Consider the following 288,358-nt stretch of genomic DNA (forward strand, 5'->3'; position numbering starts at 1 on the left):
AATTGGTTCCTTGATCCGTTAAAATGGCATCAGGACTTCCAAAAGGTAGTATCACACGATTTACAAACTCTCTCGCCACAGTTTCAGCTGTTATGTCGGGGAGGGGAATCAAAATTAGATAACGTGAAAAGTGATCAATAACAGACAAAATGTATTTGTTACCTTGTTGCGACTGTGGAAAAGGACCTTGGAAATCTAAAGCAAGAATTTCGAAGGGTGAAGATGCCTGAGGAAGTGTTTGCAGCGGCACTCGCGGATGCCTATTTTGTGCTCGTTGTGCACACGGCAGGCAAGATCTTACATACCTGTCCACGTCACGTTGTCGGTATTGCCACCAATAACGTGTCGCAATTCGAGCGTTCGTAGCGCGTTTTCCGCTGTGACATGCTTGGATTGTATCATGGCATTGCCGTATTATACGTTGCTGCAAGCATTCCGGTATTACCAAACGATTTCCATGGGGAGTTCTTCGATACAAAAGGTCGTCTATTACTTCAAATTCTGGCAAGGTGGCGTATCTTTGACATTGAACGTCCACCTGCTGTGCTTCTTTTAACTCTTCAATTGATACCTCATCTGATTGAATGACACGCACTTTTCTACTTAACGCATCAGCATTTTGATGCAACCGACCAGGCTTGTGCCGAACTTCAAAATCATATTCTGACAGTTTCATGGCCCAGCGCATAAGTTTGCTGCTAGGGTCTTTAAGATTCAATAACCACTGCAGAGCAGAGTGATCGGTAAGAACTGTAAACTTGCGACCATAAAGGTAACATCTAAAATAATTAATTCCAAAAAGAAGGGCAAGCAATTCCTTTTCTGTAGTACTGTAATTAGTTTCTGCTTTATTCAGTTGACGAGAGGCATACCCAACGGGTTTTTCCTCACCATCTTGCACTTGGCTTAGGACACATCCTACAGCAAAATCAGATGCGTCACAAGATAAAATAAAAGGTTCAGCGAAGTCTGGGTAAACAAGTAGAGGTGAACTAGTTAAAATAGTTTTCACTGTTTGAAAGGCGGTCGAACATTCATCCGTCCAAACAAAAGGAGTATCCTTTTTCAACAATTTAGTAAGTGGTTTGGTAATAGTAGCATAATCTTTAACAAAACGGCGGTAATAATTTGCAAGACCAAGGAAGGATTGTAATTCCTTTAAATTTGTTGGAATAGGAAAAGTGTCTACTGCTTCAGTTAATCGTGGATCTGGCTTGACTCCGCTGGAACTGATGACATGACCTAAATACTGCACTTGTGATTGAGCAAAAGAACACTTTTCTAATTTTAAGCTTAAATTAGCATTTTGCAAGCGCAACAGCACACTGCGTAGATGTTCAGCATGTTCAGCAATGGATTTTGAAAATATAATTATATCATCAAGATACACAAGGCACATAGTAGGTTTCAACCCACGTAACAGCAGATCTGCAAATCGCTGAAAGGTTGCTGGCGCGTTGCGAAGCCCGAAAGGCATCCTTAAGAATTCATATAAGCCACCAGGAACTACAAAAGCTGTCTTAGCTCGATCTTGAGGAGCAATTGGAATTTGATGATACCCACTGCGCATGTCCAATGTTGTGAAGTACCGGCAATTGCCCAGACGATCGAGTGTTTCATCGATCCGGGGTAATGGATAATGATCTGGAGTAGTAACTTTGTTTACTGCTCGCATGTCTACACAGAGACGATAGGATTTTTCTCCATCTATAGATTTCTTTGGAACGACTACAATTGGGCTAGACCACGCACTAGAAGAGGGTTGTATTATTCCTGCTTCTAGTTGCTGTTGTATAGTTTCCTCTACCACTGACTGAAGATGGTAGGGAATTCGGTACCCTTTTTGAGCTATTGGCCTAGCATTTCCGGTTGGAATCTCATGTTGGATTAGATCTGTTGCTGGTAAATATTTCCTGTCTTCAAACAACCATGAATACTCATTCAATACTTCATTTATTAGCTTTTGTTCATGCAATGGGAGGTGACTAAGCTTAGCTTTAAACTTATCTGTCAGATGTGACGTGATTGTCAAAAGGTGTTGAGAGGCGGCAGCAGTCTTTTTCTTTTTCAGAGAAGGGGTTCTCTTTGACAACTCATCTTCTGTGATAACCTGTAAGCTGGCTAATACTGTACCACGCTGTATTAAAGCTTGCTTATGACTAAAATTGTCTAAACACACGGGTACGCAATTTTCTTTCTGTACTTGCTGCGCTTTGCACAGGCTACGTTTTACGTGGACCTGCATCTGGTCAAGAGTTTCATTCTGGCAGAGTGGATCTACCAAGAAATGAACCTCTTCGGATTCACGTATCCCGACAGGCACCCAAAGGATCTTTCCTGTGCCTTCTGGTATCTCCACGGGATTATCGGCTTTTAGCATCGTTACGGGAGACTCCGAAACTTGGGAAACGGATCCTTTTTTCCCAGCTCCGCTCGCCCGCAACGTGCAGTCACGTCCAAAACGGTGCACGTTGTCGCCGAATTGGACGGTATTTAACCTATAGTCAATAACCCCCTGGAAATGACGCAGAAAGTCACTTCCCAGGATGATGTCGTAATCCGTGCGCCTGTTCCGTACAACCTCCATCGTAAAAGCATATTCTGTGGAGTCCAACATGAACTCAACGCAACAGCTGCCATCAGGTTTCACTATGCCGGGACCAATACCACTGATATGGTACCGCGGCGGTTGCAATGTTCTTTTATCCCTCTTCGATAAAAATGCCAAGCTGATCTGTGCGCCTGTGTCAATTAGCACACGCGTATTGGTTTGCGGCCTCTAACACCATCGACAACCACGCTTGCCACCTGCGTGATTCCCTTATAAGCTAGGGGGGTCACTATTTTTAACGGGGGCCGGGAGGGGTGGCACTTCCTGCCCCGCGGCCGTTTCCCGAATTCTGTGGTTGGTTTGCATTTCGCCTGGAATTTGCAGGCGGTTGTGGCCTACTATTTGGACAATGCACGCTTTGGTGACCCATGTTCCTGCACTGATGACAATATGGCACGCGACATTGCTCTGCCACATGTCCTTGTCTATTACAGCGCCCACACTTAGTATCGTTCGAAATGACACGTCGGGGCTCGCTTTGCCGCGCGGAGACGGCCACAAATCGGCTCGCCTCCTCTCTCAAGAGTGCTAATCGCACGGCTTCGTGTAAGGTGCGGGGGGAAGCTACCTTGATTTCACCCCCTATTTGAGGGTTTATGCCACGAATAAACACGTCTATCGCACGACATTCTGATTCCTCCAACAGAACTTCGTTACGAGCAGAACTGGCACTTAGTGCGTACGTGCGGCATGCGACGCTTCTAATCCTGTCCGCGAATGCTTCTAAATCTTCACCCGTTTTTTGCTTAAGGGTGGAAAGCAAGTCGCGATAGTAACTAGTACCACGTTTGTCTGTATACCTTTCAATCAACCCTGTTGCAAGGGACTGGAAGGTGGGGGCATTTTTCAAGCTCTCGACCGACTGCACGTAGTTCCGCGCTTCGCCGGTGAGTTTCATTTTCATCACGTTTAAGAGAAATTCATCTGGCCAACCGCAAAGCTTTCCGATGTCCTGGATATTCTGCACAAGCGTTTGAATATCCTCGTGCGGCTTTCCAGCGAACGCCGGAATAAACGCTACTGCTGGGAAGCTCTGCACCAAAGTAGAGGTGGCTACTGCCACAGGTGATTCTGCACTAGTGAGTGGTGGAATCACCTGCTTCGGCTGTTCTTCCACTAGCACTGGCTTAGCAACATTAGATTGCGGAGAAGCCATTTTAAGATCATCTATCTGTTGCTTAAGCTCCGCGTTAGTTAGAATTAACTGATTTAACTGGGACTGCAGCGCCAAGAGGGGATCTTCATCCGCTCCGGCTGCTCCTGCCTCCGATTGCTGCCTGGTGATCGGCATGTTACAATAGTGTGGGCATGTACACCACCGTAGCGTCGCTAGCGACTTACATTATTTGGTGGCGTGCAGACGACGGACGGCGGCGGTGTCGACGAGCGGCGGCAGGCGCGTCGATCACGCGCGGGCGCAGCAGGCGGCGGGAGACAGCACGGACAGCTGCGACGGCGGGGCGGCGCGAGGGCCGCACCCCGGACCCTGGCGCAGGCGGTGACCCGTGGCAGCTACGGACAGCGGCGGCGGCGGTGGCGTCGGCGAGCGGGACTGCATCGCGGACCCTCCTCGGCTCGCGTCCGGCGTTGAACTGCGTCACGCTTGTGGCGCGCTAGTGCGCGGCCACGCACATTCTGCAACGCAGGCGACCGGCTAGCACGCGCATGGCGCGCTGCAGCCTCGCCACGTTCGGTCTAGTTTCCTTTACTTGCTCAGACTCGGCCCCTTAGTAGCACTCATACTCAACTGATGAGTTGTTTTTACAACCGTAAGGTGGGTCGCATCCCACTTCTGACACCATTTGTTCGTCAGGATAGAAGTCAGGAGCGGAGGGCGTTGTAAAATGACAATTAATTGAGTGGAATGGACCCAATTTATTCTGGTAATGATGGTACAGGGGTGCCTACATAGGGCTGAGCAGCCCCAAGAGGGGTTGCCGTCTGTTCATCAGTGAGGCAGAGGCTAGAGGAGCGACTACTCGGGGCCGAGGTCAGAAGCTAAGAGAGCGCGGAGCTGTTTCCAAGCCGCCCTCGCCGCTCCCGGCCGCGTCCCCACGTGATCACACGATTAGTCTCTGATTGGAGGGTTGATTCCGCCAACGCGCCTTGCTAGTAGCGTACCCCCGTCAGCGCAACCAACCCGTGGGACTTGAGTCTAACCGAGGAGCACGTGGCAGGAATGTGCCGACCATGGTCTTCCGGCCAGCACCTTCCACCACAGTATGCCTAAGCCGGCTACGCCGAACATTGTGCATTGAAAATTTACTTAATAAAATTTTGTCGGCAATGATCCCTCTTGGGGGGTCTCATCCCTGCACAATACAAAATTTTGTGCAGTTGTGATATGGACCTACAACGGTCGAATAATTTGCACTGAAGATGGTCGAACAGTGACCGACATCGATCTGTAAATAAAGAATTTCAACCGATGCTGTCATTTATCCAAAAAAAATATATTGGCAATAATACGGTCGTGGTGCTCACGGTACCCAATGTAATTAGGCATCAAGAAAGTCTTTTGCTTCACACTTTTCTGGATAATGTGCTCATCGTTTGCAGTTCATAGATAACGCTTAAAAGAGAAAAGATGACATTAGAAATATTTTACTGAATCCAGTTTCAAATAATTTTTGGGCGTTATTTTATTTTCTTTTCTGTAACGTTAAGACGCTTTTTAGCACATTTTTTTTTACTGCAGTACCACTTTTGGCATATTTGTATAGGCTTGATGTGCCTGCTTGCCACCGTGTCCTAACGTTTTATTGGTCAAAAAATACTAACTAAAAAAAGCTGGGTGACCCAAGAACTCTTTCGATGGTCCTATAACCCTTGCCATGTTTTCAGTACATCAGTAACAACTACGTTTACGTGTCAGACCGGATATTACTTGCATATTTTACCTTCATAAGTCGGAGTGGCCGAGCGGTTCTAGGCGCTACAGTCTGGAACCGCGCGCCCGCTACGGTCACAGGTTCGAATCCTGCCTCGGGCATGGATGTGTGTGATGTCCTTAGGTTAGTTAGGTTTAAGTAGTTCTAAGTTCTAGGGGACTGATGACCTCAGAAGTTAAGTCCCATAGTGCTCAGAGCCATTTGAACCATTTGAACCTTCATAAGTACCGTAATTTTGAACTTCCTGACTCGGTAACCGCTAATATTTCGAAGAAAGTTTCAGTGTTCCCGGAGGACGTCATCTTAAGAACATACGGTACAAATTTCGACATTTTTCTATAAATTGAAATTATAGACATGACCGTCCCCTCAATTGGTACTTTTAGTAGCCAGAAATCATTGTTTCCTTTGTTCAGAAACTGCCCATGAACAAGTTGTACTTTCTAAGCCATCTGAGGTCCGCCATAGACGACATTTAATACAGAATAATTAACCGATTAGCTCACTTTGCGTGGGCTAGAGGGAGAGTGTAATCTAATGTTTAAACATTGACGCTGTCCTGTATGACAGCTACAGTATACCCGTTCTTCCGATAGTTATACAAATTTTCGCTAGGCAAAGGGCTATCCAAAACACTGCACCCCTTATCTATATGGTCAGTAGAACCCGATATTCGACCCCTTAATTTCGTTTTTGTAACTCTGGCGAGGTGCTACAGTATTGTAGTGTGGGAATTTCAGTGTGCGCCAGGATAGCATGCATGAACCTCTAAACAAAAAAAATTACAACTTGATTTTCCAAGCAGATAATTAACACTTGACGACCCTTTCGTATAACCGAAGCGACATGGCTAGTTGGTGAATCACCTGAGGTCAATAATATATTGATAACAGGTTGCTCTGTACTTACAACGTAAGATCTGAAGAAGCCGATATTTGGAAATAAAAAGTAGCGACCTACAGACAGAACGATCTGACTATTTTCAATATATTAAAGATCGCTATACATAGATGTGGATACCCTTTCGGGACGGGGAGGGGCGCACGCCCGTGATCGAATCCGGCCTACCGATTAACGACGATGGTCGGTGTGCCGGCTGACCTGTATGTGGTTTTTAGGCAGTTTCCCACATCCAACTACACGAATACTGGGCTGGTATTCACGTCCTACCTCAGTTACACGATTAGCAAACATTTAGAAAACTAGAATGAGACTAGAAGGAGACGAGGTACTGGCAGAATTGAAGCTGTGAGGACTAGTCGTCAGTCGTGGTTGGGTAGCTTAGTTGGTAGAGCACTTGCCCGAGAAAGGCAAAAGTTCCGAGTTCGAGTCTCGGTCCGGCACACAGTTTTAATCTGCCAGAAAGTTTCATTTAGGAAACTTTCTCTTACTTTCACATGAATAACAGTACACGCAAACAATCGGATTTGAGGGGGCGGGAAGGCGGGGGTGCCGTTAGAAAGGGCGGGCATCTAGCCACCCTTTAAGTAAACCATTCCAGAATCGTTATCCCTGCTCCAATGCGGGAAATAGAAGTAAGAAACAGAAATATAAGATTATACACATACCTGGATGATATAGTTTTTTAGTCGGTGAGTTGTTCATGAAACGTTTAATATTCTTTGTGGTGGCAAGACGTCATCTTCACTGACTTATAGTTGAATACAGAGTTGCATCAGGTTTCAGGGCCACGGAATTCTGTTAGTCGATCAACAGGGCGTTGTAGCCATTGGCGGCACTTGGTTCAACACAGGTGAGGACCTGCTATGCACAAACAGTGTTTAGTTGCCTCATAGATTCTCATTAATACAGCATCTGGATGAGTTTGGGTAAATGATTCAAGCCTATTCGCTTACCTGACGCAGACCAATCAGAGCACGCTCTGTTGAAAAAAGCATGAAGGAGCCTTTCATAGGTATGACATTCAGAGCAGAATCCGTCGGGTGTGATACCCGAGAATAGTCCTTAATGATATCAAGGAAACAACTGAGGCAGACCATCATTAAGTTTCTACAATGTGACTGATATAAGCATATGTAGCTTCAGAATGACTAAACTGTCTGCAGTCCGCCGCTACACAATCTTGATTTTGTGCCATTTAATTATTAAGAAAAGTTTGTGTACTATTAAAAGAACTGAGATGTGGTCTTCTTTGGGAAAATCCGTTCTGGATCATTCAGTACACACTCAGAAGCGAATTTATTTGATTGTCTCTGCTACAGAAATTTTAGACACTTTATAGCAGCAAATAACTTTTGAAATATATCTTGCGTAAGGAAAAAAAAAAAAATACTGGACGCCACAGATGACCACATTTAATTTCATGTTTCCCTCAAGGTCTACAGGCGAAAATCACAAGTGATCTTGTCGTAGACTCTTGTGAAATGGAGTTACATAACTAAATGAATATTTTGAAACATTTTCAAGATGGTTAGGATGGGTACAAACGATATAAGAAAGAGGATTAAGAAATTAACAAGAAAGTGTAAGCAAGGTGCATGGAAAAGAGTATGTGGAGAAACACGACATTCGTTTGGATATATGAGATCGGCAGGGAGTGGATGAAGCTAAGAAAGATGAAAATGGCTAGCAATCTTGTACCCACAATTCAAACCTTATCTACTGGGCAGTGAAAGAAGCACTTTGAAGAATTTCTGATAGGAAAAAGAAGAGAGCACGTGATTTAAGTCTATAATAAAAGCATAATTGGTAATACAGAACCTAAAAATAAAAGAAAGGCGAAAAAGGCAAGAATAGAAAGGCAAATGGACCGGGAGGAGTTCTGATGGAATTGTCGGGCCACAGTGAGACTTACAGTCTAAATAAATTGTTCAGTCAAGATCTCTTGCGTCTGTGTTGTACAGACGTATCTGCTGTTTGTAAAAAAGAAAACAACAAGCACCCAAATAATTATAGGGGAATTACTGTAGTGGTGTCTATCATCTGACTTTTTAGAGCTGTATTGAAACACTGTTTAGAGAATGAGATCAAGGAAATATGTGAGAGCAGGTTTTACGGTCGGAGGGCCTTGTATGGATCATATTTTTAGCCTTAGACAAATAAGTGAGAAGGCTTATTCAAAGTGTCAAGAAGTACGCTTAATATTTGTGGATTTAGAAAAAGTTCCTGATTCTGAACACATCGACGCAGTATGGGAAGCGATGGACTATATGGGTACAGAAGCACAGCAAATATCTGTAATGCGGAGAATATACCAGTACTCGCAGGCAGTAGTTAAATTAGTGAGGAAGCTGAGTAAGCGACTCTAAACAGCGAAAATTCTTAGACAGGTCTGCAGTATGTCGCAGATCTTAGTGTAGTAGCTTTATTCATCCACAGATCTATTTTTACAAGCATTTAGGACAGGTCAAAATATTTACAAGTTTAGACAAATTTAAAATAAGCTAATTCGTATACACATACCTTTACAGACTTCTAGTTAGAGATAATCTTTAGACTTACTCCTGGTATACAATATTTTTTTTACAAATAACTTATTAAATAATGTAATGTCGCACTGTTCACTCATATCTCACTGCCTGTCATTACACACATTGTTTCATAACACTTGACTCACTACACACACACACACACACACACACACACGCACACACACTGATGATCTCTGGGCATTTTCTGTACTTGTTTAAAATAAATACGCAGAATATGTCGGAAAGATGTATTCAGTCGTAGCGATAGGCTAGAATCCGACCTTTATCAAAGTCGGAAACGTGATGGTACGCATTTCTCCTCCTTACACGAGGCATCACAACAACGTTTCACCAGGCAACGCCGGTCAACTGTTGTTTGTGTATGAGAAATCGGTTGGAAACTTTCCTCATGTCAGCACGTTGTAGGTGTCCCCGCCGGCGCCAACGTTTTGTGAATGCTCTGAAAAACTAATCATTTGCATATCACAGCATCTTCTTCCTTTCGGTTAAATTTCGGGTCTGTAGCACGTCATCTTCGTGGTGTAGCAATTTTAATGGCCAGAAGTGTAGTTCTACTACAAGCAACTATTAAAGCTGGAACGTAGTTTAAATACTTTGAATCGATTATCCATTACTCGAAAAGCTGTGAAGCAGATGTGGACGCGGGCCTCGACAGCAAAGAGCAGCAATAATGATGCTAAATGGAGTTCTGTGGAGGAGAGCATTATAAAAGAAGAGGATTCTGCAAACAGCTGTAGGAATTGTACTACCATATGGTGCAGAAGGATACACTCTGAGTGAGCTGCAGACAGAAGAGCTGCAGGCAGAAGAGGTGGATGATGTAAGGAGGGCAACCAGGATATTTATTTATTTTATTTATTTATTTATGCATTTATTTTACCTGGCAAGATTAGGGCCTTCAGGCCCTCTCTTACACCTAACCAGGCATACTCAGGTTCAACAAATTTCAGTTTCTACAGAACATTAAGGACATATAACATGTTATACAGTATTAATGTTACAGAAAAAAATTAGAGATTATAAAAGTACTACAATGATAATTATAACAATCAAAAAGTAATTATAATAATCAAGAATAATAATAATAGTAATGACTATGTATAGGAAAGTGAACATATTTTTTCGTTTATGAATGTCAGTCCAGATATATCGAACAGAGATAAGAAGAAATGAGGAAACAAAGGAGAAACGGATATGGAACAACTAGTCGTGCAAAGAATTGAGAATAGAGCTCTTGAGTGGCATGGTCATGTACGAAGGATGGAGGAAGGACGATGGCAGAAGCGGTTCTGGAATATGGTTAAGAGAATTACAGAGCTCAGCAGTAATTGGGCATTAAATTAAATTCAATGGCGCCAAGTGAAAATTTGTGATACACAGGGTCTCTGAACCGGATTTCTTTTACGCTTCGACTGGCCGGACACACATTCCATACAACCCAAATTCTCAACTTATCGTGTACTACGTACAATATGCAGCGTCCCTAATCCTCATTGCTCGCCGTTTTACCTGATTTTCGCAATAGTTCTTTCCGGATTGCATAATCTAACTAAACACTAAAAAAACGTGGGTGAAATACTGAACCACAACGTTTTGTCTGACTCTTTGATCTGAGGTTTTCTGCTGTGTTAATGCACCATTTATATCATAAATTAAACGGTTTTTAGGCGTTGCGGGTGTCCACTTTTCAGCACGGTTTTCCACAATTTCTCTCTATAAACATACTAAAATCCTTTAATAAAATCAATAAATGTTAAATGGGTGTCCCATTACACCGCCTACGTTTTTCATGTTCAATTATAAATCCTACAATCGTTGTCGACATGCCTCTCACTTCTGTATGCCAACAACGAAATTAACGATAACATCTAGCCATTAGTTCCTTACATGAAAGTTCTCAGTTAAGAGCTATCCACCTTTTATAGAGGCGTCTCCCCATGTCGCAGGGCATTTTATATTTTGATCTGAAAATGACCGAAAAAAGTAGAAACTAGTCATCTTTTCTATACATGCGATCTAGGCTGATAAATATTTTACAAAATATCAACATTACTTTATTCAAGTGAGTTCCAATAATTTAAGAGACATTAACGGAAAAATTGGGAATACAAAAAATTAATGTTGACTAATGAAATTTCGGGAATACATTCGTCTAGGTAACATACTTAAGTAATTGACACTGCAAGATCACAACTTAATATATGCGCAAGATCACTCACTGCAAATGTTAAATGCTGGTACGTTAATAACCGGTGTAGCCGCCAGAATGTTTCATGCAAGCATGCAAACGTGCATGTATTGCGTTTTACAGGTTCCAGACGTCAGTTTTTCGGATGGAGTTCCGTGTAAGTTGCATTTAGTTGGTCAATAAAGAGACGGTTAATGCTGTTTGTGGATGACGCTGAAGTCGTCGTCCGATGATGTCCCATATGTGCTCGACTGGAGACATATGTTGGTCGAGCAGGGGAAGACAACATACCGACACTATGTAGAGTATGTTCGGCTGTAACAGCGGTATTTTGACAAGCGTTATCCTGTTGGAAACAGACCCTGGAATGCTGTTCATGAATGCCAGCGCAACATGTCGAATCACTAGACTGACGTACAAATTTGCAGCCAGTGTGCGTGGGATAGCCACGCTGTCATACGAAATGGCGCTCTAGTCCATAACTCCAAGTGTAGGTCCAGTGTATCTAGCATGCAGACAGGTTGCTTGCGGGCCCTCAACTGGCCCACTTGTAACAAACAGACGGCCATCACCTTCACAGAGGCAGAACCAGCTTTTATCAGGAAACACAACAGACCCCCCCCCCCCCCGCCTCAAGCTCTGCCGGCCGCTGTGGCCGAGCAGTTCTCGGCGCTTCAGTCCGGAACCGCGCAGCTGCTGCGGTCGCAGGTTCGAATCCAGCCTCGGGCATGAAAGTGTGTGATGCCCTTGGGTTAGTTAGGTTTAAGTAGTTCTAAGTCTAGGGGACTGATGACCTCAGATGTTAAGTCCCATAGTGCTCAGAGCCACTTGAACAATTTTGAACCCTCAGGCTCTCGCTTGACACCACTGAAGTCGAAAATGGCTATGATCTCAGGTCAGTGGAATGCACTCTACAGGGCATCTGGTTCGGAGCTGCCTTGAAGTAACCGATTTGCCATAGTTTGTTGTGTTACTGTGGCGCCAACTCCACTCAGATTGCTGTTCCAGATGCAGTGCGATGCGCCAGGGTTATGAGTTGAACGCGATGGTCTTCCCTCTCGGTAGTCCCACGTGGCCATCAGGAGCCCAGTCTCCCTTGCGGCCGTAAATCTTCGCTACCACCACTGCCAACAACTGTGCACATTGCCATCAAGTCTTTCTACAGTATCGTAGAAGGAACATCCAACTTGTCGCGGCCCTTACACGACCTCGTTCAAACTCGGTCAGGTGTTGATAATGGAACCTTGGTCGTCTTAGAGCTGTCTTGACTAACATCAGTTCACCGCGTCCAGTCTCAAAAGTAACTAACGCTCACGACCATGCAGCGTGTATTTAAAGCATACCTGATTTGCATCCTAGTAGCGCCACTCTAATATGCCTAGCGCAAAATTTGAATAGACATCATCTCTTATATGTAGAAACACGGCTACTAACTTTCTTCTATATCGCAAAACTCTTTCTTGGTGCTGAGTTCTTTTTTCTGTCAGTGTATATGAAGTCACCCAGTGCAATCTTGTCGTAGTTAAATTTTCATTATACGAAGAGATGCTATGTACTTAGAAATGAGATCAATATTATTATGAGAGATCATAACTTTAGCCCCCTACAAGCATTGAAATAAATCAGTGGTAAAGGTTGAAAATTTGTGTCAGACCTGGGCTCAGACCCGGATAATGTGCTTTTATAGAACGATTGCGTTAACCAACACGGTCATCTGGACACTCTTTCCATTCAGCCTAAAGTCTGAACCTGCACTCGTGAGAAGCGCCCCCTTCGATTAGATCATTCGTAAAGTGTCGCAGGTGTTCGAACGGTATGCTGCATCCACCGTTTAATTGCCTAGAGCCGTCCTCGCTCATATATATATATATATATATATATATATATATATATATATATATATATATAATCGACAATTATATGTAAGAAAATAATTTATTCTCTTAACTGTGTGATATCCACACTGTATGAGGACGTAATGTTCGCTGTTTTATGATTAATTTATCAACTTAGTTAATACGAGTTCTATATCTGTCTTGTTAGGTAGCCTTGTGGCGCGAACAGAGTTTTGGCAGAGCGAGAGATAGCACACCATTTAACTAATTGACATCACTCGGTTCAAATCCTTCTTTACTATAGTGATTACGTTTGCCGTTTTTTTTCAAAGTATGTTCAGGACGTGGTAGGATCGTTCCATAAACATTTAACGGTCGTTGTCTTTCTTCCTTGTTCAATCTTACCTACGAACTGCGACTAAGGAAGACGTGTCAAAATGTTTTCTACCTCTTCATCGATTCTTTATACTTACGCTAATTAATTTGGGGGATTAGGATTTGGAGTAACTGCGGTGCAGTTTGTGAAACCAGTTACCCACGAGAAATCCATAATGAGAGAAATTATGAGGTCGTGCTGAAAAAGAAATGCCTCCTAATTTTTATATGAAATATATTTTCTTTTTGAATAAAACAGACGTTATTAACACTCTATACCTTTATTTTTCATGTATACGTATTTATTTCTCAACATAGTCTCCCTGGCGATGAACACATTCCTCCCAACGAGAGTCAACTTTGTTGATACCATCACCTTAGAATGTTTGACTTTGTTCACGGAGGCACGGTCTCACTTCTGCTTGCCTCGTTTCATCATGATCAAGGTGAAGTCCTCGAAGGTGCTTCTAAAGATTCGGAAACGGATGAAAATCGGATGGAGCAAAGTCGGGATTCTATTGGGGATGAAGGATGGCAGTGAACCGAGGCGTCGGATTGTTGGAGATGTCGCGGCATTCGTGGTTGGTCTGGCGTTGTCATGTTGAAGGAAGAGTGCTCCATGTGTGGGAGGAACTCTTGAAAATTGGAACCTCGACTACAGCACACCGTTTCTCACGAACCGACGTAGTTAGCCTTATACACTGCAATGCTTCACGCTACAATTCGGAGCCCTCTGGTGGCAGAGGGATGCAGATATTGTAACTAGGCTGTTTAGGTTTTTTATGTTGGTAACGCCATGTAGCGCTCTTATGTAAGTAGGCTGTTTAGGTTTTTATGTTGGTAACGCCACGTAGCGCTCTGTATGAAAATCACTGACTGTGCTGTGTGCAGTCTGTGGCTGGTTGGCATTGTTGGAATATTCGCTATTGTAGTGTTGGGCAGTTGGATGTAAACAGCACGTAGCGTTGCGCAGTTGGAGGTGAGCCGCCAGCAGTGGTGGATGTGGGAAAAGCGATGGCAGAGTTTTGAGAGCGGACGATCTGGACGTGTGTCCGTCAGAAAAAAGGAAATTTGTACGATTGGATGTTGTGACCTGATATATGTATTACGACATTTGAAGACTATTAAGGTAAATACATTGTTTGTTCTCTATCAAAATCTTTCATTTGCTAATTATGCCTATCAGTAGTTAGTCCCTTTAGTAGTTAGAATCTTTCATTTATGTGGCTGTATTGGCGCTCGCTGTATTGCAGTAGTCCGAGTAACGAAGATTTTTGTGAGATAAGTGATTCATGAAAAGTATAGGTTATTGTTAGTCAGGGCCATTCTTTTGTAGGGACTGTTGCACTAAAAATATTGTGTGTCAGTTTAGTGTTGATCAGAATAAGTAAAGAGAGAAATGTCTGAGTACGTTCAGTTTTGCTCAGCTGTTTGAAAATCAAATAATGTAATAGGTTTACCAGCACTGTCATTCTTAATTTTTCTAAGGGAATGTTTCATATGTCGATCCTTAGCCGAGGATACCTGATTTTTTCTTGTAGTTTGTGTAATTAGTGTAGCTATTGTTTATTGCTAGCGCGTAATTGTAGAGAGAATCTTCTTTGTAGTTGTAGTTTTTCATTGGTGTACTGTAAAACAGTTGTGGCATGCATGTAGATCTGCACCAAAAAATTCGCAGCTGTGCTTGCAATTAATTAGATATTATTTTCAGTGCAATGTTAATGTGTTTTCTTGGTTTTGCCCTTCAAATTGTGCTTTTCTTGCTATCGTGTGAAATACGTGATAATTATTGCGTGTGAAGAACGTAACACTAGGCTCCAAAGTAAATTGAGAAATGATAGTGACGACGAGCGTAGCTTATCAGCACCACCGTGTAATGAATTAACAGACATTCAAAGTAGTAATTTTGTAATTGTGCATAGGGAAATGGACCACCTCCAACTGCTCAACGCTACGCGCTGTTCACATCCAACTGCCCAACACTACAATAGCGAATATTCCAAACATGCCAACCAGCCACAGATTGCACACCACACAGCACAGTCAGTGATTTTCATACAGAGCGCTACGTGGCGTTACCAACATAAAAACCTAAACGGCCTACTTACAATATGTAAACACGAAGAATAAAGATGTAAAATGTTCATGGCCGTTGTTTTGTTTAAAAATCTCTGAGAGTTTTCACCTAAAATGTTCTCAATAATTACTTTTCAGCATGCGCTCGTACAAAGATGTGCCGAATGTTGTGTTTCTTTATCTGTAGATGTATCATCTGTGAAAGTGGAACGGAAATATAGCTCTCTGTGCTTTATTTGACATTTTAATTGGGTCAAATTACAATATCACATCATTTAGATTGTAAGCTCGCATTTAAAGACTGTGATGTTTCTGTAGTAGCATGTCGATCGATGGATTGATAGCTTGTAGCATCCGTCCCTGAGCAACATGGAAAATAATTTATCTTAATATAAGTTTCTGAATTTCTTAGTTACTATATTTAGTACAGACGTCATAAAATGACGGAACTGTTGTGATAATTGTTCATTCCTCCGTACCTTCTGTAAGAAAGTACTATTTCTGAATTTTGAACTGTGCATATTCTTTAGGAAACGTATTGTCAAATTAGTTTGTTGCGATATGTTCACATGGAGCACCTAAATTCAGTTTCCATAAACAGACTTCGCCGGCCGCTGTGGCCGAGCGGTTCTAGGCGCTTCAATCCGGAACCGCGCTGCTGCTACGGTTGCAGGTTCGAATCCTGCCTCGGACATTAATGTGTGTGATGTCTTATGTTAGTTAGGTTTAAGTAGTTCTAAGTCTAGGGGCCTGATGACCTCAGATGTTAAGTCCCATAGTGCTTAGAGCCATTTGAGCCATAAACAAACTTCCCAGTACTGCTGTTGGTTGGTCATGTAAACATCACAATTTAGTGCTGTTTTGTCGAAAACTTTATTTTAAGACAATGCTGCGTACAAAACATAGGTTGGTTCTTACAAAGATTATTTGTAAGAATCAACCTGTACTCCAATATACACTCCTGGAAATGGAAAAAAGAACACATTGACACCGGTGTGTCAGACCCACCATACTTGCTCCGGACACTGCGAGAGGGCTGTACAAGCAATGATCACACGCACGGCACAGCGGGCACACCAGGAACCGCAGTGTTGGCCGTCGAATGGCGCTAGCTGTGCAGCGTTTGTGCACCGCCGCCGTCAGTGTCAGCCATTTTGCCGTGGCATACGGAGCTCCATCGCAGTCTTTAACACTGGTAGCATGCCGCGACAGCGTGGACGTGAACCGTATGTGCAGTTGACGGACTTTGAGCGAGGGCGAATAGTGGGCATGCGGGAGGCCGGGTGGACGTACCGCCGAATTGATCAACACGTGGGGCGTGAGGTCTCCACAGTACATCGATGTTGTCGCCAGTGGTCGGCGGAAGGTGCACGTGCCCGTCGACCTGGGACCGGACCGCAGCGACGCACGGATGCACGCCAAGACCGTAGGATCCTACGCAGTGCCGTAGGGGACTGCACCGCCACTTCCCAGCAAATTAGGGACACTGTTGCTCCTGGGGTATCGGCGAGGACCATTCGCAACCGTCTGCATGAAGCTGGGCTACGGTCCCGCACACCATTAGGCCGTCTTCCGCTCACGCCCCAACATCGTGAAGCCCGCCTCCAGTGGTGTCGCGACAGGCGTGAATGGAGGGACGAATGGAGACGTGTCGTCTTCAGCGATGAGAGTCGCTTCTGCCTCGGTGCCAATGATGGTCGTATGCGTGTTTGACGCCGTGCAGGTGAGCGCCACACTCAGGACTGCATACGACCGAGGCACACAGGGCCAACACCCGGCATCATGGTGTGGGGAGTGATCTCCTACACTGGCCGTACACCACTGGTGATCGTCGAGGGGACACTGAACAGTGCACGGTACATCCAAACCGTCATCAAACCCATCGTTCTACCATTCCTAGACCGGCAAGGGAACTTGCTGTTCCAACAGGACAATGCACGTCCGCATGTATCCCGTGCCATCCAACGTGCTCTAGAAGGTGTAAGTCAACTACCCTGGCCAGCAAGATCTCCGGATCTGTCCCCCATTGAGCATGTTTGGGACTGGATGAAGCGTCGTCTCACGCGGTCTGCACGTCCAGCACGAACGCTGGTCCAACTGAGGCGCCAGGTGGAAATGGCATGGCAAGCCGTTCCACAGGACTACATCCAGCATCTCTACGATCGTCTCCATGGGAGAATAGCAGCCTGCATTGCTGCGAAAGGTGGATATACACTGTACTAGTGCCGACATTGTGCATGCTCTGTTGCCTGTGTGTATGTGCCTGTGGTTCTGTCAGTGTGATCATGTGATGTATCTGACCCCAGGAATGTGTCAATAAAGTTTCCCCTTCCTGGGACAATGAATTCACGGTGTTCTTATTTCAATTTCCAGGAGTGTAGATTGTAGTAATTCGGTTTCGGCTGCCGGATTTTCTCTTTCACAGCCGATACCTCCTCCCATATAAACTCTCTAACATCTATGAAATATGCCTTGGTTGTCACGCTATACTATTTTCTTTAACAATGCTTGCTGATATCGACCGAGTGATTGTTCATGCAGCGAAGGAGGTGAGGAAACGCCGGATTAAGCAATAAGCTATCCCCCACCTGTATGTAATTGTAGAGAAACGGCCATAGTGCTGACTAAATCGGAAACCAAAACAGTTGATCTGGAGAGGCTACTCACGTAAAATAAGTGACGATAGGAAAACATTTATTGGCACGCGCTACTAACATCAGTTCAAGCCTTAATTGGTTTCCAAAATTCGGATATCGTCTGCGAGAAGTTGTGTTGCCGTCAATGGAGCAAAGTTAATCTCGATAAATTATTACCATAATGATCGAATATATTAAAGACAGTATTAAAGACAGGATTGAAGATTTTTTGGTAGGGAGGAAGCAACGTGTTATCTCGAAAGAAGAGTCATCTACGAAGTAGAAGTAACTTCGGGTGGCAAGCATGTTCGGACTCCTGCTGTTCATGTTGTATATTAATGGCTTTACAGTTAGTATTAATAGTTACCTCAGACAGGTACTTATCTGTAATGAATAACTGTGTGAAAATGGAAGCAGAAATATTAATTCAGATCTTGATAAGATTCCAAAGTGCTGCAAAGATTGGCAACTTGCTTTAAATGTTCAAAAAATATGAAAGTGTGGACTTCACAAAACGACAAGAAACCCGCAGTATCCTCGACTACACTATCAACTATTCACAGTTGGAATCGCTCAACTCATTCAAATATTACAGTGTAACACTTCGTAATGATACGAAATGGAACGATCACATAGAGGTCGGCTTACTCACAGATAAAGCGGGTGGCAGACTTCGGTTTATCGAGAGAATGCAAGGGAAATGATTAACCGACTAGGGTGATTACTTATAAAGCACTCAATCGACCTATCCTAGAACAAAGATGTGGTACCTGTAGCGAACAGGACTAGCAGGAGCTGTTGAACGTATGCAGAGAATGGTAGCACGAACGATCACAGGTTTATTTGACCAGTTGGAGAATGTCAGAGATGCTGAAAAAAGGGAAAGCAGAAGTAAACTATCCCGGGTAAGCTTTAAATGATGACCCTACGGATATACTGCAATCCCCTGCGAATCGTTCCCGTACAAATCTTGAGGACAAGCTTAAATTAAATACAGAGAACAAGGAGAAATTGAAACAGTCTTCTTTCCTGCGTTCTGTAGGTAAATGTAACGGGAAGAAGGACTAAAACCATGTACAATGGGAAATACGTTATTCCATGCACTTCAAAGTGATTTGCAGAATATAAATGTAAACGTAGAGAACGTTATGAAAATCAGCGCTTATTAACTAAAGATGGTGCGAAGAAAATATTTTTAACGTAATGGTAGATACCTGTACCTATATTCGCATTGGAACACGATATCGAAATTCACCCAAGGCAGAAATAAAAAATACTATTATTTTGGAGTAGAACTTGATTCATTTGAGAGTTTATAATACCGTATTTCCTTTCATTTAGCATTTAGCCAAGATGTGTATCAGTGCGTGTGCAGTGCGCTCATTGAACGGTGGGTACGGAATACATTGGCGTACTGTGAGCCATGTCGGGGAACAAACGTCACTGGCTTCTCTGCGACAACACATTCTGTTTGACCACAGGGACAAATGTCAGTGTATTTCGGCGGAAGAGAGCAATCAGTCAAATAGCGGGGGGCGAAGCGACGGTTAAACAGCGGCCACCAGAGGGAACAGTTTGTGGGCACTCACTAGTTGCTGCGTCAGACAGCCTACGTTACTGGAATAACGCTCTGGAATCACTTCGCAGCAACGTCGATTTATCCTCTTCACTGGTGGTCAACCATCAGTTGGTTCTAGAGACCTAATTAATTCTAAAGGCGAAAACTGATAAAATTTTCATATATTATGAGTTCGAATGTAAATAATTCCGCATTTGATCATTGTCGTAGTGTTGCAGTGAGTCGAAGAGAACACGCATACCAGTCATCACTCATTCCCAGAAGTTTTCTGAAGAGTTCGACGTATAATATACTACTCGTATTTAGTTTTGCCAATAGTGGTAGGTGATCTCGTGCAGTCTTGATGAGATGCCTACTATTCCAGGTTATTTTCGAGCTGACCAAAGTGCGCCTCCCGAGTGTCAGCCTGGCGTAACTGTAGAGCTGTCGTCATTTTTAAAGTCAAAGAAGATAAACAGGTTCTTTAAAACCGTGTATTAGCTGCTACGAGCAAGGAAAGATTATGCACTGAGGCTCACTTTTCGCCATACAAGTTCAGTTTTCTGTGCTCAGCTAATTAGAGTAGCTAACCGCTGACGGGGAGATTCCGGGTTCGAGTGATAGTTACGCCATAAGATTTTTCTCTGCTGGAAAGTTTATGATCGGAATTTACGAGGCCAAACTGAGACGCTAGTCATAGAACTGACTTTCGTTTAATTTCTTCCTGGCCCATATAAAACTCACAAAAGGGTATATGATTTTCACTATTCCATTTCTCAACCTTCACAACACATCTGACATATCACAGGACACGTCATCACGAGTCTTAACCAAATCTGGGAGACCAGTACCGTTTCCAGATCTGCAAGAGCGCACGCAGAATGTGACCTGGATGAGGGGGACGGGCAACTTATATTAATTTGATGTTGGACGTGGAAATAGTTTTGCCGTCAAATGGTTTTATGTTCACTTGCTACATGTCAGTTTTCGTTACATGCTCCTCCTTTCTTCGAACAAATATTGAATTAGAGTTTTTCATAGGTGACAGTCTACAGCTGTTGGATAATTTGACTAAAACACATTTGTGCCATCAGCTGTACAACTGTATGTTTATTCCCGACCAGTTTCGATTATTACAATCATCTTCACAGGAGAAAAACGTGTATATCCGTGGATCAAACATACATTTTCGTCAAATACGACCTAATCAAAGCCGGCCGGAGGGGCCGAGCGGTTCTGGGCGCTTCAGTCTGGAACCGCGTGACCGCTACGGTCGCAGGTTCGAATCCTGCCTCGGGCAAGGATGTGTGTGATGTCCTTAGGTTAGTTAGGTTTAAGTAGTTGTAAGTTCTAGGGGATTGATGACCTCAGAAGTCCCGTAGTGCTCAGATCCATTTGAATCTAATCAAATGTAGAACGTTTTTAATTGTCGTAAGGGTCTGTCTTAAAACTGAAATATTAAGTGTAGAGTTATCACCAAGTGTGCACTACTATAACTCCAGAATGAGATTTTCACTCTGCAGCGGAGTGTGCGCTGATATGAAACTTCATGGCAGATTAAAACTGTGTGCCAGACCGAGACTGACAGAAGTAAAGCTGTGAGTACCGGGCGTGAGTCGTGCTTCGGTATCTCAGTTGGTAGAGCATTTGCCCGCGAAAGGCAAAGGCCCCGAGTTCGAGTCTCGGTCGGGCACACAGTTTTAATCTGCCAGGAAGTTTCACTACTATAACTGTGCCAAAGCACAGCGCATTTATGTGGACCGTGTTAAAACAGACTATTATGTCAATTACGTATATTCTACATTTGGCTGGGTTATATTTGATGAAAATGATATACTGATGTACACTGTTTTCCCCTGTGAAGATGATTTTAATAACGGCAGCCGGTAGACAATAAACATACAATTGTACAGCTGATGGTAATGATATGCTTTTTTCATAATATCAAAACGATACGCGTGCCTCCTCCCTCAACTTCTCCTCAAGCTGGATACACCCACGGAAATTTGCTTAAGTGTTCAGACCGTGTTACGGTAGTAACACAGTCGCCAGTGACTCTGTCTCACTTTCGTTATATTTATACTTCTTGAATGGAAATCTCTGTTTACGATAATTATGTAGACTGATTATAGCAGTCAGTGATTCCATGACGTTATGGCAAATGCGGGAAGTTATGCTAGCTGCACTAGTCCGATAGGTATGAGTCCATTTTCTTGGAAGTTGTTGCAAAAGATACACCAGTTGGCGACAGACTGCGTGATTTGGTTTTGGAAACTGTCAAAAGAAAAGCAGTGAGGTGAAAAGGCATATTTCCTGGATATTACAACGGTTCTGGAGAATTTGCGAGTAAGCTTAATACCTCACCTACTGCGAGCAAAGAGGAAATGTTAGAGAGGAAAAAAGCACTTGTCTTAATTATTTTTTACTTAGTCCCCTTCGTCCGAAAGCTGCAATACACTTAATAAAGTAGCTCGCTGCCGTCTCAGGCTCGTTGAACGAGCAGCATCTACGTCAATAAACAGCGTATGTATGGATGAAGCTATACTAAAAATGTGTGCTCATATTTGCTTCAGAAAGTTTTAAAAACCTTTGATGTACAGCTGAATTACAACAAAATCCCCTGTAGTTGCCGAAGGACTGAATGACATTTGAAAACGAAGGTTTCAATGGCAAAAGTTTCATACGTAAACTGAAGAACAGGCACTAAACGCAAATTGCAAAACACCATTACTGGTCGAATATCAAATATACGCTATTTCTAATCAAAAATATTAGATACAGACACGAAGAAACTGTCCCGTCACTACTAATTAAAAAGTGCGTTGTATCCTGTAGTTCTCACAAAAAAATCATTACATTGCACGTATCGGGCGTCAGTGATACATAATTTGTTGGGACGTAGGAGTCTATGAAAACTGAACCTACTTAAAAACTTTAAGTTACTTAACAACGTGGAGGAAATCTGAAATCTTTGACATGTAAAGCCTACAAGTTACGAAATATATGTTGTACATTAAAACAGTAAAGTAACATGAATGTAAATACATACAATATATTTCTTCTAAACTAATCAGTTGAAGCGTCTGATCATCCTACTGATGTTTCTTTATTAGGTAGGCAGCTGCATTTCGTTGGGACATTAATTCTTCAAGTATTTTTACATGGACCATGGAAGAAAAATGGCTCGAAGCACTATGGGACTTAACATCTGAGGTCATCAGTCCCCTAGAACTTAGAACTACTTAAACCTAACTAACCTAAGGAAATCACACACATCCATGCCCGAGGCAGGATTCGAACTTGCGACCGTAGCGGTCGCGCGGTTCCTGACTGAAGCGCCTAGAACCGCTCGGCCACACTGGCTGGCCCATTCCTCTCGGCTCGCTCACATACTTCTTTTGGCGCGTCACGTGTCTTTGGCGCCACCATGCAGCATACAACCTCGCGGTGCGCTATATTCATCATTTTTTGGCTCATCAGTGTATAATTGCAAATACCCATTTTCATTCGTTTCTGTGGTTTATGTGTCACTTTCTTATTTTGATGTATGGCCGTGGTTTTATATTTAGTTTCTCCCGTGTGCACTCCCACTGCAGTTTCATTATGCATATTTGTGTGTTCACGCAATCTTGTTGAAAAAGACCGTCCTGTCTACTTTACATATAAGTTACTGTATTCACCACATTTCGTGCAATCTGAACCGGAATAAACATTTGTCATATTATCGCTTATATGATTGTAAAACTTTAATTTTAAGGTGTTTGATGTTCTAAACGCTAGTTAAACACATGATTTGCGAAACTTGTGCTAGATTTTATCGGATATGCTACTTTTATAGATCATAATTACCAGGTATAAAATTACGAAACCGGAATTTGATTGTAATATGTACACGTCTGTTGTTTGAAACTGATAAACAATATTTTATTTAAAATAATCACCATTGCATTTTATAAATTTCTCCCACCTCTCTGGGAGGCTATGTATGCCACGTCAAAAAAAAACAGTTCTTCTTTTGAAACAAACCAGTCACCGAGCAATTTTCGTACATCTTCATGCGAATTGATGCATTTTTCGGCGAGTAATGGAAATAGATGATGTGTACCGTGCTCAACGACTAACCTTTTCCCCTTCAACAACAGACTCCTTATCATAGGGCAGGTCTTTCCTGTTTTAATACCAATGAACTGCTTCTTTTTAACGTCAGTTTTCTGCATCATATCTTAAATGTTTTAAAATACAGGATGTACATAAAGTCCGGGAACACTTTCCAAGAACCAAACATTGTACAGATATCATACATATGTCATTTTGAAGAGAAACCCTGAAAGTTGTTCTTTTTTTTCCTGTATACCGCCACAGCGTAGTTTGGTAATTTGCCAATAGGCAGCGCTAGTCGCAAACATGGCGAGTTCAGGTGAGGAACGAGTTTTCTGTATGTTGGAGTTCGACGAAAACGACTGTGCTACAGCTGTTCAACCGATGTTAAGAGTCGAGTACGGTAAGAAGCCTCCACTGGCACAACAAATTCGTTACGACGGATTGCTTGTGCCTGGCAAAGAGAAGCGGACGTCCCAGTGTGAATGTGGAACATGTGCGAGAGTCATTCATAAGGAGTCCAAAGAAATCAGTGCGTCGTGCATCCCGTGAACTCGGAATGGCTCCAATGACAGTGTGGAAAGTCCTGCGACAGAAGCTATGATACCTGAACACGGAGCTGCCGCATCTATGGAACGGCCGTGCTACTGAAGGGAACAGCTGTTTCATGTAATGGCCTCTCCAATCACCAGATCTCACTCTGTGTGACTTTTTTCTGCGGACTGGAAAGAGATAGAAACATGCACATTGTTTTAAAATGAGGCCGCTTTCATTGTCAATACGTCCCAGAGATGGCAGCACCGTACGGCAGATGGAATTTTACTGCCAGCGGCGAGAATGAGAACTGTCTTAAATACTTAAAATGGCGACGTTTTCCTTACTTGAACAGCGTGCAATCATTCGTTTTCTGAATTTGCTTGGTGTGAAACCAATTGAAATTCATTGACAGTTGAAGGAGACATGTGGTGACGGAGTTATGGATATGTCGAAAGTGCGTTCGTGGGTGCGACAGTTTAATGAAGACAGAACATTGTGTGACAACAAACCGAAACAACCTCGGGCTCGCACAAGCCAGTCTGACGACATGATCGAGAAAGTGGAGAGAATTGTTTTGGGGGATCGCCGAATGACTGTTGAACAGATCGCCTCCAGAGTTGGCATTTCTGTGGCTTCTGTGCACACAATCCTGCATGACGACCTGAAAATGCGAAAAGTGTCATCCAGGTGGGTGCCACAAATGCTGACGGACAACCACATGGCTGCCCGTGTGGCATGTTGCCAAGCAATGTTGACGCACAACGACAGCATGAATGGGACTTTCTTTTCGTCGGTTGTGACAATGAATGAGACGTGGATGCCATTTTTCAATCCAGAAACAAGGCGCCAGTCAGCTCAATGGAAGCACACAGATTCACTGCCACCAAAAAAATTTCGGGTAACCGCCAGTGCTGAAATAATGATGGTGTCCATGTTCTGGGACAGCGAGGGCGTAATCCTTACCCATTGCGTTCCAAAGGGCACTACGGTAACAGGTGCATCCTAAGAAAATGTTTTGAAGAACAAATTCCTTCCTGCACTGCAACAAAAACGTCCGGGAGGGGCTGCGTGTGTGCTGTTTCACCAAGTCAACGCACCCGCACATCGAGCTAACGTTACGCAACAGTTTCTTCGTGATAACAACTTTGAAGTGATTCCTCATGCTCCCTACTCACCTGACCTGGCTCCTAGTGACTTTTGGCTTTTTCCAACAATGAAAGACACTCTCCGTGGCCGCACATTCACCAGCCGTGCTGCTATTGCCTCAGCGATTTTCCAGTGGTCAAAACAGACTCCTAAAGAAGCCTTCGCCGCTGCCATGGAATCATGGCGTCAGCGTTGTGAAAAATGTGTACGTCTGCAGGGTGATTACGTCGAGAAGTAACTCCAGTTTCATCGATTTCGGGTGAGTAGTTAAATAGAATAGTATGTACCGCCTCTACCACGTGATGTAGCAGGGCTCCGGGAAAGAATACGGGAAGCGACTGCCACAGTCGACGATGCCATGCTGAGACGGGTACGCAGGAGTTCGATTACCGTATTGACGTCAGCCAGGTCACTCACGGTTCGCATCACGAATGTTTGTAAATAAACCTTTCAGAGTTTCTCTTCAAAATGCAATATGTATGACCTCCGTACAGTATTTAGTTCTTGTGCAATAAATAACTGAAAGTGTTCCCGAACTTAATATACACCTTTTTACTCTTATTGCGGTATCATCCTACTGACGTATCAAAGTTGGCAACGAAATCGCAAGTTTTCATTAGGCGCCGATAGCGTCGTGTGGGATCCCATGCTCCGGCATGCCCCTTGAGCCACGCCTCCAAAGGCTCCATACTACGGGCGCCACAGTATAGGACGGCCGGCGGAAACCGGACGGCCTACTCCCACTCGTGCTTGGAGCCCCTTCACTAAGGCCGTGTCCTACGTGAGCGACAGAAGCGAGCGACAGCGCGCGACAGCTTCAGACGACAAAACACGACCGCAGGTGTAGTTAATGGAGATGTCCTACGTGAGCGACATCTGTGTCGCTGCCTTTCTCCCGCTGCAACTAGCGCCGTTTGAATTCAAACGTGTTTGAATCTTGTCGCTGCAGCACACGCGCCATGGAACGACAGCCACGTGTCGTCTTGGCAAAGCAGTGGACCGGAAGCGACGGAATCTATGAATTACTTAACATCCGATTTTAAGAAAACTATTCGGTGAAAAAATTTGATTCTTCCGCAACCTATAGCTTGATATCCTTAAATGATAAAGGTCAGAATTTATTTTAGTTATTCGTCATAGTTACTGTCCTGCACAACATTGAGTACATGGCTGCACGAAACTTTTAAGAATTGGCAGAGGTAAAATCATATTGTGTAGAGTTTCCATATAGTTCATTTAAGGCCATACATTATTGCGTATGAAATGTAATCAACATATCTAAATTGTATTTAAAGTTTTCATTCTTGAGATACTGGTTGTTATATCCACAGACGGGTCGTTCGCGGCGCGTCCGCACCTTTCCTGCGTTTCAGAAATCAAGTGGTCGTAAAAATCGTCGTATCTCACAATTCAAGATATCGAAACGACGGATTTTGAAAATGACAGCATGCAGAAAGGACTATTTTATCATATGATTAACAGTTGATACGTTTTTGTAAACGCGTGAGCAGAGCGAAAACAAGACTCCTTATAACTTACACCATGAGGTTTTGTCCAAATTTTCATAGCCAAACAAAGGGGGAGAAACAGGTATACGGGGTATCAAAGTGACCAGCATGAGGTCTAGTTTGGCATGAAAATATTTAACTACTTGAAAGTAATCAGGGTAATGAACGAAAATTTAATTAATAAGCTGCTGTAAATGAAATGTCAAAAATGTCATCTGTTCAAAACCTAGCTATTTTGCACATAAAAAGATACATTCGTGCGGTATTTAAATGCCCAAAAGGCTTCCTTATAATCAAGTACGTTAGGAAGGCAAACGAGGAGTCAGTAAGATCATGCTTTTTGAATAAAACTTGAAATTCAAAACTGGAAGAAATCAGTTAAATATTTTATGAAATGATTTGTGTAAAAGAAATAAGTAGATCAGAGAAACGTTCTATGTGCCTTTGAATGATGCTCGAAATCATGAACAGAAAATGAGGTGCACCAAACGTTTCCGTCAATTTTTTTATTTCATACTTTTAGACAAATAATTCCACAAGACGTTTGACTTTCTTTTCAAAAATTTTAAAAGCTTTAATTTTACAGACTGTTTAGCGTAATTGAAACGCTTGGCCTTAACACTGACTGCTGATGAGTTAAGTTCGCAACATCAAATATCTGTAAAATTTCATGGTTCATTGTAATTTATTAGGAATTAAATGTGTGTGATATACTGGGATAGGTGTGAAGATCAAGTTCTGTGAGTAGACCTTAAAAATATACTTAGCGATGCAGTGCACACAGTATACATAAAACTTACAAGGGAACCTCCCCATCGCACCCCCCTCAGATTTAGTTATAAGTTGGCACAGTGGATAGACCTTGAAAAACTGAAACAGATCAATCGAGAAAACAGGAAGAAGTTGTGTGGAACAGTGAAAAAATAAGCAAAATATACAAACTGAGTAGTCCATGAGCAACATAGGCAACATCAAGGACAGTGTAGGCTCACGAGCGCCGTGGTCCCGTGGTTAGCGTGAACAACTGCGAAACAAGAGGTCCTTGGTTCAAGTCTTCCCTCGAGTGAATATTTTACTTTCTTTATTTTCGCAAAGTTATGATCTGTCCGTTCATTCATTGACGTCTCTGTTCACTGTAATAAGTTTAGTGTCTGTGTTTTGCGACCGCACCGCAAAACCGTGCGATTAGTAGACGAAAGGACGTGCCTCTCCGATGGGAACCGAAAACATTTGATCGCAAGGTCATAGGTCAACGGATTCCTCCACAGGAAAACACGTCTGATATATTTTACACGACACTGGTGACAGCATGTGCGTCGCATGACAGGAATATGTTGTCGACCCACCTAACGTGTACACTTGGCGAATGGGTGAAAAGATTCTTCTACCTTGCCCGATTTAGGTTTTCTTGTCGATGTGATAATCACTCCCAAAAAAGTGATCGCATCGGACGGACAGATAATAATTGTCTGAAAATAAAAAATTAAAACTTTTCACTCCAGAGGAGACTTGAATCAAGGACCTCTCCTTCCGCAGCTGCTCACGCTAACCACGGGACCACGGCGCTCCTTAGCCTACATTACCCTTGATGTTGCCTATCTTCTCATGGACTACTCAGTTTGTATATTTTGCTTATTTTTTTCATAGTTCCATACCACTTCTTCCTGTTTTCTCGATTGATCTGTGTTCAGTTTTTCAAGGCCTCTCTACTGTGTCAACTTATAAATAAATCTGAGGGGGGTGCAATGGGGAGGTTCCCTTGTTAGCATAGAGAATCGTAACTAAGTCAGCAGAAATATATGAACGGCCGAGAATTGGAACCAGGACCTTTTCTTCACACAAAATTATGAATCGAATATGCTACCCCTACACAATAGCTAGCTGTTGTTTGTTTTTATCAATTTGTTTACTTATTTCTCTATTTAGCATAGTTAGTCGTGCAACAGTCATTCCACCGCATTTACTGGCTGTTAAAAGTTCTTGATCATGTAATAAAACATTCGTATTTAATTTATTCATGAGATAGTGGAATGCTACTCTGCTTATTCACGTGTATTCGAAGAGCTTGTCTGGTGATCTTCGTAGTTGACGATATTTATGAAATTCTCCGTGGACATTCCTCACTTTGTAAATTTCACGCAGGGCATTCCTTTTCTCTTTATTTTCTTAAGTAAACCTAATTCTGAAGCCTTACTCTCCAGCTACAGTATTCTACAGTTTAAGGACGCCGTTTTATAGAAACAGCTGGTTGGCTGTAAGCAGCCATGTTGTAGCGCGACATGGTCGCTCGCACGCAGGACACCCAAGGTTTTCGCCTGATGTTGCTGCTTGTCGCTGGAGTGTCGTGTATCCAGAAGCCGCCCGCTATCGCTTGCTTCTGTCACTCACTTAGGACACGGCCTAAGACTCACTTCGCAGCTGCTGCTAGTAGCGGCTCCTACACCATTGTTGGTGCTTCGTTCGGAGAGCCCTCTTCCATACTGACACTGAGTGTTGGACTCAATTTTTTGCTGCATTATTTGTAATGAGTCTTCCTAAACTTGGCGAAATCCAAGTAAATCTTCTGTTTTCTGCGTTAACTTGTTTTCTAATTATTTCTGTCCTGTCCAGCTCTCCTATGAGACAGCTGCCACACCACCCTGTAGCCCACCCCTCCTTACCATTGTGTACGAGGTCAACACTTATTTTGTTGTGGTTTTACCTTTTATTATTACTGTTTTTAACTAGGAGTGGAGGAAGTCATTTCTCTTACACACAGTCCAATCGCATTAATGTGAGCAGTGCTTATGTTCGCCATCAACATACAATTATGACTCACTGACGGCAGCAGTAGCAGTACAGTGTATATAAAGCATTTCGTGGTGCCGTGGAAACAGTGCAGTTGTTGTGATGTGGAAACGGAGCGATTTATCTGATGTCTAAAAGGGCATTATCATTGGCTTTCAGGCCGAGGTTGGAAGCGTTTCTGAAACGAGTGAATCTGTAGACAGCTCTCAAGCTGCCACGGTTAAAGTATACCCACCAAACCCAGTCGAGAATCTGTGGGCCACTTCGATCGGAGTGTTCGTCCCATGGATCGGCAGAGAACTCCAGCACAGCTGGCCGCGACACTGGACGCGGCAAAACATCAATGACACTCTTCCCGTACGTAGGTCTCGCGCTGCAAAAGATGGTTATATGGTGGTGACAGGACAGAGTGCATAAAAACTATTTATTAAAAAATGCTTAAATTTAGTGTAAATACTTCACATTTCAATTTCTTCTTGTCAATCAACTGGCCGGAGACCTCGTTGACAGTACGGCTGACAACCAACCGTCCCCCCACCCTACCCGCCAATACGGGGCGAGGATGATAAAAGAACAATAAAATATGAAGAAACACAACTTACGTTGCTGAATACTATATCCGTTTCGCTCTTGTCTCCTCATGGCTGCATCTGATCGTTCTGATGCTCTTGCGTGAACTTTTGCTCTCCTTCCGGTGTATTGATCAAAACTGGCTATCTTCTTCAATAGTATTGATATTCAAAACATTTTCATGGGCTAGCTCCTTACGTTTTAGCGAAAAAACCGGTTTCTGTTGACGTAAGAGTCTCGAACGACCTACCATCATGATCTTGCAATGACGTAAGGGATTCTAATTCTGGTATGCACCCAACTCCTGAGTTGGAATTTGTGTTTTCCCTCGATAAGTGGCCACAGGTCTGCTACGTGCTTTGTCACGTTGAATCAGTTAATTTACACACTTGCATGTTGTAAACAGAAGCCATTAACGCTTATTTGACAGATGAAACATATCTTCCAGTTATTTCATCAGAGTAAAATTCAAGCAAAACAATTATTTCCTATAAGCGAACTGAAAGGACAAATGGATACGTCCGGATTGGGCCATAAAAATTAACTGTTTTTGGGCCCACTGACTCATTAAATCACCTGACCAAACTTATCTGTAAAATGTAAAGGTATTCAGTTAAGGAAACTGAAGCTATATGCACTAAGCAGTGAATGTTCAGAAGTAATATTTTTGAAAGTTTTCTTTTCTTCTGCATTGGCCTATTTTCAAGGCCCAGGGGCACTGCTTCCCCTTTTCCTGCTGAGCTCAAATTTCACACAGCTCGATTTCCGATGGAATGGAACTAATTTGGATGATCGAAATACAAATTATCAAAAAATTTAAGAAGTCTCTCATAAAAACCAACGCTCCAAAAATTTAAAAAGTCACTTATAAGAGCCACCGCAGTAAACAGTACATATTTTTTTATGAAAAATTCGACCATTTAATACACAAAGAATTGAAAAAACAGCTTGATTCCCTGTTGTACGAGAACGGTTTCCAAAATTACATCATCAGTGTCTCGTACATTGTTTTCCTTACTGTGTTGAGTAATACTGCGTTGTATAGGGAAGTCTCCCTTAATATTTGGAAGTAGAAATGTAAATGAGCGTTTGGCGCCATTGGCCGGGAGGCCCCTTGCGGGGCAGGTCCGGCCGCCTTGGTGCAGGTCTTATTACATTGGACGCCACATTGGGCGACCTGCACGCCGGATGGGGACGAAATGATGACGAAGACAACACAACACCCAGTCCCTGAGCGGAGAAAATCTCCGACGCAGCCGGGAATCGAACCCGGGCCCGTAGGGTGGCAATCCGTCGCGCTGACCACTCAGCTATCGGGGCGGACATCTGGAAGTGGTTGTCGGGTATTTGTTTGGTAATTTACCATACAGCATAAAGTCATCAGTGAAATAAAGTAATTGCATAAAATTGGCTTTGGCTCAGGAAAGTAAAAAATAACATTTCACCAATATACTAGACTCAAGTCAACTGTAACGCTACAAAGGTATGGCGTGGCGGTCAAGAGAAAACAGAAAGAATATGCAGTGTTACAACAAAGACTGAATAAAACAGTCGCGTGAAGATTTTCTGAAGAAGTGCGCCTTACTGAGCTCACTATTGCGATATTGTTGTTACTTTCAGTTAATACACTTGAACTAAACATCTCATATTAATTACAGGTTGGTCTATCGACAGAGTAAGTAAAATTAGCTTGTAGACACGTTTTATATTTGTTTTGGGCGTTGAGTGATACATCAAAACTGGACACTCCTTGTTCGGATTATCTGTAACTGAACTTTACAAATGCTAAATTGAAAGTTCTTCATGAAAAAGAGAAAAGGCGCGAGAGCACCTATACTTACCATATTAGCCATTCGTTCAGTAAATTATCTGTTCAACTAGATTAAGCGTAGATCACTGTTACTTGCATGGAATACTGTGATGTTCATTATAAATCGGCGCCTAGATCTATGGCACACAATTATTTTGTGATGAATATTAGTGAAATTAAGTAGATATAATGCTTCTGACGGAAGCTAAGCAACATCTGCTGGATGTAATGCAGGGCCGGAACTTTTTCGAAATGGTTGCATTCTTGATAATTTTGCTATATTAAATTGGCCTTGTCCAAGCTTCAAGACTTCGTAACCTAGAGTCCAAGAAACCGACCTTGTCTAGGGTACTGGACGGGCCACAGGTAGCGGATAGTGTACGTTCCACCAGATATGGTGGTAAGCTGCGAATGCAGAATAAGAAGTCCCGGACCAAGGCAAAATAAAACAAAATCCACTTTGCGTCTATCTTGTAGCAAGCAGCAAAGTGGTCAGTGTCTGTTCACCAGTGGTGCGGCTGAAATTGATATTCTGGAACTATCTCTTCCAGTCTTAACACTATGAATTCACTCAATGAGTCCACTCAACCCCAGCTGATATCAGGTAAAATCATCATGGAGCATTTCATAGTCACAGTATTACCCCACGCGTTCAATCCAAAGCCAGTATTACTGGCGCAACTGGCGTTCCGGTCCTTGGCCGCCCAAGTTAAAATGCAATTTGATTCAGCAGAGGAAGTCGGAATCCTCTTACCGATTTAAAACCAAAACAAACACGTTTTTTGCACCATTTAACATATAAACACTTTTGCAACCAGGTAAACTTCATAAACTGGGAGATACATTAAAAGAACAGAAGAATCAAATTTTGGCACTTCAACAAACACAAATGACGAACAATAACACCATAGATTTCGGTAACTATCGACTTTTCAAAAGTAAAATTGATAAAAGAATATTTGAAAATACACCACATCAGGGAGTTGCTTTTTCAGGCTCTAAAAATATTTTAGATTAAATAACGGAGGCGAAATCCATTAATAATAGACTAATGACAATTTCTCTTAAATGCGCAAATGAGGAACTTACTTTAATTGATGCCCATATGCCAGTCAATGAGGATAACCGTAAAAGACCTGAGGAAATTAACGAAGCTTGGGAGACTTTAGGTTACTATCATCTCGAAAATGCCCTCAAACCATGTTAAAATTTTAATGGGTGATTTTAATGCTAAATTAGGTAAAGAGAAAAAATATAAGTCAATGGTGTGTGGATTTCCTACGCACAAATGGACAAACCAAAATGGCCAAAGACTTGATGAAATGAGCAAAAATTTCCACCTTACAATCATGTCAACGCATTTTAAAAAGAACGCTTCTAAACAAAAATCCTGGCAGGCACCCAATACATTTGCTCGGGAATTTCATATCCATCATGGAGCAATTTCATCCCATAACTACAAAGAAATGTTAAATGTCCAAGTTAGGAAAGGGCTAATATAGATCTTACCATTATTTAACGCAAGTGAAAGTAAAAATCTTCAAAATAATAAACTTTTAAATTGTCTCTGCAAAAATAACCCCAACTCTAAAAAGCGAACTTGAGAAAAAACAATCTAACAATTCGCGAAACCTACAAGAAAAGTTCGTCACAACAGCACAAAATTTAATTCCGCTTCGAAAGAAACAAAAACACCCTTGGTGGAAAACGGATTGTGAAACAGTAGTTAAGTATAGGCATGAGGCGTTCAAAAATTGGAATAGTAACGAAACTGAAAATACGTACAACACCCTTCTAATTGTAAGAAAAGAAAAATCTAAAGTATCCGACAGACTAAAAGACACTACGAAAATGCCCAACTTTTAGAAATCGAGAAAGACTTCTAAAAGAACAACACAAGAAACTTTCATGAAACATTAAAAAAACTAGCCAGTTACCATCCTTAAAGTCTTTGCTTCAAAACTGAAAATGGGTGTTGGACAGAAAAATTGTAAGGTACTTGCAGATTGTTTTAAAAAACTATTAAACTGTCGAGAACCAGCGAGTAAATTCCAACCACAGCAAACTAATAACACCAACCGTAACTCTAAAGAACCTGACGAAATCGAAGAAATTAAACAAATTAAGCGACTTAAAAACATTAAGCATCCGGAGAAGATGGTATAATTGCAGAACTGTTAAAATCAGCTGGCCCTAACACTATAAAAGAGACCACTCAACGAATAGAACATATCTGGTAAACTGAGAAAATACCCGAGGAACTGGAAAACTGCCCAAATTCATTAGTTGCTTAAAAAAGGGGATGGAACCCATGTTAATAATTACCGAGGAATCAGTCTTCTCCCGTTCACATACAAAATTTTCTCGCGATGTTTACTTGATCGAGCCCAAGATCAGTTAGAACCAAAAATTGATGAATACCAAGCCGGCTTTAGACCTAACAGATCCTGCCTAGAATAAATTCATAATTTGGGACTAATCCCTAGCACCAGCTGATTTCTGGTAACAATATTGTATGTAAAGTTCTGGATTTTAAAAAGGCCTACGACCCAGTTGATCATGAATCTCTTTTCCATATTTTAAAGGAACAAGGGCTAGATAATAAAAGTTTAACACTGATTACGGAAATGTTAACTGACACTCTCTCTAAAGTTAAATTTATGGGAGAAATTTCTGAACCATTCGATATAAAGTATGGTGTTAGACAGGGAGATGAAATCTCCCCATTAGTGTTTAACTGTGGTGTGGAAAAGATGATTAAGGATTGGTGAGAGCAAAAGTCAAGTCAAAATATAGATCAGTCAATCAAGTTACGTAGAAGTAATATTAGACTGCCTCGCCTTTGCAGATGATGTGCCAATTTTAACTAGGGATATTACCAAAGCTGAAAAACAAATTGAAATTTAAAGAAGTTGCGAAATATATAAATATATATATATGGTGAGTCACCTAACATTACCGCTGGATATATTTCGTAAACCACATCAAATACTGACGAATCGATTCCACAGACCGAACGTCAGGAGAGGGGCTAGTGTAACTGGTTAATACAAACCGTAAAAAAATGCACGGAAGTATGTTTTTTAACACAAACCTACGTTTTTTTAAATGGAACTCCGTTAGTTTTGTTAGCACATCTGAACATATAAACAAATACGTAATCAGTGCCGTTTGTTGCATTGTAAAATGTTAATTACATCCGGAGATATTGTAACCTAAAGTTGACGCTTGAGTACCACTCCTCCGCTGTTCGATCGTGTGCATCGGAGAGCACCGAATTACGTAGGGATCCAAAGGGAATGGTGATGGTCCTTAGGTACAGAAGAGACTGGAACAGCACATTACGTCCACATGCTAACACCTTTTTATTGGTCTTTTTCACTGACGCACATGTACATTACCATGAGGGGTGAGGTACACGTACACACGTGGTTTCCGTTTTCAATTACGGAGTGGAATAGAGTGTGTCCCGACATGTCAGGCCAATAGATGTTCAATGTGGTGACCATCATTTGCTGCACACAATTGCAATCTCTGGCGTAATGAATGTCGTACACGCCGCAGTACATCTGGTGTAATGTCGCCGCAGGCTGCCACAATAGGTTGTTTCATATCCTCTGGGGTTGTAGGCACATCACGGTACACATTCTCCTTTAACGTACCCCACAGAAAGAAGTCCAGAGGTGTAAGATCAGGAGAACGGGCTGGCCAATTTATGCGTCCTCCACGTCCTATGAAACGCCCGTCGAACATCCTGTCAAGGGTCAGCCTAGTGTTAATTGCGGAATGTGCAGGTGCACCATCATGCTGATACCACATACGTCGACGCGTTTCCAGTGGGACATTTTCGAGCAACGTTGGCAGATCATTCTGTAGAAACGCGATGTATGTTGCAGCTGTTTGGGCCCCTGCAATGAAGTGAGGACCAATGAGGTGGTCGCCGATGATTCCGCACCATACATTTACAGTCCACGGTCGCTGTCGCTCTACCTGTCTGAGCCAGCGAGGATTGTACACGGACCAGTAATGCATGTTCCGTAGATTCACTGCCCCGTGGTTTGTGAAACTCGCTTCATCTGTAAACAGGTAGAACTGCAACGCATTCTGTGTTAATGCCCATTGACAGAACTGCACTCGATGATTAAAGTCATCACCATGTAATTGCTTATGTAGCGACACATGTAACAGGTGAAAGCGGTGACGATGCAGTATGCGCATGACACTACTTTGACTCAGTCCACCGGCTCTCGCAATGTCCCGTGTACTCATGCGTGGGTTCATGGCAACAGCAGCTAACACACCAACTGCACCCGCTTCTCCTGCGACGGGCCTGTTACGGACCTGTTTGCGTGCTACGACCATACCTGTTGCATACAGTTGGCGGTAGATGTTTTGCAATGTGCGGCACGTTGGATGCTCTCTGTCCGGGTACCGTTCTGCACACACCCTGCAGGCTTTAGCTGCATTTCGTCGACACTCGCCATAGATGAGAATATTCTCCGCTTTTCAGAGTTCGAATACACCAAGGTCACAGTTCCTACAACACTACACTATCACAGACGTCTGGTAACACGGTGTACTACAGTTGGTCTGCATGCGGAGACGAATGCAGAATAAGAATAGCAGCAAGCGCTACATGCGGACACTGCGACAGCTAGACCAAACCACAACAGTGCACTACAGCCACACTCGTAAACACGGTCGTCATCGTAAACATGTCCCTCCAGATGCTGCTCGCCGACCGTAGTCCGTGTTTGTTACAACACGCAACTGAACGTCGGAGGTTTCAAGCGTCAACTTTAGGTCACAATATCTCCGGATGTAATTAACATTTTACAATGCAACAAACGGCACTGATTACGTATTTGTTTATATGTTCAGATGTGCTAACAAAACTAACGTGGTTCCATTTAAAAAAACGTAGGTTTGTCTTAAAAACAAACTTCCGTGTATTTTTGTATAGTTTGTATTAAACAATTACACTAGCCCCTCTCCTCACGTTCGGTCTGTGGAATCGGTTCGTCAGTATTTGATGTGGTTTACGAAATATATCCAGCGGTAACGTTAGGTGACTCACCCTGTATATGTGTATGTTGATTACGTTTAGGTAGACGATAGATAGTAGTGAAATGCAGGAAGAAACAACCGAAATAAAATGTTCAAACGTTCTGTATTTTAATTTAAAAAACCTACGTGTTACCAACTGTTCGTCTAAAATTGCCTCTGAATGATTGTTACAATTCAGATGTTGTCGAAAAACTGATTTATTATGTACTGTACCCGAGATATGTTCTTTGAACCGTGTTGTAAAACTATGTCCAGTTTGATCAATATATATTTTTTCAGAGTCACTGCACATTAAGTTACAAACTCCTGAGCTACAGTGGCGGTTATTAGTATTGTCAGTCATATGCGCAAGTTTATTCAAAAGCATATTCCTATTCGAAAATGCGAGAGTTATACCAGAGTTTCTAAATATTTTGTTTATTCTTTGAGATATCGTTCCCATGTATGTCATTTTTGTAAAAACTTGTTTCGTGGTGATTGTGGCTGTTTTAACTGAATTTTTGGGGACATATTGTCAACGATACATGGATCATAGTCATTGTTGAACACAAATCACTAATTCTTTTCGCACCTGATCCGCAGGTAAAGATCTTTGATTATCCTGTTTAACATTAATAAGAAAAACGCTCTCTTATATTTTGCGGTATGACACGAACTGGGCCGCGCTGGATTAGCCGAGCGGTCTTAGCCGCTGCAGTCATGGAGTGTGCGGCTGGTCCCGGCGGAGGTTCGAGTCCTCCCTCGGGCATGGGCATGTGTGTTCGTCCTTAGGATAATTTAGGTTAAGTAGTGTGTAAGCTTAGGGATTGATGACCTTAGCAGTTAAGTCCCATAAGATTTCGCATACATTTGACACCAACTGGCATTATTGAAGACATAAATCTTAGTTAGTTTCCAAAAAATAGCAAATGCTCGTTTACCATTCTTATTAGAAATAGTTCAGTCTAAAAAACTGATGTTCCCTCATCTTTTGTGCTTAACTATGAACTTTAATTTTGGAGGCAAATCATTCAAGGAATTCGTGGCACTATTAATTTCCTTTTCAGAGCCATCATGTAATAGTGAACTATTGTCTACATAACGTTGTAGTAAATTACTTTAATATAGATTTGTGAGTTGTTCATAAATAGTTTTGTTTGCAATATAATTGACGAAGATGTCTGTGAGAGTACCAGCCAATGAATTCCCCATGGCTAAGATGTAATTTTGTGTATAAAATTTATAGTTAAATGTTAAACGATGAAAACTTAAGGTATTTTCTAACAATGAGATACATTCTGTAATTTCAATACAGTTCTTTATTCGAAGCCTTACGAGTTTGTTCTTAATAATGTCTGTAATTTCTCCAATTGGAATAATGGTGTACTAACTCTTTATACGAAGTGAAGCAAATCTAGCCCCTGGCGACATACCCATGTTATGTATTGTTGTTGCTAATTTATAGTTGTTCCTTATACTGAAATTTTCTTCAAAAATATAAAATTCATTCATAAATTCGTTAAGTTTCTTTTTTAAGAGATATGAAGGACAGTTAATATCGTCTACAATCGGGCATATGGGTGAGCTAGGTTTATGTAACTGAATTTGAATCTAAGCCTAGGCAAAGGACGTTTCATAGTTTTTATCTTTAGGAGATAATAGACAGTCATTCTCATCAATTAATTTCCTAATGGTAGCATGAAATTCCGGGTTCTTTAGTATCTCAGCTATATCATTTTCATTTAAAAAATTCTGTTGTTTTAGAAATACACTCCTGGAAATTGAAATAAGAACACCGTGAATTCATTGTCCCAGGAAGGGGAAACTTTATTGAACCATTCCTGGGGTCAGATACATCACATGATCACACTGACAGAACCACAGGCACATAGACACAGGCAACAGAGCATGCACAATGTCGGCACTAGTACAGTGTATATCCACCTTTCGCAGCAATGCAGGCTGCTATTCTCCCATGGAGACGATCGTAGAGATGCTGGATGTAGTCCTGTGGAACGGCTTGCCATGCCATTTCCACCTGGCGGCTCAGTTGGACCAGCGTTCGTGCTGGACGTGCAGACCGCGTGAGACGACGCTTCTTCCAGTCCCAAACATGCTCAATGGGGAACAGATCCAGAGATCTTGCTGGCCAGGGTAGTTGACTTACACCTTCTAGAGCACGTTGGGTGGCACGGGATACATGCGGACGTGCATTGTCCTGTTGGAACAGCAAGTTCCCTTGCCGGTCTAGGAATGGTAGAACGATGGGTTCGATGACGGTTTGGATGTACCGTGCACTATTCAGTGTCCCCTCGACGATCACCAGTGGTGTACGGCCAGTGTAGGAGATCGCTGCCCACACCATGATGCCGGGTGTTGGCCCTGTGTGCCTCGGTCGTATGCAGTCCTGATTGTGGCGATCACCTGCACGGCGCCAAACACGCATACGACCATCATTGGCACCAAGGCAGAAGCGACTCTCATTGCTGAAGACGACACGTCTCCATTCGTCCCTCCATTCACGCCTGTCGCGACACCACTGGAGGCGGGCTGCACGATGTTGGGGCGTGAGCGGAAGACGGCCTGACGGTGTGCGGGACCGTAGCCCAGCTTCATGGAGACGGTTGCGAATGGTCCTCGCCGATACCCCAGGAGCAACAGTGTCCCTAATTTGCTGGGAAGTGGAGGTGCGGTCCCCTACGGCACTGCGTAGGATCCTACGGTCTTGGCGTGCATCCGTGCGTCGCTGCGGTCCGGTCGCAGGTCGACGGGCACGTGCACCTTCCGCCGACCACTAGCGACAACATCGATGTACTGTGGAGACCTCACGCCCCACGTGTTGAGCAATTCGGCGGTACGTCCACCCGGCCTCCCGCATGCCCACTATACGCCCTCGCTCAAAGTCCGTCAACTGCACATACGGTTCACGTCCACGCTGTCGCGGCATGCTTCCAGTGTTAAAGACTGCGATGGAGCTCCGTATGCCACGGCAAACTGGCTGACACTGACGGCGGCGGTGCACAAATGCTGCGCAGCTAGCGCCATTCGACGGCCAACACCGCGTTTCCTGGTGTGTCCGCTGTGCCGTGCGTGTGATCATTGCTTGTACAGCCCTCTCGCAGTGTCCGGAGCAAGTATGGTGGGTCTGACACACCGGTGTCAATGTGTTCTTTTTTCCATTTCCAGGAGTATATATATATATATATATATATATATATATATATATATATATATATATATATATATATGTGTGTGTGTGTGTGTGTGTGTGTGTGAAAAACAAGCACCAAAGTTTTGGAACACAAAATATGAAAAAATAAAAAGGGTTCCTCAGTTTAAATACTTGGGGGGAATCATACAAGTAAACGGTTAGGAGAAAGGTGCAATTGAAGATCGCAGTAGAAAAATGGCAACTGCATTCAGATTAACACCAAAATATTTGTAATCACTTTCCAACTTCAGCAAACTTAGGTATTACAGCACTGCAATCAAACCTGAATGTCTTTATGGAGCAGAAACTTTAATTTTAATTAATGGAAAGAACGTTAGTGAAGAATTTCAAAAGAAAGAATGGTTATTAGGAAAATATTGGGCCCCAAAATCACTGATGGAGAAACTTATAGGCTGAGAAGTTATAAGAAAATACCAGTATAAGAATGCACAGACATACATGGTGATACGAGAAAACGAAGACTTTGACGGCACATTAAAAGAATGGCACCCACTATTTTGACAAAACAAATAGTAGAATTCTACGAAAACAGTAATAAGGCCAAACTGAGCAAATTAAAGGATCACTGCGATAAAGGAGGACGTTCACACAAAAGATACTTGCTTGGAAAGTTCATCAGAGGGAAATTGGAAAACGAACTGGAACACCGTGGTCTGATTAAAGAAAGAGACTTCATTCTCAAAGGATGAAACAAATTTGTACGGAATGGAAGGGCAACCATCAAAAGTGACATTGCTGGATTGTACCTCGCCTGGTCCTGCTGGACCCATATGTAAATAATAATGATAATATTAAATTTTCCTAGACCAACCGTAAAGAGACTGCAACTATATACTCACAGTTAATTATTGAGATACTTAATTTTGTTAACATTCGTCTTGATTCGTTCGGCAGCCCGGTAGATTTTCTTTTATGATGGGATAAATATGGAACACGACTGACACAAAATGTATTTGTTGGGTACCTCTGGGGAAAGTTGTTAGTTGAAAAGATACTTATTGTTCTGTAACAGACATAGAGGCCATTGTACTCGTATCACTTTATCTGTCACAACTAAACTACAGTCGCTACATCCGTTTATAAGGAGATTTCTGTTGATGGAAGCGCAAATTCTAGGTCCGATGTGTATATGATGTTTACGTCGTTTCTACATCAAATACATTGCAGCTACTAAGAAATGAAGAATCGCTGGAAACCTTGCAGTCCTTGCCATTGATTCCCATTCCACCTGAACTTATAGACGACCTCTCGAGCGTAATACGCGGAAGAGATGAGATCCGGTGAAACGTACACAAATCCCCCATGCCGACCTGCCAACAACAGAAGCGCGCAGTTGGTGAGGCTCTCTGCAGATGGCTCCAGCGGCCACATATCCGCGTGTTAGGAGCGGCCGCTTCTCCACTGGAGATGCCCATCTAGCAGCCAGCACAGAGGCTGCTGGCTACCACGCCCCGCCTGTTCCTCACAGCTGCCTGGACAACGGCTGGACTGAATACCGCCGTATTTGCTACAAGCCACTTCCAGATACTCGCACATTGGCAAGACCACCAATTGAATTACTGCACCACGTTGTTGTCAGAGTTTCAATGTAAATAATCAGCATTCTTAAACTGCACAATGCCTCTGCCACTATATCCGTTATGGAATATGTTACTGTGACTACTTCCAATATATTGCATCAAAAATCGTTCCAGTCACAGATGGAGATAATGCTGTGTCACTAACATCTACAGTGTCAACAATACTATCCGGCTACATATTACCCAATTCAAACATGATAGGCACTAATATTATCCTGGTTTCTTCTCTGGAGACAGATTATAAAGCTGTGTAATTTTTCTCTAATACATCCCAATTTTGGCGTTTTAACTACGGATTCTCACAAGTGAACAACACAAGTGATAAGATTACAGGGCAGTTAACTTTGGACGGAAAATACGTGGACAAATGAGTGGTTATGGGAAAAACCAACTGTAGTTTAGATCAAATAATCACACACTCTTCAAATGAGTCCTGCTTTGAACGAATGTACGAATAAATTTGTTACCGTAGAGACGATGTTTATACGCCACCACGAAATTTACGTGAGACACACTGAAATTTTATTAGTAAAGTGTTCAACGATTCTGTAGGTTTCAGTTTCTGTAGCTGGATGATGTGAACAGAGTAAAACCACAAACAGCCCTATTCACTAATACCTTCTAATAATGCAACAATAGATTCAGTAGATTTGAGAGTGTACCAATATCTTGCCGTATTGCTTACCATTCTTATTGAAACAATGATCAAGGTACAGACTAATAGTGTGTGTGTGTGTGTGTGTGTGTGTGTGTGTGTGTGAATTTCTTAAATGGAAAAATGTAATATTGTTGTTCTGTTATGTCTCTTTTAGCCATGGGCGTACTTTCAGGTTTAATGTATGCTACATTCTTCCTGTAGACAGGGCATTACCTTTCCTTCTGTTATTCTTCCCAGTTTGGTGGTCATTTCCTATTAATAGATGTTATACATATTTGGAGTCGGTACATTCTTTTATCAACCTCCTTATATGCTCTGAGATTAAAATTTTTTGAAGTCAATCAATATTTAAAGTTTCAGTTGTTACATTTTAATTCATATATTAACAGTACCAAAAACATACAAAAACAGAAAAACAAAACTTAGCACAGAAAATACAGCTGCACCGAAGCTCAGAAACCAGCTAAAAAGTCATAAAAACAAAATTTCTTTAACACCTGTTATTAATTTCAAAAGTACTCACACCTATCGCATTGTAAACTTGGCACACAAAAACTTAACATTTCATACTAGAGGACAACAGAAGTTTAAACTGCTTCTCACAATCAAAGAGAGAGATAAAATAAACAAACATCCAACTAACAGCAAAACTGAACATGTGTATAAAAACATATCACTTTTGCTATTAGTTGGTTCAAATGGCTCTGAGCACTATGGGACTCAACTTCTGAGGCCATCAGTCCCCTCAAACTTACAACTACTTAAACCGAACTAACCTAAGGACATCACACACATCCATGCCCCAGGCAGAATTCGAACCTGCGACCGTAGCGGTCGCGTGGTTCCAGACTGTAGAGCCTAGAACCGCTCGGCCTCACCAGCCGGCCGCTGTTCGTTGGGTGTTTCTAGTGACCGGGCCAAATATCCAAATATCTCACGAAATAAGCATCAACCGATAAAACTACAAAGAACGAAACTCGTCTAGCTTGAAGGGGGAAACCACATGGCGCCATGATTGGCCCGCTAGATGGCACTGCCATAGGTCAATCGGATATCAACTGCGTTTTTTTTTAAAATAGGAATCCCCATTTTTATTACATATTCGTGTAGAATGTAAAGAAATGTGAATGTTTTAGTTGGACCACTTTTTTCGCTTTGTCATAGGTGGCGCTCTAATAGTCACAAACGTTTAAGTACGTGGTATCACGTAACATTCCGCCAATGCGGACGGTATTTGCTTCCTGATACATTACCCGTGTTAAAATGGACCGTTTACCAATTGCGGTAAAGGTCGATATCATGTTGATGTATGGCTATTGTGATTAAAAATGCCCAACGGGCGTGTGCTATGTATGCTGTTCGGTATCCTGGACGACATCATCCAAGTGTCCGGACCGTTCGCCGGATAGTTACGTTATTTAAGGAAACAGGAAGTGTTGAACCAAATGTGAAATGTCAGCCCCATCCTCCAACAAATGATGATGCCCAAGTCGGTGTTTTAGGTGCTGTCGCGGCTAATCCGCACATCAGTAGCAAACAAACTGCGCGAGAATCGGTGTTGAGAATGTAACATCAACATCGATTGAACCCGATTGTATTTCTATGCACCAGGAATTGTATAACGACGACTTTGAACGTCGTGTACAGTTCTGCCACTAGGCACAAGAGAAATTAAGGGACGATGACAGATTTTATGCACGCGTTCTATTTAGCGACGAAGTGTCATTTACTAGCAGCGGTAACGTAAACCGGCATGATATGCACTATTGGGCAACGGAAAACCCACGATGGCTGCGACAAGTAAAACATCAGCGCCCTTGGCGGGTTAATGTATGGTGCGGCATTATGGGAGAAAGGATAATTGGTCCCATTTTATCTATGGCAATCTAAAAGTGCAATGTATGCTGATTACCTGCGAAATCTTCTGCCGATGTTACTACGAGATGTTTCACTGCATAACAGAATGGCGATGTACTTCCAACATGATGGATGTCCGGCACATAGCTCTCGTGCGGTTGAAGCGGTATTGAATAGCGTATTTCATGACAGGTGGATTGGTCGTCGAAGCACCATACCATGGCCCCCACGTTCACCGGATCTGACGTTCCCGGATTTCTTTCTGTGGGGAAAGTTGAAGGATATTTGCTATCGTGATCCACCGACAACGCCAGACAACATGCGTCAGCGGATTGTCAATGCAATGCGCGAACATTACGGAAGGCGAACTACTCGCTGTTGAGAGGAATGTCGTTACACGTATTTCCAAATGCATTATTGTTGACGGACATCATTTTGAGCATTTATTGCATTAATGTGGTGTCTACAAGTAATCACGCTGTAACAGCATGCGTTCTGAGAAATGATAAGTTGACAAAGGTAGATGTATCACATTGGAACAACCGAAATAAAATGTTCAAACGTTCTGTATTTTAATTTAAGAAACCTACGTGTTACCAACTGTTCGTCTAAAATTGCCTCTGAATGATTGTTACAATTCAGATGTTGTCGAAAAACTGATTTATTATGTACTGTACCCGAGATATGTTCTTTGAACCGTGTTGTAAAACTATGTCCAGTTTGATCAATATATATTTTTTCAGAGTCACTGCACATTAAGTTACAAACTCCTGAGCTACAGTGGCGGTTATTAGTATTGTCAGTCATATGCGCAAGTTTATTCAAAAGCATATTCCTATTCGAAAATGCGAGAGTTATACCAGAGTTTCTAAATATTTTGTTTATTCTTTGAGATATCGTTCCCATGTATGTCATTTTTGTAAAAACTTGTTTCGTGGTGATTGTGGCTGTTTTAACTGAATTTTTGGGGACATATTGTCAACGATACATGGATCATAGTCATTGTTGAACACAAATCACTAATTCTTTTCGCACCTGATCCGCAGGTAAAGATCTTTGATTATCCTGTTTAACATTAATAAGAAAAACGCTCTCTTATATTTTGCGGTATGACACGAACTGGGCCGCGCTGGATTAGCCGAGCGGTCTTAGCCGCTGCAGTCATGGAGTGTGCGGCTGGTCCCGGCGGAGGTTCGAGTCCTCCCTCGGGCATGGGCATGTGTGTTCGTCCTTAGGATAATTTAGGTTAAGTAGTGTGTAAGCTTAGGGATTGATGACCTTAGCAGTTAAGTCCCATAAGATTTCGCATACATTTGACACCAACTGGCATTATTGAAGACATAAATCTTAGTTAGTTTCCAAAAAATAGCAAATGCTCGTTTACCATTCTTATTAGAAATAGTTCAGTCTAAAAAACTGATGTTCCCTCATCTTTTGTGCTTAACTATGAACTTTAATTTTGGAGGCAAATCATTCAAGGAATTCGTGGCACTATTAATTTCCTTTTCAGAGCCATCATGTAATAGTGAACTATTGTCTACATAACGTTGTAGTAAATTACTTTAATATAGATTTGTGAGTTGTTCATAAATAGTTTTGTTTGCAATATAATTGACGAAGATGTCTGTGAGAGTACCAGCCAATGAATTCCCCATGGCTAAGATGTAATTTTGTGTATAAAATTTATAGTTAAATGTTAAACGATGAAAACTTAAGGTATTTTCTAACAATGAGATACATTCTGTAATTTCAATACAGTTCTTTATTCGAAGCCTTACGAGTTTGTTCTTAATAATGTCTGTAATTTCTCCAATTGGAATAATGGTGTACTAACTCTTTATGCGAAGTGAAGCAAATCTAGCCCCTGGCGACATACCCATGTTATGTATTGTTGTTGCTAATTTATAGTTGTTCCTTATACTGAAATTTTCTTCAAAAATATAAAATTCATTCATAAATTCGTTAAGTTTCTTTTTTAAGAGATATGAAGGACAGTTAATATCGTCTACAATCGGGCATATGGGTGAGCTAGGTTTATGTAACTGAATTTGAATCTAAGCCTAGGCAAAGGACGTTTCATAGTTTTTATGTTTAGGAGATAATAGACAGTCATTCTCATCAATTAATTTCCTAATGGTAGCATGAAATTCCGGGTTCTTTAGTATCTCAGCTATATCATTTTCATTTAAAAAATTCTGTTGTTTTAGAAATACACTCCTGGAAATTGAAATAAGAACACCGTGAATTCATTGTCCCAGGAAGGGGAAACTTTATTGACACATTCCTGGGGTCAGATACATCACATGATCACACTGACAGAACCACAGGCACATAGACACAGGCAACAGAGCATGCACAATGTCGGCACTAGTACAGTGTATATCCACCTTTCGCAGCAATGCAGGCTGCTATTCTCCCATGGAGACGATCGTAGAGATGCTGGATGTAGTCCTGTGGAACGGCTTGCCATGCCATTTCCACCTGGCGCCTCAGTTGGACCAGCGTTCGTGCTGGACGTGCAGACCGCGTGAGACGACGCTTCATCCAGTCCCAAACATGCTCAATGGGGGACAGATCCGGAGATCTTGCTGGCCAGGGTAGTTGACTTACACCTTCTAGAGCACGTTGGGTGGCACGGGATACATGCGGACGTGCATTGTCCTGTTGGAACAGCAAGTTCCCTTGCCGGTCTAGGAATGGTAGAACGATGGGTTCGATGACGGTTTGGATGTACCGTGCACTATTCAGTGTCCCCTCGACGATCACCAGTGGTGTACGGCCAGTGTAGGAGATCGCTCCCCACACCATGATGCCGGGTGTTGGCCCTGTGTGCCTCGGTCGTATGCAGTCCTGATTGTGGCGCTCACCTGCACGGCGCCAAACACGCATACGACCATCATTGGCACCAAGGCAGAAGCGACTCTCATCGCTGAAGACGACACGTCTCCATTCGTCCCTCCATTCACGCCTGTCGCGACACCACTGGAGGCGGGCTGCACGATGTTGGGGCGTGAGCGGAAGACGGCCTAACGGTGTGCGGGACCGTAGCCCAGCTTCATGGAGACGGTTGCGAATGGTCCTCGCCGATACCCCAGGAGCAACAGTGTCCCTAATTTGCTGGGAAGTGGCGGTGCGGTCCCCTACGGCACTGCGTAGGATCCTACGGTCTTGGCGTGCATCCGTGCGTCGCTGCGGTCCGGTCCCAGGTCGACGGGCACGTGCACCTTCCGCCGACCACTAGCGACAACATCGATGTACTGTGGAGACCTCACGCCCCACGTGTTGAGCAATTCGGCGGTACGTCCACCCGGCCTCCCGCATGCCCACTATACGCCCTCGCTCAAAGTCCGTCAACTGCACATACGGTTCACGTCCACGCTGTAGCGGCATGCTACCAGTGTTAAAGACTGCGATGGAGCTCCGTATGCCACGGCAAACTGGCTGACACTGACGGCGGCGGTGCACAAATGCTGCGCAGCTAGCGCCATTCGACGGCCAACACCGCGGTTCCTGGTGTGTCCGCTGTGCCGTGCGTGTGATCATTGCTTGTACAGCCCTCTCGCAGTGTCCGGAGCAAGTATGGTGGGTCTGACACACCGGTGTCAATGTGTTCTTTTTTCCATTTCCAGGAGTGTATATTCTTCTTCTTTAACAACACTCCAAGTATTGCCCTTATCTGCTTTTTGAAATGGTGGATTGATGTAACATGAGTTTATTTTTAATTCCTTTAAACAGTGATATTTCATGATTCTTTCTGTTTTTGTTTTCTGTTTTTCATCTATTATTTCTTTGGTCCTTATTTGCAATTTTAGATGTCTCATGCTTATTTTTTTAGCTCATTTACTGGCTACCATAACATCACCAATGATATATTTTACATCATCATCATTTAACGTAGGAGTAACATTATGTTTTAATTCCTTGTTAAGGACGGCTGTACCTTTAGTCCAGAGACATTTTCATTTTGTAAACTAAAATTTATAACTAATAGATACATATAATCTTGGTGTCATGGATTTATTAACAAAATGTTGACATGGGTGACTATTCTAGGTTTTTTTTCCAGCTTTACTATTTGACAGTACGCACTTTTATCATAAGATTTTATACACTGACGTAACTTCTCGACACATTGGATGTATGAGTTTCCAAGTTTATTGTTGTTTGTGGAAAAGATAATGCTGTATTAAAAAATACGATCCCGCATTCCAGTTTGATTATGGACTGGTGGAGAAATGGGACGTCCTACCACAAGAACCCCTTAACAGCCCTACAGCCAGCATAGAACGCGTTGCAGAGTATGCATTGGCGTACACACTGATCAGACACTGTTAATGAGAACCATTTACGGCGGATTGTGATCACCTGAGCACCATGATGAATCGTGATGATTCAGTGTAATTATTAGCTTTGAATAGAAGTTTAATTTCAGTTTATCTCATTGCTTGTTTTTTTCAGTTATCTTTCAGTTAGTTTCTGTACTATACTGTAGCTTTCCTTTTATGGATAGTCAAAATTTCGCCGAAATATGGTGTCTGGCAGTCATACATCATGCAGACACACATTTCATGGCTGAAATTAAATGGTCGCGTATAACAGGTTAATTGTTGGATGTTTCTACCGGCCACCCAATTCCGCTGCGACAGCTCTAGAGTCATTCAAAGGAAGTCTACGGTCAGTAGGGCACAAATGGCCAGATCATGCAATATTAGTTGGAGGTGACTTTAACCTACCAGGTATAGCCTATGATGTCTATGGATTCATTGCAGGAGGTACAGACAGTCGTGCGAAATACTATTGAATACGTTTTTTGAAAACTGTCTTGAGAAGCTAGCTCGGAATCTACAAACAGGCCGGGTCTCATCGATAGCGTCAGTGTAGAAGCTATCCATGGTTACGAAAGTTAATAAATCAGTCAAGAAGGCCAGGAGAGTGTTTCTGCTAGATAAAGCAGATAAGTAGTTGTTAGCATCGCACATAGAGAGTGAATTGACATTACTTAGTTCTTTGTAGTTTTTTCGTTTGATGCTTATTTCGTGAGATATTTGGCCCGGTCACTATCAATGGACCACCCTGTACAGGACACTGGTGCGACGTTTCTAGTGTACTGCTCGAGTGTTTGGGATCAGTACCAGGTCGGATTGAAGGAGCAAATCGAAGAAATTCAGAGGCGGGCTGGTAGATTTGTTACCGGTAGGTTCGAACAACAAGTAAGTGTTGCGGAGATGCTTCGAGAACTCAAATGTTTTCGAGGAACACTATTGAGAAAATTTAGAGAATCGGCATTTGAAGCTGACTGGCGAATGGGTCTACAAAAATTGCAAGTAATGGCCACGATGACAAGATTCGAGAAATTAGGGTTCATACGGGCGCATACAGACAGTCATTTTTTCCTTCGCTCTGTTTGGGAGTAGAACAGGAAAGGAAATGGCTGGTAGTCGTACAGAGTACGTCTCGCCACGCATCGCACAGTGGCTTGCAGAGTATCTGTAGGTGCAGATTTAGATAAAATATATTACATAACTCTACAACATATTGACATCAGTGACGCACGGCTATAGTGATGTGTATCTGGTAGAGCATCTTCTTGAAAAACTCAAACGATATGAGTCTTATACCAATTACTTACAAAAAATCATAGGTAAATTCGTTGGTTGATAGCGATATGACATCTGACTTACGGAAAAGCATCATCCACACAATTCCTAAGATTGAAAGACCCGGTAAGTGCGAGAACTATCGCACAAGCTGTTTAACAGTTCATGCATTCAAGTTGCTGACAACTATAATACACAGAAGAATGGAGAAGAAAACAGACACCAGAGAGGCAATTATGACGCAGGAAGCAAGACTGAAGAAAAATCGAGACATGTTCATAGGATTTGTCGACCTGGAAAAACAGTTAGAGAGTGTGAAATGGTTCAAGATGTTCGAAATTCTGAACAAAATAGGTGTAAGCTATAGGAAAATATGGATGATACAAGAACCAAGAGCGAACAATAAGAGTGGGAGATCAAGAACGAAGTGCTCGTATTATAAAGAGTGTAAGACAGAGACGTGTTCTTTCGCCAGCGACGGAAATAAAGGTTCACGACTGAAAATTCAAAGGGAAAGGATATCAGTGATAAGATATGCTGATGACATCGTATCCTCAGTGAAAGTGAAGTAGTACAGGATCTACTGGATGGTTCAAATGGGTCTGAGCACTATCGGACTTAACATCTGAGGTCATCAGTCCCCTAGAACTTAGAACCACTTAAACCTAACTAACCTAAGGACATTAAACACATCCATGCCCGAGGCAGGATTCGAACCTGCGACCGTATCGGTCGCGCGGCTCCATAATTTAGCGCCTAGAACCGCTCGGCCAATCCGGCCGGCCTACTGGATGGAATCAACAGTGTACTGGATTGAGAGTAAATCGAAGGAAGACGAAAGTAATGAGAAGTAGCAGAAATGAGTCAGCGAAAAACTTAACATCAGCATTGATGGTCAGGAAGTATATGAAGTTACAGAGTTCTGCCACCTAGGCAGCAATATATCTCACGGTGGACGTACCAATCAGGACATCGAAAGCAGACTAGCACTGACAAAAAGGGTGTTCCTGGCCAACAGAAGTCAACCAGTATCAAACACAGACTTTAATTGGAAGAAGAAATTCCTGAAAATGTACGTTTGTAAGACAGCATTATAAGGTAGTGAAACATGGCCTGTGCAAAAACTACAAAAGGAGAGAATCCAAGCACTTTAGATGTGCTACAGAAGAATGTCGAAAATTATGTGGACTGATAAGTTAGGAAAGGAGGAGGTTCTCCGGAGAATCGGAGACGAAAGGACTATATGTAAATACTGAAATCAAGGGACAGGATGATAAGACATTTGATAAGACATCATGGAATATCTTCCATGGCACTAGAGGGAACTGTAGGAGTAAAATCTAAAGACAAAGACGGAGACTAGAATACATCACGCAAATAATTGAGGACGTAGGTCGCAAGTGCTACTCTGAGATGAAGAGGTTAGCACAGGTGAGGAATTCGTGGTGGGCACATCTAACGAGTCAGAAGAGTGATGACATAAAAAAGAAAAAAAAAGTATTAACCGATAAACATTAATACACTAACTAGTAAGACCCCTTTTAATCAGGAATGGTTAGAGGTATCAAGCTGAAATTTATGCGAGATACTAAGATCTATGGTCCTTGAGTGATATAAAAAAATTTAAGCCGCCGGCATGATAGCTCTGCTAGTTCGGTCAGAGGGATAGCTGCCCTCTGTAACAAAAAAAAAAAAAAAAAAGAGTGAATCGATGAACGATGAACTTGAACAAGCGTCATTGGACATCCACCCCGAATAAATACAACGATCAGTAACGAACAAAAAAGGCTCCAAGTCAATGCAAGCCTCCAAGTCAATGCAAAAAAGAGACACTACCATTTCTGGTACCAGCAAACTCTACAATAATGATGTAGACTGAAGCAATGAATTAAAATACGTATTACTACGCGAATTCGAACCCAGGTTTCCCTCTGACTACGCAGATGCAACATCCACTGTGCCACAATGGCAGTGTAGCTCAGTGTCTTGCCCAGAATACCGTAGTACGCCTCCCTCGCCGCGACGAATTCCAGTTCACGCCTCAGCCCATCGCTATTTCCCTTTTTATTCTCAACAGTATATATATAACTCTCAACAGTACATATATAACTCTCAACAGTAAATATATGGAAATAGCTATGGGCTGTATCGTGAATTTTAATTCGTCGCGGCGAGGGAGGCGTACTACGGTATTCTGGGCAAAACACTGAGCTGCACTACCATTGTGGCGCAGTGGATGTTGCATCTGCGTAGTCAGAGGGAAACCTGGGCTCGAATTCACGCATTAGTACGTATTTTAATTCATTGCTTCAGTTTACATAATTATTGTAGAGTTCGCTGGTAGCAGAAATGGCCGACTCTCTTTCTTGCATTGTCGTGTGTGTGTGTGTGTGTGTGTGTGTGTGTGTGTGTGTGTATGATTAATTGATTAATACTGACAAACTCACTCATCAAAACGTATAGGGTGCTTGTCGTTGACCTCGATTCACGAGGTATGGCACAAAATAAGGCTTCACAAGTGAAAGAAAAAATTCAAACATTTATCGTTTGTAATTACATCACATAGAAAATATTTTTTGCTGTTATTAACTTACATTGCATTCGCAAGGTTTCACAAGTGAAAGAAAAATTTCGAATATTGTTCATTTGTAACTACATCACATGGAAATTATTTTGCTGTTATTAACTTACATTGCACTCGTAATCTGTCAAAATCTCAGAAGCGACTGAAGGGATTTTGATCTGGTTTTTAGGAATAGGTAGAGTGATACAGTAGGAAGCATACTGTATATAATTCACAAATATTTCGTGCTGCTTGGTTGAGCTACGATGAAGTGACGTCCCATGCCGCTGTGAAATCCATGCACTCGCCACCTAGCTATGACATGTGAGAGGTCGCCGAACTTCCACTCATGCCAGCTCATTCTATTTACAAACATTCCCTGAGGGTCTATGGTTACGACACTCATAAGTTAACCCCAATATTATTGCATCTGGGAGTGAAGGCATTTCGATCGGCTAGTGTGTTTACCTGTCCGCTTTGAAGCCGTTCAGAAAGTGTTGTGCAGATCTAACGACAAGACAACTTGCTCTTCAAGTTAATCTAATTACCAAAATGCATACGGCAACTGAAAAAAAGAATGTACATGGTATTTCTTTATACAAACCTCACCGCGTATTTTCGATAACGGCCCGTGGACGCCAAGTGCTACAAAATCTTGTCTGGCTAGTACAACAACTGCAGTGTTTCAAAAGAAAGTAATACTTTTAATTGATGGACGATTGTACGCCCGTTGTTTGGGACGATGTTTCAATATCTTATAAAGGATCTATAAAAGGGTTCGACAGAAAAATTCGACATCTGCGTTACAAAAATAGCCCTATTGCCAGCTGTACCGTTTCCATCTGTGGACACTTCCGTAGAAAGTTACCAGTAATCGCAAAAGGGACAAGAGCAGACGAGGTGAAAGTAACTGCAGTTGTCAGTTAGCAAAGAAACATTAATATAACTCAAAAATTTAAAAAAATTAATTAAAAATTACAATATCGAATTTGAAAACACATACAAAAAATTTAAATTTGAAACTCAATATTAATAAATCCTCAAAAGTCTTGGGATTCCCTGGACAGAAACCTGGCCAGCATCGATAACAGGGAAAAATTATGGAGATTCTCGCTTCTCAGGATGGATGAACTATCTGTGTAACTAATTTAATTTGCACGGAACCCTCGGAGTACGAGTCCCACTCGTACTTGTCCCTTTTCTTTTTTTTTCCCCATCAGTTTTCTGTCTGGTTTCATGCGGCTCCCCGTGAATCCTCTCTTCTGCCAACTTCATCTCAGAGTAGCACTAGCACCGTATATTTTCAATTATTTGTTAGATGTACTCCCATCTCTGTCTTCCCCTACACTTATTAATCTCTGCAGTTTCCTCTACTACCTTGGAAGATATTACGTGATGAAGGCGTTACGAGCGCCGGCCGCGGTGGCCGTGCGGTTCTAGGCGCTCCAGTCCGGAGCCGCGCTGCTGCTACGGTCGCAGGTTCGAATCCTGCGTCGAGCATGGGTGTGTGTGATGTCCTTAGGTTAGTTAGGTTTAAGTAGTTCTAAGTTCTAGGGGACTAATGACCTCAGATGTTAAGTCCCATAGTGCTCAGAGCCATTTGAACGTTTTTTTTTTTTTTGCGTTACGAACAGGCTTGTTTTCTGTTACAAATGATGTTCTGCACTATTTTAAAACAGGCAGGTGCGGCAAGGGTTTCAGATTAGGCTTCTGTTAGGACGACAGTTCTTCGGTTGCCTAGCGGCGTGATGAAATGTTACGAGAGCTGCCCTATCAGTCTTGCGACCAAAACTGTTATACTGTAAACCCATACTACAAATGTTCGTAGCGACAGAACAAGACGTCAGGGTTAGTCTTTCGGAAATAGCAAAGTAAATCGTCACTAACTGGAAACCGAAAAGCATAAAATGAATCAACCACGAAAACCTTTTAAAGCAAATGAATTATATAAGTTGTCTGGCTGAGTCTACTTTCTATCCATTTTGTTTGATAGTATGCTAAACTAGTTTCTTCCTCTCTAGTACTGTTACAGGTAAGGATACGTGACAGAAACTGCTTTCAAATGAAACTATAGGTCTCCTGAGACGTTTTCAAGTCTCAAATATGTCATGTATACAGGGTGGTCCATTGATAGTGACCGCGCCAAATATCTCACGAAATAAGCATCAAACGAAAAAACTACAAAGAACGAAACTCGTCTAGCTTCAAAGGGGGAAACCAGATGGCGCTATGGTTGGCCCGCTAGATGTCGCTGCCATAGGTCAAACGAATATCAACTGCGTTTTTTTTTTAAATAGGAACCCTCAATTTTTATTACATATTCGTGTAGTATGTAAAGAAATATGAATGTTTTAGTTGGACCACTTTTTTCACTTTGTGATAGATGGCGCTGTAATAGTCACAAACGTATAAGTACGTGGTATCACGTAGCATCCCGCCAGTGCGGACGGTATTTGCTTCGTGATACATTACCCGAGTTAAAATGGACCGTTTACCAATTGCGGAAAAGGTCAATATCGTGTTGATGTATGGCTATTGTGATCAAAATGCCCAACAGCTGTGTGCTATGTATGCTGCTCGTTATCCTGGACGAAATCATCCAAGCGTAGGGAGCGTTAGCCGGATAGTTACGTTATTTAAGGAAACAGGAAGTGTTCAGCCACATGTGAAACGTCAACAACGACCTGCAACAAATGATGATGCCCAAGTAGGTGTTTTAGCTGCTGTCGCGGCTAATCCGCACATCAGTACCAGACAAACTGCGCGAGAATCGGTGTTGAGAATGTAACATAAATATCGATTGTACCCGTGCCATATTTCTATGCACCAGGAATTGCATGGCGACGACTTTGAACGTCGTGTACAGTTCTGCCACTGGGTACAAGAGAAATTACGGGATTTTTTTCACGCGTCATTCACCAACAGCGGTAGCGTAAACCGGCATAATATGTACTATTGGGCAACGGAAAATCCACGATGGCTGCGACAAGTGGAACATCAGCGACCTTACCGGGTTAATGTATGGTGCGGCATTATGGGAGGAAGGATAATTGGCCCCCATTTTATCGATGGCAATTTAAATGGTGCAATGTATGCTGATTTCCTACGTAATGTTCCACCGATGTTACTACAAGATGTTTCACTGCATGACAGAATGGCGATGTACTTCCAGCATGATGGATGTCCGGCACATAGCTCGCGTGCGGTTGAAACGGTATTGAATAGCATATTTCATGACAGGTGGATTGGTCATCGAAGCACCATACCATGGCCCGCACGTTCACCGGGTCTGACGTCCCCGGGTTTCTTTCTGTGGGGAAAGTTGAAGGATATTTGCTATCCTGATCCACCGACAACGCCTGAACATGCGTCAGCGGATTGTCAATGCATGTGCGAACATTACGGACGGCGAACTACTCGCTGTTGAGAGGAATGTCGTTACACGTATTGTCAAATGCATTGAGGTTGACGGACGTCATTTTGAGCATTTATTGCATTGATGTGGTATTTACAGGTAATCACGCTGTAACAACATGCGTTCTCAGAAATGATAAGTTCACAAAGGTACATGAATCACTTTGGAACAACCGAAATAAAATGTTCAAACGTACCTACGTTCTGTATTTTAATTAAAAAAACCTACGTGTTATCAACTGTTCGTCTAAAGTTGTGAGCCATATGTTTATGACTATTACAGCGCCATCTATCACAAAGCGAAAAATGTGGTCCAACTGAAACATTCATATTTCTTTACGTACTACACCAACACGTAATAAAAAAATGAGGGTTCCTATTTAAAAAAATGCAGTTGATATCCGTTTGACGTATTGCAGCGCCATCCACCAGCTCAACCATAGCGCCATCTAGTTTCCCCCTTCAAGCTAGACGAGTTTCGTTCTTTGTAGTTTTTTCGTTTGATGCTTATTTCGTGAGATATTTGACCCGGTCACGATCCGTGGACCACCCTGTATACGCAGACTGAAGCAGTGAATGAAAATTGGCACTAAACCCGGGATTTGAGCCCTCGTCTGCTGCTCACTAGACAGATATGCCAACTACTACACCACCCCGGCACAGAGGCTTTGTACAAATACATGTGCTGTATCTGGTACCATGTAGTTTCATATGAAGAATCACCTACCCCTGCATTTCAGGCAGGTTCCTTCATTTCGTAAGATGCTGAGGTGCTATTTTAGTTCACTCGGGGGGCCTCTGCAATGCTGTCCGAGTTTAGGGGAAATACATAGTGGGCTGAGGTCTGATTGGGAATTTGGATTAAGGTGAGGGGCATGCGAGAGTAGTCCGTCCAACTGTGCAAAGCCACTGCGACATGGTTCGAATCCCAACCCTGACACTAATTTACGTTCGTGGCTTCAGTCTGCATGTACAGAGTGAAGTGATTTCAGATTAATTAAGTAGTTGAGGATATGTAAAAAATACGATTTTGTCCTTCTAATATATCATTGAGAGTGAATGATGGGGAACATATCTAGGCTTTACAAACCGGATTCGAGAGTTCAGTTCGAAAATATTATTTTGCCTCCACAGCTGGCATTCTTAATTACTGGTCCGCTACGCTCTGTGTAAGATTTAGTAGCAATCGGCACGCGATGGATCTCTCCCCACAGGGAAGTTTTGCTTTCAGGAGGGCTATAAGAAAGGAATGAAACTGACCGAGTAGCACAAAGCATGCCATAAATAACTTGAAAGTTTCCAAATTACCTGTAGCGTACAGTGGGCCATATTTCGTGAAATGCGCTGCAGTAGGAAACTTGGAGGTACATGAACCATTAACACTAGTTATTACTAGACTTCAATCAATCTGTATTTAAAAAGTAGCGACGTTTGTTGTCATCTGTTTCCAGATGAAATCAGAACAACTGAACCATGCAAGTCTGGTTTCCATTGCGATCATTACTTTATCTCTTCCGTAAACGTAATTTACTGTGAAAATTTTAAGTTTTACACCAGCCCCTAAGTGAGAGAGTTCAGAATGAAAACAGCGACTGCAAACGGCTATAACTATTAGGTTGGTGCATAAGTACATCTACATCTACATGGATACTCTGCAAATCACATTTAAGTGCCTGGCAGAGGTTCATCGAATGACCTTCACAATTCTCCATTATTCCAATCTGGTACAGCGCGCGGAAAGAATGAACACCTATATCTTTTTGTACAAGCTCTGATTTCTCTTATTTTATCTTGGTGATCGTTCCTCCCTAAGTAGGTCGGTATCAACAAAATATTTTCGCATTCGGAGGAGAAAGTTGGTGATTGGAATTTCGCGAGAAGATTCCGTCGCAACGAAAAATGCCTTTCTTTTAATGAAGTCCAGCCCAAATCCTGTATCATTTCTGTGACACTCTCTCCCATGTTTCGCGATGATACGAAACGTGCTGCCTTTCTTTGAACTTTTTCGATGTACTCCGTCAGTCCTATCTGGTAAGGATCCCACACCGCGCAGCAGTATTCTAAAAGAGGACGGACAATCGAGGTGTAGGCAGTCTCCTTAGTAGGTCTGTTACATTTTTTAAGTGTCCTGCCAATGAAACGCAGTCTTTGGTAAGCCTTCCCCACAACATTTTCTATGTGTTCCTTCGAATTTAAGTTATTAGTAATTTAGTTGAATTTACGGCTTTTAGATTAGGCTGATTTATCGTGTAACCGAAGTTCAATGAGTTCCTTTTAGCACTCATGTGGATGACCTCACACTTTTCCTTATTTGGGGTCAACTGCCACTTTTCGCACCACTTAGGTATCTTTTCTAAATAGTTTTGCAGTTTGTTTTTATCTTCTGATGACTTTATTAGTCGATAAACGACAGCGTCATCTGCAAACAACCGAAGACGGCTGCTCATATTGACTCCAAAATCCTTTATGTAGATAAGGAACATCAAAGGGCGTATAACGTTACCTTGGGGAACGCCAGAAATCACTTCTGTTTTACTCGATGACTTTCAGACAATTACTACGAACTGTGACCTCTCTGACAGGAAATCACAAATCCAGTCACATAACTCAGACGATATTCCATAAGCACGCAATTTCACTGCGAGCCGCTTGTGTGGTACAGTGTCAAAAGCCTTCTGGAAATCCAGAAATACAGAATCCATCTGAAATCCCATGTCAATAGCACTCAACACTTTATGTGAATAAAGAACTAGTTGTGTTTCACAGGAACGATGTTTTCTAAACCCATGTTGACTGTGTGTAATTAGACCGTTTTGGTTTCACATATTGGCGTTCCGGTTGCTATGGGTTTATTTAACGATTGTCATTACTTGTTTATAGATGACTGAAGGTATCTGAGTTTACACATTGTCATTTAATCATATGGAGACAGTGAGTGGAGCTGTATGTGCTAGAAATGGAGTACTAAGTGAAGAAATCGGAACATTTCCGACATATTCTTCTGTTTGAGTTCAGTAGAGGGGTAACAGCATCGGAGGCAGCCAGAAGCATTTCCGCTATATATGTGTATGATGACATTGGAGGCAGCACAACAAAAAATAGTTTTCTCGTTTTAAGGATAATCATTTTGACATTTGTGTCTCTCCACGTTCAGGAATACTTTCGGGGTTTGATGTAGATCGTTTAACTAGATTAATGCACAATTGTCCACGCCAGTGTACTCGAGAACTGGCAAATGTGATGAAATGTGATCATTCCACCATCGTGCGACATTTGCATGCAATGGGAAATGTTCTCCTCACGCTCGTCAACTGGCTCATGAACAACACCGATCGTTCCTGTGCTGTAACGTTACTGGTGACAAGAAATGGTGTATTTATGCGAACATTAGGAAAAGAAAGGAATGGTTGAGCCCAACAAAGCAGGCGTACAATGACCTGAGCGCATCCATAAACAATATTGGTACTCATCTGGTGGAACACTGGCTGTGTAGTGTACTACAGATTGCTCCCCTGAGGTGTAACCTTCACTGCTGACATTTATTGTGAAAAACTGAGGCGTCTTGCAGAAGCAGCAGAAGAACAGCGACCAAGAAGATGGCGAGAAGTGATGCTACTACAACGGTAACGTCTGCTCGCATTCTGCTGTACCGACAAAAGCTCTATAAAGGAATTGGGGAGGAGAGTCATCCCACACCCATCTTATTCTCCTGATCTAGTTCCTTCAGATTTTCACCTTTTCCGCTCTCTGTCGAACGACCTTCAAGGAACTTCCTTTCCGGATGGTAATGCGCTTCGAACATGGCTCTGAGACTTATTCACTTCAAAACCATGTGATTTCTACAGTCGTGGAATCGAAAAGTTACCCCGGCGTTAGCAGACCGTTGTAAAAAGTGAAGGAGCATATACTATTTGTTGTGTCTAGACAAGACAGCCTAGACACAATGAGAGGAAGCCGAAAGGCACGCGCTTAAACTCACGTAGGCTGGCGTGAGGTCTGAAACAGGATACGTAATGAATGCTATAAAGAAAAGTACGTAGCTTCTGGAATACTTAACTTTAATCCACATTTGTAGAACATCGCTCTTGATGATACATTAATAGAATCTCAATATCAATTGAATACGGTGCCTTGCTTGGTCGTAGCAAATGTAGCTGAAGGCTATGCTAACTATTGTCTCGGCAAATGAGAGCGTAGTTGTCAGTGAACCGTTCCTTGCAAAGTCGGCTGTACAACTGGGGCGAGTCCTAGGAAGTGCCTCTAGACCTGCCGTGTGGCGGCGCTCGGTCTGCAATTACTGACAGTGGCGACACGCGGGTCCGACGTATACTAGCGGACCGCGGCCGATTTAAAAGCTACCACCTAGCAAGTGTGGTGTCTGGCGGTGACACCACACTATTGATGACTGAAGTCTGTATTATGTGCATCTGTTGTGTTTATTAAACTTAAGGAAAATCAATACGAACTAATTATGCCACAACCCACTATTTAATACCTACTGATACGTCGATATGAATTACACAGTACGTAAATGGAAGTCTAAACTTTTTAGATAATTCGCATTGTTGTATCTTACGGCCCTTCGTCACACGGACAACATAATTCATTTAAGACCATACATTCTGAAGTACGGTACATGTGAAGTCAGCGACGCGAACGCGTTACAAATACATATTTTCAGTTCTAGAATTGTTTCGGCAAAGAAGGAACATACACAAGGTCATCACATAACCCCATAAAATGTAATACATGGGTGAAAGACATGGAGACTACGTGACCAATAGCAGAACATAGCACCATCATGTCCAGTACGACCGAGTCAGCTGTTGACACTGAGCTAAGAAGGTGTGAACCTGCACGCTCCAATGTGTGGGCTCTTCATCTTGGTCGAAAAGTCAGTCCGTGGAATCTGCATCAAGCTGTGGCCACTGTCTAAGCATGTCCAGGTAAATGTTTGTTGAAACACCTAGCTCAATGAAAAAAAAAGGCCATGCAATTTCGGTGTTGACTTCACAGGACAAACTGATTTCCAGTAGTAAAGCTGACGTTCAGCTAAGGACAAAGGCTTTTCTGTGTCCCACATTCGAGTGTCAACTTGCCACTTACTTGGATGGTTGACTCATCGCTAAAAGTGAGACATATTTATTTTTTCGGGGATTTCTGCCCTGCCATAGCGTCATTCACGCATTAGATGTAGTCTTCACGTTTCAGTTCCTGTAAAATTTTAGTTACGAACACTTTTACTCTCAGATTTATTTTAAGCACACGCGAAACCGTCATTTTGTAGCTCCCCACTGACTTTTTACGTCAGTTTCCGAAGACAACGTTCAGAAGACTGGAAAATTCTTTCGACGATTCGCAGTGAAGCAAGTGGTCAGGTTTCGATTCACTGTGCTTACGTAACGATTAAAATTTTGCACTTTTCCATTCTCGGTAATTACTATAGACGTGTCTATATGAATAAAGTAATTATAGCAATTCGTAATATCTAATTTCATTTTGAAATGCCTTGTAATACTCTAGCCATAAAGTTTCTGAATTTGAGGCATAAGTACTGTATTTAATGCTCCTAATATGTAGTATATGAAGTACAGTAGTTTCACTTAAACATACTGAAGTTGCTTTTACATTGGTGCAACTTTTCGTGCATATGAGCGGCACGCGGTTGCTGCACAAAGAGTGAAGGGAGCAGATGCAAAGATGTAAAGGCACACATGCCTCTGATGTAAGCGCAAGGGCCACCGAGCGTATGCTGACCAGTCCCACATTCCAGACGCGGAGATACAGTACTTGAAACGCCGTGCGCTTGTATGCCGTTCCGTTCGCCTTGTGCTTTGCGTTCCTTGCCGCACCAACAAAATATTCAGTTCTTCAGAGACATTCAAATTTGTCTTTGGGATATCACTTCGGCCGTGTGGTACAACAACGATCACATAAAATCTGAGTAATATTATTGTAGCTGGTTAATTTGGCGGCTTATAAACACAGACTAAAACGAAATGACTGCTGTAAGCAGCTCACAAATAAAAATCCGAAGAAAATAAATGGAACACATCTTTCTTCCTACTGGAACTGCTTTGTTTTACGTCGACGACGCTGCTCTTCAGCCTACAGAATTTTTAAAACATAAGAAAAAGATAAGAAACCATAAAAGCAGGCGATAAAACGATGACTTAAATTGCAAAACGGCGGAAAACTGTTGAAGGTTAGAACATAAAACAAAGGGGTGGCAATGCTAATAAAATACACAGGAAGCAGACAGGTAAAATAGTAGACAGTCTAAGCCCCTAAAGACGTTAAATTCCATTTTACTTCAAGATCTCGTGCGACACACAACTATTTTCAAGAGTTAGAAGTCTGAAGGTAAAGAAAAAAAGAAAAGAAAAATCTAATTAAACATCTTTGACTAAATAAGATCCTTCCCCCATCCACACACACACACACACACACACACACACACACACACACACACATACACACACTGATGGGATGTGACTCACATTCACTATCTGACGAAAAGTATGCAGACACCACTATGCAATGCGGATTTGGCCGCTAGATGTCACGAGACGCCGACCCACCAATAAAAAAAAGGAACAGGAAAGTACTCTGTTGTCAGTATTACCCGTTCAGTTTACAATTACCTTTCTAGCTGAGTGCGCGTGCCGGCCGTGGTGGTCGAGCGGTTCTAGGCGCTACAGTCTGGAACCGCGCGACCGCTACGGTCGCAGGTTCGAATCCAGCCTCGGGCATGGATGTGTGTGATGTCCTTAGGTTAGTTAGGTTTAAGTAGTTCTAAGTTCTAGGGGACTGATGACCTCAGAAGTTAAGTCCCATAATGCTCAGAGCCATTTCCATTAGCTGAGTGCGCTGTGAACTATGGGCGCATCCTGCTAATGGTTGTTTCGGTTGACGCACGGACGGTATAACTGTGCTCAGTGAAAATGTAACACTGTTCGTGAATCGTATTTGGTATACGTGCAGCAAATAAAACAAACATACATTTGTTAACACATTCTTGTACAGAAAAACAATCTAAATGAACAATAATAACATAAAACTGTAGTTTTACGGATGAACAATACAGCTGTGCGTGAGGTTTGGATGCAACGCCACATTCGCTTTTTAGGTATTCTTCAACAAAAAACGTAGGAAATGAAAAAAAAATTGTGTTACGAAGGAATAACTGAAGCGAACGCGTAATACATTTGGCATTAACACATTCTTCTACAGAGAATCGTGCGAAATGAAAGTAAAACTATTGTTTCTAGGTCTAATAACTTAAGTTGGGCGTGCAGCAGATAAAAATACATTCGCTGTTAATATGTTATTCTACGGGAAAGCATAAAAATGAGAGTAAAATAGAAATTTTGGCGTACCATCTAATAACTAACAAAGAAATATTCTCATTGGTGGGGATCGACTTTTGAAGCCATATATATAGTGGTGTGGATTAGTGTTCCAGATATAGAATACTGGAGCGATTCATCCTAATGAACTCTCGTTTGCATGTAATGAACAAAAAAAAGGTTTGGAATTTCGTTCGAGAATCTGTACCATTAAAATAGAGAGCACTTACTATCAGCTGAAGTAGTGGTGTGGACGACAGGTCTACTTCCTGTGCAGGATGTGGGTTCAAATCTTGGCAGGTGCCGTAACTTTTTTTTTAAATTTTAAAATCTCAATAGAAATAACTTTGATAACTATATTATTAAATCTTGAAGCGAAAAATACTTTTTTACCGCATTGCACAACAAACTGAAACAGATTATTCTACTTTTGTTTTTTATTGATACATCAGCATTCTGATACTTTTAAATACTATGAAGGGTAAGTAAAAATAATTAAAATCACATACACAAGGATTACAAATGAAAAAGAATTACAGGAACAAAAGATGTGACCTAGCGAAACCTTTAATCCATATGTAAAGGTTGAACATCTAGTTGTTCTGCTCACAATTCTGCCTCATCTGCTGACTCGGTATAGCTGTGGCTGATGTCCGAAGCGGCTACCACTGTCGAAACTGAATACGCCACGTCCAATATATCTTCACAACCACGCTGCGAAGTTTCACTATCAATGTCTACTTTATTCATCTTGTGCTCTCAATAGCTTCGTCCCATCAGTGCGTCTCTGTGGCAGTATTCGTCTATAACAAATTTGACTTTATCACACACATTCTTCCAGTCGTCCTTTGTATTGCAACAGCAGTCATTTGTTTAACTTGGGAAAGGGTAACGGTACTGACGTAGTTCGATGAAACTTTCTGTTTCATTAAATTCCAGGTAAGTTCGATACAGTTCAGGTAACAGTCGTTGGGTGGAAGGCGTAACAGTGTAAGTTCTTTCCCAGATTATTTTAGTACTCTAGTTCCTGTATATTTTTGCTCGCATTTTTAAGGTTTCGCCACTTCCAAGACATCGTTACTTGTTAAATCCGCACCAAACGGAATTTTATGCTTAGCCAGCCATGATTGGACGTCTGCTTGACGAGAAGATGAGTTATGAGCTTTATTTTCGTGAACACATTGGCAGGGTGTATTGTCTAATGCCACAATACTTTTAACTGGAATATTTGGTATGAGGCAGCCTTGCAACCATTTTATATAATTTCCATTGTTTATTTCGTTGTGATAATCTTCCTATATTGATTGCGAATCATACCTGACCTTGTACCCTCAATGAACCCATTTCTCCTCGCGCGTGAACCACTACTGCTCTTTGTAGAGAACTTCCATTTTTCCACACACGTGGTGCGTCACTATGCTGCCAAAATTTACTGACAGTATACCTGTATGCACCCATGTGCCATCAGTATACATGACGAGTTTAATGTTCATCTACCTCTACATTTTTTAAAAGGAAATCCCATATACTTCAAAATTTTCCAGAAAGTGGTTCGTTTCCTCGCGAAATTAATGTCCGTAGTCTCTGTCACCAAATGCTAAAGCTTTCTTTTCAGTAAAACTTGCCACTTCGTCTGGTTTTATCTACGTCGGTCACAACATTAAGCACTGTTCTCACACATTTTCGTACTGCAGCTGCCGCTCTCTCCAGAGCTCATCCTAACAGAGGAATGGACATCTCTAAAAAGGGCCACCACAGAAATTGGGAAGGAAAACATAGGTACAAAGAAAGTAACAGCGAAAAAACCATGAGAAATAGAAGAAATACTTCAATTGATCGATGAAAGGGGATGTACAAAGATGTTACGGGAAACTCACGAATACGGAAATACAAGTCTCTGCGGAATGAAATAAATAGGAAGTGCAGGGATGCTAAAACGAAGTGGCTGCAGGGAAAAATAAGAAGATACTGAAAAATATCTACATCTACATCCACACCCCGCAAGCCACCTGACGGTGTGCGGCGGAGGGTACCTTGAGTACCTCTATCGGTTCTCCCTTCTATTCCAGTCTCGTATTGTTCGTGGAAAGAAGGATTGTCGGTATGCCTCTGTGTGGGCTCTAATCTCTCTGATTTTATCCTCATGGTCCCTCCGCGAGATATACGTAGGAGGGAGCAATATACTGCTTGACTCTTCGGTGAAGGTATGTTCTCGAAACTTTGACAAAAGCCCGTACCGAGCTGCTGAGCGCCTCTCCTGCAGAGTCTTCCACTGGAGTTTATCTATCATCTCCGTAACGCTTTCGCGATTACTGAATGATCCTGTAACGAAGCGCGCTGCTCTCCGTTGGATCTTCTCTATATCTTCTATCAACCCTATCTGGTACCGATCCCACACTGCTGAGCAGTATTCAAGCAGTGGGCGAACAAGCGTACTGTAACCTACTTCCTTTGTTTTCGGACTGCATTTCCTTAGGATTCTTCCAATGAATCTCAGTCTGGCATCTGCTTTACCGACGCTCAACATTATATGATCATTCCATTTTAAATCACTCCTAACGCGTACTCCCAGATAATTTATGGTATTAACTGCTTCCAGTTGCTGACCTGCTATTTTGTAGCGAAATGATAAAGGATCTATCTTTCTGTGTATTCGCAGCACATTACACTTGTCTACATTGAGATTCAATTGCCATTCCCTGCACCATGCGTCAATTCGTTGCACATCCTCCTGCATTTCAGTACAATGTTCCATTGTTACAACCTCTCGATACACCACAGCATCATCTGCAAAAAGCCTCAGTGAACTTCCGATGTCATCCACCAGGTCATTTATGTATATTGTGAATAGCAACGGTCCTATGACACTCCCCTGCGGCACACCTGAAATCACTCTTACTTCGGAGGACTTCTCTCCATTGAGAATGACATGCTGCGTCCTGTTATCTTTGAACTCCTCAATCCAATCATACAATTGGTCTGATAGTCCATATGCTCTTACTTTGTTCATTAAACGACTGTGGGGAACTGTATCGAACGGCATCTACCTGTGAACCCGTGTCTATGGCCCTCTGAGTCTCGTGGACGATTAGCGCGAGCTGGGTTACACATGACCGTCCTTTTCGAAACCCATGCTGATTCCTACAGAGTAGATTTCTAGTCTCCAGAAAAGTCATTATACTCGAACACAATACGTGTTCCAAAATTCTACAACTGATCGACGTTAGAGATATAGGTCTATAGTTCTGTACATCTGTTCGACGTCCCTTCTTGAAAACGGGGATGACCTGTGCCCTTTTCCAATCCTTTGGAACGCTACGCTCTTCTAGAGACCTACGGTACACCGCTGCAAGAAGGGGGGCAAGTTCCTTCGCGTACTCTGTGTAAAATTGAACTGGTATCCCATCAGGTCCAGAGGCCTTTCCTCTTTTGAGCGATTTTAATTGTTTCTCTATCCCTCTGTCGTCTATTTCGATATCTACCATTTTGTCATCTGTGCGACAATCTAGAGAAGGTACTGCAGTGCAATCTTCCTCTGTGAAACAACTTTGGAAAACGACATTTAGTATTTCGGCCTTTAGACCGTCATCCTCTGTTTCAGTACCATCTCGGTCACAGAGTGTCTGGACATTTTGTTTTAATCCACCTACCGCTTTGACATAAGACCAAAATTTCTTAGGATTTTCTTCCAAGTCAGTACATAGAACTTTACTTTCAAATTCATTGAACGCCTCTCGCATAGCCCTCCTCACACTACATTTCGCTTCGCGTAATTTTTGTTTGTCTGCAAGGCTTTGGCTATGTTTATGATTGCTGTGAAGTTCCCTTTGCTTCCGCAGCAGTTTTCTAACTCGGTTGTTGTACCACGGTGGCTCTTTTCCATCTCTTACGATCTTGCTTGGCACATACTCATCTAACGCATTATGTACGACGGTTTTGAACTTTGTCCACTGATCCTCAACACTATCTGTACTTGAGACAAAACTTTTGTATTGAGCCGTCAGGGACTCTGAAATCTGCTTTTTGTCACTTTTTCTAAACAGAAAAATCTTCCTACCCTTTTTAATATTCCTATTTACGGCTGAAATCATCAATGCCGTAACCGCTTTATGATCGCTGATTCCCTGTTCTGCATTAACTTTTTCAAATAGTTCGGGTCTGTTTGTCACCAGAAGGTCTAATATGTTATCGCCACGGGTCGGTTCTCTGTTTAACTGCTCAAGGTAGTTTTCAGATAAAGCACTTAAAAAAATTTCACTGGATTCTTTGTCCCTGCCACCCGTTATGAACGTCTGAGTCTCCCAGTCTATATCCGGCAACTTAAAATCTCCACCCATAACTATAACATGGTGGGGAAATCTACTCGAAATATTTTCCAAATTATCCTTCAGGTGCTCAGCCACAACAGCTGCTGAGCCAGATTGTCGGAAGAACAGACTTAGCATACAGGAGAGTCAAAACAGCTTTCGGTGACATTAAAAGCAAAGATGGTAACATTAAGAGTGCAACGGAAATTCTTCTGTTAAAATCAGTGGAGAGGACGGATAGGTGGAAAGAATTCATTGAAAGCCTCTATGAGGGGGAAGATTTCTCTGATGTGATAGAAGAAGAAATAGGAGTCGATTTACAAGAGATAGGGGATCCAGTATTAGAATAATACTTTAAAAGAGCTTCGGAGGACTTAAGATCAAATAAGGCACAAAGGATAGATAACATTCCATCAGAATTTCTAAAATCGTTAGGGGAAGTGGCAACAAAACGACTATTCACGTTGGTGAGTAGAATGTATGAGTCTGGTGACATACCACCTGACTTTCGGAACAGCATCATTCACACAATTCCGAAGACGGCAAGAGCTGACAAGTGCGAGAATTATTGGCTCTGAGCACTATGGGACTCAACTGCTGAGGTCATCAGTCCCCTAGAACTTAAAACTACTTAAACCTAACTAACCTAAGGACATCACACACATCCATGCCCGAGGCAACGTTCAAACCTGCGACCGTAGCTGTCGCGCGGTTCCAGACTGTAGCGCCTAGAACCGCTCAGCCACTACGGCCGGCTATCAGCTTAACAGCTATACATCCAAATTGCTTACAAGAAAAATATACAGAAGAATGGAAAAGAAAATAGAGAATACGCTAGATGATGATCAGTTTGGCTTTACGAAAAGTAAAGGCACGAGAGAGGCAATTCAGGCGTTGCGGTTAAATGGTTCAAATGACTCTGAGCACTATGGCACTGAACATCTGAGGTCATCAGTCCCCTAGAACTTAGAACTACTTAAACCTAACTAACCTGAGGACATCACACACATCCATGCCCGAGGCAGGATTCGAACCTATGACCGTAGTAGTCGCGCGATTCCAGAATGAAGCACCTAAAACCGCTCGGCCACTGTGGCCGGCGTTGCAGTTAATAATGGAAGCAAGACTAAAGAAAAATCAAGACACATTCATAGGATTTGTCGATCTGGAAACAGTGTTCGACAATGTAAAATGATGCAAGATGTTCGAAATTCTGGAAAAAAGTAGGGGTAAGCTAAGTGGAGAGACGGGTCATACACAGTATGTACAACAACCAAGAGAAAATAATAAGAGAGGACGACCGAAACCGAAGTGATCGTATTAAAAAGGGTGTAAGACAAGGATGTAGCCCTTCTCCCCTCCGGTTCAATCTGTACATCGAGGAAGCAATGTTAGAAATAAAAGAAAAGTTCAGGAGTGGAATTAAAATTCAAGATGAAAGGGTGTCAATGATACGATTCACTGATGACATTGCTATCCTGAGTGAAAGTGAATAAGAATTACATAATCTGCTGAACGGAATGAACAGTCTAATGAGTACATAGTGTGGATTGAGAGTAAATCGAAGAATGACGTAGGTAATTAGAAGTAGTAGAAATGAGAACAGCGAGAATCTTAACATCAGTACTGATGGTCACGAAGTAGATGAAGTTAAGGAATTCTGCTACCTAGGCAGTAAAATAAACAATGATGGTCGGAGCAAGGAAGAAATCAAAAGCAGACTAGCTATGCCAAAAACAAAAACAAAAACAAAAAAACATTCTTGGCCAAGAGCAGTCTAATAATATCAAAATCGGCCTTAATTTGAGGAAGAAATTTCTGAGAATGTGCGTCTGGGGTACACCATCGTGTGGTAGCGAAACATGGACTGCGGGAAATACTGGAACAGAAGAGAATCGAAGCATTTGAGATATGATGCCACAGACGAATGTTGAAAAGGAGAAGTGATTATAGGACATCTGTTAAGACATGAAGGAATGAGTTCATAGCTTCTATAGGGCAAAACCTGCAGAGGACGACAGAGATTGGAAAACATCCAGCAAATAATTGAGGACCTTGAGGACATAGGTTGCAAGTTCTACTCTGAGATGAAGAGTTTAACAAAGAAGAGGAATTCGTTGTGGGCCGCATCAAACCAGTCAGGAGACTGATGACCAAAAAAAAGTAGAGAAGCAGTGACAGCAGAATAGGTTCCATCATGAGAGCTCAGGAACTTCCAGTGTGGATTAGTCACTGGATATCACCTAAGTAATAAATCACTCAGGGACATTTCAGCCCCACTAAAGCTTCTCAAGTCGATTATTGTTGATGTCATCATGTAGAGGAAACGCAAAGTAACAACCACAGCTAAAACAAAACAAGACGTAAGTCATGCAGTCACGGACTGTGACCGTCGATTATCATGCAGGGTAATTGTAAAACATCGGTTGTAATGAGTGAAAAGAATCACTAGTGAGTTGCAAACTGCTCGCAGCAGTATAACTAGCACAACAGATGTTTGTAGGGGGCTAAAACGAATGTGGTACAATTCCTAATGAACCACACATTTGCCTAGTCAGTGCTAAGCGATGTTTGAGTTGGTTTAATGAGCGTCATCATTGGAATGGAAAAGAGTCATTTGGAGTGAAGAATCACGCTATGCCCCGTGGCAAACTGAAGGACAGGGCTAGGTTTGGCGAATACTTGTCTAGTGGCAACATTTGAATTACGGAGGCGGTGGTGTTACGGTATGGGGTAATTTTCGTGGTTAGGGTGTGGTCTCCTGATTGTGCCTAATAAAACATTAAATGCAGATGTATGTGATATAAACACGTTCTGTACCATTGTGTATTACGTAAAGCAGAAGAAAAATTGGGAGGCGATGCTTGCATCAGCATGGCAATCCACCCTGTCAGAAGGCAGCATCTCTGAGGCAACAGTTTGTAGAAGATCACTTTCCTGAAATGGATTGCCCTACCCAGGGATTTCACTTGAACTCAGTGGAACGCCTTTAGGATGAGTTAGAAAATCGACTTCGCTACAGACCTCTGCGCCTGACATGACTAGCTTGTCTGGTTTTGGCTCTTGGGGAAGAATGGGCTGTCACTCAGACATTCACACGCCTTTGAGCTTCGCTAGCACGTCTCTGGAGGTCCACATCAGGGAGGGTTCCCACGAATGCGCTATGGCGTTGGTAATCTGTGGCTAGAGTTGCGTGCTACCAAAACTACGGTTTGGTGCTATTGGTATAATACATAAATGACTTAGTAAATGGTAGGACTACCGGTAGTATTGGCAGGGAAAGAAACGTAAATGAATGTACGAGAGCGGAACCGTTTCTTGTTTGTGTGTTTTGCACACAATTAGAACTTCACATCGTTCAGAGTTTGCCCATTTTGTATTTTATATCCTTATCAAACATAAATTGCATTTGATAAGTACAAGAAAATAACTGCTCGCGCAACGTCTGCTCTTCTATATAACCAAAACTACTACTTTTAATTCAAAGATCTGTGTTATTGTTATTTTGAAATCACGATCAAAGACTAGAGTTTCCTGTCATAATTGACAAGCGTGAAAGTTGTTTAACAATAACGGAAACATGTTTTATATGAACTCGACGAAGTATTGAAGTGATATTTGATATTAGTTTTGCGTTTTGGTTTTCTTTTTAATTTCACCTTTTTTTGAGGACACTGCGTTTTCTAGCGCTATATGGTAAATGTTAGTTTTTAAATTTTCTATACAACATCCCTCTGTTTCACGTTACAAATCAACAATTTTCAAATAAAGTCTGAACTAAAAAACGAAAATTTCAATTTTGCTATAAATGCTGTTAATTTTTATGTAGTTTATTTTTCACTAACAGACAGGAGGATAACTCCGTACAACAAAAATGTTCCATAGGTTACGTGGTCCTTTATATAGCCACACACTGTTTCTAGACTCATCGCCGCTTCCATATTCTGGAGGAATCTACACTAATGGCCATTAAAATTGCTACACCAAGAGGAAATGCAGATGATAAACGGGTATTCATTGGACAAATATATTATACTAGAACTGACATGTGATTACATTTTCACGCAATTTGGGTGCATAGATCCTGAGAAATCAATACCCAGAACAACCACCTCTGGCCGTAATAACGGCCTTGATACTCCTGGGCATTGAGTCAAACAGAGCTTGGATGGCGTACAGCTGCCCATGCAGCTTCATCACGATACCACAGTTCATCAAGAGTAGTGACTGACGTATTGTGACGAGCCAGTTGCTCGGCCACCATTGTCCAGACGTTTTCAGTTGGTGAGATATCTGGAGAATGTGCTGGCCAGGGCAGCAGTCGAACATTTTCTGTATCCAGAAAGGCCCGTACAGGAACTCCAACATGCAGTCGTGCATTATCCTGCTGAAATGTAGGGTTTCGCAGGGATCTAATGAAGGTTAGAGCCACAGGTCGTAACACATGTGAAATTTAACATCCACTGTTCAAAGTGCCGGCAGTGCGAAAAAGAGGTGTCCGAGACGGGTAACCAACGGCACTCGATACCTTCACGCCGGGTGATACGCCAGTATGGCGATCACGAATACACGCTTCCATTGTGCGTTCACCGCGATGTCACGAAACACGGATGCGACCATCATGAGGCTGTAAACAGAACCTGAATTCATCCGAAAAAATGACGTTTTGCCATTCGTGCACCCAGGTTCGTCGTTGAGTACAGCATCGCAGGCGATCCCGTCTGTGATGCAGTGTCAAGGGTAACCACAGCCATGGTCTCCGAGCTGATAGTCCATGTTGCTGCAGACGTCGTTGAAGCGTTCGTGCAGATGGTTGTTGTCTTGCAAACGTCCCCATTTGTTGACTCAGGGATCGAGACGTGGCTAAACGGTCCGCTACAGCCATGCGGATGAGATGCCTGTCATCTCGACTGCTAGTGATAAGAGGCCGTTGGGACCAGCACGGCGTTCCGTATTACCCTCCTGAACCCAACGATTCCATATTCTGCTAACAGTCATTGGATCTCGACCAACGCGAGCAGCAATGTCGCGATACGACAAACCGCAATCAGGATAGGCGACAATCCTACTTTTATCAAAGTCAGAAACGTGATGGTACGCATTTCTCCTCCTTACACGAGGCATCACAACAACGTTTCACAAGGCAACGCCGGTCAACTGCTGTTTGTGTACGAGAAATCGGTTGGATTCAAAATGCTTCAAATGGCTCTGAGCATTATGGGACTTAACTTCTGAGGTCATCAGTCCCCTAGAACTTAGACCTACTTAAACCTAACTAACGTAAGGACATCACACACATCCACGCCCTAGGCAGGAGTTGAACCTACGGTCGTGCGGTCGTGCGGTTCCAGACTGTAGCGCCTAGAACTGCTCGGCCACCCTGGCCGGCAAATCGGTTGGAAACTTTCCTCATGTCAGCACGTTGTAGGTGTCGCCACCGGCGCCAACCTTGTGTGAATGCTCTGAAAAGCTAATCGTTTGCATATCACATCATCTTCTTCCTGTCGGTTCAATTTCGCGTCTTTAGCAGTCATCTTCGTGATGTAGCAATTTTAATGGCCAGTAGTGTACGTTGTTCTGTAGAGTTTTCTGTGAATATGTTAGGTTTAGTACGCCAGTCGCGCCAAATTATGCACGTCACAGATGTTTTATGCAAGGTTTTACGTAAATATTCATTCTAAAGAACTAACAAAAAATGTCACAAAATTATCTGTATCACGAAATTACTTTCCTTTACCTTACCTGTACACTGTGTGGAGCTCCTGTTACCGCCTTTACCGTTAACGATTTTGGTATTTTAAGCTTTTTTTAAGTGAGGTACGTGAAATAAAAGGTGTAAAGTGTCTAACGTCTTGGCAAAGTGTCGAAGGTTACACTGTAATATATAAAAGAGTAACAATAACGGAAAGAAACTATTACGTAATGTTCATAGTCGTACCTAGACCGTTTTTAATATAACGGATATAAGATGATGTTTCATAATTCTATATCGTATTCTGTTTCTCTACTTTACGTCACACCGTGATGTAAGTGGAACTGTTTTGTCCCAATAATACCAGAGTAAAGTAAGTCCTGACTTTAATTCATGTAGTCTGAGTACTCTGAGTCGTTCCTTTTTTTAAACTGAAGTTATTTTCATAAATAATGATGGCGTCAGTAACTGTACTATCTGACGCTTACGTACAAGTGCGCATGATCGATCGGCTATCCTGACCGATGGCAATTTTAGTATTTGCAAAAAAGAAGTTGATTGATTCATTAGTAACATACGAATTTCGATGTTTTATAAAGACGATGCAGTGATAAATTTGTTTACATATTTCAAGGTGGTCTTAATACAACCATATAGAGCCTTTTCTATTAAAGCAATTTTAGCATGAACTTAATTCAAATGAGTGAACATACAAAATTCTAATTCTCATGATTTACTTGACTGGAATACTCTCTTTCAAATTCTGAAGGTGGCAGGGGTAAAATACAGGGAGCGAAAGGCTATTCACAAGTTGTACAGAAACCAGATGGCAGTTACAAGAGTCGAGGGACATGGAAGGGACACAGTGGTTGGGAAGGGAGTGAGACACGGTTGTAGCCTCTCCCCAAAGGTTATTCAATCTGTATATTGAGCAAGCAGTAAAGGAAACAAAAGAAAAATTTGGAAAAGGTATTAAAATCCATGGAGAAGAAATAAAAACATTGAGGTTTGCCGATGACATTGTAATTCTGTCAGAGACAGCAAAGGACTTGGAAGAAAAATTGAACGAAATGGAAAGTGTCTTGGAAAGAGGATATAATATGAACATCAACAAAAGCAAAACGACGATAATGGAATGTAGTCGAATTACGTCGGGTGATGCTGAGGGAATTAGATCAGGAAATGAGATGCTTAAAGTAGTAAATCAGTTTTGGTATTTGGGGAGCAAAATAACTGATGATGGTCGAAGTAGAGAGGACATAAAATATAGACTGGCAATGGCAAGGAAAGCGTTTGAGGAAGTCATTTCTGAAAGTATTTACACTCCTGGAAATGGAAAAAAGAACACATTCACACCGGTGTGTCAGACCCACCATACTTGCTCCGGACACTGCGAGAGGGCTGTACAAGCAATGATCACACGCACGGCACAGCGGACACGGACACACCAGGAACCGCGGTGTTGGCCGTCGAATGGCGCTAGCTGCGCAGCATTTGTGCACCGCCGCCGTCAGTGTCAACCAGTTTGCCGTGGCATACGGAGCTCCATCGCAGTCTTTAACACTGGTAGCATGCCGCGACAGCGTGGACGTGAACCGTATGTGCAGTTGACGGACTTTGAGCGAGGGCGTATAGTGGGCATGCAGGAGGCCGGGTGGACGTACCGCCGAATTGCTCAACACGTGGGGCGTGAGGTCTCCACAGTACATCGATGTTGTCGCCAGTGGTCGGCGGAAGGTGCCCGTGCCCGTCGACCTGGGACCGGACCGCAGCGACGCACGGATGCACGCCAAGACCGTAGGATCCTACGCAGTGCCGTAGGGGACCGCACCGCCACTTCCCAGCAAATTAGGGACACTGTTGCTCCTGGGGTATCGGCGAGGACCATTCGCAACCGTCTCCATGAAGCTGGGCTACGGTCCCGCACACCGTTAGGCCGTCTTCCGCTCACGCCCCAACATCATGCAGCCCGCCACCAGTGGTGTCGCGACAGGCGTGAATGGAGGGACGAATGGAGACGTGTCGTCTTCAGCGATGAGAGTCGCTTCTGCCTTGGTGCCAATGATGGTCGTATGCGTATTTGGCGCCGTGCAGGTGAGCGCCACAATCAGGACTGCATACGACCGAGGCACACAGGGCCAACACCCGGCATCATGGTGTGGGGAGCGATCTCCTACACTGGCCGTACATCACTGGTGATCGTCGAGGGGACACTGAATAGTGCACGGTACATCCAAACCGTCATCGAACCCATCGTTCTACCATTCCTGGACCGGCAAGGGAACTTGCTGTTCCAACAGGACAATGCACGTCCGCATGTATCCCGTGCCACCCAACGTGCTCTAGAAGATGTAAGTCAACTACCCTGGCCAGCAAGATCTCCGGATCTGTCCCCCATTGAGCATGTTTGGGACTGGATGAAGCGTCGTCTCACGCGGTCTGCACGTCCAGCACGAACGCTGGTCCAACTGAGGCGCCAGGTGGAAATGGCATGGCAAGCCGTTCCACAGGACTACATCCAGCATCTCTACGATCGTCTCCATGGGAGAATAGCAGCCTGCATTGCTGCGAAAGGTGGATATACACTGTACTAGTGCCGACATTGTGCATGCTCTGTTGCCTGTGTCTATGTGCCTGTGGTTCTGTCAGTGTGATCATGTGATGTATCTGACCCCAGGAATGTGTCAATAAAGTTTCCCCTTCCTGGGACAATGAATTCACGGTGTTCTTATTTCAATTTCCAGGAGTGTATATGGAGTATAGCCATGTATGGAAGCGGAACATGGACGATAAGTAGTTTGGACAAGAAGGAATAGAAGCTTTCGAAATGTGGTGCTACAGAAGAATGCTGAAGATTAGATGGGTAGATCACGTAACTAATGAGGAGGTATTGAATAGAATTGGGGAGGAGAGGAGTTTGTGGCACAACTTGACTAGAAGAAGGGATCGGTTGGTAGGGCATGTTCTGAGGCATCAAGGGATCACCAATTTAGTATTGGAGGGCAGCGGTGGAGGGTAAAAATCGTAGCGGGAGACCAAGAGATGAATACACTAAGCAGATTCAGAAGAATGTAAGTTGCGGTAGGTACTGCGAGATGAAGAAGCTTGCACAGGATAGAGTAGCATGGAGAGCTGCATCAAACCAGTCTGAGGACTGAAGACCACAACAACAAAAATGATTTACTTCATAAAAGAAAGCTTTATTTATATGACAGAGTTACTTTTCACTTTCATTATTGTGCCAGGCAAAGAGGATTCAGCAGAAAAATATCAGTATTTTCCGAGATAGAGAATATAACTTTTCCTCGCGTAGTATTACCAGAGGCCTCTCTAAATGTCTTTCGTATTTCATTTATTAAGGCTACGTGGGGGTAAGTATGTAATGGGAGGAAAGTGTGAGTGTACGACTTTTATTATTATTTAGAATAGACAGAATGGACACAAATAGGTGGACGTAAATTATTTGAAACGAATGACAGCAGAATCTGAAGAGGGGGGAGAAATGTCATAAGTTTATCGTAGGTTTCTTTTATATCTAGGTGCTACCAGAGAGGTTCACTGATACAATTATGACAGTCGACGTTCAAAGAACAGCCAGGCAACATATTATATGCTGTTACATACGTTTCACCAAATTCCCGTTACCAGGTAATGAGAGAGATACGAGCTCGTATCGGATCTTGCAGCCCGTCGTTCCTGCTGCGCGTCGTCCACAACAGAAACGGGACTGGGGAAAAAATGGTAATGGTAAACGCGGTAATCCATTAGGTAGTCTGCGGAGTACAGATGTAGACGACGAGGTTATCAGAGAGCTCTGGCCTGGATACGACAAGGATATGTAAGGGAAACCTGCCGTTTCTTTGCAAAGGAATCATTCTCAAATTCGCCTCGATCGATTTTAGGAAAGCAGTTGGCAGCATAAATGCGTATGGCCAAATTGGGAGTTTAAAATCTCTCCGCCCGAACAGGGGTTCATCATCATATGCACAGCTCCATCACAGATACCTGAAGAATAACGAGAATGAGATAGGAAAATATTTCATCTCTCCCCGTTTTGCCTTGTGAATCCGTTTATCAAAGTTACGACGAACACGCCAGCGCCAAATTCAATCTCTCTTGATACTCTTACACTACTGACCATTAAAATTGCTACACCACAAAGATGGCGTGCTACAGACGCTTAATCTAACCGACAGGAAGATGATGCTGTGATATGCAAATGATTAGCTTTTCAGAGCATTCACAAAAGGTTGGCGCCGGTGACGACACCTTCAACGTGCTGACACAAGGAAAGTTTTCAACCGATTCCTCATACACAAACAGCAGTTGACCGGCGTTGCTCGGAGAAAAGTTGTTGTGATTCCTCGTGTAAGGAGGAGAAATGCGTACCATCACGTTTCCGACTTTGATAAAGGTCGGATTGTAGCCTATCGCGATTGCGGTTTATCTTATCCCGACATTGCTGCTCGCGTTGGTCGATATCCAATGACTGTTAGCAGAATATGGAATCGGCGGGTTCAGGAGGTTAATGCGGAACGCCATGCTGCATCCCAACGGTTTCGTATCACTAGCAGTCGAGATGACAGGCATCTTTATCCACATGGCTGTAAGGGATCGTGCAGCGACGTCTCGATCCCTGAGTCAACAGATGGAGATGTTTCCAAGACAACAACCACCTGCACGAACAGTTCGACGACGTTTGCAGCAGCATGGACTATCAGCTCGGAGACCATGGCTGCGGTTACCCTTGACGCTACATCACAGACAGGAACGCCTGCGATGGTATACTCAACGACGAACATGGGTGCGCGAATGGCAAAACGTCATTTTTTCGGATGAATTCAGGTTCTGGTTACAGCATCATGATGGTCGCATCCGTGTTCGGCGACATCGCGGTGAACGCACATTGGAAGCGTGTATTCGTGATCGCCATACTGGCGTATCACCCGGCATGATGGTATCGGGTGCCATTGGTTACACGTCTCGGACACCTCTTGTTCGCATTGACGGCACTTTGAACAGTGGACGTTAAATTTCACATGTATTATGACCTGTGGTTCTACCCTTCATTCGATCCCTGCGAAACCCTACATTTCAGCAGGATAATGCACGACCGAATGTTACAGGTCCTGTACGGGACTTTCTGGATACAGAAAATGTTCGATTGCTGTCCTGGCCAGCACATTCTCCAGATCTCTCACCAACTGAAAACGTCTGGTCAATGGTGGCCGAGCAACTGGCTCGTCACAATACAGCAGTCACACTACTCTTGATAAACTGTGGTATCGTGTTGAATCTGCATGGGCGGATTCACGCCATCCAAGCTCTGTTTGACTCAATGCCCAGGCGTATCAATGCCGTTATTACGGCCAGAGGAGGTTGGTCTGGGTACTGATTTCTCGGGATCTATGCACCCAAATTGCGTGAAAATGTAATCACATGTCAGTTCTAGTATAATATATTTGTCCAATGAATACCCGTTTATCATCTGCATTTATTCTTGGTGTAGCAATTTTAATGGCCAGTAGTGTAGGTAATTGGGAACTTCTTTGAATAGAGTACAGAGGTAATGAGTGGGAAACTGTTTACAGTCACGGGAAGCCTCTGACGTGCTCTCCATGGCACTGCTTCAGGAAACAAAGGATGATTTAAATTTCAGCACGGGTCCGTTCTGCGATGTGAAACAGCTCGAGCAAAGTGAAACTGTACAGTCTCGCACCGTGAGTCGTACTGTTTTAATTAATGTTCGCTATTCCGCGGTGTGTTGTCTGAGACGACTCGCTATACGCAGCTGCAGCATTGTGGATTCTGCTCGTAACACGGCCGCTAACAGTAAGCGAGAGCAGCGGACCGTGTACGTCAGACTATACAAAACTGCAAACCCCGCCTCTCACTGTGCGACAGTGGGTACTGTGCCGGCACGTGCGAGCAGACACAGGGCTTCCAAAGTCTCTCTGCGAAATACATGTTTCATCCGTAAAGTTGCATCCTGCTGAGAAACTCAGTGATGTTTTGAGGATCTGCTGACGAACTTACAGTTCAAACTTTTAAAACGACATTCTCGGCGCATTTAAGTTGTGTTTTTGTGGTATGCTAAACGGCAAGTGAAAATGATAAAAAATCTGAAATGTAATTGTGTTTCGTTGTACGTTTACGTGTTTTCTTTTCACTGAGTGAGGAACAGACTATTACAGCGCATTATTCGTGCAATCCGTCGATCAGCTAAGCATGTAAAAGCGTCTGCAATCTTCTCTGACAAGGTTGCGATCGCTAAGAATGTAAACGATGGCTATAACTGAAAGTTCGTTGGAAGAAACTGCTAACACACTATACAGTAAGGTTTGAAGGAAAGGAGAGCAGGGTTTAGCGTAACATCAACAACGAGCTCATACACCGTGCCCTCAAAACTACCATCCCGATATTTTCCTGGGGCAATTTAGAGAAATCAGGGGAAACCCAAATCAGGATGGTCGGACGCGGAATTGAACCTTCCTACTTCCAAATGCGAGTCCCCGTATAAATTGTTTTGTTTTATTACATTTACCCTCTTGTCTTTGTATTTAGCCAAACATACAACACGAGCATCTCGAAACACATTCTTGTGAGTTAGCATTTGCTTCCACGAACCCCGTTAATTATCATTCTTACTTTAGAGCTGCATATGAAGTCTTCTTTACAACATGCGTCACGATAATGGAATTCTCCGTTGACGGCAAGAAACTAATACGATTGTTACTCCCATTTGGTTTGGACCAAATTATGGAAACACCGCGAGAAATACATGGTTATACACAAATTTAGGTGCTAGCCAAGGCCGGCCGGGGTGGCCGAGCGGTTCTAGGCGCTACAGTCTGGAACCGCGCGACCGCTACGGTCGCAGGTTCGAATCCTGCCTCGGGCATGGATGTGTGTGATGTCCTTAGGTTAGTTAGGTTTTAGTAGTTCTAAGTTCTAGAGGACTGATGACGTCAGAAGTTAAGTCCCATAGTGCTCAGAACCCTTTGAACCATTTGCTAGCGAAGACTGCAGGTGACATAGTTGTTTGACCACGTACAGCATCTGTTATATGCCCTCAGTACGTTGCAAGTGTTAGTTGTAGTCTGTGTAGTTCCGGAAACTTTATGTCGGAACTAAGTAAATTCGATCTCGGGCAAATCTTACTGCTCATTCGATGGATGCTTCCCTGATTAAGGTTGTGCATGGTTTTTTTGCGGTTGGATGTGGAGGGCTGGGATAATTCACTGACGAGACTGAGCTGAATACCATATATTAACAAAACCATCCCTTAGATGAAGCTAGTACTCTTGGCTAGCTACAAGGCTGCCGGCCTCGCAGTTGCAGTACCATCGACTCAGGGAGACACGCTAGGTACCACGGTTTCTCCAGTCATAAGCACCGATATCCATTCATTAATAAAGGTTTTACTCGATAAAACAAATCAGAAATTAAATATGATTTTAGCTAGTTTGGGCCCATGGACAAGAACACAACTACACACGTACACCAATTACAACGGACATACACACACGTTGTTCATCAACCACTGCAATACAATTACTGATTTCCACTGCACCAGCTTATGAAGCATTGCGCTTTATCTAATTACTGCCCAGACACCAGTACCCAAACAAATCGAGCAGCGCTTAACTTCGGTGATCTGACGGGAGTCCCCGCTATCACTGGTCAAGACCGTTGGCGATAACAACAAGATATTAGCTACTGTGGTGTTTATGGAGACTGATCTGCGAATTTTATGTGATGTATCCCGCAGCTGCGTATTCAACCTACCTGAATGGGGCTATAATCCGGATCTGCTTTTTTTACGCGAAAGTATTTTTCATACCTGCACTAAATCCGTCTGTAAGCCTATACCGAATACACAACACCGACCCATTATGTGACAAGTTCTTCCACAAGTAAGACCTCAGACGAAGGTACAACTACAAAAAGGCTGATTGGCAGAAATGTTCAAAATTATTAAATGAGAAAATTGTAACCCTGTGATAGATCAATATGAGAAATTTTGTTAACATCGTTAATGCCTCCTTCCGAGCATCAATTCCAAGGGGATTCAGAATTAACTATATCAAGGGTATAACACCTGAAACGGCCACTCTTCTTGATGAATACTACAAGAAGTTTGAAGAAGGTCCTTTAAGTGATGCCACATCAAGCCTTGCACAGAATGTCCTCTCTTCAATATCTGAGTCTAAGAGAGAAGAATGGATACAATTAATGGCCGACTGTGTCATGAGTAAAAGTAGTTAAAAGGCCCGGAGGCTATTACGCCACTTGAGTAATGATAACACTCAGGTCAACACATACGTTAATATTAAACCAGACCAAATTTCTCAGCAACTCCTCATTCATGGCAAATCAACTAAACCCAGAAGTATTGAGAAGGAAACAATTATTCAGGCAAACGGGTCAAGAGAATAGTATCTTATCTCCTTCTTTCTCTCTTGAAGAACTGAATTCAGCCCTGAATAAATGTAAACTGGGAAAAGCAGCAGGATTGGATGACTAATTTAGAGCTGAACAAATCATGAATTTTGGTCCTGCTACAATGTTTTGGTTACTGGAGTTTATGAACAACTGTAATCGAGAATGCAAGATCCCTTTAAATGGTGAAAAGCAAGAGTAACTGCCATACCGAAACCAGGAAAGGATAGGAAAGGTCCCAAACATTATAGACCTATCTTCTTATCCTGTCAACTCTACAAAATGTTAGAGAGGCTCATTCTTCAGAGAATGATTAAAAAGGTGGAGCCTCTTCTAATACCACAGCAAGCAGGTTTCAGAGAAGGGAAAAGTTGCATATCTCAAATATCAAAATTAACACAACATATCGAAGATGGATATGAGAAACGGCTCATTACAGGTGCTGTCTTTATCGATCTATCCGCGGCTTACGATACAATCAACCATCGGCTCCTTCTGAATAAAGTTTATGGTATAAGACTTCACGCTCACATGCAATATTAGAAACCGTCTCCAGAACCGCAGATTTTTTTTGTGGAATTTCAGGGTAAGAAAAGTAGATGGAGAACTCAGAGAAATGGGCTAGCACAATGCAGCGTGCTTGCGCCGATATTATTCAGCATCTAAACCAAAGTTCAACCTATACCTGAAGCAACTCGAAGCTTTATTTATGCTGATGACTGCGCTATCACTACGCAGGCTAATTGTTTTGAGACAGTATAAGATACGCTATCAAAATCTTTGGAAGAATTCACTGTTTACTATCATAGGAATTACTTGAAACCTAATGCTGCCAAGACTCAGACCTGCGCTTTCCACCTGAAGAATAAACAGGCAAATAGATCTGGGGAGGCATCGTATTCGAACATAATCCTACTCCCAAATATCTTGGACTAACTCTGGACCGCGCGCTAATATATAAAAAGCATTGCCTAAACACAAAACAGAAAGTGGCTGCCAGAAATAACATAGTGCGAAAATTGACAGGTACATGATGGGGTGCTAATCCATGCACTGTGCGCTCAAGCGCGCTTGCTCTATGTTATTCCACTGCTGAATATGCATGTTCGGTATGGTACAAGTCCAGTCATGCCAGGAACATAGATGTAGCTCTGAATGATTCTTGCCGGATTATCACTGGTTGCTTAAGACCTACTCCTGTGGACAAACTCCATTGTCTCGCTGGTATAGCTCCTCCTGAAATCATACGCGAGGTAGTTGCGGGATATGAGAAAAGTAAGGCCACAACGAAGGAAGCCCACCCACTATATGGTCGTCAGCCCGCACATCCTAGGCTAAAATCACAAAGAGCTTCTTGACAACTAATGAGGCTCTAATCGAGAATCCACATGTGACAAGGATCTCGCGATGGCGGGAGAATGGATAGCTCCAAAGGAAGAACTCCCCCTTGGACATTCGGAGAAGTGGTCGACATGGAGGTCCCTCAATAGATTACAAACACAACGAGATGCAAGACCAATCTGCGGACTTGGGTTTCTCTGTGGACTCAGTTCTTCGCCAGTGTGGCGTTGAGCAGACTAACAGCCATTTCCCTCAGTGTCCCTCATCACCAACCACCTACACCATGCAAGACCAAATGCACTTGAAGTGTCCAATTTTTGGTCTCGTTTTATGAAAAATTATTTCAATACTTACATATTTTTTTGATATTTCTATACTTTTCACACGATAAATAAATAAATAACATACCTGAATAAATGCTTGTCTTGTTTTCCAAATGTTGTTGTTGTTGTTGTTGTTGTGGTCTTCAGTCCCGAGACTGGTTTGATGCAGCTCTCCATGCTACTCTATCCTGTGCAAGCTTCTTCATCTCCCAGTACCTACTGCAGCCTACATCCTTCTGAATCTGCTTAGTGTATTCATTTCTTGGTCTCCCTCTACGATTTTTACCTCCACGCTGCCCTCCAAATATCATAAATATTACCTCATTTCACACACGCACTCGAAAAATAAAACATCGTTGCTTGAAATACTCCTATATGAGCTCAGTTATGTACCTAAATTTTAAATGTTCTGTTTCATAAAACGCTGTTCTCAGTGCGCCATTAAGCGCCTGTAGAAATGTGATGGCTCTATAGCTCTGTGAGTGATGGAATGGGATCCGTGTAGAAGACTGACGGGCTACAGTCGGCAGGCATTCGCGGTCGTATCCACTGCAGCGTCTGCCCTAATTTCCTTTTATGTTGTTCTTGGAATAAATAACGAGCTAACGCCAGCCCCATCGCGATTTTTCGACTGCGTTTATGGATTGCTGGTCAGTAACACGGGCAGGCCACATTCCAGTCTCCCAACTGTTAAAACTTTTGGCTGGCATGTGTCGCCGTAAAGTAGCCAGAAGCTACGCCGCCGTACGAGAGGCGCTGCCCCCATAAAACGGCGACGGCTGTTTCAGTGGGTGATAAAGGACTTACGGCGGACCCCGGCGAGTGTGCAGCTGCGAACGGCAGCTGGGACGCCGCGAGCAGAGAGAGCGGTGGGGAATCCTGAGTCGCGTATAGCGGCACGGCAAAACGTCCACATTGCGACTCACACAAGAAACTCGTAACAGACCTGTGATGTTCAGTGTTCTTGACTCGACAGATATTGCTTCTCGCGTAGTTTGGGAACCAACTGTTGTCGTACGAATACGGAATCGATGGGATCATACGTAACGCCATGGATGCCCTCATAAACCCCATACAAATTGACCAAATATGGAGAGACATGCGGCTCGCTCGGCCTTGCAGAGTCGTACAGCCTCCTCGCACAGGAAGTGTGCTTGTTTACAGCAAGATTAGAGTCCACAGGGACGTTTATTCATTTACTTATGCTGATTTCTAGTGACGTTACCTCAGTTCTAACACCGGTTGCCATCAGATCGTGGAAGCTACGTGCTGTCGGGATTGGCTAGCACTTGGATTGCTCATCATACGGGTCTGTAGAGTGCTGTTAACAAGCGGAATGCATTCAGTTCTATTGAGGCCAATTGAGAAGTAGCGGCACGTGTCACGAAGACTGACAACGGGCGGGAGAGTTGTGTGCGGACCAACGTCTTGTAACCACCCCCTCACTTACCGACCTTAATGACAGTGAAAAATTAAATCGCGTGTACCTAATGGAAATTTGGGAAAAGCAATCGTCACCGAAGTTAATCTGTCGGTAAAGAGGGAGGAAAGGGTTACATCTAAATGAAAGGAAAAATGCAAATGAAACTGGTGGAAATTAATTTTGAAAAGAGGTAAAGTTAATAAATAAAGTAAATGTGCGGCCGTTACGTTAACAATCCACTAGCGGTAATTAGATATTTGAGATTTGGGGGAAATTACGGTCGCCAGTCCTAAGGACAATTACTGTTGTAACTGAAAATGAAAGGTTATTACACATATAATTAGCACTAAAAGCGTGGCAACTGAAGGTTGACACGTGTAGTGTGAAAACTGAAAGTTTGTCAGAAGTAGTAAATTTCGCTACACTCTGACTTAATATAGCAAAAGAATTAATAAAACCGGAAAATCGAAAGTCAATTTAGTGATTGAAGTTAATAGTGGGCTTTCTTTCTGAAGCACATCGAAATTCAGTAAAATACGGTTAGTCTTGGACTACCTCAACAATCATTTCAAAAGCTACTTGAATCTACGCAATTTAGAAATAAGAGATTTAACTTTGAACTTGAATTAAATGATTCTGAACAATTAACAATAGTAAAATTTAGTACGTACCAAGCTGAGCTGCAGTCACAGGTAAGCTAAAATACGGTAACAAAACTCGCACTCTTAATTTGTGCTTGTGTAATCTGAATATTGTAGCCAGCTATGAATACCTTAACTGAACGTTGAAATTAAAGCAGTGAAATAGGATAATGTTACTTTAGTGCTGGCGTTTGAATTTCAACGACACTCGGGTTCATTCCGGAAAAGGAAGGGACCCTGCTTGGTAATGCAATTGGGACAATGAGCAACAGAGGTTCATGCTAAGTTGCTGTAATTTTGTGATGCAACGATTTTAAAAGTTTGAAAAGCTGAGGTCTGCCATACAGTTCTAAAACTTTACGTGCTTCCAGTCTTCCTTGTTGGTTGATTGAAGGTTTGAAGCCGTCGATCGAGGAGGTGGCGACAGTCACTTATTGTCGGCCGTCGCTGTTGCAGAAGCTGGATGTTGGCGCGCCTTCTTCTCGACACGGTCACCAGACGAAACGGGCTCTTGATGTGCGCCAGCTAATGCTTCCCGTCCGCGACACCATGTCAGGAACTATCATCGCAAGTCGAGCGCATTTACATGCTGCCAAACACCGAAAGCGCGGCAACTCGCGGGAGCTTCACACAACACACCTGCTCCACTCGCTACTCCAGCCAGACTCATTCTCTCTCAGCCCGCGCTCCACGCGACAGAGTTAACACTACCAAAGATCCTAACTCTTTGATTCTTCACACGACCTATCGATGTAATCGTTCGATAGCAGTTTTCCCTAGGCAAGACCCAGCGTAAAAATACAAATAATATTTACGAAACAAACCAATTATACTTCGACACAAATGCATAAATATACATATACAAATAGTAAAACAATTACAATATACAAAGACACAGAAATGTTATATATTCAGGTAACAAAAATAAGGAAAACTAATTTATAGTACAATAAATGGAAATAGGAGGATATGCATTTCCGGCGTTACAGTCTGCTGACGCCTAGGGGCTGAGGGTGGCACTGTCGCCGGTCGGTAGCGTTGGGCCGGCAAGGCCTGTTCGGACGGCCTTTGTTTTTATTTTGCGAACAGATTAAACCTGTAATCTCGTTACCCAATGGGATTATACACTACTGGCCATTAAAATTGCTACACCACGACGATGACGTGCTACAGACGCGAAATTTAACCGACAGGAGGAAGATGCTGTGATATGCAAATGATTAGCTTTTCAGAGCATTCACACAAGGTTGGCGCCGGTGGTGACACCTACATCGCGCTGGCATGAGGAAAGTTTCCAACCGATATGTCATACACAAACAGCCTGGTGAAACGTTGTTGTGATGCCTCGTGTAAGGAGGAGAAATGCGTACCATCACGTTTCCAAATTTGATAAAGGTCGGGTTGTAGCCTATCGCGATTGCGGTTTATCATATTGCGACATTGCTGCTCGCGTTAGTCGAGATCCAATCACTGTTAGCAGAATATGGAATCGGTGGGGTCAGGAGGGTAATACGGAACGCCGTGCTGGATCCCAACGGCCTCGAATCACTAGCAGTCGAGATGACGGGCATCTTATCCGCATGGCTGTAGCGGATCGTGTAGCCACTTCTCGATCGCTGAGTCAACAGACGGGGACGTTTGCAAGACAACAACCATCTGCACGAACAGTTAGACCACGTTTGCTGCAGCATGGACTATGAGCTCGGAGACCGTGACTGCGGTTACTCTTGACGCTGCATCACAGACAGAAGCTCCTGCGATGGTGTAGTCAACGACGAACCTGGGTGCACGAATGGCAAAACGTCATTTTTTCGGATGAATCCAGGTTCTGTTTGCAGCATCATGATGGTAGCATCCGTTTTGGCGCCATCGCGGTGAACGCACATTGGAAGCGTGTATTCGTCAGCGCCATACTAGCGTACCACCCGGCGTGGTGGTATGGGGTGCCATTGGTTACACGTATCGGTTACCTCTTGTTCGCATTGACGGCACTTTGAACAGTGGACGTTACATTACACGTGTGTTACGACCCGTGGCTCTACCCTTCATTCGATCCCTGCGAGACCCTACATTTCAGCAGGATAACGTAATCATATGTCAGTTCTCGTATAATATATTTGCCCAATAAATGCGCGTTTATCATCTGCATTTGTTCTTTGTGTAGCAATTTTAATGGCCAGTAGTGTATAACAGAAATTGCAACTATACAAATATTTAAGCTTGCATGCCTTCAGATATTACTCAGTGATAGCTGTTATTGTTTTTATGTTGTTCTCATATGCTGATCTAGCAAACTATACTTGTTTCCTATTCTTAAACTTTCGTGTATACCTGTGTTGAATGTTAACCTGCAAGTGGAGCGATTATATAAACGTTATCTGGAAGAGTCGCCAAATCGACCTCAAACTCGATGAGTGTATTGCAGTTAAATTTTACGGAAAATAATTGGGAAACTTAAAAGTGTGTACTAAATAAGCTGTCCTGCGAAATTCAGTACTGTGCACTGCCACAAACAACGCTACAATGCGTGCAGTCGCAATACGTGTTTTGCACATCCAACACACAAATCAAACAGAATAAAAATCCTACATAACAGATAGAATGTTCAAAAATAAATTTCCTCTATGCTGCAAAGGACCTGGAAGTGCAGCTGAACAGAATGGACAGTGTCTTGAAAGGACGATATAAGGTGAACATCAACAAAAGCATAACGAGGATAATGGAATGTAGTCGAATTAAGTCGGGTGATGCTGAGGGTATTAGATTAGGAAATGAGACGCTTAAAGTAGTAAATGAGTTTTGCTATTTGGGGAGCAAAATAACTGATGATGGTCAAAGTAGAGAGGATATAAAATGTAGACTGGCAATGGCAAGGAAAGCGTTTCTGAAGAAGAGAAATTTGTTAACATTGAGTTTAGATTTAAGTGTCAGGAAGTCTGTTCTGAAAGTATTTGTATGGAGTGTAGCCCTGTACGGAAGTGAAACGTGGACGATAAATAGTTTAGACAAAAAGAGACTAGAAGCTTTCGAAATGTGGCTCAACAGAAGGTTGCTGAAGATTAGATGGGTAGATCACATAACTAATGAGCGGTATTGAACAGAATTGGGAAGAAGAGAAATGTGTGGCAGAACTTGACTAGAAGAAGGGATCGGTTGGTACGACTTATTCAAAGGCATCAAGGGATCGCCAATTTAGTGTTGGAGGGCAGCGCGGAGGGTGAAAATCGTAGACGGAGACCAAGAGATGAATACACTAAACAGATTCAGAAGGATGTAGGTTGCAGCAGGTACTGGGAGATGAAGAAGATTGCACAGGACAGAGTAGCATGGAGAGCTGCATCAAACCAGTCTCTGGACTGAAGACCACAACTACAACAACAACAAGTGCTTCTGTAAATATGCCCCGTAAATTAATGATCACAAACTGACTAAATAAAGTTCCAAACATTACACGATTCACCCAAAAAACCCAAAAATGGAACATTGCACTTTAAGAACAAGAATGTCTGACAAAGAAATGAAATCTGAACTAAATTTTAACTAAACTGAACTTGACAACAGTTTCGATATTCAAAGCTTAATTGTAAAATATCTTGGTGTCCCCAGATTGTAATGCTAAACTGGCCCTAAAATTTTTTGATGACTTATCTTGTGGCAACGGAAACCCGGTACAGCACGAAAGCGGTGAAAATAAAAATGTAGCGCAGCAGCAAATCAGCTGAATAAAATAAAAGCCTTCCCTAAGTGTAATGCAAGGAAAAACATTTATGCTGACACGCATCATACATTGCTTTGACCAACTGCTTTTCACGAAGTGCAGTGGAGCAACACACAATTAGAAAATAAAAATTTCACGAGCACACTGTGGTAGAAACTCGGCTTATTAAATGACTAACAAGGCGACTAGCGTTTAAAACAGTATTATGGACCCCATTCCCTAACAATTACAATCTTCTTTAGAGATATCACTTCTTATATAAAAATGTGATTCTCCCATGAAATTAGTTAACAGTGTGATAATAGACTGGTAAATATATAACTCTTAGAGCAAACCATGTGTGAGATGATTTTGCATACATTAGTCGCGAAAATCAAACTGTCTCAAACCAATGAAGAAAACTCACCTAAAATTTGCCTTTCACAAACTCATCATAAATTACGAGCGAACAAGGAATGCAGCGACAACATTACCTGAAAATCTTCACACATCTCAAACCAATCTTTACCAAATCAACTTTCCAAAAAGCAGCATCCTCTGCTTTTGCGTCTCAGTGTTCTGTTAGTTACTTCCAGACCGCTCAGCAGCGTAACCAACAGACGATTCCCTCACTTACTTCTCACTGATTGCTCCTGGTAATAATGATGATGATGACGTTTGGTTTTTTGGGGCGCTCAACTGTGCGGTCATCAGTGCCCGAACAAAGACCCAATTGTAACACAGTCCAATTTTTTCACAATCCAGTCTAGCCACTGACACGAATGATGATGATGATGATGATGATATGATGAGGATAACACAAACACCCAGTCCCCGGGCAGAAAAATCCTCAAACCGGATGGGAATCGAACCTGGGACCTTGTGATCCAGCCATTAGCCACTAGACCACGAGCTGCGGACGCTGCTGGCAATGCCAGTGCTGTTGACAACCGTAGATCACACTGCTTGCACTCAGAACCTCTGTGGTGTAGCATTTCGACTACTGAGGGCTTTTCTTTCAAAAATGGTTCAAATGGTTCTAAGCACTACGGGACTCAACATCTGAGGTCATCAGTCCCCTAGACTTAGAACTACTTAAACCAAACTAACCTAAGGACATCACACACATCCATGCCGGAGGCAGGATTCGAACCTGCGACCGTAGCGGTCGCGCGGTTCCATACTGAAGCGCCTAGAACCACTCGGCCACACCGGCCGGCGCTTCTCTTTCGATAATGTCCATTGTATAAACGTGAAGTACGACACATCACTTTCATTAAATAAACAAAAATAAGCTAGAAACCTTACGGACCTTGAATAAATTTTCTACAGCTAGAATAAACTTTACTAAGACCACACTACGTAACAGATTAAAACTAAATATCAAGGTTGAATCTCCTTGAGCAAATGTGCCATTTTGTATAGCAATTACCACTTAGTGTTTCTGAAACATCTTGCACTCTGGCATTCAGTATCTACACTCAGTCATAAATAAATAATAAAATAAAATAAATTACTCACTTGACCTATACAGCATATTACTATAATCAGCGCATTAATGATTTTTTCTGTCCAACGGTACTTTATCGAGCCCGCTGGTAGTCTTTCTGACACGAAATAGTTTTCTCTCTCTGAGTGCGAGCTGCCCATCGTTCATCAGGAAAACATTCCTGATACGACAACGGTGGTTCTGCATCCTGAGAATGACGGCGTACCAGCACCACAACCGGGCTCATTAGGAATCACTTAGTCTAGATCTCTGGCTTCTCATAACTCCTATGGGTATTTCTTCATCTACAGCGGTCGTTACATTTTGCAAGAATATAATTCCTAACAAATTGTTTTGACTGCTGCTGACTTCACTTGCTTCGTCGAGGCCTCTTGTATTCTGATATTCGTCTAGTGTATCCCTACCTCGATCCCACGAGCAGTTCCTGAATGGAGGCCTTGGGAACTATTCCAAATTACATTATCTCAACAACCATTTACTTCAACACTCAGATGAGCGGACAGAACCGACAACCGATCTGGGCCACAAGAGCATACACTATCTGCAGATATGCAAAGCTGAAGGATGTATTTGTTTACCATCCACACGTTCCGAGGCAAACGGGTTTCAGTATGCTAATAACGGTCAATTTCGTAATCGCCGAAGTATAATCTCCATGTAGTCCAACGCCTACTGCTGCGGCCTTAGCATAAATCGTAAATATCGCCAATAGCTTCTTGCAACTCACAACTGCCATGCGGACTACCAACGTCAACCTGTAGCCAACGTCAACCTACAGCCTCGGTAATAAAGAGCTGTTGGTCTGAGCTGAATGTAGACCCCATATTCAGGCCAAGAAGAAAAAAGACACACCACGAAGGTATTATGCCAAAGGTAGGAATCAGTAGATGTGATGTGCATGTACAGACAAAGAAATGATTATCTTTTCAGATAAGTTTTATAATTTATTCAAGAGAAAGAGCATCACAAATTTGGCAAGTCAGTGTTGTGTTGGTCCTCCACTGCCCCTTATCCGAACATTCGGCTTCGAATTGATTGCTAGAGTTGTTGTATGTCCTCCTGAGGTATATGGTACTACACGAATATGTGATAAAAAAATGGGGGTTCCCATTAAAAAAAAACGCAGTTGATATCTGGTTTCCCCTTCAAGCTAGACGAGTTTCGTTCTTTGTAGTTTTTTCGTTTGATGCTTTGCATGGGGGCTTAATAAAAATGAAAAATGATAATGCAAATAATTTTAGTAGCTGTATGTCCGATTACGCAAGTCTCGTAAACGGATGGCCCTGACTAATATTGTTACGCTATCTGACTGCATAGAACCACAACAAAGAATGAAATGAAACTTTTCATTAACACAATTAATTAATTAAGTCCCCAGCAACTATAAAACCTACGAATCCAACAAGGCACAAGTGTAACTGTTCTGTATGTGGTAGTATGACTCAACGCACATCTGGCACGGTTCTTCTTCAATAAGACAAGAATTTTTAAATATCAATTATACTGACGTGATAAAGGAAAATTAGAAATACTATAACTGTGCAAGAAAACCAAAATTACACTCTAATACAAGAACACAAGCCAGATGCTTTGTTGACTGAACCTGTAATGAAGCATTATTCAGGACACACAAATAATAAGAAAATAAGAACAGTAGTTAGTTACCTTAATTTATATTGACGAAAAGCACTCAGATCATTACAATATCTCCATTGGAACAACATCTGCTATCTCTCCCATCACTAACTGCATAAAACATGGAACAACACTCTGCACTACCACATCTCATCCCACTTCAGCTACAAGCTGTGTCCACCACAACTTCTCGGCAAGAACTCTCGGCAAGAACTCTCGGCAAGAACTGTCTGCCGCTACCTCTCAACACGCACTGCCAGTGGAGGCGGCGGAACAATACTCTCTCTGGCGCGATTTTTGGCGCTGTGATTCAGTGTAGCCACCTTTCATATGCCCTTCCTCCACGGGCTAGAATTTGATGGTATTTTTGCCAGCATTGGTGGTGAAAATACCACCAAATTCGTCAAAAAAAATACAGACAAAAATAAAGGATCATATTAATACGTAAATATCATATAACTAGATAAAATTTTGGCTTTGCACTGACCTTTCAATAGCCTAATATATAAAATTCTTTCATACATGTGACTTTACATAATAGTTTACAGAAATATCATGTGGTTAAACAATTCAATCGATAACGTCAGCAATGACGAATATGAGCAGGTAAGAGTCTTATAACTTTTCACAAACAGTAATACACAAAAAATCAGTTAATACAAATATTCACAACAAGTAGTTCACAGTTCCAGCAGTAGCACCCAGCACTGTTGAATAGGTGCTGACAGCAACAAGTGACATCATCTCAGTAGAAGCAGTCCATCAGTGGCACCCAGCATTGTGGAGTAGGTTCAGACTCCAACAGGTGACACCATTTCAGTAGAAGCAATCCATCAGTGGCACCCAGCAATGTTGAACAGGTGCAGACTCCAACAGGTGACATTATTTCAATAGATGCAGTCCATCAATGGCACCCAGCAATGTTGAGTAGGTGCAAACAGCAACAGGTGACATCATCTCAGTAGAATCAGTTCATCAGTGGCACCCAGCAATGTTGAGCAGGTGCAGACACCAAGAAGTGACTTCATTTCAGTAGAAGCAGTCCATCAGTGGCACCCAGCATTGTGGAACAGGTGCAGAATCCAACAGGTGACACCATTTTAGTAGAAGCAGTCCATCAATGGCACCCAGCAATGTTGAACAGGTGCTACAGCAGCAAGTGACACCATTTCAGTAGAAGCAGTCCATCAGTGGCACCCAGCAATGTTGAGTAGGTGCAAACAGCAACAGGTGACATCATCTCAGTAGAATCAGTCCATCAGTGGCACCCAGCGATGTTGAGCAGGTGCAGACACCAAGAAGTGACTTCATTTCAGTAGAAGCAGTCCATCAGAGGCACCCAGCATTGTGGAACAGGTGCAGACTCCAACAGGTGACATCATTTCAGTAGAAGCAGTCCATCAATGGCACCCAGCAATGTTGAGTAGGTGCAGACACCATCAAGTGACATTATGTCAGTAGAAGCAGTTCCATCAGTGGCACCCAGCATTGTGGAACAGGTGCAAACAGCAACAGGTGACATCATCTCAGTAGAATCAGTTCATCAGTGGCACCCAGCAATGTTGAGTAGGTGCAGACACCGACAAATGACATTAAACAACTATCACTGATCACACTGTTCCTCCTCACAAATTAAACATGTCCTAGTGGCACCAATCATGTAGAAAAAGTACAAGTACAGTCCATAATCAGTCACTATTTAGACAGTTCAAGCATGAACAATAGTTTGAATGCACATACAAATGCTTTTACACTAAACATACAAATCATAACAAACACACAAATGATATCAGATAATTGTTATATTACTATTACAAGTACACAAACATCAGTTAATATTTTTGGGTGTCAGTGCAAGCCACTACAAACAAATAAAATAATATTTAGGAGATAGGTGGCTAGGATTAGGAAAGGAAAACACACCAAACACACTCACTCATCTTTCATCCACATTAAGTACTACTGTGTAATTGTATAGTGTTAACTGGCTGAATCCACTTCTGTCAAATTTCATGTTCATCATGTGTATCAAGTAGTAGTGACAGCAATGTATAACAGTCAATAATAGTTAAGTCAACGTCATAGTCATCATGTCAAGACCAATGTTTGCCAAGCCAGATCAAAATGTACGGTTGTTGAACAACTGTCAGTGTGCCAAGATATGCAACTTCCTCTCTCCAAAAAAAAAAAAATACATACTGCTTAGTGATTTAACAAGGTGTGTGTAGACAATCTTCCTTCTATTTTAGTATTCTAGTCTGCTATCTTCATCCTCCTTGTTCCATATAGACCAACAACAAAAAAAAATATGCACCTCACTTATTTTACCTCTTATACCCATACTCCAATCAACTTCATGCAATCTCAATACCTCCATAATACCTCTTCAATACGTCGACATATAAACCTTAGCACCAATATCATTTCACTTCCATAACAACTCTTTCCTCAAGTCAGTCTCCTCGAATAAGTACAGATAAAATCCTAATGCAAACCTCCTCATCCCATACAATCCGAAGACACACTGTCAACACACAACCTCTGTGTAATCCATCTGACCAAATTCTTCTACTCATTATGAATTATTAACAAAGAATGCATACATGACCTCTAACATACTTAGTTCGAATAACCCTCAGTAATTAAGTACGATTACGGAGTGTGAATGATCATAATATTTCACAGTGTGTACACCACTTCAAGAATTATGGCAAACAGAAGCAAACATGTGGAGTATTTCTTGTGTCAAGTGTCACATCCTCTTTCAATTGCTCACGAAAAATGCAGTGTAATAACTGTGTTGGTATGTCATGTCGTTAGCTTCCTTCCTATTAGCATAAATTTATACAGCTTTCATAAAACCTCCAGCTCATGTGACTTCTATGACGTTTCTTGTACTAAAGTCGCTCGTCGAATTATTGCAGTTCATTTTCTTATGTTAAAATATAAAGCACTGAGCGTAAGCAAAACAAGCAATAGCGAGTAAATATACCAGTAGTGAACAGAATGTCAACAATTGGATGCAGCACAAATCTTACAACGAGGCTCTGCCAAGCGAACAATCTGTAAATAGTACCATAGTGTAACCTAAACTCTATGTTTGTACACTGTACATCAGCATTGCTATATACCAAATTAAAGTATAGTTATGACAACAAGCAGAAATGTGTAAATGTGCAATCCATATGCATAGCAGTAAACATATATCTTACGTACTAAACAGGTCATTAGCATCGTATCTTAATAAGTAAACATGAAGGCGCAAGCACATAAGTAAACATGAAGGCGCAAGCAGATAAATCACAAAGTATAACTTACATACCTAACCACATCAGCAGAATTAATCAGGTGACAATTATAATTTAAATAAATAGGCACAGCAGGCACATAATTAAAAATATGACATCAGTGAAAAAAAGCAGTGCAGCCAAGCGATGCATAATATACACAAGTTACAATCCAGTACATTAATAAAAATTGTCAAAATCAGTTCGTACGCAAGCACGTCGCTTCACAAGTAATTTCATAGAACATGTAATTAGCACAAAGTATGAATCACGTAATCGCGAGCAGCAAATTACGTCTAAAGTACGTACCTAAGTGGAAATATGTTACCTGAAAAATAAACTCAATTCATAATTACCTTTTTAGTTCATTACTTTCTTCTTTGAAATGACATTTTTCCTGAAATTTTCTCGCTAGCAAGTCGTCTCAACGTCGGACACGCACAGAATTTACCTGAAGTTCTTAAATACCTTATAGAACCGTATCCTGAAAAATACTGAATGTTAATAACATAATTTATCAAGTCACTATAGCTTTATACTGATTTTATTCGGAGAAAGACTGTGTATTTGTTTACGGCTGTCAGTGCATTCGCACTGAGCGCTCGATCAGCTGTAGGCGCGTGACGTAGAAAGCAATTGTTTGCGGTCAACGACTGCCCTGTGCGGCGCGCAGACTTCACTGTTGCTTTGAGTATATGCCGCCGCCAAAACACAGTGCGGTATCCTTGTACTCTCTGCGTGTTTACATGTAGCAGTTAGTTTCTCCCAAGTATGTCATTCTACAAAAATTTTAACGTTTGATATATGATGTATTCCCTTAGAGCGTCGAGATTTAAGAGTTTCTACTTCAACAGTGTTATCATGAATAATTTTGCGAATTCTATATGGACCGTTATAAAGCAGAAAAAATTTGCGACATAAGCCTTTTCCTTTGTGAGACAATCGATGAGACTTAATTAACACTTTTTGACCAACTGACAAGATTTTTAAACGACCAGGACGCTTAGCTGATTTCTCTCTTCTAGCAGCCGCAGATGCAATATTTTGTAGAGCCAGGTTGACAACTTCAGAATGCCGCAGTTTCCGTGAAGGCGGAAAAGGAACGATTTCAGAAATGCGATTTGTCGGTGCTTTATTTTTTAATATCAGTATAGGCGGTAAAGAAGTTGAATCATTAGGGAGTTCATTCAGAATGTTTTGAAAAATATGAAGATACTGATCCCAAGTTCTGTGATTCTGATGACAATAAAGACGACACAATTTATTGATTTCCTTCATCCATCTCTCTGAAGCGTTAGATTGGGGGTGAAAAAGTGAAATGAAAATTGGTTTAATTTTACGACGCTGTAGAGTACGAAGCCAAATTTTAGAACGAAACTGTGATCCATTATCTGATATAACCTTATCAACATGACCCACTTCTTTAAGAAAATGTTTGACGAAAGCGTTAGATACTGAACGAGCTGTTGCTTTGCGTAACGGTGTAAAACACACATATTTTGATGTCAACTCCACTGCTACGAAAATGTACGCAAAACCATTAGTAGATCGAACCACTGGACCGAACAAATCAACTGCAGCCATGTCCTTTAATTTTGCTGGAATGATAGGAAACAACGGTGCTCTGTGAGAAACTGTCGGCGGCTTAGCCGTTTGACATAATTTGCATTTGGCAAGAACAGATCGAATACGTTTTTCCATATTATTGAAGTAGCAATTTTCTCGTAATTTATGGAAGCATTTTCTGGGACCAAAGTGTGCATAACTGAAATGCGTATACCAAATCAGCTTATTAACCCACTCATCAGGAATACAAACTAACCAAACAGAGTTGTCGACCGATTTTCGTTTAAAAAGAACTTTCCAGATAGATCGCAAAAATGAGGTGTGGCCAAATTGTCCAATCTAACAAAGCGTCTAAGAAAATTACAGACACCAAGGAAACTACGAACATCACGTTTTGTGGTAGGAACAGCATAATTACGAATTGCGTCTAATTTCTCTGGATCAGGAAGAATACCTTCTGTAGAAATAATGTGACCGAGAAATTTCACCTGAGAACGACCAAATTCAGATTTTTCCAAGTTTACTGTAATGCCAACTCTTGCAAAGATACGTAACAATGAATCCAAAATTTTGTTGTGCTCACTCCAAGAATGTTTAGCAATAAGAATGTCGTCAACATATGAAGTAATATTGTCACGAAGATAAACAGGTAAAATTTCGTTTAAACTACGAATGAATGCTGCTGAAAATACAGTAAGTCCAAACGGTAATTTCGAAAGTCACTCTTGGGTAAAACAGTCATATCCGCTTATTGTTTACTTACTCACTAGATAGATTGATAGTTAAAGAGTTGTTTCGATAGATGCAAAGAATAGTAAAAGAGTAGGCAGCGGTACAGAAAACTAAAAGAGAAATAGCACCACTACAGCTCGGGGCCCTATGCTCGCTACGGCACATATTCACTTAGAGTAGTGAATCCCCTGAGGACTTTAATAGCTGCACATAAATTTCAGTTTGTGACTTAGTGGCAAATTTGGTGGAAGTGCGTACATAAATTGATCTAACCATGAACATGGATGTATGTCATTCTTAGAATTGCGGAAGATCTTAAATTTCCGAACAGTCAAAAAGTGTTTATAGTCAAAGTTTTCGCCTCGTGGCGACAAAGACCTACCGCGTCTGTCCCACTCCCAATGTCGATTATTGTGAAGTTCGCGCGCCTGGCGCTCTCTTGTTGCATCCCGTAAATGAAACAAATTACTTTCTTCAAACCCCTCTGCTATCTGTGATTCTAAATTCCTTCTGCTGTCTTTTCCTACGATTTCGCCTTCAGTTTGTTTCACTTGCTTTCGTAATGCCTCAACTTCCCTTTTAACGCGTTCATTAAATTTTCCCTGATTTTCAACATGCTTATTTATGTTCTGGTACTCTTCGGTTTCTGAAAATGGCAATGGAGCTGTGTCATCTGAATCTCTGTCCCCATTTAAACTAAGATTTGTCAATTTATCTGAAATCTCCTCCACTCTTTCCGATAAGTCACCTATTTGTTCCTTCTGTTTATTTACGTCTTCCGTAAGTGTCGCGACTCGCGTTTCAGTATTAACGCATTTAGTAGTTAACTGTTCACATTGTTGTGTTAGGTTATTTAATCTGTCATTTGGTACGGAATCCTCGATTCTCTCAAATATTTCTTCCTTATCTTTTGCACGTTGTAAATTTAACTCTGAAAATTTCTGTACTATCACGTGATCTCTTTCCTCCTGTTCTCTATCCTGTTCCCTTTGTCTAATCTCTACTGCCATTAATCTATTATTGTGAGAATTCAAAATCGGTTGTACTTCTTCTTTGATTTCTTTCTTTAATTCATCTTTCATATTTTTGAAACATGTCCCTATTCGTGAGTCTAACCGTGTTTCCAAAGTTCCAATCTCTGTTTTAAATTCAGATCCTAACTGTGATCCCAATGAGTCTAACCGTGTTTCCATTGTTTCCCTATCTGTTTTTAATTCAGACCCCAAAGTTCCCATCTCGGTTTTAATTGTTCCTATCTCTGTTTTAAATTCAGATCGCAAAGTTCCCATCTGTGTTTTTAATTCAGATCTAAACTGTGTTTCCATTCGTGCTCCCAGATTTAATATAGCACCCATCAACTGCTCCATATCAGCCGGTTCGAAATTCTTTTCGCCCCTAACATTTCCCACAAAACCAGTTTCCCTCGTCATAGCTGTAAAGCTATCTGTGTTCGATACTGTTCCAGAATCTTCTATCGTTACTCTCGTATTCTGTGAATTTTCGGATTGAGAAAAACCTTGAACTGGTTCCGGACTATTTTCCCGACTTATTACATTGTTTTCCACTTCATTATCCATCATACTGTTGTCCTGTGTTGGCGAGTTCGCCATGTCAACAATTTCGTTATTCTCACTATTCATCATTTTTGCCTTTTTCATTGATCGCGTAATCATTTACAAAATATACAAAACTCGTCACTATATGAAAATTACACACAATGACTCCTTCTCTCCAACAATACCATTCACACGAAATGTTTCCCTCAAACACGATTAATCGAACAATTGAAATAATTGCACTAAATTGTCAAACGCGTATACAAGACAACAAAAAATAAATAAATTTTGAAAAATACCATTAGAAGAATACCAATTACCAAATATACACAAGCAATATAGACTACAATTATTAGACTACAAATTACTACTACAATACTACTGTCTACTATTTTTACAATCAGAAGAATTCCAAGGGACGATCCTGGCAGGGTCGCCACGTGCATGGGGGCTTAATAAAAATGAAAAATGATAATGCAAATAATTTTAGTAGCTGTATGTCCGATTACGCAAGTCTCGTAAACGGATGGCCCTGACTAATATTGTTACGCTATCTGACTGCATAGAACCACAACAAAGAATGAAATGAAACTTTTCATTAACACAATTAATTAATTAAGTCCCCAGCAACTATAAAACCTACGAATCCAACAAGGCACAAGTGTAACTGTTCTGTATGTGGTAGTATGACTCAACGCACATCTGGCACGGTTCTTCTTCAATAAGACAAGAATTTTTAAATATCAATTATACTGACGTGATAAAGGAAAATTAGAAATACTATAACTGTGCAAGAAAACCAAAATTACACTCTAATACAAGAACACAAGCCAGATGCTTTGTTGACTGAACCTGTAATGAAGCATTATTCAGGACACACAAATAATAAGAAAATAAGAACAGTAGTTAGTTACCTTAATTTATATTGACGAAAAGCACTCAGATCATTACAATATCTCCATTGGAACAACATCTGCTATCTCTCCCATCACTAACTGCATAAAACATGGAACAACACTCTGCACTACCACATCTCATCCCACTTCAGCTACAAGCTGTGTCCACCACAACTTCTCGGCAAGAACTCTCGGCAAGAACTGTCTGCCGCTACCTCTCAACACGCACTGCCAGTGGAGGCGGCGGAACAATACTCTCTCTGGCGCGATTTTTGGCGCTGTGATTCAGTGTAGCCACCTTTCAGCTTATTTCGTGAGATATTTGGCCCGGTCACTACCAATGGACCACCCTGTATATTTGGCCAATACCGTCCCTGTTTTGAGAAAAGAGCCCCTAAAGTGGTGTGCACTAAACTAATATTTGGCAAGATCGACAGACAGTTGGAAATTCACCACTCGTTATCATACACTCTTAGAGAAAAAAGGAAACATACAACGCACAACAGAGGTTTTTTCCGAATGGGACGGAAATCGGTTGATATGATGAAAAAAAAAAGATTACAATTTCAGAAAAAATTGTTTTACTCAAAAGAAAGAACTTCACAAATTGAGCAAATCAATAACATGTTGGTCCTCCTCCGGCCCTTATGCAAGCAGTTATTCGACTTAGCATTGATTGACAGGTGTCGTCTCGAGGGATGTCGTGCCAAATTCTGTTCAGTTGGCAAGTTAGATCGTCAGATTACTGAGATGGTTGGATGTCTTTGTTTATAACGCTACAAGCATTCTCAAGAATGTTCAAGTGCGATTGAAGCGGTATTGAATAGCATATTTCATGACAGGTGGATATGATGGCCCGCACGTTCACCGGAGCTGACGTCTCCGGATTTCTTTCTGTGGGAAAGTTGAAGAATATTTGCTATCGTGATCCACCGACAACGCCTGACAACATGCGTCGGCGCATTGTAAATGCAGGAATGTCGTTACACGTATTTCCAAATGCATTGAGTTTGACGGACATCATTTTGAGCATTCATTGCATTAATGTGATACTTACAGGTAATCACGCAGTAACAGCATGCGTTCTCAGAAATGATAAGTTCACCAAGGTACATGTCTCACATAGGAACAACCGCAATGAAATGTTCAAACGTACCTACGTTCTGTATTTTAATTTAAAAAACCTACCTGTTACCAACTGTTCGTCTAAACCTGTGAGCCATATGCTTGTGACTATTACAGTGCAATCTATCACAAAGCGAAAAAAGTGGTCCAACTAAAACATTCATATTTCTTTACGTACTACACGAATATTTAATAAAAATGGGGGTTCCTATTTAAAAAAAAACGCAGTTGATATCCGTTTGACCTATGGCAGCGCCACATAGCGGGCCAACCATAGCGCCATCTGGTTTCCCCCTTCAAGCTAGACAGATGGTTCAAATGGCTTTGAGCAGTATGCGACCTAACTTCTGAGGTCATCAATCGCCTAGAACTTAGAACTAATTAAACCTAACTAACCTAAGGACATCACACACATCTATGCCCGAGGCAGGATTCGAACCTGCGACCGTAGTGGTCGCTCGGTTCCAGACTGTAGCGCCTAGAACCGCACGGCCACTCCGGGCGGCCAAGCTAGACAAGTTTCGTTCTTTGTAGATTTTTTGCTTGACGCTTATTTCTTGAGATATTTCGCCCGGTCACTATCAATGGACCACCCTGTATACTGCAGTGTTTCATTTTATCTTGTACTCAAATGGCCTGCCGAATATGAGCCTTATCTTTTGACCCTGTGTCAGGCCCTCTCCTTGTAAGTGTGGTACACGACGACTCGTCCAGCTTAGCGAGCCGAGACGACGCCCACGCGGAGCATATCCCACGCGGCGAATGGTGGCGTGGCAGACCGGGCGGACTGTGACACAGCACTCCCTGACCGTAACCCGACACTGGACGGCCGGACCCCGGCGCAACCCGACCGTCCATTTAGGCAGGAAGCATTCCGGCGTGCGGCCAGTAAAGTTCCCGCGCCGACCGTCACTCACTGAGGAGCCACTCTCCTCCTAACAGGCACTGTCGGACTCGTGGGGCCATATTGCATGACGCAGCTGCAAGCCACAACTAGCTCCTCCTTACAACTGCATTATCATTGCTTACAGACAGATACAACTGGCTTGGGCATTTCATAAAAAATGCAAATAATTTTGATCTCTCTTAGCCCTCTATATAAAGATCGATGGATGTGTGTGTGTGTGTGTGTGTGTGTGTGTGTGTGTGTGTGTGTGTATGTGTGTGTGTTTGTTTGTTTGTTTCTCCATAGCTCCGTATGTCCCGGAAAAAAAGACGGATGTGTGGCTTAGTACTGTGAGACCTTATCGAAGGTGTACATTGTACAGCTCATAGATACCCTAGTCATATGACTGGCCATGGGAGAGTGGTGGGGTGATGACGTACAAGGTTAACTCCCGAACGCCTGTCGTGTCCTGACATAGGTGGGAGAGGGAAAAATGGGTTACTGGTCAGACTGCGCTCCCGAGCGGTACAGAGCAGAAGGCAGAAGGACAATTCACAGTGAAGGCATTTGATTGTTTCTTCTTTCTGAGCCAACACTGGTACAGGCATGTACTAGAAATGCAGGTGGTGAGACTCGGTAGGGAACCCGTTGTGGAGACCCTTGGACAAACAGGGTTTTGAAATAGTTGTTTATTCCAGACAGGACTAACTAATGCACTGGAGGCTACTTATAGGGTTAGAAAAAGCATGAATAACACTGATACAACAGAAGCCAGTGCAGAAGTTCAAATGGTTCAAATGGCTCTGAGCACTATGGGACTTAACTTCTAAGGTCATCAGTCCCCTAGAACTTAGAACTACTTAAACCTAACTAACCTAAGGACATCACACACATCCATGCCCGAGGCAGGATTCGAACCTGCGACCGTAGCGGTCACGCGGTTCCAAACTGTAGCGCCTTTAACCGCTTGGCCACCCCGGCCGGCCCAGTGCAGAAGTCCCAGGAGTCGATGCTAACCACAGCAGCAAACACTAGCAGCATGTTAAGGCAACAACTTAGTTGCAAAACAAGACATAATGGATGTGACACTGTTCATTGAGGCACTCTATGAGAGAGAGAGAGAGAGAGAGAGAGAGAGAGAGAGAGAGAGAGAGCGCAAACATACGCGGAGCTGGACCGAGGCTGGAGTCGACGGACGCGAATTCGGCGCCCAGATCGTCTGACGGAGAACTCTACCAAAATGCGGAATCTAGAGGTTTTAAAGAGTCACATGGGTGCACTGTTTTTCCCACTTAAAGCCACCCAGCCAATGCCGTAGGTCTCTTGCAGGTGCCTGCCAATCATGGTTAAGTTAGGTCCCCTCTGCTGCTCCTAAGGCGGGGATGTTAATGCAGTTGCACTAATTAGCTACTTATTTGGTATCAACATTGTTCATCTGAAAGCTAAACGTAACTGATCTGCCAAATAAGGCTTGCAACATTATTGTTATACGTCATTTGGACCCTTCCCTCGGGCTCCCCGGAGTAGGGACTGCTGGGTCAACAGTTTTTGGTATTTTCGCTCTCTTTCTACCCATTGTGAGTCTACTGGCGTTGCTGTTTTCAGGGCTGGTATCAAGCTGGCTCTATACACTAGTACGTGCCTGTTGGTTACAAAGTTCTGCGGTGGCAACCTACTACAGCGTCTAGACGACATACGAAGTCACATGTTAATTCCTTGAAGAGTAACTAACGTACGGGGACCGCGTCTGGGGGCGTCTGCATTTTCGCAAGGCTCTCACCATACTGTTTACTTCACGTAACAATATCTCTCCTAGTTTCGTCAGCCCTCAGCATCGTCTCTGCTTCCGCGCCTTGGGACGCCTGTCCTCCTTTCTCACAGCTTCAAGATAACACTACAGTAGCAAGCAATAATAAATATATTATACGCCTCGAGAACGGGGGGCGTTCAATAAGTCGTGCAACATATTTTTTTCTGAAAGAAGATTGGATTTATTCGGGACTCCAATACACCATATTGTCTCCCATTGCTTATTTTTGAATATAACCTCCGTCCAATGTGACAGCCTTACGGCCTCTTAAAGGGAGCACCTGTATAGTCACATCGTACCACTCTATTGGTCGACGTTGGAGCCAAACTCTTGCTGCCACAGTAATCTTCTCATCCATGTGCTGCTTCCCGTTGCGTGCATCCTTCATTGGCGAAACAGATGGGAGTCGGAAGGTGAGAGATCTGAGAGTAGGGTAGCTGGCGAATAACGGTCCAATGAAGTTTTGTGAGCTCCTCTCGGATGCGCAGACTTGTTGGTTGGTTGGTCTGGGGGAAGGGGACCAGACAGCGAGGTCATCAGTCCCATCAGATGACGTAAGGACGGGAAAGGAAATCGGCCATGCCCTTTCAAAGGAACCATCCTGGCATATGCTTGAAACGATGTAGGGTAACGACGTTGTCGTTGTCGTCTTCAGTCCAGAGACTGGTTTGATGCAACTCCCCATGCTACTCTATCCTGTGCAAGCTTCTTCCTCTCCCAGTACCTACTGCAGCCTACATCCTTCTGAATCTGTTTAGTGTATTCATCTCTTGGTCTCCCTCTACGCTGCCCTCCAATACTAAATTGGTGATCCGCTGATGCCACAGAAAATGCCCTACCAACCGATCCCTTCTCCTCGCCGGCCGCGGTGGTCTAGCGGTTCTAGGCGCGCAGTCCGGAACCGCGCGACTGCTACGGTCGCAGGTTCGAATCCTACCTCGGGCATGGATGTGTGTGATGTCCTTAGGTTAGTTAGGTTTAAGTAGTTCTAAGTTCTAGGGGACTGATGACCACAGATGTTATGTCCCATAGTGCTCAGAGACATTTGAACCATTTTGAACTTGGTACTTGTTTATAAAGCTTCAAAGAGGCATGTGCGCCTGACTGAAATGTACTACGGCCGTCTTAAGAGTTCAAGAGCCAAACGTTTAACTGGGAAGCATGGAATATGTGTACAGGAGCTCCTCTTTACAAAACAATGTCCAGTAACCTTCATACGGTATTATTTTTCAAACCGCAGAAGGCATTAGATATAAAACAAGCTTTCAGTTTGTGGCACTATTATTATTTTACCGAAAGAGATGCTGTTAGCAATGCACTATCTAGTTTCTCGCTTCAGTTAATACTGCGCCAGTGTAACAACACGTATTTTTATTGTAAAAAAATAAGGCCAATACCGTTTAGCTCCGCAGTGTGATACGTAGCGAATACCGACCGATTCTGAATCGGTGCGAAGTTGATTGGTAAAAATGATTGCAATACACTCTCAAAATTTTACTTGGAATACACAGTAAATTGTTGCCAGCATTCCTGTTACTCGTACTGAATGAATCGACGTGAATTAAATTTAGCGCGTCTGGCGTTTTTTAATTTTAATTGAAAGGATGATTGTTTACTGTCTTTGGCGAGAAAATACTGTTGTTTAGTAGGAGACTTTACTGCAATATGGACCGATTGAACACTTTACTCCAACACTTGTGGATACTAGAAAACGTTGAATTTAAAGATGGAAAAATACCATGATAATGGAATGTCGTTGAAATACTTCTGTTTGTGCGTACTGTAAAACCTGCGAAACCATTATTTGAATATTGAAATTGACTATATCAAAATAACTGCTACTCTATTATATTTAAATTAGCCATATAATGGTGGAGCGCTAGCAACTGCAGGTTCTTATACAAAGCATTATTTTTCACTCACAATGAACATCAACTTGTATTACTTTATCTTCAGTTGCTTCTTCAAAACTGGCATCGTTTCATATTTAGCATCCAGCGTCACATGTTGTGGCACAGATTTTAGACTATCTAATAGTGATAACAGGCGAACCTTGTCGGTGTCGTCTGGTTCAGGCACGGTTATGTTTTTTCACAACTTCATACGGAGCACCACAATTATCACTTTGGTATCTTCTTGCAACTTTTCAACCGGCTTGGGGCCTGAAACCGGAGGAAGGGAGATTAGACATTAATTGTCCCATCGACGTCATTATAGACTAGAAGGGGCAGAAGTTTGAATTCAGGAAGGATGCGAAGCGATATCGTCCGTGTACTATCCAAAGCAACCACTTTCACGACTGCCTTAAGTGATTTAGGAAAACCATGAAGAATGTAAATCAGACGATTTGTACCACTGTCTTCTGAGTGCCAGTTCAGTATCTCAACCATTGTACAACACCACTCATTAGGTTAGAGGGAATCACAATATCGAAATACCAGTGGATCCTTGTAGAACTTCCGTTCTTTTATAGTTCTAAATAACAACAGTGTTTCGAAAATATATAGTCGTTGGGATAAGTGTAGTTGTAAAAATGAAGAGGAGACATCTTCAAAAAATAAACCGAATGACGTCAAATAATAAATATGAATTTATGATACATCCTTGTATATACATTTCCACGCACGTAATGTCGAACACAATTCTATACAGAACATTACAACACCACGGTGTGAACGATATTTGATGTATAAATGTAATCTTCGTATAGTCCTTCTTTTTCATTTTCGGTAAGTGATGATGGCGGACATAATGGACTGCCGCATTGGACACGGTTATTATGTATGACAATACTGCGTACAAATTACCCAGTTAATAAATACTTTAAAACAAATAAAATGGTATTTGTAATAATATGGAAAGGGAGCCTCTTATTCGTGATTAGTTAGCTTCGTTGGTTGGAGTTGGGTTGTTTTGGGGGAAGAGACCAAACAGCGAGGTCATCGGTCTCATCGGATTAGGAAAGGATGGGGAAGGAAGTCGGCCGTGCCCTTTCAAAGGAACCATCCCAGCATTTGCCTGGAGTAATTTAGGGAAATCACGGAAAACCTAAATCAGGATGGCCGATAGCTTCGTAAAATATAGGTAATAAGCTAGGCATCCATTATAACCTTTCGTCTATTCATAGTTAAAAATCTCCTTTGTGTTAAAATTTTCCTCAAATAGTAAGTTTTTGTGCAAAATCAGCATGCAATATCAGAATCCGGTTAAAAAGTCTTTCTAAAGACACCTCAATCATCTCTGTACGATTAATGTGTGTTGAGAAAAAGATATATAGACTTGAAAAAAATATATATATATATTGAGAAAAAGGGATATGGACTTGAAAGATAAATATAATTATAATTATTTTTCAAGTCTATATACCGTTTTCTCAACATATATTAATCGTACAGAGATGAATGAGGTGTCCTTAGAAAGACTTTTTAACATTTGCATACCGATTTTGCACAATATATATTACTTTTTTGTGTGCACCTGCAGGAAAACTACATTCGTAGCGTTCCTTTGACATCTTTCTTGTAACAGTCACGAACATTCTTGCACTTCACTTGTACAGTAACTGTTTGGTTAAAATATAGAAACTATATTTCACGTCAGCTATCTAGCCACACTGTATAATTTACTCATAAAGTGTGGCATTTCCATTGCATCCAAACTCGTAGAAGGAAATATCGGATAATGTGCTACACATATGTATGCCAGCCACATCAGGATAGGCTAGGTTAGTGTTGCACATAAGTTTAAAATGCATCCCGATTTTTCTTACGGCCTCGGCTACTGAGGCGTTGCGCGTCAGTGTAGTTAAACCTGAACACAGTAGCACAACTACAAGTACAAATACTTGTTTCAGTTGTGTTAGTAGCATATTCATGTAGACGCACAAATTTATAAAACTAGTGACCTTGATATAAGACTGAGTGACCTCCATTTAAACTTGCCGAATTGGTGCAACCCGACACAGGCCCAAGCTACCAATATAGGTAGTATATGAGATATATTCGCTTGCGGATCGCACGATGTATAAAATCAGACCGTTGAACCGCTGCAACCAATTACGGTTACGGGAAGTTGCGCAGCTCATGGTCGAATAAACAGCTAATGTGTAACGGTTTATGGAAACTGCTTCCGAAATCAATGAAGGTCTCAACCGCACGGGACAATTACACGGCCAAATCACTAGTGTGAAATCAGGCTTCACAAAATCAGTTATTGTTGTTCGCTTAGTTGTAAACGTCGGCATTTTCATGTAACTAAATGTAGCTCTCCTTTTTGCGGAATTTATTTAAAACATAAGCTGTAAACCTTCAAGAATTTTCCTCAGAACTTAATTGGAAGCTTGTTGGGTTTATTTTTCAAAGTACAATAGCATCTCACAACAATGCGACGTCACTTATCTTTCCGTGTCAAACTGCTCTCTGTAGATAAGAGTTCCTAATTTGTCATAACTATCAGTGAAGCTATAGAGTAACACTAGCTTACAAAACGATGACTTTTTTCGAATATTCATCTTTTACTGCAGTTGACATACGTGGTATGGTTGGAGCTATGAAGGAGTGGCAAGGTGCCTGGGTAACATTAATTCAGACATCCTTTAAACAAATTTCTTAACAAACAATTCTTACTCAACAGTTATTAAAAACATTGTTCTACACCTTTTATTTGTTTCGTCTTTTAAAGGGTAGCAATTACAAGGCTTACTCTTAATTGATAATATTTACACTGATCCAATACCAAGGATAAAATACCGGTGATACAGTAGTGTCCAATTTGAGCCGAAAGGAATTACAAGTTTCAACTCAAGGTCGATAGCTAATTTTGAAAAGACTTTAAAAACCCCATTGCTATCTTAAAAATGCATGTAGTAACCATTAAGCAAATTTATAATAACAAACTGACAGGAATTCGAACCTAAAAATAATATTCAAATAAATACAATTTAGCAAAAGCAATTGCAGTACATAACGGCAAATTACAACGGACCCCCCTTCTCACAAGTTTTGTACATGCCTGTTTTCCTCGGTCCACAATTTAAAATTTGCTCATTAACTGTACAGGAATACGAACAATTTAAAAACAAGTTTAGGTGCAAAACTCCTTCAGGTGAACGCCAAGCTAAGAGATGTGAACTGTTCAATTCCAAAAGGTTATTACTTAACTTAAAGAGAGGTCTGAAGCATTAGAATTCATCCGCTACTACCTAAGTGGTTTTACAGAGCCGGAATCTTGCAATCTTATTTTATTTCACACGTCAGTTTTGTACACACTTCCTGGCAGTGCACTGCACACATCATTAAACTGGCGTGATAAGACCTGGAACACAAATCAGCTACCATTGGTCCCTCACCAGGCAAACTCAATGACAACCTTGTAACATGAACAGTTAAAACAAACAAATGGCCAGTCACGAAATAGTGCAACTAATGGGGCCACACAAGGACAGACCCAATTACAATTTTGCAAGACGAACAGTTACAATTTGGCCACGCTATCAGTCCAGGTGCAGCAAAATCGTTTTCCAGCACATACAGGGTGTTTCAAAAATGACCGGTATATTTGAAACGGCAATAAAAACTAAACGAGCAGCGATAGAAATACACCGTTTGTTGCAATATGCTTGGGACAACAGTACATTTTCAGGCGGACGAACTTTCGAAATTACAGTAGTTACAATTTTCAACAACAGATGGCGCTGCAAGTGATGTGAAAGATATAGAAGACAACGCAGTCTGTGGGTGCGCCATTCTGTACGTCGTCTTTCTGCTGTAAGCGTGTGCTGTTCACAACGTGCAAGTGTGCTGTAGACAACATGGTTTATTCCTTAGAACAGAGGATTTTTCTGGTGTTGGAATTCCACCGCCTAGAACACAGTGTTGTTGCAACAAGACGAAGTTTTCAACGGAGGTTTAATGTAACCAAAGGACCGAAAAGCGATACAATAAAGGATCTGTTTGAAAAATTTCAACGGACTGGGAACGTGACGGATGAACGTGCTGGAAAGGTAGGGCGACCGCGTACGGCAACCACAGAGGGCAACGCGCAGCTAGTGCAGCAGGTGATCCAACAGCGGCCTCGGGTTTCCGTTCGCCGTGTTGCAGCTGCGGTCCAAATGACGCCAACGTCCACGTATCGTCTCATGCGCCAGAGTTTACACCTCTATCCATACAAAATTCAAACGCGGCAACCCCTCAGCGCTGCTACCATTGCTGCACGAGAGACATTCGCTAACGATATAGTGCACAGGATTGATGACGGCGATATGCATGTGGGCAGCATTTGGTTTACTGACGAAGCTTATTTTTACCTGGACGGTTTCGTCAATAAACAGAACTGGCGCATATGGGGAACCGAAAAGCCCCATGTTGCAGTCCCATCGTCCCTGCATCCTCAAAAAGTACTGGTCTGGGCCGCCATTTCTTCCAAAGGAATCATTGGCCCATTTTTCAGATCCGAAACGATTACTGCATCACGCTATCTGGACATTCTTTGGGAATTTGTGGCGGTACAAACTGCCTTAGATGACACTGCGAACACCTCGTGGTTTATGCAAGATGGTGCCCGGCCACATCGCACGGCCGACGTCTTTAATTTCCTGAATGAATATTTCGATGATCTTGTGATTGCTTTGGGCTATCCGAAACATACAGGAGGCGGCGTGGATTGGCCTCCCTATTCGCCAGACATGAACCCCTGTGACTTCTTTCTGTGGGGACACTTGAAAGACCAGGTGTACCGCCAGAATTCAGAAACAATTGAACAGCTGAAGCAGTACATCTCATCTGCATGTTAAGCCATTCCGCCATTGTCAAAGGTTTCGGGTAATTTCATTCAGAGACTACGCCATATTATTGCTACGCATAGTGGATATGTGGAAAATATCGTACTATAGAGTTTCCCAGACCGCAGCGCCATCTGTTGTTGAAAATTGTAACTACTGCAATTTCGAAATTTTGTCTGCCTGAAAATGTACTGTTGTCCCAAGCATATTGCAACAAACGGTGTATTTCTATCGCTGCTCGTTTAGTTTTTATTGCCGTTTCAAATATACCGGTCATTTTTGAAACACCCTGTATATGGACTGCTCGCAGTACAGGACCCCGCTCGCCACCTTCCTCCTGCCGCTGCTAACTCAAGACTCCTTCGCTGCCCGAGCCACGCCCCCTCGTGGATCACATTCGCACCACAAGCGTCTCTGGTAAAGAGTGTCTACACAACCAGCGATTCCACACACGAGGCACAAAGTCAAACAATACGAAAACTTTGTGGAGAGGTACGGTACGCTGCGCAATGTGTCTGATGCACGCGAAGTGGCAGGAGCTGTCGACTATTAGCAAACTATGAGAGGGCTTTTAGACACGTGCCATATGCGTGCGAGATTATTCCTAGTGCGGGGTCCTCGGTTGGTGACCAAGTTCTAACATTGCGATGGAACAGACATGATCATGAGAGCTGTCTCAGCCTTCGCTTCACGAAGCCTTACATCATACATACCACAGTGAGCAATGACACCACGATCTGCTTACAACCAATTCCTCCATTTACTCCCACTGCAGTCTCCCGACAATTACTGCCACGCGGAGCGTTGTCTTTTACCAACTAGTACACCATTTTTTCGTGAGTTTGGCAGTATCATTACGAAAGCAGTCACTGTTTGTTGAATATGTTTCATATTACTGAAACGGATACTGTATTGTAATCAATGTGACAATAGCGCTGTTCTATGACCACTATACTGACACCACTGTTACAGCTGCGTACTACCAGGGTTGCAGGATGCTCACTTCAAATTCCAAAGTGGTGTGTGCGTGGAGCTGTGGAATGGGATGTTGAGCACCACGTCGCGTGTGGAGTGGGGAATGGTCACTCAGTAACAACATTCTTTATTATTCGATGCTTCCTTAGAAGAGGTCGAACAACTGTGGCACAGGGTCCGGCCATGCCGGTGGCAATGACGAGTACGCTGATGAACCGAAACGCTGTGGCAACATAAAGGAGTTGGCATCGATGCTGATCTTGCTGACTGTAATCAGGTGTCAGCTCCGCAGTACAGTGAGATTACAGCTAGGCCGTCGCACGCTTTATGCAGCCAAAAGTGTGTGGCAGATGCTCCATGTCAAATTCAGGACTCTTGGAGATTGGCTGGAGTGTCATCTAGTGGCACCCACCGAGTAGCCTCGGCTTGGCTGATCCATTGCGAAAGCTGGGACCATCACCGATAGCTGACCAGTGGATCCGCCTAGTTGGTGACTCTGCTCAGTGAGGCTGTACCTGCTTAGGCATACATTTGACCGCTGACCGGTGCAGAAACTACGATGGTCGCTAACGACTGAGCAGGAGGCATATGTACTGGGTTGGTGCAGAAGTTCGTAGCATTTCTCCTTGTTGTTGATGTTGTTGTCTTCAGACCTGAGACTGGTTTGATGCAGCTCTCCATGCTACTCTATCCTGTGCAAGCTTCTTCATCTCCCAGTACTTACTGCAACCTACATCCTTCTGAATCTCCTTAGTGTATTCATCGCTTGGTCTCCCTCTACGATTTTTACCCTCCACACTGCCCTCCAATGCTAAATTTGTGATCCCTTGATGCCCCAGAACATGCCCTACCAACCGGTCCTTTCTTCTTGTCAAGTTGTGCCACAAACTCCTCTTCTCCCCAATTCTATTCAATACCTCCTCATTAGTTGTGTGATCTACCCATCTAATCTTCAGCATTCTTCTGTAGCACCACATTTCGAAAGTTTCTTTCCTCCTCTTGTCTAAGCTATTTATGGTCCATGTTTCACTTCCATCCATGGCTACACTCCACACAAATACACTCCTGGAAATTGAAATAAGAACACCGTGAATTCATTGTCCCAGGAAGGGGAAACTTTATTGACACATTCCTGGGGTCAGATACATCACATGATCACACTGACAGAACCACAGGCACATAGACACAGGCAACAGAGCATCCACAATGTCGGCACTAGTACAGTGTATATCCACCTTTCGCAGCAATGCAGGCTGCTATTCTCCCATGGAGACGATCGTAGAGATGCTGGATGTAGTCCTGTGGAACGGCTTGCCATGCCATTTCCACCTGGCGCCTCAGTTGGACCAGCGTTCGTGCTGGACGTGCAGACCGCGTGAGACGACGCTTCATCCAGTCCCAAACATGCTCAATGGGGGACAGATCCGGAGATCTTGCTGGCCAGGGTAGTTGACTTACACCTTCTAGAGCACGTTGGGTGGCACGGGATACATGCGGACGTGCATTGTCCTGTTGGAACAGCAAGTTCCCTTGCCGGTCTAGGAATGGTAGAACGATGGGTTCTATGACGGTTTGGATGTACCGTGCACTATTCAGTGTCCCCTCGACGATCACCAGTGGTGTACGGCTAGTGTAGGAGATCGCTCCCCACACCATGATGCCGGGTGTTGGCCCTGTATGCCTCGGTCGTATGCAGTCCTGATTGTGGCGCTCACCTGCACGGCGCCAAACACGCATACGACCATCATAGGCACCAAGGCAGAAGCGACTCTCATCGCTGAAGACGACACGTCTCCATTCGTCCCTCCATTCACGCCTGTCGCGACACCACTGGAGGCGGGCTGCACGATGTTGGGGCGTGAGCGGAAGACGGCCTAACGGTGTGCGGGACCGTGGCCCAGCTTCATGGAGACGGTTGCGAATGGTCCTCGCCGATACCCCAGGAGCAACAGTGTCCCTAATTTGCTGGGAAGTGGCGGTGCGGTCCCCTACGGCACTGCGTAGGATCCTACGGTCTTGGCGTGCATCCGTGCGTCGCTGCGGTCCGGTCCCAGGTCGACGGGCACGTGCACCTTCCGCCGACCACTGGCGACAACATCGATGTACTGTGGAGACCTCACGCCCCACGTGTTGAGCAATTCGGCGGTACGTCCACCCGGCCTCCCGCATGCCCACTATACGCCCTCGCTCAAAGTCCGTCAACTGCACATACGGTTCACGTCCACGCTGTCGCGGCATGCTACCAATGTTAAAGACTGCGATGGAGCTCCGTATGCCACGGCAAACTGGCCGACACTGACGGCGGCGGTGCACAAATGCTGCGCAGCTAGCGCCATTCGACGGCCAACACCGCGGTTCCTGGTGTGTCCGCTGTGCCGTGCGTGTGATCATTGCTTGTACAGTCCTCTCGCAGTGTCCGGAGCAAGTATGGTGGGTCTGACACACCGGTGTCAATGTGTTCTTTTTTCCATTTCCAGGAGTGTACTTTCGGAAACGACTTCCTGACGCTTAAATCTATACTCGATGTTAACGAATGTCTTCTCTTTCATGCCCCTCGACTTTTATAACTGCCATCTGGTTTCTGTACAAATTGTAAATAGCCTTTCGCTCCCGGTATTTTACCCCTGCCACCTTTAGAATTTGAAAGAGAGTATTCCAGTCAACATTGTCAAAAGCTTTCTCTAAGTGTACATATGCTAGAAATGTAGGTTTGCCTTTCCTTAATCTATTTTCTAAGGTAAGACGTAGGGTCAGTGTTGTCTCACGTGTTCCAACATTTCTGCGGAATCCAAACTGATCTTCGCCAATGTCGTCTTCCACCAGTTTTTCCGTTCATTTCTCCATAATTTTACTAAACACAAAAAATACACATGGCAGGGACTTTAGTCGTCAGTAATACACTCCTGGAAATGGAAAAAAGAACACATTGACACCGGTGTGTCAGACCCACCATACTTGCTCCGGACACTGCGAGAGGGCTGTACAAGCAATGATCACACGCACGGCACAGCGGACACACCAGGAACCGCGGTGTTGGCCGTCGAATGGCGCTAGCTGCGCAGCATTTGTGCACCGCCGCCGTCAGTGTCAGCCAGTTTGCCGTGGCATACGGAGCTCCATCGCAGTCTTTAACACTGGTAGCATGCCGCGACAGCGTGGACGTGAACCGTATGTGCAGTTGACGGACTTTGAGCGAGGGCGTATAGTGGGCATGCGGGAGGCCGGGTGGACGTACCGCCGAATTGCTCAACACGTGGGGCGTGAGGTCTCCACAGTACATCGATGTTGTCGCCAGTGGTCGGCGGAAGGTGCACGTGCCCGTCGACCTGGGACCGGACCGCAGCGACGCACGGATGCACGCCAAGACCGTAGGATGCTACGCAGTGCCGTAGGGGACCGCACCGCCACTTCCCAGCAAATTAGGGACACTGTTGCTCCTGGGGTATCGGCGAGGACCATTCGCAACCGTCTCCATGAAGCTGGGCCACGGTCCCGCACACCGTTAGGCCGTCTTCCGCTCACGCCCCAACATCGTGCAGCCCGCCTCCAGTGGTGTCGCGACAGGCGTGAATGGAGGGACGAATGGCGACGTGTCGTCTTCAGCGATGAGAGTCGCTTCTGCCTTGGTGCCAGTGATGGTCGTATGCGTGTTTGGCGCCGTGCAGGTGAGCGCCACAATCAGGACTGCATACGACCGAGCCACATAGGGCCAACACCCGGCATCATGGTGTGGGGAGCGATCTCCTACACTGGCCGTACACCACTGGTGATCGTCGAGGGGACACTGAATAGTGCACGGTACATCCAAACCGTCATCGAACCCATCGTTCTACCATTCCTAGACCGGCAAGGGAACTTGCTGTTCCAACAGGACAATGCACGTCCGCATGTATCCCGTGCCACCCAACCTGCTCTAAAATGTGTAAGTCAACTACCCTGGCCAGCAAGATCTCCGGATCTGTCCCCCTATTGAGCATGTTTGGGACGGGATGAAGCGTCGTCTCACGCGGTCTGCACGTCCAGCACGAACGCTGGTCCAACTGAGGCGCCAGGTGGAAATGGCATGGCAAGCCGTTCCACAGGACTACATCCAGCATCTCTACGATCGTCTCCATGGGAGAATAGCAGCCTGCATTGCTGCGAAAGGTGGATATACACTGTACTAGTGCCGACATTGTGCATGCTCTGTTGCCTGTGTCTATGTGCCTGCGGTTCTGTCAGTGTGATCATGTGACGTATCTGACCCCAGGAATGTGTCAATAAAGTTTCCCCTTCCTGGGACAATGAATTCACGGTGTTCTTATTTCAATTTCCAGGAGTGTATATTCTACTTCACTATTTACAATCGGCTACCAAAACTGGGATTACTTTCCGATTCAGCGACTGTAGAAATCACGTGGTTTCGTGGCGAAGAAGTCGTCGATACATGTTCGAAGTGCATTTTCATCCAAGAAGGAAGTTCCTTGAAGGTTGTTCGACAGAGGGCAGAAAAGATTACAATTTAAAGGCGCAAGATCAGGTGAATAAGGTGGGTGCAGATTGACTTCCCAACCCAACTACTCTGTATTGTTCTGTGTCAGTCTAGCGAAATGCCGGTGAGCGTTATCGTGGAGCAGCATCACTTTACGCAGTCTTCCTATTCGTTGCTCTTGGACATGCGTTAGCATAAGGACACCATTTCCCGTAACGATTGCGACGGGGCGGTAAAAATAAAGAAGAAGTGCGGTTGCAGCGTTTTCACACAAAATGTGCATATACAAATGTTGGTTAAAAATGTTATTGCAAATTTTGGCTCTCACGTAAGGGGATGATTTCCACACTTGGAGCATTAGTACACTTCCACACCCGCGCATTCTTTATAGTTTTTGAATTAATTATTCACTCAGACATAAGTACAGTTTATGCTAGGGAACAAAAATTAGGCGATTATTATTGCAAAATCAGTTTTTTCATGACATAGTTCAATCACTATTTATTGGTGTTGTCCTTTTCTTTCACACAATGAAATTAGCACTGGCGAGACGGTTTACAGTTTTACGTTAGTAATAATTTGACTCCGAGCCCCCAATAGCAGTAATGTAGGCTGCTATGAACGAAAGTTACTCAATCAATTCGAACAGAAACACAAGTCCCACTGTCCTCTTTGTTCTAACAGTTTTGGCGCGAAATCACAGTTCGCCATATGTTCACTTACGACGATGTATACCTCGTAAATCGCACTCACACTAATAATCGTAGCACTTCCAGTTCACCAAATAGAGGCTTGCACACTTGCACTATTAAACAATACTCTTCGTCGAAATAAATCGGCTCGAAAAAGAATTCTCAAACGACCACATGGGCCACCCTCAAGTGGGGCTTGCTCGCCACCCACCCTCCAAGACGACTCACCAACGACTGACCCCTGGCCAAGATGGCCGCTCGCTTATATAGGATCGGATGTCAACCCCCTCTCCTGGTTATGCAAGTACCAATCTCACCAGTTAAGGTTACAAATTTTGATACATACATCCCTCGACAGAAATAAGTACATCATGGGGAACAGCGCTAAAAAGTATTAACTATCTTACATTAATTCTAGGATTATTCTATCGCCCATAAATCAAGTTTTAGTTTTTGCAAAATTTCGCCACTTAGCGCAGATTTGTTTGGTGAAATCTTTGGTGCAAAGTTTTAACACAGAACTGCATGTAGCACCGTTTTTAGACGTAATCTACAGCGATCTACACATTGGGCTGATCAAAATCTTCATATCTATAATAATTAAGTAATTATGGGCGATAAATGTTAATAATCATTTGCAAACAATGAAAACTATTGCAAGTTACATGTATAGTATAACTTCACAAGTTTAAAATACGTGTGATGCCACCCAAAATATTATATAGTGCCGTTCTTTACGTCATAAATTTTGTATTGAATTTTATAAACAATTTTCCCTCAAACTTTTTTTATTGCTCTTCACGGGCTTAATTATTTATGAAACTTATGACGAAACGTTTTCAATGAGTGCTCGCTCATCCCTGTAAGGTGTTATTTACTTTTTTATTAATCTTTCAGTATTCGTGATATTAACCGATTTTGAGGTTACTATAACTTTTGCGTCTTGTGACTTGAAATAAAGATCGACCTTTCAGAAGGTGCAAGTTGATGACCACAGTCCACTGCCGCATCGCTCTTCGCCATAAGTTACATAGTTTCCCCGTAATGCGCGAAACACCAAACAATGCCCCAAGCTTCGGGCCATGTGGCCGCCGGAGACCATCCCACCGACCGTCGCAAATCTCGCGCGGGCGCGCCACGCGCTTCCGCGAATCGCGCGCCATGTAGCGCGCTCACTCTCCACAAAGCAATCCTTGCATACTAGAAATACCCATCTAGTGACGGGAGTTTGTACCATCACACGATACAGGATAGGAATGGTCGTTGTTGTCCCTGAGCCAATTGATGATAAGAAAGCAGTCATGCATAGGCCTATTTGACCAGCCGCTACATTTTGTAATTTTGGCATACACTATTCGCTACCCATACACCCGCTTCTTGACCTTCCCCATGGTACACAAGTGACGCACGAAGGTGGGGTGTCCACAGTTCATTTTTCCAGTTCTCGACTACCCTCCCAACGGTCCGGACTTGGGTCCGTCTGATTTCGGTCGTCTGAAAGCCCACCTGCGCGATAAAACATTTAATAGTGAGAAAGACCTTATTTCCTGTGTCAAGCGATGGTGTAAAAGGCAATTCCCAGAATTTTACCAAAGTGCATTTACATCATGGAAAGAACGTTGGGCCAGATGCATCACAGCTGATGGAGGCTACATTCAGTAGGCTCAATGTATAGCTAAATGTTCAAAGTATGTTCACAAAAAGTTTCATTCTCCTCCTGCAAAAAATAAAAACAAAATTAGAGACGATTGTGCAAAACCTTTTGAACGCCCTTTGTGCCTGGTCCAGCCGGTGTTATGACAAGAGTTCAGTTCCTGTCAAGGTGTCAGGTATGGAAACCCTGCATTTTGCCACAGCATGTAGCAGTCATGTCCATTGCTAATGGTAGAACGAGGCATCGCAAGAACTGTTTCTTGCGCTCCATTGCCTGTCGATTCCATTCCTCAAAAACAACTTGTAACCTTCCAACTTAATACATTGTAAACTATAACCGACGTTGATTATGTGTAAAAATTTTCTAGAAAAGGAATCAATACTGAAGTAATGTGATTGAACCAATGTGGGAAAGGGTACCACTATTTACCGGACTGACAGTTGAACACATTGTCTTAGTAAAGAAATATGATTACAAACATCAAATTAGACCCCTCAGTCCAGTTTATCATTAATTAATGTTTGCATTTTTAGAAATTCCAATAATGCAGTGACATAATTCGGACGCCAGTCCTAAAGACGACAGTTTATTTCTGAAACCCCTGGTTATAATCAGAGTAAAGTTCACGAAACAATCAGCAATATGCTCCAATAAGTTGGGGAACTTGTCTGATGTGATGTTAAAAGAAACAGGAGTCCACAGGAAGGAAATAGTGGATCCAGCAAGAGAATCAGAATTGAAAACAGCTTTGGACGCCTTTAGATCAAATAAGTTAGAAGGGGCAGATAGCGTTCTATTGATATTTCTAAAATCATTGGGGGAAGTCACAAAAAAAACGGTTATTCACGTTGGTGTATACAGTGTATGACACTGGTGATACACCATCAGGCTTTCGGGAAAAAAAACGTCACCCACACAATTCCGAAGATTGCAAGACCCGCAAGTGCGAGAATTATCCCACAATCAGTCTAACAGTTAACGCATCGAAGTTACTAACAACAATAGTGTACAGAAGAATGGACAAGAAAATTGAGGATCTGTTAAGGGACGATCAGTTTGTCCTTGGGAAGGGGTTGGTAATGGAAGCAAGACTGATGAAAATTAAGATATGTTTAAAGGATTTGTGGACCTGGAAAAACAGTACAAAGTGTTCGAAATTCTGATAAGAGCAGGGGTAAGGTATAGGGAAATATTGGTAATGTACAATATTTATAGAAACCAAGAGGAATCAGTAAATATTGAAGACCAACAACGGAGTGCTCGGCTTAAAGTGAATGTAAGGCAGGGATGTAGTCTTTCACCCCTACCGTTCAATCTATGCATTGAAGAAGCAGTGACAGATATAAAAGAAAGTTTAAAGAGTGGGACTGAAATTCGAGATGAAATGGTATAGTGATAAAATTCGCTGATGACATTGCTATCATCAGTGAAACTGATGAAGAATTACATTTTATGGGAGGAATGGACAGTCTAGGAGTACAGAATATATATTGAGAGGAAATAGAAGAAAGAAAGTAATGAGACATAGGTGAAATGACAACATGGAAAAACTTAACATCAGAATTGGGGATCACGAAGAAGACGAAGTTAAGAATTTCTGTTAGTTATAGAGCAAAATAACTCATGATGCGCGCGGACCAAGGAAGAGATAAAAAGCAGGAAGAATTTTTTGAGAATGTATGGTTGGGGTACAGTATTGTGTTATAGTGAAACATGGACTGCGGGGAAAACGGAACAGAAGAAAATCGAAGTAATTGAGATGTGATTCTGCAGAAGAATGTTGAAAAATGGATGGACCGATAAAGTAAGGAATGAGGACGTTCTCCACAGAATGGGTGAGGAAACGAATATACGAGAAACAATGACAAGAAGAAGGAACAGGATTATAGGACATCTGTTAAGACACCAGGGATTAACTTCCATGGTACCAGACAGAGCTGTAAAAACTATAGAGGAAGACATAGTATACATCCAGCAAATATTTGAGGACGTATGTTTTAACTGCTAGTCTGAGATGGCACAGGAAAGGAAATCGTGGCGTACCGCATCAAGCTAGCCAGAAGACTGACGACTGAAAAAATAAAATAAAATATGTAATCAGTTACAAATATAGTGATGTCGCCAGACATAACATACTTGGGAGCATCTTCTTGCATTCAGAGAATCACAAAAATTTAAGTTATGTCTGATTTCTTACTCATAACTTTGGAATTTGAGTAACGATAAAACAAGAACTGAATTGGTCACAACAGAAAACCACGCGATAATAATGATGTAGCACAAACTTCGCATAAATTTTACTGTTAAAAATTTTGATAGACAAATTTTTCCAGTCACTTAAAATTCACTTTTAATATCATTTTCTTGAACGTTGTTCACTTAAAAGCAACGGTAAAATACCATGGGAACGCTGAAATACGACAGCCAAGACGTTGACACAGAAAATAACCAAAATCAAAGAAAATCAATTAATCGATCTATGTGACAAGTAAAAATTACTAGAAATTGCCACTTCGACAGTTTCAAAAATATTTTAAAAGTTAACATCAGAACTTGAGCCTACTGTCGTTGCTCTAACAATAGTTAATGACTAATTAACTAGCTGCAACATGAACTTCCAGAACTCGAATACGTATAGTTCTACTTTTTGGCAAAATTGCTATGCTGTTATTGTCCTCAATATTAATGAAATCTAATATTAATTATGTGGCACTCGGAAATAAGTTAATAAAACATGGATCCCATTTCAGGTAATAATGACTTCAGACAATGATGGCAATGAAATTATAGTGAAGTTCACACAAAAAATTTCTGTCTTACAGTTCTGAACTCTGCTGGCGCGAAGTAGTAGTTCGGCGATAGCAATGCTCCATGATTGCCAATTATAACAAATAATCACCAGATGTAGATATTCGTTAGACTTTTATGGTCGAACAGTATTCTTTCTTTTATGTCTCTCGAAGCATCGTTGTAAAAAGCACTGCTGTATGGCCTTGGTGTCTTAACTGCGCCTCTCACAGCCACAAAACATTTCTGCACATATGTGTGCTATGCGAAAGCCTCGCCGGCCGTTGTGGCCGAGCGGTTCTAGGCGCTACAGTCTGGAACCGCGACCGCTCCGGTAGCAGGTTCGAATCCTGCCTCGGGCATGGATGTGTGTGATGTCCTTAGGTTAGTTAGGTTTACGTAATTCTAAGTTCTAGGGGACTGATGATCTCAGAAGTTAAGTCCCATAGTGCTCAGAGCCATTTGAACCATTTTTTGCGAAAACCTCGGCGTCGGAACTAGATCGTCTAGTAGTTAACCGACGTAGAATACAGAAAGTGTGTGTATAAAATACATTTACAACTGGTAAACGAACCTACATCGCAAGCGATGACGTCAGGTAAAAGTGTGAGGGTATGTAATCAGAATATGACCTGGAACTTTATGTAATAAGTCCTGGACGTCTTCGCCCGAAACAGGTTCTGTTTCTCTCTTTACGCCAGGTTCACGACGTACTGGGCTAGAGTGGATCGTCTTAACTTAATAACACTGCATAAGCCCGATAAGCGCAACGGATAGTTCGGATGTATTAACACACAGTCTCATTGCTAAGTGGCAACGCTAGGATTGGCCTGGGGTTCATTATTACAAATCAGTTACATTCCATTCACAAAATGAAAATGTACAAATGAAGTCGCTGGAGAGGATGAAGTTAGGAATCGTGTTGGATATTAAGAGAAGATGAGGTCGATAAACGCAAAGAATGACAGTTTATTTAAGAAACAAAAACATGAGATTGCCATGAATATTCACAAGGCTGAAATATAAAGCTTCTAACATACGCAAAAAATTCATAGAAAACGTTAGTTTAGTCTTAACAGCTCCTCATGCTATATAATTAACTAAGGGGTCCATTGACTCAGACAACAGAAGAAGAACGGTGTGCAAATGAGTACTATCGTAAGCATGGTTAGCCTCGTATTCGAGATCGATTTGAAATGGATGGAATATAAATTAGCTCAATGACCAGATAAATATTGGAAATCAGACTCTATACAGAATAACTGGTGAAATCACATGAAAAAGAAAAGCCTTTTCCATCCTTCACCCCCTCCAACCCTCCCACAACCCACTCTCCCCATCCCCCCTCCCCCCGACCATTCACAGATTCATATCATTTCTCTTTCCTCACCTTATCCTCTAACCCACACACGATCGATCACACTGCTATATACTTATATCCATTCATAATGGTTTCTCCTCCTCCCCCCCAAAAAAAATAATCTCCATCGCTATTCCTCCTCTACTCTTACACGGTATATAAATACACAGAAATATATTTAAATAGAATTACACACATACAACAATAATCTAAAACTTCCTGGCAGATTAAAACTGTGTGCCCGACCGAGACTCGAACTCGGGACCTTTGCCTTTCGCGGGCAAGTGCTCTACCAACTGAGCTACCGAAGCACGACTCACGCCCGGTACTCACAGCTTTACTTCTGCCAGTACCTCGTCTCCTACCTTCCAAACTTTACAGAAGCTCTCCTGGCAGAAGTAAAGCTGTGAGTACCGGCCGTGAGTCGTGCTTCGGTAGCTCAGTTGGTAGAGCACTTGCCCGCGAAAGGCAAAGGTCCCGAGTTCGAGTCTCGGTCGGGCACACAGTTTTAATCTGGCAGGAAGTTTCATATCAGCGCACACTCCGCTGCAGAGTGAAAATCTCATTCTGGGAACAATAATCTAATTTAATAAAGAATATTTGTAGGTCAAAGACAAAGTAGAGGAAAGATTATGTTGGCAACACTAAAAAACATAAACAGCAACACATAGAGGAAGTACGAAAACAAACAGAATACAATGGTGGGCATAAAAGTGTGTTGTGAGAAGTGCATAGTGCTGCAGAACATCTAAAAAGTAGACGAAAATTATCAGTGTCTAACACATAAAAACAACGATGTGCTAGCAGACGGCTTTTCTCGATGTTAGCGAGAAAGCAGCCGCAAAACCACCGTAAGAACAAACCAACCGATTCTTGATGAACTGTTTTTCGATCCAAAAAGCAAATCAAAATGTAAATAAACTTAATTACAGACGACTGACGATGCTTTACCTCAATAAAGCAAAACGCGTCTGGTGAAAAAATCACACATATCTTAGCTGCAACGACAGATCAGAAATACCCTCCTAAACTATAAAGCAACTACGGATACTATGGACACACAAATGAAGAATTTAATGAAATATAAATTATTGCCGTTCGTGGTGGCCGAGCGGTTCTAGGCGCTACAGTCTGGATCCGCGCGACCGCTACGGTCGCAGGTTCGGATCGTGCCTCGGGCACGGATGTGTGTGATGTACTTAGGTTAGTTAGGTTTAAGTAGTTCTAAGTTCTATGGGACTGATGACCTCAGAAGTTAAGTCCCATAGTGCTCAGAGCCATTTGAAGTATATAAATTATTGGCACATATTCATATTACCAAGCATCCTACCTGACATTGTGTTTCGTCTGGCCACCAACATGACGTAAACATAATCCTAATATATATATATATATATATATATATATATATATATATATATATATATTCGGGCTTTAACAACATCCCCACGACCACTATCATGAGTGAGATTTTATGTGTGCCCACAAACATAATACATTCCGAGCCAGGATCTGACTATAAATATCATTTCCATTATGTTTTTGCCATGATGTCAGCAACTTTTTTCCCACTTACCAATGCGCGATGTCATTCATTAGGGAATAGAAACTGTATTCATATGTGAAGATCGCTTTCTCATTCGTTCTTGGGCGAATATTTGTATTTCTATATCCAAATGGACGAACTAGTCTCAACATTTCTTTGAGTGTGACACAGTGCTGGACGTCCGTTGGAAAGACAAAATGCTGTGCGCCTTCGTCAAACAGTGTGTAGATAAACTCCAGAAGCTGCCTCCTGCATGCACCATTATATTTTATTGTCTACTGGAGGCCAGAAATGTGTCACGTTGTTACGCATCAAGACAGTAAGGGAACGGTAGACAGAAATTTTTTCTGAGTTCCCACCGTGCGGCATTGCTCAAGCACACAAAAGTATCAACACTAGCCAGCCGCTAGGCATAAACATTTTGACATGGTTAGTCAGTCATCAAGAGTGCAATATCAACACTTCTGTGTGTGAGTGTGGGTGACCTCGGTGTAAAAGCGTAAGACAAGTGTACACCAAGTATTATGCAGGATGCAAGAACACCTATCGTGGGTTTGACAAAGCAGTTACGGTACTGAAACAAACCGATTAAACCAATAGAGCGCAATCGAAGAACCCTGACGACTGGTGATGAGCAGGACCCATTCGGTCATTAAAATAGTGTTGTACAATAAAGCCGCTTCTCAACACCATAAATACTCCAAACCGCTAGCCTAGAGTCAGTGAGTAAGCAGGATCGACGGCATTTCTGTTGTTCGCACTCGACTGTCTGATTATTGTATTGTAAGATCTTGTGTGATATGGTTCTAGTGTTGGTCACACTCTTGCTAACTACTATGATGACCACCGATCCGTAGACACGGATGTCTATGAACAAGCGTCCCGTACTGAACTCGTCACTCATGGATAGACCACGAGTCTGTCAACATCGTTCAACCCTAAAAGTTCAGCTTCGTTGGGGTCAGACAGCCTACCGAACTGGCAGGCAAGGTTCAGCATTTAACACGATATCGCGGCAACTCATTTTACGGTCCGTGTGGTGGGACAGCACAGGCAACGACGTGAAAGGGGTAGAGGACTCCCAGTATGTGGTGTGAGCCAAACACACACATGCCCTGGGCACTTCCTCAGCCGCAGCAGACGGGAAGCGCCAAGAAGCGGACAACTCGTCACACTCCATGTCACTGACCTTCGGTTGGGGCTGATGCAGAGTTCTGCGACAGCTCTGAGTCTGCTCCCGGTATCAGCTGAGGCTATTCCGGCTTACAAAGGCACAAGCCGCCTCGGAGGACTCGGCCACTAGATGGCCACTAGATGTATTCTGACAAATTAAGGAAGTAATCTTTAATCTTGTTTTATTGGATCTGAAGAAGCACCACACGTCCCTCCGACTCCATCCTGACGAAACAGTAAGAGTTTTCAGCCCGGGACTGGGCGTCCTCTGCATGGTTGTAAGGGTAATATTGGTGTAGCTTGTAATGACTTAAAACAAATTCTTCCTGCATTTCACTACTATCTATCGTCTACCTAAACGTAATCAACATACACATATACAGGGTGAGTCACCTAACGTTATCGCTGGATATATTTCGCAAACCACATCAAATACTGACGAACCGATTCCACAGACCTAACGTGAGGAGAGGGGCTAGTGCAATAGTTTAATATAAACCATACAAAAATGCACGGAAGTATGTTTTTTAACACAAACCTACGTTTTTTTAAATGGAACCACGTTAGTTTTGTTAGCACATCTGAACACATAAACAAATACGTAATCAGTGCCGTTTGTTGCATTGTAAAATGTTAATTACATCCGGAGATATTGTGACCTAAAGTTGACGCTTGAAACCTCCGACGTTCAGTTGCGTGTTGTAACAAACACGGGCCACGGTCGGCGAGCAGCATCTGCAGGGACATGTTTACGATGACGACCTTGTTTACGAGTGTGGCTTTAGTGCACTGTTGTGGTTTGGTCTAGCTGTCGCAGTGTCCGCATGTAGCGCTTGCTGCTATTGTTATTCTGCATTCGTCTCCGCACGCAGACCAACTGTAGTACACCGTGTTACCAGACGTCTGTGATAGTGTAGTGCTGTAGGAACAGTGACCATGGTGTATTCGAACTCTGAAAAGGCGGAGATGATACTCATCTATGGCGAGTGTCGACGAAATGCAGCTGAAGCCTGCAGGATGTATGCAGAACGGTACCCGGACAGAGAGCATCCAACGTGCCGCACATTGCAAAACATCTACCGCCAACTGTATGCAACAGGTATGGTCGTAGCACGCAAACGGGTCCGTAACAGGCCCGTCACAGTAGAAGCGGGTGCAGTTGGTGTGTTAGCTGCTGTTGCCATGAAACCACACATAAGTACACGGGACATTGCGAGAGCCAGTGGACTGAGTCAAAGTAGTGTCATGCGCATACTGCATCGTCGCCGCTTTCACCCGTTTCATGTGTCGCTACATCAGCAATTACATGGTGATGACTTTAATCATCGTGTGCAATTCTGTCAATGGGCATTAATAGAGAATGCGTTGCAGTTCTACCTGTTTACCGATGAAGCGAGTTTCACAAACCACGAGGCTGTGAATCTACTGAACATGCATTACTGGTCCGTGGATAATCCTCGTTGGCTCAGACAGGTAGAGCGACAGCGACCGTGGACTGTAAATGTATGGTGCGGAATCAGTAGCGACCACCTCATTGGTCCTCATTTCATTGCAGGGGCCCAAACAGCTGCAACATACATCGCGTTTCTACAAAATGATCTGCCAACGTTGCTCGAAAATGTCCCACTGGAAACGCGTCGACGTATGTGGTACAGCATGATGGTGCACCTGCACGTTCCGCAATTAACACTAGGCTGACCCTTGACAGGATGTTCGACGGGCGTTTCATAGGACGTGGAGGACGCATAAATTGGCCAGTCCGTTCTCTTGATCTTACACCTCTGGACTTTTTTCTGTGGGGTACGTTAAAGGAGAATGTGTACCGTCATGTGCCTACAACCCCAGAGGATATGAAACAACGTATTGTGGCAGCCTGCGGCGACATTACACCAGATGAACTGCAGCGTGTACGACATTCATTACGCCAGAGATTGCAATTGTGTGCAGCAAATGATGGCCACCACATTGAATATCTATTGACCTGACATGTCGGGACACACTCTATTCCACTCCGTAATTGAAAATGGAAACCACGCGTGTACGTGTACCTTACCCCTCATGGTAATGTACAGGTGCGTCAGTGAAAAAGACCAATAAAAAGGTGTTAGCATGTGGACGTAATGTGCTGTTCCAGTCTCTTCTGTACCTGAGGTCCATCACCGTTCCCTTTGGATCCCTACGTAATTCGGTGCTCTCCGATACACACGATCGAACGGCGGAGTGGTGGTACTCAAGCGTCAACTTTAGGTTACAATATCTCCGGATGTAATTAACATTTTACAATGCAACAAACGGCACTGATTACGTATTTGTTTATATGTTCAGATGTGCTAACAAAACTAACTGGGTTCTATTTAAAAAAAACGTAGGTTTGTGTTAAAAAACATACTTCCGTGCATTGTTTTATGGTTTGTATTAACCAATTACACTAGCCCCTGTCCTCACGTTCTGTCTATTGAATCGATTCGTCAGTATTTGATGTGGTTTACGAAATATATCCAGCGGTAATGTTAGGTAACTCACCCTGTATACGCTGCAAACCACTATGAAGTACATGGCAGAAGGTACTTAGCAATGTAGGGTTCTTTTCGTTCCAACTGCATATGGAGCTGACGAAGAATGAGCACTTAGATGCTTGTGTACGTGTTGTAATCAGTCTAATCTAGTCTTCACAGTCTGTATGGGAGAGATATATGGGGCTGGAGAATATCTCTAGATATTTCACATAACACTCGTTCAGGAATTTTTGTAAATAGGCTTTCAGAAAATAATAGGCTACTAACCTTAAGGGTCACCCAAGTCATGTTTCTCAACATTTCAACGATGACCACCTGTGAGTCAAAAAAGAAGTCCAAAATTCCCTGATAGTCCTATTTGAGTGATGTTCTAAGATGCGACGCACACCTGGACAGTATGTAGTCTTTTTTGTAGACTGACCACATTTTCCTAGTAACCTGTCAATGAATCGAATTCTGTCGCTTGTATTTCACGGTTTAGCCTTTGTGATCATAACATTTCGTATCTCTACGAATTGTTACAACCAGGTATTTGTACGAGTTGAGTGATTCCAGTTGTGACTAACTGATGCTGTAGTAAAGATTGAAACTTTGAAGTGCACATCTGTGAAGTGCACAGTTTCTTATTTCTGAACATTTAGAACAAGTTACCAGTCCATGTGAAATTTCTTTATCTTATCATGATCATCTCGATATGTGTGCAGCTCTTTTGAATCGTAATACATTGTAGATAATGGCATCATCTGCAAAATCGACCCTTTGAAATGGCAAGGTTCAACTGCCAAATTGAGAAAATGAATTGTTAGTGTGACCACGTACTATCTGAATTCTGATACAAGTAGAATGTAGTCGTACTGCAATTTGTGGACAAATGCCGAGTTAGAGGAACGCCGAATTTTCAGCTGATATCACTATGTTTCGTTCGTTGGGATGAAACGGTTCTACTAGACGCATGGAACTTAGTTTTTATTATTGAATTGTTTTGAAACGTCCCTTTGAAAAATTGTACAGGACTGAGCTTAAACTAACACACAATATTTTTAGCGCAACACAATCTGACTTTCAAAAATCCCTACAAAAGAATGGCCCTGACTAACATTAACCTATACCTTTCAAAAATCACTTACCTCACAAAAATCTTCATTACTCGAACTACTGCAATACAGCGAGCGGCACTACTGCCAGCTAAATAAAAGATTCAAACTATAGAAGGCACTAACTACTGATAGGCATAGTTAGCAAATGAAAGATTTTAATAGAAAACAAACAATGTATTTACCTTAATAGTCATAATATATATAGCAGTTCATGACATCCAGTCTAACAAATTTCAAAACTCCGCCATCTCTCTCCCCACATCCACCACCGCCGACGGCTCACCTCCAACTGCGCAACGCTACGCGCTGTTCACATCCAGCTGCCGCTGCCCAATACTACAATGGCAGACAACAATGCAAACTAGCCACAGACTGCACACAGCACAGCCAGTGATTTTCATACAGAGCGCTATGTAACGTTGCCAATAAGAAAACTAACAAGCAAGAAAGTACACACACAATAACACTGCGTCGTCTGTTCACTATAACAATGCACTCGTAAATACTGTCTAAATATGTTCCCTAGGTTCTAGACTGGATAGTGAACTTCAAAACATTGTTGCATGTTAACAGTTTCTAAGTCTGACAAAGCATACTAGAAATGTAAAGTGACAAAGTTAAAAAGCAGATTATCTTTCAATAAACGGTTTTACATGTGAAATGTGGGGCAACCCTTTGCTCTTCCTAGTACGCAGAGTTTCAACTTTAACGCAATTATCATGTGGTGCACATCGGTAAAGAATACTGGAATTTGTCTCAAGGTTAGCGTCTATGTTTTTTTTTTCCTGAGTCAGCGGGCGCACGCGGCTGCCTGCGGTGCGAGTCATTGTCTGTTTCTTTGTTGACGCGCGTCGTTACTAGGATTAGGAGACCTAACTTCTACAAATTCGCCTTGCCGAGAGTGCCCTGCTCTGTTTGAATCCCGCCAGTTCTGATGCAATTCAGGTCTGTCGTTTTGTCGGTAGTTTACATAGTTTCTTGTTTGTCGGTCATGTGGTGGAGAATTTCTCTCGGAATCGTAACTGCGCGCTGAACTGTTGCGTCTGAAGTTATTCTGTCTCCCTTGATAATATTAGTTCTGGTTGCCATATTGTCTGTTTCTATGGTTAACTCTGTCATATTCATTACTACGGAAATGCGATCTTTCTCTGTAACTATTATTACTCTGCCAACGGTTGTCATACGGGTGGTGTCTGTTTTGGTCACGATTTACGTTGAAAGAATAGCCTTGTCGTATATTATTTCTGTCATCGCGGAATTGTGACGGATGTGATCTGTAATTGTTGTGCTCCTGTTTTCGCGTTCTGCGATTCTCGGTGTCAATTTCCAGTTCTTGTAAGAGTCCCTGAAAAGCTTCAATGTCGTCTTTGCAACGCCCTGCCAAAATAATATGCCATAAATGTTCAGGTAATTTGATTAAGCAAATGCGGATGAGTTCTGAGGGGCTGTATGGGTTTGACAGGTACTGATTCTTGTGCAACATGTCTTCAAAATTTTTCACAAGACTGGAAAATTCAGATTGTTCGAAATGTTTTATGATTATGATGCCATGTTTTACTCGGTCTTGTGTGGCTTGAGACCAATATGCTGATAGGAAGGCATGGTAAAATTCTCCTTCACTGTGGCAATTGTGAATGACCGATCGCATTCTTACAGCTGGTTCACTCTCTAAGTAGCCACACATAAATTCTAATCTGTGTTCTAATGACCAGTTGGGAGGAAAACAATGGGAAAATTGATGGAGCCACGCTTGTGGATGAATGTCGTTGCCAGAATTCTTAAATGTTTTAAATTTACGTGTAGTAATGAACAGCTTATAAGCAAAATCATCATGTCGGCGAGTCGCATAGCGGTCATTGTTATGTCGTTTCGGCGGTTCCATTTCAAAATTCGGTGCACCTTGCCAATTTCTTTCATAATTTCCGAAATGCGCTGTGTTATTATTTTGTGGCTGTTCCATATTTCTGTGTCCCTCATCCCGTATTGGGGCGCGAGTGTCCTCTGAAATACGTAATTCTTGTATTACCTGTGTCAGCTGATCTTGTACTTCCCGGATTTCTCTTTGGTGTTGCGTATTAATTTGATTCAGATTTTGTTTCAGTTTCCTAATTTGTTCGCACTCTTCTGTGTCATTAAAGACTACCGGTTTTGTGTCATTCAGATTATCATCTACCTTCGTAGATAAATTATTTAGCTGATCCGAAAGTTCAACTACTTTCTCTGATAATTTCCTCCATGTGTCTTTCTGAACCAATTTTCAGAGTATCTACTGTGTCCTTTAAGTTTTCTTGAGTTTTTGCAAGTTGCGTAACCGAATCGGTAGATGCAACTGAGTCAATTTTAGCTTGCAGTGTCTCATGATTTTGATGAACAATAGTTTGCAGTTCTTTTATGGCTGCTTCGTGATCTGTAATGCATTTACATGCCGCGAAAAAATAGGTTGGAAATGCTCACAGATTTGTGTTTTTACGTCATTACAGACTTTTTGACATTTTGATTCGATGTTATGTAACTCAGTAGTTAAATCTTCACCTGTTTGTTCAAGCGTGGTGTCTAACTTTTGAAGATTTTGTTCCATTGTGTCTAACTTTTTAAGATTTTGTTCCACTGTGTCTAACTTTTTAAGATTTTGTTCCACTGTGTCTAACTTTTGAAGCTTATGCTGTGTTTGTCTCTGATTCTGTTCCATCGTGTCTAACTTTTGAAGATTTTGTTCCATTGTGTCTAACTTTTGCTGTGTTTGTCTCTGATTTTGTTCCATTGTGTCTAACTTTTGAAGCTTTTGTCCCATTTGTTGCATTAATTGTAATAACAATGCACTGGTGTCTGAAACATGTTCTTCAGTGCTATTCGGCAATGCGTTTGAACCAGAAATATTCGCAGTTTGAAAAGCAGAAAATGTGTCTTGACTTATTTGAGAAAATGGTGAGGACACAAAACCTGAATCTACAGTATTTGCAAGATTGTGTCCTGTCATATCGGAATCCTGAGGCGAGCTGTTGCTGACCGATCGATCGATAATGCTTCCCTGTTCACTAATTGTTTCACTGCCTACACCATTATTTGACGCGCGCTCCATTTCCCTATGCACAGTTACCAAATTACTACTTTGAATATTTGTTAATTCATTACATGGTGGCGTTAACACACTGCTTTCGTCTTCACTGTTATTTCTCAGTTTACTTTGGAGCCTAGTATTACGTTTTTCACACGCCATTATTGTCACAATATTTCACACGACAACACAGAAAAACACAATTTGAAGAGCAAAAATAAGAGAACACATTAACATAGCACTGAAAATAATATCTAGTTAATTGCAAGCGCAGCTGCGAAATACTTGGTGCAAATCTAAATGCATGCCACAACTGTGTACAACAATGAAAAACTACAACTACAAAGGAAATTCTCTCTACAATTACATGCTAGCAATAAACAAAGGCTGCACTAGTTGCACAAACTACAAGAAAAAATCAGAAGATTCCAGTGAGGTATCCTGGCAGGGTCGCCATATGGAACGTCCCCTTTGAAAAATTGTACAGGACTGAGCTTAAACTAACACACAATATTTTTAGCGCAACACAATCTGACTTTCAAAAATCCCTACAAAAGAATGGCCCTGACTTACATTAACCTATACCTTTCAAAAATCACTTACCTCACAAAAATCTTCATTACTCGAACTATTGCAATACAGCGAGCGCCACTACTGCCAGCTAAATAAAAGATTCAAACTACAGAAGGCACTAACTACTGATAGGCATAGTTAGCAAATGAAAGATTTTAATAGAAAACAAACAGTGTATTTACCTTAATAGTCATAATATATATATAGCAGTTCATGACATCCAGTCTAACAAATTTCAAAACTCCGCCATCTCTCTCCCCACATCCACCACCGCCAGCGGCTCACCTCCAACTGCGCAACGCTACGCGCTGTTCACATCCAGCTGCCGCTGCCCAACACTACAATGGCAGACAACAATGCAAACTAGCCACAGACTGCACACAGCACAGCCAGTGATTTTCATACAGAGCGCTACGTAACGTTGCCAATAAGAAAACATAAACAGCCTACTTACAGTTTTTCTTCTAAATTCTCATAATATGGGTGAATATTTGTGTATTCATTAGTTTTCATTAATCAGATGTTACGATCCTATCATGCATTAACATTTAAAGGGAAAGTATCTAACATATACACTGTTCATTTTTGGAAGAAGAGAAAAGAAGAAAAAGAAAACTCGCTCTTATGAACTGACTGAAGCAACAAGCGTAAAGTGACGCGTGAAGTTGCATGTGATGCTTGATTAGCATGATTAGATACCAGTTTCTCATCGTTTTCAGATGTTGTCTGCAGCAGCAGTTTTACAAAGAAAGAGACAGGGGAGAGGTTGGTACAGTTACGGTGCACTTCTGTGACACTGTTTCTGTAAATGTTCTTTACAGTTCATTGTGACAAGCATTGGACAGTACCCTACCAGGAACAGCACTACTGTAAGTGGAGAGCAAACTCTGACGTCAGTTTACACGAAGCGTTAGTTGACACATAGTCATTCCGAAGGGTCGAAATGTTTGAGGTTACTATCGATATTATTTTCCACATCATTTACGCAGGATGACTTCATGATGACGTTACAAATTTTCATGGATGACGGGGAAGGGTAAATGTGTCAATTAGAGGTGATGGACCCCAGTCTGGAGACGGCCGTGTAGAAAGGTACCTGGTGGTTGTCACTAAAGTACAGCTACTCCTGGAGCTCTAGCGTGGGCTGTAATTTCCATATGTTATCGAAAAGCTAGTGCGTTAATACGGAATTGATTTACGCCGGGAAAAAAATTGTTCCGATTTTAGCCACTGGGTGCCGGTCTGGTGCTATATACGGTATGATAGTGTGATATTCACGCTGTCATTTGACAAGCAGTGGCCTTTAGTGAACAGTATGGCTACCGAGAAGCGACTGTTCGCTGTTAGTGAAACTGTTGTATGTGAACAGCAGCAATTATAGTGCTGCATTGAGAGAATATCGCAGACTCGAAGTTCTGAGGAGAGGCCCGATGTCGTTAAATGATTTAAAGAAGATAATAATGGAATTTGAAATCACTGGTGAGCTTTTTGTAGTACCTGGAAGAAGAAGGCGTCCTACACCTGTGGAAGAATCCATGTGACTTTTGGCTCTAGGGATACCTAAAAGAATGCGTTTGCCAGAGGCACGGCCGACCTCTGCCTGATCTGGATGTCAGTATAGAGGAACAGATGCCAGTATACAGGAACACGTACCTCAGGTTCCACTGAACTGCTGAGCTACAGTTCATCTCGTTGGCGTCTCCTGTCCTCATATTGAATAAATTATGTAAGCGACATTATGTCTTTCACATCTGTTTGACCTTTTCTGACCATACACCGTACCAAATTCATTACATATGGAAATATTTCTATAGTTCTTGCTTACGTTCACTCCACCAGATTTGCACCTGGTGATCAAACCTGGAATTACTGTTTTTCAGCTTAAATCGGTTCCACATTAACGCACTAGACTAACTAACAAGTTTCGCTGCCATACGATAATTACAGCCCACAATGGACTTCTGTGATTAGCTGCACTTTAATTATAACTACACGATATAAGCGAAAATAGACTCAAGTTCCATCTTTAGTATCGCGCAGTGCTCAAACTAAGTACACCAATTTTCAAACCTTGATCATGGCCTACAGAATTCACACTGAATACTTCCTAATACCCTCAGACAATTTGCTGTGTTGGTGGACTGGAAATGGCACAAGTAATTTGATGTAAGAGAGACCGAATGTCCTAAGTATACATTACTGTAATAATGAATTCCATTTACCTGCGCAAGTTTCATAAGCTGGTACATTTATAAGTGTTTTCCACAATCAAAGATTTTCGCCTTTAACTTTTGACTCGGTCGTCTCCGGACCAGGGTCCTTACCTCAAGCTGATATACACAGAAGACCCAAAGAAACTGGTAGACTTGCCTCATATCGTGTAGGGCCCCCGCGAGGATACAGAAGTGCCGCAACACGACGTGGCATGAACTCAACCAATGTCTGAAGTAGTGCTGGAGGGAATTGACACCATGAATCGTGCAGAGCTGTCCGTAAATCCGGAGATCTCTTCTGAACAGCACGTTGCAAGGCATCCCGATACGCTCAATAATGTTCATGTCTGGGGCGTTTGGAGGCCAGAAAAAGTGTCAACTCAGACGATTGTTCCAGGAGCCACTCCGTAACAATTCTGGACGTGTGGGGTGTCGCATTGTCCTGCTGGAATTACCCAAGTCCATCAGAATGCGCGATGGACGTGAATGAATGCAGATGATCAGACAGGATACTTACGTACGTCTAACCTGTCAGAGTCGTATCTAGAGGTATCAGGGGTCCCATACCACTCCAGCTGCACACGCCCCACACCTTTACAGAGCCTCCACCAGATTGAACAGTCCCCTGCTAACATGAAGGGTCCATGGATTCATGTGGTTGTCTCCATACCCTTACACGTCCGTCAGCTCGGTACAATTTGAAACGAGACTCGTCCGACCAGGCAACATGTTCCCAGTGATCAACAGTTCAATGTCGGTGTTGACGGGCCCAGGTGTGGCGTAAAACTTTGTGTCGTGCAGTCATCAAGGGTACATGAGTGGGCTTTCGCATTGAAAGCCCATATCGATGATGTTTCGTTGAACGGTTCGCACGCTGACACTTGCTGATGGTCCAGAATTGAAATCTACAGCAATTTGGGAAGGGTTGCACTTCTCTCATGTTGAAGGATTCTCTTCAGTTGTCGTTGATCCCGTTCTTGCAGGATATTTTTCCGACCGCATCGATGTTTCACCGGATTCCTGAGATTCACGGTACGCTCTTGAAATAGTCGTACGGAAAAAACCTCACTTCTTCGCTGCCTCGGAGATGCTGTGTCCCATCGCTCGTGCGCCGACTACAACAATACGTTCCAACTCACTTAAATCTTGATAACTTGCTATTGTATCAGCAGTAACCAATCTAACAACTGCGCCAACCACTTGTTGTCTTATACAGGTGTTGCCTACAATCTCGCCGTATTCTGCCTGTTTAGATATCTATATTTGAATACGCAACATCATCAAGGAATCACCCTGTACATAACTTGAACAACAACTGCTCCAACACTGCTTCTATCAATATTTCTCTGTATAAGCTAACATACAGCGTCCTCACTAACAAGAAATACTCAGTCCAGTCACAAATATCGTTAGTTACCATACATAATTGTACTTTTCTTAATAACTGTGTGTGACATCAGTCAAGTGCTTTACGGAAGTCGATAAACACTGTATATGCCTGATTTTCCATGTCTTTTAGGTAGCCATATGTGAATAGCTAAAGTGCGTTTCCCTCGATCGACATTTCCGGAATGACGGTACGTTGACATGGAAGGGTGATTCTGTTAAAGCATGCCGAAGTGGCCGTGCGGTTCTAGGCGCTACAGTCTGGAACCGAGCGACCGCTACGTTCACAGGTTCGAATCCTGCCTCGGGCATGGATGTGTGTGATGTCCGTAGGTTGGTTAGGTTTAACTAGTTCTAAGTTCTAGGCGACTGATGACATCAGAAGTTAAGTCACATGGTGCTCAGAGCCATTTGATTCTGTTAGAAATACCTCATTATCTTATTGTAATTATGTGTTCAGTTTCCGTGGTTGCAGAAAAAACACTACTGGCCATTAAAATTGCTACACCAAGAAAAAATGCAGATGATAAACGTGTATTCATTGGACAAATATATTATACTAGACCTGACATGTGATTTCATTTTCACTCAATTTGGGTGCATATATGCTGAGAAATCAGTACCCAGAACAACCACCTCTGGCCATATTAACAGCCTTGATACGCTTGGGCATTGAGTCAAACAGAGCTTGAATGGTGTGTTAAGGTACAGCTGCCCATGCAGCTACAACACGATACCACAGATCATCGAGAGTAGTGACTGGCGTATTGTGACGAGCCAGTTGCTACGCCACCATTGACCAGACGTTTTCAGTTGGTGAGAGATATGGAGAATGTGCTGGCTAAGGCAGCAGTCGAACATTTTATGTATCCAGAAAGGCCCGTACAGGGCCTGCAACATGCGGTCGTGCATTATCCTGCTGAAATGTAGGGTTTTGCAGAGATCGAATGAAGGGTAAAGCCACGGGTCGTAACACATCTGAAATGTAACGTCCACTGTTCAAAGTGTCGTCAATGCGAACAAGAGGTGACCGGGACGCCGGGTGATACGCCAGTATGGCGATGACGAATACACGCTTCCAATATGCGTTCACCGCAATGTCGCCAAACACGCATGCGACCATCATGATGCTGTAAACAGAACCTGGATTCATCCGAAAAAATGACGTTTTGCCATTCGTGCACCCAGGTTCGTCGTTGAGTATACCATCGCAGGCGTTCCTGTCTGTGATGCAGCGTCAAGGGTAACCGCAGCCATGGTCTCCGAGCTGATAGTCCGTGCTGCTGCAAACGTCGTCGAATTGTTATGCAGATGGTTATTGTCTTGAATCAGGGAACGAGACGTGGCTGCACAATCCGTTACAGCCATGCGGATAAGATGCCTATCATCTCGACTGATAGTGATACGAGGCCGTTGGGATCCAGCACGACGTTCCGTATTACCCTCCTGAACCCACCGATTCCATATTCTGCTAACAGTCATTGGATCCCGACCAATGCGAGCAGCAACGTCACGATACGATAAACCGCAATAGCGATAGGCTACAATCCGACCTTTATCAAAGTCGGAAACGTGATGGTACGCATTTCTCCTTCTTACACGAGGCATCACAACAACGTTTCACCAGGCAACGCCGGTCAACTGCTGTTTGTGTATGAGAAATCGGTTGGAAACTTTCCTCATGTCAGCACGTGAATGCTCTGAAAAGCTAATCATTTGCATATCACAGCATCGTCTTCCTGTCGGTTAAATTTCGCGTCTGTAGCACAACAACGTTTCACCAGGCAACGCCGGTCAACTGCTGTTTGTGTATGAGAAATCGGTTGGAAACTTTCCTCATGTCAGCACGTGAATGCTCTGAAAAGCTAATCATTTGCATATCGCCCGCATCTCGTGGTCATGCGGTAGCGTTCTCGCTTCCCACACCCGGGTTCCCGGGTTCGATTCCCGGCGGGGTCAGGGATTTTCTCTGCCTCGTGATGGCTGGGTGTTGTGTGCTGTCCTTAGGTTAGTTAGGTTTAAGTAGTTCTAAGTTCTAGGGGACTGATGACCATAGATGTTAAGTCCCATAGTGCTCAGACCCATTTGAACCATTTGCATATCACAGCATCGTCTTCCTGTCGGTTAAATTTCGCGTCTGTAGCACAACAACGTTTCACCAGGCAACGCCGGTCAACTGCTGTTTGTGTATGAGAAATCGGTTGGAAACTTTCCTCATGTCAGCACGTGAATGCTCTGAAAAGCTAATCATTTGCATATCACAGCATCGTCTTCCTGTCGGTTAAATTTCGCGTCTGTAGCACGTCATCTTCGTGTTGTAGCAATTTTAATGGCCAGTAGTGTAATAATGAATGAACGATGGGTCCGCCATTTTTCATATACACAAATTATTGTTTTGCTTTAACACCCAACTATTTCACCACAGTTGTGGCATCCTCAGTGGCTTTTTTCTTGTCATTTTCTGAAATACATAAAAGTTCAAATGGCTCTGAGCACTATGGAACTCAACATCTTAGGTCATAAGTCCCCTAGAACTTAGAACTACTTAAACCTAACTAACCTAAGGACATCACACACACCCATGCCCGAGGCAGGATTCGAACCTGCGACCGTAGCAGTCCCGCGGTTCCGGACTGCAGCGCCAGAACCGCTAGACCACCGCGGCCGGCTTGAAATACATACATGCGGTATACGTTCAGATTAAGAAATATGTTACATTCGATTTTCTTGTTATTTAAAGTAGATATGCACTTTGCCTTTTAAATTACATTGTGTGTGTTCTGTGGTTGCAAAACACACACACACACACACACAATGTAAAATTAAAGTAATTTAATTAATAACAAAACCCCATGTAACAAATTTCCTAACCTAAACGTAATCAGTATTACCTGTTTCAGAAAAATAAAAGAGAAAAACCCACTGAGGATGCCACAATTGTTGTGAAACATATTTGGGTGTTAAAGCAGAACAATCGTTGGTATACTTGCAAAAAGGAGGAACAAGCCTTAAGTCATTATTACCTCATTATATTTGAGCTGATAATATGTCCTAGGATCCTAAAACAGGCGACACTGTGATAGTTTTTATGCAATACTTATACAATCCTTACTGTAAACCCGGTACCGATTTTTGTTCATATTTATATGGAAGATAGCTCAATTGCGAATTCCGACTAGACTCTGAGTGGTTCTCAGTCGAGCCCTGGAGACTTGATGAATTCTAGCGATTTTAGCGGCCTCTCAAAGCCACTAATATCGAGTAAGAATGCACCGCTTAGGCGTGAAGGGGTGGTCCAGGTGGCAAAAGATCACACCTCTCCGCGGTACTGAATGCTGTGTGTCGTAGATTTATGGCTTCAGGTCTATGAAATACGTATATAAGTAAACAGTCATTATACAGACTCAAAAGATAGTAAAGCTGACGTTTTAAATAACATTTTATTACCTAATACAGTTTTATGTGCTCTGCCGCATCACTAATTATTATGACTTCATTACTAAACCGGAGAACATCGTACAAAAATTAAAACGTGTGCTTTGGTGGATTACCTTTACTTGTAACTGGAGAGAAAGAAAGAAAATTAAAATGAAATAACTTATCATACAGATTCATATTTAATGTTCTTCTAGAAGTAACGGTCTGTCGCGTCCCGGCACAGCCTCACTATACCAGAATGAAGTAAGTGCGAACTGCGTAGCGCAGTCGGGACGTTAACGACAATGGGTGAGTTATAAGTTGTTGTCATCCTTTATATCGGAGATGAGAGGGAGAGAATCTCCTTCGATTGAAGCAGATAAGTTTCCTGAAAATAGGTTACAGAATCGGAATAGGCAGAAAAGATTGGTTAGTTTCTATCAAGTTTATTCTCACATATACTTATGTGAGGTGTTGGACCATAAACCCCTTAGTAAAATTAAGTCTATTTATTCGGACTTGATACTTCAAAGCTAATTGCCAGTACATATAAGAAAAAAGTACAAAGCAATCACTTGTTTTTGGTTAGCTCTGAAATCTCTCTGTTCAACACTGTTCCAATGAAAATCTAAAAATCCTCCTTGACCTGCAGTTCCTGAGTGTCCACCGGAGTCTATCACCGTCATCTCATAGTTGAAGTCTTTATCAGCTGTATCGGCTGCTATGGACCTACTCGGCCCCGCTGGCGTCTCGCTGCGGAATCCCCAAACTACCGGCACTGGCTCTGAATCTGCATCTGAATCTCTGCTTCTAGCTACTCCGCTGCCTGACCTTTTATTTCGTTTCTCATGTACTTGGGTGCACACAAGTTAATTTCTTTCATTTCTAAGTGATTGGATTGCACAAGAATGCCTATGGTTCCATACGACACTCTCGTTTCTAATTGGTCGGCTTGCGCAAGAATGCCTTCGGTTCCACATGACACTTTCGTTTCTAGGTGCACACAACTTAATTTGGTTCCACACGAGTCTTTTCCGCACGTGACTGACACTCTTTCTTGCTGTATTATCGCCCTGGTCCTTGCGTCTTCCATTGCGCAAGTTTGAGTCATGCTGCTTCCTCTGGCAGGAAGTCAAACACTAAGTTATTTGATCAACAAGCCATACTTGGCAGCCTCCACCGCTTATCTTGTCCCTACGTCCTGGTGGACTATTTCTTAATGTCGGATGGCTGTTGCCTATGGAGCCTGGACTCTTGTTATAGTCACAAAAGCAAGAACAAAAATTAAAATTTTCTACGCTCACAACAGGTCCATTATTGTCGCCAAGGATGTGAACTACAATAAGTATATGATAAATGGATTTGTACCTCAATGGCTAGTGACAGTGTAAGTAAGCTGTTTATGTTTTCTTATTGGCAACGTTACATAGCGCTCTGTATGAAAATCACTGGCTGTGCTGTGTGCAGTCTGTGGCTAGTTTGCATTGTTGTCTGCCATTGTAGTGTTGGGCAGCGGCAGCTGGATGTGAATAGCGCGTAGCGTTGCGCAGTTGGAGGTGAGCCGCCAGCAGTGGTGGATGTGGGGAGAGAAATGGCGGAGTTTTGAAATTTGTAAAAATGGATGTCATGAACTGCTGTATATATTATGACTTTTGATGACTATTAAGGTAAATACATTGTTTGTTCTCTATTAAAATCTTTCATTTGCTAACTATGCCTACTAGTAGTTAGTGCCTTCCGTAGTTTGTGAATCTGTTATTTAGCTGGCAGTAGTGGCGCTCGCTGTATTGCTGTAGCTTGAGTAACAAAGATTTTTGTGAGGTAAGTGATTTGTGAAAGGTATAGGTTAATGTTAGTCAGGGCCATTCCTTTGTAGGGATTTCTGAAAGTCAGATTGCGTTGCGCTAAAAAAGTATTGTGTGTCAGTTTAAGCAGTCATGTATAATTTTTCTAAGGGGACGTTTCAACAGATCAATTATCATTATCGCGGCATATTTGTAAGTGATTAAAGCTCACATTCGTGTACCTAGCAACGTCAGTATGCATTGTTTCAGTACTAAACGAAACTCACCTGAACGTGAAGCAACTTAACCTAAATGCTTATTATTGTCTGCAGCCGAAGTTCCATGTAGAATGGTACAGTACATATCCGCCTCTGCCTCAGACGGTGGGCAGACTCTCTGGACGGGGAATTGTTCCCAGGAGGGCCCAGTACGCACCAGCATTTGGCTTACTGGGAACCGCATCCCAGGACAAATTGCCACCCGAGGCGGCCCCGACCACATTGCCACTTCGCTCACGTGGTGGGCTATTGTGTGGGAGAAACGCATTCCCTCGGTTGCCCCGCACCCCCACCCCTTCTCTTAGTCTGGTCCTGTGACACACAAGAACCCAGACACGCAGTGTATACAGCCTCATCTCATCACATCATTCAGACAGCTGGCACTGGTGTCTCTATTCCGGGTTTCATTTGTCACTCCGACACTGCCATTCACTCATTAGTTGTCAACGTTCTGTCAGCCACGGAATTGTTACGAACATAGGGAACAATTTCATGCGACAAAGGACGCTGCTAAAATGCAGAATACGACAAATAAGTTGTATAAAAATGCTATCCATGGCTAAACTATACGAAAAGCACGGGTAGGAATTCCGGTGTCTTGCAACACGAGTTCGTTTTATCATCCGGGTCTCTCCAGGATACATGCAGAAAAGGCTGGGGCAGAATACGTGTAATTTTGTGCCCTTATTCTGGTGAGTAACGTGTATGAAACTAAGGTGAATTAATATGATAGCTATTCCTATTTTCAGTCGCATTAAACAAATCACCTATTTTTAATTTTTAGTCGTCTGTACCTATAAGAGAACCTCCCGATAGCAGCCTCCCTCAGATTTAGTGGTAAGATGGTTCAGTGGATAACCCGTCAAGAACTGAACACAGGTGAGGCATGAAAACTAGAAGAATATTTATTGAACTGTGAAAAAAGAAGCAAAATAGAAACAGTGGACGGTCCAAGTTCAAGATGTGCAACACCTAGTGAATTTGACTCGTAATGGCGTCGTGGTTACGTGGTCGCAATGTTGGACATCGAAGAGGGATGTATGTGCCCAATTTCCTTTTCTGAAAAAGTTCGGTCACTGACGTGTTTGCTCGCTGTATTCAAATTTGTGTCTGTGTCGTGGTATAACATCCGATTCAAACAGTGAGGTGTAAGGAAGGGCCCTCCAGATCTACGTACCATCTATTTGTTCTACACTAGCGCCACATTTTATGACTCTTGAGTTCCGTTTCGGAAGCTCTCACCCCTGATTTCCCTGGATGTAAAGTAGTTCACACCCGTTTATTTGTGGTTTTCATTTCTGTGAAACGTCTATGTGACATCTCCCCTGCTCTCACTATTTATCACATTGACATGAGACTGTAATATATTCTTAGCACAATATACTATAACCGGTGTATAGTATGACAGTTACCAACATTGCAGAAGGAGAACAGGCAAATCGATGACCGGTCGGAAAGTTCATACTTTTGCGAAAGGAAAGTGAGCACGAGGGAGGTTTGAAGACGGATCTTCTACTTTACAGTCCAACACCGTAACCACATAATCACGACGCTGTGGTTCTTGAAACTCGCTTGATGTTGCACATCTCGAGCTTAGACAGTTCACCGTTTCTGTTCCGCTTTTTTTTCACAGTTCAGTGCATCTTGAAACATCCCCTTAGGAAAATTTATATTTTACTGTGCTGGAAAACTTCTATGTTATTTGATTTTCAAACAGCTGAGCAGAACTGAACGTACTCAAACATTTCGCTCTTTACTTATTCTGATCAACACTAAACTGACACACAATATTTTTAGAGCAACGCAATCTGACTCTCAATAATCCCTACAAAAGAATGGGCCTGACTAACGATAACCTATACCTTTCATGAATCCCTTACCTCACAAAAATCTTCGTTACTCGAACTACTGCAATACAGCGAGCGCCAATACTGCCAGCTAAATAAAAGATTCTAACTACTGAAGACACTAACTACTGATAGGCACACTTAGCAAATGAAAGATTTTGATAGAGAACAAACAATGTATTTACCTTAATAGTGTTCAAAAGTCCAGTCTTACAAATTTCGTTTTTATGACGGACACACGTCCAGATTGTCCTCTCTCAAAACTCTGCCATCTCTCTTCCCACATCCACCACTGCTGGCGGCTCACCTCCAACTGCGCAACGCTACGCGCTGTTCACATCCAACTGCCCAACACTACAATAGCAAATATTCCAACAATGCAAACGAGCCACAGACTTCACACAGCACAGTCAGTGATTTTCATATAGAGCGCTATATGACGTTACAAATATAAAAACTTAAACAGCCTACTTACAATCTTCTTCCTGTTTTCATGGTTGATCTATTTTCAGTTTTCGAGGGGCTAGGTACTGGGCAATATTACCACTAAGTCTGAGAGGGGAGTTTCCCTCGTTAGTTTTCCCAGGAATACGAAGTCGTAGGTGGAGGCTAAAGGTTGATATTCCTAAGACAATTGAGTCTCACCTTTATCTGCGGTAATGATATAGGCGGAAATAATGAATTAAGATATATACCAACACCAGTTTTTGGACCCGGCTGTCCTGCTTATTAAGCTCATTCGCTACCCACTGTGCTACACTGGCGCTATACACCACCTCACAGCTGCACGGAATGCTGTAATAGGTCTCGCTCGCCGGCGCAAATTTCAGTTCACGCCTCAGTCCATTTCTATATCCCTTCTAAACTCGCATCATTATTGCAGCAACTCTTCGATTTTCCAGTATCACGTTAGCAATGAGCAAAATGGGGTTAATCCTGCCCCTATCTCAGGAGTAGGTGCTACGTTAATCATACAAAGTTACTGTTTCTGAGACACTCACTTTTGACTTGATAATGAATGTAGGCTGAAGCACTGAATTTAAAGAGGAGCGTCAGTTGAATGAGGCGGGAATTGGAATTTGTATGGGCAGTAGAGACGTAGTAGGGAATTACGTGCAGCACCGGGAGACATACTGCCAGTCATAGGAACGGAGTTTACCAAAATGTACAACGAATTGTTGTGGGACGTGCACTCATTACTTCCGATGAGACATTTGACAGCATCAGCCACCTCTTTTTACTAGCCGTAATGCAACGGATGGGGTTCAGTTATCATTTTATTGAGCTTATACGCAAATTTTTAGTCGCTGGGACCTCTCCAATCAAAATTAATGACCAGCTAATTTCACAAGGTCCGATTACACTGTCTTTGCGAAAGTGATGCCCCTTTTCTAGGACACTGTATGCAGTCGCCATAGAACCATTACTATTAAAGCTGCAACACAGGTTACATGGTCTACAGATGGTTGGTACAAAAACCGCTTATGCTGATGATGTCAGTGTAATAGTTAACAGGAAATCTGAAACTGAAACCATTCAAGAAATAATTCATACTTACGTCACTTCTTCTGGAGACAATCTCAATCAACCCCAATCGAAGATTTTACCTGTCGGACGAGAAACGGAGAACATGCAAATGACATAGGACAGAGAAGACGATCCACTTATATATGATTTTAATCCAAGGTAGATGACAGCTGACAACTTGCACCGTAAGCTCAATATATTCAGGGCTACTATCCACAAACATAAAACTAGAACGTTAAACCGGGTGCAGAGTGCTCTATTTGTTAACAGTCATTCCATTAGCAAAGTATGTCAAATCGGAGCAGTGTTACCAGTACCCAAGTACACAGCGCACAAGATTCTGGTTGCAGCGGATTGATTCATCTGGAGGGGAAATACTGTTGAAATCACCATGCCAACCATAGTACTAACCCGAAATGCCGATGGTTCGAACGTCTGAGACGTCCAAAAACAATTCACTACGTTAGGTATGAATCGTATCCGAAAAAAATGGCAGTCACCCAGTACTCAGCCTCCAATTCAAAATAGTTTTCACATGGTATGGCATAGTAAACGAAAATGTTCTCCCTCCCCTACCCTTCCAGGTGAGAAACAGTACAAGCTTAAATACACTCCTGGAAATGGAAAAAAGAACACATTGACACCGGTGTGTCAGACCCACCATACTTGCTCCGGACACTGCGAGAGGGCTGTACAAGCAATGATCACACGCACGGCACAGCGGACACACCAGGAACCGCGGTGTTGGCCGTCGAATGGCGCTAGCTGCGCAGCATTTGTGCACCGCCGCCGTCAGTGTCAGCCAGTTTGCCGTGGCATACGGAGCTCCATCGCAGTCTTTAACACTGGTAGCATGCCGCGACAGCGTGGACGTGAACCGTATGTGCAGTTGACGGACTTTGAGCGAGGGCGTGTAGTGGGCATGCGGGAGGCCGGGTGGACGTACCGCCGAATTGCTCAACACGTGGGGCGTGAGGTCTCCACAGTACATCGATGTTGTCGCCAGTGGTCGGCGGAAGGTGCACGTGCCCGTCGACCTGGGACCGGACCGCAGCGACGCACGGATGCACGCCAAGACCGTAGGATCCTACGCAGTGCCGTAGGGGACCGCACCGCCACTTCCCAGCAAATTAGGGACACTGTTGCTCCTGGGGTATCGGCGAGGACCATTCGCAACCGTCTCCATGAAGCTGGGCTACGGTCCCGCACACCGTTAGGCCGTCTTCCGCTCACGCCCCAACATCGTGCAGCCCGCCTCCAGTGGTGTCGCGACAGGCGTGAATGGAGGGACGAATGGAGACGTGTCGTCTTCAGCGAAGAGAGTCGCTTCTGCCTTGGTGCCAATGATGGTCGTATGCGTGTTTGGCGCCGTGCAGGTGAGCGCCACAATCAGGACTGCATACGACCGAGGCACACAGGGCCAACACCCGGCATCATGGTGTGGGGAGCGATCTCCTACACTGGCCGTACACCACTGGTGATCGTCGAGGGGACACTGAATAGTGCACGGTACATCCAAACCGTCATCGAACCCATCGTTCTACCATTCCTAGACCGGCAAGGGAACTTGCTGTTCCAACAGGACAATGCACGTCCGCATGTATCCTGTGCCACCCAACGTGCTCTAGATGGTGTAAGTCAACTACCCTGGCCAGCAAGATCTCCGGATCTGTCCCCCATTGAGCATGTTTGGGACTGGATGAAGCGTCGTCTCACGCGGTCTGCACGTCCAGCACGAACGCTGGTCCAACTGAGGCGCCAGGTGGAAATGGCATGGCAAGCCGTTCCACAGGACTACATCCAGCATCTCTACGATCGTCTCCATGGGAGAATAGCAGCCTGCATTGCTGCGAAAGGTGGATATACACTGTACTAGTGCCGACATTGTGCATGCTCTGTTGCCTGTGTCTATGTGCCTGTGGTTCTGTCAGTGTGATCATGTGATGTATCTGACCCCAGGAATGTGTCAATAAAGTTTCCCCTTCCTGGGACAATGAATTCACGGTGTTCTTATTTCAATTTCCAGGTGTGTAGAAGCATAGTCTGTAGTGCGAACATTGCCATATTGTAGACGCCTTGGCACATACCCCAATCTGTCAAGACCAATTTATAACAACTGTATATGTACTTTGTGACAAATACGACTTTAACATACAATAAGCGTTACCCTCTGGGAGGAATTTTGAATTGTTTGACCGTGTGTTTACCTAATAGACAGAGGATATGGAACATGTATGTCGTATAAACTGAAAATAGTAGAAAGACTTTAATTTTGGAATTAATGAAAGTAGTGTAAGTTTTTGTGAATGAAATAATAAACTGTCGCCAGCCTAATTAGGCATAATACTTTGAAACATTAGGTTTAAAGAAAAATGAACATAGATTGCTGATTAGACTTCCATTAATGCTCCTTTTAAATAGTACAATGGATACACACAATTAAGGAACGAACTACGTTGTGGTTGGCAGAAGATTGCTTTTTACACAAACCAGCAAACATATAGAACTAAATAATACTTCACTCATAGTAATAAAAGTTACTATTTCAATTATTAATTAATTCAATACTAATTCAAGTTTAAGATGTTACTAAAGAAACACTGGACTGAAATTGGGCATGGAAAGAGTTCTGATTTCAGCTAACAAATACATACCACAAATGAAATTAAATAATCCTACACCTATATTTGTTATGCCTTCATTATTAGCAATGTCACAGATTTATTTTAATAGCAACAAAAAAAAACAATCTCTAGTTTTACTTTCTCATAGTGGAAAAGAGTAGAGTGGGAGACCATAAACTGTCATTTACAGGTAAATTCTGTAACTATTTCAGAGACAATTGCATTACACTAATGTGGATTTCTAACCCCACTTGAATTTGTTTATATTTCAAGACTATATAGCAATTTAATCGACTCATATTTTCAAATAAAACTTCAGAAATTAGTTCCTAGTAATAGTCGCAACAGGTTTAATGAGAGATCACATTATGTGCCTCTTTTAATACCTGTGAAGCAGGTGGTTTAACCAGCATCATTTATACTCTTTAGCACTGAAACTTTGGCACATTCAAAGTAGACACAAATCACTGATAATTCAGAAACAGGATACTCGGTCTTTAGGACGTTGGATAGGACCCTGCACAGGTTCCATGCTCAGGGCAATTACAAAGTTCAAACACATATTTTTATCACTGAAATTATTATTGAAACCACTAACACGAATGTACTGGTGCATACTGAAATACATATCTGATTTACTGAAGTTAGCGGAGCAATAGTGGTGACAAGCACGTGTCGGCTATCTGGTATCACCTCTTGCAGTTTAAGGCCTTTTTCAAATTTGTTCTTGGTGATGAATTAACCATTTCAGAGCCATTCCATAATACAAGAGCATCATATTACAGCCAAAACCACATCCGAGGCAATTTCAACATAAATAGGCCTGCGAATGCCTCACTTGGCACCTACAGTGTTGATTGTACAACTGATGGCCACAGACTGCGTAATGTGCTCTCTCTCTTGCCTCCCAGATCGACCGCCAAATCCAACTTTTCCCGCGTGCCAAGCCTCTTCCGCAGCGGAGGGAGTTCCCTACACCTTTTCCTTTATACAATACAACTTCCCTAAGTATGAACCAGTATTCAAATTACAATTTCTCTTTTAAGAGCATACATATTTTATGAAGTTTCATTGTTTTTAAACATTATAAAATCTTTACAATATATACATCATAAACTTCCACTTTCCCTATGACAATTCAAAAAACTTAACTAGTACAGAGCAATCACTACATAGTTAAATACACATCATAACATTGTATAAACTACTTATAATCGATAATGGTGGTACAAATTCCCTGTATGAAACTGAATTAGATAAGAAAAGAACTTGCAACGATTACTAGGATTACAGAGACTACTATAATACTTCATGAAATATTCCAGCCAATGTGGTATTTCTTTTCTGACACAAAGAACAACAGCTACGGTTAGACTACCGGTTAGTTCGCGTATTTTGCCACTAGGCTGAAAAATGCAAGTATATATGAGTATCTACAATATATTATGCAAGAGTACCGTAATCTTAAAAACAGTCCGGAATGTTTTACTTCACACTGTACCATAAAGAAGGGGTAATTTTTGGTTGCGCAATTCAATTAAGAGCGTTGCTACCAAGTGTGCAACATTTCAGTTCACTTGACACAGAAATTTGTGTTGTTGATAAGCTAAGTCATGTTGCCTCAGGAAACTCTAATCTAGACACAAGCCACAGCATTGAAACGTTAAAACAATAAAAAAACATCCCCAACAAGTGTTTGTTTTATTTTGTCTTAAAGTTACTGGACACTTTTTAATAAAAGATGTTTTATTTATTTATTTATTGAGTTTCACGTTTGAAGAATTTAACCTAAGAACATTAAGAGCAATGAAAAAAAACCGTGGCACAGTGTACAGCACATCTGCCGAGTATTCAACAGACCTGAATTTGAATTCTGATGCTGATACAAATTTTAAGTCATTGCTTTAGTCGACATTGTTATCATAGAGGCTTAAATGTCACTTGCCGAGTATCCATGTAGATGTAGACGAAGCTAGAGTATTTCCCTGGAGGAGCAACGAATAGCATTTGAATAACACTCCTTTCAACGTTTCCCTTTTTCCTTCCTTCCTTCTTTGAACGCTGATCCTTTTGATTTGTGTTTCGTGACAACTTTAACAATAGTCATGCATTAGCTGAGCGTTGGACTCACGTCCTAGTGACCTGTTCTTGTTTTGGTTTTATTATTGTTCCATCTTCTATTATGGCTCTAGGAACTTGAACGTGATGCCACTGTTCTGGATTGCCCATGCAAGTGTATTCTTCTTTTGATTCTGCTTGATGTTCACCGGATGTAGGTTCCCAATGGATCTTTGATCAAGCTTACGAGGTGCATTCAAGTTCTAAGGCCTCCGATTTTTTTCTCCGGACTGGAAAGAGATAGAAACATGCGCATTGTTTTAAAATGAGGCCTCGTTCATTGTCAATACGTCCCAGAGATGGCAGCACCGTACGGCAGATGGAATTTTACCGCCAGCGGCGAGAATGAGAATTGTTTTAAATACTTAAAATGGCGACGTTTTCCTTACTTGAACAGCGTGCAATCATTCGTTTTCTGAATTTGCGTGGTGTGAAACCAATTGAAATTCATCGACAGTGGAAGGAGACATGTGGTGATGAAGTTATGGATGTGTCTAAAGTGCGTTCGTGGGTGCGACAGTTTAATGAAGGCAGAACATCGTGTGACAACAAACCGAAACAACCTCGGGCTCACACAAGCCGGTCTGACGACATGATCGAGAAAGTGGAGAGAATTGTTTTGGGGGATCGCCGAATGACTGTTGAACAGATCGCCTCCAGAGTTGGCATTTTTGTGGGTTCTGTGCACACAATCCTGCATGACGACCTGAAAATGCGAAAAGTGTCATCCAGGTGGGTGCCACGTATGCTGACGGACGACCACATGGCTGCCCGTGTGGCATGTTGTCAAGCAATGTTGACGCGCAGCGACAGCATGAATGGGACTTTCTTTTCGTCGGTTGTGACAATGGAAGAGACGTGGATGCCATTTTTCAATCCAGAAACAAAGCGCCAGTCAGCTCAATGGAAGCACACAGATTCACCGCCACCAAAAAAATTTCGGGTAACCGCCAGTGCTGAAAAATGATGGTGTCCATGTTCTGGGACAGCGAGGGCGTAATCCTTACCCACTGCGTTCCAAAGGGCACTACGGTAACAGGTGCATCCTACGAAAATGTTCTGAAGAACAAATTCATTCCTGCACTGCAACAAAAACGTCCGGGAATTTAAAATACGTTTACGGACGTTGTGTGATAACGATATCCTCAGGCTGACACACATTTTCTGCTAAGCTCTTACATTCATACTCTTACAGTTGCGATCGTCACTGCAAAGGTCATGTTTCGTTTATGGCGGAATATCACTATACTAATGATTACCAGTTGCTCGTAACTGTTAAATTTACCATTCGGTAATGAAATTAATTACGAACTGCTGCTACGATATGTATAAAACATTTAAAATGCAATAAAAGGTAGAAACACGATTTTTGAGGTGGATTTGGCCTCTGTAAAGGCCCGTGACCACCAATGCTTAAATTATGCGCGGACTCCTGCTGTCTCCTTAGTCAAAAAACATAGGGAAAGCGTTAATGCTACCTCAACCGCTGGTTATTAATTTTCGCTATGCGTAAATTCTGATGCGTAATGGCGCTAGTATTTACAATGAGTGCATTGCTACGCAAACGAAGGTTTTAAATTCACTTCCATAGAACTTAGCCGCACGGTCTGGGGCGCCTTGTCACGGTCCGCGCGGCTCCCCCGTCGGAGATTCGAGTCCTCCCTCGGGCATGGGTGTGTGTTTTGTCCTTAGTGTAAGTTAGTTTAAGCTAGCTTCAGTAGTGCGTAAGCTTAGGGGCCGATGACCTCAGCAGTTTGGTCCCATAAGACCTTACCACAAATTTCCAAATTTTTTCCACAGCGCCTACTTGATGCAGTTTTACCCAGAGAATAACAAGGTGTGCGCCTGTCGCATTATTAGCGGTTATCGACGACATTATCCGGCTGCATTCCCGTAAGTTATTTGAACTCTGTATATACCAGACAAAGTCCGGTCTGCACATCGTCTTCTAGTGTCGTGCTCCTCGGTACCATCGCTCTTTACTGATGATTCCGGCCCGCGAGAAATGAAAACTAACTCTTAGTCAATCGAGGCCACGAGATGGTAGGTCTGCTGTCGTTCATTAGAGAGAAAAATGCATTTTTTTTCATTTCATCCGTCTTTGTTGCACTGATATACAATTTGGCTGCAGTGGTTACTGGTTTCTGGCTGACACGCCCATTCTCAAGCTACACACCTTGTTATTGAGCGTAAGTAGTCATTGAGTACGGTGCCATTGTATATCAACGCAACTGAGACGGACGAAATAAAAAAAACTATCCAATTTCCACAAATAACTCTTAGGCGTCGGTGATATCAGTGCGGTGTTGCAAATCGTTCGCGCTAGCAATCTCCGCTGTATAAGGAAGTAATGTGTCAACGAAGGAACGCATGACACTAAACTAGACGCGATGACACAAAGCACCTACATATTTCTCATCCTCCCAGTGGATCCGGAATGGCACTGGCTCAGTAGGAAGTACCTGATTCTGTTGACTGTCATATTCTCACTTAAAAGATGCTGCATTTATTGTTTTCTCGTGAAATAAGAAATAATTTTGCTTAACAGGAGAGCGTACACGCTACATTTCCGTTCTGAAAAACAACAGACAGCTATGTTCAACAGTAAATAATGCTTTTACATAGTATGGGATTGTTGATAGATCACTTTTTTCTTCTGCATTACTTCCGATATTCAGTTTTATTTTGTACCTATGTCAGTACGGAAATGTACGACCTATTGTAATTTCATTATTTCATTCCAATATTAACGGACAGTTTAGAAACCGAAGACAAATTAACAGAAATCTGACAGAAATTGGTCGTTTCAATGAAGGTTTATTTGTATCTCAATTATTGCTCATAGTAAGAAAATGAACTAAAAGAAGAAAGGAACTGGAATACTGACTGTCTGAGTTGCATTTTATACCTCTACATTTATCATACTGACTGGCTTAAAATTTGTGTTTCGTCTTATAGTGAGTTCAAGCTTTCACTGATCCGCAATATGGCGGGCCTCAGTGCGAGCGGCTGTTTCATAGGTCTGTCATACGCGGTGTCTCATAGGGAAGGTACAGTTTCATTGATATCTCATATGATGGGCGTCTTAGTACGGGCACGCATTTAATGGTCCGTCGTATGATGGACCTCATTGTGAGGTCAAGATTTCATTGGTGCATCATACGCTGAAGTGCCAAAGAAACTGCCATAGTCATGAGTATTCAAATACAGAGATATGTGAACGGGCAGAATGCGGAGCTGCGGTCGGCAACGACTACATAAAATAACAAGTGTTTAGACTAGTTGTTAGATCGCTTACTGATGCTTCAGTGGCAGGTTATCAAGATTTAAGTGAGTTTGGACGTATTGTCGGCACCCGATCGATGGGACACAGCATCTCCGAGGTAGCGGGGAAATGGGGATTTTCCCTTACAACCATTTCACGAGTATACCGTGAATGTCAGGAATCCGATAAAGCATCAAATCTCCGACATCGCTGCGGCCGGAAGAAGATCCTGCAAGAACGGGACCAACGACTACTGAAGAGAATCGTTCAACGTGACAAAAGTGCAACCCTTCCTCAAACTGCTGCAGATTTCAATGCTGTGCCATTAACAAGTGTCAGCGTGCGAACCACTCAACGAAACATCATCGATATGGGCTTTCAGCCGAAGGCACACTCGGGTACCCTTGATGACTGTATAGCACAAAGTTTTACGCCTCACCTGGGCCCGTCAACGCCGACATTGGACTGTTGATCACTGGAAACATGTTGCCTGGTCGGACGGGCCTCGTTTCAAATTGTATCGAGTGGATGGACGTGTTCGGCTATGGAGACATCCTCATAAATCCATAGATCCTGCATGTGAGTAGGGGACTATTCAAGCTGGTGGAGGCTCTGTAATTGCGTGGGCGTGTGCTGTTGGAGTGATATGGGACCCCTGATACGTCTAGCTACGACTCTGACAGGTGTCTGATCACCTGCATCCATTCATGTCCAGTCTGCATTGCGACGGTCTTGGACAATTCCAGCAGAACAACGCGACACCCCACACGTCCGGAACTGCTACAGAGTGGCTCCAGGAACACTCTTCTGAGTTTAAACACATCCGCTGGCCACAAAACTTCCCAGCCATGAACATTATTGAGCATATATGAGATGCCTTGGAACGTGCTGTTCAGAAGAGATATTCATCCCCTCGTACTCTAACGTATTTATGGACGGCCTTCAGGATTCATGGTATTAATTCGCTCAAACACTACTTTGGACATTAGTCGAGACCATGCCACGTCGTGTTGTGGCACTTCTACGTGTGTGGGGCAGGGGAGGGGGGGGGGCTGCACGATATTAGCCAGGTATACCGGTTCTTTGGCTCTTGAGCCTTGTGTGGAGGATGCAATTTCATTGGTCCGTCATATGATGGACCTCATATCAACCACTTCAACCAGTTACGTGAAGGTGGTAGTGTAACTTCTTACCAACATAAGGGAAGGAAACAAATGGTGACAGAAGAGGGAGAAATTAATGTTCTTGCTTTTGTTGTAGTTCCTCCGCACATTAGCTCCCTCGTAATCGCACGAGGCAGTGGCATGAGTCAAGCAGATGTCCTATGCATTCTCCATCGACATACATGGCGTTTCAGAAGTGATGGTCAATAATTCACTCGTGGAAAGTACAGGCCAAAAGTAGCTAAATAGCTCCAATAAACAGGGGTCTAAAAATCAACCGTTGTTGAGATACAACACCGTTTACGTTGCTGTTCATCACTGTCTAGGAACACATGGGGTCTCTAAAAGTTAAAGCAGGTGTTCGAAGTGTTGTCCATGCGTCTGAATGCAACACTGAAAATTGTCGCTGAAGTGAGTCGCGAATCCTCTCAGACAGTCCTGGGGAATTTTGTAAATGCTGGAAAGATGCTTCACTCCACAAGCGTAATTCCTCAATAGAATTGACCTCGGTAGTGTAGGCCAGACTTTTGATATGACCCCACGCAGAAATTCATGGGATTGAAATCCGGAGGCCACGCGGTATTAGCCGAGCGTCTAGGGCGCTGCAGTCATGGACTGTGCGTCTGGTCCCGGCGGAGGTTCGAGTCCTCCCTCGGGCATAGGTGTGTGTGTTTGTCCTTAGGGTAATTTAGGTTAATTAGCGTGTAAGCTTAGGGACTGATGACCTTAGCAGTTAAGTCCCATAAGATTTCACACACATTTGAACATTTTTTGAAATCCGGAGACCTTGGAAGCCATGGCACAGGCCCTCCTCTACCTATCCAAAGTTGACCACTTATCCGAGTTAGAAGCCGGCGCACTCGTAATAAAAATGTGGTGGAGCACTGACATGGATGAACCACATGTTTAGACGTTGGTTCAGTGGGACATCATCGTGTACATTTGGAAGTACAGTTTGCAGAAACCGCATGTACTGCCGTCCGATTAGTCTGTCTGGTAGGAAGTATGACCCAATTACCCGATCTACGAGCCGTCCTGCCCAAATGTTAAACGAATAACGCTGCTGATGTCGTGATGCGTGTGTTGCTTAAGGACTGACAACGGCCCGTATGTGGCAGTTATGCTAGTTAAAAAATATCGTCACGGGTAATCCAGCCTCAAACGTCAACAGAAAACTGCTTACAAACAAAGGATTCAGGGTACACTGTTCTTGCAGCCACTGGCAAAAATGCTCTCCAGAAATGGAAGTCTGCATTGTTGAGGGCTTTCACTCGTTGGGGATGATATGGATAGAGTACCACACTCTGCCGTGACTCAAGTCACGCTCTTCGATAGCAATCCTTTTTGTTGAAGTATCCGGACGTTCGTGTACTATGCGCAACACCCTTTCCTCAAGACCGTGTTATCTTGGTGTGCCTTCTCGTACATGGTGTGCGAAACTCCCGGTTTCTCTAAGGGCTGATGTCACCGGCTACATGTACGCCTGTCGGGCTGCCTCCGGAGAGGATAAGCTTCTTCATACAATCTTGGAGCCTCAAGGGCACTGCCATTCGCTTTGCCATACGGGGAGTGCGTCTCAGCGTACTCTGCATTGGTGTAACCTCTGTCCATGGTGCCTTCACTTTCGTAACTGACTGTGAGGCTGGTACGTCACGGTACACGGAGGGGTAAAGAGAAGTGGTTGCGCATGCGAAAACAGACAGTCGATCTCAAACCTTGAGATAGCAGCGTAAATACCGCGGTATCAAGGGACGTTTGCAGTTGGTTCCCAACTCGAATTAATGCGATACTTCGGCAACGACTGATCTGCGGACCCATGTTTGTTGGAGCTTTTTAGCTACTTTTGGCCTGTAATTTTCATATGTGAATTATTGACCATGGCCGGCAGGATTGGCCGAGTGATTCTAGGCGCTGCAGTCTGGAACCGCGCACCCGCTACGGTCGCAGGTTCGAATCCTGCCTCAGGCATGGATGTGTGTGATGTCCTTAGTTTAGTTAGGTTTAAGTGGTTCTAAGTTCTAGGGGACTGATGACCTGAGAACTTAAGTCCCATAGTGCTCAGAGCCATTTGAACCATTTTTTTATTGACCATTCTTCTGAAATACCCTGTATATCCCATCCCTGTCAGATCTCTCATCATCAGTAGTTGCATGGAAACGATTATAAGAATCATGTTAACTTCTGCACATGGCCATTAACACAGGGTACTCCAGATTACGTGTCTTGTTTAGTGATGAAAACACATATACCAATCATGGTCAGGTAAACCTCCGAAATATGCACAGCTAGTCTGTTGAGAATTCCCTTTGTCTTCGTCAGGGACTACAGCGTCTGTGTAGCGTAAACGTATGGTGTTGGATAGTGAACCATCAGCTCACGGGCCAATTTTTCATAAACAGAACACTGAACGCAAACAAGTATTGTCAGCCTGTTCCCCAGATTTTACACCTGTAGACTTCTTTCTGTGGGGAAAGCTGAAAGACTGTGTTCACAAGGACATACCAACTACATCCAACGATACGCAACGACGTATTACTGCACACTGCTGGGATATCTCCTCTGAAATGCTAGCACGTGTGCCGCATTCATTCCGTACCAGACTGGAAGCACGTACTGCCGCTGTTGGTAATTTTAAATACAACCTCTGATGGTCAGTTGTCTCTTTACTGATCCGAATCCACATAACAAGTGTATTCACTTGCGTTGTTCTTCAGTGTGTCATACCATAGGTATTGTACACGTGACGGTGTGGGAACTTTTCAGAGTACGGTATCTCGTAATCGACTCGCACTAGAATCCTGCATAAAACGCCAGTGACTTTTAGTTTTCTAGTGACAACAGGCATAGTTCCGTTTAGAAAAGTGTATGCTTGCGCAGAGATGCACTTTCTAGGTTCATTAAAATCTGTTGTTTGCCTAGCAATTCGAGCCAACAACTACCAATTCATTCTGTCAAAAACCGCACATCAATGGCAATTTTCATTTCACAATGAGACTAAACGGGCTTTTCCAGTGGATTTCTTCAATATGGGGCTCTCGGATCTGTCACCAGATGACACTTCCACGATATTTGTTCGAGGTAAATGTCAGATGTTGCCATGTTTTCACTGCTGGTTACTTCTAGGACATGCACAACAGAGTTACTTCCAAATCGTTGACGACTGTGTGTTCGGAGGCCCCTATTGGGGACATTGCTGTGACTTCCATACATGTTACAGGTCGCTGGTACTGCGAACGAATATCGCTGAGGCTATCAGCCAAAGTAAAACACCTAGTGCTGCAACACACACACTTAAGAATGCTGTGTTGCAGGCTGACCAGTTCTGACTGCAGAGTTGCATGTACGGGAGTTGAAAGAGATTGGAGTCTAGAATGCTTAATCAACCAGGGTATTCTTCATTACCTGACACATTTCGTGCTGCACTGCTATTATTGTGGCATTTTTAGGCAGCATGTGGCGTCCCCAGTATGTTGAGACAGTGGCAATTGGCATTAGGTAGCGGCCTTGCTGATGCCAAGTGAGTCTGGTGTCCTAGGGCCGTATACACTCTGTACACTGGTGAGAAGTGCATAGAACACATTTCGAACCAAGAACCATCATAGTCTGGCTATAGTGTCATGCTATGGCAGATGCACTTCGAAGCCTAAAACCGAGGCTAGCTAATGAATCGTAGCTTAGTTGCTGACTCAGCTGAAGTAGTAAGTAAGTCGTGCATTTGACTAAAGACTAGTATGTAGACTGCGCCAGTTGAATCCACGGTACCGCTGGGCTGTGGCTCCTGCATCGTCTTGCAGGGTGCTGTGTCAGTAGTACTGCAGGACACATCTACACAATTACATTGGTGTTCTTTGCTTGGTACCGAACGCCTACTTGAAGCTCATGCTACAACAGTAGCTAGATGAATCCTTTGCTGCGCTGCAAGGGAATTTCGCTGGAAATTCTTGTTTTCCTCTACATCTATAAGCGGCCAGTGCAGGGTTACAGGCTATAGTTAGCTGGAATCCAGAATCAATACCTATTAGATTTCAAGTCGTGTGATTATGTATTGCCACCTCCATTACACTAACTTAGAAAGACGAGATAGATGATATAATTTTTGTCTTATCGTGCATCATGTGGTGCCGTGTGCCAAGGTAGTCCTGAGCTATTTCTAGCCGGCCGGAGTGGCCGAGCGGTTCTAGGTGCTTCAGTCTGGAACCGCGCGACCGCTACGGTCGCAGGTTCGAATCCTGCCTGGGGGCATGGATGTGTGTGACGTCCTTAGGTTAGGTTAGGTTTAAGTAGTTCTAAGTTCTAGGGGACTGATGACCTTAGAGGTTAAGTCCCATAGTGCTCAGAGAGCTATTGCAAATTTACCCACTTGGCCAAGCGTATAGAAAGACAGTGTTTATCACATCCTTCTTGCACTGGATGATAATTTCTCATCTTACATCCTTCAGCAGTTCGTTGTCCAGCTAACCACCATGCAGCTGTGTCTAGGGATACCTTGGCAGTGTGCACCCATTTGTCTCTGGAACCTGAAAGGTGGCTACACTGAGCCACAGCGCCAAAGTTCGCGCCAGAGAGTATTGTTCCGCCGCCTCCACTGGCCAGTGTTGCCAATTTAGCGACTTTGTCGCTAGAAGTGGCGACTATTGCCTTCGTCTTAGCGACAAAAAAAACTTTTTAGCGACAAAAATTATTTAGCGACTTATCTGGCGACTTTTTGAGTGCTGACGACTTTTGAAGTACAAATCAAAACTATTATGTGCCTGTATGTTCATTGACAAAACTAAGATTTTAACTGTAGAATGGGTACTACACTGAGTTTGTTCTAGATTTACTAAGTCAAATTAAGTTCTTAGCAGATCATGTAGCATTGTTCAGCATTTAGTGAACCTGAATGTGGGAATTGCCTACAGAGTAAGAAAACCTTGGCTATAGAACAATTCATTATTCATTACCCACTGGCCTGTTATCGTCGATGGCGTATCGATCTATAATTCTTCAACTTTTGAACTCCCTTTATTTTTCGAATTGACAAACAAACATACGTAATATTAAGTATAATAAAATACATTTCTGTCCAGCAACCTCTAATTTTTCGAAATGTTAACTCGCAGTCAAATTATTAACACATGCACAGTGGTAACACAAGAACAATTCGGTGGGGGTATCTCAGACATTATTACGTTTTAAACAATGAACAATAGGACTGATATCGAGTTAGCAAGTGAGTAGATTGTTTCATGACCTCTAGTTCGCCTGAGTTTTAATGTATTTTCATTCATTATAAATTGGTGAAACTTATGTTGTGGTGTCTTACATAATGGATTTACCACAGAAGAAGAAGCAGTGCGCTCAAAAATACCGGGTTGCGTGGGAAGCAGAACCTGAATTCAATGGGTGGCTGAAACCAGTCGTTGGAGACTTATCCAAGGCAAGATGTCAAGTATGTGCAACAGAGTTTTATGCTAAATTGTGTGATATTAGAAAGCATTCGAAAACTATTACGCATAAACAAAAAATTGATTTTAAAAAAACACAAATCATCTCACCTGTGAAAATTGTTCCGAAAACTACAGTTAAAATAGCAAGCAGAGAGGAAGGCGCCCTTTCTTTATTTATTGCTGAACGTTGTTCTATTTTAGCTGTAGATCATTTAGGAATACTGCGCAAGAAGGTGCTTTTCGGTGATGAGGGCGCTAAAAACATGCAATTACATCGTACAAAGTGCACTAACATTATAACTGAAGTTTTGGCTCCATATTTTAAACAATAATTGGTTGAAGATATAGGTGACCAAAAATACAGTGTACTAATAGATGAATCCCCAGACGTATCAATATCTGAAATGCTAGGTATCGTTATACGGTGCTATAGTGTAAAGAACCAAACCATTAGATCAGTATTTCTCAAACTCGCTCTAGTAGAAACTGCAGATGCAAGAAATCTGGCTGCTGTTCTTGTGAATTCTTTGAAAGATCTCAAACTTCCAATCGCTAATATGGTAGGAATTGGCACAGATAATGCTTCTGCAATAGTTGGAATAAACAGTGGGCTTTTCGAACAACTCAAGAGAGAATATGGTTTGAAGAATTTGGTAGTGATCCGTTGCATTTGTCACTCTCTTCAGCTTGCAGTTTCGCACGCCTGGTGAATACCAACTACAGTTCTGTCAGAGCATGAAACAGAAGAGTTATTCGATCTTCTGAGTGACGACGATGAATAGCTCACATAGCGGTATGTATACATTTTGAAACCTAATTTGAGTTCTTGCTTTCTTTTGTTACAAATATAGTTGTATATTTCTAGTGTATTTGACTACTGTGATTGAAACAAGGATTTATGTGTTGCATCAATTATGATAACATGTTTAATTAAACATTAGCGTATTTTATATGTATGTTGTTGCAAGCGATGCGTCATTTAATTAAAACAATATAGCAATTAGGTATGAAACAATTTTTATTAATATTCTATTACCCCCCCACTCACTGGCTTATTGCATCATTCACAGCACGAAATTTTCAGTACACTCCTAGTAACATCAGTTTTAGAGACTTTCTAGCGACTTTTGATATCGAATCTAGCGACTCGGGTTTTTTAGAGTTGGCAACACTGCCACTGGCAGTGATTATTGAGACGTAGCGGCAGGCAGTTCTTGCCGAGAAGTTGTGGTGGACACTGCTTGTCGCTGAAGTTGGAGTGAGATGGGGTAGTAGTGAGTGTTTGTTCCATGTTTTATGCAGCTATTTGATGGGAGAGATAGCAGATGTTATTCTAATGGAGACATTGTAATGATCAGAGTGCATTTCGTCAATATAAATTAAGGTAACAAACTACTTTTATTTATCTCTCTCATTATTTCAGTGACCTAAATAATGCATCATTACAGGTTCAGTCAACAAAGCATCTGGCTTGTGTTCTTGTATTAGAGTGTAATTTTGGTTTTCTTGCACAATTATAGTATTTCTAATTTTCTTTTATCACGTCAGTATAATTGGTATTTAAAAATTCTTGTCTTGTTGAAGAAGAACCGTGCCAGATGTGCGTTGAGTCATACTACCACATACAGAACAGCTACACTTGTGCTTTGTTGGTTTCATAGGTTTTATAGTTGCTGGGGACTTAATTAATTAATTGTATTAACTGAAATTTTCATTTCATTCTTTGTTGTTGTTCTATGTAGTCAGATTGCTTACTACTACTAGTCAGGGCCAGCCGTTTGCGAAACAGCGTAATCGGACATACAGCTAACAAAAAAATATTTGCATTCATATTTTTTTTATAATTAAGCCCCCATGCACGTGGCGACCGCTGCTTCGGATCGTCCCTTGGAATCTTCTGATTGTAAAAATAGTAGACAGTAGTATTGTTGTAGTAATTTGTAGTTTAGTAATTGTAGTCTATTTTGCATGTGTAGATTTGGTAATTGTCATTCTTCTAATGGTATTTTTTTCTCAGAATTTGATTTGTTGTATTGTATACGCGTTTGACAATTTAGTGCAATTATTTCAATTGTTCGATTAATCGTGTTTGAGGGAAAAATTTCATGTAAATGGTATTGTTGGAGATAAAGAGTCATTGTGTGTAATTTTCGTACGGTGACGAGTTTTGCATGTTTTGTAAATGATTACGCGGTCAATGAAACAGGCAAAAATGATGAATAGTCAGAATAACGAAATTGTTAACATGGCGAACTCGCCAACACAGGAGAACAGTGTGATGAATAATGAGGTAGAAAACAATTTAATAAGCAGGGAAAATAGTCCGGAACCAGTTCAAAACTTTTCACGATCAAAAAATTTTCAGAATACAAGATTAACGACAGAAGATATGCAGCGGTTGATGAGTGCAATATTAAATTTGGAATCACAGTTACGATCTGAAATTAAAACAGAAATGAAAGCAATGACAACACGGTTATGCTCACAAATAGGATCTGAATTAAAAACAGTGGCAACACGTTTAGATTCACGAATAGGGACATGTTTCAAAAATATGAAAGATGAATCAAACCAAGAAATTAGAGAAGAAGTACAACCGATTTTGAATTCTCACAATAATAGATTAATTGCAGTAGAGATTAGACAAAGGGAACAGGACAGGGAACAGGAAGAAAAAGATCGCGGGATAGTGCAAAAATTTTCAGAATTAAATTTACAACGTGCACACGATAAGGAAGAAATAATTGAGAGAATCAAGGAATCCGTACTAAATGACAGAATAAATAACTTAACGCAACAGTGTGAACAGTTAACTACTAAAGGTGACAATACCGAAACGCGAGTCGCGACACTTATGGAAGACGCAAATAAACAGAAGGAAAAAATAGGTGACTTATCGGAAAGAGTGGAGGAGATTTCAGATAAATTGACAAATCTTAGTTTACATGGGGACAGAGATTCGGATGATACAGCTCCATTACCATTCGCAGAAACCGAAGAGTACCAGAACATACATAAACATGTTGAAAATCGCGGAAAACTTAATGAACGCGTTAAAAGGGAAGTTGAGGCATTACGAAAGCAAGTCAAACAGATCGAAGGCGAAATCGTAGGTAAAGATAGCAGAAGAAATTTAGAATCACGGATAGCAGAGGGCTTTGAAGAAAATAATTTGTTTCATTTACGGGATGCGACAAGAGAGCGCCAGGCGCGCGAACTTGACAACAATCGTCATTGGGACTGGGACAGACGCGGTAGGTCTTTGTCGCCACGAGGCGAAAACTTTGACTATAAACACTTTTTGACTGTTCGGAAATTTAAGATCTTTCGCAAATCTAAGAATGACATACATCCATGTTCATGGTTAGCTCAATTTCTGTACGCACTTCCGCCAAATTTGCCACTAAGTCACAAACTAGAAATTATGTGCAGCTATTAATGTCCTCAGGGGATTCACTACTCTTAAGTGAATATGTGCCGTAGCGAGCATAGGGCCCCGAGCTGTAGTGGTGCTATTTCTCTTTTAGTTTTCTGTACCGCTGCCTACTCTTTGACTATTCTTTGCATCTATCGAAACAACTCTTCAACTATCAGTCTATCTAGAGAGAGTGTAAAAAATAACCGGATATGACTATTTTACCCAAAAGTGATTTTGGAATTTACCGTTTGGACTTACTATATTTTCTGCAGCATTCATTTGTAGTTTAAACGAAATTTTACCTGTTTATCTTCGTGACAATATTACTTCATATGTTGACGACATTCTTATTGCTAAAAATTCTTGGAGTGAGCACAACAAAATTTTGGATTCATTATTACGTATATTTGCAAGAGTTGGCATTACAGTGAACTTAAAAAAATCTGAATTTGGTCGTTCTCAGGTGAAATTTCTCGGTCACATTATTTCTACAGAAGGTATTCTTCCTGATCCAGAAAAACTTGACGCTATTCGTAATTATGCCGTTCCTACCACAAAACGTGATGTTCGTAGTTTCCTTGGTGTCTGTAATTTTCTTAGACGCTTTGTTAAATTGGACGATTTGGCCACACCTCGTTTATGTGAACTATCTGGAAAGAAATCTAATTGGTGTTGGAATGAGGAAGCTCAGTCAGAATTTGAACAACTTCGTGATGCTTTAGTTGCTGCCCCACTTCTTTCACATCCGGATTTATCTAAAGATTTTTGTTTGGCGACGGACTCATCATACAAAGGCCTAGGGGCACATTTATTTCAAGAGATAGAAGAAGACGGCGTTGTAGTCCAGAAAACTATTGCATTTGGAAGTCGTGTTCTTTCTAAATCAGAGTAGAATTATTCGATTATGGAACTTGAAGCTTTGGCTGTTGTTTGGGCTTTTACAAAATTTCGGACATTTTTGTTTGGCAGACATACTAAGGTTTATACCAATCATCGAGCTCTGGAATTTCTTATGTCAACAAAATTAACTCATGGCAGATTGTCACGATGGGCGTTGTACCTACAGGAATTTGATTTTAGTATTGTTTACATACAGGGTTCTTCAAATATTGTTGCTGATGCTTTATCACGTGCACTTATGGGTTTGAAACAAAGTGTTGAAGAGGACTGCAAGGAAAACAATTATTGTTTGATGTATATTCAAGGTGTTGCGTTTGAGAACTTTATTTCGTCTTCGCTCCAGGACATTGCTAAGGAGCAAAATAAGGATCCAATCTGGAAGGACATTAAGGAGAAGTGGAGGAGAAAGGAAAGCATAGCGATTAGACAGCATTATTATTTCGCAATGACATTGTTTTCAAACGAAAATCGGTCGACAACTCTGTTTGGTTAGTTTGTATTCCTGATGAGTGGGTTAATAAGCTGATTTGGTATACGCATTTCAGTTATGCACACTTTGGTCCCAGAAAATGCTTTCATAAATTGCGAGAAAATTGTTACTTCAGTAATATGGAAAAACGTATTCGATCTGTTCTGGCCAAATGCAAATTATGTCAAAAGGCTAAGCCGCCAACAGTTTCTCACAGAGCACCGTTGTTTCCTATCATTCCAGCGAAATTAAAGGACATGGCTGCAGTCGATTTGTTCGGTCCAGTGGTTCGATCTACTAATGGTTTTGCGTACATTTTCGTAGCAGTGGAGTTGACATCAAAATATGTGTGTTTTACACCGTTACGCAAAGCAACAGCTCGTTCAGTATCTAATGCTTTCATCAAACATTTTCTTAAAGAAGTGGGTCATGTTGATAAGGTTATATCAGATAATGGATCACAGTTTCGTTCTAAAATTTGGCTTCGTACTCTACGGCGTCGTAAAATTAAACCAATTTTATTTCACTTTTTCACCCTCAATCTAACGCTTCAGAGAGATGGATGAAGGAAATCAATAAATTGTGTCGTCTTTATTGTCATCAGAATCACAGAACGTGGGATCAGTATCTTCATATTTTTCAAAACATTCTGAATGAACTTCCTAATGACTCAACTTCTTTACCGCCTATACTGATATTAAAAAACAAAGCACCGACAAATCGCATATCTGAAATCGTTCCTTTTCCGCCTTCACGGAAACTGCGGCATTCTGAAGTTGTCAACCTGGCTCTACAAAATATTGCATCTGCGGCTGCTAGAAGAGAGAAATCAGATAAGTGTCCTGGTCGTTTAAAAATCTTGTCAGTTGGTCAAAAAGTGTTAATTAAGTCTCATCGATTGTCTCACAAAGGAAAAGGCTTGTGTCGCAAATTTTTTCTGCTTTATAACGGTCCATGTAGAATTCGCAAAATTATTCATGATAACACTGTTGAAGTAGAAACTCTTAAATCACGACGCTCTAAACGATTACGTCATATATCTAACGTTAAAATTTTTTTGGAATGATATGCCTTTGAAAAATTTTTGTAGAATGACATACGTGTGAGAAACTAACAGCTACTTGTAAACACGCAGAGAGTACAAGGACACCGCGCTGTGTTTTGGCGGCGGCACATACTCAAAGCAACAGTCAAGTCTGCGCGCCGCACAAGGCAGTCGTTGACCGCAAACAATTGCTTTCTACGTCACGCGCCTACAGCTGATCGAGCGCTCAGTGCGAATGCACTGACAGCCGTAAACAAATACACAGTCTTTTTCCGAATAAAATCAGTATAAAGCTATAGTGACTTGATGAATAATGTTATTAACATTCAGTATTTTTCAGGATACGGTTCTATAAAATATTTAAGAACTTCAGGTAAATTCTGAGCGTGTCTGACGTTAAGACGACTTGCTATCGAGAAAATTTCAGGAAAAATGTCATTTCGAAGAAGAAAGTAATAAACTAAAAAGGTAATTATTAAGTGAGTTTATTTTTCAGGTAACATATTTCCACTTAGGTACGTACTTTAGACGTAATTTACTGCTCGCGATTACGTGATTCATACTTTGTGCTAATTACATGTTCTATGAAATTACTTGTGAAGCGACGTGCTTGCGTACGTTAACTGATTTTGACAATGATTATTAATGAACTGAGTTGTAACTTGTGTATATTATGCATCGCTTGGCTGCTATGCTTTTTCACTGATGTCATATTTTTTTTATTATGTGCCTGCTGTGCTTATTTATTTAAATTATAATTGTCACCTGATTAATTGTGCTGATGTGGTTAGGTATGTAAGTTATACTTTGTGATTTATCTGCTTGCGCCTTCATGTTTACTTATTAAGATTACATATGAACATTTATTTGCTTACGCTGAGACGATGCTAATGACCTGTTTAGTACGTAAGATATATGTTTACTGCTATGCGTATGGATTGCATATTTACACATTTCTGCTTGTTGTCATAACTATACTTTAATTTGGTATATAGAAATGCTGATATACTGTGTATGAACATAGAGTTTAGGTCACACTATTGTATTAATTACAGATTGTTCGCTTGGCAGAGCCTCGTTGTAAGAATTGTGCTGCATCCACTTGTTGACATTCTGTTTACTACTGGTATATTTACTCGCTTTTGCTTGTTTTGCTTACGCTCAGTGCTTTATATTTTAACATAAGAAAATGAACTGCAGTATTTCGACGAGCGACTTTAGTACAAGAAACATCACAGAAGTCACATGAGCTGGAGGTTTTATGGAAGCTGTATAAATTTATGCTAATAGGAAGGAAGCTAACGATATGACATACCAAAACTAGGTTTAGACCATTGACATTTATTACACTGCATTTTTCGTGAGCAACTGAAATAGGAAGTGACACTTGACACAAGAAATACTCCACATGTTTGCTTCTGTTTGCCATAATTCTTGAAGTGGTGTCCACACTGTGAAAAATTAGGATCATTCACACTCCGTAATCGTACTTAATTACTTAGAGTTATTCGAACTAAGTCTGTTAGAGGTCATGTATGCATTCTTTGTTTATAATTCATAATGAGTAGAAGATTTTGGTCAGATGGATTACACAGAGGTTGTGTGTTGACAGTGTGTCTTCGGATTGTATGGGATGATGAGGTTTGCATTAGGATTTTATCTGTACTTATTCGAGGAGACTGACTAGAGGAAAGAGTTGTTATGGAAGTGTAATGATACTGGCAATAAGGTTTATATGTATCGACGTATTGAAGAGGTATTATTGAGGTATTGAGATTATATGAAGTTGATTGGAGTTTTGGTGGATAAGAGGTAAAGTAAGTGAGGTGCATTTTTTTTTTTTTGTTGGTCTATATGGAACAAGGAGGATGAAGATGGCAGACTAGAACACTCAAGTAGAAAGAAGATTGTCTACACACACTTTGTTAAATCACTAAGCAGTATGTGCTTTTTTTTTGAGAGAGGAAGTTGCATATCTTGGCACACTGACAGTTGTTCAGCAACCGTACATTTTGATCTGGCTTGGCAAACATTGGTCTTGACATGATGACTATGACGTTGACTTAACTATTATTGACTGTTACACATTGCTGCCACTACCACTTGATACACATGAAGAACATCAAATTTTGACAGAATTGCAATTACACAGTAACACTATTCAATTACACAGTAGTACTTAATGTGGATGAAAGATGAGTGAGTGTGTTTTGTGTGTTTTCCTTTCCTAATCCTACCCATCTATCTCCTAAATATTATTTTTTTTGTTTCTAGTGGCTTGCACTGACACCCATAAATATTATAGGTTTACTGATGTTTGTGTATTTGTAATAGCAATATGACAATTATCTGATATCATTTGTGTGTTTGTTATGATTTGTATGTTTAGTGTAAGAGCAGTGTAAAAGCATTTGTATGTGTATTCAAACTATTATTCATGCTTGAACTGTCTGAGTAGTGATGGTGAATATTATGAACTGTTACCTGCACTTTTCAACATGATGTGTGACACTTAGAAATGTTTAATTTCTGCTGATGAACTGTGTGATCAGTGATAGTAAATATTATGGACTGTTACTTGTACTTTTTCTACATGATTGGTGCCACTAGGACATGTTTAATTTCTGCTTATAAACTGTGATGAACAGTGTGATCAGTGATAGTGAATATGATGGACTGCTCTCTGCACCTGCTCATCATTGCTGGGAGCAACTGATGGAACTGCTTTTATTGAAATGATGTCACTTGTTGCTCTCTGCACCTACTCAACAATACCGGGTGCACAGATGGAGCTACTTCTATGGAAATGATGTCATTTGTCGGTGTCTGCACCTACTCAACAATGCTGGGTGCCACTGATGGACTGCTTCTACTGAAATGATGTCACCTGTTGGAGTCTGCACCTACTCAACATTGCTGGGTGCCACTGATGGACTGCTTCTACTGAAATGATGTCACCTGTTGGAGTCTGCACCTACTGAACATTGCTGGGTGCCACTGATGGACTGCTTCTACTGAAATGATGTCACCTGTTGGAGTCTGCACCTGTTCCACAACGCTGGGTGCCACTGATGGACTGCTTCTACTGAAATGATGTCACCTGTTGGAGTCTGCACCTGTTCCACAATGCTGGGTGCCACTGATGGACTGCTTCTACTGAAATGATGTCACCTGATGGTGTCTGCACCTACTCAACATTGCTGGGTGCTACTGCTGGAACTGTCAACTACTTGTGAAAACATTTTATGTGAATATTTGTATAAACTGATTTTTTGTGTATTACTGTTTGTGAAAAGTTATGAGACTCTTACCTGTACATATTCGTCATTGCTGACGCTATTGATTGAACTGTTTAACCACATAATACTTGTGTAAACTATTATGTAAAGTCACATGTATGAAAGAATTTGTATTGCTTAGTGTATTTTATATATTAGGCTATTGAAAGGTCAGTGCAAAGCCAAAATTTTATCTAGTTATATGATATTTACGTATTAATATAATCTTTTATTTTTGTCTATATTTTTTTGACGAATTTGGTGGTATTTTCACCACCAATGCTGGCAAAAATACCATCAAATTCTAGCCTGTGGAGGAAGGGCGTATGAAAGGTGGCTACACTGAGCCACAGCGCCAAAGATCGCGCCAGAGAGTATTGTTCCGCCGCCTCCACTGGCAGTGATTATTGAGACGTAGCGGCAGGCAGTTCTTGCCGAGAAGTTGTGGTGGACACTGCTTGTCGCTGAAGTTGGAGTGAGATGGGGTAGTAGTGAGTGTTTGTTCCATGTTTTATGCAGCTATTTGATGGGAGAGATAGCAGATGTTATTCTAATGGAGACATTGTAATGATCAGAGTGCATTTCGTCAATATAAATTAAGGTAACAAACTACTTTTATTTATCTCTCTCATTATTTCAGTGACCTAAATAATGCATCATTACAGGTTCAGTCAGCAAAGCATCTGGCTTGTGTTCTTGTATTAGAGTGTAATTTTGGTTTTCTTGCACAATTATAGTATTTCTAATTTTCTTTTATCACGTCAGTATAATTGGTATTTAAAAATTCTTGTCTTGTTGAAGAAGAACCGTGCCAGATGTGCGTTGAGTCATACTACCACAAACAGAACAGCTACACTTGTGCTTTGTTGGTTTCGTAGGTTTTATAGTTGCTGGGGACTTAATTAATTAATTGTATTAACTGAAATTTTCATTTCATTCTTTGTTGTTGTTCTATGCAGTCAGATTGCGTACTAATACTAGTCAGGGCCAGCCGTTTGCGAAACAGCGTAATCGGACATACAGCTAACAAAAAAATATTTTCATTAATATTTAATTAAGCCCCCATGCAAACCCTCTGGTACCCTTATAACTCATGACTGTCTGACTAATTGTGTAGCTCAAAATTACGTCCTAAGGGTAAGGATCGATATCAAGTTAGTTGATTATTCTTCGCTAAGATAAATATGACTAAGATTATGTTCTGACTTAACAACTTACAGCAAAATTTCTACAGGGGATGGACTTAATATATCAAAACATCAAAAACGCAAGAAATTACCATCCCTAATACAATGTAGGAACCCCGTTGACATTCAAAACAGTTACTAGTCGTCTCAGAAAACAAAAATACAGGTCCTGTATAATAGTTGGATGTTCAGGTAATGACGATGAAGGTGCATCGTGATCACGCACTCTTCTCCCAAAATCAGACCATGAAGGCTCAATAATACTGAGATCTGGTGACTGTGGTGGGCAGGGAACACGCGAAAATTCATCATTGTGCTCAAAGAACCAGTGCTGGACGAAGCGAGCTGCGTGAACAGGAGTCGTGTCGTCTTGGAATACAGCATCACCACTGGGGGACAAACATTGTACCAGGATTGAACATGGTCAAAATGGTCACATAATCCTTGGTAGAAATGCGACGTTGAAGAGTAGGCGCGGGATCAATGGATACCATGACGTGTGTGCCCAAATTATCACCAACCCCACGATGTTTCATGCTTGGGGCGTAATCTGGGCCAGAATTTGAAAAATGTCTGAAACAAGCCTCATCCGACCAAATGACTTTGTTCCATTGCTCCATAGCCCATGTTTCGTGGCTCTTGCACCACGTTTCCCTGTTGCGGGTAATTGCGTCATTGATGAGTGTGTTTGGAATTCCATCTCGGCCGGCAATTTCTTGTTTATGGAGCTCCCTTCGTGTTGTGTTGCTGGTGACGATGTTCGCAAATGGAGCTTTCAGTTATGAAATGACTTCTGCCGATATTGTCCTCTCATTTTTCGTTCCAGTCTTCAAACCCCGTCTGTCACGATCGCTCACGCACTTTAGTCCGCATTATGACTTACTGGATGATGTTTTACTGCTTTCCCTTTAAGCGGTATAAATCTTCATTACAGTGTCTCTCCGAAAAGCGAACATTTGGGCTACTTGGTTACAGAGGCTCCCACCACATGAGCACTAACAATTTGCCCATGTTCGAACTCACTTAGCTCCTACGTAATGAATGCACTCCCGTAGACACGGAATACTGTTCCGACCATGGCTCACATTTACAATGTACTGAGGAGGTTACACAAGTGCCGTACTTGGTTAAATACAAGAGTGCAAAGTGCAGGCTTGGCTAGCGTCCACTTTTGTGTTCACCACTATTTCTCGTAGTGTTGCCATGTTTCTCCAATCCCTGTAACTGGATCAGTAATATGACTGATTTTTGTACTTCTAAAATTCACTCTGTTAATATGGTGATTATGCACTGTGTGACATTTTTTCGTGAAATTTCGTTTCTTTTCGTGAGTATGCAGAGATAAGTACTCTGTTCTGTGTACGGTGAATTCAGGCAGTTCAGTGATCTATAATCATTCAATTCAAAGTACACTTTTTTTAGTGTGTCCTACACGTATTTCCGGACAGCCTCTTGAATCAGAAAGAGCCTCGCAGATCCAAGGAGTCCCCTCCCCACTCAGAGCTTAAAGCCGTCAAGTGCGCCTCGCTTGCTGTTTACCAGACGTGCTGAAACACGACTGCAGCGGATCAGCTCTGCACTCGCTCCCCATTCTTGTTTATTCTGTCTTGTTAAAAGTTCCATATGGTTTTCCACATCTTGTTTTGTTTCTTTTTAACCTGTTTCTTATTTTGCACCCATTGGTACTATACGTAGCACATAATTTTTATCACTTCACTGATGTCAGACCCGTTTTGAAACGCATTTATGAAAAAGTATAATTTATTTTTACTTTTAACTACTGTACATTTCAGCCACTTACGGTATTACATTGATTTTACTAGTTTTTACCTCTCAACAGCTCTTAATGTTGCTGAATCCAAAGCTAATCTGCTACAGTTTGTCATCGAGCTATTTATTCAGCGATATTAGATGTACCCTTTTTTTTTACTTATTTTGGAACATTTATCGATGGACAGAGACCACATCGCACAATCATGCATTCTTCATTGAGTACTTGTTTTTCTTTTGTAACTTTTCCATGCATGCAACAAGACGATATGAAATAATATTCTACATAAATTTATTAATGTACAGCTAGAGTCCCTTTTTACAGACCTAGCTGGCAAAATCATACTGTGCTGATCATCAGATTTTCAGCATTTTTCGTGAATTTCTGTTACGTTATTATGCTGCAACACGATACGCAACCGAATGCTTTATTTCAATGGGAACGGACTGCAGTCCTAGGAGACCGTCTGTAGAAGTAACATAGAAAGGCACCCAAAAGTCTTAGATTTCCGCCCTTCGTTTGTCGACTCGTCGTGAGAGTTCGTTGTAAAAAATAACTTAGTTCAGAGAGACTCAGCATTTAGTATCCCATTATAGTTAAAAACTAATTAAGGTCCATGAGGGTATTTTTGATCGGTCGTTGCAGCTAGAAAAATGCGTGAATTTTTTCCCCAGACACGTTTCCCTTTATTGAGGTAAACCATCAGCAGTGGTCTGTAAGTAAGTTTATTTACATTTTGATTTGCGATGTGTTAGCAGGCGGCATTTCCATGTGTAAACGAGAAATCAGCGGAAAAATCACCGTAAGTACAAACCAACCTATTCCTAACGAACTGTTTTTCGATCTGAAAGATAAATCAAAATTCCTTCGAGGACTTAACTTTAGTGATCAAGCTGTCCATGCAGAATTGAGGATGTGCCTTCCTCAACAAACATTCTACTATGACGATATCAGCAACCTAGTCTCTAATGAAGAATAAAGATAAAAATGTAAATAAAGTCTGTTTTATTTAAAAAGATGTAAGAGTTTTCACATAAAAAATCCAGAGACTTTTTTTCAGGTTGCTCTTGTATTATTCTGCACTTAAATGTGCAGAATTCAAAATATTGATAAATGCTGCACAAACACAGCGTCATGTCTCACAATAACACAAACAGCAGAAAACACCGCAAACAGCTTATGGCGGCCACTATTTATCCCTTACGTGATTCTAAAATTGAGCACTAAATTAAAACATCGACCAGGGAGCATCATAGTTCCTAGGTACAACATTTTCTAGGTACAACACTCTCCTCTATAAATACCAATGGATGAATTATAGATCTTTCCTAAGTTTTTTGTCAATAATATGCTCCTTGATTAGCAACCTTACGTCCAACTTACCGGTGTTTATTTAGCACTTTGTAGCTTTATATTTATGAATGACTCTAGATACTAGTGCGTTAAGCAAGATGTCAATATATTACATAAATACACCTCTTCATTCTCGTCTGGCACAGATTCTGGGCGATTTGCAAGTTGTTGATGAAGAGAGGTGGTTGAACAGATTTCCACTGAGGGATGTCATAATTATGCTAGACTGCCCGAAACAATATTTCTTTACCACAACACTAAAATTCCTACGAAATGTTAGCCCACTTCGGAAAGCAGGAAGTAAACAGCCAACCATTGGCAAACTGTTTTGAAATGATTGTCTCCCATGTATACAGACTAATCATGTTCAAATGGTTCAAATAGCTCTGAGCACTATAGGACTTAACATCTGAGGTCATCAGTGTCCGAGAACTTTCAACTACTTAAACCTAACATCACACACATCCATGCCCGAGGCAGGATTCGAACCTGCGACCGTAGCGGTCGTGCGGTTCCAGACTGAAGCGCCTAGAACCACTCGGCCACACCGGCCGGCAATATAATCGTGTCCAGAAACAGTTATGTTGAACAGAAAACGGATAAAGATGTTTTGCATGTAATTTAATAGGCCAATTGTATGATCAAAAATCCATGATCAAAATACTGCTAATTTGGATACATGTCATAATCACGTACTATATAACACCCATCAATGCTATGTTTTATGTGGCAACTGCACACTGTCTCGAAAAACTGATTAACAAACTTTAATCTCTACCACTGACAAAGAAGGCACAACTACGGGAAAGGTAAAGGGCAAGTCCCTATATGGCGCTCTATCGAAACAATAGTCTTTTAATATACAAGTAACAAATTTAAAAACACTGGAATATTGCAAGAATACTATTGTTTCTAAAAACACGTTGTATGTATTCGGTATCTGTTTTGTGTATGTCGTCGCTGCCGTATGGCTGCTGTAAAAGTAAAACAAAATGGTTAGTAATGAATAAGTCACTGTCATAAGTTAATTCCGATTACATCGTTAAAAGAATTAATTAAATACAGAGTGTTTATAAGTAGTTATACAGAATTTACCTTTAACTGTGAAAAAGGTAAATAAGTTACAGAAATGTTTGATATAGTACTGAGTATAGTATATTTTAAAGTTTTATTTACAAATGTTCAGTGTGGCTACCTTCTGCAACGCGGAAAATGTCCGTTCGGATTTCTTGCCAAATCCTATGAAGCAAGAATTGATGTCTGGTGGTAAAGCTTGTGTTATCCGTTGCAGCTTGTCTTTGTGGTCATGGCTTGCGATACATAGTCCTGAGTTGTCATTGAATAGTAGCAGAGGATTTGGTTTCATGAAACCATAAACGACACCGTGCACACTCTCTTCAGTTTTTACGACTCCATGATGACTGTTGGAGTAACTCTCCTGCGCATGCCACCTAGCGGGAACGTTCGGAACTAACATTGTTAGAAGGAAATAAAACTTGAAGATATACGTATCAAACATTTCTGTAAGTTATTCACCTTGTTCACAATTAAATGTTACTTTTGAGTAACCATAAACACACTGTATTTAATCGCGCATTAAAAAATTAAATTAAGTGCTAAATACAAATAACTTCATACTTTCTGCAAGACAAAGTTTACATAATAGAAACAAAATACCGGTAATGGTTCTTTTCACACAAAGCTGATATTAAATAAATCTTGTTATACGAATGCCTAACATGGATGTTACTCTCTTATAGGAATACATGAAATCTTTTTAAAATATGTGTTATGTAAGTAGCTGTTAGCAAGTTGTTACTGCAGATAGAAACTGGCGCTTCAGTGCTATGGATGTTGAAGAAACATTTGCTTCTTATTCTACATGGATTTGTTATTTTACTCAAGATAAGGCAGAAAAGGAATAAACTATGCTCTAGTAGTTCAGATCTTTTACCGGAGTTAGCGCCAAGGTAAACAAGCTACACTAATACAAAGTTCCAGAATTGCAGGCGCTTTTCATTACCTTCCGACGGCTAAGTTGTTTAAGAGTCGACGAGACAGACTTCTCCGACCGATCTTTCTATTAAGAAGGATGTTTTATTACCTATAAACTTGTTCAGTAGTAGGTTTACTTCGTAACTCACAGATGAGTAGCCAAGGATTTGTTTGAGTACTAAGTGGAAATTAAGTTCATTAAATATCTCGGCTCGCTGGTAATTACGATACTCGTTTCTGAGCTCCTACAGCACCATAAATGCCAAAAAAAGGGGAGATAATGCCGAGTAGAGACATAAATATCTTTTTGTATATTACGATGGGGACAGCTGTATATGGATGATGACTGAAGAATACTTTTTGAAATATAAATTATCACTTGCAAGAGAGAGGGTATATCACATCACTAAATGCAGTTCACAATAAATGAAATTATGTAGTGCAGATTTATCACACCAGTTGTTCACTGTGACGCTGGGATAATTTCGGACCTATCGAAAGTGCTGAGGTTCGTGCTTGTCAAATGCTGTTACTTCGTTAAATAAGATTATGCGTAGCCGTTAACAATAGTTTGAGCAGAATTAATCCTACAGTCTACAGTGGAAAATACGCTACGTTTCTCGAACAATTTTCCTTGGGGTGCCCTGTGATTCCTCCGCCTCTCTAGTGAAATACTGAAAGTTATTTGCTTTAATTAGCTAGCGAGAAAAAACTGGATGGAAGCAGATGAGGGAATCAGCATAATCAATAATTTCTTGCTTCGTTACTAACACGGTGTTGCATGGCCGTGGGAAGGAATATCGGTACTTCAGTCCAGTATGTGCGTTACATGACTCTTTAAAGTATTGGACTCCATAAAATGAATCGAGTACAAACACAAGTTCTTTTGTTGACCTTGCAATACGTATTGCCCGCATCTCGTGGCCGTGCGGTAGCGTTCTCGCTTCCCACGCCCGGGTTCCCGGGTTCGATTCCCGGCGGGGTCAGGGATTTTCTCTGCCTCGTGATGGCTGGGTGTTGTGTGCTGTCCTTAGGTTAGTTAGGTTTAAGTAGTTCTAAGTTCTAGGGGACTGATGACCATAGATGTTAAGTCCCATAGTGCTCAGAGCCATTTGAACCATTTGAACCAATACGTATTCAATGCTGTAACAATGACGGCCGTCAATAGCCTTACTGTATTATTAACTCCAAACTTCCTTTTGTCGCTCACCGTTACAAAGCTGCAAAAACATTTAAAATCGGGTTAGCACAAGGAATAATGAACGTAAAGGCACTGCAACATTAAATCATACGTAGTTAATCTAAGTTATACAGAGATAAAACAAGACCGTGTGGCGGAACCGGTTTATAGTATTTCGTGACTTTAATTACTTATAAATGATATTTCAGGTAGACAAAAAAATGTAAAACCAGTTACCTACTGTCAGCGTAACATTTCGTTTGCCCTCAAAAATGATTATCCCAGCTAATCTTTGTCACTCTGCTAAAGAAATCTCCACTTGACGTTGTGTAGAAATGTTGTCTGTAAAGTCGTGTGAGTGGCACTAAATTGCATTTATTTATCAGATTTTACACAACTGTTACTCAACATGGAAGCCCTTTTCTCTGACACACTGACGTATGTCTCCTATTAAAATGTTTCATGTAAATCGTCCGAAATAACTAGGCTTCATACATCAGCAAATAAGAAATTGATATTACGTAACACGCTGTGAGCACTATTTTTAAAGATTCAATCTGAGTTGAATTCTCTCTTTTAAAGTAGATTCGGGACCACCGGTGCACATTTATTTCCATACATTTATTTCTAACAACATTTATGTTTGTTAAAATTCTCGATTCAAAACTGCCGCGGAGATATTTTTGGTAAGATGGTGGCAGATAGACGATAGTCAATTTGTCTACTGTTATTCTCGATTTGTGTTATCAAGGTAATATATTTAGATAAAACTTTTTAAGCCTTTTATCTCTATTCTTTAGCATTTAAAATCATTTTCAATGATAAATACCGACATATTTTTTATACCAGCTACTAGTAAACTCCGCTGTAAGTTACTAGCGCTAATGACTGCGCTCCTAATTGCGGAGTTGAAAATTAACACTTAAAAACATTAAACAGATTGGATTATAATTGAAATAAATACAAATCTACGTCTAGACAATAGCGACTCTATTTTTTAAATAATAATTAACAATATATAGTTACAGGTTTTCTCTTTACAGACCTCAAACGTCTCACGTCCGAACAGTTCATCGGTTAGCACAGGAAGAACAACTGAGGCACAATCATCACAGATAACGAAAAAAAAATTGTCGTTGTCCTTGAGTGTAGTTCTCTGATAATAATTGTAATTCACACAAAAATTAAATTATTACAGAAATAATGAAATAATTATCGTCATTTTTACACGATACAGTCCTTTTATACGCAGTATCGATAATATTTGTTGAAGTTTGTTCACTTAGTTCATTTTAACATCTTGTGGCTAGAACATAGTGTCGTGGATATTACAACAGCCTTCTGCTTTATTGTGTAGAGGGGAGAGGCACCAGACGGAAAAAGACAAATGACGCTGAGCCAGACCCAGCAATTGTTTTTTAAAACAAATTCGTAATGAAAAGATAACACAGGCTTTGCTTATACTACCGACATCAGTAATATGGTAGTGGCCAAAGATTCTCGTATTTCGTTTCTTGCCTAATTACAACATAGCTGCCACGAACACATATAATGAAAATACTTTTCAATTCTGCTCCCACATCATTTATTCATCGCATGTTGATATAGAGTTATAAGCCAGAAATAAATAAAAATACCTTTATAACCTATGTTGTTGTTGTTGTTGTTGTTTTCAGTCCTGAGACTGGTTTGATGCAGCTCTCCATGCTACTCTATCCTGTGCAAGCTTCTTCATCTCCCAGTACCTACTGCAACCTACAATCTTCTGAATCTGCTTTGGTGTATTCATCTCTTGGTCTCCCTCTACGATTTCTACCCTCCACGCTGCCCTTCAATACTAAATTGGTGATCCCTTGATGCCTCAGAACATGTCCTACCAACTAATCCCTTCTTCTAGTCAAGTTGTGCCACAAACTTCTCCCCAATCCTATTCACCACCTCCTCATTAGTTATATGATCTACCCATCTAATCTTCAGCATTCTTCTGTAGCACCACATTTCGAAAGCTTCTATTCTCTTCTTGTCTAAACTATTTATCGTCCATGTTTCATTTCCATAGATGGCTACACTCCATACAAATACTTTCAGAAAAGACTTCCTAACACTTAAATCAATACTCGATGTTAACAAATTTCTCTTCTTCGGAAACGCTTTCCTTCCCATTGCCAGTCTACATTTTATATCCTCTCTACTTCGACCATCATCAGTTATTTTGCTCCCCAAATAGCAAAACTCCTTTACTACTTTAAGTGTCTCATTTCCTAATCTAATTCCCTCAGCATCACCCGACTTAATTCGACTACATTCCATTATTCTCGTTTTGCTTTTGTTGATGTTCATCTTATATCCTCCCTTCAAGAAACCATCCATTCCGTTCAACTGCTCTTCCAAGTCTTTGCTGTCTCTGACAAAATTACAGTGTCATCGGCGAACCTCAAAGTTTTTATTTCTTCTCCATGGATTTTAATACCTACTCCGAATTTTTCTTTTGTTTCCTTCACTGCTTGCTCAATATACAGATTGAATAACATCGGGGAGAGGCTGCAACCCTGTCTCACTCCCTTCCCAACCACTGCTTCCCTTTCATGCCACTCAACTCTTATAACTGCCATTTGGTTTCTATACAAATTGTAAATATCCTTTCGCTCCCTATATTTTACGCCTGCCACTTTCAGAATTTGAAATAGAGTATTCCAGTCAACATTGTCAAAAGCTTTCTCTAAGTCTGCAAATGCCACAAACGTAGGTTTGCCTTTCCTTAATCTAGCTTCTAAGATAAATCGTAGGGTCAGTATTAGCTCACGTGTTCCAGTATTTCTACAGAATCCAAACTGATCTTCCCCGAGGTCGGCTTCTACCAGTTTCTCCATTCGTCTGTAAAGTATTATTACTATTTTGCAGCTGTGACTTATTAAACTGATGGTTCGGTACTTTTCACATCTGTCAATAACTGCTTTCTTTGGGATTGGAATTATTATATTCTTCTTGAAGTCTGAGGGTATTTCGCCTGTCTCATACATCTTGCTCACCAGTTAGTAGAGTTTTGTCAAGACTGGCTCTCCCAAGGCCGTCAGTAGTTCTAATGGAATGTTGTCTACTCCCGGGGCCTTGTTTCGACTCAGGTCTTTCAGTGCTCTGTCGAACTCTTCACGCAGTATCATATCTCCCATTTTATCTTCATCTACATCCTCTTCCATTTTCATAATATTGTCCTCAAGTACACCGCCCTTGTATAGTCCCTCTATATACTCCTTCCACCTTTCTACCTTCCCTTCTTTGCTTAGAACTGGGTTTCCATCTGATCTCTTGATATTCATACAAGTGGTTCTCTTTTCTCCAAAGGTCTCTTTAATTTTCCTGTAGGCAGTATCTATCTTATCCCCTAGTGATATATGCCTCTACATCCTTACATTTATCCTCTAGCCATCCCTGCTTAGCCATTTTGCACTTCCTGTCGATCTCATTTTTGAGACGTTTGTATTCCTTTTTGCATGATTCATTTACTGCGTTTTTATATTTTCTCCTTTCATCAATTAAATTCAATATGTCTTCTGTTAGCCAAGGATTTCTACTAGCCCTCGTCTTTTTACCTACTTGATCCTCTGCTGACTTCACTACTTCATCCCTCAAAGCTACCCATTCTTCTTCTACTGTATTTCTTTCCCCCATTCCTACCATTTGTTCCCTTACGCTCTCCCTGAAACTCTGTACAACCTCTGGTTCTTTCAGTTTATCCAGGTCCCATCTCCTTAAATTCCCACCTTTTTGCAGTTTTTTCAGTTTTAATCTACAGGTCATAACCAATAAATTGTGGTCAGAGTCCACATCTGCCCCTGGAAATGTCTTACAATTTAAAACCTGGTTCCTAAATCTCTGTCTTACCATTATATAATCTATCTGATACCTTTTAGTATCTCCAGGGGTCTTCCATGTATACAACCTTCTTTTATGATTCTTGAACCAAGTGTTAGTTATGATTAAGTTATGCTCTGCACAAAATTGTAAGGCGGCTTCCTCTTTCATTTCTTACCCCCAATCCATATTCACCTACCACGTTTCCTTCTCTCCCTTTTCCTACTACAGAATTCCAGTACCCCATGACTATTAAATTTTCGTCTCCCTTCACTATCTGAATAATTTCTTTTATTTCATCATACATTTCATCAATTTCTTCGTCATCTGCAGAGCTAGTTGGCATATAAACTTGTACTACTGTAGTAGGCGTGGGTGTCATGTCTATCTTGACCTCAATAATGCGTTCACTATGCTGTTTGTAGTAGCTTACCCGCATTCCTATTTTTTTATTCATTATTAAACCTACTCCTATTTGACTTTGTGTTTATAACCCTGTATTCGCCTGACCGGAAATCTTGTTCCTACTGCCACCGAACTTCACTAATTCCCACTATATCTAACTTTAACCTATCCATTTCCCTTTTTAAATTTTCTAATCTACCTGCCCGATTAAGGGATCTGACATTCCACGCTCCGATCCGTAGAACGCCAGTTTTCTTTCTCCTGATAACGACGTCCTCTTGAGTAGGCCCCGCCCGGAGATCCGAATGGGGGACTATGTTACCTCCGGAATATTTTACCCAAGAGGACGCCATCATCATTAACCATACAGTAAAACTGCATGCCCTCGGGAAAAATTACGGCTGTAGTTTCCCCTTGCTTTCAACCGTTCGCAATACCAGCACAGCAAGGCCGTTTTGGTTAATGTTACAAGGCCATATCAGTCAATCATCCAGACTGTTGCCCCTGCAACTACTGAAAAGGCTGCTGCCCCTCTTCAGGAACCACGCGTTTGTCTGTCCTCTCAACAGATACCTCTCCGTTGTGGTTGCACCTACGGTACGGTTATCTGTATCGCTGAGGCACCCAAGCCTCCCCACCAACGGCAAGGTCCGTGGTTCATGGGGGGGGGGGGGGGGTTATAACCTACAGACATCTGAAAACCGATTGCCTAAAAACAACATGGCGGACTATGCGGATGACAGGAATCGGCAGACAAATCGAATTTCCAAGCTCTAAGAACATCCAGATAGTATAGAGAGAGGTCACTGACAGATAATTACAGGATTATCTCAAATCTAGATCTTTGTGGCTGTTCTTTTGTAATGTTCTGTTATACAGCCCCCTTGAAAGGCGTTGCCACAATACATCTTGTCGATTTGACGATGCCATTCAACGAGTAGTCACTCGATAAACACACTCACGTACGGGAGTTCGTTGTTATTGCCGATTATTGTTACAGTTTTCTCGCATTCTTACTTCATTTCATATTCAAATCGTTCAATACATTCTACATTCCATTCATAGATGCAAATGGGTTTGTGTAATTAACATAAACTAAGATCTTCATAGTTCATGGATCTCGTTATTTTTCACTCTGAGTATTGCAATTATATAAATGATATAGAGAGGAAAAAATGTTCGATTTTTTACTCCTTGACTATTGAATACTAGTGTAATTGTTAATTTAAAAAATAACTTGAAATAATTTGGCTAACACATTTTCAACATTTAACGAATTGAACCCATAGACAGGTCTAGGTTACGTCGTTGGTTGTCGGATGGTACCAACCAGGATAGGATCCAGGTTTTGAGATTCATGGTTGGAGTGGGGCAAGGCATCACAGATCAGCCGGGCTATCACTCGTGGAGGCATCAGGTGTTGAGAGGGGCCAGTTTCATGTAACAGTAGTACAGTAGGTTCAGAACGCCACGGCACAACTCCTAGTGGTTGTCCTGTTATGAAGGTTATTATTACAAACACAAAGTTGTCCAGACGAGACGGACGTAGATCATATAACAAATACATACAGTATTAGGAGATTCGTGCGTTATTATTATTATTATTATTATTATTATTATTATGGAGACATCGATATATAGTTGATTTTTCATGTTTTATGCTGTAGCGGAAGTTATTGTTTCTTTGTATGTAACCACATTGTGCACCCAATCTGGTTCAACTTTAGTAAGGTTCACAACAAGCACAGTAAGCGTCCACGTCACGCCTACTTTCGTGTTTATCCTAGTCGCCGGCGGGAGTGGCCGTGCGGTTCTAGGCGCTTCAGTCTGGAACCGCGTGACCGCTACGGGCGCAGGTTCGAATCCTGCCTCGGGCATGGATGTGTGTGATGTACTCAGGTTAGTTAGGTTCAGGTAGTTCTAAGTTCTAGGGGACTAATGACCTCAGATGTTAAGTACCATAGTGCTCAGAACCATTTTTTATCCTAGTCGTTTCATTTGAATGCCTTTAAAGATTCCGCGTGCGCGGCACTCACTCCGACAATCAAGTTTGTTTTGAGACACTGAAATTCTCGGCGGGTACAGGCACGGGTAATGCTCAGTCAGTTATCGAAACAACACTGTGGTTACTGTGGTTGCGTGCTTGCATATACCGGGTGTTACAAAAATGTACGGCCAAACTTTCAGGAAACATTCCACACACACAAAGAAAGAAAATATGTTATGTGGACATGTTGTCGGAAACGCTTACTTTCCATGTTAGAGCTCATTTTATTACTTCTCTTCAAATCACATTAATCATGGAATGGAAACACACAGCAACAGAACGTACCAGTGTGACTTCAAACACTTTGTTACAGGAAATGTTCAAAATGTCCTCCGTTAGCGAGGATACATGCATCGACCCTCCGTCGCGTGGATTCCCTGATGCGCTGATGCAGCCCTGGAGAATGGCGTATTGTATCACAGCCGTCCACAATACGAGCACGAAGAGTCTCTACATTTGGTACCGGGGTTGCGTAGACAAGAGCTTTCAAATGCCCCCATAAATGAAAGTCAAGAGGGTTGAGGTCAGGAGAGCGTGGAGGCCATGGAATTGGTCCGCCTCTACCAATCCATCGGTCACCGAATCCGTTGTTGTGAAGTGTACGAACACTTTGACTGAAATGTGCAGGAGCTCCATCGTGCATGAACCACAAGTTGTGTCGTACTTGGAAACGCACATGTTCTAGCAGCATAGGTAGAGTATCCCGTATGAAATCATGATAACGTGCTCCATTGAGCGTAGGTGGAAGAACATGGGGCCCGATCAAGACATCACCAACAATGCCTGCCCAAACGTTCACAGAAAAGCTGTGTTGATGACGTGATTGCACAATTGCGTGCGGATTCTCGTCAGCCCACACGTGTTGATTGTGAAAATTTACAATTTGATCACGTTCGAATGAAGCCTCATCCGTAAAGAGAACATTTGCACTGAAATGAGGATTGACACATTGTTGGATGAACCATTCGCAGAAGTGTACCCGTGGAGGCCAATCAGCTGCTGATAGTACCTGCACACGCTGTACTTGGTACGGAAACAACTGGTTCTCCCGTAGCACTCTCCATACAGTGACGTGGTCAACGTTACCTTGTACAGCAGCAACTTCTCTGACGCTGACATTAGGGTTATCGTCAACTGCACGAAGAATTGCCTCGTCCATTGCAGGTGTCCTCGTCGTCCTAGGTCTTCCCCAGTCGCAAGTCATAGGCTGGAATGATCCGCGCTCCCTAAGACGCCGATCAATTGCTTCGAACGTCTTCCTGTCGGGACACCTTCGTTCTGGAAATCTGTTTCGATACAAACGTACCGCGCCACGGCTATTGCCCCGTGCTAATCCATACATCAAATGGGCATCTGCCAACAACGCATTTGTAAACATTGCACTGACTGCAAAACCACGTTCGTGATGAACACTAATCTGTTGATGATACGTACTGATGTGCTTGATGCTAGTACTGTAGAGCAATGAGTCGCATTTCAACACAAGCACCGAAGTCAACATTACCTTCCTTCAATTGGGCCAACTGGCGGTGAATCGAGGAAGTACAGTACATACTGACGAAACTAAAATGAGCTCTAACATGGAAATTAAGCGTTCCGGACGCATGTCCACATAACATCTTTTCTTTATTTGTGTGTGAGGAATGTTTCCTGAAAGTTTGGCCCTACCTTTTTGTAACACCCTGTATGGTATTCCTAACGTGACCATACGTCCCGCGTTGGGAGGGCAGTCCCGCTTACAGGCGTCGGTCCTGTTGTCTCCAGCCCGAGCAAAAGTGTCCCAATTTTGCATAAAGACCAAACGATAATTGACTACACGTACACCGTACCTGCCTATGTACGTTACATTCGAAACGCACGGGTGACGGCGGCAGCGGGGTCGGCATGGAGAAGAGAGAGCGAGTAACATGCTAGAGCGAGACAGATGCTGCCGCTCAACTCAGCCGACAATCACATCGCGCGATTGCGAACTTTACGTGCGGAAACATTGTTTAGTTTTAGTTTGTATTAGAATGTTGGGGCACACGTGCACAAACAGTTCATTCAACATTTTCGTGTTTGCAACATTACAAAAATGCATAAATGCAAGTTTACCATTAATATTACTTTGCAAAGTAAGTATCCATTTATAAAATACAGTAGTGTTGCATCAGATATTCGTGTGAAAAGTGTCGTACTGATTTTAGTCTTGTCATGGTGGTGCCAGCGATATCGAGAAACATTTAAAAACACAGGCTTTCTGACCAAGCTACTGCTTCCAGCTCGTCAATGCTTGCTTTTCTTTCATAAGAACCGATCTGCCGACTTCAAAGGATTTCTATGTAGCTGCAGCGGAAGGTGAATGGGCGTATCACATATTTCATGGAAACCACAGCTTTCGCTCACATAATTTGAGAATAAATTTAGATGTACTCGTACAAAATCCCAGGCTGTTGTTGTAAATGTTCTGGCACCTGTGGTGATGGATGAATGGAACGAGTATCTTCGTGAAGCCCACTGTGTATCTTTATTGACGGATGCTCACACGTGATGGATAAGTAAAATTATTCTCTGTTTTGATTAGATATTTTTTTATCTTATAAAGATGCGAAAGTCAAGGTTTTAGAGTTCCGAGAGCAGCCTGATGGAAGATCGGATATGGCTGTCGGTTATTTAAGGGAGGAATTACAGTGCAATGGTTTAAAATAGAAAATTGTGGCATCATGGGCAGATAATACTAAAAGCGATTTCGGAGGAAAAAATAGAAAACGAGTAATAATTTTTACGCAAAACTTAACCTTTCAAAGGACTGAACCCACGTAAAGTAGAGCTTTCATTTCTGTGAAGCCTCCACATCGATGAAATTGCCCGATTGTACTATGCATCGAAACAGCTTCAGATTGTCTCCCTGTGACTTCGAATACATAATTGGGATTGGACATCATTGGGATTGGATGTCGAGCCCAAATAGCTCACAACGCTATCGAAACAGCTTCAGATTGTTTCCCTGTGACTTCGAATACATCACTGCGAAAATATACTCATTTTTTGTACGTGTATAGCGTTCGAGTGGAAGCTATTAAAGAGTTCTGTGATTCCAGTGACAGGAAGTAACAGAAACTACTGGGCTACAGCAGATGGCTCGCGTTAATGCCGGCGCTTGACAGAGTTTTTAAAAAAATGCAGCCCTTAAAAAGCTATTTTCTGAGTATCAATGAATACCCAAATATTTTAAAAACATTTTTCGAAAACCGCACCTCTGACTTATCGTTATTCATTTCGCATGCACACGCAGCGACTTTCCATCAAACGGTGTTAAAAACTGAAGCACAATGCGTGTGTACTGTAGAACCTACAGAGTCGCTCTCTCTTCCTTGGTTCAAATGGCTTTGAGCACTATGGGACTTAACTTCTAAGGTCATCAGTCCCCTGGAACATAGAACTACTTAAACCTAACTAACCTAAGGACATCACACACATGCATGCCCGAGGCAGGATTCGAACCTGCGACCGTAGCAGCAGCTCGGTTCCTGACTGAAGCGTCTAGAACCGCTCGGCCACTTCGGCCGGCCTCTCTCTTCCTCACATGGTACGTAATCTAATAAAATTACAAGAAACTGACGCTGTTGATGATGGGGTAGAAAACATGGAGACTGAATTTCATTAGCAGCGAAGAATACTTGAAACAGTGCTATATGTTCAATACAGGCTTAGAAGTGTTTGAATGGGCAACTTCGACAAAAGTACCTACCTGGGAAGAAATACAGAACGTAACGGATTTGCTGATTACGTAAGGATTTCTTAGTAGCGACCAAAATGCGTAGGTACTCAATGAGTTTTCGCTATTTCCAACTACGTGACAGATGAAAAAATACAAGCTGGAACGCAAAAAAATGTTGTTACTGAAGACCGTTGGATTGGGTTGTTCACACATTTCCGTGACAAGAATCTGAATTGTACGAAATTTCGCCGGCCGTTGTGGCCGAGCGGTTCTAGCCGCTTCCGTCCGGAACCGTGCGACTGCTGCGGTCGCTGGTTCGAATCCTGCCTTGGGCATAGATGTGTGTGATGTCCTTAGGTTACTTAGGTTTAAGTAGTTCTAAGTTCTAGGGGACTGATGACCTTAGATGTTAAGTCCCATAGCTCTCAGAGCCATTTGAAACATTTGTACGAAATTTCCTACAATTATTGAATATTTTTTGTTTCCCTGGAAGTAACGCACCTGTCAAAATAGTTTTTCCTCTAATGAATAAGATATTGATAAGCGACAAACCACAGTTAAGTGTCACAGTTGTGAAAGCCATTTTGATTACCAAGACTAACATCAACAAATCATGTGAAAAGCTCCATTCCTACTTGAAAACTAGACTCAGCATTTGGAAACTGGTTTCCTACACCGACAAATATAAGACCAATGCGTCTGCAACTGCAGTCTAATGTTGATTACTCGAAATTATATACAATGAATGTATTGTTATCGGTTGTGGTTTTTGAGTAAATTATAAATAGTAAAACAAGGTTTCTTTTCCTAACTTCTTCAAGCGTTCTGCTCAGACAATGATCACGTTAGGTATTGCACGTTGATAAGCTCAAGGTCAACCTTGATCTACACACAGAACCACTGATTACCAGTAGCTCAAGAGACTGAACCCACGAAAGGTGGAGCTTTCATTTCTGTGAAGCCTGCACACCGGCGAAACTGTCCGTCTGCACTATGCATCGCACGACACACACAAGATCTCACTCACACATTACCTTGCCTGTTAGTACCCTTATTCCTATCACAAATGTTTAATGGTTATCAGGTGCATGAGCAGATTTCATGTTAATGTCACTTTAGACTTCTGTCATTTATATTGCATGGATTAATTTCAAAATCGCCCCCGCGGACCTCGTTAGTCTCAGTGGACTTCAAAATCTTTTCATTACATTTACGCAAATGATATTTGATCCACAGCCATAGTTACATTATTTTGTTGTTAATTTCAAAAGTGTACAGGGTGGTCCATTGATCCTGACCGCGCCAAATATCTCACGAAATAAGCGTCAAACGAAAAAACTGCAAAGAACAAAACTTGTCTAGCTTGAAGGAGCAAACCAAATGGCGCTGTGGTTGGCCCGCTAGATGGCGCTGCTATAGGTCAAACGGATATCAGCTGCGTTTTTTTAAAATTAGGAACCCCCATTTTTATTACACATTCGTGTAGTACGTAAAGAAATATGAATGTTTAGGTTGGACCACTTTTTTCGCTTTGTGTTAGACGGCGCTGTAATAGTCACAAACATATGGCTCACAATTTTAGACGAACAGTTGGTAACAGGTAGGTTTTTTAAATTAAAATACTGAACGTAGGTACGTTTGAACATTTCACTTCGGTTGTTTCCGTGTGATACATGCACCTTTGTGGACTTATCATTTCCGAGAACGCATGCTGTTACAGCGTGATTACCTATAAATACCACATTAATGCAATAAATGCTCAAAATGATGTCCGTTAACCTCAACGCATTTGGGAATACGTGTAACGACATTCCTCTCAACTGCGAGTAGTTCGCTTTCTGTAATGTTCGCACATGCATCGACAATGCGCTGACGCATGTTGTCAGGCGTTGTCGGTGGATCACGATAGCAAATATGCTTCAACTTTCCCTACAGAAAGAAATCCGGGGATGGCAGATCCGGTGAACGTGCGGGCCATGGTATGGTGCTCCGACGACCAATCCACCTGTCATGAAACATGCTATTCAATACCGCTTCAACCGCACGCGAGCTATGTGCCGGACATCCATCATGTTGGAAGTAATCTCCATTCTGTCATGCAGTGAAACATCTTATAGTAACATCGTTAGAACATTGCGCAGGAAATCAGCATACATTGAACCATTTAGATTGCCATCGATAAAATGGGGGCCAATTATCCTTGCTCCCATAATGCCGCACCATACATTAACCCGCCAAGGTCTCTGATGTTCCACTTGTCGCAGCCATCGTGGATTTTCCGTTGCCCAGTAGTGCATATTATGTCGGTTTACGTTACCGCTGTTGGCGAATGACGCTTCGTCGCAAAATAGAACGCGTGCAAAAAATCTGTCACCGTCCTGTAATTTGTCTTGTGCCCAGTGGCAGAACGGTACACGACGTTCAAAGTCGTCGCCATGCAATTTCTGGTGCACAGAAATACGGTACGGGTGCTATCGATGTTGCTGTAGCTTCCTCAACATCGACGTTTTTGAGATTCCCGATTGTCGCGCAATTTGTCTGCTACTGATGTGCGGATTAGCCGCGACAGCAGCTAAAACACCTACTTGGGCATCATCATTTGTTGCAGGTCGTGGTTGAAGTTTCACATGTAACTGAACACTTCATGTTTCCTTAAATAACGTAACTGTCCGGCGAACGGTCCGGACACTTGGATGATGTCGTCGAGGATACCGAGCAGCATACATAGCACACATCCGTTGGGCGTTTTGATCACAATAGCCATACATCAAAACGATATCGACCTTTCCTGCAGTTGGTAAACGATTCATTTTAATACGGGTAATGTATCACGAAGCAAATACCGTCCGCACTGGCGGAATGTTACGTGATACCACGTACTTATGCATTTGTGACTATTACAGCGCCATCTATCACAAAGAGAAAAAAGTGGTCCAAATAAAACATTCATATTTCTTTACGTACTACACGGGACGACGTCTTGTCATGTGACTGCAGAGGCCAGGGTCATGCGCCCAGGCTCACAGCTTTGGTGAACAGCACCAAGAAGAAATGCAGATGATAAACGGGTATTCATTGGATAAGTATATTATATTAGAACTGACATGTGAGTGCATTTTCACGCAATTTGGGTGCAAAGATCGTGATAAACCAGTACCCAGAACAACCACCTCTGGCCGTAATAACGGCCTTGATACGCCTGGGCATTGAGTCAAACAGAGCTTGGATGGCGTGTACATGTACAGCTCCCTTTGCAGCTTCAAGACAATACAACAGTTCATCATGAGTAGTGACTGGCGTATTGTGACGAGCCAGTTGCCCGCCCACCATTGACCAGACGTTTTAAATTGGTAGGAGATCTGGAGAATGTGTTGGCCAGGGCAACAGCCGAACATTTTGTGTATCTAGAAAAGCCAGTACAGGACCTGCAACATGCGGGTGCATTATCCTGCTGAAATGTAGGGTTTCGCAGGGATCGAATGAAGCGTAGAGCCACGGCTCGTAACACATCTGAAATTTAACGTCCACTGTTCAAAGTACCGTCAACGGAAACAAGAGGTGACCGAGACGTGTAACCAATGGCACCCCATACCATCAAGCTGAGTGATACATCGCTATGGCGATGACGAATACACGCTTCCAATGTGCGTTCATCGGGATGTCACCAAACACGGATGCGACCATCGTGATGCTGTAAACAGAACCTGGAATCATCCGAAAAAATGACGTTTTGCCGCTCGTGCACCCAGGTTCGTCGTTGAGTACACCACCGCAGGCGCTCCTGTCTGTGATTCAGCGTCTAGGGTAACCGCAGTCACGCTCTCCGAGCTGATAGTCCATGCTGCTGCAAACGTCGTCGAACTGTTGGTGCAGATAGTTGTTGTCTTGCAAACGTCCCCATCTGTTGACTCAGGGATCGAGACGTGACTGCCATGCGGATAAGATGCCTGTCATCTCGACTGCTAGTGATACGGGGCCGTTGGGATCCAGCACGGCGTTCCGTATTACCCTCCTGAACCCAGCGATTCCATATTCTGCTAACAGTCATTGGATATCGACCAATGCGAGCAGCAATGTCGCGATACGATAAACCGCAATCGCTACAGGCTACAATCCAACCTTTATCAAAGTCGGAAACGTGATGGTACGCATTTCTCCTCCTTACACGAGGCATCACAACAACTTTTCTCCGAGAAACGCCGGTCAACTTCTGTTTGTGTATGAGAAATCGGCTGAAAACTTTCCTCATGTCAGCCCGTTGTCGGCGCCAACCTTGTGTGAATGCTCTGAAAAGCTACTCATTTGCATATCACAGCATCTTCTTCCTGTCGGTTAAATTCCGCGTCTGTAGCACGTGATCTTCGTGGTGTAGCAATTTTAATGGCCAGTAGTGTATTACATGTTACAGGCATTAATACTAACAACTAAAAAAGTGCGAGGATGTCAAGATGTTTTTATTTAAATATCTTTTAGTCTGCCAGATAAGTCGAACAGCTAGTTCCCTTCTTTTACAACCTTACCTGTGCTCAAGACATACTCCCGTCTTCTTGTGCTATGATGGGAGCATTTTTCATTCTGGTACAACACACTGTCAGTAACGGAGAATGTAAACGCAATCAGGAAACTAAGAACGAAGATACTGGCTATCGGTCAGGTACACACCGTCGCTCAGGGGTAAAACCCCAGCCAGTGCTGAGAATCCCCGAGCTCGCAGACCAACAGGCGGTCGCCGTGTCCGCTGAGCACCAGATTTACGCCGGCGACTTTAATTTTACGGCCCGATGACCTTACTGTGGCAGATGCGGGTCTCAGTCCGGCAAAGAGTAGAATGGACACCGTGCTCCGCGGACTTTAGTAAGCCCCACTGCTGGCAGGTTTCCACCTTTATCTTTTACAGCTAGATGGCCGTTTTTTTCTCGCTAAGACTGGTGAATCTCATGAGGATATCCGCCTGGCTCACGGAGAAAACACGTATACACGTGTTTTTTCTGCTTAAAAAGAAACTCTATAATACCTCGCATTATTCGTTACACTGATAAACATCCATTTTTTATGACCCCAACAACTCATTGTTAATTACCTTGCCGGTGCTAAATTAAGGTGTAAGGGTATGAAACACTTTCATGCCGATGTGCTCTTTGACCATTTATTATTGTATATACACTTGCTTTAATCTTTATGTAAATTTATATGTACACGATGTATGAATTAATTTGTTTATTTTGCTGCATAATAAATTATGTAAAATTATCGCTGAGAAATCGCTGAGGGAATGTTAGGAAAACGTTAGGTTTTTGTCAACGAATAAGTATCGTTGGAATAGCGGCGTCTCTGGACGCGGGAGGATGTTACGTCAGAGCGCGCGCTACACAGAGAGAGAACTGTGGTGTGAGACTTGGTGAAGTGCGGACGCATGGATGGCGTGCACTGTACTGGAGGAGTGATTGTTTAGTGGCACGTGGCAAGTGATGAGCGTGGGCGTTGGAAATATTGGCTGGAGCAACATCAAGAACCCGCCACGCCAATATCATTGCCAATAGCTCCCGTGATCGCTGATTATCATGGAATGGAATGGAATCGTCAGCAACTTCGTCACGGCGAGAATGGACTGAAGTAAGTTTGCTGCATCACAGCTTACTGTCAACTAGTTTTGTAACGGCGTTACTCAGCTTTGTGGTGTTTCGTTAGTGAATAATTACCATAGTTTAATCAAAACTGTTTACCCGTGATTCTCCGAAAATCATTGACCAAGTAGGTTCCTGTCCTGTCCTATTGTTACAATAATACGAGTATCGTTTATGAAAAATGAAAATTGCAGTGCCAGTTAATTTTGCTTATGAATTAAATGATTCAGTTAGATTAAAGATTTGAACTTAAAGCTTTCAGTAATTTCAGTCTCACTAACTTTAAATTTGAACTTTAATCTGAGGCGATCTAATTGTTGCAAATAGTAAATCAACTAATCAAATGAAAATGATTCCTGGCACTATGAACAAAAGCACTAACTAGAATAAATGAGTGAGTGCAAATATCAGTGATTATTGTAATTTGTCGTTAGTAAATTTCTGGTTCACATTTCGACTTGCAGTGGTGCTGAAGTATAATAATTACCTTTTGATACAGTAATTATCAATTTCTACTTCCCTGTTCAGAAGTCAATAGAGATTCTTTTAATTATTTTTTTGCCATTTTCCCAAATTCATATTGAAAATAGTAGACGTTATTGTGAGGTAGCGCCATGGTCACTTACAACAGTAAGTAACCATTACTCTAAGTTTTATCTTGTATGTTTTCAAAATTTCAGCTCTATTACTTAATGATATTTCGAGTGCAAACTATTTTCTTTCTCTCTTCACTACGTAAATGTTCCAATTGTTTTTGCTAACGTGCGTGCAGCCCTCTGTTGCCGCGCGTGTTCGAGTAATTCTTGACATTGACTGTTCGGCTCATTATTTCACCTACCGAACAGAAAATTTGCCCAATTGGGCTGGCGACCGTGTTTCTTTTAGCTATGATTATTGCAGTAACTCTTATTATTCTGTTCTGATCCACGTGGTACCCCTTCTCGTTGGCACAGTACGTAATGATAGCACAAACCTTTCGAGCAACCATACTAAATTTTACAGTAATTAAGTAGGCGAAATAAGTTGTCCTAGAAGGCATCTTGTTGTTAACCTCCCCCTCATTTATCGACTTCATATTGAATCTGCGGAACGATAGCCTTTTCAAAATTGTATTCCAATTGTTTAGGCACATGCTTACACGGTTATAAATTTCTAAGATTGTCGATAGAAGGACGTGGGAGGACGTTACAGTTAAATCAGATATGTAACAAATGGAAGCACGATTTACCTCTAAGTTAATGAGCGATCCAGATAAATTGCGGCATGATAGAAAACAAATATTAAATTAAGAAACTGAATTCCAAAGTGCTAAAATATGATAAATTCAGTTTAAATTAGCTAATAACTACACAGACGAAAATGGAAAGTTTTACACCATGAACATCTTGACTGAACGCTATCAAACAGATAATCGAAATTTCCACACGTATGGGATGTGCTGATTAAAATTCCACCTTTAAGGAAACTTATTTTCAGAAAAAAAGTCATACGCACGGAAGGAGGTGTGAGTACGTGATATGTGTTGGATTTGTCTGACGCTGCCGGCAAAAAAGGTGAAGACCGCAACAAAGTATGCCATGAGGACATGCAGATGGTCAACATCTTTCAGACTTTGAGAAAGATTCAGTAATTGGCGTGAGGTGCGTTGGAGTGTCACACCGCTCGATCGCTCAGCGCGTTTTCAGCACGACTGGTGTTGATGGGACAGATTGACACCAGTCTGACAAGAAGGATTGCACCACAAAAAGATTGTTTTTCTGGCTCTGACAGATAAGGCGGGTGACAATATCTGAAATCCTGGCAGAGAGCCCTCACGAACCGTCAGAATCAGATTACTGGAATCTGAGTTGAGATGTCGAGTTGCCATGCCTGGTTTACATTTGACGCCAAACCACAGACAAATTTCATTCGGATTTTACATGACAAAATGCCACGTTTTTTGTGAGTTTTTTTACGATTGCCAGTTCTATGTTTCAGACTTGCGCGAATCGGCTCAAATTTTGTAAGAAATACGTGTAATTAATGGTCGTCCTGTTGTTTTGTAAAAGCAACGTGGTTTAAAACACAGTAAAGAAACCTGTAACGGATCAGTCGTCGCCCGAGTTAACAAAATCCTTCATCAGTTGCCAAGTTATGGTTAAAATGGTTAAAATGGCTCTAAGCATTATGGGACTTAACATCTGAGGTCGTCAGTCCCCTAGACTTAGAACTACTTAAACCTAACTAACCTAAGGACATCAAACACATCCATGCCCGAGGCAGGATTCGAACCTGCAGTCGTAGCAGCAGCGCGGTTCAAGACTGAAGCGCCGAGAATCGCTCGGTCACAACGGCCGGCGCCAAGTTATGGCCTTCTAATGTTAGAGCTAGGGTCAGTTGAGACGCAGAGTGGTATTCTGTGGTGTTTACTGATGAGTCTCACTTCTCTTTGTATCCGCATACGAGATGGACGAACTTACAGGAAGCAGCGAGTCTCGAGACCCATACCTCTCCATCTCCTGGAATCTCAGTGTGGGGAGTAAGTGGATACAACAACATGACTGATATACGAGTAGTAAGTGTAGAAGGGAGGCTGAACGTTCGTCAGTATGTCACAAAAAAGGTAAAACCTCATGCCGTAACCTTTCTGACCAGGGTACCATATGGCATAATGAAAGATTCCACACCGCAGTTCATACCACAAATGATTTAAGGACTGCTTAGTTCCTTGACTGGGCTGCTCAGTCCTTTATTGTGTCACCAACAGTTCATGGGTGGGATATGATGAGGAAGGTGAATACTTTCACACCATCTTTCAGCGAGGAATACTCATGAAGTGACATGGCATATATTTTAGGCTTGGCAATAAATTCTGCACCTACACATATCCTTCCCAAGCCACTGTACAGTGCGTGTTGGAAGGTACCCTATACCACTAATAGTCATATCCTTTCCTGTACCACTCGCAAATATAGCGAGAGAAAGACGACTGTCTCGATTCTCTTGCTATATCTTCATCGTCCTTTTCCGTTGGCGGCGATAGAAGTGTTCTGCAATCAGCTTTAATAGTGTTACTCTAAAAGACCGTCACCTTCACTCCAGTCATTGCCATTTGGGTTCCCAAAGCATCTTCGTAATACTTGTTCGAACCTACCAGTAACAACTCTGGCAGCCCGCCTCTCAATTACTTCTGTCTTCCTTTCATACGACCTCTTACGAATCCCAAACACCCGAGTAATACTCAACAATGGGTCGCACTAGTCTCCTGCATGAAGTCTCCTTTATAGATGAACCACACTTCCCTAAAATTTTTCCCAATAAGTTCAAGCAGGCGATCCGCCTTTTCTACTACAATCGTCATATGCTCATTCCATTTCTTATCGCTTTTCAACATTGCGCCTAGATATTTAATCGATGTGACTGTGTCAAGTAAGAGACTACTAATGCTATATTCGAAAATTACAGGTTTGTTTTTCGTACTCGTCTGTATTAACTTAAATTTTCTACATTTAGACGTAGCTGCCATTCACCACGCCTGAATGTTGTGTAAGTCATCAACTACGTTATCTTGCCTACTTCTCAGCATCATTAACAAACAGCCACATATTGCTGGTCACACTGTCTACCAGATGAATTACGTATACAGAAAATAGCAGCTGTCCTACCACACTTCCCCTTGGCACACCTTGTGGTACCCTTGTCTCTGATGGACGCTCGCAGTAGAGGACACGGGACTGATTTTCTGTTACTCAAGAAGTCTGTGAGCCATTCGTATATGTCGGAACATGTTCCATACGCTCGTACCTTCGTCTGCAGTGGCGCACTATGGCAAATGCTTTTCGGAAATTTATGAATATGAAACCTGCCAGTTGCCCTTCATCCATAGTTCGCAGAAAATCATGTGAGGAAAAGGCAAGCTGAGTTTCATACGACCGATGCTTTCTAAAACCTTGGTGATTCGTGGACAGACTTTTCCATCTCAGTGGAATTAATATTTGAACTGAGAAAACCGTCAAGAACTCCGTAGAAAAATTATGTTTGGGATATAGGTCTGTAATTTTACGGGTCCTTTCTTTCACCTTTCTTATTTACAGGAGTACATGACACGCAGATGCTATTCATTTCTATATCACAACGAATTCAAGAGGGTTTTCGTGTCTGTGAGGATCACATTTGACACTGATGTTGATGACGGAGGTATGGAATGAAAGTTTACTCGTTTAACACTAATTACGTGATGACATTTCCACCGAGTTCGACAAATGTTAGACAGTTACTTCTTGGTGTAACACTTCCCGTGTCTGCCAAAGTATGGTCATCTTAATCAGCAGTATAAGGCAAATGGTATAACACTTCCCATTTCTGTCAATGTGTGGTCACCTTAATCAGCAGCATAAGGCATTCTACACCCTGTAGCGCTCATTCAGACGTTCCTTAACCAGCTCTACATATATCTGCACATAATTTTTAAAAGTTGTTTGAAGTGTCAGTGGAAGGCTAACGAGATGACTTATTGTTAGAAATTTAAAGGAAATATTACGAATGTAGTAGTTATCATTAAAATCCCATTCATGACGTTTCACATTTCCTTTTTCAAGCTTCTAGGGTTTATAGATAAAAGATCTGACAAGGAACCGATGCCCGGAAATGTACTCTCTGGAAGAAAAATATGTTTGAATATCGAATCCCTTTCACGTCTCCCGCTTCACGGTATACGCACACATTCTAAGCTGTGCTCTACTCCACGTGGCGACATTGGTGTGCGTTGCACAACTAGTTTGTGCAACCTATACTTTCATACACATGGTCCACAATCCATGGTGCGTAACCGTGGAGCCCTATAGCCAACCCTCCTAGTTACGAACATAACACTTTTTCGCAGATTTCGTGGCAGTCGGACTAATATCGTATGTGATGGACTAAGGAGGCCCAGAAACCATTCTCGATAAACGTGTTGTGTAGCTCTATCACCTCGTTCTACGTGGGCGGTCTAATGCGAACCCTGCGTGGCGCGGGACAGCGCATAGAGACAGCGATCCAACGCTAAGCCCTGCTGATGTGGTTACTCTGTCCTACTTGTACAGCTCAGCTGCGTAGGGGGCTAATAGCTGTACATGGGTAAAATGAGTTTTCCAAGTATCTTGCTGTTAAAAAAAACATATGTTAATGAACCAAAACTACATTCACTCCTGCAGTTGGAGAGATTTCTCTCTGTTTAAAAAAACTGAAAACCACTTTTTTCGGTTTCTGAGGAAACTAATTAGTATACAAAGTTGAATTTTTCGAATCTTACAGTTTCACACCACAGCCTGATGATGAACTGTAAATTTTTTCAATATTGCCCATACTTGTTGTGATGCTCTAGTATGCATACCCCTGGGTCCAGCGGATCCGCAGAGACTTTTGACTTTTAGTTGCTATATGAAAGACTTAAAATTGTGGTCCAACTCATCAGGTACACTCTCCTGCGGTATTTCAAAACACACAAAAGCACGATTAGAAATCTGTGTTATTAGTTTTAAGTGTAACTTCAATTTTCGTCTTTATACCACGCATTTACATAACCTGAGTCCGATGGACCCTGTGGTTTATGTTGAAGCGTCATCAAATTAGATTGGGTTGTAATCGATTACATTTTGTTCGAATTCAGAGAATGAATTATTGTTGTCATTGTAGAAAATGTATTGTTACAACTCGCCACTGTTCAACTGTCAGATAGCGTACTCCTGTGTTGCGTAACAGAACGAAATATTGTAGTGCATTATCACGAGTCTGGGAAGCAATATAGTAATGTTGGAGGAATTTGTGGCACAGCAGTGTTGTGTTTTATATTCGATACGAAATCGGAAGAAAGGTGTCATTTGCAACTCTAAACAATAAAAAGAAAAGCAGTTACTTTCCTACAGCGGCAGAAGATTATTTCTTCACATTACCTTTTTCAGATAGAATGTCAGAATCTACATCTAAAAAAAGGAGCAGGAACGAAGACAGTATACGCCTATCAAGCTCAAATTTTGGATCAGTTGTTAGTCAATGGGTAGCTGAAGATGATGATTTCCTTTCAGATATAAGTACTGCTTAAGATGAAAACCATGAAGCTGTTCCTCAGGCAGCGGCTGGCAATTCTCTGAGTGAAGAACAAAGTACTGGTGGTGGTGGTGATAATGATAGTGATGATGACGTTGATGATGATAATGATGACGTAGGTAATAATGTCTCTGGACAGGGAAACAGTGAAAATACTAACATATATATTGCTCCAAACGGTATGCGATGGAGTAAGTGCCCCCCAGTGCAAAATAAAATGCCTGCACACAATTTGGTGAAGTTTATTCCAGGACCAACAAGGGGCATTATCACTTGCACCACCAACGATGCTTGAGATTTATTGATTCCTCTAGCCATTGTGGATGACATTATGAGGTGCACGAACCTAAAAGCAAGAAGAATTTGTGTACCAAGAAAAATAAACTGGAATGATGTAGTAGCTACAGATTGGGAATTTTACTTCATATTGGAGAGGATAAGGGTTGGGATGTTCCAAAGAGGGAGCTTTTTCCTGGGAAAGTTTTCCAACCTGTTATATAGAGCTACAATGTCTGTGAGGCGGTTTGAAGCAATAAGAAGATTCATTAGATTTGATGGCAGAACAAGAGAGGCAAGGTTACAAACTGATAAGCTTGCTGCTATATCCTATGTATGGAAAATATTTAAAGGATGGTCCAAGAAAATAATGATACCTAAAAGTAATGTTACGGTGGATGACAAGCTAGTTCCATTTAGGGGCCGTTGTGGGTTTGTGCAATATATGGTTCAAATGGCTCTAAGCACTATGGGACTTAACATCTGAGGTCAGCAGTCCCCTAGACTTAGAACTACTTAAACCTAACTAACCTAAGGACATCACACACATCCATGCTTGAGGCAGGATTCGAACCTGCGACCGTAGCAGCAGCGCGGTTCCGGACTGAAGCGCCTAGAACCGCTCGTCCACAGCGACCGGCGACACGCTCATTCTATGAGACACCAGGAAGAGTCTCGAGAGACCAGCAATTTTAATTTACCCCTGATGTACAAGCACTGTCTATGAATACTAGAAAAGTGCTACTGCACAATAGTATGTAACAGAAATATTTTAACTGCTTTGATGTGTTAATAGCAGCCTCCACACCAATCTAATATTTTGTAGGAATGGATCATAAATATTGTACAGCTATATATTTTATTTCTTGTAAATTTAGTTCTTTTTGTCATTTTTGTGTGTTTTAACTCAGAAAGGAACATTTGTACGTTAGTCAGAAATGAAATTTGAGTTGTAATATTATTTTCAATACACCTATAGATATTACCAGTGTAGTTACGAAACTTCAGTCGGAGAATGTTTTTCTGAATGAGAGGAAGTGACAGTCGATGAATGGATCAGCCCAAGGCAAGACTCTGGAGTACTAAGAAGATTGGGACGCGAGTGCGGAGAAATTTTGCACCTGAGTTATGGTCTGTGGTACGATTTCGTATGACACGAGGAACACTCTCGTTGTTATCCCATGCAACCTGACTGCAGAACTGAACCTCAGCATGGCGATTCGGTCCGTTGTGCTGCCATTCATGAACAGTTTTCCAGGGGTGTTTCATAATGGATAGCGCTCGGCCACAAACCGCTGTTGTGACCCAACATGCTCAACAGACTGTCGACGTGTTGCCACGGCCTGCTCGATGAGCAGATCTGTCTCCAATAGAACACATATAGGACATCATTGCACGACAGAACAAGCGTCCCTGTATTGACCGACCAAGTGCAACAGCCATGGAATACCTTCCCACAAACTGACATCCGGCATCTGCACAACACGATGTACCAACGTTTGCATGCTGGTATTCAACATTTGGCGGTTACACCGGTGGTTAATATACCAGTTTTTCATATTTTCAATGGCTTATTTCTCGCTTACGTTAACCTAGTATGATATTGCAACGTTAATCACTTAAATATGCCACCTAGACTAATGTATTAGTGAAATTTCATTACTCTACAGTAATTATTTTTGGCGTTGCGATTTTTTTCTGTCAGTATATTTTCGTAATTTTAAGCAGCAAATTTTTTCGATTGCTAGCAGATGACGCGACCTGTTTCACATCCACGCTGCGACAACTTCGCCCTTTAAGCTTGTTCGTTAGATGCCGCCCTCAGCCCTTAGCGGCGTATAGTGTGCTACGCCATGTAGCTATAATTTCAGTGGCTATTACCAACTTTATGTCAGCTGCAAAGCCCGTTATTTTACACGGTTTAAATATTATCTTCTTATGAAGTATTTTATATGGCGAAGGCATTTTGTTCTTAAATCGGTTCATCTTATTAGCTGTGAAAATAGGCTCCTCATAAATCTGTTCGGTATAATTACCATCTGTTCTTCGTTTTTCTCTATGTTAATAGATTTGAAATGATTACAGGTAATTGTTTGGATTTCTGATGAAGTCGGCGTGGAGACCGGGTTAAAGTAAACTCTTTTTGAAACTGGTTGTCTGTATTATACATAAAATATTATTGTGCAGTTGCCCTCTCAAAGTCTTGCTTAAAATAGTAAGTCTTTGTGTTTATGGCACATTGTGTTCAGAATTCGACTATCAATTTTCCCCCCTACCCTATCGAACATGCCTGCGATAGATTGAAAAGGGCTGTTTATGGATGACGTGACCTACCAACCACTCTGAGGGATCTACGCCGAATCGCCGCTGAAGAGTGGGACAATCTGGACTACCACTGCGTTGATGAAATTGTGGATTGTATAGCACGACAAATACAGAAATGCATCAATGCAAGATTACGTGCTACTGGGTATTAGAGGTACCGGTGTGTACAGCAGTCTGAACCACCACCTCTCGTTGCATGGTCGTACAACATGCAATGTGTGGTTTTCATAAGCAATAAAAAGGGCGGAAATGATGTTTATGTTGATCTCTATTCTAATTTTCTGTACAGGATGGAACTTTCGGAACCGCGGTGATGCAAAAGCTTTTTTTACGGGTGTAAAATCGTTGTCTTGGAATATCATTTCACAGGAATAGTTACTTTCCCATCCCATTATTTAAAGAAGGTTTATCATTACGCATTAACCCGTTGCATTATATGTTATGCAACGATTTCAATATTGTTTGTAAATTTTATTTTAAAATAGAAATCTAGCTTAGCAGCTGTCTACTTGCTGTTTACCGTTGTGCTTTCGATAAATCGGTAACAATGTTGTCAAGACACGAGGTAAGTGGAAATTTAGATTAGTATATACACTGTAGAGCTAAAGAATCTGTACAGGCACGCATATTCAAGTACACTGCCTGTATAAGACATCAAATGTCTGGCGCAGTTGTTAGAGCGGTTACTGCTGCTACAATGGCAGCTTATCAAGATTCAAGTGAGTTGAACGTGGTGTTATAGTCGGCGCACGAGTGATGGAACACAGATTCTCCGAGGTAGCGATGAAGTCGGGATTTTCCCATACGACCATTTCACGAGTTAACCGTGAATATCATGAATCCGGTAAAACATAAAATCTCCGACATCGCTGTGGCCGGAAAAAAACCCTGCGAGAGCGGGACCAACGAAACTGAAGAGAATCGTAAAACGTGACAGAAGGGCAACCCTTCCGCAAATTGCTACAGATTTCAATGCTGGGCCATCAACAAGTATCAGCGTGCGAACCATTCAACGAAACAGCATCGAAATGGACGGTTGGACGCGTACGGGTATGGAGATAACCTCTTGAATCCATGGACCCTGATGTCAGCGGTGGACTATTCAAGCCGGTGGAGGCTGTGTATGTAATGGCATGAGGCGTGTGCAGCTGGAGTGATATGGGACCCTTGATACGTCTAGATACGACTGACCGGCGACTGGTCCGTAAGTATCCTGTCTGATCACCTGCATCTCTTCACGTCCATTGTTTATTCCGATGGACTTGGTCAATTCCAGCAGGAAAATGCGACACCCCACACATACAGAAATGCTGCAAATTGGCTCCAGAAACACTTTTCTGAGTTTAAACACTTCTGATGGCCACCAAACTCCCGAGACACGATTATTATTGAGCATATCTGGGATGCCTTGCAACGCGCTGTTCAGATGAGATCTCCATCCCCTCTTACGGATTTATGGAGAGCCTTGCAGGATTCGTGGTGTTATTTTTCTCCAGCGCTATTTCAGACATTAGTTGAGTCCATGCTACGTCGTGTTGCGACACTTCTGTGTGCTCGCGGGGGCCGTACACGATAAATGTACCAGTTTCTTTAGTTCTTCAGTGTAACTGTTTTACTTCAGTTCCGCATTTAAAATAAAGACAAATTGTATTCAGACGAGTATCGTTTGATTCCAATTAGATTCCTTTTAGTCAAATGTTAGCATACGAATTTTAGTTGGATAATAGTTTGTGGGTTCATAGTTTTGGTAATAGGTAGACTTTTTGTGGAGTTAGAGTTACAATTGGGCTAAACTTAATGGAGATACATGCATCGGAGCTTACAATGTAACTAATTGTCACTTTTTATGAAAAATATTTGTAATTGCATATTCCACTCGAAATTGAAGGCTAAATTGCAAATACCAATTCTCAATTACTAATCATTTATAAAAGAGTGTTAATAAACACTGTTTGATTACAAAGAAATATTACAAATTAAGTTTTCAGGGCAAAATAAATAAACGCCTGGTTGAAAATAAAATAATCTCTCTTTGCACTGTGTCCGTTGTTTTTCAACACACATGTAGTCCCACACATGCCAGAGTGATAACTCTCATCAAAACACTGAATCTGGTCAATTCACGGCATCGAGCACACGTTACGAATACTGCAGACAAGACACCTGACCAGGGCACGGTTAAACAACTGGACGACAACGAAGAGTTACGCAAAGCCCTCACCGAACAATGACGAGGCCAGGGGCAGTGGAGAGTTATGCCCAAGAAGCGACCTACAGAGTTATCAAGCAGCTCTGGTTTAGCGAATGTAGATCTGACGGTATCAAGATCAAGCACTGAACTGACCGTCTGTCCGATGATCGGCTGCCTTTATACACACATAAAAAAAGTTTTGCATCACCTCGGTTCCGAGAGTTCCGGAACCTGTACAGAAAATTCGAGTAGAGATCAACATAAACAAATTTCTTCAAAAGATGGTTCAAATGGCTCTGAGCACTATGGGACTGAACATCTGAGGTCATCAGTCCCGTAGAACTTAGAACTACTTAAACCTAACTAACCTAAGGACATCACACACATCCATGCCCGAAGCAGGATTCGAACCTGCGACCGTAGCAGCAGCGCGGTTCCGGACAAGAGCCTAGAACCACTCGGCCACAGTGGCCGGCTAGCAGGATATGCCAAACAAGCCTGTAAAGTATGCAATGACAATATGGTGATTGTGCGATACTGAAACTGGTAATGCCATTGATGTGATTGTGTATACGGGAAGAGAACCAGGTGAACCACCCCAGAAAAGTTTGGACCTTCCACAGTGAAGGCCCTTCCAGGCAATAGTGCTGTTAGAGCCAGAAATGTTACCGTAGATAATTATTTTACAAGTGTACCTTAGGCAGAACATTCGTTGAGTAAAAACCTAGCTATTGTGGGAACAATGAGGATGAACAAAAGAGAAATTCCAAAAGTGATTAAGCCAAACAGGAGCAGAGCAGTAAATTCAAGTCTATTTGCATTTATAAAAGAAATTACAATGGTTAGTTTTTCGCCAAACAAAAGCAAGTGTGTAATCCTCCTAAATACCACGCATCATAATAAATCTGTTAATGAACAACATCCAAAATGGAAGCCTGAGATTGTGAAATTTTATAACCAAACGAAGGGTGGTGTGGATGCTATGGATCAACTAGTGCGTAATTATACATGCAAAAGACAAACTAAACGGTGGCCAATGGCCCTCTGTTGCAACATAATGGTTGTATGCATTCTAAATGCCTTTATTCCTTATAAAACACAACATCCCACATTTCAATTTTTTTTTTTAAATTTGAGGTACGTTCTTGTGGGACCAAACTGCTGAGGTCTTCGGTCCCTAGGTTTACACACTACTTAATCTAACTTACGCTAAGGACAACACCCACGCTCGAGGGAGGACTCGAACCTCAGAGTCCGCAGATCGTGGTATCGCGGTCGCATTCTCGCTTCCCGAACACGGGGTCCCGGGTTCGATTCCCGGCGGGGTCAGGGATTTTCACCTGCCTCGAGATGACTGGGTGTCTGTGTTGTCCTCATCATTTCATCCACGTATGAAGTGGCGAGATTTGACTGAACAGGGGTTGGGATTTTGTACGGGCGCTGATAACCGCGCAGTTGAGAGCCTCAGAAACCAAACATCGTCATCATCATCATCATCATCATCGAACCTCCGACGGGGGTAGCCGCGCGAAGCGTGACAAGACGCCTCAGAGCGCGCTGCGACCCCGCGCGGCCATCCCACATATCATGAAGTGCTTTTGAACAAGAGGGAAGTTTTCATCAAGGACCTGACAGTGGAGATGAACCCACCGTTCATGATCAGATCGTCTAATCCCCTTTTTACAGAAATCCATATACCTGAATATGGAAAAGTTCATTACCATCCCTAAAACACAAAACCGCAATAATAACAACAACGGCACAGTGAGGTTTCAGAAGAGAAGGTGTTCATGAGTCCTACTTCAAAGGACAGGAAAGCAAACCATAACAGGCAATCTGAGAACAGTTTGTGATAATACTGGTGCCTTATGTTTCAGTTTTTTAAATGTGATTAATTTAATTAAAATTATTCAGGATTAAAAACGTAGTTCTTTTAATTTAATAATAGTGTTAAAACTGATCAAAGCTTGAAAACAAAATATTTGTGCTGTTAATATCCACAAAATACTTTTTTTCGTTTAAGTTCTCGAATTAGACATAACGGGTCAAATGGAATGTGCAAAAAATATAGGTCATGCACAGAAGGGTTAATTTCTGAGTAACCCATAGCATAAAATTAGGACGGTTTACAGTGAAAAATGTAGTCGTTGGCTACTTTACGTTTTGCTGATTTTAGGTGATGCATTGCTGCATACCAAATGTAGCCACCATATTGGAATTGTTTTTGAAGTTGAAACGAAAGTCGTATCACACTACAGTAAGGATAAAACAAGTCGAAATATTTTATTTGAGCTCACTGCCGACGAGCATGCCACGTCGATCTACATCTACATTTACATGGATTCTCTGCAAATCACACTTACATGCCTGGCAGAGGGTTCATCTGACCGCCTTCACAATAATTTTCTATTATTCCAGTCTCAAATAGCGCGCGGAAAAAACGAACATGATATCTTTCCCTGCGAACTTTGATTGCCCTTAATTCTTAATGATATTTGATTATGTAGGTTGACATCAACAAAACATTTTCTCATTCGGAGGGGAAAGCTGAAATTTCGTGACCAGATCCCGCCACAACGAAAAACACCTTTCGTTTGACGCTCTCTCCCCAATTATTCGATAATACAAAACGTGCTGCTCTTCTTCGAACTTTCTCGATGTACTCCGTTAATACTATCTGGTAAGGCTCCCAGGCCGCGTAGCGGTACTCCAAAAGAGGACGGACAAACGTATTGTAAGCACTCCGTTTAGTAGATCTGTTGGTCGAAGCGTTCTGCCAATAAAACGCAGTCTTTGGTTCGCCTTTCCCACAACATTTTCTATGTGTCCTTTCCAATTTAAGTTGTTTGTAACTGTAATTCCTAGGTATTTAGTTGAATTAACAGCCTTTAGATTAGACTGATTTATCGTTTTTAGCACTCATGTGGATGACTTCACACTTTGCGTTATTTAAGGTCAATTGCCAATTCTCGAACCATACAGATAGCTTTTCTAAACTTTCTGAAATTTATTTTGGTCTTCTGATGACTTTATTAGACGGGCACTCAGATTGTCTCCTAAATCTTTCATACAGGTACGGAACAGCAGGGGACCCAGACCACTACCTTGTGGAACGTCAGAAATAACTTTTGTTTTACTCAACCTCTTTCCGTCAGTTACTACGAACTGTGACCTCTCTAACAGGAAACACGGATCCAGTCACATGACTGAGATGATATACGATAAGCACGCAAATTCAATAGTGACTGTTTATGTGGTACACTGTCAGAAGCCTTCTGGAAATTGAGAAATACGGAATCAATTTGAAATCCCTTGTCAACTGCACTCATCACTTCGTGTGAGTAAAGAGCTATTTCGAAATCCTTGTTGACTGTGAGTCAAATGACCGTTCTCTTCGAGGTAATTCATGATGTTCGAACACAATATATGTTTAAAAATCCTGCTGCAAATCGACATTAATGACATGTGCCTGTAATTTAGTGGATCACTCCTACTGCCTTTCTTGAATATTGATGTGACCTGTGCAGCTTTTAGTCTGGATCTTTCGTCGAGCGAGCGGTTATATATGATAGTTAAGTACCGATTTATTGCATCAGCGTACTCTGAAACGAACCTAACTCATATATAGTCTGGACAGGAAGACTTGCTTTTATTAAGTTGCTTCAGTACACTTAAGTTGCTTCACTACGCCGACAATATCTACTTCTAAGTTACTCACGTTGGTAGCTAAAAAATGGTTCAAATGGCTCTGAGCACTATGGGACTCAACTGCTGAGGTCATTAGTCCCCTAGAACTTAGAACTAGTTAAACCTAACTAACCTAAGGACATCACAAACATCCATGCCCGAGGCAGGATTCGAACCTGCGACCGTAGCGGTCTTGCGGTTCCAGACTGCAGCGCCTTTAACCGCACGGCCACTTCGGCCGGCCGTTGGTAGCTGTTCTTGATTCTAATTCTCGAGTATTTACTTCTTCTTCTTTGGTGAAGGAATATCAGAGTGTTGTGTTTTATAACTCTGCTTTAGCAGCACTATAGTCGATAGCAGAGAAGGTACTGATTGTGCCTTGCTACTAGCCTACTTTACATTACTGAATTTTCTGTCCGGTTTCGAGACGAAGTTTCGTTGTGGAAACTGTTATAAGAGTCTCGCGCTGAGATCCGCCCTAAATTTCGAGCTTCTGTAAAAGATCGCCAGTCTTAGAGATTTTGCGTCTGTTTAAATTTGGCATGCTTTTTTCGTTGTTTCTGCAACAGTGTTCTGACCCGTTTTGTGTACCAAGGAGGATCAGCTCCGTCGTTTGTTAATTTATTTCGTATAAATCCGTCAATTGCTGTTTATACTATTTCTCTGAATTCTAGCCACACCTCGTCTACAATTAGATTGTTAATTTGGAAAGAGTGGAGACTGTCTCTCAGAAGGCACAAAGCGAATTTTTACCTGCGTTTTTGAATAGGTATACTTTTCTTTATTTTTGGAGGATTTTGGTGCTACGGTATCCAGTCTCGCTACGACAACCCTGCCTTCACTAACCCCTGCATTCTTTACACGCTCGTTATTAGCTAAAGATTATTTGTTGCTAAGATATCAGGTGTGTTTTCACAACCGTTTACTATTCGAGAAGGTTCGTGAACTAACTGCTCGAAATAATTTTCAGATGATGCACAATTTCGGACCATATTGTATGCGTACTTCCGGATTTAAACATATTTTTTTCTCCAGCATATGGAGGAGTAAATTGGAGTTACCACCACCTGTAATTGTATGAGTCGGGTACGTGTCTGAAATTAGACTCAAGTTTTCTTTGAACCTTTCAGTAAATGTATCATCTGAGTTGGGAGGTCGGTAAAAGAATCGAATTATTATTTTATTTCGGTTGCCAAGAATAACCTGTGCCCATACTAACACACCGGAACTATCTGCTTCAATTTCGGTACAAGATAAACTACTTCTAACAGCAAAAAAGACGTCACCGCGAACTGTACTTAGCCTATCCTTTCTGAACACCGCTAGGTCATTCGCAAATATTTTGGCTAACTAATCTCCGGCTTTAGCCAGCTTTCAATGCCTATAACGATCTGAGCATCAGTGCTTTCTATTAGCCCTTGGAGCTCTGGCACCTTTCCAACACAGCTATAACAATTCATAACTGTTACACCGGTGGCTCCTGGATCTATGCTCTTCCTGTGATTGACCTGGACCTTTTGAGACTGAATCCCGTTTTATGTTTCTCCGAGACCCTCTAACCTAAAAAAACCGCCCACTGCACGTCACACAGCCGCTGGTACCCATGTAGCCGCCTCCTGCGTGTAGTGAATTCCTGACCTATTTATGGTGCAACTCAGTCGTGAACAGTTCATGGTACTAGATGCATTGTTCTGCTATCAGCACATCTGTCTAGTCGGCACAGTACACTGATTATGGACAAATGAAAGACGTTTTTAACGGATCAGTCGTATCTTGTCCAAAACACTGTCTACGACGAAGGAGTGAAACTAATCTTACTGTTGTGGTCTTCATTCCGAAGAGGATCAGAAAAGCGAAAAGACCAGGCCTAGCGGAAATCCTTGGAGACACAGGAGATATTGAATGTAAATGATGAGAAGAGATGATTCAAAAATGCACCAAAGGAAGCCGGTGCAAGGGAATATAAACGTCTAAAAAAATAAGATTGACAGGAAGTGCAAAATGGCTGTCTGGAGCAGGCGGCTTCCTCTTTCATTCCTTTCCCCCAGTCCTTATTCACCTATTTTTCCTTCGCTTCCTTTTCCTACTATCGATATCCAGTCCTCTATCACAATAATAAATTGCCTTCTCCGTTCACTATCTGAATAATTTCTTTCACCTCCTCATACATTCCTTTAATCTCTTCATCAGCGGAGCTAGTTAGCATATAAACTAGTACTCCGGCCCTGGGTGTTGGCTTTGTGTCTATCTTGGCTTCAGTAAAGCGTTCACTGTGCTGTTAATAGTAGCTTACCCGCATTCCCAATTTCTTACTCATTATTAAACCTACTCTTGCATTTCCCCTATTTTATTTTGTATTTATAACCATGGATTCACCCGACCAGAAGTCTTCTCCCTCCTGCCACCGAACTTCACTACTTCCCACTATATCTAACATCTCCTATCCATTTACATTTTTAAATCTCCTAACCTACCTGCGCAATTAAGGGCTCTAACATTCCGTAGAACGCCAGTTTTGCTTCTTCTTTATGACGAGAAGCTCCTGATTAGACACCACACGGAAGTCCCAGTGATGGCCTATTTTACGTCCGGAGTATTTTATCCGAGAGGATACCATCATTTAACCATATTGTAGAGCTGGTTGGCCTCAGAAATATTTCGGCTGTAGTTTCCCCTTGCTTTCATCCATTCGAGGTATAAGCACAGCAAGGCCGTTTTGAATGATGTTACAAGGCCATCGTTGGCATCAGCACTAGGGTCAATGACAATCTCATATATGACATTGACAGTAGCGCTTCAAAGGTATTTTTTGTGACCGTCCCATCCAGTTCGTTTTCCTAAGTGGTATATGTAAAGTCCACAAACTCCGAAGACCTGCTCTATACTGAGTGTTCTGGCTGAATGTTTCCATCTGCTCTTTGATATTTTAAAATATCTGTTAAAATAGCAGAAATCAAAATATGGCCAAGTGCTGTTATACAGGTTCACTAGAGGCATCAATTCACAGCAAGGCTTCGGTATTTTTTCAATTCTTATGAGAATGGGTCTCCTGGATTTTTCCAGTTCTTCTTTGCCGCATCACCTGAAGTAAAATTTAAGTAATCTAAGGACAAAAAGACTCCTAAACATAATACTAAAAAGTTTTTACGTCTCTCTTTAACAGTTGCCCTTTGAATTGGGAGCGCAGCGAACTGTTGACCGTTTCAAATTAATGGCTAGCGGTACATTTCCGCTGACTGAAAATGGATCTCTGTCCATTCTCTGTGCGACCTGAGCGTGCAGGAGATAAAATTAGCATAAAACTATGGGTGCTACTGGTACATTCTTGTAAATAGAAGTGTACGAAAATAAATCAGTTGCACAACGATATAATAACTAATGAGATGCTGTATATCTTTAATCGATCGTCAACCGTAATCTTTGCGCAAATTGACCTACGTTACTTATTACCGCCTTTCCATTGAATCGCTCTGTATCGTAACAAATGATTACTGGTTGATGATCTATTTCAAAAAACGTTAAAGGCACATTATAGCAGTATGTCACTCCGAATACTAACATGACTGTAATCCCGAGCTCGTTCGCATTTAATCAAAAACTAGCTCAGGATTCTATTGTCAGCAGTTATGAAGTTACATATATAAGAAAGAAATAAGTTAGCCTATTTAGAACCTATTCCTTTTTTAAATTAGTTATAAATGTAAGAAATTAATATACGTTTTTCTGTACTCCTCATGTTTAGCCACGGGCATGCAGTCCCACCAAATCGCGTTTCTATTAGTATTTCAATATCTGTTATTTCCACAATCGTTGTAGACGTTTATACAGCTGTATTTACAACATTATTAACAAAGTACATGCCAGATCTCACAGAAGATCTGCGTCTACATGGATACTCTGCAAATCACATTTAAGTGCCTAGCAGAGGGTTCATCGAAGCTCCTTCACAATTCAATATAAAATGACTTTGAAAAAGTATCACAATCTTTTTGAGACAAGAAGTCTTGGAAGTATGATGGCAAACTCATTCGCGTTAATAAACAAAAAAAGCAGTTAATCTGGTTCCTTGTATTACTGCTACAAAGCCTACTTTTCTGTTGGATTATTATCTTTTACAGATGCAAATTATAGGTCTGTTATGGTCACTGTAGGCTCCTACGGCAAAGAGAACAGCCCAGGTGCTGTTGATGAATGCCTCTTCGCCATGAAACAGAAGTGGGAAAACTATATACACCTAAAGAATTTTCGCCAAGATCCTCTATCAAGATTAGGTATTCCATACGTTTAATAAACACTGCAGATACACACATCAGAGATTTTAGCTATCAATAATACATTTTACTTCACTATTTACAACAGTCTGAGGTATCTTTCCGATTCCACGACTGTAGCAGTCACTTGGGTTTGAGGCGAAGAAGTCGAGCCATCTCCGGAGTCAGTTTCTTACGGACAGAAAATTCCTTGAATGTTGTACGATAGAGAACTGAAAACGTGAAAAACTGAGGCCACAAGAGAAGGTGAATAAGGCGGATGCCGAATAGCTTCCCAAGTCTGCAAGACGTCTCAATTGTTGACAATAAATGTCGGCAGTGGTGGTTAAACCTCGAAGAAGCCCTTCATAGTACGCCACACCATCACGGTCCCACCAGATGCATAACATTATCTTTTGTGGATACACGTAGATTTTTGTACGGGGAGTTGCTGCTTTCTTTGGGCTCAACCAGTCCTTTCGTTTCCTTGTTTTGCGGTAAAGACACCATTTCTCGTCACCACTAAGAATACAGGACGGGAATGGTCGTTGTTGTTTATGAGGCGATTATTGACGAGCAAGCAGAGACCCACATGTGGTCACCCACAGATTTTTCTTGATTTTTGGCTTAGAGCATGCGGTACCCAGACAGCCGATTATTGAACTTCCCCAACAGCATGCAAATGTCTCACGATGGTGGAATGATCACGACTACACTGACATGGATCATTGTGGATTAATGCGTTTAAAGGATCTTCATCGAACCCAGAAGGTCTTATTGAAAGTGCAGAGTCATTAATGTCAAAACGATCCTCCTGAAAACCATTTTCTTGTCGTGTTCTATCTACATAGACGGCGCCAATGTTTCTGGCTGCCTTTTATGCTGCTGCCCCTGTGTTGAACTCCTACAAAAGTGTATGTCGGAAATGTTCCGATTTCTCCACTTGGCACTCCTTTATCTAGCGTCAACAACTGTATTCACTATCGTTAAATGAAAAAATGACAATATGTTAACTCAAATAGCAACAACGAAAAAGGAATAAAAAAAGATAATCGCCAAATAAACCCATAGCAATAGGAATACCAACCTGCAAAACAGAACCTCAACGAACTTGTGTACCAACCTAATACATTCCTTGGAGGTCCAGTATTCCTCCAAAGGCACGTGACGCTAAAGACAGGTACAAGTATCTCGGGGAAGATTGGTGGCAAAATGACCATTTGGTTCTATTACATCTAACCAATCGAAACCTGTGTAAGTGTATTACATGTTATTACGTGAGTTACTTGTAGTATCAGTTATCGACAACTTTCTCACATTCACGTTACTGTATTAAACGTTTATTGCTGTTTTTATTTCCCTTCTATCGGACATATCCGATATGAGACGAAACCGAACGATGGATCCATGAGACATGTCTTATTGTGCAACTTACCCGCAGTTACCATTGTTAGCGGAGTGGTTATCGCCAAGCGTGAAGGTGCATCGTTTTCCTCTCGATTCTTAGTCTAAGGGGGCTAGGCGGGTTGCTAGCTTGTTGATTTACAGAATGTCTAATAATAAATCAATACATAAATATACAGCTGTAAGACCTGCAGTATATTTACAATGTGCAGCCGATATTTTTACAGGCAGGTAAGTAAATATTTTCACCCCGATACATCTACATCTACATTTTACTCCGCAAGCCACCCAATGGTGTATGGCGGAGGGCACTTTACGTGCCACTGTCGTTACCTCCCTTTCCTGTTCCAGTCACGTATGGTTCGCGGGAAGCCTCCGTGCGCGTTCGAATCTCTTTAATTTTACATTCGTGATCTCCTCGGGAGGTATAAGTAGGGGAAAGCAATATAATCGATACCTCATCCAGAAACGCACCCTCTCGAAACCTGGACAGCAAGCTACACCGCGATGCAGAGCCCCTCTCTTGCACTTGAGTTTGCTAAACATCTCCGTAACGCTTACCAAATAACCCTGTGAGTAAATGCGCCGCTCTTCTTTGGATCTTCTCTATCTCCTCTGTCAGCCTGACCTGGTACGGATCCCACACTGATGAGCAATACTCAAGTATTGGTTGAACGAGTGTTTTGTAAGCCACCTCCTTTGTTGATGGACTACATTTTCTAAGGACTCTCCCAATTAATCTCAACCTGGCACCCGCCTTACCAACAATTAAATTTTATATGATCATTCCACTTCAAATCGTTCCGTACGCATATTTCCTGATATTTTATGGAAGTAACTGCTACCAGTGTTTGTTCCGCTATCATATAATCATACAATAAAGGATCCTTCTTTCTATGTATTCGCAATACATTACATTTGTCTACGTTAAGGGTCAGTTGCCGCTCCCTGTACCAAGTGCCTATCCGCTGCAGATCTTCCTGCACTTCGCTGCGATTTTCTAATGCTGCAACTTCTCTGTTTACTGCAGCATCATCCGCGAAAAGCCCTATGGAACTTCCGACACTATCTACTAGATGATTTATATATATTGTGAAAAGCAATGGCCCCATAACACTCCCCTGTGGAACGCCAGAGGTTACTTTAACGTCTGTAGACGTCTCTACATTGAGAATAACATGCTGTCTTCTGTTTGCTAAAAACTCTTGAATCCAGCCACACAGCTGGTCTGATATTCCGTAGGCTCTTACTTTATCAGGCGACAATGCACAACTGTATCGAACGCCTTCCGGAAGTCAATGAAAATGGCATCTACCCGGGAGCCTGAACCTAATATTTTCTGGGTCTCATGAACAAATAAAGCGAGTTGGGTCTCACATGATAGATACATTTTTTGATACATAGAGCGCCGATAACGATATATTTTGTAATATCGATTTATCGGGTTCCCGATATTTTTAAGAATAGTAACAGTCGTAACGCCTAGAGGCCTGTAATAGTAATATTGAAGTACACTGTACTTTCGACCGTCTTGTAATTTTGCTGACTGACAGTTCAGAATAACAAAATCCATGAGTGGTAAGTCAATGAGGAGGCATGAAAATTGTAGCACACTTCCAAGAACCATAATTAATGTGGAATTATGGAACTGAAAAGTAAATGTCATTACTGTTACGGACTGTCTAACTCGTTTAGTTCTACAGAGTAAATGAATGCCGCAGTTGGAGGTCTGCTTCAACACTGTAACATCGTGCGGCGTTCCGCAATGTACAGAGTAACGTTTGTGACACCGCATTACTGTACCGGACTTCATAGCACACTGAGTAGACTGCTGGGACATCAGACCCACTTTCACTATAGACGCAGTCTGTCTTTGGCAGAGGAGCGAGGTGATGCAGTGGTTAGCATACTGGACTTACGGTTCCAACCCGCATCCGGCCATCCTGATTTCGGTTTTCCGTGATTTCCCTAAATCGCTTCAAGCCAATTCCAGGATAGGTCCTTTGAAAGGATATGCTCGACCCAAGACACTCTCGAGGTGAAGTGTTTTCAGCAAGATGAAGTCAAAATCTCGGTGAACTACACAACGGGAATACACTTGTCGATCGTGAACAGCCTGGTCTGTGTTAAAATCGTGAAGAAGGCGACGTGTGAACGCATACTACGCGAGACCAAACAAGAGCTTATAAATGCTTTACGGGAATAGCAGTGATCAGTGTCTTATAAATAATTACTATTAAAAACAGTCTTGACCACAATTTATTTAACAAGGTGACCGGTTTCGACCACTACTGTGATCATCTTCAGACCATTGAGTAGGAACCTCTTTCTGTTGGAGAATCACTACTGAACTAGTGATACTCCAACAGAAAGAGGTTCCTACTCAATGGTCTGAAGATGACCACAGTAGTGGTCGAAACTGGTCACCTTTTTAAATAAATTGTGATCAAGACTGTTTTTAATAGTAATTACAAACAAGAGCTGCTCTGCCGTCATGCTGGCGGCAATGTCGGGGCGGCGACCGTCGACCACACAGGCTTAGGCATGCGTACGATAAGCGCTTCCCAATAGCCATTCGAAATTCCAGCAGAGGCACAGTCCACGGCCATACGGCCGGACACATCACGTCCTAAACGGCGTACGATAGATCACCATTTATCTTCGAAGCCTGTCCTCTCTATAGATCGGCGGATCCCATGCAATAATTATAAGCGATGAACATTTCCGGACCTGTTTCGGGTTCTGCAAAGAAGGCCACCTTAGATCCGAACGCCTACTGTGGTGTTCTGCCCACCCGTGTCTTTGGTGTCCTGCATACTCGTGTCTTAGGTCTGGACTCCTACTATTGTGTCCTGCCCTCTGGAGTCTTATAGGACGCCGAGGAAGCTGTTTCCTCGGATAGCTAGACAACATACAAGCAAATCATACACTACCGGCCATTAAAATTGCTACACCACGAAGATGACGTGCTAGAGACGCGAAATTTAGAAGATGCTGTGATATGCAAATGATTAGCTTTTCAGAGCATTCACACAAGGTTGGCGCCGGTGGCGACACCTACAACGCACTAACTTGAGGAAAGATTCCAAACGATTTCTCATACACAAACAGCAGTTGACCGGCGTTGCCTGGTGAAACGTTTTTGTGATGTCTCGTGTAAGGAGGAGAAATGCGTACCATCACGTTTCCGACTTTGATAAAGGTCGAATTGTAGCCTATCGCGATTGCGGTTTATCGTATCGCGACATTGCTGCTCGCGTTGGTCGTGATCCAATTACTGTTAGCAGAATATGGAATCGGTGGGTTCAGGAGGGTAATACGGAACGCCGTGCTGGATCCCGACGGCCTCGTAGCACTCCAGGCGAGATGACAGGCATCTTATCCGCATGGCTGTAACGGATCGTGCAGCCACGTCTCGATCCCTGAGTGTACAGATGGGGACGTTTGCAAGACAACAACCATCTGAACGAACAGTTCGAAGACGTATGCAGCAGCGTGGACTATCATCTCGGAGACCATGGATGCGGTTACCCCTGACACTGCATCACAGACAGGAGCGGCAGCGATGGTGTACTCAGCGACCAACCTGGGTTTCGGATGAATCCAGGTTCTATTTACAGCATCATGATGGTTGCATCCGTGTTTGGCGACATAGCGGTGAACGCACATTGGAAGCGTGTATTCGTCATCGCCATGCTGGCGTTTCACCCGGCGTGATGGTATGGGGTGCCATTGGTTACACGTCTCGGTCACCTCTTGTTTGCATTGACAGCACTTTCTATAGTGGACGTTACATTTCAGATGTGTTACGACCCGTGGCTCTACCCTTCACGCGATCCCTGCGAGACCCTACATTTCATCAGGATAATGCACGACCGCATATTGCAGGTCCTGTGCGGGCCTTTATGGGTACAGAAAATGTTCGGCTGCTGCCCTGGCCAGCACATTCTCCAGATGTCTCAGCAAGTGAAAACGTCTGGTCAATGGTGGCCGAGCAACTGGCTCGTCACAATACGCCAGTCATTACTCTTGAGGAACTGTGGTATCGTGTTGAAGCTGCATGGGCAGCTGTACCTGTACACGCCATCCAAGCTCTGTTTGACTCAATGCCCAGGCGTATTAAGGTCGTTATTACGGCCAGAGGTGATTGTTCTGGGTAGTGATTTCTCTGGATCTATGCAACCAAATTGCGTGAAAATGTAATCACATGTCAGTTGTAGTATATTTGTCGAATGAATACCCGTTTATCATCTGCATTTCTTCTTGGTGTAGCAGTTTGAATGACCAGTAGTGTATTAATGGAGTTTATTACAGTAATTGAACTGACAATACTTTGTATTTACAACAAGTTGTCGCAAGCAATTGACAGCACGCAAACAATCAATGTCCGTCGATATACACAATGTCCATGCAATTTAATACCACACGTTCATATGGATCACAAGTCACGGCTCATCTAGTGCTAGTCCGGGTCTTCTAGTGTCCGACCGAGGCTAGCAGGAGCGGGGCTTATTTTCTCTTCAGATATACGTCGCTCCTGTCGTGGTGCGGTCCTAGTCAGCGTACTACTGGCTGACGTCAACTCACATCCTTCTCTGCTCTTGCGTTCATCTTCGTTCCGGCGCCTGTGGTTACGCCAGAACGTCTGGAAGGGCACATTACGCAACTTCTAACCACTGCCGGACCATTCGCATCGCAAACTACGGCGCTAGCGATGGCGCACGCCGCCGCTCTCGCTTCTCCTGCCGGACGTCACAACTGAGCCGGATCATACTCCAACGGAGGGTGCCTCGGACGGCCCGCCGCCTCGGCCGGCCGTCGACCTCGCCCCGACGGTGTCGACGCCACCGACCGCTGACCCAGCGCTCGCCAACAAGATGGCGATCGACTAGCTCCTCGTTCCTACGGCCGGCTTCTTGGCAGAGCGAAGCGATGCCCTACTGTTCTCGGACACGGGAGGTTGCGTAAGAAAACAACGTTGTCCGAAAGGAGCCGAGGGGAGGCATTGCAGGCCAATGACGAAGCTACCGTCGACCGAACGACGCCCACGAAACCGCCACCGCTGAAGGAGACGATGTGAGCGCGGCAACATCTATCGGTGCGCCTGCGCCTGCCCCACAGCTCTGGGAGGACGCTGCCGAATCTACACCATAAACCACGACTCCTTCCTCTGAGGATAAAACAGAAGATACACCAGTGCCTCCTCCATGACATGGCTCGATAAGCACACCCTATACTGGACCCTGTGTCGTCGGCGCCGCTCCACTAATTATACTCTCCCCTGGGACACTTGGGAAAGAGTGGCATGACGTAACACCGCTATCTTACGTCCTTCCACTGACGCAGCAGTGGGTCAGCCTCCAACAGTCCGCTGTCAGGCCTATCACCAACAAGAATATCCGTTGCGGATGAAAATCCATGTTATGCGAGAGATGTTCCGGGTTTCTGATATTGATTCCACCCTCCTGCAGGAAGTTCACTTGCCCAGTTTCCCAGGTATCAATGGTTATACCGGCCACGCGACTGTTGAGTGGCCATCTACGTCTACGAAGGGATTCCTGTCATCGATGCCACATTTCTTCCATCAGCTCAGGCCGTGGCATTGCTGCCATGGGGACACCCTTCATTAAATGTCTACATCCCATCCGGCACTGATCAACGACATGACTGGGCCCTGTTTTATTCTTAGAACATTCCCCCCTATTTTTGGGGCGATATGAACACTCCCTACTAGGACGAGATTTTTAACTGCATTACTGCATTGTACACCCGAAAGATCAAGTACCCAACTATCCCACGAACCAGAAACTATGTACAGTCGTGCAGGACGTATTGCTCTATGCTGGGAAGTTCTGGCTATACCTTTCTTATCATTCGGCAAGCTATGTAGACAGGATACATGTCACTTGGGATCTTACATCTGTGACAAGGTACGCCGAATGCTGGCCACTGGCCATTTCCGACCATTGTGTTTACATCTGCACCGTCCTCTTTCCGCCCCAATCTTTATGGCACAACTGTGTGCCGTGGAAATTGAATACTTCTCATTAGGACGACCCATCTCTTCACCAGCAAGTCACCGAGCCCGTGAACGACACCTTCCCAGCCGCAATTCGACATTGATATGGTATAGACTAACTGGCGATTTGGATTACTCTGATGAGATACAAGAATCCTTGGCTGAATGGCATCGCGTGACAGTCAACTTCTACTATGCAATTCTCCGAGATCTGGACACTCAGCCTCCAACCCCAGACAGCCAGATATAATGGCCCAGAACTAAGGTGAGGGTACTTGCGCTGGTACGCCGCAAATTGCAAGGGGTGGTGATACGGACGCGACGCCACTATCAGGTGGGATTGGAAATTCCATTCGTGCATCACATAGTGTGTGACAAAAGACTGCATTGTCGACAGCTATCGACAAACTGGTGGCGCCTTATGAACCGCAAATGACTAAATAAGAATGACGTCGTTAATGATTTCTTGAAATGATGCTGATGTGGTCGTCGCTACAGATTTCGATAGCACTTTCGATAAAGGGCGCCACCGTTTACTGTTTGCGCGGGCAGTCTTTACAGGGGTGCCAGTCCATGAGTCCAACTCAATGGACGTTTGTCACAGCCGGTACCATCCGCGGCTGAATTCTGCAAGGGTGCCAAGGGTGTCTACCATCTATTCCACTGCATTGGAAACCATCATTGGGAGGGGGGGGGGGGCTGTCTTCCATGTTCACCGGATTCAACTTCTTACATTACATGTAACCTCCCCCTCACTTATCGACCTTAATGACAGTGAAAAATTAAACCGCGTGTACCTAATGGAAATTTGGGAAAAGCAATCGTCACCGAAGTTAATCTGTCGGTAAAGAGGGAGGAAAGGGTTACATCTAAATGAAAGGAAAAATGCAAATGAAACTGGTGAAAATTAATTTTAAAGGGGTAAAGTTAATAAAGAAAGTAAATGTGCGGCCGTTACGTTAACAATTAACTAGCGGTAATTAGATATTTGAGATTTGGGGAAAATCACAGGCGCCAGTCCTAAGGACAATTACTATAGTAACTGAAAAAGAAAGGTTATTAGACATATAATTAGCATTAGAAGCGTGGCAACTGAAGGTCGACACATGTAGTGCGAAAACTGAAAGTTTGTCAGAAGTAATAAATTTCGCTACACTCTGACTTAATTTAGCAAAAGAATTAATAAAACCGGAAAATCGAAAGTTAATTTAGTGACTGAAGTTAATAGTGAGCTTTCTTTCTGAAGCACATCGAAATTCAGTAAAATACGGTTAGTCTTGGACTACCTCAACAATCAATTCAAAAGCTACTTGAATTTACGCAATTTAGAAATAAGAGATTTAACTTTGAACTTGAATTAAATGATTCTGAACAATTAACGGTAGTAAAATTTAGTATGTACCAAGCTGAGCTGCAGTCACAGGTAAGCTAAAATACGGTAACAAAACTCGCACTCTTAATTTGTGCTTTTGTAATCTAAATATTGTAGCCAGCTATGAATACTTTAACTGAACTTTGAAATTAAAACAGTGAAATCGAATTATATTACTTTAATGCTGGCGTTTGAATTTCAACGACACTCAGGTTCATTCTGGAAAAGGAAGGGTCCCTGCTTGGTAAAGCAATTGGGACAATGAGCAACAGGGGTTCATGCTAAGTTGCTGTAATTTTGTGATGCAACGATTTTAAAAGTTTGAAAAGCTGAGGTCTGCCATACAGTTCTAAATCTTTACGTGCTTCCAGTCTTCCTTGTTGGTTGATTGAAGGTTTGAAGCCGTCGATCGAGGAGGTGGCGACAGTCACTCATTGTCGGCCATCGCTGTTGCAGAAGCTGGATGTTGGCGCGCCTTCTTGTCGACACGGTCACCAGGCGAAACGGGCTATTGATGTGCGCCAGCTAATGCTTCCCGTCCGCGACACCGTGCCATCGCAAGTCGAGCGCAATTACATGCTGCCAAACCCCGAAAGCGCGGCAACTCGCGGGAGCTTCACACAACACACCTGCTCCACTGCACCACCCCAGCCAGACTCCCTCTGCTCAGCCCGAGCTCCACGCGGCAGAGTTAACACTACCAAAGATCCTAAACACTCTGGTTCTCCACACGACTTATCGACGTATTCTATCGATAGCATAGTTTTCCCTAGGCAAGACCCAGCGTAAAAATACAAATAATATTTACAAAACAACCAATTATACATCGACATAAATGCATAAATATATATATACAAACAGTAAAACAATTACAATATTAAAGAGACAGAAATGTCATATCTTGAGGTAACAAAACAAGGAAAAAAATTATAGTACAATAGATTGAAATAGGAGGATATGCATTTCCGGCGTTACACGTGCCCCACATTGTCTGAGGATGTTCGTGTAACGTAAACAGACTCAGAAAATGTCCCAAAAAAGAACCAGCGGAAATGCATATGCTCAAAACATCAACAAAGTTTAGCATTCGTCTAATTAACCATAAACCAATTTTTAGACGATAATAATTGATTGGAGACACTCCTAATCTTATTCCACTCTGTCATCTTGCACAAAATAAAACAGGTGACAACATATTGAACTTCATAGAAAACATAGAAAATGGTTTAGCTATCCAAAAAATCAAAATTCCTAACAGTATCAAGAAATGGAATACTATTTACAAAATTAATCAGAGTACATGGTCATAAAAAACAGATATGTCAAAATACGCAAATTAATAATTAATTACGTAGAATACACATTTTATATAACCTTTTCATAATTAATACTCTCGCCATGAGAGTCCACTTGACGCTAAACAAGAAAATAATATTCAGCAGATCAAAAAAACCATAAATATTGACAGCAGAATTCTTTCACATCAGCTGTCCGTGAACAAAAACAACTCCGCCATCCGTACTCGCAAGTACAAAGAATGGCGACAGCGGCACAAGAGCCGACAGCGGCTCCGCCTCGCCACTATTGTTGCGCCCGCCTGTGCGGCACGCTTGATCTCACTCGCCTGTGTAACGCCGGCCTTTCCAGAACGTCCGTTTCACTCACTCCCGAGTAATCTCAAGTAGTCCCTTAATACTATCACAGTGGATAACTCAACACTGTCCATCATCACACGCATGTACTAGCCTAAAACTTAAAACAGCGTCTAAGTACATCGGCAATGACTAGTAAAACACACATTCATGAAATCTGACAGCTAGTTACAAATGCATATTTACATTCCTTAATCTACTGTGACTCAGCTGAAAACTTAAACTAGCAGCTTGGATTTTTCAGATGAGTAGTAATCAGTTACTCTTAAATCATTTAGTCAAAATTAATTTCTTATTAATTACAACTTCTTTAATGTCCTCTTGGTCAGGCAAAAGCATGGAAATCTAGAAATTCGTGAAATATTCCACTCTATATTTACATACTGTACAAATTACCCATTCTGTGGTATTAATCAATCCTAGGTTGGTACAATTTCAGGTCAACAGTGTTCCGTATACCTAATAGTTTTCCAGAGCTTGGATACTCTAAGCAATAAGCATTTGTGTGAGGTATACCAATGACTTTATATGGTCCATTATAAACAAACTTAAATTTAGAGATTTCATGGTCTATCTCATTCGATTTTGTCATGAGCTTTTACAAGTACTAAGTCTCCGATTACAAACTTAGCAAAACGCGCTTTAGCGTCATGACGACGTATGCGAGCATCGGCTTTTAGCTTCATTACTTCTCGCAAACGATCTTTTTTCACAACAATACTAATGTCAATCCGTGGAGGGAATTTCATTATCTGTTCCAATTCACTTTCTACACTTTTGTCAATGCCGAGATTCCTCACGTTACGGCAGTTCAAATTCATACCTACGTCAATAGCATCCGCCCAGTTAACAATGTGTATAGGCTGGTATTGCCTATGCACACCGTCTCCTGCCTCGTCAAAACTAACTACTATTGTTTTATCTTGTGACGTACATGTCAAAGTTTTGCTTTCGCAATTAATCACTGCACAGTACTTTAATAGCCAATCTAACCCGATAATTACTTCCGTAGTTAAGTCTGGCACGACGACAAACTCTTGTTCAAATCGTGCCCAACATATCTCGAAGTTGACAAAAATTTGTTTTGTGACCGGTTTACTGGCCTTCCCAATAACACCGATAATTTTTACTCCTGTTACTGGCATAACTACGATACCAGGTCTGTCTTTCAGTAACTCAAATATTTTCCCAGATACAGCACTCAATTCTGCACCGGTGTCAATCAACACGTTTAGTTGTAGGCCGTGCATATTAACAGACACTACTATCTGTCTACACTTGTCCTCGACTGTTTCTTTATTTTCCCACAGTAAATCCCCGTCTATATCCAGGTCATTCCAGAAAAAACCATCCGGCTTCGATCCTAAATCCTGCTTATCTGGCGGCTTTTTCAGCCTCTGTTCACATACAGTTTTAATTTCAACACGTTTGTCCTGAGGCTTAGTCTGTAGCTTCGCCTCCAATACCGAAACCTTTTCCTGTAACTCGTCAACTAGTGAGTGTTGCTTTGCTATCAATTCATTAATTGTCACCTTCGTTGATTCCACTTTAGTCAGATTGATCTCACCTGCCAATCTACCTGGAGGAATGTGCCCAGTGGTATCTGCAATTACTTCCTCTAGTTCTGCGCCACCCACACTGCTATCGTCTGACCGTATAATGTCAGCTCTAACCTCATACACGCTGTAATCTATGGGCTTTTCTACCAATCGTGTCCGGTTATCACTAAAATTTTCGTAATTTTTCTCCTTAATACTCTTGCAATGTTTAAACTGGAGGTTTGCGTCGGATGGGTCGGCTACTTCTACCACTATAACTTTCGGTAAAGTCTGCCGGTTAGGGCCAGAATTTTCCGTTACTACTTCAACATCCAACTCTTGCGGGACGAGACACGACGAATCTTGCTCGTGCTCCCCATTAACATCAACTATTTCTAGTAAAGTCTGCCGGTTAGGGCCAGAACTTTCTATCACTTCACAAATACTATCTTCCTGTGGGACGAGACGCGGCAAATCCTGCCCGCGCTCCCCATAAACGCTTCTCCCATACAGACACCTATAATCTCTTAGTTCGTCGTGTAAGCGACCGAACTGCCTTAACCAGACCTCATCCCTCTCTGTATCCCCTCGCTCAATGACGAACGTGTTATCCGACATCTGATCTTCTCTCAACAACTGCGAATCATTCTTAAACTCAATCTTCATTTCCGCTGTGGGTGTTACAGCTGCCACTTTATAATCGTTTTCCGGACCACTACTTAAATTGTTCTCACTGACAGTGAATGTATTTTCTACTGCCGTGTATACAGCTGATCTACTACTTGTGGGCGCACTCCTTTCTCCTAACACTGTGAAACACGTATGTAACATAGCAGCGATGGTGAGGCACGTTAAAATCTTTGACCAGAGAGCCTATTTTCGTGGTTAGTCTGCGCTTGACCGCGCGAGTGTTGCAAGCAGTTCGGCTGTAGTCGTCGTGGAGTACAGTTGTAGTTGTTATGTAGTGGAGTACAGTGATAGTCGTCGTGGAGTTCTCTAGTAGTCGTCATGCAGAGCGGTCGGTCAGTAGTAGCAGCCCAGTGCGGTTGTGTGATGTAGTCTGTCGGCAACACTGGTCAAGATGCTGAATGAGGTATATTGTTAATTAAGGTAATCATCAGATAATGTAAAGTTTATTTATTGTAATTAATTTCCAACAAGTGCCCCAATAATAATTTTGATTTCAAAAGCAATTTTACAAAAAAATTTATTTAATTGAATTAACGATTTCATTTCACTTCCCTTAAAGAAAAGTTTCAGTTAAATTAAAAAAAAAAAGGAATATTATTATTTGCAATGCAGTTCCTCCAAGCTGTGCGCAAGAATAAGAGCAGAAATTTGACTAGCAGTTACAATGAGGTAAGAATTTAATTCTGATTTGCACAGGGCCAAAGACCGATATTTCGGTTTAATTGAATTATCATTATCACTGAGATTTCATTAGTACTGAATTGTTTTTCATTATTTTTGCGGGAGCTTACACCAGAGTCAGATTGCGAATTTATGTTTAATTGTCATTCTCAGTAAATTTATCTGCTGGGAGATTACGTTAGGTTGTATTCTTGTTAACATTCAAATTATCGTCCGGTCAACTTTTTGTGGGGAGGTTTCATTTGGCTCCCATTTCTATATAATATTGTCTTGTAAATTTTTGTAGGGAGGTTACAACTGGCACACTCTCCCGCCGTTGAATATACCATACGGAATTTTCATAACGACCACACCTGGGTTTTCTCCTGTTATTGGGCCGCCAAAATTTCTCCACCCCCGGTCGGCCCCTCACCGGCGCGGCTAATGGTTTCCCTGTCTCGTTCCAGCAGATACGCTCCCCGGATGCTGCTGAGGCGGCTTATCGCACCCTCTGGCGTTATTACTATCCTGTGAAGCCCGTATCACGTTAGTATGATACTGGTTTCCGTCATTCCTGTTATTATTTGCATTGTACCGATTGTTATTACGGTCCGAACCATTATTGTTATTGCTGCCATGGTTGCGGTATGCATTATTCCCATGGTTATCGTTGTTGTGGTTGCTGTGGTACCCGTTGTTGTTACCACGGCCTCTACCACTTTCGCGATTATTGCGCCAATTGTCCTCGTCCTCCACTCTTTCCAGGAAATCATTTATTGTCCTGTAATTGCTTCCTACGTAGCGTTTTGTATCATCTGGAAGCTTCTTGTAGAGTTCCCAGACTATTTCGGATTCTGTGCGGCGATCACGCAAATATTCCAACTTGCGGATCCAGCCCTCACAAAACTCTTTCATCGAGCCGCGCGAATTCGCATCGAAAGGCCTCGATACGACAAATTCGCTCCAGACTCTTTGTTGTTTTTGCTCTGACCAGTATTCAGCCAGAAACAAATTTTTAAATTCGTCGAAAGTCAGGTTCGTAATGTCGAGGTTTAAGCCCCAACGCTTGGCATCACCAGCCAACACGTCAATAACCGCATTAATCTTCCTCTCATTAGTCCATGATCTGGGTAAAACTCTTTCACAATTTTTAATGAAATCCGTCGCATGCATACCGCCTGTTTTCAAGGGGTCGAACCGCTCCTCTTTCGTCAGCAATTCCGAACTATGTGCACAGATTGGCACATAGCTCTGTTTTTCGTCAAGTTTCTTTTCTAATTCCGACACTCTCGTAATTACTTGGCAAATGGTTGTCGCAAGCGTTTCTACTTTCCTTTTTTTTCTTCGCAGTTATTAGCCTGCTTCGTCACTTTGGTATCTACTTCGGATACTAAAGCCTTTAAAGTTTCCACCTTCTTTTGATCCTCTTTTTTCACTAATTGAATTTGTTCCGTCACCTTATTCTCGGTGATCGGAGCAACTGCTTCTCCTACACTTTTCTCGATTTTGCTAATTTCGGAATAAAAACGAGTATTTATGCTCGCAATTTCCGCTTGAACGCCTATCATTTCCTGTTTAAGATTACAGATTGCGGTATTAATCAGAACAATATCTTCTTTGATTTTATCAACTTTTGTGTTAACAACTCCAACATTGTTGTTAACAACATTAATACACTCCTGGAAATGGAAAAAAGAACACATTGACACCGGTGTGTCAGACCCACCATACTTGCTCCGGACACTGCGAGAGGGCTGTACAAGCAATGATCACACGCACGGCACAGCGGACACACCAGGAACCGCGGTGTTGGCCGTCGAATGGCGCTAGCTGCGCAGCATTTGTGCACCGCCGCCGTCAGTGTCAGCCAGTTTGCCGTGGCATACGGAGCTCCATCGCAGTCTTTAACACTGGTAGCATGCCGCGACAGCGTGGACGTGAACCGTATGTGCAGTTGACGGACTTTGAGCAAGGGCGTATAGTGGGCATGCGGGAGGCCGGGTGGACGTACCGCCGAATTGCTCAACACGTGGGGCGTGAGGTCTCCACAGTACATCGATGTTGTCGCCAGTGGTCGGCGGAAGGTGCACGTGCCCGTCGACCTGGGACCGGACCGCAGCGACGCACGGATGCACGCCAAGACCGTAGGATCCTACGCAGTGCCGTAGGGGACCGCACCGCCACTTCCCAGCAAATTAGGGACACTGTTGCTCCTGGGGTATCGGCGAGGACCATTCGCAACCGTCTCCATGAAGCTGGGCTACGGTCCCGCACACCGTTAGGCCGTCTTCCGCTCACGCCCCAACATCGTGCAGCCCGCCTCCAGTGGTGTCGCGACAGGCGTGAATGGAGGGACGAATGGAGACGTGTCGTCTTCAGCGATGAGAGTCGCTTCTGTCTTGGTGCCAATGATGGTCGTATGCGTGTTTGGCGCCGTGCAGGTGAGCGCCAATATCAGGACTGCATACGACTGAGGCACACAGGGCCAACACCCGGCATCATGGTGTGGGGAGCGATCTCCTACACTGGCCGGACACCACTGGTGATCGTCGAGGGGACACTGAATAGTGCACGGTACATCCAAACCGTCATCGAACCCATCGTTCTACCATTCCTAGACCGGCAAGGGAACTTGTTGTTCCAACAGGACAATGCACGTCCGCATGTATCCCGTGCCACCCAACGTGCTCTAGAAGGTGTAAGTCAATTACCCTGGCCAGCAAGATCTCCGGATCTGTCCCCCATTGAGCATGTTTGGGACTGGATGAAGCGTCTTCTCACGCGGTCTGCACGTCCTGCACGAACGCTGGTCCAACTGAGGCGCCAGGTGGAAATGGCATGGCAAGCCGTTCCACAGGACTACATCCAGCATCTCTACGATCGTCTCCATGGGAGAATAGCAGCCTGCATTGCTGCGAAAGGTGGATATACACTGTACTAGTGCCGACATTGTGCATGCTCTGTTGCCTGTGTCTATGTGCTTGTGGTTCTGTCAGTGTGATCATGTGATGTATCTGACCCCAGGAATGTGTCAATAAAGTTTCCCCTTCCTGGGACAATGAATTCACGGTGTTCTTATTTCAATTTCCAGGAGTGTATCTTTATTCTGATTGTCTAGCTTCTGTTCAATTTTTTCAGACTGACTCGTGATTTCGTTAATCAAAACATTCAATAAATCAGTTAAATTCCCGGAAACTACTGGTTTTACTTCCGTAGTGGCTTCCTCTTTAATTGTCCCCCCGTATTCATCATCAAGGGATTCTCATTTGATTTTCACTTGCGATTCCGAAACATTTTCTAAAGTTTGGAATTCCATTTCTGCTCTTTGTTGCGTTTCGGCGGTCGCGTCTTTCATGATAGCCGCCTGCCCCTGAACAATGGGTACCGCGGTGCGCGTTTCCCACTGTTCGACCTATTGTTCCGTATCCAAGTCTACCAAATTTTGGTAATTGTTGCCTTCACTCATTTTAATAATTTTCAATATAAATGATAAATCTCAAATCTAATTAGGATTCCTTCCACTACTTAATCTCGCTGACGTAACGACCTGTTCGTAACCAGTACTTTGTTACGAGATTTGCACAATACAAAATTCGTGTCCAGAACAACCTCAAATCTGAAGATTGTCCTGTCACGGTCGCCACGTGTAACCTGCCCCTCACTTATCGACCTTAATGACAGTGTAAAATTAAACCGCGTGTACCTAATGGAAATTTGGGAAAAGCAATCGTCACCGAAGTTAATCTGTCGGTAAAGAGGGAGGAAAGGGTTACATCTAAATGAAAGGAAAAATGCAAATGAAACTGGTGAAAATTAATTTTAAAGGGGTAAAGTTAATAAATAAAGTAAATGTGCGGCCGTTACGTTAACAATTAACTAGCGGTAATTAGATATTTGAGATTTGGGGACAATCACAGTCGCCAGTCCTAAGGACAATTGCTATAGTAACTGAAAAATAAAGATAATTACACATATAATTAGCACCAGAAGCGTGGCAACTGAAGGTTGACACGTGTAGTGTGAAAACTGAAAGTTTGTCAGAAGTAATAAATTTCGCTACACTCTGACTTAATTTAGCAAAAGAATTAATAAAACCGGAAAATCGAAAGTCAATTTAGTGACTGTAGTTAATAGTGAGCTTTCTTTCTGAAGCACATCGAAATTCAGTAAAATACGGTTAGTCTTGGACTAACTCAACAATCATTTCAAAAGCTACTTGAATCTACGCAATTTAGAAATAAGAGATTTAACTTTGAACTTGAATTAAATGATTCTGAACAATTAACGGTAGTAAAATTTAGTATGTACCAAGCTGAGCTGCAGTCACAGGTAAGCTAAAATACGGTAACAAAACTCGCACTCTTAATTTGTGCTTGTGTAATCTAAATATTGTAGCCAGCTATAAATACTTTAACTGAACTTTGAAATTAAAACAGTGAAATCGAATTATATTACTTTAATGCTGGCGTTTGAATTTCAACGACACTCAGGTTCATTCTGGAAAAGGAAGGGTCCCTGCTTGGTAAAGCAATTGGGACAATGAGCAACAGAGGTTCATGCTAAGTTGCTGTAATTTTGTGATGCAACAATTTTAAAAGTTTGAAAAGCTGAGGTCTGCCATACAGTTCTAAATCTTTACATGTTTCCAGTCTTCCTTGTTGGTTGATTGAAGGTTTGAAGCCGTCGATCGAGGAGGTGGCGACAGTCACTCATTGTCGGCCGTCGTTGTTGCAGAAGCTGGATGTTGGCGCGCCTTCTTGTCGACACGGTCACCAGGCGAAACGGGCTCTTGATGTGCGCCAGCTAATGCTTCCCGTCCGCGACACTGTGCCAGAAACTATCATCGCAAGTCGAGCGCAATTACATGCTGCCAAACCCCGAAAGCGCGGCAACTCGCGGGAGCTTCACACAACACACCTGCTCCACTGCACCACCCCAGCCAGACTCCCTCTGCTCAGCCCGCGCTCCACGCGGCAGAGTTAACAGTACCAAAGATCCTAAACACTCTGGTTCTCCACACGACCTATCGACGTATTTGTTCTATAGCATAGTTTTCCCTAGGCAAGACCCAGCGTAAAAATACAAATAATATTTACAAAACAACAACCAATTATACATCGACATAAATGCATAAATATATATATACAAACAGTAAAACAATTACAATATATAAAGAGACAGAAATGTCATATCTTGAGGTAACAAAACAAGGAAAAAAATTATAGTACAATAGATGGAAATAGGAGGATATGCATTTCCGGCGTTAAATACACCTTTCGCTGCTGGGCACATTCTGATGACCTCGTCATCCTCGTCGGCTCCCAGTTCCGAGATTCGAGCAGTCCTCGACCTAATTAGACATTATGGGACAGCTACAGGCAGTGCAATGAACGTTCCCAAACCTTCTGGAATGTACACAGTACGAGGTCTCCAGGAAAGAGGAGTGGCTCCTCTGTTGCTGTTTGAGTGCCCCCACATCACAGGGACAGCCGCGATGAATGTCTGTCACCTGTTACACGCCATCCGCAACAACGTCTGCCAGAACATCCTGCACTCCCAGACGCACTTCAACGCACTGAGTTTCTTAATAGTTATGTGGCATCAGAATTGATCCGCAACACGCAAGTACTATGAGAAGAGAGTGGACCTGATGGGTCACATATAGCTTGCTTGAGGTCCTCCTGAATGCCTCTATTCCAACACCAGTGTCTGTTGGACTCATCGCGCCTCACCTGTCTGACTCACTGGACTTTTTTTCAGTGTACAGTCACGCACATAGCAGCCTTCCTGAAATGCACCACCCAGACCCAAGTATTTTTACAACCTACTATTGCGCCGTGACCCGCGTAACATGCTGAAGACCAAATATCTCTCTGTCCGGTGGTCCTTAGTGAAAAATATCTTCCATCAGCCTTTCCTCCCTATGGACATCCGGTCAATATGGTACTACAGAGTCAATAGGAAATTTGCCTAATAACAGCCACTGCATGACATTGGTTTGTCAGATTCCCCTCTCTGTCTTCTTTGTCAGTAACTCGAGACTGTTTCTATTCCGGAGGACACAAATTTTCCCGCCGCCAAATACAACGCCGTTACATGGGTCAAGGGGTGTGCAGCCTGCAATGACCAATTCTACTCCCAGTCTCCGCGAATGGGAGAGCGCGCCATAAATGCGTGGATTTTTTTTACCCATCTTCTGTTTTTTTCCTATGCAAATGTTGTCGGTTCTACAAAATTGCTAAAGTAAAAAATAAAGAAAAATAAAAAATGTCTCGAAATTTAACCGCTGCCTACTCTGAACCCTAAGTCCCCATCGGTCCACTCAAAAAGAAAAAAAATCTATGGATTAAATCCTCGTCAGGTTCCTTCTTTTTATTTTTTAGGTGTCTCTTCCCTAGTTCAAGTTGTTTATGAGTAGGACAACATTTTTTCACTTGACGATATCATATCATGCGACAGTGGGATCCTTTAAACTACATGCATGAGTCTACAACACGCCAGCGCACAACCATAACTGGTCCTGTCAGTTCATCTAGGGCGGCTTCCTGATGGACGAATAAGTCGATATGCTTTTGGCGCTGTGTGCATCCGATAACTAAGCTACTGCTTCTGCTGCTCGTGCATATGCTGTGCGATACTCTTAAAGGCTCCATCCAAATAAGAATGATTTTCGCCGCCTAGAGCAATGCCTTCAAGATGCCGGCGATCTTCATCCACAAATAAATGACAACAGTCGTCCAAGAACTAATACTCCACAGAGGAAGCGATTCTTGAAACCGTTCACCGATCACCTCGTCGAAGTATCCATGGTACTGCAAGGAATTTCCAGATATCTCCAAGATGGCAACACCAGCAGCCGAAGACTAAGATGAGTACAGTTTTGTGAATGGCTTTTACACCATGTAGAAGATAAGAAATATTTTATAAATAACGTGATGTGGATTGACGAATACGTGAAGGTATTTTCAACCTCCACATTATTGGTCGGAACACAACCCAAATGACTCCCATGAACGTGGCTTTCAGGCACCGATTGGCATCGTAAGTTTCTTTGCAATACTTTGCTTCACGCGTTAGACAACGCTCCATTTGGTGTTAGGCAACAGGTGTAGTTTCAACTTGATGGTGGACCGCCACTCTTTGAAATTGTGTTACTATTTAAATTGGAAATGGTTTGGTCGTGGGGACCTTCATGAAGAACATTTTATGTAAACTGTTCGTTTTTAACTGCAATGGATTGTTTACAAGAAACTTCATGAGCAAATAAATATACTGTAGTGATCTGAATGCTTAGCTGCTTAAAAGAAATGTCTACTAGATGATCAAGGGTGAGCACCATATATTATTCTTATAGAACGTTTTTGAGAAATGAAGACTTTCTTTCGTAAAGATGACTTACCCGATAACATTGTTCCATATATCATCATCACAAGAAAATATACACAAGATAGTCAAATAATTTATTTTTCTCTCTTCTAGATTTGAAAACTGGCGCCACTCTTGTTTGGCAACAGTCAAAGCATGTGACGACATGATTAATTTACTTTTGAAGTTCTCTCGAATGTCCTTGTGCCGTCATAAGACGCGACTGAGCTGCAGCTGTTCAAAAATCGCTCATGCAACACTACCATCACCGCTGAGAGATCAGCTGCATGGCTTTCTATAGACATGTGAAAATTTGTACCTGATAGGGACTCGAACCCATATCTGTTGCTTATTGAGAGCGGTCGCCTTAACAACTTTAGCTATCAGTGCACGCTTTCCAGACAGACTTAAACTTTCATATCTCATAGTGTCTACGTGCCATAACCCTCACACGCTGTTCCAGTGATTGCTACATAGGGAGAGAGAATGTTTCTCTTGTCGGTTTGACTTGGTTTGTCACGAAAGACAGTTAGTGCAGTGCCTATATTTGACAGTGTCTGTATAGTTCGATGCAAATGTTCCTGTTGGGAAGAAATATACGCCATTGACGATCTACGGCCATATTAAATATATTCGGAACCTGCGAATACGATATTACATGAGGTGTATAATTCTGGGACTCAAATGAAGATTTCTCGCTTATTGCGAGTGATCGCCGTAACCACTTTCGTTATCCGTGCACGCCTTTCGAGCGGATCCAAACTTCCATGTATCGTAGTGTCTACGTCCAACAGTGCTGGCCAACCGTGTTGTGTTGTAAGACTATTTTGCGATACCAGGGGTGTATTAAATGTTTCCTTAATTTGTGAATATTTATTCCAAAAATTAATTTTGAGAATTGATGAATAATAATTTTATGAGTAGCAGCCCAGACACGTCCTGCCACTCCCTCTAGCGTCGCATATCGATATAAAATAAAATTAAAGGTTACAGACCACTCACAGCCCTCAACTCCTAGAGGTACAGTCCACCTGCTGCTATATCTCGAACACTAGGGGTTTATTGTGGGGTTGCGTTGTGGTGCAGTAGTACTTGCAGTGCTGCTTGCGGCTAAGATAGTATAGCAGTCGGCGACACCGTGTTTTCTCCAGGTTTATTTCAGCCCTGCTATCATACGTGTTAAATCTGCCCTTATGATCGATCCGCAGTGAGCAATTTGCATTTTCAATTGTCACCCGAGATCGTGTCGATAAATGCACAGTCGGTGTGGCTACTACCTATTGATCCACCAGTATACAGAATGATTCAAACACACTGTTACGAACTTTCCGGGCAGGTTCCTTACACAGAACAAGAAAAAACGCCCCTATAGAGACTTAACGAAAAATCCTTCATATACCAGTTAGTAGGAAAGAAATGGAAAAAATTTCCACAACCAAGGCAAATGAGCTGTTCTAAATCCTCATGCTACAGTTTATGCTAGACAGGGCTGGAAGAGTAGGCGATTGCCTGGAAGGTGCATAGGTCCTCTTACTACGTCTTACATGTGGTCTCTGCAGGGACTTTGTTCTCCAATGTTTGCACCTACAAGCAAGAAGAAACACATGGTTTCTGCATGATGGGCCTCTACCACATTTACTTATAGAGATGCACTTGTTGGCAGATGGGTAGGTAGAGCAGGACCAGAGAGAAAGCCTTCATGTTCCTCCAGCCTCTGTCCTTTGTTTTGTCTCTGGTGGCAGGCAAACAACTTTCAGCAGCTGACGATCAGTGTGCAGAAACTTTCATGGACGTATCACGGAAGCCAGCGAAACTGTTCCACGCTGAGTGAGCATCTGAAACGATGTGACAGTCCATGATTCGACGGGTACAAGCATGCATGGAAAGCTAGGGGAGGAAATTTTAAACTTAAACTATAACTTTCTGGGATGATGACACAATCTGTCTTTAAATTGATCAGCTATGCTACCCAGATGCAATTAAGCTTTGTGCAAAAAAACTGGCGTTACGAAGCGAACAGGTTTCCTTTTATCCACGACAGCGTAAAGCTACATTGGAGAGACCTATACTATCATTACAAGTGCTGTCCGCCCCCGGTAGCTGAGTGGTCAGCGCGACAGACCGTCAATCCTAAGGGCCCGGCTGGGTCGGAGATTTTCTCCGCTCAGGGACTGGGTGTTGTGTTGTCCTCATCGTCATCATTTCATCCCCATCGACGCGCAAGTCGCCGAAGTGGTGTCAAATCGAAAGACTTGTACCCGGCGAACGGTCTACCCGACGGGAGGCCGTAGTCACACGACATTTCATTACACGTGCTGAAAACCGTGTTCTCAGATATTCTGCATTAATTTTATTACTTGCCGATAGCCAATCAAGGATCCGCTGAATTGTGTAATGGGCATTGCGACTCTAGCTGTGGAGATTCGATAGTAATCTGCACCTTATTCATTGTTAGTTAAATTTACAAAATACATGTCTAGCATATGTTCGTTCTTGAACTGTCTCTCAAATACAGGTATCAGGCGTCGCGTCAGAAGGAGTACTTTCACAGGTAGCTCATTAGAGACAGATATGCTCCCATCCTTTATCGAGGTACAATGCCAACGTGTGCTGTCGGTTCTAGTGTGTACCACCACAACAAGAAGATCATTTGTTTCCTTTTAAGATTTAGAGAATATGAGCTTTAGTGAAAATTCAAGTGGTCTTCAAGGCGTTCCACAAACAAAAATTCATGGAAATTCGGCTCGGTGTGTAGGAATGATGCTTTTGCATGACATTTGGATGCACGTCTGGAAGAGAGTTGTCTTCGCACAATCATTTCGGAAACAGAAACTCAGCAATCATATAGTGAGAAACTGAAAAGATTGGGCGCTCGCGTAGCTGTTACGTTGTTTAGACCATGTGCATTGTAAAGTGTGCCGGGCATCGCTAGCAAATTAAGATTAGATTTCATGTAGCTGTTAAGAAGAAGGAAGTCAGTAGTTTGATGTCCAGGTAATCGTGTAAAGTTTTATTACAGATTCATTAACTTCATTAATAAACAAAGAACTTTTGAGGATATGTTTATACGAACTTAATTTCTTGTTTTGATATAAAAGTACGCAAAAATTTTCGAATCGCCCTTTTCGATCACATATTATTGAGACTCCCATGTATTTGGTCCCATATTCAGTCAGGTGGCCGTAAATTTGTACATACTTCTAATTGCATTTCCACAGACAGCCTTGACTGCAGTGGGTAATCAACCGCTGTGAAGAAGTTTCTCGATACGTGTCACGGCGTACAACCGGTGCCATTAAGACGAGAGCAAATTGCCGGTTCTACTTACTAAGCCCTTCCGCCGCCTCTCGCCCAGGGACCAGTTATTAGGAGACGCGCTCGCGGAGCTGCGCCTGTGCTGCACCTGCATACAAATGAAGGGCGACCGCCGAGCTAACGTAATGAAGCTGCCGTGTTGGGACACCCCTGAGGGAACGGCATCTACCTGCCACGCAAATTTGCGACGTCGCGCTGCCGGCCAGCCAGATAACCCCTGGCGCCCGCCGCATCGGGCTTAGGCGTCCCCAAATCCCTGCCACCAACGCAGCCCTATCCCTCCCCTTCACCCCATCCCTCTCTCCCCTGGTCGCACTCTGTTACCCAATTCGGGGCGACTCTTGCAAAGTCGGTCACTTCTTACGTTTACTTCTCAAGAACACCTCAGGATCATGGTTATCAGTTAAACATTACACAACGTCCTAGATGCAAACTTACCGTGTTTTCCTCTTAACAGACTGTATCCACTTATGCGTTTGAACGTGCCTACACAAATACACCATCGTACGATGCATAGTTCAAGAGATATGACGTCATAAACACTGCGATGCGTGAAAAAATGCTGCATCACGCATGAAATTTCAACACTTATTCTTTACTAACGAGACACTCCTACAGTCGAGTCAGCGTGAGAAAATCATTGAAACCTGGCAGCGCTATTGACAGCTTTCAACTGCGAAGTGCAAACTGCTGTTGACGTAAACCATAGCCGTCTATAGAGGTATGAAGAGGCAGTGCCATAGAGACATTTACAAACTCGCGTTCTACATCTACATATACAGGATGGTCCATTGAAAGTGACTGGGCCAAATATCTCACGAAATAAGCATCAAACGAAAAAACTACAAAGAACGAAACTCGTCTACCTTGAAGGGGGAAACCAGGTGGCGCTATGGTTGGCCCGCTAGATGGCGCTACCATAGGTCAAACGGATATCAACTGCGTTTTTTTAAGTAGGATCCCCCATTTTTATTATATATTCGTGCAGTACGTAAAGAAATATGAATGTTTTAGTTGGACCACTTTTTTCGCTTTATAATAGATGGCGCTGTAATAGTCACAAACGTATAAGTACGTGGTATCACGTGACTTTCCGCCAGTCCGGACGGTATTTGATTTGTGATACATTATCCGTGTTAAAATGGACCGTTTACCAATTGCGGAAAAGGTCGATATCGTGTTGATGTATGGACATCCAAGTGTCCGAACCGTTCGCCGGATAGTTACGTTAGCCGGCCGCGGTGGCCGTGTTGTTCTGGCGCTGCAGTCCGGAACCGCGGCACTGCTACGGTCGCAGGTTAGAATCCTGCCTCGGGCATGTATGTTTGTGATGTCCTTAGGTTAGTTAGGTTTAAGTAGTTCTAAGTTCTAGGGGACTTATGACCTAAGATGTTGAGTCCCATAGTGCTCAGAGCCATTTGAACCACTTGATAGTTACGTTATGTAAGGAAACAGGAAGAGATCAGCCACATGTGAAACGTCAACCACGACCTGCAACAAATGATGATGCCCAAGTAGGTGTTTTAGCTTCTGTCGCGGCTAATCCGCACATCAGTAGCAGACAAATTGCGCGAGAATCGGGAATCTCAAAAACGTCGGTGTTGAGAACGCTACATCAACATTGATTGCACCCGTACCATATTTCTATGCCCCAGGAATTGCATGGCGCCTACTTTGAACGTCGTGTACTGTTTTGCCACTGGGCAAAAGGGAAATTACGGGACGATGACAGCTTTTTTGCAGGCGTTCTATTTAGCGACGAAGCGTCATTCACCAGCAACAGTAACGTAAACCGTCATAATATGCACTATTGGGCCACGGAAAACCCACGATGGCTGTGACAAGTGGAGCATCAGCGACATTGGCGGGTTAATGTATGGTGCGGAATTATGGGAGGAAGGATAATTGGGCTCCATTTTATCGATGGCAATCTAAATGTTGCAGTGTATGCTGATTTCCTACGTAATGTTGTACCGATGTTTTCACTGCATGACAGAATGGTGATGTATTCGAACATGATGGATGTCCGGCACATAGCTCGCGGGCAGTTCAAGCGGTATTGAATAGCATATTTCATGACGGGTGGATTGGTCGTCGAAGCACCGTCCCATGGCCCGCACGTTCACCGGATCTGACGTCCCCGGTTATCTTTCTGTGGGGAAACTTGAAGTATATTTGCTATCGTGATAGACCGACAAAGCCTGACAACTTGCATCAGCGCATTGTCAATGCATGTGCGAACATTACGGAAGGCGAACTACTCGCTGTTGAGAGGAATGTCGTTACACGTATTGCGAAATGCATTAGGGTTGACGAACATCGTTTTGAGTATTTATTGCATTAATGTGGTATTTACAAGTAATCACGCTGTAGCAGTATGCGTTCTCAGAAATGATAAGTTCACAAAGGCACATTTATCACATTGGAAGAACAGAAATAAAGTGTTCAAACGTACGTACGTTCCGTATTTTAATTTAAAAAACCTACCTGTTACCAACTGTTGGTCTAAAATTGTGAGCCATACGTTTGTGACTATTTCAGCGCCATCTATCACAAAGCGAAAAAAGTGGTCCAACTAAAACATTCATATTTCTTTACGTACAACACGAATATGTAATAAAAAATGGGGGTTCCTGTTTAAAAAAAACGCAGTTGATATCCGTTTGACCTATGGCAGCGCCATCTAGCAGCCAACCATAGCGCCATCTGGTTTCCCCATTCAAGCTAGACAAGTTTCGTTCTTTGTAGTTTTTTCGTTTGACGCTTATTTCGTGAGATATTTGGCCCTGCCACGATCAATGGACCACCCTGTATACTCTGCAAGCTACCATACAGCGCGTGGAGGGGTGTATCCAATACCATTGCTAGGCATTTCCTGTCCTGTTCCTCTCGTAAATAGAGCGAGAGGAAAACGAGTGTCTATACACCTCCGTTATAGCCCTAACATTTCTGATCCTATCTACATGTACGTTGGAGGCAACACAACTGTTCTGCCACCAGCGTCAAATGCCGGTTCTCTACGTTTTTTCAATACTGCTTCTCGAAAACAACGTCGCCTTTCCATCAGTGATTCCCATTGGTCTTCCCAAAGCATCTCCGCAATACTTCAGTGTTATTCGAAGCTTCTGGTAACAGATCTAGCAGCCCACCTCTGAAATGACTCGATGTCTTCGTTTAATCCTGTCTGGTGCGGGTCCCAAACACTCGAATGGTTTGCATTAGTCTTCTATATGCGGTCTCCTTCGTAGATAAACTAAATTTTCCTAACATTCTTCCAATAAACCGAAGTCGACCACTCACCTTCCCTAATACAATCATTACATGCTCTTTCCATTTCATGTTGCTTTGGAACGTTACGAATGTGTACAGGGTGAGTTACTAACCATTGCCACCAAGAATAGCTCCGAAAGTATGATAGGAGATGAAAAGTTTGTTGGGCAAAAGTTGCATGGGACAACGGGCGCCATAATATGACGTTGGTTTTTTGTTGCTAGGTGGGCTCGCTTCAGAGATATGAAGGTAAAAAAAAATGGTTCAAATGGCTCTGAACACTATGGGACTTAACATCTACGGTCATCAGTCCCCTAGAACTTATAACTACTTAAACCTAACTAATCTAAGGACATCACACAACACCCAGTCATCACGAGGCAGAGGGCGCGGCAAGCGAGAACGCTACCGCACGACCACGAGCTGCGGACATACGAAGATCAACTTAATTTTTTTTTTTTTAATGGGATGCTACATTTTGGTACCTACTTTCTGATAGCGGCTATCGAGACGAATCCAATGATGTGTAACAGAGTAAGGTCTTTGAAGGTCACAAAGGTGGTATGAACGTTTATTCACAGAAGGTGTTTGAAGTAATGACCATTGATATCAATGCAGTGCTGAAATCTTCTTATCATGGAGTGAGTGGTATTCCTTATCACATCCGCTCTTATCGAAGGACATGTTCTGACATTTCTCTCTCGCATGTCTTCAGGTGTAGTTGGAACGTCTTTATAAACAATATCTTTTACGAATCCCCACAAGAAAAAATTCAGAGGCATCAAGTCTGGCGAAAGAGCCGGCCACGGCACATCTCCTCCGCGTCCAACGCAATGATCTGGGAATTTTCTCTGGAACTCGTTTGTAGCCATCAGCGAAAAACGTCCCGGACACCCATCGTGTTGATACCACATTTTGTTCCTTGTTCCTAAGGGTACTTCTTCCAATAACAGACCTGGTGTTTCTTGCAGGAATGTAGTGTACTTCCTACCATTAAGATTTCCTTCGATGAAAAGGGACCCATAATTCTGTCATCCAGAATCCCACACCATGCATTCACCGACCACGGTTTTTGGTGTGCAACTTGCCACAGCTGACATGGATTTTCAGTTGCCCAATAATGCATGTTATGCAAATTAACATTTCCATGGTTTGTGAATGTAGCCTCATCAGTAAATAAAATCAAATTAATAAATGTGTCGTCCCTCTGAATCTGACGTTGAGCCCATCGGCAGAATTCAATGAGACTCATACAATCCGTACCAGTTAATTCTTGGTGGAGACTGGTATGGAAACAATGATATTTATGGCGATGCAGAACACGAACAACACTACACTGGCTCATGCCAGATTCCCTTGCCATTTGACGAGAACTAACAGAAGGCTCTCGAACCACAGTGGCAAGAATAGCAATTTCCGTTTCCTCGTTAGCAACTTTTTTGCCGTAGATGTTTCCGATGCGTTAAAGATCCAGTTGTTCTCAATTTATCATACACACATTTAATTGTACGACGTGTAGAGTGAGTACTTGAGAATATCTTTCAGCGTATAAGTCTCTAGCTCTCACTCAATTTGGTTGGCATTCTCCGTAAATGAGAAGCATATCGACTTGTTCTTCGAAGGAATACATCTTTCACATTCTCTTGATCTGATGATAATAGTCTTTCCGTTCCTATTAGTGTTGTATTGCGAAACCGTCGAATGGTGTTTACACGTCAATGGCTCGTTGGATGGACACACCGTATGCGGCGAATATTTACTATTTGCACGATATACGGAGATAGAATTGTCAGATCATGTGCTTCGATAAATGCCGAAGTGATGAATATCGCTCAGTTCATAATAAGAAGATTGCAGCACTGCATTGTTACCAATGGTCATCACATTGAACACCTTCTGTAAATGGGTGTTCATTCCATCTGTTTGACCTTCGTTAACCTTCAAAGACCTTACTGTTACACATCATTGGATTGGTCTCGATAGCCACTATCAGAAGTCCGCAGCTCGTGGTCGTGCGGTAGCGTTCTCGCTTCCCACGCCCGGGTTCCCGGGTTCGATTCCCGGCGGGGTCAGGGATTTTCTCTGCCTTGTGATGCCTGGGTGTTGTGTGCTGTCTTTAGGTTAGTTAGGTTTAAGTAGTTCTAAGTTCTAGGGGACTGATGACCATAGACGTTAAGTCCCATAGTGCTCGGAGCCATTTGATTCACTATCAGAAAATAAGTATCGAACTATATAATTCCATTAAAAAAAAACGAAGTTGGCCTTCCTATCTCTGCCGTGACACGACCCAGCAAAAAAAAAAAAAAAAAAAAAAAAAAAAAAAAAAAAAAAAAAAAAATCAACGTCATATTATGGCCCCCTTTGTCCCATGCAACATTTGTCCCACAAACTTTTCAGCTACTGTCATACTTTCGGAGTTATTCTAGGTGGCAATAGTTAGTGACTCACCCTGTGTATTTAATCGAAGTGACTATGTGAAGCAGCACACTACTCATATTGTACGCGAATATTATAGGTTTATTTTTCTTACTCATATGCGTTAGCGTGTATTTTTCGACGTTTAGATAAAAATGGTTCAAATGGCTCTGAGCACTATGGGACTTAACATCTGAGGTCGTCAGTCCCCTAGAACTTAGAACTACTTAAACCTAACAAAACGTGCGTATGCAGCTCACCACGTCTACGCCATGCACGCGTTTGTCCATCACTCGCATACAGACAGAAGCTACTCTCATCACTGAAGACAACAGAGCGCCATTCCACCCTCCAGTCAACTGTTTCACGACACCAGAGTAACCGTGCTTGGTGGTGTTGTCTTTGGTAGCAAGGCCACAGACAAACCTGATCTTAATCCTGCGAGAGGCAAACAGTTCTCTATGGTCGCTGATGACACAGCAGTTGCGGCATGTGTCCAAATTTCGTCCCTGGGTGATTTTAGGTCGGCCACCGCTGCTCGCACAATGCGTCGATCTTGACGTGCGTCTGTACTACGCAGACGTCCAAGACTTGGTTTACAGCTGAGGGGATGTTCCACAGACCTCTGCTGAAAGCAGCCATATAACACCGATTCATTGCGCTCAACATGTGCAGCACTCCTTCCATACGTCTGTCCAGATTCGCGCAAACCCACTATGCTTTCCCATTCAGATGGCTAGAGCTGTTTAGCAAGAATGCATACACGTTGGAGGGACACGATTACACCCTAGAACGAACGTTGGAACCAGTTCTGAACTCTAAACTCAGCACAGTTACTACCTGCAGATTCAGGATAGAAGGTTCACTGATAGGCTTCCTGAGCGCCATCTGATTGCCGATGACAGTGAGTAATGAATCATTAACATTACATTTCAGTATGTACCCATGAGTCACTGAACACAGTTCCTGAAGGTGTTGAATTTTTTCCTCTCCAGCAGTCTATAACATCTCTCCGAAAAAAATAAAATACTCCAGTGGTAATGTTTAGAAAGTGAGAACGTGCAAAATACAGGGTGTTAGGAAAAGAACTCCCTTGTTTTAAATATAAATTTAATGGGGAAATTAATGAAAAATTACATCAATGAGTAAATATCACTAAAGAGAATTCCTTCAAGTTTTGTTTAATGTTGATAGACGTCAAGGTGGGATCCATTAGTTGCCATGGACACGTTGAGACGATATTACACTTCTCGCTTCGTATTCACCAACATTCAAGGTGCAACTGCCCTAACTGCCACGACGATTCTTTCCCGTAAATGAGTGACGTCTCTGATCTTTTCACTGTACACAACGTTTTTATGTGGCCCCAAAAGAGAAAGTCCCATGGGTTTAAAACTGGGCTTCGTGGTGGCCAAGATATTGGACCAGCCCTGCCGAAACACCTTCCTGGAAAGCGAGCTTCAACAGCCACAAGCACATGGTTACTGTAATGAGGTGCGGTGCCATCTTGTTGGAAAAAAACTAGCCCCTTTTGCGCCTCAATATCGTCGATTTGGGGAAAGATGTACTCTGTCAGCATGTCACATAAGCATCCCTGTTTACTGATTTTTCTAGAAAATTGAAAGGACCAGTCACACGATCTTCAATCAAAAAAATGGTTGAAATGGCTCTGAGCACTATGAGACTTAACTTATGAAGTCATCAGTCCCCTAGAAGTTATAACTACTTAAACCTAACTAACCTAAGGATATCACACACATCCATGCCCTAGGCAGGATTCGAACCTGCGACTGTAGCGATCGCGCGGTTCCAGACTGTAGCGCCTAGAACCGCTCGGCCGCCCCGGCCGGCGATCTTCAATCAAACTGCACCAGACATTAACTTTGGGAAAGTTACGTTGATGCCGAATAATTTCATGTGGATGCTCTGCCCCCAAATTCTGCAGTTATAACGAATAACTCTTCCACTGACATGAAACAGACGCTCATCAGCCAAATAACAAACTGCGCTTGGCGTTCACATTGTTGCTGAGTTGCTCTGCACTGTACTGCACACACGTCCGGGCTGAACTGTGGGAATAGAGGAAAAAAACAGCACTACCGCCGTTTCAGCGCCAAGCAGACCTGCCTACGGCAGGGAAGTCGAACTTGGAGAGTTGATGATTCAAACACCCACCACAAGTTAGAATAGTGTACGTTATTTTGTACAGATTCTAGGATACATGAAAACTAGGGAGTTCTTTTTCAAACACACCGTACTTCAAAATTTTCAGGTAGTCTGACGAACGTGTTTGTAAAGCCTAAGTTAAGTTCGGCCGCCATTTAACTAGAGCATTTATGTTGCTATTACACTCTAAGACAACAGAAACTACGCACCACGAAGAAACATCAGATTGGCACGAAAATCGGTAGACGTGATGCACATGTACAGACAAACAAAAGTACACTACTGGCCATTAAAATTGTTTCACCAAGAAGAAATGCAGATGACAAATGGGTATTCATTGGACAAATATATAATACTAGAACTGACATGTGATTACATTTTCACGCAATTTGGGTGCATAGATCCTGAGAAATCACTACCCAGAACAACCACCTCTGGCCATAATAACGGCCTTGATACGCCTGGCCATTGAGTCAAACAGAGTTTGGATGGCGTTATAAGTACAGCTGCCCATGCAGCTTCAACACGATACCATAGTTCATCAAGAGTAATGACTGGCGTATTGTGACGAGCCAGTTGCTCGACCACCATTGACCAGACGTTTTCAATTGGAGAGATCTGGAGAATGTGTTGGCCAGGGCAGTAGTCGAACATATTCTGTATCCAGAAAGGCAACATGCGGTCGTGCATTATCCTGCTGAAATGTAAGGTTTCGCAGGGATCGAATGAAGGGTAGAGCCACGTGTTGTAACACATCTGAAATGTAACGTCCACTATTCAAAGTGCCGTCAATGCCAAGAGGTGACCGAGACGTGTAACCAATGGCACCCGATACCATCACGCCAGATGATACGCCAGTATGGGGATGACGAATACACGCTTCCAATGTGCGTTCACCGCGATGTCGCCAAATACGGAGGGGACCATCATGTAAAAAGAACCAGGATTCATCCAAAAATGACGGTTTTCCATTGGTGCACCCAGGTACGTCGTTGAGTACACCATCGCAGGCGCTCCTGTCTGTGATGCAGCGTCAAGGGTAACCGCAGACATGGTCTCCGAGCTGATACTCCATGCTGCTGAAAACGTCGTCGAGGTGTTCGTGCAGATGGTTGTTGTCTAGCAAACGTCCCCATCTGGTGACTCAGGGATCGAGACGTGGCTGCACGATTCGTTACAGCCATGCGGATAAGTTGCTTGTCATCTCGTCTGCTAGTGATACGAGGCCATTGAGATCCAGCACGGCGTTCCGTATTACCCTCCTGAACCCGCCGATTCCATATTCTGCTAACAGTCATTGGCTCTCGATCAACGCGAGGAGCAATGTTGCGATACGATGAACCACAATCGCGATAGGCTACAATCCAACCTTTATCGTAGTCGTAAAACGTGATGGTACGCATTTCTCCTCCTTACACGAGGCATCACAACGTTTCACCAGGCAACGCCGGTCAACTGCTGTTTGTGTGTGAGAAATCGGTAGGAAACTTTCCTCATGTCAACACATTGTAGGTGTCGCCACCGGCACCAACCTTGTGTGAATGCTCTGAAAAGCTAATCATTTGCATATCACAGCATCTTCTTCCTGTCGGTTAAATTTCGCGTCTGTAGCACGTCATCATCTCGGTGTCGCAATTTTAATGGCCAGTAGTGTAATTGCTAGAAAAATTGGATGAGTTATTCAAGAGAAAGAGCTTCACGAACTGTGCAAGTCAATAATGTGTCGAATGACTTGCGATCCTTGTTCAAGCAGTTATTCGGCTTGGAATTGTTTGACAGAATTGTTGAATATCTTCCTGAAGGGTATTGTGTCAAACTGTGTCCAGCTAGAGCTTTAGTTCGTCGAAATCGCGAGCTGACTGATTGAACGGTCCCGCCTGTAATACTCCAAACTTTCTCAAACGGAGAGAGATGCAGCGACCTTCCTTGCCAAGGTGGGGTTTGGCAAGCAGGAAGACAAGCAGCAGAAACTCTCGCCGTAGAATATCGAGGACGTGCCGCTGTGCTGTAAAGATGCCGCGGATAATAACCAAGTGCGTCCCATTCTGACATGAAGTGCCACCCAGACGCCTGGTTGCCTGGCTGGCTGGCGGGTGAAAGACGGGTTGGTATCCCATTGCTGTCTGAGGCGTCTACAGATACGTCTTCGCTGGCCATCGGGGCTCAGATCCAAGTGGGACTCATCACTGAAGGTATCCTACTCCAGCAAATAAGATTTTGGAGATGCCCCTAACTATCGCCCAGCATAATGGACAATAACCTGGGGTGATGTTCTGTAGTGCCATTTCATATCTTTGCAGGACCATTTTCGCTGTCATCCGTGGCCGCTTGCAGCACAGTGGTACTTCGACAATATTCTACGCCCCATATTGCTGCCCTTCATGGCTAGCCATCCTGGACTTACATTTCAGCAAGATAATGGCCACTCCTATTGCCTATGCCAGCGACGTTACCGCATCTCTACCCAATTGAGAACGTTTGGAGCCTAGTGGGCAGGGGCTTTCGATCAGTTCGGGATTTTGACGACCTAAAACGCCAACTGGACAGTATACGGCACGATATCCTCGAGGACGACACACAACAACTCTATCAGACACTACCAAACCAATAACAGCTTGCGTAAAGGGCAGAGGTGGACCAACGCAATATTGACTTGCCCAGCTCGTAAAGCTCTTTTTCTTGAAAATTGTGAATTATAATTATTTGTTTGTCTGTAGATGTACACCACATCTACCGATTTCCATCCCATTCGGATAATTCCTTCATGGTGCTTCATTTATTTTGTCATAGAGTTTACATTTTCGATAAATGTGATGCCTCAGTATTCCATTCTATGATTCATTTTCTCTCCAACAAGCACGTAAATTTCCCGCGCGCCGGACGTAGTTCTGTACTGCTTTGATGGCTGAATTATCTGAAGTCTGAAGAAGTTATTGTCTTTGTTCATTTGAACACTTGGCATTTGTATAAATGCTTGAGGGCTTTTCCGCTATGCCTTAATCCACAGCTAATCCATTAGCACACAGTATCATTACGCTCATAGTGAAGGGCCACCAGTGAGTAGCCTTAGATGTGCAGGGTGTCCGAAAAGTCTTTCCCCAATTACATAAATTGATAACTCAGGCTAGAAGTGAGATACAAATATGAAACTGGTGTCTAATTGTTTACAAACTATCAAAGTTTTTTTCACACATCAGTAAACTTCCACTTGAGCACCCTTGGTAGCACGTAGCACATCTAGGCGATATTCAATTTCCGTCCACACATTAGCCAACATCACTGGAGGGATCGATTCAACGACTGTGAGTATCCGTTGCCGCAGGGTTTCAAGATCTGGTCCTTGTCCTTGACATAACCCCATAATAAGAAGTCTAATGGGGTTATGTCAGGAGAGCGTGGGGGCCAAACCGTTGGCCCATCACGACCAATCCATCGCCCAAGAAAGGTCATATCGAGATAGGCACAGACGTCCAAACTCCAATGAGGCGGTGCACCGTCTTGCTGATACCACACATAGGGGTGATACTGAAGCAGCTAAGGAACAGCATACAGTTGAAAGATGTCCAGATACACTGCAGGTCAGCAACCGATCCTGTGTTCTTGAACTTCTCATACCAGGCTTTAATGCTCTTGACATCAAGTGGATTCCTTCCAAATGTTGTCTGGAAGTGTCTCTGCACTGTGGTTGGTGATCGTGTCTCATGGTACCACAGGACACACTGTGCCTTCTCCTGATTGGTTAACATGGCTTCTTGGACACTGCACCTCATCCATTACTTACGAACTGCAAACCTAAAACAGAAAAAAACTTTGATAGTTGTAAACAATTCGACACAAGTTTCATATTTGTATCTTACTTCTAGCCTGAGTTATCAATTTAAGTAATCAGGGAAAGTCTTTTCGGACACCCTGTATTTCAGCCTCACTCACCAGTCACTTATGGAAATGCAAGTCCGTGACCATTTATCACAACGATAGTGGGTTTCAGTTGCTTTCTTTTGATTCCATTGTACTACAGAGTTACTAAAGATTACAGTCACGATTTTGACGAAGGTGTACGGTTTTATGAAAAACAAATTTATTTGTACGTCGTGAATGTATCCGAAAATCGTGGAAAAAAGTACACTTATAGTGTATTCAGGGTCCATTAAAACACACTAACCTATTACGCATAGTCTTCTGCTTAGGGCCTACTTCTTCCAGACTGTCGCATGGGCAACTCAGGTGAAGCGAACTGCAGTCTCACGCGTGCTGTCACTGCCAACAAGCAATGATTTTAGCGGCTATCTCAAAGGCACGGTCGGAACGTGACGATTTAATGGCAGCAAGCTAGTTGTGCAACAGATATACCTGATATTACGAAGTTACTGCATTGAATATCAAGCGAACCTAATAGATGTAGAATTTTCTGTGAATAACAATATGATCGGCTCTCCTTCTTACCCTTCGCCACCCGCCCGCGTTCTACAACTAACTTCCGTAACTCATGTATACCCGTTAAGCTTCTCAGCAAAACTGGCGTGAAAGGAGATTAGGAGAGATCATATCGGAAAACGATTACCGGATAATAAGACATGGCAGTGTAGGTGAAATTTGGATATGGAGTAACATATATTATGACGTGCTTACAGAAAACCAATACGAGAGGCATTTGGCTGCATCGAACAAACGCATAGTTAGTGTAGCGTGGAGAGTAATTTTTAATATCTTCGCCAATAAAGGAATCTGGGGGGGGGGGGGCATACTACAACTGTTTCATCGGTATTTAACATTAATTTATTTATGATTGTATTCAGAATTACCTTATTAACTACACTCCTGGAAATTGAAATAAGAACACCGTGAATTCATTGTCCCAGGAAGGGGAAACTTTATTGACACATTCCTGGGGTCAGATACATCACATGATCACACTGACAGAACCACAGGCACATAGACACAGGCAACAGAGCATGCACAATGTCGGCACTAGTACAGTGTATATCCACCTTTCGCAGCAATGCAGGCTGCTATTCTCCCATGGAGACGATCGTAGAGATGCTGGATGTAGTCCTGTGGAACGGCTTGCCATGCCATTTCCACCTGGCGCCTCAGTTGGACCAGCGTTCGTGCTGGACGTGCAGACCGCGTGAGACGACGCTTCATCCAGTCCCAAACATGCTCAATGGGGGACAGATCCGGAGGTCTTGCTGGCCAGGGTAGTTGACTTACACCTTCTAGAGCACGTTGGGTGGCACGGGATACATGCGGACGTGCATTGTCCTGTTGGAACAGCAAGTTCCCTTGCCGGTCTAGGAATGGTAGAACGATGGGTTCGATGACGGTTTGGATGTACCGTGCACTATTCAGTGTCCCCTCGACGATCACCAGTGGTGTACGGCCAGTGTAGGAGATCGCTCCCCACACCATGATGCCGGGTGTTGGCCCTGTGTGCCTCGGTCGTATGCAGTCCTGATTGTGGCGCTCACCTGCACGGCGCCAAACACGCATACGACCATCATTGGCACCAAGGCAGAAGCGACTCTCATCGCTGAAGACGACACGTCTCCATTCGTCCCTCCATTCACGCCTGTCGCGACACCACTGGAGGCGGGCTGCACGATGTTGGGGCGTGAGCGGAAGACGGCCTAACGGTGTGCGGAACCGTAGCCCAGCTTCATGGAGACGGTTGCGAATGGTCCTCGCCGATACCCCAGGAGCAACAGTGTCCCTAATTTGCTGGGAAGTGGCGGTGTGGTCCCCTACGGCACTGCGTAGGATCCTACGGTCTTGGCGTGCATCCGTGCATCGCTGCGGTCCGGTCCCAGGTCGACGGGCACGTGCACCTTCCGCCGACCACTGGCGACAACATCGATGTACTGTGGAGACCTCACGCCCCACGTGTTGAGCAATTCGGCGGTACGTCCACCCGGCCTCCCACATGCCCACTATACGCCCTGCTCAAAGTCCGTCAACTGCACATACGGTTCACGTCCACGCTGTCGCGGCATGCTACCAGTGTTAAAGACTGCGATGGAGCTCCGTATGCCACGGCAAACTGGCTGACACTGACGGCGGCGGTGCACAAATGCTGCGCAGCTAGCGCCATTCGACGGCCAACACCGCGGTTCCTGGTGTGTCCGCTGTGCCGTGCGTGTGATCATTGCTTGTACAGCCCTCTCGCAGTGTCCGGAGCAAGTATGGTGGGTCTGACACACCGGTGTCAATGTGTTCTTTTTTCCATTTCCAGGAGTGTATAATTCAATGATGATGAGATGTAATACGGGAAGGAACTTATCAAGGATTACATACAGGATTTGTATCAATTGGATTACGATGATGAATAATCCTATTTATTGCATCAGAAGTAGTGTTCTTTGTTTCATTCTTCTGAGCCTTCTTTAGAAGAAGACTAGCACCAACAATTGAACTAGAAACGTTATGACCTCCAATAGGAATTCAACCTTTCAATCCTATACAAATTCCATTACTTAATACAGCTATTCTTTTAGCCTCAGGTGTAACCGTACCATGAGCACATCACAGTTTAATAGAAACTAACCACACTATTTGAATCACAGACATGCAGTGACTCCGAAAACGTCTAAAGACTACTACGAAGGTAGAATACATTACTCCTGTAATGGTATGACACAAAAAATACGCTAATGCTATCCGAAAATGAAGGCCGACTCGTCAGCCAGAGTAACACAGGTTCCACTTGTGGCATTGTGTGAAACTGAGTAATTCTATATAAAAGCATCAATATTTCATGAAAGCTTTAATAATACTGCTTGCCGCTTTAAATTGCTGTGGTAATTAAAAATGTTTATTCATGTACATCCAAGATTAAATCCTCTTTTCTCTAAAATAATCACCTTTATTTTTTGTCGTTTCGTACAGACAAATGTATCTTTTGCTTCCGGTTCTTTCACTCAGCGAGAGTATATAATTCCTAGTTACATGTGTTACATACAATTTTTATTCACTTACATGCATTACAAAGCCGATTCCCCACTGTTCTTCTATTCGTTTAGCGACCTGTCTGACTATTCACGTGGACGACCATTCCGTTGGTCGATAAATTGAAGGGTTGGGGGCAGTTACATGGTAACCCACAAAAACCAAGTTCCAAGATAATTGAGCTTTTCTTGTCCTGAAATGTACATTACACATTGTAAGATGGAAAATTCACAGCTATCATAATCTAATATAAAGAAGCATTTTATCAAATCAGAATAATCTCTTTGAGTATTTTGTAACCGTTTTGTGTGGCTTACCATGTTTTTCACGGGAAATTTCATCCCAGATGTTGATTACCATGCTTTTTTTAACAATAATAGTTACGTCAGTTCAGTATAGAGACTCATTTATATTTATTATTCAGTTCGTGACAAAATTGTGCTGTGTCACACTGTGTATCACATAACTGTCTTATTCAAATAGACTGATGGAAATAACCTTCTTAATATGAAAAGTTATTTCCACGTTGATTAATCGTGTTTCTGCCGCTTATTCGCGTCTTCCTTGCACGATATTTGAACTGCGTGGCTCGCAGTCTTCTTCAGATGCTGTCTGATACTGTGTATCAGTTGAAAAATCGTGCAGGAAAGACGCGAATAACCGGCAGAAACCAGATTAATCAACACGACAACGCCTCGCCGGGAAAGCTTGAAGAATTACAAGCTATTTCTGTTTTATTTATTAGAAATAATATAAAACCATTTGTTCATTGTTCAGTAATCAACAACTGAAATCAAAATTATCTAATACAGGCACACATGTTAAAATAAACCTAATAATAGGCAAATGGTGGTATGTTTAACATCAGGTAACTCTTAAGGAATAAGAATTATCAACATCTGTTGAAAACATTATACCATAACACAAACAATATACTTATGACAATATCTTAATACTGATGTAAAAGATATACTGAATATTTAAGAGCATATGTAATTTTCTCTTCTAAGAATTTATTTGTATCAGATACGAACCTTAATTAATACTAGTGAACATGTTTAGTACAATAATATTTCATGAATCTGAGTTCCATAACACATTCTGAATTTTTCGCACCCATATTGAGAAGTAGGGCAGGCCGCACTGGCCGTGCGGTTCTAGGCGCTACAGTCTGGAGCCGAGCGACCGCTACGGTCGCAGGTTCGAATCCTGCCTCGGGCATGGATATGTGTGTTGTCCTTAGGTTACTTAGGTTAAATTAGTTCTAAGTTCTAGGCGACTGATGACCTCAGAAGTTAAGTCGCATAGTGCTCAGAGCCATTTGAACTATTTAAGAAGTAGGAAAAGTGTAGTGAACATTGTTATTGAAGTACAATGGGATTTATTGTATTTCTGTATGTCCAGTTATCATTGTAGAACAGATCTTTCCCACTAACTATTCTTCTGGTCTGTGACCTATCTTCACCTTGTTGTAATATTGTTCCAATAAGGGATAAAATGTCTTTCACTTTTAACGGATCTGCTTTTTTCGGTCCATTGTACTTTAATGGAAAGACTGCCTTTGCTGCTTGACCTATCGAACAAAGATTCACTGTTTCATCCAGACCATTACGTTGCTACTTAATGTTTAATTTCGTTGGATCATCCATTGAACGTGAGAAGGTAACTGCATCTTTGAGTTGATCTGATTCCTTTTTGACAGTCCTTGTTCTGAACGTAAAATATTTCCCGAGGTTATCCAGATTTACGAAGTTCTTCTGCATCATTCTGGTTACTATAAACTTTTTTCAGAAGAATTTCTATAATTTCAACCTATTGTTGTGGAACGTACACAACCTGTGCAAGCTTTCTTACATAGCTCTCTTTGTGGCCTATATCTTGGTCTGAAGGAAGCATCATGTGGCATGAAATAGGGAAATGATGTTCTACGTTTTCAGAGCGACGAGGAGCAATGAGATATAATAAAAAAGTTACCATAGACCAATTTTTGTTTTGGCCGCCACAGTTGTCACTTACGAAAACAAATTTATTACCCCGCAAATTAAAATAAACACCTTATGATCTCCTCTGATCAACAGCCAGCAGTTGGATCATCCCAAATATAGACGTAATGTAGCCCAGACTTGCTGCCATGTGCAATAAAAGTGCAGTACCACAATTTCCTGGAATAAAACGCTAGATCAGTACTCAGTTTAGGAAGAGGCAGTGCTGGTTGAAGGTCGAATGTAAACAGATAAGTATCTTCTTCAGCTTTCGCTAAGTCTGCATTTCCTTTTATTTTTTTAACTCCAGCTTGTGCTCTTTTTATGTGCTGTTCTTGTTGAACTTCTAACTCATGGCGTTCCTTGGTATCATTTCTTAATTTGCAGTCTTTAATTTTCAAGGAAAGTGTGTCCCAAGTTTTCCTTGTGTCAGTCTTTGGATGTCTGAAATATATAGTCAGTGTTCTGAAGATTATTCTGTACTTGTCGAAGGAAACTTGTTTTAGTGTATTTCCTTTGCAGGAATTATTGACATAATCATCATAAATACTTCTAATTAAGTGTTTGTGTTCAATATAAACGCTATCTGAGTTATCTTTCCAACTCTAATCACTTCTCTATTTCAGAACTTTGTTAATATGATCAGTTACATAATTTCTCTGATTGTCACTAAAAGCATTATTTCTAGTAGCATGAAGGCCTCTCTGATCCAAAGGAGGGGTGATCCGACCTAGCGCTAGTTTTCTAGCCATAATCTCAACCCTTCCTCTCAACTTTTGAAGTCTATGACTTGTATGCTTAGAAATGCTACTTTACAAACTACCACTTCCATAGAATCTTTCAAAACAGTACACTACACCATTAGATCTTCTACTTTCCTCACTCTTTTTTGTGTATCTAGGTGAAAATTGGGATGACTTTGATTCGTCCAAGTAAATACGACTACAGGACATCATAGTTCTTCATGCCCCAGAACTCTGAAAACATTTTTTGCCTAAGTTCTTGTGGAATCTCAGCTAAACTTGCACTCACAGTGATGACCTATTTCCCATTTTCCCATAATAATTCCTTTGTTAACCGTTGTGTACTCAAGCCTGCTTTCCTGTTCTGTTTCTTTCCCTACCTTTGGTTACTTTTAATTTTTTTTTTTTTTTTTTTTTTTTTTTTTTTTTTTTTTACAGGAACATTTTCATTTCCACTCTCTGCGTTTTGTTCCTGCAGCTCAAATGGTTCTGTCACAGTTTGTGTACTTTCTAAATTCATCTATGTTTTCCTTCTTTTCCCAGAGAACTGAAAATAACAAGAGCAACACTGCGATTAGCGTATTAGATTTGCAACTGCAACCCTCTGCAAGTGTTCATTTCGGAAGTGCAAAACATGGTAAGCCAAATAAATACGCACTGATGATTACAGAAAGTAGCTCAACGGCTTATAATGCATAAAAGGTAGTCTAATAACGTTTTAAATTACACTTTTTGTTCTTTATACGCACACAAAACGCATGATTAGTTTTCTAAGATCAAAACATGTTAACCAACATAACCCAAATGTAAGCTGGGCCACGTCCTTACATTGCTGACACTATGAACTTCATCACTTTCTTCATCATTGGACATAATATACTCACTGTCAGATCCTTCAAACAATGTATTACTATGATTAAGATTTTCAAAACTAAGTTTCATTCTCGTTTCCTTTTGCCTTTTAGAGGAATAAATCTCTCTCCACGTTGCCATTGCGTCTGTGGGATAGCAACGTATGACTTTTAGATGATGCAGTTTTGGATTATCAAAATGTATATTACTGTGCCATCTGTTGGATTTTGCTGGAACTACGTGATTTCCTGGTGGCTTACCACATTAACGGTCTCAAGGCTACCATATCTCAATTTTTAACAAAATGGATGTTACCATGTTTTTGCTCCCAGCCCTTCAATTCTTTCTGGTTAAACTACAAATTTCTGCGACTGGTACCACAAAAATTTCTGTCACAATACCTGTTGACCTTCTTTCAAATTTTCTGCCTTACCCGTAATAATAATAGCTCATTACAGCTCCTCTAAGGTCTGTATCATCGAAATTGTCAATATAGTTGAACTTTTTAACATTGTATCCTTTGGCATTTTCCTTGTCTCACTTTGTAGTCTCAGTTCCAGTGTCTCAGTTGTTACTAGCACTCATAAAAACATTTCCAAATACACTTCTTCTTTCACGCAGAATGGTGCGATGCTAATTTTTCGTATTTGTCTTGTCTATCTGTTCACTAATTAGTTCTTAATTTGGAACTGTATTACTTCCATCAAATATACACCCGAAAATATCTTACCGTACTCATTGTATGCGTTAAACATCCCACACGTTTCAATTAGCCCTGATAGTGCTGTTTCTCTGATAGTTCCAGCATTCTGCTGATCGTGTATGTACTACCAAACCTAAAACATAGTGTAACATTTCAGTACTACGGTATTTTTGGCCATGGTCACAGTTAATAGGCAGTAAATGGATGTTCGAGGTTCATGTTTCCTGTTTCTTAAGTCTTTGCCGGCACCATGTTTACGTCACGCGTAACTTTATAACTACAATTATCGACATTCTCAGCAACATGAGCGATTGTTACAATTATTTCCCGCTTACCTGTACAGATTTCAGACCTTATCTTACTAGTACTGTCCTTAATTTCTTCTCTCAGCTTCCTTACAGTTTTAAATACTCTCCGTTCATTATCAAGTTTCCACTTTACACCTCTATCCTCTGGCCGGGGACTTAATACTACCATTTATCTGAGCTAGAAATTTTTTTAAAATTTTACTTAATACTTCACATAATTTACCTTCCATAGATTTAAAGCTGGAATTAATCTTGCTCATTAGCTCGTTCTTCACCTTAGTAGCATTCATGGCTCTTGCTCCTATTAATATCGTCTCCTACGGTCGCAGGTTCGTATACTACCTTGGGCATGGATGTGTGTGATGTCCTTAGATTAGTTAGGTTTAAATAGTTCTAAGTGTAGGGGACTGATGACCTCAGATGTTAAGGCCCATAGTGCTTAGAGCCATTTATCGTCACCTGACGGCTCCTCTTCGTGCAACGACTCCTTTCCAGTGTTCTTCGTTCATACGTTTAAGAAAGCATTGTAATCTACTGTTAGTTGAAAACGGTCGTCAAATTACGACGAAATGCGAGTGTTCGTAATTGCATCGATATATTCCGACTACCTGCTATTGAATTCGTATAGGCCTGGAAGAGACCTTCCCCCCTCCCCCCCCCCCCTCCACGCCACTCACTTGACCCCGCCGTCCTGCTCTCATATTGTTATCAGGTCTAACTATAGCAACTCTACTATAAGCCAGAGTCTCTAGTTTGTGCATGGCGCACCTTTATATTCTCTTAGGTGCTTCTGTTTCGAAGTAAAAACCGAGTAGTTTTCATGTACGTGTAGTGCTTTCTCTTTTCTGCATTTATCAGCGGTAGGCTATCGCTTATGTGACGTAATTGTCCACTTAGGATGTCGTTATTCAGTAGACTGTCGGTTGATTCGGTTTCAGCCAGCAAACATTAAGTAATACTAGTGGTTCAGAAACCGTAGTAGAAACGTAAGGTACAGCGACTGTTGCAGCAGCCGCAACTTTAAGTTCGTGTATCGCGTCTGGCTTAGGTTTCACGTAATCACTTCTTAGTCTGGGCCTTCCAATTATTTGTGTTCCTAAAAGAGCTAAGTTCACTTAGGGCTTGTGTTCTTTGCTAGATAGTGATGAAGAGACTGACCGCTGCTCGCGAAGTAGCTACGTTGGCTACTGTAGACTGCCTTATAATGGCAGCTTGGTTTATAATCCGCTTAACACAGGCACTGCAATATCGTATTTCTCTGCCAATACCGGTCAAGCGACTTCCAAGTACAACGTCTGTCCTGTACAGGAATATACGTAATGGATTTACGAGTACAGATCGTAGATGCATGGTTGACGACATATGGAGGTTTGGGTCGGGCCGTGAGTCGTGCACGGATAGCCAAATGGTAAGGCGACCGCTCGAGAAAAACGGGAAATCCGCGTTTGAGTCCCGGTCCGGCACAGAATTTTTCTTGTCGTCAAACGTTAGTTACCTTTGGGATTGTATGTAGTGAGACGATGTTAGTCAAGAATTCACTGTTTTAACGTGGTCGTGTAATAGGCTACGAGAAGGTGGATGTTCCTTCCACGACATTGCAGAGGAACGCGGAAGGAATGTAGCTACTGTGCATTACTGCTGGCAGCTGTGGTCAAAAGAATGTACAGTCTGAAGAAGACCGGTCTCCGGAAGCCATGTAGCTCTACCGAGAGATAAAAGCACCGTATTGGACGTATGGCTCTATCGCATCATGTAGCAGCGATCTGAGCAGCAGTTGGCACCCCATTGACAAGATGAACTGTTTCAAATCGCTTATTTTGTGGAAAGTTCCTAGCCAGATGTCCTGTTGCATGGATTCCATTAATCCCAGACTATCGTCATTTGTGACTTCAGTGGTGTCAAGCGAGAGCTCATTGGAGGGCAGGGCATAGGTTGTTTTTTCTTATAAAAGTTGGTTCTGCCTCGGTGACAGTGATGGCCAGGTGTTGGTTTGAAGGTAGCCAGCTCGAGGGCCTGCAGCCAACCTGTCTGCGTGCCAGACACACTGCACACGCATGGAGTCATAGCCTGGCGTGAGATTTCGTATGACAACGGGAGCACTCTCGTAACTATCCCACGCGCTCTGACTGCAGATCTGTAGTATAAACTAGTACTGTTGTGCTACCATCCGTGAACAGCATTCCAGCGACCGTTTTCCAACAGGATATCACTCGCCCACATGCTGCTGTTACAAACCGACATGAGCTACAGAGTGTCGACATATTGCCTTGCCCTGCTCGATCACCAGATCTCTCTGCAATCGAATACATGTGGGACATCATCGAATTACAGCTCCAGCGTCTCCCACAAACAGCGTTAATGATCTCCGTGTTGACCGACCAAGTGCAACAGGCAAGGAACTTAATCCCACAAAGTGACATCTGGCACCTGTATGGCACAATGGACGTATGTTTCCATGCTTGGAATCCGAATTTGGAGGTTACCCCGTTATTGGAAACGCCGTTTGGTTAGGGCCTCCAGTCGGGTAGACCGTTCGCCTGGTGCAAGCCTTTCTAATTGACGCCATTTCGGCGACGTGCGTGTCGATGGGGATGAAATGATGATGGTAAGGACAAGACAACACCCAGTCCCTGAGCGGAGAAAATCTCCGACCCATCCGGGAATCGAACCAAGGCCGTTAGGCACGACATTCTGTCGCGGTGACCACTCAGCTACCAGGGACGGACACACCGATTATTTATACAGGGTGGATTATTGATCGTGACCGGGCCAAATACCTCACGAAATAAGCGCCAAACGAAAAAACTGCAAAGAACGAAACTTGTGTAGCTTGAAGGGGGAAACCAGACGGCGCTATGGTTGGCCCGCTAGATGGCGCTGTCATAGGCCAAACGGATATCAACTGCGTTTTTTTAAATAGGAACCCCCATTTTTATTACATATTGGTGTAGTACGTAAAGAAATATGAATGTTTTAGTTGGGCTATTTTTTTCGCTTTGTGATAGATGGCGCTGTAATAGTCACAAATATACGGCTCACAATTTTAGACAAACAGTTGGTAACAGGTAAGTTATTTAAATTAAAATACAGAACACGCTGTATATCTGCATTTCACACTTGCAGTGACTTATCTCGCCCTTACATTAACGTGTGATCTTGCAACATTAATAACTTAAATATGTTACCGAAACAAATGCATTCCTGAAATTTCATTATGTACATTAAGTATTTCCTGGTGTTGGAATTTTCTCCTCCCGCCAGTGAACGAATAAATGTGTCTTTGTGATTTTATCATTCACGCTGTTACTGTGATACTTACTGCTTTGGAGTATAATCTGTGGTGGTTCGTTACCCTTTTGCACCACAATAATCTAAACAGCCTACAGCAACAAGTGCTGCATATGAGTTCGCTTGTATAGCCTGCTGATATTACTACTAGGCAAACTCCTTGGATGAAATAAGACAAAATTCTTTCAATATACATCTTAAATACAATGGGGCGGCTATGTCCTGCGCTTTGTAGTGTGAATAATAACATGTGAGAATCGAGGTTATCGTTTCCAACTTCAGGGAAGTTAGAATGTGTGAAGAGCCGTACAGAGGCGCGATTTCCATTTTTATTGCGCCTCCTGACTGCTCGCTCGCCTACGTTGAACAGCGGCAGCTAGCGCAGCAGTGCCGAGTGGCATCGTGATTCTCAGTGCAGTGCTGGCAGCACAGGCACGTGTTGGAAGAGCTCGCGGCGAGACAGCGCCGCCCGTTGCCGGCAGACCGTGAAGGGGTGCGCCTCCCCGCTGCTGTTCCGGCCGGGCTGCTGACGTAAGCAGACCGCTACCTGCCCTCCGCCTCTGTGTCCCACCACTTCACAGCTGCCCGCCCAGTCGGCTCCATTGCTCGCAGGGCACTGCTGCCGCCACGCACATTCAGTGCAGACAACTTGCAGGCTAGAGGAGTGCACCTCCTTGTCCGGAGAAGATCTTCCGTCTCATGACTCACCAACAACTTGACACGACGTGCCTTAACTACTTCATCTCTCTCACACTCTCTCACTCTCTCTCTCTCTTTCTCTCTCTCTCTTGTTCTATTTGTTTGCATTTTTTATGTTGATTTTTTTTTTTCCAATCGTATTGACCAACTAGGATCACGTTAACAACTTCAGTTCTTCTTCTTCCTTTGTTGTTGTTCCCTATTTTTCCAGTATTCCCTTATTTTCTCCCCATGAAGTCTGTTCCTTTCTTCTGTCCATGTTGTTCCCGATTTTTTATTTCTTCTGCTTTGAAAGCCTTCCAAATTTAGTATTTTGTTTTTAAAACGGTTTCTTTCTGCTATTTCTGATTCTTCGATGTTGTTTTTTTCAAGATTTCTTACTTCTGTAATCCATGCTATTGTCGATTTCTTCTTCCAGAAATGTAGGAGTATTTGTTTTGTTAGTCTATTTCCACCCATTTGGTAGGGATGTCCAAAAAAAGTTAATCTTCGTTTGGCCATTACTTCAGACATTTCTCTGTATTTTTGTAGATCTCCTCATTACTTCTTATTTCCAACCATCTGCAGTTTTCATTGCACTTACTTTTGCATTACTTTTCTAATAATCCTTCTTTCCAGTACCTCTAGTTTGTCCATCTTATAGTTCATCGTAAGGCATTCAGATCCATATAAACATTCTGGTTATACCACTGTGGTGTAGTGTTTCAGTTTTTGTTTTTCTAGATATACATTTCTTGTTGTAAATATTTTTGGTCAAACCATATGCTCTTTTGATTTTGTTAATTCTTACATCTATTGCAGATTTTTCTAGTCCATTCTGTTGTATAGTTTCTCCAAGATATTTAAATTTATTTACTCGCTCTATTTTACATATTTGTGTTTCTATGTATTTTGGTGCATTTTTTATATTTGTCATGAATTTTGATTTTTCAGCTGAAATTTTGAGACCAGTTCTGTTTGCGAATTTTTCCAGAATGTTTATTTGAGTAACTGCTTCTGTCAGGTTTTCTGAAAGTATTGCGAAATCATCCGCAAAAGCCAAGCAGTTTACCTTAATTCCATTTGTTTTCCTTCCCATAGTTATTGGTTCAAATTTGTGTTTTTTTTATTTTCTTTTTCTTTTCTTTGATGGGAGGGGGGGGGGGGGGCGAATCGAGTACTAGACTCGCTGTCGTCGTATGTGTGTCAGCAGGCGCCACTGTACCCTTCTAACTAACCTAATGCACATGTCACAAGTTTGTACACAGTTGTGAACTAAAACAGCGATCCATAAATTCCTGAAATTCTTTAATTGATTCAGTCAATGATGACAAACAAAGTGTCGTCACACTCTAAGACTACCGTAGGCTACTGTAGACCACCAGAACTAAGCGTTGACTACGGTAGTTTTCCTAGAAGCTTTGATCAGCTAAGACGTCATGGCCTGTCACTCAAAAACTTTAATAGGTATTGGAATGAAACTTTAACCAAATAGTCAGCTTACTGTGTTGTCTATGCAAAAAAAAAAAGTTAAGAAGTGTGGAGTACACAGTGGCGAGTTCCAGTTGATATGCTGGCCCCACAAACTCGCCATATCAGAACCCGATCGCACACATCTGGGATGTAACTGAAATTGGCGTCAGAGCTCGTTGTCCCCTCCCCGGAATTTATGGGAATTAGGTGACTTGTGTGTGTAGATGTTCTGCCAACTCCCTCCAGCGCCCTACCAAAGGCCTCATTACCTCCATGCTATGACCCGTCGCCACTATTATCCGTGCCAAAGTAGACATACCGGCTATTACGTAGGTGGTCATAATGTTCTGGCTGATCAGCGTTTTTGACAAATACAGGGTGGAGCACGAAATCTGTCACCATTTGTTTTGTAAATTATTTATCAGTTGTGCTTGATATCCCCTTGAGCAGCTCAACAGCAGTAGAAGTAGTGCGTGGAGAAAAACTTGAGTTACGAAATGACGCGTAATTCGCGATACCGGCGATAGGAGAATAACGTTTACTAGACTTGGCCACTGTTTCTATGTTTCGATACAGTGTATCGATACATGCAACTGTTTCAGTGTTTCGGAACGGCTGTGGTTCACTGTTTCGAAACAGTGGTGTTTCATTCCGCCCCTGTCTCGGATTCGAGCGTGACACAGAAACTGTATCGTTGTTTCAAAATAAGGCTGTTTCAGTCCACCTGTGCTTGGAACGGACTAATTGTATCGAAACAGTGATGTTTCATTCCGCTCTGTGTCGGACGAGATTCGGGCTCGGAACAGGTACTGAAACACAACATGAAACACTTTGAAAGAGTGTCGAAATCTTTTTGACAGGCAATAGCATGAAGCTTAAGATATCCGAAAATAAATCTTCGTTTCTAGCTGACTGTCCTATTCCGAAATGGCGTAACATCTGCTTTATAAACACTAACCAAACAATAAAACAACGCATACTATTCACATTCAAAATAATAAATACTTTTTTTACAACACACGCTTCTCTGTTCATGTACAGTAATCATATTAAGAAACGCAAGTAAGCCTACTACATTTTGAATAAAAAAAAGACTTAGAGTGACAGTTATTAGACATATACATAAATTTGATGTAGGTATAATTGCAATAAATCTGTCTGACATATCACTTATAGTGTAATGGTGAACGGGAAGTGCTGGGGAGCATGGTGAATTTATAGTAACGGTTCGAAACACCTTGAAAGACAAATTTTTTTTCTGTTGTATACCTATTATCCACAATGATTCCCTTTGTGTGCATGGAAATTAGCAGGATGGGTATATTACCCATACTAACGGAATGTGGGAATCCCAGTAGAATATCCGTAGTTTCTGCAGTTTGCTCCCACCTCCAGTTCCGTTCGTGGTGGTTCTTCTGTCTTCAGCTATGGCTGTCCTCAGCCAATTGAAAAGTATGAAAGTCACACGACACGAAAGCAGTGCATTTGCTGCAGGAAATACGAAACTGCCAATACGCCCAAGTGATAGTTTCATACTTTCTGCGATATGATTAGCGCTCTCGCACCTCATTTGTGTTTATATGGACATACTTATACAGTAGACGTTCAAGATGATAAAATGTGTAGGTTTATTAGATTACAAAACACAAACTGTTTCACTGTTTCGAAACAGCGTATCGAAACATTACATTGTACTGTTTCATTTGTTTCGAAACGGTTAAGTGTTTCAGTTTGCCCATCTCTAACGTTTACAACGTATTCGACAGTGGCCGTCTAACAACGCAGCAGCGATCGACAATTGTGTTACTTTCCCACGAAACGAAACGTTCTGTTGTGATTCAGAGGCGGTTTTGACAACAGTTAAACACACGGAAGGCACCTTGCAAGAGAACCATTCACAGGCTGTATGATCAGTTTGTACTGGAAAGATCAATACTGGAACGAAGCGACCGCTGCCGAAGCCCTTTGTTCGCCGGAGAGTGATGAAGCGGGATGAGTTGCTCTACAGAGAAGCCCCGGCAAAACGTGCCGAAAGGCAACAGTGCAGTTGGGCATATCCAGACGCTCCGTTAAACGGATCCATAAAAGTGACCTTCGGATGTACCGATACAAACCGATCTTTGCTCAAAACCTAGTCGGAGAATAGAGTAGAAACCCTCAACAACTTTTGGTTTTCATACGAGGCGCATTTTCATTTGGACGGTATGGCTAACAAAGTAAATGTGCACTTTTGGTCTATTGAAAATCCCCAAGTGCTTCATGAACGACAACATCAAGTTCTGAGGATTACACTGTGGGACGCAATTTACTGTCAAGGACTTACTGGACCTTTTTCTCTGTGAACATTTGATCAGTCTCCGCTATAACTTCGTACTGCAACTTCTTGCTACGGTGGTGCCCTTAAACACTTAGCGATTCATGCGGTATCAAGTGAGGTCACACTGCGCAAACACTGTATTGCATTCCTTGCACGATAGTTTCGAATTGCGGATCATTTCACTAAGCTTTCCAGTACGTTTCAATTAAACGCCACCTCCAATAGCCCAGACCTCAACCCATGTTACTTCTTTCTTTGTTAGTACCTAAAGGAAATATTGTTCCCGAAACTTCCACATGATTTCATGGAGCTCAGACGCCTTATTCTTCAATCTTGCTGCGAAATCACGGAAAATAAGTTTCGTAGCGTTATGCATAGCAAGAGTGTTTGTGTGAAGGAATTCAGGAATCAAAATGGTGTACATGTTGAGCATTTGCTGAATTAAAACAATTCTGCACAGAGAGTTTTCTGTGGTAATACATGTTCCTTTCAAACTTCTCTTGACAGTAATGTGTTTATTCAAAAACTGAATGGTGACACATTACGTGCGCCTCCCTGTATGCAAGTACATCGATGTAGAAAACGAACAGTTAGGTAGAAAACCATTCTGCAAGTGAAATATGTTACGACAGACGACAGAACTTCAAAAAGTAAGTTCTACATTATCATGGTAGGCAAAGTAACTGTTATCGAATACTGCACTACTCTTCAAAGTGCCACAGATACATGACACTATTTTTGAATATGGTCATGAGGTCTCTGCAGGCGACGACCGGAACGTTGTACCAGGCGTTCAGTTCCTCGCGAAAGATATCCGATCCTTCGTCGCGGACCCATTAGGGAATCGCTAGTCAATGTTCTCATCGATGGGAAATCTCTTTCTGCACCGATGTTCTGTCAACTTGTTGCAAAAAAAAGGGAAATGGCATTGTTCAGGATCGGGATTGCTTAGCGTATCAGCTTCATCCAGGTCATGTGGGGTTGGTCAAATTTTTGGCACCATCACTACGCCTAGACGTGACATTGCAATCTGCCCATATTTCGGTAGACTATTACAGTGACTGTGCACGAAATTTAGACGTTTTTCGCACTAAAATCGAAGTGTGTTTCATTTTTGGAGATCAGTTGGAGTTTTCGCGCCGTTTCACTGTCACACTGCGATACACCTATTGTCCTTACCGCGACGGAACTTTGTCTGAAGGAAAAGCGGAACATGCACCCTCTACTCCTACTATTACTACTTCTGATAATAACAATAAAAATGCCGAATGAACCACCAGCCTAGTGCAGGTCGTTCAATTGGACGCCATTTCGGGAACTTCCGAGTCCCTGAACCAATGGCATGCGACGTACCCAGTCACCCATCCAAGTACTAACCGGGCTCGACGGTGCTTCTGACAAGGCGGCATTCTTCTTGCGTAACAGAGGTGGCGTGTCACGACACGTGCAGTTTACTGTCCCTGTCTGTAAGTCATTACAGTAAAACAATTAAACACACCCAAATAAATAAATGACGATTCAAAGCCGATATTGTTTATATCTTTTAACCATGTGAAATAGGCTAGATACTGTTAGTATGATACCAGGCGTCTTTTGTTTTAATCAGGTATGTTTCGCCGTAGTTTTAAGTTCAAGATTCCTGTTTATAGTACTCTTTCATTATCTTATATCTCATTGTTAACAATGTTTAGATTCGACAATACGATATTGCGGTGCTTGCTTCTCCGTAGGAACAGACACTGTGGCCACTACAGTCGTTACGAAACACATGAAATGTGTTCGCTGTTGCAAAGACGAAGAATCCACAGCTGCGAACACAAACTACCATCAGCTGTGTAAGGGAATGACGACAATGAGAATTTATGCCGGACCGGGTCTCGAACCCGAATTTCCCGTTTGACTGGAGCGGTCGCCTCAATCGCTTTGGATACCCATGCGTGACTCACGACCACATCCAAACTTCCCTTTCACGTCGTTCCTGCGTCACAGCTTGTTCTTGTCCACACGTTGCGAAATTAACGGGAGGGCATTATGATTGAAAGTCGCTGCCTGGAATCGACGGATGAATATACACGACTGGCCATTAAAATTGCTACACCAAGAAGAAATGAAGATGATAAACGGGTATTCATTGGACAAATATATAATATAAGAACTGACGTGTGATTACATTTTCACGCAATTTGGGTGCATAGATCCTGAGAAATTAGTACCCAGAACAACCACCTCTGGCCGTAATAACGGCCTTCATACGCCTGGGCATTGAGTCAAATAGAGCTAGGATGGCATGTACAGTTACAGCTGCCCATGCAGCTTCAACACAATACCACAGTTCATTAAGAGTAGTGACTGGCGTATTGTGACGAGCCAGTTACTCGGCCACCATTGACCAGACGTTTTCAATTGGTGAGAGATCTGGAGAATGTGCTGGTCAGGGCAGCAGTCAAACATTTTCTGTATCCAGAAAGGCCCGTACAGGACATGTAACATGCGGTCGTGCATTATCCTGCTGAAATGTAGGGTTTTGCAGGGATCGAACGAAGGGTAGAACTACGGGTCGTAACACATCTGAAATGTAACGTCCACTGTTCAAAGTGCCGTCAATGCGAACGAGATGTGGCCGAGACGTGTAACGAATGGCACCCCATACCATCACGCCGGGTGATACGACGGTATGGCGATGACGAATACACGCTTCCAATGCGCGTTCACCGCGATGTCGTCAAACACGGATGCGACCATCATGTTGCTGTAAACAGAACCTGGATTCATCCGAAAAAATGACGTTTTGCTATTCGTGCACCCAGATTCGTCGTTGAGTACACCATCGCAGGCCCTCCTGTCTGTGATGCAGCGTCAAGGGAAAACCGCAGCCATGGTCTCCAAGCTGATAGTCCATGCTGCTGCAAACGTCGTCGAACTGTCCGTGCAGATGGTTGTTGTCTTGCAAACGTCCCCATCTGTTGACTCAGGGATCGAGACGTGGCTGCACGATCCGTTACAGCCATGCGGATAAGTTGCCTGTCATCTCGACTGCTAGTGATACGAGACCGTTGTAATACGGCGTTCCGTATTACCCTCCTGAACCCACCGAGTCCATATTCTCCTAACAGTCATTGGATCTCGACCAACGCTAGCAGCAATGGCGGGATACGATAAACCGCAATCGCGATCGGGTACAGTCCGACCTTTATCAAAGTCGGAAACGTGATGGTACGCATTTCTCCTCCTTACACGAGGCATCCCAACAACTTTTCACTAGGCAACGCCAGTCAACTACTGTTTGTGTATGAGAAATCGGTTGGTAACTTTCCTCATATCAGCACGTAGTAGGTGTCGCCACCGGCGCCAACCTTGTGTGAATGCTCTGGAAAGCTAATCCTTTGCATATCACAGCATCTTCTTCCTGACGGTTAAATTTCGCGACTGTAGCACGTCATCTTCGTGGTGTAGCAATTTTAATGGCCGGTAGTGTAATATTGCAGTGCCTGTGACGTTAAGAATAAGAATTCGAGTCCCGGTCCGGTACAAATTCTCATTGTCGTCACTTCCTTACACAGCTAACAATTGTCCACATTCTCAACTGCGAATACATTTAATATATTTCATAACGGCTGTAGTCGCCGCACTGTCTGTTTCTTTCCACATGCATGCATGCATGTCCTTAGGAACAGTGCATCATTCTTAACGGACAGGCACAGCAATATCGTATTCGATTAAGATGTCCTTCCCTGTGTGGGAATTACAGAAACTCGACTAACCGTCATCTTCGGGACCGTGGTCGTGACGGTTGAGCGAATAGACGGACAATAGAAACACTGTATTCCTCGCCGGCCGCAGTGGCCGTGCGGTTAAAGGCGCTGCAGCCTGCAACCGCAAGACCGCTACGGTCGCAGGTTCGAATCCTGCCTCGGGCATGGATGTTAGTGGTGTCCTTAGATTAGTTAGGTTTAACTAGTTCTAAGTTCTAGGGGACTAATGACCTCAGCAGTTGAGTCCCATAGTGCTCAGAGCCATTTGAACCATTTGAGCCACTGTATTCCCCCAAAACATAACCTCAATCAATTATTTTATGTATAGACACATGTCACTCTCTCAGTAATATAATAATATTTCGGAGCGAAAACAAATTTACCACGATGGTAATAGCAAATAAAACTATTTATTGCATGATAAAAACATCCGTAGAGTAGCTACAAAAGTTGCAAAATATGTAATGTACAGTACTATACTGTACTATAAACTTACAGGTGTAGTAGTTTATCTAGCTTGGAAATAGTCAATTTCTTCTGCCTTTTTGATGTTCGAGCTTTCACCGCGGCAATATTTCGTTATTTTTCGGAGCAGTAGTGCCTGCGTTGCATTAGCCTCTTCTCGACTTTCAAACCATTCTATACACTTGGACAGCATTGTTTCGGCCTCTGAATGGCTAATAGTTTGTTTTTCTTCATGGTTTGAACACTCGTCTTCATCAGCCCCTTCTTCTTCTTCTTTGGTGGCACTTACGCTGGCAACAATTTCGTCATCACTCAAAATTTGAAAACCCCCGTCCACTTTGTCACACTCTAACCACGCTGATACTTCTTCTGACGTCAAATTTGTGCTGATTTGTAAATTATTACACAAATTGACCATCTCGTCAACTGTCACACACTCAGGTTCCTCCGATTCTTCACCTCTGGGTTGAGGCCAAAGTTTTTTCCAGCTGTTCTTGAGATTTGACGCTGACAAATCACTCCATGCACTGGCAACATTGAAAATGGCATCTTTAATACTGTAAGACCTCCAAAACTGTTTTACAGATGTTGATTCAGATGAGAGCAAACTTTCGATAAATATTTTTCTATAACGACGTTTCATGTTTCCGATGATTCCCTGATCCATGGGCTGTATAAGTGAAGTTGGGTTTGCTGGAAGGAAGAGACATGTTATGTTGCCGTCATCACTTTTCATTTCACAAGTAGGGTGCGTTGGGGCATTGTCTAATAGCAATAGTGCTTTCTGTGGCAACTTTTTTTCAGCCAAATGTGCTCTGAGGTACAAATTGTTTGTGAAATCAGTCAGAAAAAATTGATTGAACCATCCAAGCACTCTTCTGGACGTAGTACTGTGCAGGGAGAGCATTCAAATTCAAATTCTTGAATGCATGAGGTTTTCTTGATTTCCCAATCACAAGTAGGTGTAGCCTATGATTGCCGGTCGCATTTGCGAAAACCATAGCAGTGATGCGATCTTTTTGTACTTTGAGACCTGGAGCAGCTTTTTCAGAGAGTGATGCTAATGTCTTGTGGTAAAGCCTTCCAATGAAGCCCAGTTTCATCACAATTGTAAACTTGCTCCTTAACAAGATTCAATTCAGCCATTTTTTCTTTAAATTGTTCCCGGAACTCAGCAATTACAGAACTATCCGCGCTGAGTTTTTCTCCACTGATATCAAGTTGGCGAATGACATGACGAAATTTAAACTTGTCAAGTCATCCGACACTTGCTTTAAAAGACGAGTCACCATCAAGTTTGTTGTCCATTTCAACAGCCTTGGCCATTATTATAGGCCCTGAAAGTGGAATCCCCTGACTACTTGCTTGTATAAACCATCGGTACATTGCAGTGTCCAATTCATCATATTTTGCAGGTTTTATTGTCTTTCTTGTTCGCACATCTCCATCCATGCTCTGCATTGTTGACACATGTTGTTCTATTTTATCAGCATCACGTTTTATATCGATAACTGTTGTTCTTCCAATACCATAAATCAGCGCTACACTTGTCGCAGTTTCGCCCTTTCTTAAGCGTTTTATAATTTCAAGTTTTTGATTAAGTTCTAAAACAACACGTTTACGTTTTTCAGACGTTTCATCAAGTCACTGTATCACACACACCTGCACTAAATACGGTAGTGTAAAATATTAGTCAATAAAGCTTATTCAAGTGGAAAACTCGTCACACGGCACAGCCCGCTAGATACACTTCTCTCCACAACTGGAAACCGATCCAGTGGTGATTGTTGACTCACAAGTGAGACAGAGACAAGGAAAGGGGGAGATGTGTTAGCACGTCAACTGAAGGTCATATTTTATGTACCATTCTATGGCGGACGGTTACATTCACTTCCCACTAAAAAAGAGTAAATAAACAAAGCGAACGCGTCACTGCACCTTAGAGCATTCTGTTATTACAGTATTATTATGCTGTTACAGCAGTGACGGTTAACAGAAACTGACGGTTTAAAGAGTGACGGTTAATCGAGTTTTTACTGTACTGTGTGTACGAGTACAGATTGTGACGCAGAAACGACGCCGTATGAAAGTTTACGTGTGGCCGTGAGTCGTGCGCGGATAGCCAAAGGCGACGGTTCCCTTAAAGAGGGAAATCCGGGCTCGACAAATACACTCCTGGAAATTGAAATAAGAACACCGTGAATTCATTGTCCCAGGAAGGGGAAACTTTATTGACACATTCCTGGGGTCAGATACATCACATGATCACACTGACAGAACCACAGGCACATAGACACAGGCAACAGAGCATGCACAATGTCGGCACTAGTACAGTGTATATCCACCTTTCGCAGCAATGCAGGCTGCTATTCTCCCATGGAGACGATCGTAGAGATGCTGGATGTAGTCCTGTGGAACGGCTTGCCATGCCATTTCCACCTGGCGCCTCAGTTGGACCAGCGTTCGTGCTGGACGTGCAGACCGCGTGAGACGACGCTTCATCCAGTCCCAAACATGCTCAATGGGGGACAGATCCGGAGATCTTGCTGGCCAGGGTAGTTGACTTACACCTTCTAGAGCACGTTGGGTGGCACGAGATACATGCGGACGTGCATTGTCCTGTTGGAACAGCAAGTTCCCTTGCCGGTCTAGGAATGGTAGAACGATGGGTTCGATGACGGTTTGGATGTACCGTGCACTATTCAGTGTCCCCTCGACGATCACCAGTGGTGTACGGCCAGTGTAGGAGACCGCTCCCCACACCATGATGCCGGGTGTTGGCCCTGTGTGCCTCGGTCGTATGCAGTCCTGATTGTGGCGCTCACCTGCACGGCGCCAAACACGCATACGACCATCATTGGCACCAAGGCAGAAGCGACTCTCATCGCTGAAGACGACACGTCTCCATTCGTCCCTCCATTCACGCCTGTCGCGACACCACTGGAGGCGGGCTGCACGATGTTGGGGTGTGAGCGGAAGACGGCCTAACGGTGTGCGGGACCGTAGCCCAGCTTCATGGAGACGGTTGCGAATGGTCCTCGCCGATACCCCAGGAGCAACAGTGTCCCTAATTTGCTGGGAAGTGGCGGTGCGGTCCCCTATGGCACTGCGTAGGATCCTACGGTCTTGGCGTGCATCCGTGCGTCGCTGCGGTCCGGTCCTAGGTCGACGGGCACGTGCACCTTCCGCCGACCACTGGCGACAACATCGATGTAGTGTGGAGACCTCACGCCCCACGTGTTGAGCAATTCGGCGGTACGTCCACCCGGCCTCCCGCATGCCCACTATACGCCCTCGCTCAAAGTCCGTCAACTGCACATACAGTTCACGTCCACGCTGTCGCGGCATGCTACCAGTGTTAAAGACTGCGATGGAGCTCCGTATGCCACGGCAAACTGGCTGACACTGACGGCGGCGGTGCACAAATGCTGCGCAGCTAGCGCCATTCGACAACCAATACCGCGGTTCCTGGTGTGTCCGCTGTGCCGTGCGTGTGATCATTGCTTGTACAGCCCTCTCGCAGTGTCTGGAGCAAGTATGGTAGGTCTGACACACCGGTGTCAATGTGTTCTTTTTTCCATTTCCAGGAGTGTATTTTCACTGCCGTGATCCCTTATACAGCTAATGGTTACTCGTATTCGAAACTGTGTATACATTTCACATAGTTATATAGATTGTATTTCTTTTCCCTCTGTCTGATAGTTCTGCAGATCTTCGCCGAAATCCATATTATGACTATAATTTGCTTGTGAACAATGACTCGAATTAAATAAAGAAACTAATGTTAATCATCTGTGACTCGTTTATTACTTGTTCGATGAAATTTTGTGATTTAATAGTTTGAATGCCGTGGGATTCTAAAGAGCAGAAAAGGAAGCTGTCTAGTATTCGTTTGGCAAATTTGACAAATGTCAGACTGGGCAAGAAATAAATGTTAGCCTCCATGTGCCACTGTCAGATAAGATTGCGTTATCCTATGATGAATTACTGCTACGAAATGTTATAATTACTGCTGTTATACCATTGAAGTAACCATCCATATTACGTATTTATGAGCGAGATGTGTTGAGAATGGTGCAGCCATGCATCCAGTTTTTATATACTGTCCTATCAAACAATCTGAGACCATATAATTATGAGGCACCACTTGCCTCCAGATTAACCCTTTAGCAAACTGTAAGTTAGAGCCCTGCAAACGCATGGCCTATCGCCGTGGCCCACGCGCTCGTGCAGCGTGCGTGCGAGTGCGCAGATACGGTTCGCTAACGTTGGCACAAACTGCGTAAGATCAGCGGTGCTGATGATAGCCGCGTGAGCACATGTACATTGTACACCGGCCATGCAGCTGGCGCAGGCGCTTGTGATCTTGTCCAGAGCCATGTGGGTTTCGCGTGCTTGCATTCACTTTCACGTACGCTGCGAATTTTGGGTGTGCACATGCGTGATGCGCTTGCTTAGTATCAGACGTGGGCGAAATTTATTCAAATGACGAATAGCAAGTACAAATATAAATTGCTATTCGCTATTAGTGAATAACAAATATTATTCGAAACATTATTCACTTACGTGAATAAAAGCACTTATTCGTGATCTGCGAATAAAACATGTTAAGAATAATGGATAAATCTTAAAACTTATTGAAATTATTGGTCCAATTGTATGCCGTTTATTGAACAAAATAATGTACTTTTCGTTTATTTTAAGTCAGTTTTCAGAGCTAATCATTTTTTTCCCTAATGTTTCATCAGAAACTTTATTTGAATTATGGGTATTTACCATTGTGACTGAAGAAAATACGTTCTACACATGCAGTACACTCCTGGATTCGTCTTTAAACATGGCTTCGATGTATAACTTTCAGATCACAGTCTTCTTCAGCAAAGACCGAGAGATCATCAGCTCCACTGTAGTTTATGGCAAATAATTCGTTGTGATCCTATTTTAACTTCACTTGCAAAATAACATTCCAAATAAAATCTTCTTTTTACGTCATAATGTGATTCAAAGCTGGTGACCCGATTTCTTTGACATTTCTTTGGCTATTATATGATCGACGTTTGTCGTTAGCCTACGTTGCTTATTTCTGCTGCAATAATTACACTTCGTATAAAAATGTGAAAAACGTCTTCCCATCAGCTCTTGACGCTTTCACTATACACAAATTGCAAGTTCGCTGCAATATTACGAAGTCTTTTATATATTCGAACCCTGTGTCTCTTCCGAAATTTTTGAATCTTAGAGCTCTACATAATTGCGTAGACGAATGTCGGATCGAAAAACTACTCCATATAATGGCAAGCTTATTCATACTTAATCCTAAAATTCTTTGATGACTTTCGAAGTCCAGCGGTTTTCCATAAACGTTTTAGGAGACTTTAAAAGTCTGGTGATGTAAATCGTTAGGAACCACTGAATTCTTGCTTGGTTCACTCATTTTGTAGCCACGAATTTCGTAATTATATAAAGGAGACAGGCATATCCGAAAGTGTTGACAATCTAAAAAAGTTGTTGAAGAGTTCTTGTCAGCTGTATTCTCAGCATTGGCAACTTACGTAGAGATCTTTCGCCGTGTTAGCAGTGGGAGAGGGAGACGTATAGGTAGATGTGTAGACAGTTGAAAGGGAATGAGTCGGTAGTGGAAGTGCTGTAAAGTACTAGATTGGACTTCTGCGGCGACTAATAAAAAAATGACACACTTAGTACTAGCCGCACTAGGCCCCTGCAATATCCAGCTGGCTTCACGCTGCATGTAAGTGAGCAAAGTGACTGAAATCATGCTTAAAATTTGTTTTAAGTCGTTAAGTGTGCTTCCATTACGAAATACTGGTCGATTGCAGGATACGAAATTTGCGATCAATTTTAAGCAAAAGTGCGCTTTTGACACATCTCATTATTTCTAACTTCATATCTCCTGAACTATTTCCTGTTCAGTGATATTATGTTGCTGGAGCATTCAGTGGTATATACAGATGTTAATACGTTGCAAATGGCGTTAGTAGTAAAGAAGTGATAAATTAATATGTGACGCCTGATGTTGAAGTTTTACTGCACGCCAATGTAAGCAGAAGCTGGTTTTTGATTCGTGTATGTGTCTATCACGTCACATCACACTAAGCTACGATATGTGCCGATGTAATTTTGCAGATTCGTTCAACGACACGTGTAGATATTGTCTGCAAAGTGTGTGGCATCACAAGTAAAGAAGGAAAAAGTTAAAACGTTATCGCATATGCTGAAGTTTGATCACATGAACAGCGAAGATGTATTAAGCGATGAACTTTTTTCCTTCCCCTACTATGTTGGGACTGCCAGCGAGGACAATTGTAGGTAAGTTTTGAAGTTATAAGTGAAGTTCGTTGTAAGTCGCGAAGTGTTATACAAAGATGGAATATCTGAGTGGCGTCAGCTTCAAGACAAATAATTAGTTTCTAATTCCAATACTTATCGTGTCAAGTTTAACCTACCTTAATAAGTAGATTATGATAACATGTTAAATTTTTAAACTCCGTTAATAATTAAGGGAAATACTCAAAATGAACTTTCTCTTGCCCCTGGAAGCCGTTAGAAAGGCCACCTGCAAGAAGAAGTCCAGGACAAACACCCAAAAACGGATTTCATATTGTAGATTTTAGGTATACCTTAAAGAAATGGAAGATAATTTCGATGCAGTTATGCGATCCAGTAACGCTAAAATTTTGGCAACGCCGAAGCAGCCAGGCCTTACTTGTATCCTGGAACAAATTTCATGATGACTTTCGACAGCTTGTAGGACCTGGGGGATTTTCCAGTTCTGGAAGGACGTACAATATATCTTCAAATTTATAGCCATATCTTTCTGGCGCATTATTTTGTAAATCACAGCATGCATTTAATAGGCCAATTGCAGGTTCTTCTCGAACATCCACTGGGCGATGAAAAATTCTCCGTTCTCTATTTATTCGCCAGAGTACCAGAAGTGCATTCTATAAGCCTCCTAGTCCCAGAAGGTCGGTTTTTACAGATTCTTTTGTTGTTTGTTAAGCTCCTTCCTCCATATGGACGCATTAAATTTTCAGATATACCACATACGTCGTCTCCGACAATGCGGCACGCCATCGGTAGTCCATTGTTTGATATGAGCCTTTTCTCTGATATTCGTAAATTTTTACTAATAAGATTTTCATGCCAAACTGATTGCATAAAAATAGTTGACTCAGTATATTTTCCATACTCTCCACCATCTTTGTAAACGAGTTTATAATACGCAGCACATAAAGCAAGTAAAGCAACGGAAAAATAATTTTTGTAATTAAAAGTAACGTACGTTTGTTATGAGAGAAAAAACATAACATATTCCACATCCAACTCGCACGCCTGATCTGTGACAACCGACCGTCAGCTAGCTGACTAAATTGGCTGCCCAACATTGAGGCTGCACAGTGCGTTAGAGCCCAAATTGCTGAAGCCGATCGCCTATAATCATTATTATGTTTCATTTGTTACATTGCGAGTCAAGTAAAACTGTGCTCAGCATGAAGGATGATTTCACCACTTCAGTGCTTTGTTAGACATGGTGGTGTTCCCTTGACTTCCTCCCCCGTCTGAGCAGACTTATGCAGCCAGTTAGAGGGGATCTACATTTAAACACGTACCCCTTAATAGGTGAAACTCTTTTGGCATTATTGTCATTGTTGTAGGTGAAAGAACCGATAAGAACAGAGAAAATCGTACGACCAACTAGGGATCGAACCCCAAGTCTAAGTTTTTTAGAATGGAACTTAAGCCATTGATCCACAAAGGCACATTTCTGGACAAACCATTAATAAATCATATATCAAACGGAAACTGCTCTGAGCCAAAGGATAAGTACTAATTCTGTACAGGAAGTAAACAAAGAAATTAGGGCGGCATTATGCGCTGTTCGTTATTTAATGTGCAGATAATTTATTGGTGAATAAATTTCTTCGAGTGATCTATATATTCGAATAAATATTCAGAGAGAAATCTATTCGAGTAATACCCATACCTTTTAACCACTGCTGCTTACGCTTCATTTCCCTTTCTGTTCGTATAAAGAAATGTAACTGGTCCTACTAATTCATTTGTTTAACTTACTCATGGAAGTTTATGGTGTAGCTGAATGGTAGTTTTTTGTTAATTATACACAAAGTTGGTAATTACAGTCTGTTGTCACATTCCTCACTGCAAATATTTTTAATTTGTTGTGTTCAAAATGCGTCGAAATGTCAGTGCAATTTTAGCAACTGACTGAAAGTGAGCATTAATTCGTCAGTTATTATTTCCCGGAAATATACAGTTCAGTAACTTAAGCAATAACTTCAATAACAGTCAATAGTCGGTTTTCACTTTAATTTTCATTATACGATCCCAGGTATACGGCATACACCTTCTCCATAGAAGACATGGAAAATCACAGCGAAAAAGAAATTCTAATTCTAAATGCATCTGAACACTCGCCGCACTCGTCACTGCCGCTACGTCGTGTCGACGCTGTATAGATAGTGTCTGCGTTTCGTTACCCACGTGGGAAGGCCACGCTACTGTTGCTCGTCACTCCGTGTATGACCGCCGCGTGATACCGAGTGAGTAAACTGCCAGCCGCGTACTTCCTCGTGTGCGTGCGTAGAGAGTGATGTAGACGAGCCCTACTCACGCGGACTCGTCACGTTGATGTGGTGTTCTACTATAGGTAGCCAGTTCGTATCTTGGCAGTGAAACCAATAGCCATTGCAGTTACACTGGTGGATAATAGAAGTAGAACGGAACGAAATATACCAAGTAAACAGATTTTGCTTGTTGTACAGACACAGCGTAACACGCAGAATACGTGATTCTATCTATAAATCAACTGGAGGGCATACTGGTTGCGTAATTTAGTACATAATGCAGCTATGTGCTCCAGCAGTTATGGCTCTAAAGGAAGTGCTCAACGAGTGGAATTGAACTATGTATTACCTGTTTTCCTTGTAGCATATTTTACGTTTTCCACATCAAATAGCTTGAATTGGTACGGGTAGGCAGCTTTCCCAAAGACGAATTGTTTCAGCCTCCCACAATATTCAATCCTTGCCTTCGAAGATAAGTCTGAAATCCGTTAAGGTGATATCAGGAAACTTCTCCAGAAATTCAGTAAATTTTTTACTTCATGTTGTTGTTGTTGTGGTGGTCTTCAGTCCTGAGACTGGTTGATGCTGCTGTCCATGCTACTCTATCCTGTGCAAGCCTCTTCATCTCCCAGTGCCTACTGCAGCCTACATCCTTCTGAATCTGCTTCGTGTATTCATCTCTTGGTCTCCCTCCACGATTTTTACCCTCCATGCTGCTGTCAAGTACTAAATTGGTGATCCCTTGATGCCTCAGAACATGTCTTACCAACCGATCCCTTCTTCTAGTCAAGTTTTGCCACAAACTGCTCTTCTCCCCAATTCCATTCAACACCTCATTAGATATGTAATCTACCCATCTAATCTTCAGCATTCTTCTGTAACACCACATTTCAAAAGCTTCTATTATCTTCTTGTCTAAACTATTTATCGTCCATGTTCCACTTACATACATGGCTACACTCCATACAAATACTTTCAGAAACGACTTCCTGACACTTAAATCAATACTCGGTGTTAAAAAATATCTCTTCTTCAGAAACGCTTTCCTTGCCATTGCCAGTCAACATTTTATATCCTCTCTACTTTGACCATCACAGTTATTTTGCTCCCCAAATACCAAACTTCTTTACTACTTTAAGTGTCTCATTTCCTAATCTAATTCCCTCAGCATCACCCGACTTAATTCGACAGCATTCGATTATCCTTGTTTTGCTTTTGTTGATGTTCATCTTACACCCCAATTTCAAGACACTGTCCATTCCGTTGAACTGCTCTTCCAAGTCCTTTGCTGTCTGTGACAGAATTACAATGTCATCGGCGAACCGCAAAGTTTTTATTTCTTCTCCAAGGACTTTAATACCTACTCCGAACTTTCCTTTCGTTTCCTTTACCGCTTGCTCAATATACAGATTGAATATCATCGGGGAGAGGCTGGAACCCTGTCTCACTCCCTTCCCAACCACTGCTTCCCTTTCATGTCCCTCGACTCTTATAACTGCCATCTGCTTTCTGTACAAACTGTAAATAGCCTTTCGCTCCCTGTATTTTACCACTGCCACCTTCAGAATTTGAAAGAGAGTATTCCAGTCAACTTTGTCAAAAGCTTTCTCTAAGTCTGCAAATGCTAGAAACGTGGGTTTGCCTTTCGTTAATCTTTCTTCTAAGATAAGTCGTAGGGTCAGTATTGTCTCACGTATTCCTACATTTCTACGGATTCCAAACAGATTCCCCGAGGTCGGCTTCTACCAGTTTTTCCATTCGTCTGCAAAGAATTCGCGTTAGTATTTTGCAGCTGTGACTTATTAAACTGATAGTTCGGTAATTTTCGCATCTGTCAACAACTGCTTTCTTTGGGATTGGGATTATTATATTCTTCTTGAAGTCTGAGGGAATTTCGCCTGTCTCATGCATCTTGCTCACCAGATGGTAGAGTTTTGTCAGGACTGGCTCTCCCAAGGCTGTCAGTAGTTCTAATGGAATGTTGTCTACTCCCGGGGCCTTGTTTCGACTTAGGTCTTTCAGTGCTCTGTCAAACTCTTCACGCAGTATCATATCTCCCATTTCATCTTCATCTACCTCCTCTTCCATTTCCATAATATTGTCCTCGAACATCGCCCCTGTATAGACCCTCTATATACTCCTTCCACCTTTCTGCTTTCCCTTCTGTGCTTAGAACTGGGTTCCCATCTGAGCTCTTGATATTCATGCAAGTAGTTCTTGTTGTGACTTGGCAAGACAACCAAGCCACTAGGAGGAGGAAGCCGAAAGGCACGCGTTTAAGCTCACGCAGGGTGGCGTGAGGTCTGGAGCATTTAAGGAAGTTAGACTTTAGCAAAAAAGGTCGTAGCTGTTGGAACACTTAACTTTAATCCATAATTGGTGAACATCGGTCTGACAGTACATGCATCACATGATAAATAGCAAATGATAATGGCGCCTTGCTAGGTCGTAGCAAATGACGTAGCTGAAGGCTATGCTAACTATCGTCTCGGCAAATGAGAGCGTAATTTCTCAGTGAACCATTGCTAGCAAAGTCGGCTGTACAACTGGGGCGAGTGCTAGGACGTGTCTCTAGACCTGCCGTGTGGCGGCGCTCGGTCTGCAATCACTGACAGTGGCGACACGCGGGTCCGTCGTATAATAGCGGACCGCGGCCGATTTAAAGGCTACCACCTAGCAAGTGTGGTGTCTGGCGGTGACACCACAGTTCTCTTTTCTCCAAAGGTCTCTTTAATTTTCCCGTAGGCAGTATCTATCTTACCCCTCATGAGATAAGCCTCTACATACTTACATTTGTCCTCTAGTCATCCCCCTCTAGTTATCCCTACTTAGCCATTCTGCACTTCCTGTCGATCTCATTTTTGAGACGTTTGTATTCCTTTTTGCCTGCTTCACTTGCTGCATTTTTGTATTTTCTCCTTTCATCAATTATATTCAGTATCTCCTGTGTTATCCAAGGATTTCTACTAGCCCTCGTATTTTTACCTACTCGCTCCTCTGCTGCCTTCACTATTTCATTCCTCAAAGCTACCCATTCATCTTCTACTGTATTTCTTCCCCCATTGCTGTCAATTGTCCCCTTATGCTCTCCGTAGAACCTCTGGTTCTTTCAGTTTATCCAGGTCCCATCTCCTTAAATTTCCAACTTTTTGCAGTTTCTTCAGTTTTAATGTACAGTTCATAGCCAATAGATTGTGGTCAGAGTCCACATCTGCCCCTGGAAATGTCTTACAATTTAAAATCTGGTTCCTAAATCTCTATCTTACCATTATATAATCTATCTGAAACCTTTTAGTATCTCCAGGGTTCTTCCATATAGACAACATTCTTTTATGATTCTTGAACCAAGTGTTAGCTATGATTAAGTTATGCTCTGTGCAAAATTCTACCAGACGGATTTCTCTTTCGTTCCTCTCCCCCAATCCGTATTCACCCACTATGTTTCCTTCTCTCCCTTTTCCTACTGTCGAATTCCAGTTACCCATGACTATTAAATTTTCGTCTCCCTTCACTACCTGAATAATTTCTTTTATCTCATCATACATTTCATCAATTTCTTCATCATCTGCAGAGCTAGTTGGCATATAAACTTGTACTACTGTAGTAGGCCTGGGCTTCGTGTCTATCTTGGCCATAATAATGTGTTCACTATGCTGTTTGTGGTAGCTTACCCTTAGCTTGTATTTATAACCTTGTATTCACCTGACCAAAAGTCTTGTTCCTCCTGCCACCGAACTTCACTAATTCCCACTATATCTAGCTTTAACCTATCCATTTCCCTTTTTAATTTTTCTAACCTACCTGCCCGATTAAGGGATCTAACATTCCACGCTCCGATCCGTAGAATGCCAATTTTCTTTCTCCTGATAACGATGGCCTCTTGAATAGTCCCCGCCCGGAGATCCGAATGGGGGACTATTTTACCTCCGGAATATTTTACGCAAGAGGACGCCATCATCATTTAATCATACAGTAAAGCTGCATGCCCTCGGGAAAAATTACGGCTGTAGTTTCCCCTTGCTTGCAGCCGTTCGCAGTACCAAAACAGCAAGGCCGTTTTGGTTAGTGTTTTACTTCATATGCACCACAAAACGCCATTTCCTCTATGTGAATATGTGACGCAGGTCATTTCACAAGTAATCTGGCAACTGTTCTTCTTCTTGTGGCTCCACACATGCGTACGACCTTCTTGGTGCCTCGCACAGAACCGGAACTAGACCGAAAAAATGCGTGCCGCCATTTTCGTGTCCAACGATATAGTTCAGACGTAGTTCTACGGCACTGCGTCAATGGATCCCGCAGCAATGGTCTCGCCGTGCTGACGGACAATAATGCTCCGGAGGTCATCGCAGTGTCTGTGCGGTTAATTTTTTTGCTACAAACAAACCCATTTCCTAACGCACGTTATGTGACATTTTTGTTCAATCCTGCTCGGTCGAGCGTCCAACATGGCTGTCCTGTCACTACTAGTAATGTGTTGCTATTGTTGCCCTGTAATATGTTGAGTTGGGCACTCCAGGTCATTTCCATTCCATATTCGCGTTCTTGTAGTGAGACGCTGAGCAAAGAGAGCAGCAAACTATGGAAGTATGTAATGCATTGTCGACGACAGTTCTGCCCCTTTCGAGTACCGACAATTTGTGGTAGACATTTCACCTTCTTGCAAACAACCAACATGCAAATATGATTGCAAAAGGAGAAGCCTGCCTTATAATCTTTCCTAATACAAGTTGGTCGGAAAAAGTCTGAAAAACTTGAAAGGGTGTTGCAGGATGGGTTGTAATGAGAAATAATTGTTCAGAAAAAATCGATGCCTAGCACCCTTTCTGAATTAATTAGCATTGAAATTAGCCACTCAGGCCATTGCTCGCGCAAATTCAAGCGGCCCATAGACGGTGTCGATAAACGTGTTCTTCTTTTGGTTTCCTGAACCGAACAAGAGAGTGATATAAAATTTTACAAGGAACAGTAGTAAGCATCGAAATCCAGGCAAACGGTGAGCAGTCTCGTTCGCTATCATCTACGCTATGAGAACAACTGACACTAAAACTGCATCCGCCGAGCAACGGTATATACAGGGTGAGTCAAATGGTTCAAATGGCTCTGAGCACTATGGGACTCAACATCTTAGGTCATAAGTCCCCTAGAACTTAGAACTACTTAAACCTAACTAACCTAAGGACATCACACACACCCATGCCCGAGGCAGGATTCGAACCTGCGACCGTAGCAGTCCTGCGGTTGCGGACTGCAGCGCCAGAACCGCACGGCCACAGCGGCCGGCCCAGGGTGAGTCACCTAACGTTACCACTGGATATACACTCCTGGAAATGGAAAAAAGAACACATTGACACCGGTGTGTCAGACCCACCATACTTGCTCCGGACACTGCGAGAGGGCTGTACAAGCAATGATCACACGCACGGCACAGCGGACACACCAGGAACCGTGGTGTTGGCCGTCGAATGGCGCTAGCTGCGCAGCATTTGTGCACCGCCGCCGTCAGTGTCAGCCAGTTTGCCGTGGCATACGGAGCTCCATCGCAGTCTTTAACACTGGTAGCATGCCGCGACAGCGTGGACGTGAACCGTATGTGCAGTTGACAGACTTTGAGCTAGGGCGTATAGTGGGCATGCGGGAGGCCGGGTGGACGTACCGCCGAATTGCTCAACACGTGGGGCGTGAGGTCTCCACAGTACATCGATGTTGTCGCCAGTGGTCGGTGGAAGGTGCACGTGCCCGTCGACCTGGGACCGGACCGCAGCGACGCACGGATGCACGCCAAGACCGTAGGATCCTAGGCAGTGCCGTAGGGGACCGCACCGCCACTTCCCAGCAAATTAGGGACACTGTTGCTCCTGGGGTATCGGCGAGAACCATTCGCAACCGTCTCCATGAAGCTGGGCTACGGTCCCGCACACCGTTAGGCCGTCTTCCGCTCACGCCCCAACATCGTGCAGCCCGCCTCCAGTGGTGTCGCGACAGGCGTGAATGGAGGGACGAATGGAGACGTGTCGTCTTCAGCGATGAGAGTCGCTTCTGCCTTGGTGCCAATGATGGTCGTATGCGTGTTTGGCGCCGTGCAGGTGAGCGCCACAATCAGGACTGCATACGACCGAGGCACACAGGGCCAACACCGGGCATCATGGTGTGGGGAGCGATCTCCTACACTGGCCGTACACCACTGGTGATCGTCGAGGGGACACTGAATAGTGCACGGTACATCCAAACCGTCATCGAACCCATCGTTCTACCATTCCTAGACCGGCAAGGGAACTTGCTGTTCCAACAGGACAATGCACGTCCGCATGTATCCCGTGCCACCCAACATGCTCTAGAAGGTGTAAGTCAACTACCCTGGCCAGCAAGATCTCCGGATCTGTCCCCCATTGAGCATGTTTGGGACTGGATGAAGCGTCGTCTCACGCGGTCTGCACGTCCAGCACGAACGCTGGTCCAACTGAGGCGCCAGGTGGAAATGGCATGGCAAGCCGTTCCACAGGACTACATCCAGCATCTCTACGATCGTCTCCATGGGAGAATAGCAGCCTGCATTGCTGCGAAAGGTGGATATACACTGTACTAGTGCCGACATTATGCATGCTCTGTTGCCTGTGTCTATGTGCCTGTGGTTCTGTCAGTGTGATCATGTGATGTATCTGACGCCAGGAATGTGTCAATAAAGTTTCCCCTTCCTGGGACAATGAATTCACGGTGTTCTTATTTCAATTTCCAGGAGTGTATTTCGTAAAGCACATCAAATACTGACGAATCGATTCCACAGACCGAACGTGAGGAGAGGGGCTAGTGTAATTGGTTAATACAAACCATACAAAAATGCGCGGAAGTATGTTTTTTAACACAAACCTACGTTTTTTTAAATGGAACCCCGTTATTTTTGTTAGTACATCTGAATATATAAACAAATACGTAATCAGTGCCATTTGTTGCATTGTAAAATGTTAATTACATCCGGAGATATTGTAACCTAAAGTTGACGCTTGAGTACCACTCCTCCGCTGTTCGATCGTGTGTATCGGAGAGCACCGAATTACGTAGGGATCCAAAGGGAACGGTGATGGACCTTAGGTACACAGGAGACTGGAACAGCACATTACGTCCACATGCTAACACCTTTTTATTGGTCTTTTTCACTGACGCACATGTACATTACCATGAGGGGTGAGGTAAACGTACGCACGTGGTTTCCGTTTTCAGTTACGAAGTGGAATAGAGTGTGTCCCACTGGAAACGCGTCGACGTATGTGTTATCAGCATGATGGTGCACCTGCACATTCGGCAATTAACACTAGGCAGACCCTTGACAGGATGTTCGACGGGCGTTTCATAGGACATGGAGGACGCATAAATTGGCCAGCCCCTTCTCCTGATCTTACACCTCTGGACTTCTTTCTGTGGGGTACGTTAAAAGAGAACGTGTACCGTGATGTGCCTACAACCACAGAGGATATGAAACAACGTATTGTGGCAGCCTGCGGCGACATTACACCAGATGTACTGTGGCGTGTACGACATTCATTACGCCAGAGATTGCAATTGTGTGCAGCAAATGATGGCCACCACATTGAACATCTATTGGCCTGACATGTCGGGACACACTCTATTGCACTCCGCAATTGAAAACGGAAACCACGTGTGTACGTTTACCTCACCCTTCATGGTAATGTACATGTGCGTCAGTGAAAAAGACCAGTAAAAAGGCGTTAGTATGTGGACGTAATGTGCTGTTCCAGTCTCCTGTGTACCTAAGGTCCATCACCGTTCCCTTTGGATCCCTACGTAATTCGGTGCTCTCCGATACACACGATCGAACAGCGGAGGAGTGGTACTCAAGCGTCAACTTTAGGTTACAATATCTCCGGATGTAATTAACATTTTACAATGCAACAAACGGCACTGATTACGTATTTGTTTATATATTCAGATGTACTAACAAAACTAACGGGGTTCCATTTAAAAAAACGTAGGTTTGTGTTAAAAAACATACTTCCGTGCATTTTTGTTTGGTTTGTATTAACCAATTACACTAGCCCCTCAGGTTCGGTCTGTGGAATCGATTCGTCAGTATTTGATGTGGTTTACGAAATATATCCAGCGGTAACGTTAGGTGACTCACCCTGTATATAAACAGGCAGAATACGACGCTACGGTCGGCAACGCCTACATACGACAACAGTCTGCCACAGTTGTTAGATCGGTTACTGCTGCTGTAGTGGCAGGTTATCAAAATTTGAGTGTTACAGTAGGCCCACGAGCGATGGGAAATAGCATCTCCCAATGTAGCGATGAAATGGGGATTTTCCCGTTAGACAATTCCACGAGTGAACCGTGAATATCAGGAATCCGGTAAAACATCAAACCTCTGACATCGTTGTGGCCGGAGAAAGAGACTGCAAGAACGGGAGCAGCGACGACTGAGGGGAATCGTTCAACGTGACAGAAGTGCAACCCTTCCGCAAATTTCAGCAGATTTCAATGTTGAGCCATCAACGAGTGTCAACGTGCGAACTATTCGACGAAACATCATCGATATGGGCTTTTGGAGTCGAAGGCCCACTCGTGTTCCTTTGATGACTGCACGACATAAAGCTTTCCGCCTCGCCTGGGCTCGTCAACACCGACATTGGACTGTTGATGACTGGAAGATCCTTAATAGCAACTAAAGCTTCAGGTTTTGCGCAGCAGTCTTTGATGAGATACAAGTAAAATTTTATCACTCGTGAATTATTTACGTAACTTATAACGTAATAGCAGCTGCCCATGTCCACCTGAAACTGACATAATCAAATCCACAATTTCCCTCTGAAGTCTCCAGGAAGCTGAAAGAGATAATTTTAATGTACCGTTACCTGCCCGCTATATTGCGGGAAAACTGCTTTCATTCAATTTAATTTGAATTTGCCGCGGCAGCGGTTTCCGCGATCGCTGCACGGCTCTGCGCCATGAAAAATTCCTAATATGCTGAAAAGGGCTAAGAATGTGGAATGAAATCTTGGGAAAGCTAGCAAGAAATTATTACAGGTAATAATTTTACAATTTCTATGTTCAAACAATCAACATAAATTGAAAGTACACACCTTTTACAAATATCATCCTCCAATGGCGTCTTTCTCGATCAAAGGACAAACGAAGGCTACCTAAGCATACAAGCGAGCGTCACAGGCTCTTACAACTTTAACGGCTACAAGAAGATAGAGACAGTAATGTTTTAAACTCCACTATTTATAGGCAATTTAATATGCATCTTTGTAATTTTTTTAAATTATCATTGTTGCTTCGATACATACATTCACCGACCACAGACGTTATTTGTGAAATATAGATACATAAATATTGCACAAACTTGACAATGAAAAATTGTTATTTCCTTTTATACATAATCTACACCCTTTCATACAGTAATGAAATAATAATAATAACACAGATAAATGTTTATTTTTATTATTTTTTATATATTGGAAAAATTTCGTAAATGTCTTGCCAGAAGACGTCAAAATTTGCAAATGTATTTGAAGCTCTTCACTGGACTGCAGAACTGGACATTAATATGAGTATCGAATGTTTTGCTCAGCAGAGGCGAATATGGCACCACCGAACGATTGTCAATGTCAATGTCTGTGTTTCTGATAGTATTAATAAAAATCTGTCCGCCATTATAGGGATTACTTCGACGATATTTGGATATCTTTCAACATTTGTGATGGCATCGTTAGTGAAATTTTTAGGAAAACTTTTGGTACATTTTCCACCTGCCATGCAAGGTGATGAACGATTCAGATTACTGAATGGGCCATGAACCATGATTGCTTTAACAATATCAAACAGCAATCGATCAGTGGACGGATCTGGAATTTCCGCAGAAATTTTACTATCGATTTCTTCAGGACGGATTTTGTCCATTAACCAAACCAAAATGTGTGTATAAGTTAATTCCCGCTTTTTCCATTCAACCGAATACATCCAGCAACGTGTGGGACAGAATACATGTAATTTCGTAATAAAACTTATTAAAGATTTTAATTTTTATCTGAACACACGTGCTGTAACGTCGTGACGATGTATTGCATTTTGGCCAGGCAATAGCAACGATGTAATATCTGCCCATTTTGGATTACATGTGAACGTGATAAACACGGTCGTCCATATTTGAGCACGAAAGTCAGAGAATCCTGTATATGTTCTTGCATATGACGTGGACTGCCTATGATGGTATAATGAGAGAGTTAACGATTTAGGCGGCGTCGGCGTTGTTGCCAGTAGCGTCTCGCAAGTGAATTCATTCTTCCGCACACAGCTTTTATTGATTAAATCGCAAGTATCGTAGTCGTTCGCTCTCTATCTTCACTTACATGTCGTCCATGAATTGTTCACAGAGCTCAAGACATCGTAGAATGACGTTGTCCTGACCGCGTCTAATCATCAACCGATACGCATAATATTCCTTCGATCTAACGTTCTTATTTGTTCGGGCTCCTGTAATATACCGGGTGATCAAAAAGTCAGTATAAATTTGAAAACTGAATAAATCACGGAATAATGTAGATAGAGAGGTACAAATTGACAGACTTGCTTGGAATTACATGAGGTTTTATTAGAACCAAAAAAATACAAAAGTTCAAAAATGTCCGACAGATGGCGCTGGACAGCAAAACGTCTGTCTGTTAGACAGGTAGGACCCCTTTTACTAACCGAGCGAGGTGGCGCAGTGGTTAGACACTGGACTCGCATTCGGGAGGACGACGGTTCAATCCCGCGTCCGGCCATCCTGATTTAGGTTTTCCGTGATTTCCCTAAATCACTCCAGGCAAATGCCGGCATGGTTCCTCTGAAAGGGCACGGCCGACTTCCTTCCCAATCCTTCCCTAATCCGATGAGACCGATGGCCACGCTGTCTGGTCTCCTTCCCCAACCAACCAACCAACCCCTTTTACTCAAGGAAGGATGGAAATTGACGTCGCTGACTAAGTTCTGTGGCCATTTGGTTATGTAAGAAGTTTAAATTTCTACGTCAAATCAGTCAAATGATATGGCCATTTATGTCAAATATTGCGATACGAAGTATCTCGTCAAAAAATTAATTTTTGAGAAAATTTCTCTGCGATTTTTTATTACCTAAAAATGAAAATGAACAGTCATAATCGCAACAAACTTCTTTTTTTATGATGTTACTGGTTTCAGTCTGTTTTACACCATCTTCAGATCTCACGCCAGATGGTAGACGGTGGCTGTGAACGGAGCAGGTGCTACAGGACTCCACGAACGCTAATTGCTCGTGGAGCCTGCTCCGTTCGCATCCAACGTCTGCCATCATGGTAGTAGGTCTGAAGATGGTCTAAAACAGACCGAAACCGGTGACCTCATAAAAAAAAACTTTCTTGCGCTTGTGACTGTTCATGCTCATTTTCATTTTACTCATCAAAACCTACAGAGTACGTCCCATTGACATAAAATCACGATATTCAGTTACAACCAAGGTTTCACAGTAAAAATAAAGGAAAAATCCGAAAATTGTTAATTAGTAATAATGTCACATAAAATTTTTTTGCCATATGTTGTCTGTTTATGTGTTAAGTCCCTTTTTTTCGGGAAAGGGTAGAATTGAAATTTATGTCAAATACTATGGTCCCTAAGTGGCATAAATAATTTAAGCTTCTAAGTCAATGCCATCAAAAGATATGGCCACATATTTCATATATTTTGATACAAAATCACATGACACCTGTAACTGAACTAGCTACATACACTTCTGACTGGTGGTTTAGCATTAAAGCGAACGTTCGGGATTGAATCTGGGGCGGACCATGGGTTTCGAAGTCTTTGTTTCAATGTAGCCTTCACCTCTCAGGGACGTGAGGAGTCGCCAGAAACAACACACAGTTCGGATTCCAAATCAAACTGTAGATCCCGTTTCTTCGGCTGGATAACTGGGGTAGGTTAGCGACACATAAATTGCCGAAGTCACGTGCAATTGAAAGACTTGCACCAGGCCAGTGAGCCACACGAAATTATTATTGTTATCTTACACATAAAAACGAAAATAATGAGAAGTAGCAGAAACTGAGAACAGCGAGAAACTTAATATCAGAATGGGTAACCACGAAGAAGATAAAGTTAAGGAATTCCGGTCCCTGGGCAGAAAAATAAACCATGACGGAAAGACTAATACATAAAAACTGACTAGCACTGGCAAAAAGAGAATTTCTGGCCAACAGAAGTTTATTAGTATCAAACATAGGTCTTAATTTACGGAAGAAATTTCTGAGACTGTGCGTTTGAAACACAGCATTATATGATAATTGAGCATGAATTGTGGGAAAACAGGAAAAGAAGATCGAGATGTGATGCTACAGAAGAATGTTGAAAATTAGGTGGACTGATAAGATAAGGAGTGCGGTGGTTCTCCGCCGAATCGGCGAGGAAAGGAGTGTATGGAAAACACTGACAAAAAGGAGGGACGGTGTGGTAGGAAATTTGTTAAGACAGCGCGAAGTAACTTCCATGATACTAGAGGGAGCTGGAGAGAGTAAAACCGGTAGAGGAAGACAAAGATTGGAATAGGTCCCGCAAATAACTGATGACACAGGTTCCAAATGCTATTCTGAGATGAAGAGGTTGTCAAAGGAGAGGAATTTGTGTCGGGCCACATCAAATCACTCCGAAGACTGGTGCCTCAAAATGAAAAAGAAATAATAAAAAAAAATGGTATAATTAACTCTGGAAATACCAAGGGCGATGGGGAGATACTGTATGCCCACTTTTTGAAAAAATTGTAATCAGTTATTTATATTTTAAAATATTGAATAAGTATTTATTGTTTTTGAGGAATTCTTCTACCAGATTCCATACCTGTTTTAACTTTTTAATTTACACTTCACCCCACATTTGAAGTCTCCCTAGCGAATATCACTTTCCCCAATGAATGCCGTATCTCGTATTTCGAAGTTCAGGACCTGAGTGGCAGATCAGCATTTCTGTAAAAAGTATTTTGAGAGTAAAAGTCAGTAACAATGGACGAAATTTGCGTTTTAATTTTTTGTGTTGGTTGTGAAGTAATAGAACATATTATTGGAAGTGCATTGATATTGGTAAAAGAGTGCTAAATAGTATTTTCAGTTTCTGGCCCCTACTAACACGTCAGTACCTCTGTAAAAAGAATGTTGTTAAGAGAATTCACAAGTTGCGACATGGACGCGAGTTGAACAGTGACCGGACTATAGAATAAATTTCCCTTCCTTCACGTCTATGGTCACAAATTTTTTGTTATCAGACTACGGGCTTTGGTCTATAATGACCACCTTAGGCAAGCCGGCCGGGGTAGCCGAGCGGTTCTAGGCGCTACAGTCTGGAACCGCGCGACCTCTACGGTCGCAGA

The sequence above is a fragment of the Schistocerca cancellata genome, chromosome 5 (assembly GCF_023864275.1).
Source record: "Schistocerca cancellata isolate TAMUIC-IGC-003103 chromosome 5, iqSchCanc2.1, whole genome shotgun sequence".
Taxonomy (NCBI): domain Eukaryota; kingdom Metazoa; phylum Arthropoda; class Insecta; order Orthoptera; family Acrididae; genus Schistocerca; species Schistocerca cancellata.